Consider the following 288,358-nt stretch of genomic DNA (forward strand, 5'->3'; position numbering starts at 1 on the left):
TTGGCTCTTCTAGTGATGTCAGAAGGGGATAAAACCGCCCCATAATCTGTACTATCCAACCACAGCACTGCCATTTAGTGCAGAGATCAGATTAATAGGCTTTATGCCCAGCTGCACTACTTCCTGAACTTCAGCCAGCTCCTTGTTTCCTGTCTTCCATTATTGGACAAACCTGACCTCAGTAGTCACAAACAATTTCAAACTGATTAATCCAGGTGTGCCTGACCTCAGTAGTCACAACAACAATAATCAGACACACCTGGATTAATCAGTTTGTCCAATAATGGCAGACAGGAAACAAAGAGCTGGCTGAAGTTCAGGAAGTAGTGCAGCTGGCTGGGCATAAAGCCTATTGCATCGTAAACCACTTTGGATATTTTTCATACTTTAATCATGCACATTAACTGACTGTGAAAGCATTTATTTATCAAGTGACATACTTGCATGTTGACTGGATAAAATCTATTGGATTTCACCCCATATTGTTATAAAATAATTGGTAACATATGGTTAGCCTACATTCAGTTTGAGAATCTGAACAAATACTGAACATCAGGGCGTCATATTGTTAACAGTAGCAATTCTTACTATAAATTAAACAGCTGACAGCTGCTCATAAAGCAGAATATGTATGACATTTATAACTTAAATAAATTTATCTCAGCTATGACGCTCGACATTATGCTTACAAGGGCTGCTATGGGAACACAAAAATGATTGACAGGCAAAAGCGATTCACAGCACTTGAAGTTGTCAGTATGTGACAACCCACATGAGAAAATACTGTTGTATACTTTAGCATTTATTATAGTAAATTGTAGTAATTGCTACATTTTGTTAATGCATGACTGCAGGAGGCGCAATGATATTTCGCAGCACCTAAAAATAGTCCCCTGCTATTGAACGTTAACTAAGGGGACTATTTTCGGCTGCTGCGTAATATCCTTGCGCCTCCTGCAGCCAAGTTACAAAAGCAAAGTCCTTGATTATTACGCCAGAATGAGATTATCCTAGCCATATCTGCCTGGAAAATCACAACTTTTTTTACATAGCTCTTATACACGAGTATACAAGTACACCATGTAACTACAAAAGAGTCAAGTTTAAAATAGGAAAAATATCAAAACTCTTTGGTTATTATTGAGTACGATGCTAATGGTCTAATCAGATTCAATGGATTATGCTAAACTATGCTAAAAGTGGTACTGCCAGACCTGGAGATCGGCTCAACAGATTCCAAAATAGTAAGAATCATATGTTTAACTCTAGGGGAGCTGGAAAATTAGAATATTTTCAAACAAAGTGGTGTCCCTTAACTAGTGAATTCATAAAAGGTTGTTAATGTTTAATATTTATTATGGTACTGTTATATTGTATTGCTACAGTGTATTGTAAGTGCAAATAATGTAGTTTTTATTCCAAAATCATATGAATCTACAGCATTTTCTGGAAATACCATATATATCCTTTAATGTAATAAACCCTGTTACATTCTCATAAAGCTTGAACAATGCAGATAATCCTAATGAGGGATTATTATGGCCTCTATCCCCATTGCAAGTCTCTAAATGCCATTCAAATCTGAATCTCTTTACCAAACCCTTCATAAATGACATTCTTTACAGGCTGCACAGGGAGCACAGAGCTCAGTATTCATATCAAAAACAGACGTTTCCTCTCTGTTGAGATTTGACTCACAAGTCTTCTGGGGTTTTCTGTGCTGTGTGGCCACAGATCCGCTACACTGAATCATTGAAAAGGCCTCATCTCAAGGATTAAACACAGCATCTGATCACTGCAATGTTGTCATCTGTAATCTTAGGATGTAGTTATTAAACTAAAATACTTTAGTGCATCAAAAAGCACTTGCTGTATTAAATGTTGTAAGTTGATATTGGCGAGTGTAGACTGAGATTGCTTGCCAACAGCATCTTCTCTGAAATATGCTGATTCGTTTGATTTTTCTCAGAGCACTGCAGATCTACTACGCACCCACCCATAACTCTCTTGTTTGGATACAGGAACACTTTAATTTAGGGCAGCTGGTGACCCATGAAACAATCCAACAGATCATCACTGATGGGTCAACATACATTTGTGGCCAGCAAATGACATTGCATCAGTTCTGTTGCCCAACTTACCCAAGACATACAGTACTTTCTCCAAAGAAAACACACTTGACTTTCAAGAGCCCTGCATTACGGAATTAAAGGGATAGTTCACTCAAAAAATAAGGTTGCTGTAAACTTGTACAAATTTCATTGTTCTGCTAAGCACAACTGTAAATATTTTGAAAAACAAATAAATCAGGTGCACCATTGACTTCTATAGTAGGAAAAAATTATACTATGAAAGTCAATGGTGCCCCAGATCAAACATTTGTCAAAATATCTTAATTTTTGTTCAGCAAAACAAAGACATTTATTCAGGTTTAAAGGGGACATTTCACAAGACCTTTTTTAAAGATGTCAAATAAGTCTTTGGTGTCCCCAGAGTACATTTGTGAAGTTTTGCTCAAAACACCACATAGATAATTTATTATAGCATGTTAAAATTGCCACTTTTTAGATATGTCCTTTTTCTGCACTAAATGGCAGTGCTGTGGTTGGATAGTGCAGATTAAGGGGCGGTATTATCCCCTTCTGACATCACAAGGGGACCCAAATTTCAATGACCTATTTTTTCACATGCTTACAGAGAATGGTTTACCAAAACTAAGTTACTGGGTTGTTCTTATTCACATTTTCTAGGTTGACAGAAGCACTGCACTGCAAAAAAAAAATGATTTTTAAGAAAATATGATCTTAGTATTTTTGTAAAAATAAAATCTTAAATTAAGATGCTTTTTCTTAATGAGCAAAACGACCCAAGAAAATAAGTCTAGTTTTTAGACCAAAAATCTCAAATTTAAGCGATTTTGTGCATAAAACAAGCAAAAAAATCTGCCAATGGGGTAAGCAAAAAATCTTGAAAAATTTTCTTAAACACTAAATTCAAGAAAAATTCTAGAAAAATTTGCTTACCACATTGGCAGATTTTTTTGCTTGTTTTATGCACAAAATCACTTAAATTTGATATTTTTGGTCTAAAACTAGACTTATTTTCTTGGGACGTTTTGCTCATCAAGAAAAACATTTTAATTTGAGAATATTTAGATATTTTTACTGAAAACAAGACAAAAATACTAAGAATTATTTTTCTTAAAAATAATTTTTTGCAGTGTGGAGACCCAATTATAGCACTTAAACACAGGAAAAGTCAGTTTTTCGTGATATGTCCACTTTAAAACAATAAATTAATGGTGAACAATTCCTTTAAAGGTGCAGTGTGTAAATTTGAGCAGGATTTCTTGCAATATAATATACATAACTATATTATCAGTGGTATGTAGACCTTACATAATGAATTGTATTGTTTTTATTACCTAAAAATGAGCTGTTTTGTTCTGTTCATGTTTCTACAGCAGCCTTAAACAGATAAATTGCTCAACAGAGCGGAATCACTACATTATATTGTCTCAGATGACGACGTGTTTGTCCTGTGGCGGCTACCGTCTCTATTCGTTTCGAAAGGGAAGGGTAAGCAGGAGACTGAGCTGTTTGTTCCAATTCCCAACTTCACCACTAGTTGTCGCTTAACCTACACACTGCACCTTTAAGTATCATGAGTCATAAAATTTATTAGAAACATATAAAACATGATGTCTCAAAATACAATATCTTTAGGAAAACGTCTTTGAGCATATTAACAACGTCTAGTTACGACCTTAACACACCCGTGAGCAAAGACGGCACGCATATATCCTGGGTTTCCACAGCAGCCAAGCAACTGCCATCAAGATGAATAGGAAGGCTAATGGATAGGTTTTTCCAGACCTCCTTGTTGGATCACTCAGACAAACAGAGCAATGTTGAAAACACCACAGAGCCACAGTGTCTGCCACACTCTTTAGGGAAATCAACCTATAAATGTCTCGCATGCACACAGTAAGCTGGGATAGAAGAAAGTATTTTAACAAGTGTTTATTAATAGAAAAGCTGTACTGCAGGTCAGATGAAACCACTCATTTATCTGTTTAGTGACAGACTGATGTTATTTCACATTATGAAGATTATGTAAATGCTAAAGATGTTGGCCCACTCACACCATGGGCTACTTTATGCTTTAACTTGAAATTTATGACGCTGGGCTTAAGAAATGCTTAGGTTTGAATTATAATACAGCGTTTGTTAGCACTGGATTAAAATCTGATGCAAGTTCATTGCAAACCAAGTCTGGTTTTGAAATATTTATTAATCAAAATAAAATTAAAACATTGCGTTCCTGTAGCCCAACTGGTGCAAAAGGGTCATGGGTTTGATCACAGGTAAAACACATTGATAAAATGTATAGCTTGTAATGCACTGTAAGTCATTTTGGAATAAAGCATGGGTGATTCTCACAAAATCTAGATTTAGAATGTGTCCAGCATCAGATTTTTTTTTAAAGCCATTGAAGCCAATTTTTTTTTTTTTACTTACTATAAGCATTCTTTTTAGAGGATTTAAAAAATATTTCCTATAGAATTTTTTAAATTTTTTTAGATTATCATTGTAAAAAATTATCATTACCACAACATGATATTACATTAAATTTATGCATTTACAAACTCATGTTTCGGTAATGAGAACTAAAAAGTTGTCTAGGTACTATGACAAACAAAATTTCAACTTTTATCTGGAGAGAAAAAATAACAACTGCTTACCTGGTAGCCATCTTGAGTGTCACAGTCAATTATGTCCCTTCCAACAAATATTTTTTTAAAAAGTTAGTTCCTTGAGGGCTTAAACAATGATTGAAAATTGTTGTGAAGGATGAGGAATTGGTCTTGGACACATTTATATTCCTTATTATTGTCTCAACATTTACCAATGATCACCAAATACCACATGTTTCTTTACTGTAAATGTTTATAGTATAACATGCACTGAACCTTTTTCTTTTTTAGATTTTTTAATGATAAATATTTCCGTGTCAAAGAACCAAAATCGAGTCATGGACACGTTGCGGTAATGAAAATTTTTCCCTTAAATTTGAAAAAAAATAACAAAATTGGCTTGTTTGATGTCATTTGAAATCATGTGCAAAATAGTACACGAAGAGATGTTTGTAACTGTATGTTTCTTATTTTGATACTCTTACTTTGCATTTACTTTATTTTATCAAAATGTTTCATGACACCTCATAAGTCTAATTTCGCGAGAATCAACCATTTGCATAAATGCAAAATAAATACCTGAAGGTGCAAAGATAAAAAATACGTAGGACTATTTTTTCAGAATACAAGGCCAGTGGAGCTATGCGTTTTAACATCTCTGATATTTCAGCAGGCCTGCTGCATTAACCCCTGGCGTGTGAGTTTATCACCCACAGGCCCGAGAGGTGTCTGCTACGTTGGAGTCAGGCATGAAGATGGACCTGGAGAAGATTAATTGCCCTGTGGATGTGCGAAGAAAAACAAAGAACAATCTATCTGTGTCTGGGAAATCGGGCAGCTCCACAGAGAGGCGAGTGAGCACATTGGCCTGGCGATCTATCACAGGGCGCTCATTACACACAAGGTCAGGGTTTCAATGGCCCCAGAAAACATCAAGATGCTGCATGTGGTTGCACCTGAGACCTTTGGGACAACCACAGGCCAGCATTGTCAAAGTATGGATCGAAGTATATTTTTATTTATTTATTGACAGATATGATTAAAATGTTACTTGGTACAATACCATCATTTACATGTAAATTTGTGTCTGTATGTAACAATGATTCACATTGCAATTTATCATCATTACTGTGATGTTTTCTCCGGATACAAAACTACACATAAGATCATTACATACAGTAATGTTCATCCAAGAGTCCGTAGGTGGCCCAAAGAAGCTTAAGTTATTACAAATACTCTCACAAAGCAAATATTTCAGACTCTGGACACCTGCCAGAGGGGATAAGTGTGAAATGGAGATTTCATATATCTCAGAGGATAACAATGTAATCCAGCGAAAAAGACATAGAGAGTCAGAAAAAAGATGATCGCAAGAAAAAAGGGGGGAGGAAGAGAAAGCTTGTGTACAGTGGGTGTGGAATGCACAGTGTAGGCCAAATGTGAATCCAGTCCTGCAGAGCAGATGAGGGAATAGCGATCTGTTATGACAGGAATGCAAGCGAGGGATATCATTAAACAGAGGGGAGCAGTCTTGCCGTCCACACACGGAGACTTAACACCATCGTGAAGCACAACAACAGCTGCCTAATAATACTCACCGACTGTACGCTGGCCTCAACAGAGCAGCAGCCACATGTGAGAGACCAGAAATCATTACTGTGTGTATCGGTTTCATAAGAGAGCCTCTAGGAAGAGGAAGATCTTCCAAGTTTATACTTAGGAATAGCTTTTTAGATTTCTTTAAAGACAGAGGAACAAACCGCTGTGTGCTACTATGGTTTGTTGTACCACACAGTTATATAATGCACTTATATGTCTGTGTTGTGTGTACGTGTATATACACACATACACACACACACACACACACACACACACACACACACACACACACACACACACACAGAGTCGTATGCACAAGTTTGGGCACCCCTGACCATAATTTTCATTTATATCACTAATATTTGGGTGTTTGGATCAGCAATTTCGTTTTGATTTAATCTATCAAATAACTGCATGGCAGTAATATTTCAGTAGTGAAATGAGGTTTATTAGATTAACAGAAAATGTGCAATACGCATCAAAACGAAATTAAACAGGTGCATAAATTTGGGCACCCCAACAGAAAAAACATTAATATTTAGTAGAGCCTCCTTTAGCAGAAATAACAGCCTGACACTTCCTATAGCCTGCAATGAGTGTCTGGATTCTGGATGAATGTATTTTGGGCCATTTCTCCTTACAAAACATCTCCAGTTTAGTTAGGTTTGATGGTTACCGAGCATGGACAGCCCCCTTCAAATCAACCCACAGATGTTCAATGATATTCAGGTCTGGGATGGCCATTCCAGAACATATAAGTATGTACTTGTTCCTCTGCATAAATGCCTGAGTAGATTTTGAGCAGTGTTTTGGGTCTTATTGAAATATTCAGCCCCGGCGTAACTTCAACTTTGTGACGGATTCCTTGACATTATTCTCAAGAATTTGCAGATATTGAGTGGAATCCATGCAACCCTCAACTTTAACCAGATTCCCAGTACCGGCACTGGACACGGTCCCACAGCATGATGGAAGCTCCACCAAATTTTACTGTGGGTAACAAAGTGTTTTTCTTGGTACGCGGTGATCTTTTGCCGCCATGCATAACGCCCCTTATGACTCAATCTTTGTTTCATCAGTCTTCAGCACATTATTCCAAAATGAAGCTGGCTTGTCCAAATGCGTGAATGCATGGCTCAAGTGACTCAGTTTGTGGCATTTGAGCTGAATTGTCAAACAATGCACAGTGACACCATCTGCAGCAAGTTAACGTCGGCTGTTTTTGAAAGTTCTCACCATCCTTTGCCTCTCCAATATTTTACATGGCCTGCCACTTCTGGCCTTAACAAGAACTGTGCCTGTGGTCTTTCATTTCCTATGTTCCTCACAGTGGACACTGACAGCTTAAATCTCTGATAACTTTTTGTAGCCTTCCCCTAAGCTTTAGTTTCAAGTCTTTTAAACGTTGTTTTGAGGCCTCCATGTTGCCACTCTTTAGAGGAGAGTCTAAGAGAACAACAATTTGCAATTGGCCACCTTAAATAGCTTTTCTCATGATTGGATGCACCTGTATATGAAGTTCAAGGCTTAGTGCTAAGTAGTTACAGGTATTCAAATTAACAACATGACTAGGGTGCCCGAATTTATGCACCTGTCTAATTTTATTTTGATGCACATGGCACATATCCTGTTTATCCTACAAACCTGATTTCACTACTGAAATATTAGTGTGTCCTTTAAGGTGATAGATCAAAATAAAATTGCGATCAAAAACCCAAATATTTATAAATGGAAATCATGGAAATTGCCAGGGGTCCCCAAACTTTTGCATACTAATATATATATATATATATACAGTATATATATAATTGTTGAATGGTAGGGGAGAGCGGGGCACAATCAACACACACATCTCTGCTACTATTCACACGAGATCATCTTCTGACAGCAAGAGAAAGGACTAAAAGCACAGATTGCTCAGCCCTGTATAAATGGGTCAAGTAGCCATGTTTCAATTAACCCTGCGTTAGTTTTTGCCCCGTTCACTTTTACATTCAATTTCAGTATAACAACCATTTCAGATTTAGGAATTTTTATTTGTAACGGGCAATTTTAGGGCACTCAGGTGTTTATTGATGTTTAGAAGCTAAATTTAACCATATATAATTTGTATCTGTATGTGCAAAAAAAGCCGACGTTTAATCGGGTAAAACAAATAACCCGGTCAATTACAAGGCAATGAGTGTGAACTTTAATGCTGGCCTGATTTTAGTGGTTTAGGAGTTAATAAGCTAATAAGAGAAGTTAATAAGTTAATAAGAGAAATTTGTTCTTTGTTCTTCAATTTATTGTTTTTCACTTTATCAACGCATTTTTAAGAATGATTTGTTTTTGTTAAATAGATAACATGATTGCTTTTGAGCTATGGAAGTGCTAGCATTGACAATACACTTATAAATCTGCTGCATTTATAGATGGTTTCATCGGATGCACACACTTGCTGTGCTTGGGCACCTGGCCCGAAGTTAACTTTTAGCCTGTGCATGTTTATCGGTCTGGCTAGTGACTAAACTGACCTCTGGAATGTTTCGGTTTCTAAAAGACGAAGGGAGACTGAGCATGGATCACCGTTTTGCAGATTTGGCAGCCAGGCAAGAATTTAAGGATCTGTAGCCAACATTGTATAGATGGTTTCATCGGATGCATGTGCGGTCCAAACTTTACTTCCGGTTTCAGGTTTTTTTTTTAATGGTCTGACTAGTTGCTAAACTGAACTCGTGAACAAATACCTCGTCGAAAATAACAAATGTTTTGGTTTCCTGTAATCTACGTGTTGTTTATTTTGCTTGTTATATAAATAAACTACGTTTAAAGTACTTTGTTGTTATTTATTCTTAGCGGAGTTTACCTAAAGACGTGTTGACCACGAAAGCCGCTTGTTTATGTTGTTACTGCTCAAACTGCCTATACATTCATTTACACAGTAACTTCTCAGTGTAACGGTTGATACACTTTACCTATGATTTAAACTAATGTAATTTACTGGTTGTATATTTTGTAGGGATGCACGATATGGAAATTTAGGCCGATACTGATAACTCTTTATATTTGGGGGCCGATAACAGAGATATATATATATATATAGGCCGATAAATATTCATATTAATTTCACAATGAAAAACTTCCAGACCGCGGACATCTTGTCTTTGCGCTAGACTAGCATACTCTTCTTGAGCCCGCAACACGTGTCATCTTCGTGCTATGTCACAGAAAGCACCAATCAAAACTCCACATGGCCAGCAATGAGCAAGTGAAGTGGTTCAACAAACCGAAATAATCCATCATTTATCGGCTTTCATTTATCGGCCTAATTTTGCTATCGGACAGATAACCGATAATATAAAAAATAAGCAGTTATCGGCCGATAACGATATGCCGGCCGATATATCGTGCATCCCTAATATTTTGATAATCAGAAAGAAATTTACTCCAAGGACTCTGTTCTTATCAGTAATTCAGTTCAGAGAAAGAATAAAAAGACTTGAAACAAGTATTTTTGTCAGCATGAACATTTACTTTTGCCATGTCATATAACAAAAAAGTGATATTAACTAGAAATCAAGTTTTCATGTGTTGTAACTTAGTTTTATTTTAATTCCACAAATTTTTCAAAAAAATTACAAAATACTCAAATGGGGAGAACACAGGACTCACAATTTGCCTTAATTATCTCTACTTTTTGTTTACACCGTGTCATCCCATGGCGACTACTAATATATACAATAAGCTTCAAGATACCAGTATATATAAATCTTAGCAGTCAGAATGTACATTCTGCTATTGCCGCTTTGAAACAAGAAGCTAAACCATTGACAACACTCAACATCAAAGGTTTAAGACACAAAAGAGTGACGAAAGGAGAAAATGTTTAAAACAAAGAAAAATGCTGTATACATCGAGACAGAAAAAGATAAATGACAGTCCAATTACAGAAAGTGATGATCCATTTTGGGCTTATACTGTTGGTGAGCTTTAACTGTACGCTCGTAAAAGGCCCAAATTCCAGCAACAAAAGGTAAATGAATTTTTTACATTTGTAAAACTGAAAATACTGCATGTAACAGTCAATGATTGCTATCGAACAGCCTCGACATGATGGAGACAAACTAAAGAGGCCTCATGCATCATGGGTAATGCTCAGATGGTCATCTCTACTAATGTGAACACATGCACACACACGTACAGAGACTCAAATCCAAGCTCTACGTATCTCGCTCACCATTTCCCCAGGCTTCACAGTGAGAATGGTTTCATGAATTTGTACAGTAGATCTGGAAAATGATTGTGTGAGCAGCTTGCAAGAGAAGTCCAAGACAAATTGGGTAAATGGGGGGCGTTGCCATCTTTACCAGCACCCTTCAAAGTGTAAAACTAGCCATAAAACAACAGATAATGTGCATTTAGATGTGTTAGGATTACTTAAAGCACGATCGGTTTGCAATCTGTAAGTACTTCAACGTGGAACCAGCTGAATGATGAACTCGGTTCACTTTCGACACAACTGCTTTGGTACACAAAAATCAACACTAAAGACTTTTAAAATGCACTTGCTCACATTTCAAAAAAGCCAATTAGTCGAATAACAAGTCTTTGAGATTAATCAGTGCAATATTTTTCTTTACAAAACTCAGCACCACCTCCTCTTCAAGTTTTTCGAATCGAGTTCAGCCATGAGAGGACAAACAAGGTCATGATGTCATGGACGACTGTCAATATACGGAGAAAAAAAATCGAATTAAAACAAAACAAATACATTTTTTTTTGGATTAAAACCTGGTACCGTTCTCCCAGCATCCCGGCTTAATGGACCGAACCATCTGACATGGTTACCTGCTCTAATAGTGAGTGTCACCTCCTTCCCCCTCTTAAACAAGGGATGACACTTCCGAAATTATTATAGTGGAGGTCTAACAACTTGGTTAGGAATACACACCTAATAATAATTATAATAATAATAATAATAGTAATAATTATATGTATATATATATTTATATACTATTTACAGACTCAAAAAAACGCCATGCTGCAGCTTCTCTTAACATTATGAAAACTTCCTACAATGTATTAAAATAAACATTGAATTTAAGATAGCACTTTTCAGATATAACCGCCCGACTGTTCTGTTCCTTTAGCCCCCAGTTAGCACAGTGACAAAGTATCTGGTATTCTAGCACCTACAGAAACATCAGGGAAGATTCGCAGAGTATGTTCATGCAGGAAAGTCACAATCAGTCTTGTGGACGCCGTCACTACTTGAACAATATACAACCCCCCTACCACATCCCAAACAAAAGTCAATGTCCTAACAAAAAGGTCCGGAATAGTGAAGAAAGCTGACAGGAGAAAAGAGGTTCCTCAGACGATCCTTGTCAGTTTGTCAAACTTAAAATGTTCCAAGGACATGCGTGTGACTCTTCTGCTGATCTCTGGGAGTCCTCGGCTGATCACAGCTGCTTGTCGCTCTCTTTCTTCAACCGGCTGAAACGGAACAGACGGAAAAAATTTACATTTACGCATAAGGCAAATGCTTGGTATACATTTTTTTTTATCAGCATGCATTCTTACCTATAATAGTCCTCTTGTCCCGGCAGAGGTCCTCCGTGCATGTGGTGATGACCGTGTAGCCACTGCTGCTCCATGGCCAGTCTCTGTAACTCTGCAGACTGTGCATGCATGGCCTGCAGCTGGTGTGCCGCTGACATGGGTGGCGGTAGCCCGCCTGGCATATCTCTGGGATACGGACCACCTACCAGAAAACACAACATGGTTATTGACTGAACCAAGTACAAAGTCATACATGCTCACTTATGTGTCGAAGTCTTACCGAACACAGGGTGTCGAAGCATCTCTTGTTCGTGGGGATGCTGTCCGAGCAGTGGGTTGGGGATGGCTCCGGGCGGGTAAGGGAATCGGGCGAGGTGCGGTCCGGCTGCCAGCGGGTCTACGAGGGGGTGTCCCCCAGAACCTGGAGGGCATACAAGACATTCACCACCACCTACTCCGTGTCAGTAGCTTTTTGCAAGGGTTCATAGTCATCATCACATAAAACATCACATTTTTGTGACCCTGTCTGTAAAAAGCCAGCTGAAAGACTGCCTACATATGATCATCATACATATAGTCTGTTTAGATATAACTTTGATATCTGTAATATTGACTGAGTAAGGATTGAAATCAAACTTTGATGTTCCTACACTCATAATAAGATTATGAGACTTTAACCTGGATTTCAAAGGCAGGGTCACGTACGTACATACTACTGAAAGCATTGACATTCAAAAGTAACATCAAAGCTTAAAGAGATAGTTCACCCAAAAATGAAAATAATGCCATTCATGACGTTCCAAACTCGTAAGACTTCCGTTCACCTTCGGAACTCAGTTTAAGATGTTTTATATTTAGTCCAAGAGCTTGTTGACTCTTCATTGAAAATCTATCATGTCCAGAAAGGTAATAAAAACATCATCAAAGTAGTCCATGTGACATCAGTGGGTCAGTTACAATGTGTTGAAGCATCGAAAATACATTTTGGTCCAAAAACAACAAAAATTACGACTTTATTAAGCATTGCCTTCTCTTCCAGGTCTGTTGTGAAGCGTACACGCAAGACTAAAGTCATGTGACTGCAGTGACGCGACTGACGTGTGCGCCCCAACTGTTTTTTTTGGTGCGCCTGGGCTTCGTTTGCAGTCTGAGGGAGACGCACGCTGTAAGTCTGAAAAAAAACCCTTTTCAAACATGTTTGAGGATAACACGTCATCCGCGTCACTGCAGTCACATGACATTAGTCTCACGTATGCGCTTACAACAGACACAAAAGAGAAGACAATGCTGAATAAAATCGTATTTTTTATTTTTGAACCAAATTTTCGATGCTTCAACACATTCTAACTACGTCACATGGACTACATTAATGATGTTTTTATTACCTTTCTGGACATGGATAGTATACCGTATATAGATTTTCAATGAAGGGTCAACAAGCTCTCAGACTAAATCTAAAACATCTTAAACTGTCTGAAGATGAACGGAGGTCTTACGAGTTTAGAACAACATGAGGGTGAATCATTAATGACATCATTTTCATTTTTTGGTGAACAATCCCTTTAATGCAATTACAGTTTTTCATATTTATGTTTTAAAGCAAACAAGCTTGTGAAATTAATGAAACATGCTAAAATGTTAAATACATAGCTCACAATAGTAAAAATATTTAATACAACAACATTTATTTTCAGAATGGTATAAGACTTAGTATAGCTTGTTAACAAAAACATACAACACACATAGAAAACAGAATGAGAATTTCCTCACCTTGATGCAATGGGTCCTGTTGGTGCAGGTGTAGGTGTGAATGGATGTGCGAGTGCTGATGGTGGTGTGGCGTCACATTGTACATCTGCAGCCGCTGTATGTGATCGTTAGCCACAGAAGCCATTCGTTCGGCATGTAGCCTCTCGGCTAGCCGATCGGGGTAGCCCATCTCAGGCCGCAACTGAGGTCCGGACAACGCCAGCCGCTCCCTCTCCAGCGGGTTCAGACCGGGGTGAAAGGTGGCAAATGGATGAGGGCCAGCCATGGGAGGGAGACCGATAGGCCCGTGCCGGGCAAAGTGCTCCATTGGGTTAGCGGAAGGATGCAAACCGTCCAATTCTGGAGGTTTGACCTCAAAGCCAGGCTTCATCCTCTCCATCCTGAGCTCTCTCTCTCGGATCTCCCGCTCTCGGATCTCTCTGTCCCTAAACTCGCGTTCGCGCATTCCGGGATCCGCGTTGTATAGGCCAGGCATGTGATAGGCCAGGAGAGGGTCTGAGGGATTGAGCGAAACAAAGAACGGATGATTGCGGTTGGTGGGCGACATGACGTGGGGCCGGGCGTATTCGCTGAGCGTCCGCAGGGCGGGCGTGTCGGGGCCGATGTACGGGGGCACAGTGGCGATGGTGGTGGGTGGTGGATCGAAGGGCGTTCGCACGTGAGCCGATCCTGGCATCTGAGGATCACCCATGCGACCCTCGTGGGAAGAACTGGATGCCTTCTGCATGGAGAGAAAGAGTGGATGTTAAGAAATGAGCAATGTGCAGAATTCTTAACAAAATAAATTAACCCCCAACTTACGGCAGCTCTCTCCGCTTCTTTTTCTCTCTCCCGCTCCCTCTCTCTCTCCTTTTCCCGCTCTCTCTCTTTCTCTTTTTCTTCTCGTGCTTTTTGTTCAGCTTCCCTCTTGGCTTTCTCCAGTGCCTCCTCCCTTTTCTTTGCCAGTTTCGATGAGGCCAGGGGTGTGAAGTAGAAGTCTGTTCTGGCACATGTGTTGTAACCTCGGTCCAGATACTTGTAGAACCTGCAAAACAGAATAGACATGTAGATCATTACTTCAGCACCTCTACAAAAATTTAGAGAATAATTTTATAACAAGTCATTTTACAGCGTGAAAGTCTTTATTGTTATGTGACAAAAACATTATGGCAAGTGCAGAAATCTTCCTGCAGGCCATTTGAGGCAACGCAATTACTTTGTGACATATAAATAACCTCTGGCATGTGCTGTTATTTATTCTACGCTAAAGCCACTCGATCAGTCTTTTTAATCGTAAGTGCCATAATGAACTGCTACCTTTGTGCATTAGTGACCTTATTGCTATTCACCGCAAGCAAATGTGAGACAAGGCCACAACAGCTCTACAAAGACATACTCAGTTTTGATGGAGGCATTCGCTGCTATGTTGCAGTCATTAATCTATGCTCTGTACGCTTGATGACTGCCGAGCGCCAAAAAAGCTGATGCAGGTGCATTGCACACTAACACGAGCGTACTTTGTATGCTAAGCAAAAACTAGTCAACTTGCAGTGAAGGTGTGCGTGTTATGTACCGTGCTGACTGGCTGGCGTGACTTGGAGTGTTGACGACGGTGGGTGGAGGTGAAGGGCTCCTCTGTGGAGGTGGAGGACTTTCCGGTTCCTCCGTCTCATCTAGAGGCTCCTCTTTAATTTGTACAGGTGGCACAGTGGAGGGTCCCGAGCAGGGCGTGCTGCTGACCGACGCGGGCAGCGGCATGGATATGGAGGATGACGGTGGCTGTTGCAGCGTAGGCATGGAACTCGTTGCAGAAGATGGAATGGCGGAGGGTGACACGACGGGCGAGCTGCCTGGCATGAAGGAATGAGGAGGAGGAGGAGGGAAGGGCGGTTGAGAAGGTGCTGAATGAGAAGTCGAAGGAAGAGGAGGAGCCGGAGGAGGCACCTGACTTCCTGTAGCTGGCAGGTTTTGGGACTGGGTGAGTATTGGAGGTTGGACTGGTGGAGGTTGGAGCTGCTGGTTTTGCGACATGAGTTGCAATGGAGGCGGATGGGCGGGGGGAGGATGGTGCGTGGATAGAGAGCTGAGGGGCTTTAAGGCTGGCGGTGGGGGGAGATTGGAAGGCATTTGTGGGAATGGAGGGTGGTTTGAATGTTTGTGTGATTGAGGGTTCGAAATCTGTGGGATAGGAGTGGTAGGTGGAGGTTTGATGTGGGGCATGGGCAATGGCGCTGGCGGTAAGGGCTGCTCTCTGGGAGGCTGGCTGCTGCTTTGTGAGGAGGTCTGAGATTGGGATGGAGGGGTGTGAGGTCGCTGCGCCTGACTCGAAAGAGGTGAAGGAGGCACCTGAGACTGACCCATTGGGAAGGGCTGAGGGGGTAAAGCATGAGGGTGAGGCATGTGTGATGGCCCTGCCTGCAGAGGGTGGCCCATGGGCGGCATGGGGCCGTGTAGTGGAGGCTGCAAGGACTGAGGGCCGGACTGAGAAGGTGGTGGGGGCTGAGGTATGCCCTGCAGAGGGGAATGGGGTGAGGGTAACCTTTGCACCCCTGACTGGATGAGAGCGAGCGGACCCGCTGGAGGTATCTGCTGAGGTGGCATGGAGGTGGTGGGGGGAATCGAGGGGGATGACTGGGAAGATAGTGAAGGTGCGCCTGAGGTTGGAGGTGTGGATGCTGCAGCCGATGGGGGTGGAGCTGGGGGTAGAGCTCCTGTCTGACACTGGATAACTGGAGGATGCTGGCCCTGGAGGATCTGCTGCTGCTGCGCAGAAGAGTCTGAATCGCTTTCGTTGTCCCGTGGGCTGGGAATGCTAGGGGAGGAGCTACGGTTGTCCTGGTCAATGTCCTTAGGATCACTGCTTCCCTCGTCATTCACGCTGCGACCGTCTGAGCTCTCCCCCTCGCCTTCTCCCTCACACTCAGAGGGCGAGTCCGGCCGACTCAGCTCCTGTGGAAGAAAGGAGAAGGTTAGTAAACTTGGACACACTTGTGCTGGCTTATAAAAAAATATCAAAACAAATACAACACTATTTCATAACTACATTAATACACTACAAATAAAATGTTTCCACCGCTATCAATAGCCGATTATTCAGGCTGATATCGGCAGATACTGATAGTTTGGTGGTTATATTAACTTGCATGAACTAAATTCTGAAGATTAAAGGCGGAGTGCACAATTTCTGAAAAACACTTTGGAAAAGGGAGTCGGGACGAGTACCAAAACACACTTGTAGCCAATCAGCAGTAAGAACATGTCTACTAACCGACATCGTTGCCCGGGTTGCGTATGTGTGAGGCGGATCTATCAAAAGAAGGTCTAGATTCTATTGGGGTAGGGGCGTGTTTGTTTAGGTGATTTAAAATGTCAACATTGAATTTCAGAGATCATGGACCCTGCCTTTAAATTTAAAAATGTAAAAAAAAAACAATTGCTTTTATCGACCGATACCGATTAGTGGTCGATATTTTGTTGCATCTCTAATTTAAAGAATACGAAACCACTTTGCATAATGCTGATGGAAGCAAAAAATGCGTAAAAAAATGTGTTGATAGTTAAGTGATAATATCTAAGTTAAAGCTATGGTCTACGATTTCAAAGATTGTTCATTATTAATAACCTCGTTTAGATGCTGGTTATGGTTCTACAGTAACATCCTAACAATATGAAGAGAAAAAAGAATTAAAAAAATCCATTCAGTCTATTGGGTGTATGGTAGCAGATAAGTTGACCAATGTAAACTGTCCGGCCGGACAGCTTACATTGGTTAACTGCTCTCATCCAATCCCTGCTACATTTGAAAATCCACCTCGTGCTCACGTCTCCACCCCATCGCACACCACCCCGCCCCTCTCGTGCCTGCGACATGAAATTTGTGTCAGTGTATGGTAGCTAGCGATGCAGCAACATCTGACTAATGAAAAAAAACTAAACAACAGCAGCAAGCAGCCCTTGCTTGTTCCTACAGTAAAGGTTGGAAGAAAAAGGAAGTCTGTTGAAGAAAGAGCAGAGGTTAAAAAAAGTGAAAAATGCCGGACTCTAAGTAAAATCAATATATGGTCCGCCATTGACCGTTCGAGGAAGCTTCAGGGAGATTTGGGGATGAAAACCGACGCCGACACAGCAGACTTTTTTTTGAACAGGTACGCATTTATTTATACTTTTATTGTGTGAGGTGTTACATAAATTCAGTCTGACAACATGCTGTCGGTCGGCATCGGAATGTTAGCCGTTTAGCATCGCGTATCACGGGTCAAAGTAATTATATTTATAAAGATTGTGTGAGGTGTAACATAAATATGTTATAATCAATCTGACAACATGCTCATGCTGCCGGTCGGCATTGGAATGTTAGCCGTTTAGCATCGCGTATCACGGGTCAAAGTAATTATATTTACAAAGATTGTGTGAGGTGTAACATAAATATGTTATAATCAATCTGACAACATGCTCATGCTGCCGGTCGGCATTGGAATGTTAGCCGTTTAGCATCGCGTATTACGGGTCAAAGTAATTATATTTATAAAGTCATTTCTTGAAGCTCAGGAGGGGAAACGTATGCCAAACGTTGTTGTGAAAGTAAATAATGTCAATTACAATCATAATTGTAATTGTTCATTCCTTCAAGGCTTTATGTGTTTACTGCTCGGTAAATCTCTGTTCTGATGTTTACTACCAGTGATCACAGCTTGAATGAATGACGTTGTTCAGGTCGTTTCCCGGTGGGAGGGATCAGGTAGCACAGAGGGGCGGGATGAGTTTTTTAAAACTTACTAACCGTCTCAGGCTTTCTCGACCGATTTTCAACATCGTAGACTACAGCTTTAAGAGCATTTCAAATGTGTGTTTAAAAGCTTCCTTAAAGTGACACCATGTAATTTTTCAACCTTCATAATAAATTTTCAAGACCCTTGTGATAGTACATCGACTTTAAATAGGTTGAATGACATGTCTACCATAGCCTGACGGGGTCTGTATCACTTTTACTCGTATTTTAAAACTTAGGGTTTCTGGTAGTAACCAGAGCACAAAAAAAACTACAAAATTCGACTGCTTTACGGCATACGTCACTTCCTCCACACAATTTGTTTTTAACGTGAATTTTGCTGGAGGGTACTTAAGGAGTGTAGAGAGCAGTTTCTATTATGTGACTCTGTGGCTCAGTCTTTAGTGTCACGGACCTATGACACGGGCGACCCGGGTTCGATTCCCCTTTAAGGCAATTTTTTATATAAACTGTTGATTCATACATAAATGCGATGTTCTTTATAAATTACGGCGATTATATTGCATATAGTTCCCTGTATTCAGATGCTGTGTTCACGTATTTACCTTTCTTTTACTGTGTCTATGGTATTTACATTACAATCCAAGATGCTACAGCAGTCAAACTTGCTCACAGTGTAAAACCAAACCCTACTCATTCACCAATCAGATCCGAGCGTTTCTCTCTTCTCTCTTCCTCATTTGCTGCGTTCCGCTGTCACTCGCGTGACGTATTACAAAGCGGCAGACCTAAACGCATGGGTTTACTTGGATTTGGAGCGATTTTCACACAAAAAAGAGGAATAACGAGCGCCATTTCGGAAAATCCTGGTGGCGAGGGAGAGAGAGAGGATGCAACAATATTTGTTTGGAAAAAGGCAAGGAAATACGTCTGGTCGTTTCTGAATTGGAAGGCTGCAGCCTCCGGAGGTCAAATATGCAGGCTGCACACGTCATCAAGCCTGGGTTATTAAGGTAAACTGAGCATTACATTCGCAAGTCATAAGCATACTGCAACAATTTACGATTAACTATGTATAATAGTCAACTTTGTAATTGTTAATATTGTGAAATAAGAGAGTCTTGAAGACGTATACAGCTTAGAAATACGACATCCGGAGGCTGCAACCTTCAGATTGAGAAATGGCTTCTGCCACGACGAGTTCCTCATCAGAAAGTTGTAACATGACTGCGTTTCTCCCTGTTGTCTCAAAATGCTGATCGTTTAGCATTTTAAATGTTTAGTTTTTAGTTTAGTTTTAAGGTTGGCCAGTTCCTTTCCTTTGCGACAGTGCTGCGGCGCTTGTGGGCTCTAGGGGCGCTAGAAGTGAAAAATACGTGTCTAGCACCCCCTAGTGGCCAAAAAGTTTCATGGTGTCCCTTTAAAGGGATACTTCACCGATTTAGCATTCAGCTTTGTATCTGTAGAAACCCGGCAGTATTACTGAATGACCATGTTTCCCTCCATCATTTCCCCCTGAGAGGAGAGATATCTGCATTTTGGTTCTGCAAAAAAGTCCTCCGATGATGCAAAAATCGTCATATTACATCATCGGAGGACTTTTTTGCAGAACCAAAATGCAGATATCTCTCCTCTCAGGGGGAAATGAGGGAGGAAAACATGGTCATTCAGTAATACTGCCGGGTTTCTACAGATACAAAGCTGAATGCTAAATCGGTGAAGTATGCCTTTAATGAACCCACCTGGGCAATTTTGTAGCATAAGAGCTTGTTTCTACTTAACTAGTAATCTAGGACAGGTGTTCAATGCATTAGACACTTACCTGTGTTTTAGACTTCTTTGCGCTCGTCCTCTCCGACTCCTCTGTGTCAGACGCTCCTTTCTCTCTCTGACGCTTGACACTCTTCATAGGTGATGGCGCCTCTTCCTTTATCTTCTGTTATGACAAAATGAGAAATGTAAGTTTTTCTGCAGTCTCATTCCTTCCAGAAAAAGGCAGGTTTTTTTGGGATTGTTGCGGGCAAAAATCCTTGATCTTGCGGCCCGTTTTCTAAAAAATTATGATGGAATATGCGTGATATTTATCACATTTAATGCGATCAAATTGCGGGAACTTGCAAAAACTGTTTGGAGCTTTTCAATGATGTTCACGTCACATATTCACGTAACTTCATAACGTTCCCATGACAACATGGGGACATGGCTGTGCTTGTGTGAAGTAAAAGCAAAATTTTTCAACTTTCTACTAAGATATGCGTGATTTTGTTACGAAAAATTATCATGCAAGCTCTGCATATTTAGCGAACAGAAATCTGCAATTTATGCTGCGAAAGTGTGGCGTATTTGAAAAAATGCAGACTTTGGCTGATTATACATTGAATCATGCGATCGCTTAATTGTGTTTTAAGGGCTGTTGTAATGAATCATACCTTGCTGGGTTTCTTCATCGAGTCAGTCTTGCTGTCAGTGCTGGAAGTGCTGGCTGCACTAGGTGAGGTACGCCCACTGGACCGCAGATCCTCATTGGTCGGTGAGGCTCTGCCATCTGGGCTGGCTGTTTGCTTCTTGCGGCCACTTCGTAGCGTTGACATCTGAACCGAACCGAGTAAATATTTAATGTAACAAATGGTGTAAAACAGATTTTTTTTATAAAGTAATAAAATGAAAGGGAGGCTTTCCATTATTAAAATTACAACTGGTTTTTATAATTGCAAATATAAATACAATGTGTTAAACATGTCTTACCGAGCCGCGGTTCCGTCGAGTCCTCATGCTATGCTTCCCACTGAGTCCATCATCCTCCTCTTTGACGGGTTTGAACATAAACGGTGGCGGGTCCACGGGCTTCTCGATGGGGGGCAGCTCTCCGTACTTCTTAAAGTGGATACGGCAGTCCGTGCACAGCAGGATGTTCTCGCGACCCCCGTGGTGCCAGTCCTTGGAGGCTGTAAATAAATTTAGGTTAAGCCAAGTTCTGCTTATTAAATGTTACAGTGACCGAAAGAATGTGATCTTGGGTACGCATGGCATCTCAACTCGCACCTCATGGGAATGCTAAGCTCAGAAAACATTGTACTCCATAATGTGACTGTACCACTATCAGAGGTATGATTGATATAAATGCCAACTGTATTTAACAGATCAGAGGATTTAATGAGGTAAACAAATGAGTGACTGTCAGACTGGATCAAATTAGATGTGACATGTACTGATGTCCATCTGCCAGAAGAGTAAGAGGGTGGGCAGTAGCGCAGTCTCACACAGAGTAATTGTAAGCCCGCAGAGAAGATTATTAGTTTTTATAAGGGAGTATGCTCATCTGTCTTATATCATTACAGTAACGGGTTAAAATCTTGATACTTTACCTGAGAAGGCATGAAAAAAATCTTAAGTATATATATACATATATATACATATACATACATATATACTGATTGATTTAGTCGATTTTCTAACAAGCAAAAATGTTCTTTTTTAAAGCTATTAAAATTTGGATTTTTATTTATGCAGCTTTAAATTTAAGTATGAAAACAAGAACTCACTTGTAGTGAAACAGTGTCGGCAGGCGTAGCCCTTCAGTTCCTGCTCGCTGTCCTCACTGTCAAAGTCATCTTCACTGGCTGAGCTTAAGTCCACTGAATAAGAAAAACACACTGGTTATTGGTTACCATGGCTCATAGCATGATAACTACATCAGCAAGACATAAAAGGCCTGCTGCACTTATTAATTCATTATTAGTGCTACTTTGAGGTAACTAGTACATATAATTAGGCGGATTCCTCTGTGTTCTGCCTTTTATTGGATATGAGATTTCAGCTGTTTACTCTGAAGAATCACAGAGGGGGATCCGTCTTTTGGAAAGGAGTTTCAGTACTGAGAGTTTCAGGGATGTCATGTTTAGCTGTGACAGAGTCTGTTTACTGTCTCTAGGGGAAAAAGGCAAAATAAACTTACAGAACTCGCTGGAAGGAGGACGGGACGGAGTGTTGACGGGAGTGGAGGCGGTACGAGTCTTGATCCGGCGGAAGACGGGTTGTCTGCGGTGCCTACGGTGGGCTCTGCAGCTAGCAGCCTCTGGGGTTTTCTTCCAATAATAATAAAAGGTAATCAACTCACCCTGTGACAGAGGAAACATGGGAACACATTTTAGGACAAGAGTGGTTTGGACATAAATATGTGTTGGTAGTTTGTGAACACAACAACCCTACAATATAAAAATTCTATCTCCCTCCTTTTTTAATCTCCATTAAACCAATGTAGTTTCATTAGACATGCTGTTGATTAATCTGTTAAAGGAAACGCCACTGTTAGCTACTAGCTCCATTCATTCCTATGGCTCCAAACAGGGATGAATTAAGAAGCCACCAAACACTTCCATGTTTTCCCTGTTTAAAGACTGTTACATGAGTAGTTACACGAGGAAGTATGGTGGCACAAAATAAAACTTTAGTTTGGAGCCATAGGAATGAATGGGGCTAGGCTAAATGCTAACACATTCACGAAATGCTGTACAAAGATTAAAAGTGCACGAAAAAAGATAGGTATGTATTAATTCATCTAAGCTGAGGTAAGAACATAGTAAAATATTGAAAAACGGTGGTGTGTTCCTTTAATGTGACGTCACACTGATAAAGCCCCGCTCACAGTCATTCACTTACTGGTTAATTTTACCCAAAAGCTTTTCTAAATCTGTTTGTTAGCATGTTGTAGTGCCAATGCAGCTAAAGATACTATTGCCCCAGACTGTTTTCACAGGAATACCCATCTATTTTGAACTGAAAGCTGTAGCTCATTTGCATTTAAAGGTACACGCATAAAAACATTTAGGATGTGTTATACTAAATGATCTGTGGGGTATTTTGAGCTGAAACTTCATAGACACATTCTAGGCACCTGTGAGACTTATATTACATCTTGTTAAAATGGGCATAATAGGTGACCTTTAATACTAGAAAATGTGAACAGTTATCAACAAAATTTTGTTTTGATGGTCAAAATTGATGATAAATGTAAAGGTTTTAGCAGCATCTAGCGGTGAGACTGTGAATTGCAACCAACGGCTCAGTCCAAAGGTCACGAGTCGCTTTTGAAACGCATAGTAATGCCATGGTAGCCGCCACAGGACAAACACATTACCGTCTGATACAATATAGGGATGAAACACGCAATAAAATTTTTTTTGGCATTTAGGGCTACTGTAGAAACATGACAGACATTCAGGTAAGGCGATTCGCGGTTTCTGTAGATAAAACGGCTCATTCTAAGGCAATAAAAATATTTGTTTATTATGTAAGGTTTTTATACACCCCTAAAAACATATTTATGTATATTATATTCACTATCTGTCAACAGATCCTTGTAAATTTTACACATTGCACCTATAAAGATCTCAAGTGTCAAACTGACAATGCTACACTGAACATTTTTCAACATTAAGGTGGATAAAACTGGTTTAGTTTTCATGACAAACAGGGAGCGAGTGAGGTGGACGATTGCTCAGCGTGACAGCAAAGAGTTCTGGACAAAGAATCCATGCCGGGTTTGCCAGCAGGCCGGCTTGTTGTGCTGTGGCTGTGTCTGTCCCAGGATTAGGCAGGGAAGCTCTCTGAATGCCGGGATATTAGGATCAGTACATTGGTGGCTGCCTGGGTGGCAGGCGCTTGAATGGAAACAAAAGAACATGTCACGGAGAGCTTTGGCGCTACAAATAGGGAGTGAAATGGCTCCGAGCCCCTGCGCTAGAAGAGTCAATTGAACTTTAATCAAACATTCAGAGGGTGCGCTTGCCAGGGAGAAAGGCATATAAATCCCGAGCACAAAAGCCGGCCAGGAAATCAATACCCTACTGAAACATTAACACATGCAATCACGGATCAGAAGACGCTTTGCTGAGGCAGCCTGTGCAAATTAACCGTCGCCTTCCGGCTAGACTCAAAATAAAACACGTGCCCTAAAACTGTTGTTTGGTGGAAAAGCAATTATGCACTTCTCTTGAAGCGCTTTCTACCCTGTACCTTTCACGCTTCGTCTCTATCCGACTGAATCATTTGCCCGATTTTGGATATTCATTTCATGCCACCGCACTGGAGCGGACCGCGTGTCAATGGCAAGGCTTTTAACATGCTTTAATGTTTTAATGGTGCATGGATTGAACGAAGAGGACAGTCATGGGGTTTGACAGGGTCCGTTAAACTTGGACCAAATTGGGCTTGGGTGTCTTTAATGCGTATTGATTGCGTTCTCTCTTTGCTTCAGCTCTTTTTCTTGACATAAATTGGTCATTAAAACGCCGCACTCCCCGACACATTAACAGCTTTACGGCAAACGGCAGAAACTATTCTTGGCAGCGAGTGTAAAAACATCCAGTTTGAATCCTATCGGATTATTCATAGACCATTTTATTGCTCGAGTGAGTGAATTTTACGTTAAGATAGATTTGCTTGGGGTGCATGTTTTTTTTTAAATATGAGAGTATATGAAACACATTTACATGCAGCAGCCTGAAGGAAAAGCTATGAAACCCGGGCTGGTCTAAGCCACCATGTCTGACATGGGCAAACGCAGAAGATAAGTCTGGCACTTACAGCATCTTAAGGGCTTAGGCTGCCACTTATTCACTAGCAATCAAGGTATAGCATTATCGTCATCACAGAGCTCTTTGGAAATCATACAATCCTAATGCTTTGCCATTTAATATTTAAATCCGCTGTATATCGTGAAAAATAATGCTGAGATGCAAGTACGCCAATTTAACCAATGGAGGAAAATAAAAGGAAAAAGCACAACTAGGCTACTGGGTAGATGAGATTCACAGAGTTCACTAAATGGTTCCAGATGCATCCGAGTGGAATTTACCAATCACCAGTACAAGCTCCCACTTTAATGGATCCACGTACAAAGAATATCAATTATCGCAATTACATCAATTACTTGTGGGTGGTATAAACGTTTGCCAAATGAGAAAAACAAGGCTGACAAATTACTTATGTTCAACAAAGTTTCCCAGGCATCGCTATTTCTTGGCTCTCCTTAAAAGGATTGTAAGCAGTTGGTATAAGATCCATTTCAAAACCAATAATAGTAAATAGCTTCTAATAACTCTTTAGGTTAAAAACAAGCTCTGCGCTCCTGATACGATGAGGGGAACATGTCAAGGGGAACAGCCCGAGACTGCGTCAAAGAGCGAAAGCCTGTTGGCGGGGTCGGTCAGGGCGCAGGTGCAGGCCAAAAGATGGCAGGCGTCCTGATGTGAAATTTAATTGAAATGTGCAGATCAAAACTATTCGGCAGGACAGCAGGTTGGCTTTCTTCACTGTCTAATGACCGTTCACCATTGCACCACCCAGCCCTCCCTTTTTCATAGTTGCCCCAACGCTTTTTATTTTCCCCCTCCATTTGATGTGAGCTTTGAAGCATGAAACCTCAACTTAATGCTACAGTAGATAAAAAGAAAAGGTCATTTTAGCCCTCAACCATTTTGCCGGAGCACTTTATAGCTCTTAAACATCCTTGAGGGAAGGCAGACAGAAATTTCATTCACGTAATAACATAGGACGCCGCGCCGTGAAAAGAATCACTGTGGTCATTCAAAAGTAATTTAGTCCACATGCTATCAAGACAGGTGTCAAGGTTTGGGAACAGCGGACATCCACGGGCCACTGTAAAGTAGTAGTGATGTTTAATGCAATCTGCTGGTGCAGTATGTAGAGGAGCGAGGAACAAGGATCAAAAGAGTGATGAAATGTTTTGAGAGGATCATCTGTGATGATGACAAATTTCCTCGGGCGATAACCACATTGAAAAATCTCCTTTCAAGTTCGGAGAGAGGATATGGTGGAGGAAATATGATTTGATTAGAAGCGCGGAGGGGCTGTGCTAAGTTCTTCATCCCTCACCCGTTCCAGCGCTGCCCATTCTTTTTGACGTTCCTGGTTTGTTTGCCTGAGATAAAAAATGCAATATTTCTCAAGGTGCTGCACGGAAATGTGTCCTAGGTTTCCGCGCAGTGCAGAAGAACCTATTAGTCTTTTATATAGGGAGACGTCCTACTGTGAAGCAAAATAAAAGATGACATGTGGGGGAGGAAATGTGTCCCATGAGCTCCTATTTGTTGTGAAGGTTTGTGAAACATATAGTGAGTCAAATGCTAAGACTGACAGCATGAACAACAAAGCCAGGGCTTGTGTGTCAAGGTAGGTTTGTTGGAAGCAAAGCAACGATTTTGCTCAAATACCCTGAGGCATTAAAATGTCAAATTTTCATACGGTATACTGAAATATACTCAAGGCATAACCGTTCTATTATGTTTTCTTTATACGGTGGTTTGCAAAAACTGTGTTTATATAAAAGCAAGCTGATTGAAAAACAGGCGAGGTATGTTTTAAGCTGTGCAACATTTCCATCACTTTATGCGGTTAACGTACCCATTTAGATTTTTTTACCGCGTAGAAATACTCTAACTAAAACACACAAATCTTCACAAACAGCTTGTCCCCCTAGAGCCAGGATAAATGCGTAAATCTATGTGTGTGGAGGAATTTCCTCCATTAGCCCTGAATCTCAAAGCAGAAAATAACAGCGTGTACCAGAGAGCAAGAGATACTGACAACGTAAGCTGGGAATTATGAGACATTTCAGAATGCTTCCATCTGCAGTTTATTTCTGGAGGGTGGATTATCTGACAAGGAAGGGGCTTACCTCCTATCGTGGTACGAAGAAGCTTTTCCACCCCAAGAAACTGTTAACGCTAAGTAACGTGGGCATGTACATACACGGATGAAACTATGGTGGACCATTTGTAAGAAACCAGACTCTCAGCTGGACCTTTCGGTTGTCTGCCTGTCTGCGTGCAGGACGGGCGTGAGGCCTAAACTCCTGTATTTATACACTCATCCAAACTCAGGCCTGGACTTGAACAGATGGTTTCTGTTTTTCCTGGCAGATTTGTGACGAAGCCACAAAAGGCCCCTGCTTTGACAGCGAGCCAAACGGTTAAGGCTGTAGCTGGCGAATACAGGGGAAGGATAGCAGCAGAGAATGCAAGGGAGGGCAGGCGAGGGGGAGCGGACTGGAGGGAGAGAGAAAATGGAAGATAGCAATGGACAAATCAACCCTGCCTGATGAAATCCTCAGGAGTGTTTGCTTGGTTAAACAACGTTTTTTTAACATCGAAAACATTTGCTCACTAGGTACAAACAGACAATGTGCAGCTGTAAACATTAATGAGTTGAGTTGGCCGGGGTGCTTTCGTGAGATCGACTGTCCCTGTGTACACGCAGGGTGGGAGGAGTGTGTGGAGCTGACGGCAGAGTGAAATTTAAGCCTGGGTAGCAGCAAAAGCTAACAAGAAGTTTGACTAGTCTACAGTAACAGATTTTTACATTGACTGAAGAGCTGGACAAGGCGCTAATCATTCCTAAAAACTGTAAATAATTACACCAAACATTGATCAGACACATCGCTCATAGGATGTATGGAAAGACGCAACTTTTATGAGAAAGTTTTACAGTATACGGCTAAAGCAAACATGCTATAGAGTCCCGCAGGATGACATTTTTTTTTAGGGCAACCATGGAAGTTAGCGGGATACTGGTTCCCCTGCTAAAAAGCCAATAATTTTTTCCCATAGACTTTTGGATTATCACAAAAAAAATAAGCTCTGCGTTTAACAAAAGTCTATACATGTTTTGTCCAAAAAGATAATCTTCAACGATAAACACAACTTTGATAAATTTATAAATAAGTCTAAATGCATTTACTAGAAATAAAACGAAAACTAATTTAGATTTAAAAATTCATAAAAATTGTGTTTATCTGTGAAGATTATCTTGTTGGACAAAATGTGTAAGTATCAAACATTTATTAAACACAGAGCTTATTTTGCCCAACGACTAGTCGCAATTTATTGTTTGCAGAATAAAAGTTTACATATTAAATGTGTGTGTAAAGTGTATAATAATTATGTGTATATATAAGGCATCACCCCCGTATAATGAGTTTCAATTTCTCCCATCAAATCGACGGTTTAGAATACCACATTGCACAACAAAACGATTTAAGAACAGCTTTGTCCCAGCTGCGATTAATCAGATGAATGATTTGAATAAATATTTTTTATTATAATTAATTATTTATATATTTTATTCTGTTATTTTATGTTACTGTTCTTATGATGTCCTTTTAGTGTTGCTTTATGTTGCGTTTACACCAGCCGCGGTATAGAAATCAAGCGCGAGTGATTTCAATGTTAATTTAATGTGAAGACGCGTTGACGCGCGTCTGGAGGTCTCGCGGCGCGGATGAGGCGTTTGGCGCGGAAGACAAAATTCAGCCTTATTTGCGCCTCTAGTTCGCGCGAATGGTGCTTTTTGTGCATTTTGCTTTGACGCGATTTTGCGGCTGTCGCCGGAGTTACAAAATTTGAACTTTGCCGGATTTTGCGCCGCGTTAACCAATCAGGAGCCTGCTTGCTGCTGTGGCGGCAACCCCGCCCGGAGTCACTCATTCAGCATGAAGGCTTGATATTGTTCGTAAGCGGTCACCCGGAGCTATACGACACAAGTTCTTATTTCTATAGAGACAGGAAAAAAAAGGATCTCGCTTGGAAAAGTGTCAGTGAGGACATTGGGCAACATGGTAATTTGTAAATACACATTTCACTTTCGAGTCACGTGACGTTTATCGACCCGCGCTGTTTATTTTCCCCTTATAGTAAGGTGAATACAAACCAGAAACTCTCTTGATAAATGCACAATCAACATTAGCCATCCTGCAAACAGACAACCGCATAGCACTTTTTGCTAAGGATTTTGCCTCTGACGCGCGTCAAATGCTTTCTTTTTCCGTGCGTCTACTTCGCTCTAGACGCGCGAATGCATTCAAACTGTTCAAGCGGCAAACTAGGCGCGGTAGACACCATTTTGACGCCTGAAACGTGGTTGGTGTAAACGCAGCATTAGTGTTGTTTTTTATTTGTCTGTTTTGTCTGAGGAACTGTGAACTTGCCACTGAAACCTAATTTACCTAAGGGTATAAAATACAGGAACTTGAACTTGATAAATGTACACACATGCATGTTTATATGTAAGAAATATTTGCATGTGTATAAACATTTGTAGATATACATATAATTTTTTCATATATAAATATAAATTATATCAATATATGTTTTCCTTAAAATTATACATACATGTGTTTGTGTATATATATATATATATATATATATATATATATATATATATATATATATATATATATATATATATATACATAATATTTGTTCATGTACTGTGTATAATAATTATGTAAACAAAAACTTTTATTCTGCAAACGAATAGTCCTGACTAATCATTAGGCAGCCCTAGCTTATTTTTTATTAGGCATGCTTATTCATGCAACATTTCTAAAATATCATAACTAAAACATAACTATTAGAAAAAATCTAGATACTGTAGTACCTCCCTAAACAACTAGATCAGGGGTGGGCCACTGTCCTGCAAAGTTTAGCTCCAACCCTAATCAAACACACCTGAAAATCCTAATCAAAGGCTGTAGGATTACTTGGAAATGAGATACAGGTGGGTTTGATCAATGTTGGAGCTAAAATTTGCAGGACAGTGGCCCTCCAGGACCAGGAAGCCCACCCCTGAACTAGATAGTTGATTAGCTAGATACTTAAGGTTTGTTAAAAATCTGTAAACTATTATTAGATTAGTGTTAAGATTTTATGCAATAGCTCTGAATTTTAAACTGTCTTTATGACCAATTTTTACACTAAGTTCAGTTCTTATTGACAGTCAAAAAAAATGCCTAGTTATAAAAGCGGCAATGGAAATCACATTAAAAGTAGACGTCTATTACTGTAACCTTGCCCCAAAGTCAACAAATCCAACATCACCCGGCAAAACATGCCTCCATTCAAACATATTTGCCCAACCTTGTGGTTATATCAGGCAAATGGAAGTGAAAAAGCTGTGCTATGATGGCCTTGGCTGATAGATCAGGGTGTGAAAGGATGTTAAATAGACAGCGGATCCCTGCTGCGTTGCCGCTTTCTGTTGGAAAAGAAAGAACAAGCCAGGCTTTCGCAGGTCAACAAGGCACAAGCAGAGGAATCAGCAGTCGTGTTTCCCTGCTGTAAGCGCTTTTAACCGTTGGAGGCAAACTTATGCCGCAGCGAGCCTTTTTCATGGGGGTCGATCTCTTTAATCCGAAAGATCAAGTTGTACAGCTACAGCTTTGTTCGAAAACCAGACCAAAAATATAGCAAACACACACAGGGCACGTTTCCTGCAAACACACACAAAGGGCAACCATTTATCATTTATTTATTTGTATAGCCCTATCGAAAAACTGGCTAATCCGGCTAAGAATAGCCAGATTTACATCTTTTTCAATGTTTACATAAACAACATCATGTATCAGAGCAAGCAGGCTATTTTATCAAGCTTGGACAGCTGCTGACAAGTGAGCAAGCCACCAGTTTTAGCCATTATAATTAGTGCCCAGCACCGAATACACCTAATCACACAAGGGCCTCTCTAGGGCACCGGCTACAGGGCTAATGTCTTTGCAATGAATTCAATTTGACATTTATACAGATCGCACCAGGGCAAACATCTGCTACAAGGTTGTGCCGAGAACATTTCTATCATCTTGGCCATCTTAGCTTGAAAATTACAGGGCCCGAGGGCTACGACTGCCTCCTTACACAATTGGATCTTCACCTCCCCGCAACACCGGTGATACAACTGGATTACGGCACGGTTGCTTTATAGTAGGGCTGTTTTTCCAACGTAACGGAAAATGTCCTCTGTAAATCTCTCCCGGCAGTACAGGCTTCTCTTTTAAAGAGTTTATTTTCCTCTCTGTTGCCTTTCTTCATGCAGGTGCAATTTAACAATCCTGCTTTGGAGTGGGACCAGTTAGTCTATGCCCCCCTGAAACAAGGCTCTACCTGGCATAAAAGACGGGGGCAGATTTCCAAATGGTTAAAGCCAGTAGCTGAATACTATTAACAGTTTCAAATATATCAATGTTTGCCCAGTGCACCTTGTTTAAAATTAGAGGCACCTGGAAGCACTCACAGACAGAATGATCAGTTTTTAATTACACGGCTCTTTAAAATACTTGATACTGATTGGTCAATGGTGAGATTCTTTGGATATGTATTTAACTATAATGACCGTTAAACTATATAATTGACTGAGCTGTGCTAGTTTCATGTATGACACTAGAAGTCTGCGCATGAATACTTTTTTATTCTGGCTTATGCCGGTTTTATTTCGCACTCGCTTGCACCATGCTTTATTTCACATGGTGTACAACGGATATATGCTTGTACTGATTTTGTTCCCACTCAACTAATCCTGCTAACTTTAGATTTAGCTTTCAGGATGTCATGCTTACATTTTTCTTAAAAATAGAAAGATGGGGAAATATATAGGTATATTCAATAATTTTATTTTTTATGTGTTTAACATAGTATTATTTTTTAAAGACTTTATGGTCAACAAAAAATAAACATCTTTCTATACTTTCATATATCTATATAGTAAATTAACAAACAAAATCCTATTGACTTACTACACTGCAAAATATAAAATTAACCTTTTAACAAACTATACTAATACTACAAGAATAGCTTGTCTGACGACAATATTGAACGTCTCTCCTAAAAAAAAATAATATATATATATATATATATATATATATATATATATATATATATATATATATATATATATATATATATATATATATATATATATATATATATATATATATATATATATATGTGGTATTTACCACAACTGGTTTCTTTGGATGCACTCGTGTTGCCACGGTTACACGCCTGGCCCGAAGTTAACTTCCAGTCTTTGCTTGTTCATTGGTCTGGCTAGCGACTAAACCGATCTCTGGAACAAATACCTTTTAAAAAATGTTGGTAACACTTGAACAGTATAGTTGAACAGTATAGTTTTTCATCATGTATTAATTTTTGTTTATGTTAGTTAATGCCAATAAAGTTATACATCTTAACAGTTACAACGCTATTTTATAAATGCATAAGTAAATGACAAATTCGACATGAACTAAGATTCAAAAAAACTATTGTTTATTGTTAGCTGAACAAGCACAGACCGGAAGTTAACTTTAGCCAGGTGTGTAACCGCGGCAACACACATGCATCCAATTAGAGCCCTGCGCGGGACTGTTTTTTTAAACCCGCGCCCGCCCGCACCCGCTGAATTTATGACCAGTCCCGCCCTCTCCCGCAACCTGCGTGTTCCACTCCCGCCCGTGCCCGCGGATTTTCTCAGAGCTTGTGAAAACTGTACACAAATGCACAAATAACAGATTTTCAACACTATTGTGTTTAAAATTAGGGATGTGCACGAATGGTCGAATATTTGATCTGCAATAATAATTCTAATGGAAAATATGCTATTGGAATGTTAGTTCGTTTGTTTTTAATGCGCCACCGCAGGGTAAATGCTACTATTCATTTAATGTTTTTACTTCATGTATTGTCTTTTACAGTCTTTAATGTAAATATAAATTACATATACATGAAAATGTATTTGTTTGTATGTCTGATTGTTTTGGCAATTCAGATCGCAGACTTATTTAAGTATTTAGAGTTTTAACGCCGGGTTGTCTGTTTTTGTCCACCGGCTCAGGTTTAATGACGTGTTTCTCCGCCGCATCAGCGCGCATCATGAGAGATTTGTTAGCTTCTTGTTATGGCTTATTTTATTTTGTTATTACAGCTAAACGAGACAGACATGGAAAACGAAACGGAGAACATTTATTATACGCAGTGCTCTATATGGAAAATAAAGCGGAACTGCAAATGCCTGTTTAGGCAGAGTTTTCTCCGGTGGCATTAATATCAGGCTTTCATCGGAGCATGTAGGCTAAATATGGTTGTCTTTCTTCATAAAAACATGTCAAACCAAATAAAGAAGATATTCATATGCCGACTGTGTAGTTCGCTCCGCGTGGGGTTTTACGCAGTTAAAATGACAAAAAATTTTAAGCAGTGTTTTGTAACATTAACCGTTAAAACAAAACCTCAGTTTTTAAATGTATACTGCATGATACACACGCACCAAATGATTAATTAAACAAACAAACAAACAAACAGTTTAACTGTTAACAACCTGATTTATCACTAGTGCTCACCAGTTCTTCCAGACGCGAGGCACATAGTGTATAACAGCATTGGGCATGTGCTCCCCGAAGTTGCCACGGTATGTCCCACATAATGTTTAGCTTAATTTTCCTTTCAACTTCATGTGTTGACCCCATTTCTATTTCTATATCCCACCGGGACCCGCAGGTCTCCCGCAAAAAAATTCTGACCGCCCACTCCCGCCCGCAGCAAAGGTGAACCTGCCCACCCCCGCGAGATTTGCGTTGGGTCCCACGGGAGTCCAATCCCAATGCAGCCCTCTAATCCAATGAAACCAGTAGTAGTGAACTCTACTTTTGCGGTTACAAATATAACCTTTTGTAAAGTGTTATAAAAATGTTTCAGTTTCCAGAAGACGAGGGCAGACAGTGAGCATGGATCACAGCCGTGTGGATTTGGCATCCAGGCAAGAATTAAAGGATCTGTAGCTAAAACTGTATCCATTAATTATACACAGTAATGTTATCTCAGTGTAATATGTTTAGCTATGATTTTGAATTAGTTAATTACCTAGCTATTTATTTTGCTTGCTATCAAAAATGAAAAAGGACTCTGTTGTTTTCGACTCTTTGCAGAAGTCTACCGGAACTTAAGTTTGGGCCACAAAAGCCGTATGTTTATGTTGTTGCTACTGGAACCGTCTATAGGGAGCTTTTCCAAAACAGCGCGCATAGAGTACTGTAAAGCCGTAAGAGTAAACACAGTTATCTATGATCTAAGACTAAATGCGCCCGGTTTGTTTGGGAATGTTTCTTGTGCCGGTACACAAATGATTCCATGACGCAGCCTTTCAAGTGAAGGAAATGGTGGCAGAAAAAGAGCACAGACAGTAAGATGACACACCCACTTCCCCAGCTTCCTCTTTTATTTGCCTTCATATAAAGCATTCAAGAGCGCTAGTCAGGCCTGGTGTGTTTGCACAGCAGTGGGTGCTTAGCCTTGGCACTGGCTCTTTATGAGAAACTCGGCTAATAAGAGCTGCGGGGAAAAATAGGGAGAGGCAGAAAGCTGCACTGTATCACTCTCCACGGCTCTGGCCATCAGCCTGGCAGTTTAAAAAAACACCTCGGTAACTTAACTCTACTGACATATCAAAGACCCGACCGGACGACCCTGAAAGAAAGTGTGTTGACCAGAAATATTTCTCAACACAGGGTTAAATGTATAAAGGGACGAAACTTATCCATGCAGTTACAGAAGTCACATAAAAAAGCAACAAGGGATTGAGGGAGGACGGGTTGAAGAGAAAATAAATCGAGCATTCCTCAGGGCATTGACTGGCACAGCACAAAAGCGACTTTAATCTTAAGCAAAGTAAAGCTTTTTAGTTACACAAGAACACTAGCTTTTCATAATGTGTATACTGTATGAACCCCTTAACCCTGCCCTTCAGCAACGCTATTACATCTTTACATCTTCCTGTCCGATTTTGGAGGTCTGCTTGTTTGTGCAATAATGTATTGGAGTGAATAGGAAAAATTACTACTGTTGACTGGGGTTGCACATAAACATCCATTATTTTCAAAGGTTACAAAAATATTAAAATCATTTTGTGACTCATCATAAAACATGTATATATAGCCTGCAATAAAACAGGGCAGCATGTAAGAAATCTAACTTGGAACAGTGAATTGGATTTTGCAAAAAAATAAAGGACTTTGTCAATGAGTTACATAAAGTGAAACACTTCACCAGTCAAACAGGTATTTGGGTGTGTACACAGTTAATGATTATTTGCCCTAAACTTCACTTTGTTGTTCATGTACAGTGTCATACAGTGCTTACAACTAAAATAAGGTCACTTAAACAATGAAGCTGATGGTAGGCAGAATACGTGATGTTTAGCATGAACAGTCCAAAAAACTATTAAGTGCTGCGGTACATTAAGGCTGACAGATCTTAACATAGCTTTCCCGCTGCTGGCAGGGATTTTCTTTATTGACTAATCATTGAGCCTGGTCAATACACCGTAAAACATACACATCATAACCGACCTATTAACCAGAGCTTGTGTTTGAGTATATCTGACAGAGGTCAGATGTTAGCTTTGCTAGCCTCTGTACTTTGTCAAAACATTGTTGAAAACAATGTCTGGTATGCAAGGCATAGTCTGGATTATTCATGGTATGAAAACCAACAGGATGTATCTTTACAGGTTAAGCTTAAATATTAGCTTATGTAACAGTGCAATACTCTTTTTAATATTAGTTAATGAGAAAATATTACACATTTCTAAGTACTACAGTGGTAAAATTAAATCATGAAAAACAGCACAGACAAATGCTGGACTACAAAACATAAAGGTCTTTTTGGATTATTTAAATCCACCATTGTTGAGTAATAAGCTTTCCACTGATGTATGGTTTGATAGGATAGGAAAATATTTGGCTGGGATACATCTACTTAAAAACATCTGGAATCTGAGGGTGCAAAATATTGAGAAAATCGACTTTAAACAAAAATAAAGTAAATTTGTTTTAAAATTAAATTAAATATCTCCATGGAACATGATCTTTACATAATACCTACTGACTTTTGGAATTAGAAAAAAAATAGAAAAATCGATAATTATGGCCCATACTATGTATTGTTGGCTGTTGCTACAAAAATAACCTTGCGACTTAAGACTACTTTTGTGTGCAGTATCACAAATGGTAAAAAAAACCTGTAATGCACTTAAAAATATATGTGCCAACATAAACAGAGGAATCGTATACTTATTTAATCCTATACTTCATAGTTGTAGGACTCCTCCTCACTTAGCTCAGTTAAGCTTATACTTGTCCTTACTTATAAGATGCATATTTGCCCTCCTACTTCAGTAATGACATCTCAAAAGCGAGAAAAAAATTAAATTAGTATTCTGAAATTCAAACTTGCAAGCATTTACAATGTGCGGAGCAAATACAAAAATGAGCAGTCCTTAAAAAACCTTTGGGATAAAATTGCTACAGAAATAAACAATTTATAACTTTTTAAAAAATGGACAAAATTCAAATAGCATTTAACATAAGTTACATAAGTTATAATACAAGTCAATTTTAAAACAAAAATTACGGTAACACTTTACAATAAGGTTGTATTTGTTAACAATTAGTTAATCCATTAGCTAACATAAACTCTCAATGACAAATTCTTCTACAGTGTTTATTAATCTTAGTTCATATTAAATATATTTACTGTTAACATGAATTAATGCACCATGAACTAACAAGAATTAATAAATGTTAAAAAAACTATATTGGTCATTGTGAGTTAATGCATTAACTAATGTTTACTAATACAACCTTATTATGGTGTTACCAAAACTACTTTGTGCCTTATTCAATAAAAGTTTGCCCAAGCATTCCACAATCAGGTGTGTAGCTGTACTGCAAAATCTGAATAACGTTATATAAACATTCCTGGCTCTGTTTTGACTAAACACATCATGTGTCAGGGCTCTAATCCAACCACCTAACATGCTTAGTTAAATCTAATATTTATGCACTCAAGTCCATGTGTGACCTATGGGGCTTTAAAACCTTTCTTTACCTTTCCCATTTATAAAACCACTGATATGGAACTTAAGCTTTTAAATATATAAAAAAATGAATTCACCCGTTATAGTGTCCAAATACAGTGACAAACATATTCAAGAGAAAAAAATGACTTACCGTTTCCTTGTTAGGGAGCAATTCTTTCCGAATCCGGAAAAAGTTCTTCCCGTACTGCCTTAAACCCTTTATGAACCGTTTCTGTTTGGGAAAAACAACAAAACAAAAAAAATTATAATACACATAATTTGTGACGTTTGCATGAATAAAACACAACAATACAAATACAAGTCAACCCCAACAAGAAGAAACCAACGTTTTGATCATAATCTGAAAATCTCTGCTCATGTTGGTTAAACTTCTAAACACCAGCACAGCTCTGCTACACTGACAAAATGACGGGAAATGACAACAAAAGCAGGAATAGAAGTTGAGATTAAATGCGATGGCAGCTATTTTACTTAAAGTCTCACAATATGCATACAAAGGCCTTACAACACTCAAGTTCAAAGCTAAAACTAAACTTCAATAAGCTATGAAGAATCACAACATGTTACTACTCTAACAACTCGTAAGATCGCACTTTAAACAGCAGCCTCACTCCTGTGCAAAGTACAAAAATATCAAAACCCTTAACACTAACAGCTAAAGTTAACTGAGAAATCATTAAAATGTACATTTTACAACAATTAAACAACAAGCATACAGTTATCAAGTAAACTACTCGCATACTAAAAACATACGAAAATAACTTTTACAATACAAGCCAAAGAGTTAACTCCACAAATAAAATATGTGTTTACATACTCAGACTGCTAAAATACAAAGGAGACTGTGCAGCTTGAATGCTTTTCTTTTCCTTTAAGAGCCACAGACTGTGAGCAATAAAAAGCGGAGGCAGAAACATTCATAACCAGCGAAGCAGACAACCAGCAGATTTACTTTCTTGTTCCAGCGCGAGCCCCGCTCCACAGTAATCTCACTCAACGGTCCTCAACAGCAAACTGTTCGCAAACCCAGGCAAAGTCTGCAGCACACGACCCAAATCTCTACATCCACAAAAAAATGAGGTGCAAATCCACAAAGTCTCCAAAGGTACGACGTTTTTTTACGAGCAAGAGATAGCTTGTCACTCTCTGCTCCTTCACTACAAAGGGGAAGGCTTTACATGTGATCTTTCTGCTAGAGCGCCTCTGGTCTGCGGCTGCCTGGAAAACCTGGAGTGGATCGGACGGTACGCAACGCAGCACAAATGCTTGTACTGGCAGTGTGTTTGTGTGCGCCACACACAAGTCTGTGCTTCTCATTACTTAAACATCAACCCCCTTCCTTGTAGCTTTGTCCATGCTCCGAATACATTTACTGAAACTATAAACTTCAAACCTCCACACCAGGGAAACGGTGAGCGGAGAAAAGCTGGAGGGATCTTTATGGAGCGAGGTCTCAGACATAGTTAAAGGGCGCATGTTCTCTGAAAAACCCGGCATGGAGTTTATTCAGCCTTTTCTGCCAACTTCGTCTCAAATGCATACTGTATGCAATGGTTATGTAACCAGGAAACTGTTTACACATGGCATTTAAGAGAACAATCTGCGGCGAGGAAAAGAGAGAGCAAGTAGTACTTGTTTCTCTTTACAAGATCTGTGCCTCAAAGCGCTCTTAAAACTCGTAATTAGATGTCTAAATGTAATGAAATTTCGGCAAATTGAAACGACAAGCTTTTTAAAGGAGATCACTTCCTTGCTGCGGCATCTGTAAGTGAAAACAGAGACGGGTCAATACGCCTTAATATACTTCAAATCCTACTACAGATGGTACAATTCATCTGCCTTGGTAAAGAGGTGGATGATTAACCAGTAGATGGTGCAATGTGCAAAACAAGTGTAAGATGATCCTAAAATATACCTGTGACAACACTATTAGTTACGAGTCAGACTTTCCATATATATATAATATATTTTTTTATTCCCATAATTTGAATCAATGAAAAAACATTAAGCACCAAGGTACTAAAAATTTTGTCAAATAAAACAAAAACCATATTTATGTATGTTTACTCTGATAGACCAAAAGGGGCAACCAGCAATTGGCAAAGTGGGCGCGGGTAACAACAGTCACTTAACCAGTCGACACCGGACCACACAAAACAAACTTCCTCTTCCATAAATGAGAATTTAAATCTTGTGTGTTAATGAATTCCCAGCTCTATGACCACAGTGTCTAAGGGTCGTACCCACGCATTTTGTTTAACACATTAACTCATGTTAGGATTATATCCTGCCTTTATTAACCCAACCGGCAGGACAAAAATCAAATACACCTGTCAAAGAGGCCTGTGTTAGCACCCTGATTATGTCACCCTAATTATGTTTCCACTACTATAATATTTACAACGTACTGCAGGCAGGCGGCTGTCTAGTTCGCGCTCGCTCTGCTCTGCATGTCGGCTCCACTTTAAGGCTCCATTTCAGCTGCCTTGCTTTCCGAGCGCGACTAATAAATCATCCGCCAATCTGCTCCCCGAATTGCTCTGCCTCTGCTGCGATTGCTCTGGCCCTCCGTTGCTAGGCAACAGGGCAGATGAGGGGAGGGGCGGAAGGAGGGAGCGCGAGGGGCGAGTGGTGGAGGAGGGGTGGAGAGGGGGAGGCGAGCGCTACAGTCACCAGCCGCCCGCTCCGGCAAAACAACAGGCTTCTTTTCTGTCAAAAATTGTTTGAGCGTGCTTTGCTCTCTCGATGCTCGACAGTACTCTATTGTAAAAGAGAAAAAAGCCTATTGTGATGCGTACGCACTTCCTGCTTAAATCATAATTGTTAAAAGCCGTAAAACTGGTTAAGATCATTCGAGCATGTAAAAGCAGATGGTGTCAGGCCACTCGCCACAAAACACACTAAGTGTGTCCATCACAAACGCGGCGGCAGTCTTTAAATACCAAGAATGCTTAACATTTAGCTCTGTGGTACTAACACACAGGGGTCTTATGAAATCTGTATGCTTGGCCTTTCACCGCGGCTGAGCGAAAAGGAGGGAGCAGAGTATAAAATTACAGTCACAGATATCTTCACATAAATATGATTTGACAAGGCGGCGATGATTGTGACACTCTCGCACACAAAGCAACCACATAGAGAGATGAGAGCCAGCCCACATCCTGTCCATTTAAACCTTATATAACAACGAACCCACAACAGAAAAGAGACAAACAATCTATTAAGTGCTAGACGTAGTACTACAGCACACTAACGCGTGCACACATCTTTCTAATTCGAGCCGCCACAGCCGCTGCCTAAACATTTGCTCAGCACTTGAATCTATAAATATGCATCGATTCTGCAAAACCGCAGCTTTTGTAGTGCTTTGTGTTAAAACCAAAGGTGACAGGAAATTCTCCAGCACACCCTTCCTGCCTGCTCGACTCGCACGACTAAGCGGTCTGTTAATCTAGGCACCGATGACTAAACTTCATACACAACAACCTTAAAATAGCTCAGTGATGGAGAAAATATCTCGAAGCTATTTTTGGTGTGGCCCGCCGGGGCCGTCGTCAACAGGAAAAGGTTGCAGTCTGACTTTGTACTGGGGGAGGAGGTGCTATGCATTTTCTCTCCACACAGACCTAGTCCCCTTTACGTTACGGATTCATAACAAGGTGTTTGTCTGGAGAGAACATGCAAGCTTCTTTGTTCGCCACTGGGGGGCCGCAGTCTTGCCAGGTTGCCTGCTATCCGCCACATTGGCTATCTGTAGTTTCACGCCATCATTTGTCAACCTGTGACAGGCCAGAGATAATACCAGCAGGGCTGTAGAGAAGATAGCAGGCCTTACTGTGGTCATATATCAGAGACACTGAAATCCAACACTTATGCTTTCTTCATCTCTCTGGCTGCCTCTCAAAACCTAGCGTGAGCATTTTAAGCATAAGCATATAGAAACACAGCCTTTAGAAATGTACTTTCCACTTGATGGGTAAAGAAACTAAATAAGAAAAAAAAAAAATGTCAGATAACATAAGAGCATTCTGGTCATTCGAAAGACAATTTACCAAATATTCAATAACTTGTGTTAGGGGGCGCTATTTTGTTGTTTTGGAGAATATACTCATCATTGTGTTTGCACAAATGACCATTGCTTCAAAGAATTCATCGTAGTAGTATTGAACTCCATTACTCCAGCAGAGATTAAAGGATCTTACATATGATTTACAAATTAAATATCGAATATTTACAGCTGGATCTGAAGGAATTAACCGGCTAAACTGTGGCACATGGAAAAAATAAAATGGCACGCTTTCTTTTAGCAGCTGAAACAGCTGCAGGCTACTTGAGGAAAGAGACACTGAAGGGTGTTGAGCAACCGAGAGAGACGGGTGACAAGTGACCCTGAACTGGGGATGATTCTGTCATTTCTGTGACAGTCACTGTCACTTTTATTCACATATCAAAAAGGAGCGATGGAAAAAGAGCAGGAATAATGAGGCCATGGACCTGCGGGCCGAGCGTCAAGAGAGAAGAGAATGCGAGTGATAATAAATAAATGAGGAATAGTGGGGCCGGTGCGGGCATCCAAGGTCAGGGGTACATTTACACCTGTCCCTAAAGGCTTGAGGGCTGCGAAAGCACAACTTGAAATCAGATCGTGGGAGAGGGGATTGGTGCAGCGGCTTGCTGGGTAACAGATAGAAAAGGATCGCAAGCCCCAAGACTTCCTTCTTCGGGTCACTTGAACTTCACTGAAAAACAAACCAACTGTGGTGCAACTCAGGCCTGTTCTCGATCAGTATCTAGTCAGTGTGTCTATTATTCATTGTTATACACATCGTTTCTCTCCGCATGTAAAAAAATAAAAATAACAGAGCACCGAGTTAAACATGCTGCTGTGAGTAAATATGGGTCTCTTTTATGTGCTAGTTGGCTCCGTTATGATGACCATATTTTCACACACATGCATATGCACAAACACGAGTACTGATTTATTGAAAAAAGATAAAAAAGATCTACACACCAATGCCTCAGGGAAGAGCAAAAAGCAAGTAAAATTTTAGGTATTTCCACCTTTTGGAATATTTATGAGATGTAGTGATTTTTTAAAGTGCTTTTAGAAGTCGTATAACTTAAGTAGAGAGAAAGAGAGTTCATTTAAGGACTTTACGACCTGCACACTGGGTGTGGACCATGAAAAGATGTTATATTGTTTTATAAAGGTGCCCAGGTTTTTAAACTGAATGCCATGACTTAAAGGGACATTACACTTTTTTTTGAAAATATGCTCATTTTCCAGCTCCCCTAGAGTTAAACATTTGATTTTTACCGTTTTGGAATTCATTCAGCTGATCTCCCGGTCTGGCGCTAGTAGGGGTGGGAATCGCTTGGACCCTCATGAATCGATTCAGAATCGATTCTTAGGGTCCCGATTAGATTCAGAATCGATTCTTGACGTACTAATTTGCATATCTGTGACGTCATTACGTCGCATTTGCTTTCAAAGCCAGGTTAATGTTTGCGCTTTTGCTAGTCTCTGAACTGTCATATACTGTACTTTAATGCAACTAGGGATAAATAATGTCATTCTTATATACATACATGTGTTGTTTCTGTTGTAAGACATTAAAACCAGTAAAAATATTAATTTAACGTGACATATTAATTCTATATGTTAACCGGCATTAACTTCCACGAACGTTAAGCGTCTAATCATCATCATTATACACAGTGATTGGCAGTATTACTGTATTTATATAATGCAGCGCACCCAGCGACTGAATAACAAACTATGTGCATATTTTTACAGAAGTATATTCATGTTATATCTAAACAGTCTGCGGATGGTTTAGGGCAGGGGTGTCCAATACGTCGATCGCAAAGGCAATGCCGGTAGATCGCACAACTGCTGCTCCACGCGCAAAATTGTCATTATGGTCTTTTGGAGTAATTGTGAAACATGCAGGTCTTTTTGAGTTGCTGCGCCTTTCTTCTCAAATGTGTTTTGCCATGCCACTGCAGCTCAGTCGTCTTTAACTTCCAAAATTTACATGGATGCGCATTCTTGCCTCACGCAGTTCCTGATTCACACGCACGGTGTGTGTGAGCGAGCAAACGAGAGGGAGAGAGAGGCAGCGTAGCGCTGATTTGTATGCTTCTAATACTGTTAGTTTCACTAAACCGCATCTCCGCTATTTTAAGGAGTACTCGACATGTACTCAAGGATTTTTTTTAAAACTCCTCAAAAAGAATAGAGTAATGGTGACAGCCCTAAATTCAATGTAGAGATATATGCAGTATAGTCCTACAAGCATTTAAAGTGTTCTTTCTCTTCTGCTCTTGTAAGCTCGGCTATGCGCTCTTGCAGGGCGCGCTCTCTTAAGTTGTCCGTGTGCATCACCGCTCCCCCAGTTGAGTTCCGCCTTTTGGTTCTGATAACGTGACGTTATTTTGTAAACTAACATTTAAGAATCGATTCTTGACATTTGTGAATCGATTCAGAATCGGCCCACGTCCGAATCGCGATTCATCTAAGAATCGATTTTTTTGCCCACCCCTAGGCGCTAGCACTTTCAGCATAGCTTAGCACAATCCACTGAATCTGATTAGACCATTAGCATTGCGCTAAAAAATAACCAAAGAGTTTCAATATTTTTCCTATTTAAAACCTGACTCTTCTGTAGTTACATCGTGTGCTGAGACCGACGGAAAATTTAAAGTTGCGATTTTTTTAGGCAGATATGGCTAGGACTTTACTCTCAATTCTGGCGTAATAATCAAGAACTTTGCTGATGTAACATGGCTGCAGCAGGTGTAGTGACATTACGCACTGCCCGAAAATAGTCCTCTGCTATTGAAAGTAACCAAGGGGACTATTTTCAGGCAGTGCGTAATATCACAACGCCTGCTGCAGCTTTTAATTTTCCGTCGGTCTTCGTACACGATTTAACTACAGAAGAGTCAAGTTTTAAATAGGAAAAATATCGAAACTCTTTGGTTATTTTTTAGGCGCGATGCTAATGGTCTAATCAGATTCTATGGATTATGCTAAGTTATGCTAAAAGTGCTAGCACCAGATCAGCTGAATGGATTCCAAAACTGTAAAACTCAAATGTTTAAATCTAGGGGAGCTTGAAAATGAGCATATTTGGAATGTCCCTTTAATGTAAAATATCAGAAATACTGGTTTGTTAAGAGTCTGATTAAAAAAATGCTCATTTACAAGAAGACTTACTTGTATCTGCGCTCTTCAAATGTATAAATCAGTTTTATGCTGTTATAAAAGTGTTTAATCTTTGTTCTTCTTTTGCTAAAACAGCAAGCGCATAACAAAGAGGATATAAACACACAGCTATCAGCCACTCAGATCAAATTAAACTCCAAACGCTAACATAAGCTGACCAAGACTTTGTTTTCTCTCCTTTGCTTATTGGTTCCGACTCTCTCTCACAGAAGATTTATCCCACAGGCCATAAACAGGATGCAGCTGCCCTGTTCTGCTGAAGGAGTTGGAACCCTAAGTGCTTTTTCAATAGACATTAAAGAGCCAGAAATGCAGTGGATTCTGGCCTTCTCTCTTTACATAATAAGCATGAAGTTAACTCATTCACTTACCACTTCATCTTCTGACCAGCACTTCTCGATCAGCTTGGGTACTGGTTTCTTCACCAGTCGCTGCAGGGCTTTTCCGGCATCATAGCTGCTCTCATGAAGCTGTGCAAAAGACAAGACTTGAATCAAAACCAGTGATAAACATTTAGGCATTTAGCTTTATATTCTTTTTAGACTACTAAGTTAATAGCATTGCCATTTTCACCATGTGTTATTTCTCAACAATGACTTTTACTATGTGGGACAACTTACAAATCTTAGTATTGTGGGCTCATTTTTCTTTGGTGTAAGGACAGCTTAAATATCTCCCTATAAATGTGTCAAATAGGGTGAGTTTGGACAGCTGGTCTGGAAATCTGAAAGCTATTAAGTATTGAGCAGGCAGCGTGAACTGAAATAACCTCCAATAATATACTGCCAAAAAACAGCAACGCAAGCCTTTAGATGATGATGATGATGATGATGATGACAACGAAAACACTGCAATATGATTCTCAGCATCCACAAAAAGGCCATTTTGTTGCAAACGGATGTCGCTCACCCTTCAAAAGCTCACACTTCTCCTAGATAAGCTTTGAACACAAAACAGATTTTTGGGGGATTCTCACAAAATTAGACTTATGAGGTGTCATGAAACATTTTGATTAAAAAAAGTAAATGCAAAGTAAGAGTATCAAAATAAGAAGCATACAGTTACAAAATTTTTTCATGTTCTACTTTGCACATGATTTCAAATGACATCATACAAACCAATTTTGTTGTTTTTTGCACATTTAAGGAGAATTTTTTTATTAGCGCAACATGTCCATGACCGGATTTGGGTTCTTTGACATGGAAATATTTAGAATTAAAATTTCTAAAAAATAAAAAGCTTCAGTGCATGTTATACTATAAACATTTACAGTAAAGAAACATGTGGTATTTGGTGATCATTGGTAAATGTAGAGACAATAATAAAGGAATATAAATGTGTACAAGACCAATTTTCTCATCCTCCACAACAATTTTCAATCATTGTTTAAGCCCTCAAGGAACCAACATTTTCAACAACAACAAAAAAAATTGTTGGAAGGGACATAATTGACTGTGACACAGGTAAGCAGTTCTTATTTTTTCTCTCCAGATAAAAGTTGAAATTTTGTTTGTCATAGTACCTAGACAACTTTTTAGTTCTCATTACCGAAACATGAGTTTGTAAATGCATATATTTAATGTAATATCATGTTGCGGTAATGATAATTTTATAATGATAATCTAAAAAATTTAAATAATTCTATAGAAAATCTTTTTTAAATCCTCTAAAAATAATGGTTATAGTAAGTTCAGACATTAATCTTATATGTGCAAAAAAATTGGCTTCAAGGGCTTTAAAAAAAATCTGATGCTGGACACCATATAAATCTGGATTTCGTGAGAATCACCCATTTACTCATCTATAATCCTCACAACATCTGGTTTTTTCACAACTTCAGGACTGTCGTCTTATTGGGTGTGTAACAAATACAGAAATCAACATCAGCGATCATTGCTAACATGGCTAAAACAAAGCAGCTTGTCAAGGGCAAGCAAGTATCTGACTGAGTCTAAATCATTGGAATTGCAGATGAGCGGAAAAAGGTCAGGAAATGGTGAACCTCAGATCACATTAATTCTCCGCTTATCCCACCTCAGTCAGAACGGAAATGTCATGTTTACTGCGTTTCAGGTTCATTTGTTGCACGTGTTTTCTGTTTTTTTTTCTCTGTGCTTTTTGTAAGGTTAACTAAGACACAACGAAAAATCTGTTAGATAACGGCTAACATTCTGTATTGTAACTTGACCGGGTGGTGGGGCTGACACATTCAGCTTTGCAAAAAGCTCAGCTGTCAAAGTCTGTTGTGCATTAATAAAGCCAAGAATTACACCCCTCCCATATCAGACATCACTGAGGACCTCTTCAACACCAATTTACAAGCATGTTTTGATGGCCCCTGGTGACCCTGTCCTTCCTGAGGCCCAGCGGTGTTCGCTGAGCCTGTAGTGCACCGCTTATAAGGTGGAGAAATGGGAGCAAACACAGAGGGATCTTTTCATTGTTGACAATTACCCATGAAGCCTGCCTGAAACATCTTTCTTCATCGTGCCTCTTTGAAACCAGGCACTTAATTGGCCAGGACAAATTGGGTTTTATCGGCAGTGCTGAGAAGTTCAGAAGGAACGTCTATGGGATGAAGGGTCTTTTGTGATGTGAGCTTTAATGATGACGGGTACAAAAAGAGACGTATAGCATGCGCTTGGGGAACAAAGTTACTTTGAAGGTCACGAAAGATCATGCAGCTATGACCAAAGAGCAAACAATTAATAAAAGAAACCTGGAATACAGTCGATCCACCTAATAATTTTGGTTTTAAGACTAGGTCCTGCGAAACCGATATCCTCGAGAGCTTCACTCTCAAATGATTAGTTATAGAAGATGGCTCTTCCTGAAGCCTGGACCTTTTTATGGTTTTGACATTATGACACTTTATGGTTTCATTAACTGTAACAAATGCTGCACAATTTCTTTTTGCATTTTTACTCCATAACTTTAAGAGCCACAAGACAATAAATATCGATGATTGCGAAACAAAAATGTAACAGGACCGAATCATCGCAGTTTATAAAAGGGGGCTGATCAAAGATGCTTAAATCTCTTCAGCAGCTGTTTTTATTGTGAGGATTACAAGCAGCCATCTGATACCGAAGAGACTCACTCTTCAATTTAACATCTACATTGCTAAGTATTTTTATTCCATATTTGCCAAATGACAAAACATGTATGATTTATAATGGTTTTAACATTTACCAAAGAAAGTATTGTTCAAACACTCAAATATCCGCACTTAGTAGTGCTCTGTCATAACCATCATTTGAAAGCAAGAGATAGTACAGGGAAATTCAGCTACAATCTTTACATGACACATTTAACACTTCCAGAATGATTGATGTGAATAGCTAGGTTTCTAATTGAAAAAACTAAATAAATAAAGTTGACTAAATTTAAAGCATTTAGTGATAATAAATAGCCCTTTCTATGCTGTCTAGTTTTTATATTATTTCAATGAGTCCAATCTGCTAAAAGCAATTACCAGTAAATCATATTTATAAAGCACTGGCAAAGACAAATATTTTATTAATATATATAAAATTTCAATGCACAAAGTAAAACCATCAGTTTTAAATTGATGTGCTTTGGCATAGAAGCCAAACACCTTCCTAATAAAACCGATTTGTGAAATTAACCCTTTACAGGAAGCCACCCTTATTTTCCCATTGCTATTCTCAGTCCTCAGTTTCTTAACACCAATTTTAGCATTTACAAGAGACCACAGCAGCTCAAGATTCTCCAGTAAAGGTCAGCTGCGATCTTGCAAAGTGGTGTGTGTAAACTTACAGTGTTTAATGCGTTAAGTGTAGTGTCGTCTCGCGAGGCGGCGAGGCAGCCGTCCTCCGTTGACCCTCCGTCACACATGCCTGCAAACGCAGCCATGCTCCTGACAACCAAAATATTACCAAAATAAGTTGAACCACACGTTGCACGGGACTAAAAAGAAAAATCGATGGATGCAGTGCTTACCTGGCTGCTCGCAGGTACATGAGCAGGTCACAGTCGTTGACCCCAGGCATCCAGACAAGCTCCTCATTCTCCGTCACTGTTTGACCTCCAGGAGAGGGAAAGGGCTGGAGCTCTGGCAGCTTGGCCTAATTTGGCAAAGAGCAAGAGACGGTCAGCTGTTGTCACAACACAAATAGCACTAGTGATGAGTGCTAAATATTAATATCAAATCTCTTCAATGCATTAAGGTGAACAATGATGAGTGAGTAATATCCTAAAGTCTGTGCTTATAATGAGAAGAATAAACATTACGCTTTACATAATGTATACAGACTACATATGAAGAGCTTGCAAAAGTCCCTCTTGACAGGTTTTTTGTAAATTAGCTTTTATTTATCAGACTCTAAATGGATTTTGCTAACAAAGCAGTATTTTAGAATGACCTGAGGCCAGGATTAAGCAGATTTGAAGCGGAAGTATTTGATGAACGTATACTATGTGCCGAGAGCATTCGGGTAATATCATTATCTCATTTTTGGATGGCAGTGGCGTTTAGTGGCTTTTGCATCTGAGCTCTAATTTAAAGTTACATCCCTGATGCTAGGGTGTTGTAGGTTGTCCTAAGGGGCAGATATATAATGCTAAATGATATATAAATAAAATATATAACGCCCACATTTTGGGACTTTAGCTTATTAACCGTATCCTCCAGGGTTAGATAAGTCCATACATACCTTTCACATCTCCGTGCAGGCTGTAACTCTGTCTGTCGCAGCCCCCGCTAGCTTAGCTTAGCACAAAGACTGGAAGTGAATGGCTCCAGCTAGCATAATGCACCCAATAAGTGACAAAATAACGCGAATATTTTCCTGTGTTGTGATTTGTATAGTCACACCGTGTACAAATAACATGGTCATATGAGACACAGACATCTTTGAACTATATTCTCAGAAGGCGAAGCACTGCTACTTGGGCCCCTCACTTATTGGGAGCATTATGCTATCTGGAGCCATTCACTTCCAGTCTTTGTGCTAAGCTAAGCTAGCGGGGGCTGCATCAGACAGAGTTACAGCACGCACGGAGATGAGAAAGGTATGTATGGACTTACCTAACCCTGGAGGATACGGTGAATAAGCTAAATTCCCAAAATGTGGGCGTGTTCCTTTAAAATAGCATTTACAAGCGGATTTGTGTGATCCAAATCAGCTGTTTTTCGTGAACACGGTCTTTGCACTTTTGCTACAGGTTTAGTTTAAAGGCATACCCAAGATCTTAATTTCTTTAAATATAACTAACATTGTTCTCTTAGTAAGACTTAAAAATCGATCTTGTATTGGATCAATATCCGCAGTGCACTACCCTGTAACAACAGCAAAATACATCTAAAGTAATTTTAGGGCAGACGTCCTGCTGGTGGTTTCACTCCACATGATAACTCTTAACGGATCTTAGGGAGGCTATAAAATATTGAACATCTGACATTAATTCCTGGTGGTGTTTGGTCTTTTTCATCATGTGCCATCCTCTTCATCAACCTTTCTTTTAGGTTTTCAATTTCAGACCGCTGTGACCATTCCTAATTCCCATAAATCCCACACACTCTGAGAAGCCAATTTTCAGACTATTCCATATAGGCAATGCAATGAATAAAACAATTATTAACCATCAACAATCTCCTTGAATGGACTCAAGAACCCGCTGTAGAATAAAATAAGCACAGCAGTCATTGCACTTGTCAATCAAGCCTTTGTCTAATACAAGTTTGGAAATTTGCAAGCTTTTAATAAGCAATGTCATAAACAGCAGGAGAAAGTTTCGGGTAACATATTGTGTATTTGTAGAGTGAAGACATACCTGGTGACTGGGGCCGACTCGAATCTCGCCTTGCGTACTGTTTAATCGTCTGAGAGAGAAAAAGAAAATATAGATGAGCAAATTTCCTAAGGGGGCTGTTTTTATAATAAATTATTGACATACTTTCAAACAAAAACACATCAGATGCACTCAAAATCCCTAAAGGTACCTACTGTTAAATGCATTTCTTCATATGATAGAGAAAGTCCAGTTCTCAGGACTTAAAACTGCATTAGTCTGTAAGCCCAAATTTGTATCCTTCAGGCTATAACATCCCTTTACACAGCTTAGTTTACGGATTCTGCAGTCTAAACACACATTAAATGCCTTTCCAGTGCTCTCTATTAACTAAATAAAATATTCACATTAATGCAAAATTCAAATTAATATACAATAGAGTCCGAGAGGAAATGGTGCATATAAACCATTAGATTGGACAAAAGGTAGGAAACAACAGAGTTGATGTTTCTCATTGTTTCTGTTGAGGTGCACTACAAAAGGCCAGATGAAAAGCAAGGGGAGAGGAGCCCTGAAATGGCCGCTGTTACAAACCCATGGCAGTAACCATGGCAACTACAATTTAATATTAGTGTTCCGATCTCCAGCTGCACTGGATTAAAGAAAATGACAAGATGTTCCTTTTGAAAAGCCTTCCCCGCTCTGTTGCCACGGCAACAGCGCCGATTTTCATATAGCCAGGCACGGAGCCGGGCCCAGAAACTGTCACTATGATTTGCGTCCAGAGCAACTCTCACTCCACCGCCGGGCTGGCTGCCCAAACCTGGCTGCAAAGTGAAGAGAGGTGAGGGCCTCAAATCACATCCCCCTCTTCTGGGTACATTTCATAAACAACCGCTCTCTCCCCCAAGCACAATCCGCTAGATTCTGACCAAAAAACACAAGCTCTGTCAATGGAGGAAATTCCACACTGAAACAAATATGGCAGACATACGAAGCCTGAAAGGAGGCTTTTAATGTTGGCTTTTTAATGGAGACCTTAGAATGAAAGACATCCACGTGAAATAAATAGCCAGGCAAGCAATATTGCATCTTGACTGAAACTGAATCTGCTGTGAGATGATAGTGGAGGGGGAGAAATCTCTCGGCTAGCTACGTTCCTAAACATTCTGCAGGCTCTGCATTATTTAAAGAAGGGGTTCTCAAACTTTCCGGGGCCAGGGACCCCTTACAGGGAAGGAACATTTTGATGGACCCCTTCAAAGTTTTAAGCTTCCCATAATGTAGTGAATTATTTGTACACTATTAAAAATAAAGGTGCCACAGATTAACATTTTTTGGCAGGTTCCATACACAATCTTTAACATCCGAAGAACTTTTCTGTTTTCACAAAGGTATTTCAGACTAGAAAAAATAGTGAATGTTCCTTTGGGAAACCAAAATGGTTCTTCTATAGCAGTGGTATTCAATTAATGTTCGAAAAGGTCTCATTATTTTTGCCCTCAGAGGTACGAACAATTCTTGTATACCTCTTAGAATAAAGATAACAAATGCTGTAATTACCTTTTGAAAAAGTACAACTTTGTCCTTAAAGAGTGCATAGGAGTTCATACTATGCTGTCTGACAGCTACATATTGGTACCAAATGTATACTGAACTTGGGACCTTTTAAAAGGTACTGACAGCTTCTGAACTTTTTTTAATAAGTAGTATTAAATTATATAATTATAGGTATAATTAATTGACTGTATGTCCAAATTATGTTCTTATACTGAAGTACATAACCTGTCACCGACTCGGTAGCTAAATGAACAGCTCAAATGCAAGAGCTGCTAAATGACAACTATGTCAAAATTAGATAATGACACTCTGCTGTCTTTTTAATTTCTGCAGTGTTGTAGTGAAAGTATCAACTTATTTTGATGCTTATCGTTTCTAAACTACTGTTGTTAAAACCTGTTGTTGACTTTGTCTCCGCTGAATTAATACATCTGTTCTACGGTATCACTTTATGCTTCATTTATTAAAATTTTTTGATGTATAGCAAATTATTATTACAGACCCCTGGCCTATAGATTGCGGACCCCACTATGAGAACCTGGCTTTGAATAAGGCAGCAAAACACAAGATCTCTAGGGAATGATTAGAAGACAATGCGAGTTAGACCACATACATGTGTCCAGCTAAAAACAATTTTCCAGATTTAGAAAAATATGGACAAACATGACCTCTATAGCTTCCAGATGCATTTGGATAACACTTACTGTAAATGTAAACTACAATATACCATAACATGTGACAATACCCAAGTAACTATCTACCCTCAGAATCACAATTTTCTTTAAAAATCTTCCAATAAATTCCTGGAGAGCATAATATAAGACAGCATGTCATGCAATAACTTGTATTCAATATAAACATTAATTTTGGATTTCTACATGGATTTCTACTTATTTGATGCTAAAATGTTGGAGATCCATATAATGAAGTAAGAAATCCATCAGAAGCGAACTATGATTCTTATTTGATAATTCTGGCTCAAATACAAGAAACACATCAACATGTGTGAACACTTGTGCAAAGATCTTTCCTGGCTTGACACCCTTTAAATCAAAAGTTCATAAAATTGCACAGGAAATGAAAAATATCAGCATGATCCTGAGTTATTATGACACATTTGTTGAAACATGTAAGATCACAAACAGATATCCAACCCAACAGTGTGTAGGTTTGTAAACTTATATCAAATAAAGATATTAAAACTATGCATTTTTATTAAAGCCACAGCATTAAAAAAATATTGCTCTTGATCAGTATTTGCATGTATGAGCCAGATTAACAGCATTGTAAACGTCTAAGCAATGCATAGTATCCTAAAGTTTTAATAAATAAAAAAAACACGTGCACTTCTTTTAATGTCAAATGTCTTTAATCACAACTTTAATCCCTTATTGAACATGTCATGCTGTCAACACCAGCAAAACATCCTGAATATTTTGACTCGACCACGCGGCACAGCAATCAAGACTGGCCCCACCCCCTCCATCAATATCATCCAATCACAACGCTCTCAGACGGTCATAACAGTGGATAAATACAGCAACTTTATTCATACACCTAATAAGATCACCAAAACAGCAGAAGCTTAAATGTATGAGAGTGCATTTTCCCTGCGTCATGTTATCATTACTGTATACATGCGTATGAACTTATGCATCAAGCGTATGACAAAACGTATTCATAACGGAATCACTTATGTTCATCTGTGTACATTGCAACATAAAGTTATGACTTATGACCAATGCGTCGCACGGCATGCAAACAGCTGCAGACGCGTTTTGCTTTGTGCAGCCCATGATCATGAGAGAAACCAGCACTGACATTAGCAAACACTGAAACCTGCATTAGCACAGGCGGCTAACGCTACTGACAGCAACACATAAACAGATGTCAAAGCGACATAAAGCATGGACAGCTCTTCTCTAACGATAAACGCGTATCTTACATGCCTACGCACGTGTATATTACTAAATACAATGCGCGCCGATCGCTTAACAGGTAAAGCAAACCCACGTACCTGCGCGGACTGAACAGGTCGTCCATGTCGGAGCCAGAGCTGCTCTTTAATATTGACAGTGTGAGGTAAACACTCTCCTATCGCAACTATTTGCGTAGGTACTCAAAATGGAGGCGCGTGCATTCAGCTGGACAGCTTTACGCGGAGCTCGTGCCGTGACCTCAGCTCTACGGTGCCGACAGAAAGCACTGAGCATGTGCCGCGACCTCACCGCACACACACGCGCCCGTGCGCGCGGAGGAATCACAGCCCGTCTCTCTCCTGCTCACGCGCACCATGCTGCTGCATACCAAACAAGCGGGAGGAGGGAGTCGAGAGGGCGATAGACTGGGGGGACCCGTCAAGGGGGCTCCCGACCGGCAACCGTGAAGCCCTGTGTATCAGTCCCAGCATCTTTCCCCCTAAATACCCCCTCTCTATCCCCACAGGCTCCTAATGCACACCATTATTGCTATATCACATGACTGTAGTAATGATTCCTACTGTTATCCTGTTTTTGTCAGACACCAGCATCCAGGCTGATTCTAATACACAAAGGAGTAGGAGATTTTACTGTCCATTCCTATTTTTGACATTCAGATTTGATGTCGGGACACTAGTGCTGATGTTGCTCTCTTTATATGCTATATTAAATATAATAAAACATTCATGCATATTAATCAAACATTATTAAACATTATCTGCAAAATAAAATTTCTGATCACCAGGGAGGCGGTATGGGCTTTATCTTGATATATTCATATATTTATACCATAACAATAGGATGGCAATGTACATACAGCACCATTAACCACTGATTTCGACTACAAGTAATAGGTGCATGCAGTCTTGAGCTTCAGATCCTCAAACATTGATCTACAAAAAACTAACCAATAATTGGAAAAAGACTAAAATATACCAATAACATAAGATTAAAAACAACAAAAAACAAAAATGTTTGTGAAATGCAGAAAATCTTTAAATTGTGAAACTGTTTTAAAACAGTAATAATTATATATTGTTATATACTGTAATTATACAATAAAAAGAATTCATATCAAATACAAGTTTAAAATGTAAATACAGATTTTGTGTTATTTATTCATACTCTCATGATGCAAATACTTGCAAAAGAGTGCAAACAGCAACAAGTATTAAGCAAATAATTTATCATAGTTGGTGTAAACACAGAAGCTGAATATGGATTTCATTTTTTCCTAACCCTCCGCTAACTATTGTGTGATGTTACGAGCACAAGGTCTTAACATCGGTCCTGACTTTTAGCGCAAACCCACAGTGTGCAGCGTTGTGCAGCATGTTTACTAATAGCACTGAAGCGGTACACTGACATAATATTAGTGTGCGTCAATTTAAACCCGCAATTTCTCCTGCTTGTGTTTTAAAGACTCGCCTATACACACGCATGCTTTTATTTCGTCATGTTTCGATTTTCGAATGAACTGTGAATGGTAGGGATGCTCCGATCAATCTCTTTCACGTCTTAAAGCTACAGTAACCCAATTCATCTCTCATTAAAATCACTTTCTGCTCTTCACTGAAGAACTGTTGTACTTCATACGAAGGCGTGTATATTTAATTCATTAAACAGAAGACTGCGAAGTGTTTTATTTTTATTACTTTAAAAAGGCTTAAGCTTTGTTTATACTCGCTCTTTGGTCCGCAACGCAAGCCTCCGCGGATCGCTTGCGCGTCTCACCAAACGGACGAGGCGTTTATAGTTGACGCGCTCGCTGTTGCAATATTTTTTGAACCACCAGGGGGCGACGCGAGCAATAAAGTCAAAAACAAACATAAAGAAGAGGGTAGAAGTCGTCCGCTGGAACAACCCTGGTGCTTTTAACATGCATTTACATTGATATATAAATATGAGAACATGAATAAAACAACAATCTTTTAAATATGTCTTTATTAAACATTATCATTTCATTAACGGTTTTTACTAAATAAACAGTACAGATATCTTAAGGTTTGTATTTTATTCCTCGTCTAGTGGTTCATTCAATACAAATATAAGCCAAACATTCTGAATCATGTAAAATAATTTGTGTTTTAAACTGCAAAGTTTCCATACTTTACTTACAGAGTGTCAGATAAATATATACATTGTTTTGCTTGGATTGATCAAAGAGATACGTCACAGGCTTGCCTGCTCGGACAGAATCGCCTCGAGTTTGGTCATTTTCGGATGCGGAGCCGCGCGGAAAGTTAAAAAAAATGCCGTGCACACCGCCACGTGAAATGGGGTCTCACGCACCCAACCCGCATGACCGCCCACTCCGCGTTGACGTCATTTTTGCCGCGCGCACCAACGCGCCCATGCGGACGCGGCGAGTATAAACATAGCTTTATGTCTGTTAAAAGGCATATTAAATTTCTCTTTGTAGAAGAAATATCTGTTGTGCTTATATGATGCAAGTAATATAACAAAAGCAACATCTGTGATATTACTTTATCTAGAAAAAATGTTAACAATTACAGTCATCAAAAAGCTTGCATATCAGCTTGAAGAAATTGTATTGGCCGATCACAAAGACAATAAATCTGTACTCGGTATCGGCTGCAAAAATCCTGACTGGAGCATCCCTAGTGAATAACTTTATGCACAGAAATACTTCAACTAGTCTTTATCGTTACTGCCATGGCCGGACAAATTATTATTGCAGGGAGAATTTATACCACAAACGATTTATGATATTGTTCAAACCCTCCCCATCACTGGAATCTGATCTGAACACACAAATGCCGATTTGCAGCTATTGATTTTACAAAGGCAATTGGTATGAGAAACAAGCTTACACATACACGTCCTTTAGTTTAATGCATTAAAATAAGAAAGACATAAGCAAGCCCTTCCATACAGTTTCTAACATGTATGTAGTAGGTTTGCACTATTCTCTTAAATGCAACATTGCATAAGCACAATTTAATGTGTTACTTGACATTTTATATATCTGGGGTCTAAAACCTCCTTTAAAGTGATACTCCAGCCAAATATCAAAATTATCCCATGATGTACTCGCCCTCAAGCAATCCGAGATCGATGTCCACCATCTTTCAGGCGAACACGTGTGGAGTTATTTTAGTAAATGTAATTGCTTTTCAAGCTAATAATGGGAGAAAACAGGGATCAGGAAATAACAACTGACTTTGAAGACCAAATAAATGCATTCATCCTATCCTTCACAGAAGTAATCAACATGGGTGCAAGGAGTTAATAAAGATATTCTGGGGGTAAGCAATGCAATTTTTTAAAAAACTTTATAAACTACAATAACTAGCTTTGGGTAATTATGCCATCTGGGACTCACGTGAGAGTTTTAGCGTAGTGAGCTTTCCTTGTCATGTGTACTTTGCTCAATGACTTTGCTAGTTATTATAGTTATAAGTTTAAAATATAGATATTTTTCTAACAATATCGCACCAATTACCCGCAGAAGACCTTTATTAACACCTTGGAGCCGTGTGGATTACCTTTGAGAAAGATGAATGCCCTTTGTTGGGGTTTAAAGTCCCAAATGTTGTTCCCTGATCCCTGTTTTCTACTATTATGAAGCTTGGAAGAGCAAGACATTTACTAAAATAACTTAATGTAATTGTCTGAAAGATGATGGACATGTGTATCTTAGATTGCTCGAGGGTGAGCAAATCATGCAGGGATTTTTATCCCTTTAAGTCTTGGGATTTAATAATTATCTGCTGCTTAGGAAATCTTGACAACAAAAGCTTAAAACCATCAGCCTTCACATCATGAACACTTTTTCCTCGCTCTTCTCAAAATGATTCAACTTTATTCTGGTCAAAGCAGTCCATTAACTACTAAGAGACATACAAACCAGTATTATATGCCTGTTAAACCTTATTATAACCACAACAATATAGTCACAACAAGACAAGACCACACCAAAAATTCAGCTGACATTCAGAACAACACCTAGATCAGTGCATTAGCTTTTCGCAGCTGCTTTAGGCTGGTGTCAAGTTACATACAACAGTACATAAATGATAACACAAACAAGTTACTATATATTTGCCTTGTATTATAAACAGATATGCAAGAAAAACTAATTTCATGCCCTCCCAGCTGTATTGGTACTTTAAATATTCATAACAAGCAGTAAGCTTTATTGATTTTAAGCACAAGTGGAGGTGGAAAATAAAACTCAACATGTAGACTTCCCTTGTTAAAAAACCCAGATCAATATAACTTAGATTTTATCCATGATCAAACTGCCTACAAGTCTTTTTGGACAATTTAAAGTAAATAAAACAGCAACTGCAAGCCTGATACGGTTATCATAACACTTCTATTTGTACGATATTTGCAACACACCAAGATCTTAAAACAGTATATGCCTAAGGAGGATAAGGGATTATTGAAGTCAGTAACAGCTCACCTGGTTTCTGGGTTATATCCTAAGATGTAGAAGAAAGAGTCGCTTCGAGCTTTGAACTCCCTGGCAGCGAATATGTCAGAGAAGTGTGAAATGTTACATTTCCCCCTGCAAAGCAAAATCGAGCAAACAAACCAGTCTCATTTCAAGGTGCAAACACATTTCCACATTTACTCAAAGCATCTGGTACATGATATAAATTTCTAAGTATTTGATTCTTAAATTTAGAATAAACGGCTTGCACATGCATTGCCACGGTTGTGCGCCAGGCCCTAAAATAACTCCTCGTTGCATGATTTAAAGGCACAGTATGTAGGATTTGACCACTAGAGGTCAGATTTGTTTAAAACAATAATGACGTTATGAAGGAGAGTGTAACAATGGCCGATGTTATCTTCACCATCCAGAGACGTATGAATTAGCTGCAAGGCACATGTGTTGACATTGTTTCTACAAGCGGAAACCGAGGATAGCGGGGATATTACTTTAGGCAACGATGACTAGGGACGAGCCATTATTTAAAAACTGTTTGGATTTACAAGTCTTTTAAGAACTTTTGGGATAATGTTGGCACACAACTGCATGAAATATATCACATTGTGCAAGTTTTGGGTTTTTATTACACAAATTTTACATATTATGGCTTTAATGTCCCTTCCCTCCATCCCATTTGACATACATATTATGACAGTCACCACAGGTGCCATGTCACAACAAAAAACAAGGCAAATCTTGACATTCTTTAACAAATCCCCCTTTTCAGCACTTTACATTTCAACATCAGGGCCCATCAAAATAAAAGGCATCAGTGTTTGTACAATCCAAGGTGGTTCAATAGCATCTTCGTAAGATGAAAAGTACATGAGGTTTGGAGCAGGCATTACGACACGCCTGAGGAATTCACAGAGTTTATCTAAAGCCCTGTAATAAGTCAAATCAAAGGGCTTTCTGTGCAGCAGAAGTTGCAGCTAATTTGCCCTGAAATCAGCGGTTCAGAGCTGTGGCTTAGTGTGCTGCCTCCAGATGGTTTCAGTTAAGAGGGAGGGAAGAAAAGGGGGAAAAATACATCACATGGGTAAAGACAGACTGAGTGGATCTGGTTTCTTGACAATAAGCATGCCTGTCCTCTTTTTCCTAAGCCTTATTGCAAAAAGCGTAATTGGTTTTTTTTTAATGCAGAATGGCTGTAAAATGCTAGCCTGTGCTGACACGACCATGTCTGCTGTAAACAGAGGATCAAAATGTCAGTTAACGGTCTTAACGGTTATATCCTTTCAATATAATGCATACAGGGGCTCTATTATTTACTGTTACACACTGCGGGTAAACTCATAAATTCCTGATCACAGCTAGATTTAATTTTTTGTGCGTGTTACCTGAGGGCAGCAGCATGATAGGTGTCCACATAGTCTGAGATGAAGAGCTCTCTGCTCTTAACCACGGGATCTGTAATAACCAGCTCTCGACCAGAATCTGGAGAGAGAGAGAGCGAGAGAGACAGAAAGCAGATACAGTGCGTGAGAGGCATCCAGACACTCTTTAATAAAAATGTGCACACACAATAACTGCAGGCGAGACACAAAAGAAACCAGATTGATGCAGGGACTCCTACATGGCTATGAAATATAGCATGATATGGCATCAAAAGTATTATGGCTTTTGAAAAAAAAACATAAGTAATGCAAATCTACAAAATGTGACAGTGTCTGTAAAATCCAGGCTAATCCAGTCTGTAGTCCTCTGATATGGAGCATTAAAGTTTGATTTCACTCACTGATTTTACTTTAATCTCAATCATTGGCATGATCTTACACAAGCATTATTCAGGGTTCTCACACCTTAGTTAACTTCAAATTCAAGGACTTTTCAAGGACTTTCCAGGTTCAATACCCTCAAATTCAAGGACTAAATGTGGGGACACATTTCAAGTGAGAGCTTTTAAGATACATTGTTACAGTTCCCTTTCGAGGGAACTCGCGCTGCGTCACTGCGGTGACACTTTAGGGACGCCTCCAGGGGTAAGTGCGTCTGAATGTGTATATCAAATTCAACCAATGGTGAGGCTTAACGACAAAGACAGGGTGACGTGGGAGCCAGGAAGTATATCCCTATCTGAAATATTGCAAAAGACGGCGTTACAGGGATGCAGGAAGTATGGCAACGGAGACACAGCGTCTCATTCCCTTCTCAGGAAATAGCAGTTACATAAGTAACCCAAGACTTTATGTGTCAAACACAACAATGCAAAAAATCATTTTGGTACGAATCAACATTTGCATATAGAAGATATAAGCATTTAAAGCGAACAGTTTAGCACGTGTGCTTAAAAAGTCTAGAATTTACTGAAATTATCCTACACTACACAGGGAATAATATCGTTTTCCAGAAAACTTCTTGCATAAAATAGATTCAAGCACTTTCAATGACCTGTATCCATTTATGTATATTTTCAAAAACTTCCCAGGGGCTTGATTTTTTTCACCCAGATTCACAAACAAGGATTTTAAGGACCCGTGGGAACCCTGATTATTAAAGATATTAAGGTTATATTTTCACAAAACGTTCTAGTAAGTCACAAGAAAGACTTTTTTTTACAGGCAGGGTCACATATTTCTATTTTATTGTATACAATACAGCAGTACAATAGCATATAGTGTGGTATTGAAACTAGCATTGACAACAGCATAATCTCACAGGTATTGTAATTTCAACAGCCCTAGTTACATATTTAGGAATAAATATCTTTGACAAAATCATACATTTTTCAGAAAGGGCTCGCCTAAAAATCATTTTCAACTTGGATTTGAAAAGATGAACATCAATCTCTGACTAAACCAGGGACTTCTTCAGGTCACTGATGCAGCAGGTGATCCAGCTGGCCGGCAAGAGAGACTGCCTTTTTAATGCTTTATTAGAGTGCATTGTGAATCAAAGTGCCAAAGCCTCGGCCAAGCAGAGCCCCCGGTCTGTTATTACTGCCTGATGTGTGTATCAAGCTCAGATTTGCTGCTGATAGTCGAGAGAATGAGAGCTCCGGGGGCACATTACGATGAAAGTTATTTGCACTTCACGGCCCCGCTGTCGCTCTTGAGGGAGCGTTGCCAGGGAAACAAGAGCAGGAGGGTGGCATTTTCCCTGAATCCTCATTTATGTGAGATGCCGTTTTCTATGAAACTTTACAAACCAATAACCAGAGGTGGTTACACAAATGATAGGGGTGGGAGGGACTCTTAAAAAGAAGATCTTGATGGATTTTCTGTCAAACACACACACATATATACACACTTACCGTTTTCATTGTTGCGGTCTTGCACCAGGTGCTGGTAGACAGAGTCAGGTACCTCAGACTGGCGGTAGTACCATTTTACATTCATCAACAGATGGTCCCGTTTACTCTAGAAGAATAAAAAATAAAAACACATTTAATAATAAACTCACATCATTTGTTTGTTAACAGTGTCACAAATTGGCCCCTGACAAACACAGGCTTTATGGGGTTGATAGCTCCAGCCGTACTATGCCAAAAGCCCAGGGTGGATCAAAGTCAATTAAAAAGGGATTGCAAGCGTTTAATTATTTAATGAAGTACACAGCACGATGACCATGTGTGGCTAGTAGGTGAGGAAACATTGAGAGTGAAAATTTAGATCAAAGCACAAAAAAAAGATGATAAATACATCTTTTTTAAATACACCCACACCGGCCACACATCTGTGACAAATAAAGCCAGCTTTGTTTCAAGCCAAACATATCAAATGCAAATCCCTCCTCTTACAGCTGCACTTTGAACTCTGCCACCCGCTGTCCGTCCGGAGAACTGCATGAAGTGCCAGTCTGGCTGCAGTACCCCAAAATGCCCAGCAAGTGACAGCACCGAGTTGCATCCAGACCTCCCGAAGGCACTTCAGAGAGAGACTGGTGGTGAGAATGAAGAAAAGGGCAAAATACTGTTTTTATTCCCTGACATGAAATATTTATTATCCGCTTACACAAACTCAACTGACCATTCAAATGGTTTTAAAGGACCTTACAGTTCAGCAGAAGCAAGCAACAAGACCCCTGAAGCTGCGGCCAGAAATCACATCTTTAGTATGACTACAGATTTCCTACAAAGGCTGAGTATCACGGTGCCAGCTTATTGAAATAAAGCAGGGCGGATTAGAAAGCCAAGAGTCCTACTATTAGATTCATTTCATGCAGAGCTCCGGGGCTTGTCGAGGAGGGGTTGCTTGAGGACTGGCAGTGAGCTCATCGTTAAAAAATTTCAAGACTTCTGCTACCTTTACTGAGGTCAGCGGAAACCACAGAGAGAGTGTGAGCGTACATGGAGAGCTGTGAGTTTTCCTAAGACTATCCAAGATGGAAAACAAAAGCATCTTTTCTCTGTCTAGCCACAGTAGTAAGTCGAAGAGAAGAATGTTTTGCCGAAAAGACCAGGAATTATTCTAAACTAAACGTGTGCCTCTGTTTCTATTTGCATGGATTTAAATGAGATTAAAAAGCATCTCACCATCGCCCTGATTCTAACTGGGCCACTTCTGTGTCTCATCAGAAGTGTTGTCACTGCCTGATACACTGCAGATGGGGAGACAACCTGTGTTCCTCTGGGGTGTTTCAGTCAAGCTGAGCATGGAGGCTGATGGAGACCAGAACATGAAGGAGTGGCCATCACCCCCCAACATATACACAGTTTAATTGTGATCTAAAGGGCATGGATGAATTTAAAAAGAGGCTAACATGTGGCAACAATGCATTCACACATTAGCACAGAGTTTGAGAACCGACCGCACTATTTTAGATATTTGTGATGTCCGGAGCAGCTCCTTATTTGCTTAAAAACGCATAAAATGCAATGACTACGTGGCTGAATCCGGCGACCTTTCCCTTTTACTGCTCTCGAGCTGGAAATGACTGTTTCATTATCAGACCCTAATTATGTTTGCATGTTACACTGAGCAGATCACCACGCAGAATCAAATTATCAAGATAAGCACTCTGAGGCAGAGAGAGGCAGCCGAATGGAGGCAGAGGCGAGGAGCCCATTACAATTACAATGTTGAATTGATTAGTGACATTCCACGCAGCATTCCCTCCCTCCCCGAGTCTCTCCTCATCCGGTTGATCCCAGCACGGCTCAAACACACCTCTCCAAACACTGCACCAATGTGCCAATATACACATCTATATCTATCCACACACACAATGCATACGTGTATATGTGAAGTATAAATAGCTGTTTTTTGCACAGCTACCTGATTTGCATAATTCACAGAGGTAGCATGAACAATTAAGTAGTTCAATGATCCTAATATTAAATCATCTGTCGCGACGCCCTATCACAACACAGGCAGTATCGCGATACTTGGCTCTAGTCTCTCACACGTACTCGGCTAGAGGACCCGAGTGCAGCCTAAAGAGGGCAGAAGAGAGGCGAAACAGGGTGAAATGATGAACACAGTGGGCATCACTAATTACAGCACAGCCCGTGTGTGAGTCCATTGAGAATGAAGCTGGACTTTACGAGTCCGGTTGGGACCGGAGAGCCGGAGGGTGAATCGGGGAGGGTGGAGTCTTTTCCAGGGGTGTTACACAGTCTCCACTAACGCTCCAACAGCTGGGGTTCCTACAGGGAGCTAGCAGGCTAATAATAACCTCATGTGTGGCACACATCACAGAATAAAGAGTGTGAGGACTATTCATTAGTGATGTGAGAATTAAAGAGGTGCGCAGAGGTAGACTCTTGAGCCATGCTTGGACGAAGAGCCGAGGTGGTAATGAGAGGACAATTACGTGAACTGAATCCGTGCGCACACGGCGTTTGAATTAGTCATGGTTTATTACATGTACCAACCTGACAGAAGCTGCTACTACCATCTCTGAGAAATCAAGCTTGATGCTATTGGTTGACATCTTCTTTTATAATTATTGATAAACATGGTGTCTGCCGCAACAGCCTTATCTGTTAACATGGGCAGTTTTATATTAAAGAGATTGTAAAGACACAGCAAGGGTCCTAAAACTCTGTTCTCAACTTCTCATATAACCGACCCATTGCTAAGCAAAGCCAGACCCTCCAGCTGTCCATGCATCGCATGTTAATAGAAAAATGTGTTTATTTTCTAACCATTATGTTGTGCTTTTCTGTCAAGCAGCTCCAGAGCATTCTTTTGTCTCCTGTGAAAAGCAATGCAGAGACTATCACCACACCGAAGCACGAGCATTGAAAAAAAGCAGGATTTCCTCTTTTTTTAAGAGAAGATGCGGGAAGTGGTTTCTTAAAATTGGCGATGAGGGCCTTGGTTGCAAAAAAAGGGCATTTGAATGCATTGGTGCGATCGTAGCAAACTGGATGAAATGCCAAACTGAAATGTTATTAGAAAAACTACATTTCTAACACTGGTGATCTCTATTTCTGTATATGTTTTTGTGTTTTGAGACCTCGGGAGACGGATCTACAAGCTAATCTTCTCTTTAAACGTGATATGATTAGTGAGAAAGCAGGCAGGCAGGCAGGATGGGCTCACTCTTCCCGTACATGATAGATGTACCAGAGTTTCTGCTCAATGCTTGCTAGCTTTCTCTTTAACTGCCTCTCAGACACAGACCAGACACAGCTCTCTCCATATACACACACAAGCACTTCCATCTGGACCTCGGCTCACAGCTGTACGTGCGTGAGTGACACAGAGAGGAAAAACACAGCCCTATAAGCCCTTAAACAGCTCTGTGAACAAAACCATTTTGTGTAAAGAAAAACATGTAGCCTTTCCAGTGTGGGTGTTCTTTTTAAAAAGGGGAAAAACATGTCTTTATGAACATAACACATAAACAGCAGAAGCACGACAGAGAGGAACATCTAAAGGACATGGTGTCGGACTGCACTCTAAACACTTAATAAGTAAACATGTACTAGGTAGACATCTCTTACTGTGTTTCACTTTTTTTTTAAACACTACCAACTTTAAGAAACTTGCATTCTGGCTCCACCCCTTAGGAAAATAAAACATGCTCATGTAACCAGTGTTGGGGAAAGTTACTTTTAAAAGTAATACATTACAATATTAAGTTACCCACCAAAAATTAACTAATTGCATTACTTAGTTACTTTTCATGGAAAGTAATGCTTATGTTACTTTTAACTCTTTCGCCGCCATTGATGAGATATCTCGTCAATCAAGAGAAAACGCTTCTCTGCCAATGACGAGATTTTCTGTCTTTCCGCAATACCGCTATTATCCACCAGGTGGCCTTCCACAACTTTTTAAACCCGGAAGTATTGCCCTATGGCAAGCGACTGCATGTCCGTGTCTGTTTTAAAGATCGCTCTGAATGGGATCTCTATGAAAAGTCCGTCACAAAAATGGAATTATCTCTGCTTTTTGCTCAAAATGTGGTGTTTTTGCAGAAACCTACCCATATTCAAGAGCTGATAACAAAAGAACCACTGAAGGTAGGATGATTATATTAATATTATTACGTAATGGGCGTTACTTGTAATGCGTTACCCCCAACACTGCAAGTAACCACACAACTTTATATTTGTGGTACACTTATGGAATAAAGCAAGCTTTTTATGACCATATAAACTTTGTTGTGCACCCAACTTTTCTTTAAACTAACTTTTCTTCAAGAATGTGTCTAGTGTGCATCTCAAGTCATCCGGTTCACAGTTCAATCCTCCCTTCAGCGCGAGCTGTTTTTTTTTTAAAGGAGAGCAATTGTGCTGCCCTGCCACTGTCAGACTGAAACTAATAATGGTAAACAAGTGCTGATGACATGTTTCTCCCCTGCAAAAGCCCGTGTACAGATTACTCCTCCGCCTGTCTACAAGAACAAATGGAGGGAGGGAGGGTGGGAGAAGCGGGCGGGAGTCACAGCTGTGATGCCAGCACAGTCAGAACCTTTATGCTGCTAAACACCGGGTGCCTCTCTCTCTCCCTCTGCTGTTTAGATATTAAATCTCGACTCACTCTGAACAAAGTCTGCCCATCTGTCAGCCGCTCTCTATATTGGGTTTGATGAGCATTAGGCAGTTCAAAGGGAGAGATTTTTAGTGTAACAAAAACTGCACCCCCGCTCTGTGGGACAAATCCAAACAAGCAGGCTCAGTTTCAAAACATAGGGCGCTGCCTACCTAGGCGGCATTTGTAAGTATGCTAAGTATACTTTGCTAAAAGGCAACTTTAGGCAGCCTTTTGAGATACATTGTTTTAGCCAAATCTTAAAGTGACCCAAAATCAAATACTGTACTCTTAACGTTTATTCAACATTAAAGTATATTTGTGTGTACTATTTATTTTTATCCATGTCTGACTGTTTTATTGTTTGCAAAACATCATTAAAATCGTGAACAAATCTGAACTATTTAAAGAGATGATATCAAAGTTACAAATGATTGATTATGCGTGTTAGTATGCCCTATTCACTTTGAATGTTAATACATATTGGTAGCGCAGACGTCATCATTCCTGTTTTTTCAACGGTGACTCACGCCATGCTGGGTGTACAAATAGTGCCAATTGAGATCTCCCTGCTACCTCTGCATCCACTAGACCGCCGCTCGGATCTCACTCGAAAACAAAGCACTTAAAACACTCGACTCTCGGCTGTTCACATAATCTCCGTGTCTATTTCCTCACCCTGGTTCTTGATCTCGCAGGCTATTTCCTGTGCTGGACGTCGGGGATATCACATCAGGTGTGTTTGATATGAAGAGGCAGTGGCTGTGATGTGTATCACAGCGTGTGTTGGGTAGCTACCCACGGCAGGTGTGACTGGCTTATTTTCCCTCCCCCATTTACCCCTTTCAGAACCGTTTCTTCTCCTTATTGACTAAAGTGCTGTGGGCTGGACATGATAGAAGGGGGTGGATCCTAAGACATGATTGACAGCAGTCTCCAAGCACCAATGGATGCAAGTGTCGCAAGGTGCAATGTGGGTTTTTTAGTGGCTTCTAGTGGCAAAATTGTGAATAGCAACCAACCTCAATTTCGAAACGCTAAGAGAAGCTACGGTAGCTGGCACAGGACAAATATGTTGTCGTTTGATACAATGTAGGTATGAAACATGTTCTTTAGTAGGGCTGCACAATATTGAAAAAAATATGCGGTATGTGATTCTACTGTTGGATGGTGGGGTAACGATATTTCTTGCGATATATAATTTCCTTACTGTGGATTCACACCAGCCGCGGAAGAGGCGGCAAAAACGCGCTATTCGTGCGTAGTTGGACGCTTGAACATTTGAGTTCACTCGCTTCATTCTCGCGTGAAAGCCGCGGGTGAAATTCTAGTCATTCGAGAAATTCACGCGGAAATCCGCGTCATGGGAGGGGCTTCTGCGACTCCGCGGAGACTACACCACTCCGCTCGCTTCCTGTAATCACGTCACTACTACAGCAAGCTCCTGATTGGTTAACGCGGCGCGGAATTCGAACTCGCGCGTTTCCCACGGCAACGCTCTAGGTTCACCTTTGCGCCTGTGGTCTTGCCAATAGTATAATGTAACGCTTACACCATCCGCGGTAGAGGCGGCAAAAACGTGCTATGCCGGATGCCTAATCACGTCTTTGCATTTACTTAACATGTAAGTAACCTGCACTTGCCGCCTCTACCGTGGCTGGTGTAAACGCAGCATAACAGTATAAGAAATTCACTTAAATTTTTAAGTTTAAACAACTTGAATTAATAAGTAATTTCAACTTCTTGAATGGTGAGGAGTTGGTATAAATTGAAAAAACAATTGAATTTACTTAAGTTATTACAACTTTTATACTTTTTGACTTAGAAGTTGCTATCCATTAAAAAATAAACGACACACACAAAAATGTTTTTTAATTATCGCAACTCTCCGCGATATTTATATCACATGTACTGTTATCACGGTAATGATCATTTCTGAATTCTCGTGCAGCCGTACTCTTTAAAACAGTTTGTCCACTTAGGGCTACTGTAAAAAAACATGAAACCAACTACCATGTAAGGAGACCCACTGTGCATGTAGATAAAAATGGCTCATTCTAAGGTAATAAAAACAATACAGTTTATTATGTAATGTCTTTATACACCCCTAATAATATAGCTATGTATATTATATTGCATTTCTGTCAAGAATAAAAGTTACACATTGCACATTTAAAATAAAAGTTACACATTGCATCTTTATCTCTAAAACATGTAAGAGGGAAGATAAGATAATTGTTTATGAAAAGCTAAAATGTGCTATTTTTCCCCTTGCCCTTGTTGTTTCAGAGTAATGGAGACAATGGTAGGAAATGAATGATTATACAACCATCAAGAGTACTTTCTTTCGAAGCAAGATGATATTTACTGCGCTACTGCTGAATCCAAAGCACCGTAGAAAAATAAATTGTTTTACCGGAGTCTGAATTGAATTTGATGAGATAAACACCAGATACCGTGAAATAACACAAAGGCAACAGACAAACATCACGGTTTTCTTACAATCATTTAGCGGCTAATTTAAAGCGTCTCTGCTTTATCTGTACTATGACTGTTGCTGAATCCATTGCTGACTTTACATTTGACCCGATCCTTCGTCTTGGGTAACATCTTATCTAAAACCTGACCGTGCCAGCCCTAAATGGCTGCTGACACTGTAGATTTATAGACCGAAGCACTGCGACTCGGAGAGGAAAATGCTTGTGAGCTCTGGGGACGCCAGGTCTGTGTTCATGACCTCAGCGGTCATTGGCGTAGTATAGAGTTACCCCATAATTCTACAGCTACCCTGACACAACCTTGTCACACGGCCGGTTAGATAATGTACTACACGAGAGCAAGGCTGGTGAAACAGCCTCCCAGAAATGTGAAACATCTCCAAACATTTGAGCACAAAGGCAAAACACATGAGCCCGTGAGCTTATCCAGTCCTGGATCTGTAGAGGGTGCGACGGCGGATCAGTCGCATAAGCACCAGGCTCGGTTTAGCCTTGAGTCCCTGCTCACGTCTCTACTTCCTGAATGAAAGTAGAGAGGGAGAGAGAGAGAGAGACAATGTGCTGCCTTGTTAGTGTGGCCTAATGACTGGACCGTTTCACTCGCCAGGGAGGGGAGCAGCCATGCATTCATAGATAAACACAGACAGGATCATGGTGGGGTGAAAAGGGCTGATCCACAGGCATTGGTCGCACAGTGGCGACTGGCATTAATATAGACTTAATGGAGAAAGAGTAGATTTGTTCCAAAACATAGTGAGCTGCATCCTTGCCAACTGTTTTCTGACATGCTTGGCATTGGCATCTCTGTACATCATACAAACACTGCTATTTGAGTCACATATTAAATCAGTTTTAATACAGGCAACAATGTAATACTTTAAAAAGCATAAGTAAACATCGCAATATATTTCATTCATCCCTTAGATTTAATTTTATATAATGCATTATTGGACTACCTTTCCCACTAAATGCTGCCTTCCTTCAAAATGGCCTTTGTGTCTGGAGCACACCTATGATGCCTTTAAAATCTGGATTTGTATGGAAGTAGATTTTTTTAAAGCAGTGTGTTTACAAGATTGATCTATAAATGAAACAAGCTGTAAGGCCCTTTACAGAAAGAAGGGTGGGGGTGTGCTTAAATGTAAACCAGGCTTGGTTGGCTGGTTTATCCCAGCATTGAGACTACCAGCATGGGTTGCCGAGCAGTGCCGGGTGTGATGGAGCAGAGTAATGGGAGTCAGGAAATGAGAAGTCTTGGTTAAGCCACGGCTAATCGATCAGTGTGGTTGGGGTATAGTGAGCCAAGCTGATGCAGGGAAAGCGGGTTGTGATGGCAGATACTGCACAAACCCTTTCTTTCCTCCCTGCTGTAGTCTAACACAATGGTCTTTGTTCTTGTTTTTTTCTACTCAAGCTGTTATTGCATTGGAGACTCACTTCAGTCCTGATTATTTGATTGGGCTGATTACCGTGCTCAACTTTCATTGGCTAGTATACTTGCATCTCAGCAGTTTTGGATTAAGAATAGAAAACGTTTTCTGTTTAAGTAGGTTTAAAAGAGACAGAGAGAAGTGATTTAACAGGTCTGAAGTGGGTCAGTTAGAAAATATCAGCTGATGGGAATATTTATGAACACTAGAGCTGCAAATCCTAGTGAGCTGGCTATGTAGACAGCTTTGTGAGGAATTACAGGCAAACTCAGGTAAATAGTAACATCACACTGCTTTCGAAGTTTATTTTGTCCAAACATTAAGGCATCATCACATGTATCATTTACTTGGAAGGTAATCCCACAATGCACAATACTATTTTTTAAACAAAAACAACGCATGACGCAACGAAGCCCAGCATGACGCAACGAAGCCCAGCATGACGCAACGAAGCCCAGCATGACGCAACGAAGCCCAGCTTGACGCAACGAAGCCCAGCTTGACGCAACGAAGCCCAGCTTGACGCAACGAAGCCCAGCTTGACGCAACGAAGCCCAGCTTGACGCAGCAAGGCAAAATCGCTTTCATAATCGAAGACGATTATGAACGCGATTTTTCCTAGCTTTCGGTGAAATACTGCTCTGTGTAGTAAATGTTGCTTCATCTGAAAACAGGTGATAGCGGTTTACTACTAATCACCGAGCCGGCTTTACTGATGAGACACGCATGAGAATCTGAGAAGTTTATTCGCCAGCTCTAGCATGACGTAGCGCAGCCAAGCATGACGTAACGTAGCAAAGCATAAAGAAACGAAGCCTAGCCTAACATAGCGCAGCAAAGCATTGTGTAATGTAAATGTAATAACTTAACAAATAACTTAAAAGATAAAAACATAAAATTCATAAAATCTCTTAACAAGACTTTATATACACAACATATCAGTTACTAAAACTTATACATTCTGTTAGGATGTTGTCATCGAGGCAGTTATCCGTGTAGGCCCCAGATAAAAGGCAGCTCACTAGGTTTTGAAAAAGAGCGTCTATACTATTCAAGACAGAGGCGAAGATAAACAAAGGCACAGAGAAAGAGACAGACATGCGGTCTCTTACAATGCCACTCAGCAGGAAGTGGTCTTCACCAAATACACTTTAGTGGATAAGAACATTAAGGCAAACCAAGAGCTGTTCCAGCTTGACTTCTGATTCATCACACACTGGGAATCTCACCGATTCCTCTTTTAAACATCCAACTCTGCAATTTTTTAGTTTGTAATATCTCACACTTAAAGGAGCCCTGGAATTTGACCAAGCAGCCAAAATGAAAGACCTGCACACTGATCCAGATCACGCATGGGCAAACATTCAACAATCTAGAAGAAACGAGACAAATTTCCTAAGGGACCAATAAAGTAACCTTGAATCTTGAAACTACAGCATGAGGTTCTTAAGATTAATCAGAGAGCTCGAGTGTGTGGACAGACGGTGAACTAACCGGCCTGTGACATCACGCCAGCTGGAGCCCCACCCTCCGCCATGGGTACCGTAACCGCAACGGAGCCAATTACTAATGACGAGCGTTCGTATAAACACGACGCAGACTTGATGATACATCTGAAGTCACAATCGAATGCCATGCCACCTCACGCAGACAGACAGGGACACACGTACTCTCCTTCCACATACGTTTAGATTTTAATGAGCGTGTGTACGCAGCTGAAACCGCCCCCTACATGGCGGAGGGGGAGAAATAAAGAGGAGCGCCACAGGGAGCTGCTTGTCTGTGCTCCAGACTGTCAATCTGCCAGAGAAGCCCTGCACTACAGGCATGAGGAGAGATCATCTGCCTCCTCCAATCCCTCTCCATTCCCTTTAATTACACACGCGCGGCACATATGCACGCACCAATCGAAATTAACAACGACGGAGAGGAAACGAAGCAGATCTCCTCGCCGACGTGCATCGCTTTTAGAGAGACGGCCCAGACGGGGAGTTGCTGGCCTCAGCTCTGTGTCAAGGAGAAGAGGAGATAAGCATCTCCCTGCGGCAGAGAGGACAGGAAAGATGAGGAGAAAAGGAGGAGGAGACTGGCAGCTGGAGTTCAAGGGTCATGGCTGACTCTCTGGCTACGCTTTCAGTCACAGCATGCCACCTAGCTGTATTTCAATCCATACACGCATACACCGGCAGCCACCAACTCACTTCTTTGTTATGGAGTGCCTACACAGTCCTGCTAGATAAGAGCTGAGGTCAATCTAATTAGATGTAATGGGTTGCTGCAAGCACACACAGTTACATGCAGGCTTAAAGCCACATTGACAATTTATCGTGCTTAATTCTGCAGGAAAATGCAAGCATATGGTCGGGGGGGGAGGGCTGTAGAGACATCAGCCATTTGACATTTTCATCAAGTACCGTAGTACATTCGGAGTAAACTGATCTCTCAATTGGCAGAACGTGGTACTGGCCTCGACCGCTAAGCTAATGTCGAATCGAGCTGGCATGCAACCGCACCAGGCTCGCCACATCGCACTAGATTAGAATGAAAACAAGAAACGAAACGTCTGTGCACGTTAGCGTCTGCCGAGATGAAGGACGAAGCAAAGTGGGGGTGACAGCTCAATGTGGTCGTCTGCCTATGTGCGTGTGCGAGCGAGAGAGAGAGAAGGGGTGTGGTTATTGATAGCTCATGGCTGCTCGGCATCATTTGTGCAGCAGTCGGTAAATTATACCTCCGCCTCAGCAATAGGCCCACCCACCTGCATTGTGACAACCAATCAGCTTCCAGCTGACTGACTGACAACCCTGCTCAGCCAGTGTTGGGATGACAAAGAGCATTTGCGAGCTGATAATCCACTATCATAGCTGTCTGTGTATGATGACCGAAAAGCACTGTTTGTTTGCAAGCATGTTGAGATTTACAACCATTTGAACTGCCCCTCCCTGCAATTGTTTTTCTTTCTTGCCATATTTCCCGCCCTTTCTTTCTCTCGTCTGTGCAGAGCTGTTGTGCACGGAGGACATTTTCCAGCCCACTGTGATGATATTGATTGCACAGCCTCCCCTGATTGCAGCCCTGAAGTATTGACCAGCCGGCTCTCCGAGAAGCAAACAAACACACACTCACAACACACACGAGGGTGTGTTTGTGTGTGTGTGCGTGAGCGTGAGCGATTACACGCTGTCAAGCCCCACATCGAAATGCTTCACATGGAGGGTGTAAATGCCCAGAGCTCCTGCTCTTTTGCACATTGGGTATATGTTGGACATTGCAGTTTTTTCCTTAACCTCATTTTAGTTTTCGAAATAACTTCACACTTCATATACAAACTCTTTTTTGGCCCGAGTAAAGTGGCACCGAGAAATGTTTTGATCACTGTCATCTAATCCAGCTAGCAGTCTCTCAACAATGGCTCTGATCTAACAGCTCGTACTCCGCCCTAATGCACCGCCACAGCCATTACCCACAATTTCACAACAGGGCTCTGCTAATCTCTAATTACACCTGCATCTCTGTGCAATTTTCACAAAAGAGTTATCTCACACAGAAAACCGATGGTTGACGTGCTTTAGTACAATAATTAACAAACATTAAAAACAAGGGGTTATAATGTGACTGTCTGGAAAATTTAGCTTAAAGGGATAGTTCACCCAAAAATGAAAATTCTGTCATCATTTACTTAGCCTAATGTTGTTACAAACCTACATACATTTTTTTGTTCTGATGAACACAAAGGAAGATATTTTGAGAAATGTTTGTAACCTAACCGTTCGTGGACCCTATTCACTTCTACTGTAGGAAAAAAAGAATAGGCCTACTATGGAAATAAATGCAGGGCTCCAGACTAACTTTTTTCACTACGAGCACAGTGGCCCCCAACTGAAAATTTTAGGGGCGCAACCAGAAAATTTAGGGGCACATACCGTAAATCAACATGCTAACCAAATATTCACATTTCTACTAAGACACTGTATTACTAATAAATACTTTGATGATAGATGCAGAAAGTACAATGTGCTGTTTTAAATTCAGTGTCACATCACAAAAAAAGGTCAAATTTACTGGTCGCACATGTGCGACTGGATGTAAAATTCAGTGGCACACTCTCAAATTTTGGTGGCAAAATGCCACCATTTTGTGGCAGTCTGGAGCACTGAAATGGGGTCCACAAACAGTTTGGTTACAAACATTTCTCAAAATATCTTCCTTTCTGTTCATCAAAAAAAAAAAAAAATTACACAGGTTAGGGATGTTAACCGATGACCGTTTGACCGATGGTTGACCGTATCAACGTTAAACGGTCAAAGTTGTCGGTTGTCGGTTAAAAAAAGGGATCTGTATATTAGGCTATTATAGACAGTGGACTAAACCAGTGGTTCCCAAACTTTTTCAGCATGCGGCCCCCCTTGTGTACGGTGCATTCCTTCGCGGCCCCCCAAAGAAAATTTGTGACAAAAAACTGTTCTAAAACTCAACATTTTAATAAAAAACCATTAAATTATACAAAAAGTAGTGCTTTTGGTTAGTAGCCTTATTTTTTTTAGGTTTAATTACACAGAATTCATGATAAATTAATGTATTTCATAAAATGTCATAAAACTGGGGCCCCCCTGGCACCATCTCGCGGCCCCCCTCGGGGCCCCGGCCCCCAGTTTGAAAACCACTGGACTAAACGCTACTACAGTTAGTCATCTCTTTCTTTCCAAGATCTTTTTGTGTGAAGTGAACAAATCCCTCACACTCAGTTTTTCATAACTGGTCTTAGAGCTGGGCGGTATGACGGTATACTCCGTTACCGCGGAATAAAATGTCAGACGTTACAGATTTTTCTATTCCGTCTATTCCGCGGAATGCAAATAAGTGGGCGTGGCTAACTCTGCCCTCCAGCATGTTAGACTGAGTGTGACGGAGAAACATGTAAAATAGTTCACTTATAAAAAATGAACGAGTTATTTGTGTAATTTTTATAATAAGTGCCAGTGAATCCACCGCGGGTCACGCAGCGAGAGTCTTGTCTTGCTCGCTCTCGCTCTCTCTCGCGCTTTCTCTCTCCTCATGCAGCAGCCGGCCGGTCTCTCGCGTGCAGAGATCTCTAGGCACGCGCAAGGAGCTGTGATGCCAAATAAAGAGTTCTTCTCGCACATAATGCTAATAGTTGTAAAGTTTTCTGAACTTTAAGCAAGCTAAGACAAAACTCGCGTTTATATCAGTGACACGTGCGATGATGGAGCGATGTAGTTTGACGCGCCAATTGCTTATACAAACATATTTGATCGGAAAGACGAGAAAGAGATGCAAATGTAATAGAAAGTAAAGGGCGTCAAGACCTTAAAACAAACTTTATGATCATCACATCATAGCACCTGTCACATTTATAATATCTAGAACTTCTTCTCTCATATACAGGTATTTATCCTGTCTGTAGGTTTTTGCATATATTTATACCTGTTCATTTTACATATTGCATATGTTTAATGTAATGTATGCATAAATACAAAATACAATGAAGCCATACTATAGCTTCAATAGTCTATAAAATTAATAACTCAATTAAAAACAAGATTGATTCTGTCTAATCAAGATTTATCTGTTGTTATCTTCTGGGCATTTTCTCTTTAACATTATTAACTTTAAATTCCTCATATTTTAAAACTGTGGTGAGCATTTAGTTTAAAGCTATAGTGAGTGATGTATTTCTGTACATTTTTATCATCAAAAACAATATAAACTGAAAAACATGTATACCGTGAAATATTCCGTTCCGTGAAATAAAATGACTCATTCCGTGAAATAGATTTTTGGTCATTCCGCCCACCCCTAACTGGTCTGTTTGTACTTTATAAAACCAATAAAAAACATTTGACGCGAGGGTCACTGCGTTTGGTTTCGCATGCTCACAAGGTTTGCGAAAAGTAAATGCTACAGGCTATTTTTTGATAAATTCCTTTATTCGAATAGTAAATAAAATACAGCAATAAAATAATTACAGTGCATTGAAAATGCGCTGTACTGTTCTTACTGGGCTTTTTATTATTATTATTATTATTATTATGTTGGCTTGAAAAAGCCAACATATTGTTATTGCTATTAAACTTATATCTTATTATTATGTTGGCTTTGAAAAAGCCAATATATTGTTATTGCTATTAAACTTATTATTATTATGTTGGCTTTGAAAAAGCCAATATATTGTTATTGCTATTAAACTTATTATTATTATTATTATTCTTTTTCTCCCCCCAAAATTATAAACACTAACTCGTCCTAGGGCTTTCAAGCTACATGCACCAAATTTTCCACAGACCTTCAGACTGGTCTGACTTAGTGTGCTATATCTTTTCTAACTGATGGGACCTTCCGAATTCCTAAACGGGGGTCTCGAACACCCCAAAATTTCCATTGACTTAACATTGAGACAAACTTTGACGGGTCATAGCTGTGAGTGAGAAACTTGTAGAAACTTGTGGCTTACCACATTTAAGGTGGCTGACAGGCTCTGTAAGAACATACATCACAATGGGGTGTAAGCTATACCCCTGGGGTGTAAGAGGCCCCCAAAATTTCCCATTGACTTATAATGGGGCAGGAAACATGCCCATATAAGGGAATAAAAGCGTCCCAGATGGAATATCTTTACTTTAGAGTGTCGTAGAGACATGGGGGTGGGCTCATTTTACTCAGTCATCCAATCAGTCTCTTAGGATCGCCCCAAAGCTATTTAGCCACGCCCCTAGCAACAATTTTGGGTACCCTAGCAACATCTCCCATAGACTACCATTATAAAAAGCCCAGATGGATATCTTTACACCAGAGTGTCATAGAGACATAGGGGTGGGCTCATTTTACTCAGGCATCCAATCAGTCTCTTAGGATTCCTACTGAGGTATTAAACCACGCCCCTAGCAACCAATTTGAGCACCCTAGCAACATAATAAACAAAGCCTTATATCTCTGGATCTGAACATCTTAGAGACATGGGGGTTGGGTCTTTGGGTCATGTTAGCTTCATGCTAGCTCCATGCTAAGTCATACTAGCTTCATGCTAGTTTCATGCTAGCTTTATGCTAATTTCATAATAAATCTTGCTAACTTCATGCTAAATCATGCTAACTTCATGTTAAATCTTGTTAGCTGCACGCTAAATAGTGCTAGCTTAATGCTAATCATGCTAGCATCATGCTAATCATGCTAGCTTCACGTTAAATCATGCTAGCTTCATGCTAATCATGCTATTCTCATGCTAACTTCATGTTAATCATGCAAGCCTCGTGCTAGCTTCATGCTAGCTTCATGCTAATCTTGCTAGTTTCATGCTAGCTTCATGCTAATCATGCTAGCATCATGCTAGCTTCATGCTAATCATGCTAGAATCATGCTAGTTTCATGCTAATCATGCTAGCATCATGCTAGCTTCATGCTAATCATGTTAGCATCATGCCAGCTTCATGCTAGCTTCATGCTAGCTACATGCTAATCATGCTAACATCATGCTAGCTTCATGCTAATCATGCTAGCTTCATGCTAATCATGCTAGCTTCATGCTAATCATGCTAGCATCATGCTAGCTTCATGCTAATCATGCTAGCATCATGCTAGCTTCATGCTAGCTACATGCTAATCATGCTAGCATCATGCTAGCTTCATGCTAATCATGCTAGCTTCATGCTAGCTTCATGCTAATCATGCTAGCATCATGCTAGCTTCATGCTAATCATGCTAGCATCATGCTAGCTTCATGCTAGCATCATGCTAGCTTCATGCTAATCATGCTAGCATCATGCTAGCTTCATGCTAGCTACATACTAATCATGCTAACATCATGCTAGCTACATGCTAATCATGCTAGCATCATGCTAGCTACATGCTAATCATGCTAGCATCATGCTAGCTTCATGCTAATAATGCTAGCATCATGCTAGCTTCATGCTAGCTTCATGCTAATCATGCTAGCTTCATGCTAATCATGCTAGCTTCATGCTAGCTTCATGCTAACTTCATGCTAATAATGCTAACATCATGCTAATCATGCTAGCATCATGCTAGCTTCATGCTAATCATGTTAGCTTCATGCTAGCTTCATGCTAATCATGTTAGCTTCATACTTAAACATACTAACTGCCAGATAGCCTACTAAACTAAACTTCTGTCAATCCGTTTTAAACGTTCAGGCTACGCTTTTTCAAGCCAACATAAAGTTTGTCTTCAAACTTTAATATCTAGTTATTATGTTGGCTTGACAAAGCCAACATACTGATATTGTATTTAAACTTATTATTATTCTTCTTCTTCTTCTTCTTCTTCTGAGACTAAAATTTCTGCGGCTAACTCGTCCGACAGCTTTCAAGCTACATCCACGAAATTTTCCACGGACATTCTGACTGGTCTAAAGAAGTGTGCTATATCTTTTTGATGGGATCCGACTTACAGAATTCCTAAAACGGGACATTAAACTTCGGAAAAGTCCCATTTACTTAACATTGCGACAAACTTTGACGGGTCATAGCTGCAAGCGAGAAATTTGTAGAAACTTGTGGGTTACCACTTTTCAAGAGGCTGGCAGGCACTGTGAGAACATACCTCACATTGGGGTGTAAGCTGTACCCCTTGGGTGTAAGAGGCCCCCAAAATTCCCCATTGACTTATAACGGGGCAGGAAACATGCCCATATAAGGGAATAAAAGCGTCCCAGATGGAATATCTTCGCTTTACAGTGTCATAGAGACATGGGGGTGGACTCATTTTACTCAGGCATCCAATCAGTCTCTCAGGATCGCCCCATAGCTATTAAGCCACGCCCCTAGCAACCATTTTTGGGCACCCTAGCAACATATCCCATAGACTGCCATTATAAAATGCCCAGATGGATATCTTTGCAGCACAGTGTCACAGAGACATGGGGGTGGGCTCATTTTACTCAGGCATCCAATCAGTCTCGGAGGATTCTTATTGAGGTATTAAGCCACGCCCCTAGCAACCAAATATGAGCACCCTAGCAACATAATAAACAAAGCCTTATATCTCTGGATCCGAAAATCATAGAGACATGGGGGTTGGGTCTTTTGGTCATGTTAGCCTTATGCTAGCTCCATGCTAAGTCATACTAGCTTCATGCTAGTTTCGTGCTAGCTTTATGCTAATTTCATAATAAATCTTGCTAGCTTCATACTAATTCATGTTAGCTTCGTGCTAGCTTCATGCTAATTCATGTTAACATCGTGCTAGCTTCATGCTAATTCATGTTAGCATCGTGCTAGCTTCATGCTAATTCATGTTAGCGTCGTGCTAGCTTCATGCTAATTCATGTTAACGTCGTGCTAGCTTCATGCTAATTCATGTTAGCATCGTGCTAACTTCATGCTAATTCATGTTAGCGTCGTGCTAGCTTCATGCTAATTCATGTTAGCGTCGTGCTAGCTTCATGCTAATTCATGTTAGCGTCGTGCTAGCTTCATGCTAATTCATGTTAGCGTCGTGCTAGCTTCATGCTAATTCATTTTAGCGTCGTGCTAGCTTCATGCTAATTCATGTTAGCATCGTGCTAGCTTCATGCTAATTCATGTTAGCGTCGTGCTAACTTCATGCTAATTCATGTTAACATCGTGCTAGCTTCATGCTAATTCATGTTAGCGTCGTGCTAGCTTCATGCTAATTCATGTTAGCGTCGTGCTAGCTTCATGCTAATTCATGTTAGCGTCGTGCTAGCTTCATGCTAATTCATGTTAACGTCGTGCTAGCTTCATGCTAATTCATGTTAGCGTCGTGCTAGCTTCATGCTAATTCATGTTAGCGTCGTGCTAGCTTCATGCTAATTCATGTTAGCTTCATGCTAATCATGCTAACATCATGCTAGCTTCCTGCTAATCATGCTAGCATCGTGCTAGCTTCATGCTAATTCATGTTAGCATCGTGCTAGCTTCATGCTAATTCATGTTAGCATCGTGCTAGCTTCATGCTAATTCATGTTAGCATCGTGCTAGCTTCATGCTAATTCATGTTAGCATCGTGCTAGCTTCATGCTAATTCATGTTAGCATCGTGCTAGCTTCATGCTAATTCATGTTAGCATCGTGCTAGCTTCATGCTAATTCATGTTAGCGTCGTGCTAGCTTCATGCTAATTCATGTTAGCTTCATGCTAATCATGCTAACATCATGCTAGCTTCCTGCTAATCATGCTAGCATCGTGCTAGCTTCATGCTAATTCATGTTAGCATCATGCTAGCTTCATGCTAATTCATGTTAGCATCATGCTAGCTTCATGCTAATTCATGTTAGCACCATGCTAGCTTTATGCGAATTCATGTTAGCTTCATGCTAGCTTCATGCTAATTAATGTTAGCACAATGCTAATTCATGTTAGCATCATGCTAGCTTCATGCTAATTCATGTTAGCATCATGCTAGCTTCATGCTAATTCATGTAGCATCATGCTAGCTTCATGCTAATTCATGTTAGCATCATGCTAGCTTCATGCTAATTCATGTTAGCATCATGCTAGCTTCATGCTAATTCATGTTAGCATCATGCTAGCTTCATGCTAATTCATGTTAGCATCATGCTAGCTTCATGCTAATTCATGTTAGCATCATGCTAGCTTCATGCTAATTTATGTTAGCATCATGTTAGCTTCATGCTAATTTATGTTAGCATCATGTTAGCTTCATGCTAATTCATGTTAGGATCATGCTAGCTTCATGCTAATTCATGTTAGCATCATGTTAGCTTCATGCTAATTCATGTTAGCATCTTGCTAGCTTCATGCTAATTCATGTTTGCATCATGCTAGCTTCATGCTAATTCATGTTAACATCATGCTAACTTAGTGCTAAACATGCTAACATGGTAACTTTTGGTATCATGTTTACGGAAAGTTATAATCCTAAACTAAACTTGTTTTAAATTTCTCTCAATCTGTTTTAAACGTTCAGGCTAGGCTTTGTCAATCCAACATAAAGTTTGTCTTCAAACTTTTCTATCTAGATATTATTATTATTCTTCTGAGAGAAATTTCTGCGGCTAACTCGTCCGACAGCTTTCAAGCTACATTCACCAAATTTTCCACGGACATTCTAACTGGTCTGAAGAAGTGTGCTATATCTTTTTGAAGAGATCCGACTTACAGAATTCCTAAAACGGGACATTAAAATTCCGAAAGTCCCATTGACTTAACATTGGACAAACTTTGATGGGTTCTAGCTGCGAGCGAGAATTTTGTAGAAACTTCTAAATTACCACATTTGAAGAGGCTGGCAGGCTCTGTAAGAACATACATCACATTGGGGTGTAAGTTTCACCCTTGGGGTGTAAGAGGCACCCAAAATTCCCCATTGACTTATAACGGGACAGGAAACATGCCCATATAAGGGGATAAAAATGTTCCAGATGGAATATCTTCGCTTTACAGTGTCATAGAGACATGGGGGTGGGCTCATTTTACTCAGGCATCCAATCAGTCTCTCAGGATTTTTTCAAAGCTATTAAGCCACGCCCCTAGCAACCATTTTTGGGCACCCTAGCAACATATCCCATAGACTGCCATTATAAAATGCCCAGATGGATATCTTTGCAGCACAGTGTCATAGAGACATGGGGGTGGGCTTATTTTACTCAGGCATCCAATCAGTCTCTTAGGATTCTTATTGAGCTATTAAGCCACGCCCCTAGCAACCAAATATGAGCACCCTAGCAGCATAATAAACAAAGCCTTATATCTCTGGATCCGAACATCATAGAGACATGGGGGTTGGGTCGTTTGGTCATGTTAGCTTCATGCTAGCTCCATGCTAAGTCATACTAGCTTCATGCTAGTTTCATGCTAGCTTTATGCTAATTTCAAAATAAATCTTGCTAACTTCATGGTAAATCATGTTAGCATCATGCTAGCTTCATGCTAATTAATGTTAGCATCATGCTAGCTTCATGCTAATTAATGTTAGCATCATGCTAGTTTCATGCTAATTAATGTTAGCATCATGCTAACTTCATGCTAATTCATGTTAGCATCATGCTAACTTCATGCTAATTAATGTTAGCGTCATGTTAGCTTCATGCTAGCTTCATGCTAATTTATGTTAGCTTCATGCTAATTCATGTTAGCATCATGCTAACGTCATTCTAATTCATGTTAGCATCATGCTAGCTTCATGCGAATTCATGTTAGCTTCATGCTACCTTCATGCTAATTCATGTTAACATCATGTTAACGTCATGCTAATTAATGTTAGCATCCTGCTAGCTTCATGCTAGCTTCATGTTAATTCATGTTATCATCCTACTAGCTTCATGCTAATTCATGTTAGCATCATGCTAGCTTCATGGTAATTCATGTTAGCTTCACGCTAGCTTCATGCTAATTAATGTTAGCATCATGCTAGCTTCATGCTAATTCATGTTAGCATCGTGCTAGCTTCATGCTAATTCATGTTAGCATCATGTTAGCTTCATGGTAATTCATGTTAGCTTCACGCTAGCTTCATGCTAATTAATGTTAACATCATGCTAGCTTCATGCTAATTCATGTTAGCATCGTGCTAGCTTCATGCTAATTCATGTTAGCATCATGCTAACTTCATGCTAATTAATGTTAACATCATGCTAGCTTCATGCTAATTCATGTTAGCATCATGTTAGCTTCATGCTAAGTCATTTTAGCATCATGCTAGCTTCATGCTAATTCATGTTAGCTTCATGCTAGCTTCATGCTAATTCATCTTAGCATCATGCTAGCTTCATGTTAGCTTCATGCTAATGCATGTTAGCATCATGCTAGCTTCATGCTTATTCATATTAGCATCATGCTAACGTCATGCTATTCATGTTAGCATCATGCTAGCTTCATGTTAAACTAATGATAATCATGCTAGCATCATGCTAGCTTCATGCTAATCATGCTAGCATCATGCTAGCTTCATGCTAATCATGCTAGAATCATGCTAGCTTCATGCTAATCATGCTTGCATCATTCTAGCTTCATGCTAATCATGTTAGCATCATGCTAAATCAGCCTAGCTTCATACTTAAACATACTAACAGCCAGATAGCCTACTAAACTAAACTTCTATCAAACCGTTTTAAACGTTCAGGCTACGCTTTGTCAAGCCAACATAAAGTTTGTCAACAAACTTTTCTATCTAGTTATTATTCTTTTTCTCCCCCCAAAATTATAAACACTAACTCGTCCTAGGGCTTTCAAGCTACATGCACCAAATTTTCCACAGACCTTCAGACTGGTCTGACTTAGTGTGCTATATCTTTTCTAACTGATGGGACCTTCCGAATTCCTAAACGGGGGTCTCGAACACCCCAAAATTTCCATTGACTTAACATTGAGACAAACTTTGACGGGCCATAGCTGCGAGTGAGAAACTTGTAGAAACTTGTGGCTTACCACATTTAAGGAGGCTGACAGGCTCTGTAAGAACATACATCACATTAAGGTGTAAGCTGTACCCCTGGGGTGTAAGAGGCCCCCAAAATTTCCCATTGACTTATAATGGGGCAGGAAACATGCCCATATAAGGGAGTAAAAGCGTCCCAGATGGAAGATCTTCACTTTAGAGTGTCGTAGAGACATGGGGGTGGGCTCATTTTACTCAGTCATCCAATCAGTCTCTTAGGATCGCCCCAAAGCTATTTAGCCACGCCCCTAGCAACAATTTTGGGTACCCTAGCAACATCTCCCATAGACTACCATTATAAAAAGCCCAGATGGATATCTTTACACCAGAGTGTCATAGAGACATAGGGGTGGGCTCATTTTACTCAGGCATCCAATCAGTCTTAATAGGATTCTTATTGAGGCATTAAGCCACGCCCCTAGCAACCAAATTTGAGCACCCTAGCAACATAATAAACAAAGCCTTATATCTCTTGGTCTGAACATCATAGAGACATGGGGGTTGGGTCTTTTGGTCATGTTAGCTTCAAGCTAGCTCCATGCTAAGTCATACTAGCTTCATGCTAGTTTCATGCTAGCTTTATGCTAATTTCATAATAAATCTTGCTAACTTCATGCTAAATCATGCTAACTTCATGTTAAATCTTGTTAGCTGCACGCTAAATAGTGCTAGCGTTATGCTAATCATGTTAGCATCATGCTAATCATGCTAGCTTCATGTTAAATCATGCTACCTTCATGCTAATCATGCTAGCCTCATGCTACCTTCATGTAAATCATGCTAACATCATGCTAGCTTCATGCTAATTATGCTAGAATCATGCTATCTTCATGCTAATCATGCTAGAATCATGCTATCTTCATGCTAATCATGCTAGCATCATGTTAGCTTCATGCCAATCATGTTAGCTTCATGTTAATCATGCTAACATCATGCTACCTTCATGCTAATCATGCTAGCTTCATGCTAGCTTCATGCTAATCATGCTAGCATCATGGTAGCATCATGCTAGCTTGATGTTAGCATCATGTTAGCTTCATGCTAATCATGCTAGCATCATGCTAGCTTCATGCTAATCATGCTATCATCATGCTAGCTTCATGCTAATCATGCTAGCTTCATGCTAGCATCATACTAGCTTCATGCTAATCATGCTAGCATCATGCTAGCTTCATGCTAATCATGCTAGCTTCATGCTAATCATGCTAGCATCATGCTAGCTTCATGCTAATCATGCTAGCATCATGCTAGCTTCATGCTAATCATGCTAGCATCATGCTAGCTTAATGCTAATCATGCTAGCTTCATGCTAGCATCATGCTAGCATCATGCTAGCTTCATGCTAATCATGGTACCATCATGCTAGCTTCATGCTAATCATGCTAACATCATGTTAGCTTCATGCTTATCATGCTAGCATCATGCTAGCTTCATGCTAATCATGCTAGCATCATGCTAGCTTCATGCTAATCATGCTAGCATCATGCTAGCTTCATGCTAATCATGCAAGCACCATGCTAGCTTTATGCTAACTTCATGCTAATCATGCTAGCTTTATGCTAGCTTCATGCTAATCATGCTAACATCATGCTACCTTCATGCTAATCATGCTAGCTTCATGCTAGCTTCATCCTAATCATGCTAGCTAAATGCTAATCATGCTAGCATCATGCTAGCTACATGCTAATCATGCTAGCATCATGCTAGCTTCATGTTAGCATCATGTTAGCTTCATGTTAATCATGCTAACATCATGCTAGCTTCATGCTAATCATGCTAACATCATGCTAGCTTCATGCTAATCATGCTAGCTTCATGCTAGCATCATGCTAGCTTCATGCTAATCATGCTAGCATCATGTTAGCTTCATGCTAATCATGCTAACATCATGATAGCATCATGCTAGCTTCATGCTAATCATGTTAACATCATGCTAGCTTCATGCTAATCATGCTAACTTCATGCTAATCATGCTAACATCATGCTAGCTTCATGCTAATCATGCTAGCATCATGCTAGCTTCATGCTAATCATGTTAGCATCATGCTAGCTTCATGATAATCATGCTAGCTTCATGCTAACATCATGCTAGCTTCATGCTAATCATGTTAGCATCATGCTAGCTTCATGCTAATCATGCTAACATCATGCTAGCTTTATGCTAATCATGCTAGCATCATGCTAACTTCATGCTAATCATGCAAGCATCATGCTAGCTTCATGCTAATCATGTTAGCTTCATGCTAGCTTCATGCTAATCATGTTAGCTTCATACTTAAACATACTAACTGCCAGACAGCCTACTAATCTAAACTTCTATCAATCCGTTTTAAATGTTCAGGCTACGCTTTTTCAAGCCAACATAAAGTTTGTCTTCAAACTTTAATATCTAGTTATTATTATTATTCTACCCCAAAATTTCTGACACTAACTCGTCCTAGAGTTTTCAAGCTACATGCACCAAATTTTCCACAGACCTTCAGACTGGTCTGACTTAGTGTGCTATATCTTTTCTAACTGATGGGACCTTCCGAATTCCTAAACGGGGCGCTCAAACACCCCAAAATTTCCATTGACTTAACATTGAGACAAACTTTGATGGGTCTTAGCTGCGAGTGAGAAACTTGTAAAAACGTGTGGCTTACCACATTTAAGGAGGCTGACAGGCTGTGTAAGAACATACCTAACAATGGGGTGTAAGCTGTACCCCTGGGGTGTAAGAGGCCCCCAAAATTTCCCATTGACTTATAATGGGGCAGGAAACATGCCCATAAAAGGGAATAAAAGCGTCCCAGATGGAATATCTTCACTTTAGAGTGTCGTAGAGACATGGGGGTTGGACCGTTTTACTTGTGGCTTGAAGGTTGACCATTATGGGATGCCATTTTTCTCCCTAGCAACCAAACTTAGTACCCTAGCAACGGAATAAACAAAGCCTTATTTCTCCGCTTCAGAACATCTTAGAGACATGGGGGTTGGACCGTTTTACTTGTGGCTTGAAGGTTGATCATTATGGGATGCCATTTTTCTCCCTAGCAACCAAACTTAGTACCCTAGCAACGGAATAAACAAAGCCTTATATCTCCGCTTCAGAACATCATAGAGACATGGGGGTTCGACCGTTTTACTTGTGGCTTGAAGGTTGATCATTATGGGATGCCATTTTTCTCCCTAGCAACCAAACTTAGTACCCTAGCAACGGAATAAACAAAGCCTTATTTCTCCGCTTCAGAACATCTTAGAGACACGGGGGTTGGACCGTTTTACTTGTGGCTTGAAGGTTGATTATTATGGGATGCCAATTTCCTCCCTAGCAACCAAACTTAGTACCCTAGCAACGGAATAAACAAAGCCTTATATCTCCGCTTCAGAACATCATAGAGACACGGGGGTTGGACCGTTTTACTTGTGGCTTGAAGGTTGATCATTATGGGATGCCATTTTTCTCCCTAGCAACCAAACTAAGTACCCTAGCAACGGAATAAACAAAGCCTTATTTCTCCGCTTCAGAACATCTTAGAGACACGGGGGTTGGACCGTTTTACTTGTGGCTTGAAGGTTGATTATTATGGGATGCCAATTTCCTCCCTAACAACCAAACTTAGTACCCTAGCAACGGAATAAACAAAGCCTTATATCTCAGCATCAGAACATTGTAGAGACACGGGGGTTGGACCGTTTTACTTGTGGCTTTAAGTGTGATCATTATGGGATGCCATTTTTCTCCCTAGCAACCAAACTTAGTACCCTAGCAACGGAATAAACAAAGCCTTATATCTCCGCTTCAGAACATCATAGAGACATGGGGGTTGGACCGTTTTACTTGTGGCTTGAAGGTTGATCATTATGGGATGCCAATTTTCTCCCTAGCAACCAAATTTAGTACCCTAGCAACGGAATAAACAAAGCCTTTTATCTCCGCTTCAGAACATCTTAGAGACACGGGGGTTGGACCGTTTTACTTGTGGCTTTAAGTGTGATCATTATGGGATGCCATTTTTCTCCCTAGCAACCAAACTTAGTACCCTAGCAACGGAATAAACAAAGCCTTATATCTCCGCTTCAGAACATCATAGAGACACGGGGGTTGGACCGTTTTACTTGTGGCTTGAAGGTTGATCATTATGGGATGCCAATTTTCTCCCTAGCAACCAAACTTAGTACCCTAGCAACGGAATAAACAAAGCCTTATATCTCCGCTTCAGAACATCATAGAGACATGGGGGTTGGACCGTTTTACTTGTGGCTTGAAGGTTGATCATTATGGGATGCCAATTTTCTCCCTAGCAACCAAACTTAGTACCCTAGCAACGGAATAAACAAAGCCTTTTATCTCCGCTTCAGAACATCTTAGAGACACGGGGGTTTGACCGTTTTACTTGTGGCTTGAAGGTTGATCATTATGGGATGCCAATTTTCTCCCTAGCAACCAAACTTAGTACCCTAGCAACGGAATAAACAAAGCCTTATATCTCCGCTTCAGAACATCATAGAGACACGGGGGTTGGACCGTTTTACTTGTGGCTTGAAGGTTGATCATTATGGGATGCCAATTTTCTCCCTAGCAACCAAACTTAGTACCCTAGCAACGGAATAAACAAAGCCTTATATCTCCGCTTCAGAACATCATAGAGACACGGGGGTTGGACCGTTTTACTTGTGGCTTGAAGGTTGATCATTATGGGATGCCAATTTTCTCCCTAGCAACCAAACTTAGTACCCTAGCAACGGAATAAACAAAGCCTTATATCTCCGCTTCAGAACATCATAGAGACATGGGGGTTGGACCGTTTTACTTGTGGCTTGAAGGTTGATCATTATGGGATGCCAATTTTCTCCCTAGCAACCAAACTTAGTACCCTAGCAACAGAATAAAAAAAGCCTTATATCTCCGCTTCAGAACATCATAGAGACACGGGGGTTGGACCGTTTTACTTGTGGCTTGAAGGTTGATCATTATGGGATGCCAATTTTCTCCCTAGCAACCAAACTTAGTACCCTAGCAACGGAATAAATGTTAGCTTCAGTCTAGCTTCATGCTAATCATGTTAGCTTCATGCTAGCTTCATGCTAATCATGCTAGCTTCATGCTAGCATCATGCTAGCTTCATGCTAATCATGTTAGCTTCATGCTAATCATGTTAGCTTCATGCTAGCTTCATACTGATCATGCTAACATCATGCTAGCTTCATGCTAATCATGCTAGCTTCATGCTAATCATGATAACTTCATGCTAATCATGCTAACAGCCAGATAGCCTACTAAAATAAACTTCTGTCAAACCATTTTAAATGTTCAGGCTACGCTTTTTCAAGCCAACATAAAGTTTGTCCTCAAACTTTAATATCTAGTTATTATTATTATTCTTCCAACCAAATTTCCGCAATTAATACGGCTCGAACCGGTTAACTTAGAAACTTCATTCAAACTCTCAAACGTGCGGACTATTCGGGAATAGTGTGCTATGACTTTTATAAGCGATCGGGGGTACGGTCTTCGCCCCAGGGGCGAAAAAGCAGCCGAAAAATCCCATAGACTTAACATTGGGACAAACTTTGAGGAGTCGTAGCTCAGACCTAGGATTTCACAGAAACTTGTGACTTGCCACATTTGAAGAGGCTGGCAGGCTCTGTAAGAACATACCTCACAATGGGGTGTAAGCTGTACCCCTGGGGTGTAAGAGGTCCCCAAATTTCCCCATAGACTTATAATGGGGCAGGAATCATGCCCATATAAGGAACTAAAAACGTCCCGGATGGGATATCTTTGCAGCGCAGTGTCATAGAGACATGGGGGTGGGCTCATTTTACTCAGGCATCCAATCAGTCCCTTAGGATCCTTATTGAGCTATCAAGCCACGCCCCTAGCAACCATTTTGGGCACCCTAGCAACATCTCCCATAGACTGCCATTATAAAATGCCCAGATGGATATCTTTGCAGCACAGTGTCACAGAGACATGGGGGTGGGCTCATTTTACTCAGGCATCCAATCAGTCTCTCACCATCCTTATTGAGGTATTAAGCCACGCCCCTAGCAACCAAATATGAGCAGCCTAGCAACATAAACAAAGCCTTATATCTCTGGATCCGGACATCATAGAGACATGGGGGTTGGGTCTTTGGGTCATATTAGCTTCATGCTTGCTTCATGCTAAGTCATGCTAGCTTCGTGCTAGTTTCATGCTAGCTTTATGCTAATTTTATAATAAATCTTGCTAACTTAATGTTAAATCATGTTAGCTTCATGTTAAATCTTGTTAGCTTCATGCTAAATCATGCTAGCTTCATGCTAATCATGCTAACATCATCTTAATCATGCTAGCATCATGCTAATAATGCTAGGATCATGCTAATTTCATGCTAAATTCATGCTAACTTCATGGTAATCATGTTAGCATCATGCTAGCTTCATGCAAATTATGCTAGCTTCATGCTAATCATACTAACATCATGTTAGCTTTATGCTAATCATGATAACATCATGCTAGCTTCATGCTAATCATACTAGCATCGTGCTAGCTTCATGCTAATCATGCTAGCATCGTGCTAGCTTCATGCTAATCATGCTAGCATCGTGCTAGCTTCATGCTAATCATGCTAGCATCGTGCTAGCTTCATGCTAATCATGCTAGCATCGTGCTAGCTTCATGCTAATCATGCTAGCATCGTGCTAGCTTCATGCTAATCATGCTAGCATCGTGCTAGCTCCATGCTAGCATCATGCTAATCATGCTAGCATCATGCTAATCATGTTAGCATCATGCTAGCTTCATGCTAATCATGCTAACATCATGCTAACTTCATGCTAATCATGCTAGCATCATGCTAGCTTCATGCTAATCATGCTAGCATCATGCTAGCTTCATGCTAATCATGCTAGCTTCATGCTAATCATGCTAGCATCATGCTAGCTTCATGCTAGTCATGCTAGCATCATGCTAGCTTCATGCTAGTCATGCTAGCTTCATGCTAGCTTCATGCTAGTCATGCTAGCTTCATGCTAGCTTCATGCTAATCATGCTAACATCATGTTAGCTTCATGCTAATCATGCTAGCTTCGTGTTTATCATGATAACATCGTGCTAGCTTCATGCTAATCATGCTAGCATCGTGCTAGCTTCATGCTAATCATGCTAGCATCGTGATAGCTTCATGCTAATCATGCTAACATCGTGCTAGCTTCATGCTAGCATCATGCTAATCATGCTAGCATAATGCTAATCATGCTAGCTTCATGCTAATCATGCTAACATCATGCTAGCTTCATGCTAATCATGCTAGCATCATATTAGCTTCATGCTAATCATGCTAGCATCATGCTAGCTTCATGCTAATCATGCTAGCATAATGCTAGCTTCATGCTTATCATGCTAGCTTCATGCTAGCTTCATGCTAATCATGCTAGCATCATGCTAGCTTCATGCTAGTCATGCTAGCATCATGCTAGCTTCATGTTAGTCATGCTAGCTTCATGCTAATCATGCAAGCATCATGTTAACGTCATGCTGAATCATGCTAATCATGCTAGCATCATATTTCATCATGATAACTTTTTTAAATCATGCTAGCTTCACACTAAAACATGTCAACAGCCAGGTAAACTACTAGACTAAATTTCTTTTACATTTCTGTCAATCAACTTTTTGCATTTTCATGCACTGGTAATTCCTTGGGAATTGCATATCTAGTTAAAATTAAATTCTCTCCTGGTTGTATTCCAAATTATTAACATTTGTGTCTTTTAGGCTAACAGTAAAGTGCAGAGTAAGTTTTGTTTTTGTAAATCCTCAGCCATGATTTTTACCACTTAATTAAGTTTTGCTTTGTAGAAAGCATTTCTTTAAAGTGAATTTCGTTTTGTATAAATTGTATCTTAATTTTAATAAATGTTTCATCAACCAAATGCATTTATTTAATAAATAAAAAGCAAATATAGCAGAGTATATAATTACCGGTCCGTGCATGTAGGCGGCGGCACGGCGCGTTCACTTGCATTGCATTGTTAATTAGAACGCACCTCATCATAAATAAATAAAACTCAGCGTAGGCCTATATGCCTCATACATTAGCATTAAATATCTTTGCTGCATTTGTTCTAGAACATACACAGTGCGAGACCTGCTTTGGCCGGTGCGTCTTTTACACATTCTGAAGGTTCCCGTTTAATCCATTGGTTTAACGTGTTGCAGTCTATTAGGCAACATTCCGCATAAGATGGGTTTAGATTTGGAAATACATTACATCTATATTTCAGTGGTAACAGAAAAGGTGATGATGATCATCCTGTGTCTTTATTATTACTACCCCAAACTAAAGCGCAGTCTCTTCGGAGCTGTCATTTTCTTAAATGAGCCGCGGCAATTTTCAAATGAGCTTCACAAACGCCTTTTTTTTCAAGTTCAACGCGATCACCTAGTACCTAAACTATTTCGAAACTAAGCACGGCACCACGTTTGCGGGACTCATGTTTCGCGCTGTAGTGGATTTAAAAAGTGTTGTGAGGTCTCTGTGTGTGTGAGCCAGAGGCAGAGTGCAGAGAGATGCGAGTTGCGAAATTGCAGGCGCGGCTCGAAATGGCTGTTATTTTAAATAGCATAGCATATTTTAAACTAATAGGCCTATCGGTTAACCGGTTTCAACCGGCTAATGAGGCTCGGTGGCCGGTCAAGAACATTTTTCGTTTTCGCCATCCCTAACACAGGTTTGTAACAACATGCGAGTGAGTAAATGAAAGAATTTTCATTTTGGGGGAACTATCCCTTTAAAGAGCAGCTATTGTCCGATTCACGATCTTACGTTTCCTTTGGTGTGTAATAGGGCTGGGATAAACGATTATTTTTTTAACGATTAATCTAGCGATTATTTTTTCGATGCATCAATTAATCTAACGATTCATTTTGTCAGTCCGATTCGACTTCGATTCGATTCGATTCGATTCTCGATTATCTCCCCATTAATTAACTAATAGCAAGTTATACATTTTGATTTACATATCTGAATGTAAACATTTCAATATATCTTTATTGCTCTTAAAATTTAAAAATATAAAAAGACTATACAAGTGCAAAATAATGCATTCTTAGACAGAGGTAGCATTCAATAAAGCATTTGCAGTGCATACTGTGCAGTTAAGTAACCGTATAAAAATCTCAAGTTCAAATTACTTTATTTTACATGCATTTATGAGCAAAACCTCTTCAATGTGCCTTTTGATGGTCTGTGTAATTTTTATAACTAGATTTGTTTAATCCACATTGTTTTCGTGCTGTTCTAGTCCATTTAATGACAGATATAAACTTAAGATAGACTTATTATAGACTTAAGAAGCACATATATTATTAAATCCCTTTCTCTTAAGTTTGTTAAGATAGATTAGGACTCATTTACTGCTGGACAGAGAGTGAATGAAAGCGCAGTCTTCTGGCAACAGTGACATATTTCATTGCTTTCTGTTAAATTGCTCAAATGACTGTTTAAAACACACTAGGCATCACATTCATGATTTTATGGTAAAATGACACGTTTTCGCGTAAATTCACGAGCATTTAAACCATAAACAAAGCACTTTCACTTTAATTGAGCGTGAGCAGCGCAGCAGAACCACGCAGAAACGATTGCAGCACTGTTGCTACAGAGCCACCCAAGTATTTGCGGCTGGCTCCGACCTCCGTTTATATCCGTTTCGAGCCGCGAGCTCGCGCTGCTCATGCGGCGGGGTGCATGCTTGTTAACATGGGCGCTGAAAAAACCACGCGCCGCGCGGCCGCAGGCTCTGCTCACCCTTGCTGTGTGAAACCGGCGTGGACTGAAGCCACTCGCGTTGATACTACTGCGCCGCCTTTTTGGGTCTGACGAATCGACGCGCATATTTTGCGTCGACGTATTTTTTGCGTCGACGTCGTCGATTACGTCGACGCGTTGTCCCAGCCCTAGTGTGTAAGTGTGTATTAGTACATGTTAACGATATGCAAAAGGTACAATACACAAAGTAAACGCTGACTTGAGTTATCGTCTCCAACGTAAATCTCTTTTCGAGGACTATAACAAACACACGGATTGTAGGCAACAGTTTACTTCCTAAGAATGGTGATGTAGACAAGACCGACATTATCATAATTCCTCCCTTTGGACTCTGTAAGTTAACTCCTGTTAGCATTGCATTTTGACCGAATCTTTCAAACATGGTAAGGAGCGTCACATTTGCGGCTGACGTCAGAGGTACTCAGACCAATCACAACGTACAGATTAGCTGGCCAATCAGGGCTTTTCAAATGCATGCGTTTCAGGAAGAGAGTGAAATCTGGAGCTACAAAAATGTACGATATGTGGAAAATAATGTGTTTTAACCATAAAACCACAGGAAAACATTGTATTATACCAAATACACAAAATAACATCTTTTTTAGCAATAAAATAGGTGCTCTTTAAGTCTCAACTAATGATGAGATCGCTAGCATTAAAATTTGATCATCAATTTCAAATTAATTTCAAATGTGACCTTACTCACTCAATAGTAAAGATGTAAAAAACAGTTAATCACAAAAAATTACTTTAGCAGGCTTTTCAAGGACTGGATTACATTTAAGAGTTAGCTATAGGTTAGGGCTGTGCAAATAATCGTTTCTAATTCAAACAATTACAAAAACAAGATAATGGGGGTAAAACAATTATTGTGCGATTAAAAAATTAATTGTGTGCTGCTGGATCCATGTTTTTGTAAGACACTTCAAAGGCACTACTGCTTTGATATGAGTAGCCTATTGTTACACTTACTAGATAAAAGGTTAAATAAAGTCACCGCGTAAAAACAAACAAACCGTGATTATGATTTTGCCCATAAGTAGCAGCCCTACTATGGGTAATAAGTATATTTGGTTAGAAAAACACATAAACCAACACAATATTGCTGTATTCACATGAAAAAAATATCGCACTATATACAAGCTCTGTGTGTCATTGTGCACATCCTTAAATTGTAAAATGGGATACAAATGCCATTTCAAGCAAAATATTTGCCTTCGGATGTAATTCATCTTTCCAGGATAATAACGACTACAGAATGCCATGAGTTGTTTTGCTACAGATTGAGCCTAACTACATGACACATAAGATGTGCCATTGAATAATACAGTGACTGGCATAATGAAATCGCATATAAATCAGTCAAACTGCAACGCAGAAGACAATATTGGTCAGGAGTACGACTGTACAATCTCGTGCCTTGTCTAAATTTTCATGTTTAAATGTCAACCACCCACCCACATGCGATAAAGAGTCGCTGTTCTCTAATGGCTGCCAGTGAGAGCAGTTTGACAGCTTTGGCTTGGATCGTTACGACGTGTCGATGCCTCACATCACCGGAGACTACGAAGTGCACTCAGACTCGCTCCTTTCTGTATTCCACCTCTCTTCTGTAAACCTTTGTGTACACTAAACCCCTTCCATCAATTCATCCGTAGCACAGAAAAGATAGATAGTAAAAAGGCAAGGTTGAAGCCATAAACTCCTGATATTATGCCTGCTCTGGCTACCACTTGGCATTTAAATGCCATTTGTGGCAGCAAACAGTTCACACTTAATTACAGTGGGCAGGCAGCTGTAGCGGCCAGGCTTTTCACGCCGAGGCAAGCTGAGCCGCCAGCACCAGCCCTTTCAACTTCCCATGCCGCTAAAAGAGAGCTCACCTTTTAAATACTAAATTGGCCCACTGCTCAGAACATCTCAGCGAGGGTTTCCCGGCTTCTGAGATGTTGGCTAGCGCCTCCGTTCTTCAAACACTCCACCATCAGCCTGTCCTGCTGCCCCAGCGGTGGATATAATCAATTGGCCTTTATACAGCACCATAAGATATGCCTTTGTGTGCGCATGTGTGTGTGAGGGACACTGAAACGTAGATAGAGGCTTCCTCTGTGCTGTCAACCTGCTTGGATGATGTGCTACACAGAAATTTTACAAAGGTTTCTCTGCCACTATCAACTCTAAACTGACCTTGGAACAGTAAAGGAAAGAAAAAAGCGGAGCGTTTAAAAAAAAATTTAAGAGTTGTGGCATCAAAATGACAGCAGTTTACAACTGTGCCCGAGATGAACTAATGTATATACACATCAGCTTCCTCAAACAGAAGATTGATCTCAGTTTCTTAGAGAAATCTGTTTCTGCATCCTCCCTCTATCCCACTGGCGCATCTATAAGTACACTAAACAAAATCTGTTTTACAACATTTAATATTCTCTATGTACATTTCCTATAGACAAAAATAATATGGCAGTGTGTCACCGGATACATTCATCATTGCTGCCTACGGCTTTGCAACATATGCATCATAATTTTCCAACCACAATTAAAGGTGCCAAAGAATGCACCGAAATAAATTTGTTAAATTGTTCTCGGATATCTACATAGAAGGTGTGTGGTTTTATTAAATGCTAAAAAAGTCCAGAGACTGTTTACATGCCCATTTACAACCCTAGGATTAGACCTTAGAATGAAATGGTCAATTATTAGCTTATTTAAAAGGGAATAATAATGTAGAGCTCTGCTCTGATTGGCTGTTTCACAGAGCAGCATCTTTCAGTAGCTCTGTGTGTGTAAACAGATCTTATGTTTGAGCCTGAAGAAAATACAGAATTTGAGGAATAATCAATTGTTTGGAGATTGTTAATGGACGTTCCTAAGTGGTAAGTTTGTGTTTTTTTCAGTATGGACCTGCACACTGTAAACTGTAAAGTCAATATAAGAACTTCAGCCTAAACGTTAACATATAGCATTAACTAGCATATAGCGCTAACTCAGCAATCACAACTTTATTTTTAAAATTGTAACAACATTGTACTTAAATTTAAAGGATTAGTCCATTTAAAAAAAAAAAAAATCCAGATACTTTTCTCACCACCATGTCATCCAAAATGTTGATGTCTTTTTTTTGTTCAGTCGAGAAGAAATTATGTTTTTTGAGGAATTTGAGGAATTTCTAATTTTAATGGACTTCAAATCGATCCCAACACGTAACAGTTTAAAATTGCAGATTCGACAGAGTTTCAAAGGACTCTAAATGATCTTATGAGGCATAAGGGTCTTTTCTTGTCAAAAATTACAATCGTTTCGCTAGATAAGTAAAAAAAAATGCACTTTTAAACTTCTCGTCTTTCTCCGTAATGCCGTGGAAAGACGAGAAAGTGTTACAAATATGAAACGCACATTAAACTGCATAACAACTGTTACGTGTTGGGGTCCATTAAAGTCCATTTAAATTAGAAAAATCCTGGAATGTTTTCCTCAAAAAACAATTTCTTCTCGACTGAACAAAGAAAGACATCAACGTTGCCAGCTTTGGTCTGTTTCTAATTAAACTAGAAAATTATACACTAACTTAATGCATAAAACATCCCGCTAATTACATGGATATCTACCTCATAAGTAAGGTAAAGAACATTAAAAATTCATTAAAACGAATGCAGACCTTACGAGAGGAAAATCGCTTACTTTCATTTTTAATATAAGACGTTCAAATTTGCAAGAACACACTATTTGGTTGAATCATTTGTAAATATAATTGTCATATGCTACTAATAGACATTTATACATTTATTTTTTGTGTAAAATTAAACTGAACCTGTCAAAAAAAAAAATTGCAGATCTACGTTACCATGTGTTATAAATTTTGAGCAGTTATCTGGAAATAAAAAACCTGCAAACTGGCCAATCAAAATCAAGCATTCCAACGAGCCTTGTAATAATGATGTATATAGCTAACATGTTACGCACAATGCATGATTGTATTGGCACAGCAAAGACAACAAGCTCAAATAAACCACAATCTAAATTATTTATCAGGAAACAGATTCATCTTATCTAAATGAATGAGAAAACCATGCCAAAACAGACAGTACTCCGTCTGGCCTACATCAAGCTGCGAGCGAAATCCATCACATCCAAATTTATTAAACTTTTATTAGGAAATCACTGAAAACGGTCACCTTATGAGAAGCTCATGCTTCTGAATAAAAGGCGCCACTTTAGTATTAATGGCCATCTTATTCATCCTCACACACACCCGTGCCCTGATCTCTGCCCTGGTTTTTCCTCCATATCAACCGCTAATCCAGGTCTTATAATGTGCTTGGCATTTCCTAACATGCAACTGACCTCAGCCCACTCATTCCTAAGCCATCAGGTCAGAAAAACAGACAGTGAAAGACTGCAAGCAGGAAATCCTTCACCTAGGTGTGCAGAACTGAAGACTGGTATTCTGCCGCAGGATTGCGTGTCTATGCGGCTCGCTCGTTTTTGAGTGGCACTGGAGATGTTGGTGAGCACACGTGTCACACGTGCACACAAATGTACTGGGGTCCTAATCGGTCTCAGCTACACCCACACAGAAACACAAACTCCATATCACCTTCCAGGCAGGTCTACACATTAAATCAGCCCATTTCATCTTGAGCAGCAGGGATGAGTGGCATGTATCTCCTCAGCAGCACGGATCAGCCGCGGACATACCTGCCCATTACAAATGGAGAACATCACCTCCTCTTCCAGCATGCCCACAGGCAGACATTTATCAATACCACCAGGCAGCGGTAAAGGCTTTTGAAAAAGAAATGGCGAGAGAAAAAGGAAAACAAACATTCTCGACATGTAAGTGTGCAGAAAATGATCTGGTACACTCTTTCTTTCTATCTCATTACTTTTTCTTAAAGCTATAAAGAGCTGTTCTGCTACAAATGGCTAAGGCATAATGACAGCCTATAAATGGGATGTTAAGTTCAATAGCCCAAGGTTAGCGTCTCAGTTAGCCTGAGCACTTCATTGCCCTCTGTGCTGTTCTTGCCAAAGCTTGGATGAGTCTGGTCACAGCACGCATCAAGAAACATGAAAGAAATGAAAACGAATGCAAAGCTTCCTGCCTGTTCTCTGGCAAGTCAATGCAACTCAAATAATCAGATTTGCTTTAATAAAAATGATTGTGAGAGTCAATGTGTGCATTACCGTGGGAACTTATTTTCACCCAATGCTTGCTCGGTGCATTACATCTCCGCTCTAAGCAAACACACAACAAGAGAAATCCCATGCGAAGAACATGCTGTGGAAATCTGTACTACATCAACAGTGCAGCTTAAGATCATTTTCTTCGATGAAAAGACATCTATTAGCCCTAGTGGGTTCGACGTGTAACGTGGCAGATTTTACAAGCATCCACCTTCCACCCCCTCCGGTACCGCCACAGCCTGACAGGACTCTTCAGTAGCCCTGCTTATTTACAACACACTTGCACCATACATGTGAGCATTATCTTGCGGTTTTACCTGCAGGCTAAGACGCTAATACTTCTTTTCAAGCTAAGTGGAAGCATTCAAGTCATTCATGCAAACACAGCACGACCCATAACAAAAAGCTCCAATATAAAGGAAATTCGATGATGAAACATAGTTTAAATGCATACGAAAAAAAAGAAGAAATAACCTAAGAGGCATGTGAATGGAGGGCTATGGAATTTTCTAGCGCCTTATTTCCCATTTTCCCCGGGACCGAGTGCCCTCCCACTCCCTCCAGTGTTTTTTTTCTATGAGAGCTAATTTGCAACATGTGTTCTTTAATGGAGAGAGCCACCCGGTGGAAGCATGTGAACTCGATACCGCTGTAAATCTGCACTTCCACAGCTTTTTTTATTGGCATGTCACACTTTGGACAAGATGGAAATTACACTAGGTGAACTGAGAAGCAGCTCTGAGACACTCTAGAATAGCAAGGAAAAAGGAGAGGAAGAAAGACAGATGAGAAAGAAACGGCGTAAGGTGCTGTGAGTCTGAGAGAAAGAAAAATAAAGAGAGAGAGATCCAATTATATTGCAGCCAGGCCAAGCACATGTGTTTGGAGAATCGGGTTACTGCAATAAATATTGGTTGCACAAAGACTGTTTAAGGCACTTGGCTAATACAGAACAATAACCAAATTTCTGGTTTACTTTAAGGCAAATATCAATTACAGTGTTTTAGTTAACAAGAACAGGAAATCCAGCAAGGGAATAAAAACGACACCGGTGTCTGGGGGGGATTCGGAAACAAAATTTATCTGCGTTAAGAAAAATCCTTTCAATTTCATCAGCTCGAAAATCTTTGTGGGTGGAAAAATCAATTCCAAAACATCAAGCCGCATTTTCAATAGTAATTAAAATCCCGAGGATCACATCAATGGAATAGTTGTTTTATTACACTGTGATTGTGAAAGTGTAAACATTCCCTTCGTGTTGGTATCTGTATTTTTTTTCTCTCTTTGACATCAAAGCGTACAAAAGATAGAGCAGCTTGCCTTTCCTTTTTCCCAGATGAAACAGTTGGGTTGAATGCCAGGTCTCAGCGTTCCCAGCTTCAGAAGCTAGTGAAGACATCAGAAGAGGGAATTTGCCTGTGATGTGCCAAAAAACGCCATTGTGTCTCTGAGGCAAATTCCGACGATTTCGAATGAGGAGAGTGAAATTAACATAGCCCCTCCGCCGAGACCCAAATGATTTCTAATGCATAAAAATACTTGACAAATACCCACCCCGCCACCAGCGCGGCGGCGGCAGCGGTCCGGGAAGGGAACGTCGCGATAATGAAATGTGTCGAGAAAGGCTCTGTTTAATAATTTAGTCTTGCCGTCAAGGAGCTGCTATTGATTGTGCTTTCAGGTATCTTATGAAAATGTTATCTCCTGCCTAGCAGTCTCGCAAGCTCCATCTGGCAATGTAATCACTACCCAGAGCACCCATACTACATTGTTGACCCCACACGCCTCCATTTTGATTTTACCTCTTGTTCTCTTTTATACCTTTCCCCTCGGCCACACAGCTGGTTTCCATAGTAGCGTTTACTGAAAGCACAGACTGGTAAATGGATAAGGGAAAGATAGAGAGAAAGGTGTAATGTTGAAACAAAAAACTGATCTGAAAAAAAAAACGTTTGTAATTCTCCCCAGATCTTTCTTTTATTAGTCTACCATTGTTTCAAAGTAGACATATGAATTGCCTTCATACATTTTCTGGTGTGCCTTCAATTACCATCTGCAAAAACGTTCTCCTATGGAGATGAAGTAGAAAGCGTTCATTTTTTGTTTTTTAAAAAGCACCGAAAGACAAACCGATACAAACAAAGCTTCAATTGGTTTTGGAGAGATGCCCGTTTGGAAGTAGCGACAGGCTGGGCTGTGTGTATTTTGCACAGTGCTAAGTACCTAATGTCATTACCACCAGCAGCATTAATGTTTCCTTTAGTGGAATTTCAAGTGTACTGGAGGGAGGGAGAAAAAAACCCAGCCCCACACTTCATTCAAGAACATTAATCAAAACGGCCATTAAGTTGCGGCATTTCACAGCAGATTTACTTACAGTGTCTTAATGCGTAGGGGATTTACAGTCAGGTTTCGCCTAAATAAACATTAGCATTAAATAATTCAGGGAGGGGGAGAGGCTGTCACATCAAACCGATGAAAAGCCAATTCACAAAAAATATTTATACAAAAAATAGGGGGGTGTTATGCATACAAAAACACCAATTTGGTCTCCCTAATTGCTTCAAAAGGCCATTGGGAAAAAGCGCATGCTTTAGCATGTTTAGCCATATTACTGCTGCCACTTCTGAATATAGACCTGTGATGTCATTCTGCTAGCTTGACAAAAGCACCACCCCTCCACGTCTCCTTCACCGCTCGCTGTTAAACCTGTAGCCGCTCTGTTTTCCCGGCCTACTCTACACAAGCTACCCTGCAGACAAAGCGCGAGCAGGGATGTTTCAATCACGCGCTCCCTCAGTGAAGTGCGTGCGATGCTGGTTCTCTAGCTGCCGGTGCAGCCCTGAGGCACTTTTCAGGAGCCACACACAATAACGGCACAACAAAAACCTAGGGGCCACTTGTGAGCAATGCACCTTTGCATATTTATACATGCAAATGTGCCAGCTCGTTTTCATCAGCTGAGCGGGCAGAGGACTGATGGGGGTGGAGGGGATGTGGGAGGCGAACACATCAAGTGTAACACTCGCAGGAGAGAAAGAAAGAGATAGAAAACGCAAAGCCGCCCGTGTCCACGCAGCCCCTCTTAATGACTGTGGGCTCCCTGATGTAAAGATGGCAGCTTCGCTCAATAAATATTAACAAGAGCGCCGACTGATGGTGCTGCTCACTGATCCATAATTGCATTTTAAAATGCAGAAGGGGGAGAGAGAGAGGAGTTCCTGTTAGAAGGAGAATGTGTGTGTGCAACGTAGTGGCACTTGGACTGATGAGGCAACCTACGTACCCCACCCATGAGGATTTAATCAGAGCTGCGGCGGGCATTTAATAGAGACCGTGGCCATTATTACACTTCTAATGTTCTACAGGCAGTTTAATTCCTACTCTTGTTTACGCGGACGAAGGAATGACGAATGCAAAAGTATTTCTACATTAGCGTTAATGCTCTTATTTGTGGATATCCGTGTTGTTGTATCCACATGGGTTTAGCGTACGCCCAATGCGCATCTCTTCATAAACCCACTTTTATGCTTGTTGACGCGTGCATGCACATATTTGCATCTTCATGAAGGCGTTTTAATTAAGGCTTTGAATCATTAGCTTTCGAGGGCTCTGCGATAGGCACAAAAACCATCAGGAGTGAATTACGAAGGAAGGGTATCTGCATCACGTGAACCCAGGATCTAATACCTTTAAAGGACAAGTTCGGTATTTTAGACTTAAAGCCCTGTTTTCAGATTGTTTATGGTCAAATAGAATGGTTTTGACTGAAATTTCGACATTTTCGGCTGCCCTGAGAATTTTCGCGTGTTTGTGTTTCAGCTCAGACCTCTACAATGGGTCTATAGGTGCACTGGAACAATCCTTCCTAAAATGCATTAAACTTTCGTTTACAAAGACGTGAAACTCACCGAGTGGTCAGGGGTGTTCACTGGTATGCTCACACAAAAATCGCTGCAAAAGACGCATTCCAACAGGTTTTATCGTAGTTTTTACCAACTCCATTGACTGTATTAGACGTCCTGTGAGGTACGGTATTACTCCGCGCCGGGAACTTTGTTTCTATTCTTGCAATTGGCAAAGGCGGATTAGCGCCACCACCTGGGCTGGAGTGTTTATTATTCAAGCTCTAAGCGGAAGAATGTACGGGTGTGAGGCGTTTGGGGAAATAGGTCCACAAGTTAACAACGAATGCTAAAACAGCTGTTGGAATGCGTCTTTTGCAGCGATTTTTGTGTGAGCATATCAGTGAACACCCCTGACCACTCGGTGAGTTTCACGTCTTTGTAAACAAAAGTTTAATGCATTTTAGGAAGGATTGTTCCAGTGCACCTATAAAGCCATTATAGAGGTCTGAGCTGAAACACAAACACGCGAAAATTCTCAGGGCAGCCGAAAATGTCGAAATTTCAGTCAAAACCATTCTATTTGACCATAAACAATCTGAAAACAGGGCTTTAAGTCTAAAATGCCGAACTTGTCCTTTAATTCGGCTTCGGGAGGGCTGGCACCGGGCTTATCAAACGCATAAACCACACTCCCTAATCAACAATATCCGCATTGCTAATAATCAATAGCCTGCGTTAACTGCCATTTCGAAGCATGGGTCAATGCAGGGCCGGATCAAATTGCAGCGTCCTTGCCATCCACTGTGCTATTGTTTCAAGTGAATCATTAAGGGTCTATGTATAGCCCAGCTCAATGAGCAAACGGGGTGAGGAAAAACTGCATTACGAGGCCCAAACTTTTACAGTAAAAATGTGTTTGGAAAATGTCCATATTTAATGCAACCATGAGTTAAAACAATCTAGCATTTGTAAAATGTAAGTACTCTAAAAATGTTGATTTTTTTATTTCAACCTATGTTTGGGTCAAAAAGGCACAAACCCAACTGGGTTTAAGTTAATCTATGCTGGGTTGTTGCAACCAATAATTGTGTTTTATAAATTTTTTCACATTTTCTAGGTTCATTTTTCAAAAAAAATTTGACACCACTATGCATTACAAATCACCCAGCATTTTTTTATAATAGCGTTTGTAATGCTGCTACTTTTGTGGCACAAAGAGAGTTTCTGCACGAGCGCGCCCCTTGGCTTTGGGATGCGCCGGGATTTCACTGTAATTCATTAAAATTCATTAATTGAGAAAACGCACATTTACACGATTAATCGTTGCAGCCATAGACTATACTCAAAAATGCTTGGTTATTTTAACCAATGGTTGGGTAACATATGGACAACAGCAAATGTTGGGATTAAATTTGCTTATACTGTTTTTTTCAATGCATGGTTGGGTCAAACAAAGACATTTTCAAATATATTTAATACTAACAAGATGCGTCACTGCTATTGCTATGAAGGGGGGAGAATGTAGCGGTCAATATGGCCGCACTAGTCCCGCCTTAAACCTATCTTTATATTTTATCCATATGCTTTTTGCAAAGCGCATATTTTGTATGCGTAGCTCATGCATGCGCGCACAATAGAATTTAGTATGTTGCCAAGAAGATGCATTGCATTTGGTTACAATGCGCATGCGTTAAACATCTGTGTACATGCAGGAGTCAAATAAACTACACGTTGCAAGGCTGTGTGTTCGACCGTACGTGTACGTTCGTGTACATGTAAAACAAACTATACTCTTTTACAATAAAAACCATTAAAGAATGACACGCTCTAGGGAAAGGCCTTTGCACATGCTCGCCTAAAAATACTTTTTATAGGTTAAATTGACCCCAAATTTGTAAAAAAAAGTTAAAACCATCGGAGCCAATGGTGTAGTGGACAGCGCTCCAACACATGGTGCAGACACACTTCTGCCGACCCGAGTTCGAATCCCGGCTTGAGGTCCTATGCCAATCCCTTACCAGTCTCTTCACCCTACACTTTCCTGTCATCTCCTTAATTACTTTCTATCCAATAAAGGCAAAAATGGGCAAAATAAATAACTTGCAGGTGCCACAAATAACGTTGACAACAATGGCTGTTTAGATGCTGCTGAAATCTGCAGAGCTTTTCAACACGAGCAGCTTTCATGCAAGTACACGCATTAGTCACATCGTGTCATGACTTCCCCAACCTTCAGCGACTCGTATACACAAGCTGCACAGAAAAACAGGCTTAAGCCACTTAAATAAAAAGCCTGTTTGTGATCTCATGCGTTCATACTTCTTTACTCCGCCCTGTTGCCCGTGCTTCACTGGAAATCATGACTCCTTTCTGATAATTGTATTGTACATCACACCTAATTAAATGTCCATAAGCACCAATACAGCAGGAAGAGCAGGGCATTTCTGCCCGCGGCCGAGCCCCCAGAGGCGAGCAGCAATCACTCCATTAGAGCCAGCGCTGGGCTGCAGCTGAGCTGGCCAATATCAGCAAATTAGTTTAGCCACGGGGATGGGGGAAGGGTGCGGCGGCAACATACCGACAACAACAGTGTCAGTCATCGGGCATATGCAGCCAGCCCAAATTAACAGGAGGAACAAGTGAGAGATGCAGGAGGAGACAAAGAGGCAAGACACGGAGACCACGATTGACTCGGGGAGAAAGACTCGTGCTGTTTATGATCGATTCAGTGGTGAATTGTCTTTGTGTCTGAGCAACCCCTTAGAGATCCTTCTCTTGCTGTCTCTCTCTCTCTCTGCTTCACTTTAGCTTTTTCCAGTGTCTCAAGGCACTGTTTTTCAGCCAATCTAGTGTCGACACGACTCTTATAACAATTCACACACCGAATCACTGTATAACAGAGAACCTGTTTTGCTTATTAACAATACACACTCACTAAACGTGTCGCTCTCATCACATTAATGCATTGTACATCTTATCCACGACATTAATGGGTTGAAGCTAAAAAATAAATGTGTTGAGGGTGTCTACGTCCTTGAAATTAGCATGCAATGCTGGCTCTTACAGATGTGAGGCACAAAATGGTGCTGGGTTAACAACAGTCCATTATCACACTTGAAATAAATGCAACTACTAACACGGTGTCAAATTATATAGCTACTATATTATCAACTGGCAGTCAAATTGGTTTTTTATTTAAACTACATATTTTTTCTTTTTCACACTTTGTGTGAAGCATTATTAGCAAATGCAGCAACAAGTCCACGCAACTGATGGATTACAAAGCAGTTACATTTACAACCAAAGTAAATACCCATTTTATATATTCAGCAAACAATGCCAAGTTGTAAATGCATTTGGAGCTTGGCAAGCGTAAATTATAGACCATTTTGAACAAACTGATTCATTAAAAGCACAACTCAGTCCAACTTCAAACAACTGACCCTTTTCACACTTAAGCCAAAGTTGTCAAAGTTGGATTAAACGCACACTATGAGGCTGTTTACACTTGGCATTAACATGCGTTTTCGTCGATCGGATCACAAGTGGACGACGTTAATGCCAGGTGTAAACGGTGTTCAAAACGTTTTGAACGCGTCCACTTTCGACCACTTTCAACCACATCCAGAGGTAGTCGAAACCACTTTCGATCGGATCGCTTTGGAGTTGCGGAACGCATATGTGGTTGAATGTGTTCGAACAGCCACACGCGACCGCCTTCTCTCCGCCCATTTATCTAATCTGAGGTATTAAACACAAATTTTACGTCTTTTTTTTTTCTTCTGGCGTGAACATAAGGTGAACAGCGCTATTTTTAGCCTTTCATTGATAAAACTACTGCGGGTGTTCTCCGTAGTTTCGTTTTGAAAGCGTGAAAGTTGCGCAATCCTATTTCATCAATTGCGCTGAAATTCAGAAAAAGCTCTTACATACACGCGTACAAAACTCTGTGCAGCATGTATACTTGCTAAACAAGCAGCGGACTCCGCCATAATATTAGTTTGCGTCCATATAAATTCATAATTACTCCCGCTCGTGTTTGAATGACAGCAGAGAGACTCGCCCACCGTCTCACAGACCACCCCCTCACAGTTTTCAGGACAGAAGCGGTGGAAAGTGGACAAAAGAGACGGATTTAAATACCAGGTGTAAACGTAATGTGTCTCTCTCGTCCACTTGTGATCCGATCGATGAAAACACATCTTAATACCAAGTGTAAACAGCCCCATGACGCTGCTAAGGTGAATGTGTTTTCGCTGTAAATGGCCAAAAAATAAACCAAATTTTACATTATTGTTGATAGAACTGCAGTATTTTTATGAGGTGTTCAAGACTTCATTTATTATAGTAGGCCTATCGCTAAGAAAAATCATTAACGTTTTTATTAGGTTTATTTGTTTGATAATTGTTTTTCTTTCCCAGTTATTTTGTTCTGTTAATTATATTATTACACTTTGTGCTTGCAAAAACATAAAGGTCTGCAAATCCTTATGCGACAAAGACACATACACGCCAGTGGCCATTGCGGTGTTTACGCCTTCACGGAGAAAAATGTGAAAAGGGTCTATTGCCTTACGGAAATTAGTGAGCGCTTGTGCAAGCATGAGAAATGGTAGACAGGACATATACACATTTATCCCACCCCGTTGTGTCCCTCCATTATTCAGTCTTTACCAGAGAATGGTTTACATGAGCTGAGAGAAGCTCAGTCATCTGTGACAATCACAGTGTGTGTGTTGGGGAAGACGTGCGCTCACAAACAAGGCTGGACGCACCTGTCCTTTTACATCTTTAAACCCCTTTAAACAGCAATTGGCTCTCAGTATATGCATATGAGTGAGGAGGGCAAGAAGAAAGGTTGAATGAAAAGCGTGTCGATTAATGGTTAGATTTTGATTGAGTGAGGGGTGGAAACATCACTGTGACAGCGTGAAGATCTGCTGCACACGCTACCCGAGCGCACACACATCACAAAAAGATCTCATGCTTAAGAAGAGGCGGAGCGATTGATTGCAGCAAGCAGGTTTCTCTCCGGTGCTAACTGGATTCCCAGGTCATTAGATAAAGTACATGGGGTGACGTTGTTCGACCCTTAAGACTAGAGGAGAACCATATTAATGAGGTTGTTTTGTCAGGAGCGAGGCAATTTCCTCGGCTCAGGGCAGAAGAGGGTCGCTGGGATCGGACGATGAGAGCCAGGCTCACGTGGCATGAAACAGAAGCTAGTGTTTTAAAAAAAACTTGTCCTCCAGAGAGTCATGATTATCACGCATGTAATGAATTGACTTTATTATGTAGAAGCACTTTGTAAATCTGCTAATGCTGGAACCTGCCAATATCCTCATTTATTGTTATGGCCTCTCCCGGATTCAAAGATCACAGTTGCTCCGTACAATGAATGAAACGAACCCAGTGATGAATTAAGGGAGAGAAAGAGAGAGAGAGAGAATGAAGGAGAAGGGATGTCAATGAGGGGAGTGAGGAGGGGGTCAGGGCAATCGACCACTATTTCAGTGGACAGATGCTCGTGTCCCAATTAAGAAGAGAGGGGTGACAGCGAGCATTTAGAGAGGTGAGGGCCTGGGCTCTAACAGCATGTCCGCTACACGCATTTCAGTAGTGGTGAACATCACCTTTTTGGAATTATTTTTTGAGGGGTGATTTCTAGGAAATTTAATTGAATAATTATAAAAATACGTGTAAATTTTGCGAAATTCAAGTACAAGAGGGTGCCAAAAACACATTGGCTTGTTACAATCAAAGTAGTCCCTTTTGGAAAGTCGTACCACTAAGCGGACATGTCTGCACAGTTATTTCAGTAATAAAAGACTCAAGATCAATCTACTTGAATTGGAAAAGACATATCTTTAAATCGTGTGCTAAAATTAAAAAAACATTGAAATAATAAAAACCTGACCATAACTGTACCATAACTTTTGTTTCTAAGCCCAAATTGCACTAAAATCACTTTTAAAGGGGCCATGGCACAAGACTTTTTTAAGATGTCAAATAAATATTTGGTGTCCACAGAGCACATATGTAAAGTTTTAGCTCAAAAACCCCCACAGAAAATTTATTATGACACATTAAAATTGCCACTTTGTAGGTGTGTGCAAAAATGTGCCGTTATGGGTGTGTCCTTTAAAATGCAAATAAGTGGATGAAGTGCAAACACTGATCACAATAACGGTGGTTTGTTGCAATTGAAACTCAATTGTGCTGTGAATTATTTTCTCTCTCTCTCTCTCTGCACTATATGGCAGTGCTGTGATTGGACAGTGCAGATTAAGGGGCGGTATTATTATAATAAGAGCTCCTTATGACATCATATAGAGCGCCAAATTTCAACAACCTATTTTTTCATGTGCTTGTAGTAAATGGTTTACCAAAATTAAGATACTGTGTTGATCTTTTTCACATTTTCTAGGTTGATAGAAGGACTGGGGACCCAATCATAACACTTAAAATAAAGTCAGATTTTCATGCCATGGCCCCTTTAATTGAGGTCATTTTAGCTATAGGTTGGCAACGCCTCTTGTGACTTTGCCTCTCCCCAAGAGAAACATCACTGTTTATTATATTGTGATTGGTTCTTTTAACTAGAAGGCAGGACTTCCAGTCCATATTGAGCATTGCATTGTCCTCTATTCATAGTAATAGCAGTGCTCAATCTTGTTAAATCTAATGTATTTGAGACAATCAAGGATGATACAAACACAGCTATGAATAGAAAATAGCAGTCAAAGATTGTAAAGCATGGAGTATGATGATCTATAAAGTGACAGAAAGTCAGCCTCCACCGAACAGCTTAATCATATTTATCGTTGTCAAATACTGTGAAAGAATAACCATTTGTTAAAAATAATGAGAAAAAGAACCATAGGTACAGAAATTCAACAAAATGAAAACAAAACAGGCTACAAAACATCCCTGTAATAACGGTTCGAAAATAAGCCACCTTTAACAATCTACACTTATCTTTTTAAACATAAATAATGCATAAATGACTCCACTAATCGATCGCTCGTGCACATTCCTAGCACTTACAGGCCAACCGGTATCCAATCCATCTTACAAGCAACAACACAGATGAGCATTGATTAATTAGATGGATAAAGTACTTGAGTGGGAAGGAAAAGAAGGGCCACTGGTGTCCTTGTCTTCCCTCTTGACATTTACAGCCATCAGACAAAGACCCCGGGATCTGCACTTAATCAAGGTAAAGATAATCACAAAACATACTATATGTTATTCTGGGTAAGAGCAGACTACTGCTGCCCTCAGCACTCTTCCGAGCAATCCGATTACAGGCTGCTTGGATGCCCGGGCTCTGGCACGCACGCACGCACCCCCCCCCCCTTCGGCTCCCGCGGCTGTCATAGCCTGCCCTGCATCCTACCCCCCACCATCACCACCTTAGCTGTTCAGTACTATTAACAAAGCCTCCTGGGGTACCTCCACACACTCCGTGGGGGGAGGCGTACAGGCAAGCTGAGGGACCTCCGGGCTAATTGCGTCCTGCTGTGGGGAAGTAGCCATCAGAACAGTAATGTGCCTATTTGCTCGGGATGCAACGTTATCTCAACATGAAGATCTTTTGGCAAGATAATATAAATCAAGAATTTCATTGGCTTAATAAACTAGATGGTTTTGCTCTCTGATCAACACGTCTTTTGAAGAATTGCGTTTTTAAGTAGCTCATTAATAATCCAAACCAAAAGTGTCAGCAGAGATCGGATGAGTAAGACACGTTTGCGAGAGTTTCAATCTTTCTCTCGCCTTTTTTTAATTGATCAATTAACGGCATGTAAAACCAAGCTGGCGTTACAACCTAAACATGTGTGAGCTAGATGGGGCTTTGTAGAAAATATCTGGTGCCGTGCTTCACACAAGCTAATTAAACTTGTAAATCTCAGTGTTGGTGGTTGGTTTCACTATGGAGAAAAACGTATGAAAACTGCAGGCATTAAAAGTAGAAAAGAGCCGACTGTCAGCACATTTCACTTCTAAAAAACCCATAGAGTTAAAAGGGGAAACCCATAAGCTTTGTTAAACAAGCATGAGCCAGGAAGACTACGGTAAAATCTAAAGCAAAGGTAAATCAAATCTCATGAGTTTTCAGCACACTGCACCAGCACCGTACATGTGCATCCGGGCAAAACTATAGGGAAATGAAAGCAGGCAATTATCCACATCAAACCTCCTGTTTGATCTAGCTTTTGACATATGCAAAAAATAATAAATAAAACACAAATGGGAATAGCAGTGAAGGTGCCGTAAAACTGGACGGCAGAGAGGAAGGAAAAGCCGACTCAACTCACCAGCTTAAAATCCTGAATGCTACAGATGAAGTAGGGCGTATTCGGCCGTCGGCTCTCTATGTACACACAATCTGTGAACAAAATACAAAGAGAGAGAGAATACAAACAGAGCGTTATCATCATTATCTCAACAGACCTAATGCTAAAACATGATCTCTATTATATTCATCTTCCCAAAGTCAAACCCGCATAAAATCGGGTTTCCCTTTGTAAAATACAAGTGGAATGTGAGTAATAGGATTAAAAAGCTTTTGGATGCAGGACAGTCTGCCCTTTCCAGAAAACATCAAGGGGAGTCCGAGAATGAAGTCCAGTAATGCTCCAACACAATTATGATTACGGTTTGGGGAATAGAGTTTATTTACAGACACAACAAAGGGAAAAAAGACAATGAAGTTCACAACACAAATCCCATTATGATAACTTAATTGCATAACGTGTCCTGCCCAATGCAAACCACCCGTGCTTTGAACAGAAGTTAGTAGAGGGAGTAGAGTGGCTAGTGGCTTAAATTAAATCTGACTGGTGGTATGGTCAGGTCACGAACCTTCATCTCCTTAACAAAAACATTCACACTGCACAGCCCCAACAAGAGAAAGCAGCTTCAGCTAAGGAGACACACACACACACACACACTTCCTTCCTCTGCGGTCAATCTGCCAAACATTTGTAGAGTGCGGAGGATGAAAAGATCACCCTCTTGTTTCCACCCGCTTTGCCACAGAGAGACAATCTGAGCCTCTCTTGAAATGGAAAATACTTTGGTGCCGTGCTGTAGTGACACAAAAATTACGATATACGGAAAAAAACCTACATCTGTTTGAAAGAAAGGGAGTGTTCAGAGCTGTTTGCTAGATAAGAATCTTGTTTACACAGAAGAATGAGCTTCCAGTTTGAAGACAAACATTCTTTGATAGTTCAAATGTGTTAAGAGCACAAAGAGGGCTGTGCTTTTCTGTTTGGATCACCCCATTGTCAGACGGAGAGGTGCCAGCCTTTGCTCAGTTTAAAACATTCATAACATTACACTGCTATTTCACACTACAGATCCATTTAGCGCTGGCACCCAAAACGGTATGCGTGTTACCCGGCCTGCTTAAGTTAAGGGTGTGGGTTGCTGTGGTTTCAAGTCAAGTCAACATTAAATCAAAATAATTTACTTTCTTATCATACATTCGTGGTCTCACAGTTTACAGCTAATCAGTTTACATGATTTTATAGATAAAGTCTCAATCCAAATGTACTCACTTCACTTCTAAAAGGACTCTTTCGCTAATGACACTGTTAGGAAAAAATTGTCAAATTATGTACCCTTTTAAAGGGTCCTAATATGTACTATAATGTACAAATGTGTGTACCAATATGTTCATCTAGGGGTTTTTTCCTGGACAGGGCTTACCCAGGTACCAGATTTAAATGCATGTTTGAGCTGCCTTCATAAAAAAACCTTGCACTGACATTAGGGATGTCCCGATCCGATAGACCTTTCTCACAGTAACCGGAAATACGTAATCGTCGTGTAAGCGGAGTTCCTGTCAAGCGTCAACACACTAGAAAAACATAAACCCGGGCAAGTTTAAAATGGATCAAAAAGTCTACACAACTTCGTTAACGGATTTGCCAAATATTACATTTGCTGGTGTGACACGACTAATGGAGGAAAACTTTTTCCATGAAGAATTTGTCCATAAATTTCTAGGTAAGTAGAGAGCGAGTCTAACTGTTACTGAACTGTTAACTAAAACGACACATTATAAGTCTCGCCGAATAGCCTGAATCCACTTCTGTCTAACTTCACCATCAACAGAGAATTGATGGAACAGATACGGCTTTTTACATTGCCTTGACTGCGGAGGAAGTAAATTTCCGCGACGATTGCGTATTTCCGGTCATAAATACGGAAGTTGTGAGAAAGGTCTATCACGTGATCGGAAATCGGCCCCGATCACGTGGTTTCAGACTCTATCGGAATCGGACGTTACCTCCCGATCAGGACTCGGATACATATGCAGGGTTTAAAATCCATTAAGTTCTCGCTCTGCTCCGCACCAGTGTACGCGCTGCGCTGGTGCGTGTGAACTGAAGAGAATAGGCTTGTTCGACTTCATCCGGCTGCCGGTTCTTGTGGTGCTGCATGACGTCAAAGTTCCGCGAGAACGATTTAAAAGCAAACTCCTCCGTATGATTTCGTGGATCACTCTCGCGGTAGTTTGAAGTGACCCGGCTGTCGATTGTTGCGGCACCGCATGAAGTCGAACAAGCCTATTGACGTGCTTTCATTCATAGGCTTCACACTCGTGCGTGCAAGGAACCCACGACAAAACCGCGTTTTACCGCTCATTTAAACGACGCGTTGATCGTTATTGTCAACATGTGCTCAGACGCTGTTCCGCCTCTCACTCAGAACCTCAAGAACGCGCATTCGCGCAGGAGCATTTGACATTACTGTAGAGATGAGAGAGAGAAAGAGAGGTAAGAATGGTGCCCATGTCGAAAAAACTTAATAGAAGTCTAGAAACAAAGTATTAAAGTATGTATAGCCATGTCACTCATCTCATTACAAAATGTTAACTAGATAACTGGATACAACTGATTGTATAGTTTAATAAAATAATGTATTTTGATTATACAAATGAATCACGACCTAACTATAGGTATTTTATAACTAACTGCTGACCAGCTTAGGGAATCTCTATGGCTAATTTATAAGATATTGCTGAATCAGTATGTTGTTTTTCTTGTTAATTGAGTCTTTTTGGGTAGCCTATCTTATGCCTAGAATGAGTCAAGGAGGTTAAGTCTTATAACTTCATTCAAAGTTTGATCAATTGTGCATAATGACATGTGCACCAAATGCATATAGGGTGTCAGACTCATAGATTTGCATAATTTAAAGTTCAGGTTTTAAAGTTTGGGTCAACATGTGGCACAGCTTTAAAACTGAAACTTATAAAATCCTATCAGAGATACAAAATGTCATTGAAACACACCCAGTGGCTTTGCTGTCATCAGGATTAAACATGTTACCCCTCGAACCCTCCCTCCCAACAGAGCCTCCCCACAAAACAAACCCCAATTTAACCCCTGAACATATATACTATATATTCATTATTTTTTAACACATCTGTAGTTATGCGCTGGCACAGAGTTAGACTCTTTTGACGCCACACAGAAACAGCAATGCGTGCGGCATGACATAAGGAACATCCTGGACTGGTTCTGTTTTTTGCTCTTCTTTATTCTTTTTTTTTATGTATTATAGAAGTATCGGATCGGGACTCGGTATCGGCAGATACTCAAAATCAAATGACTCGGACTCGAGGGCAAAAAAACCTGATCGGGACATCCCTAACTGACATATCTTAACATATATCAGTGCTAGGGGTGGGCGATAAACTGATAGATATGATAAACCGGTAGAAATGTTTCAACAGGAAGAGATTTTGGACTATCGTCTCTATAAAGGTTACGCGCCACGTCACGTTCGTGTGCATGTGGTCATGAAACCTTAACGTTTGTACACGTATTTAAGCAATGCCGTTTTAAAACAAATGATTTTAAGGCATTGAAACACAAATAATCGATCTATATGCGTGCGCTGTTTCTGTGTAAGGGGAGTGCGCAAGTCGAGCATCTGCTGCTCATTTAAAGGGACGTTCCATTTTTTTTGAAAATATGCTAATTTTCCAGCTCCCCTAGAGTTAAACATTTGATTGTTAATGTTTTTGAATCCATTCAGCTGATCTCCGGGTCTGACACTAGCACTTGTAGCTTAGCTTAGCACAATCCATTGATTCTGAATAGACCATTAGCATCGCGCTAAAAATAATCAAAGAGTTTCAATATTTTTCCTATTTAAAACTTGACGGCAGAAGGCGTAGTGATATTACGCAGTGCCTGAAAATAGTCCCCTGCTATTGAAAGTAACCAAGGGGGCTGTTTTTGGCCAGTGCGTAATATCACTACGCCTGCTGCAGCCATGTTACGGCAGCAAAGTCCTTGATTATTACGCCAGAATGAGAGTATAGTTCCTAGCCATATCTGCCTAGAAAATCGCAACGTTTAATTTTCCGTCGGCCTAAGTACACGATGTAACTACAGAAGAGTCAAGTTTACAAAAATAGGAAAAACATCTAAACTCTTTGGTTATTTTTTGTGTGATGCTAATGGTCTAATCTGATTCAATGGATTGTGCTAAGCCAGTGGTTCTCAAACTTTTTTGGCGTGCGGCCCCCCTTGTATACAGTGCATCCCTTCGTGCCCCCCCCAAAGAAAATTCATGACATAAAACCTTCCAAAACGTAATAATTGAATTTAAAAAAGCATATTAAATTATACAATGTAGTGCTGTTGGTTAGTAGCCTTATTTTTCTGAGATTTAATTACACAGAATTTGTGATAAATTAATTTATTTTATAAAATGTCATAAAACCGGGGGCCCCCTTGGCACCATCTCAGGCACCCCCAAGGGGGCCACGGCCCCCAGTTTGAGAACCACTGTGCTAAGCTATGCTAAAAGATCAGCTGAATGGATTCTAAAATGGTAAAAATCAAATGTTTAACTCGGGAGTTGGAAAATTAGCATATTTTCAAAAAAAAGTGGAGTGTCCCTTTAAGCTTGCGAGCATTTTTGTTGCTTTATTGGCCTTAAATAAATGAAGAGTTTGGATCCAAAACGCAATAAATCCATTTTGACAAATTTCGGTAAAAACGTGTTTTCTATACCAAGAAAGTGTCAAGGTGAAAACCACTATTTTCTGTTACAAACTTTCACATAGCATCTTTAGGTTATAAAAACATAAAAAATTAAAATCCATAACTTGATTTTCAAAGATTTATTATAAAAACGGATTATTTTTTCCACAAAATGCAATAAATCCATGACAAGTTTTTATTTAAAATGCTATAAATCTATTGAATCAATAGCCTATACAAATGTGCATTCATCTTTGCCATGTTATATTCATTTAGTTGAGTAGTTGTACACACTAAATAAAAATATAAACATTAATGTCATTAATCAAAACACTTACTTTGTCATATTAATAACACTGTCATTGCTGCGGTACAAAGTAGATGAGGAAAACTAGGACTCCGTGTACTCAGCGCGCCGCCATTGTTTGTTTACATTGCGTGAATGATGCGCTGTAATTTCTGGAACGGATTTATTGCGTTCTGTAAAAAAGGAGGAGTGGCGTTTATTGCGTTTTGGGAAAAAAGGGAGAAACGATGACAGAATAACACGGCGGATATTGGATTTTGCGTAAAATTAAGAATTTACTTTTTAATACATACTGACCTGATTAATACGGATTCTGGCAGTAACTAATTTTTTTCAAAAATGGTGTTTATTGCGTTTTGGAACCAAACTCTTCAAATATATGCACCAAAATTCCCATCTTTGCAAGTATCCTCATAAACACGACCATTAAAATGGTCAGTTAAGTAAACAGCTACAAGGGAAAAAAATGCATGTATATTGGATTCAGACTTTGGTCTTAAAGGGAAAGTTACCTAATTTTGCTCCTGTCCGTCACTCGTGTTTATCAAACAGCATTGAGAGAAAATCTCTTACTGCTCTTGACTAAATCACTTTTCTACATTTTATAAGATATACACATACACACATAATTATTTATAATCATTCCTTCATCACTGACTGTTTATCTTCAGTGATCTTGTGTTTTGTAAGTTTTTATCTTCTTTTTATGCTTGTATTCATTTTGAATTATGAAAATTCTATGGCATTAAAGATTTTAATAACATAAAAACCTTATTAAAAAGATTTTAAAAACTCTACTGTGATACATATGGTTATCATGATACAAAATGAATCCTATCGTGATAAGATTTTGGTCATATCGCCCACCCCTTTCAGTGTTTTGTCTAATGATGCAAACCAGTATAGTTTTTTATTAAGGTTTGTTTGTAAAAACTACTCAAATGTCCTAATATAACTATTAATCTAAAACCTGTCTCATAGGGTACCAATTAAAGCTGTACTTGTAAATGTAACGCATGTCTTAATTTTAGTATTAACACCAATTTTCAAAAAACAATAAAGTGCACATGCAATATTTTTCCTTTGTTGAATATCATGTTTCACTTGAAAACATGTCATAGTAAAACGAGTTGCAAACAGCAGCATTAACACCACACCTTTTGTATTTTTCGTTCATGGCTCACGGCACAGATACTGAATCTATTTGCCTGCCAGAATGCAAGGAATCCATTCTCTCTAAATGAATCTACCAGTCGTGTTAAGAGACTATAAGCCGCAATCCTCAGAGGTAAATCACTCTCAACACAAGGCAGGTTAAGAAATATATCATCACCATTCACCTCTTTTGTTCTCCACCGCCCCTCCCCTACTCGTCTGAAGGTGGCGGCACAGGTCATTGGCAGCACTGATGGATATATATTCACTTATGTTATCTTGTAAATGAGAATATGAGCGGGAGTAGAAACAGACGGGCAGAGCTCAGCCCACCCCACTGCCGACCTATAAAGCCTCAGAAAACCTTGTTCAGACCAGCTCTGATAACAAGCCTTTCCTGCGATTCAAAATGGCCTCTTCTGCATTCCTAACGCCCTCCCACCCACCCGCAATGGTTTACATTGTGCACAGCCTATTAAATATCTTCATTCCTCCTGCTGCATTGAACAGATAAACGCAACAGGATCAATACTGGCAGCAAGCAAAACAAATAAATAAAAGATGTGCGCTAACAGTGCTGGAAAGAAATTGCCCTTCTTTTGTTAGTAGTTGCTTTTAGTCACCTCAGCCCATGCTATGTGAATTTATCCCTGGAATACTAAAGTGTTCAGATACACATTTATTTCAATGTGGTTTTTACACCACAATGACTTTAGCATCTCCTGATCTGTGCTCAAAGGGTCTCTCTCTCTCACACACACACACACACACACACACACGCTTGGGTGTGCGAGAACATGTTTGTGTCACGCTTCAGGAGCTGTGTGTTCAGATACGGCTGCTGGGTAACAGCAAACCGCGAATCCTTCAATAACACACAAGTGTTGGTTAAGGAATTAGTGAGCTGATGACAAAATTGAGTAGTCACTGCTTGTTAATCTACAACTCATGTTTTATTGTGCAGTATGGCCTTTGTTTATGAGCCAGGAAGTGTGAATAAATTGTACGTTAAGCATGAGGGAATGAAGATCTCAACAGCCTGTTTATCTGTTATGACTTCAGCACCCTGATAAGCAACATTCACTTCCCTTTTAGCATTTACAATGATTATTGATTTTAGCTGTGAAACAAATATGTATTATTCAGAGGCTTGGCGAAATCCAGGTTCCTGTAACATATCCTAACTCTGTCATCCAAGCTAAAGTGTCAAATCTAAACATGAGCAAAGTTTGATTTTAGGCATTGATTTTTTATATTAATATTTGACATGGTCTTACTCCGTCAATAATATTAAAGCTATCAAGGTTACATTTTCACACAATGTTCTTCTTCACATTATGTAGGAGGATTTTATGGGTTCACACAAAAAAAGCAGAGCCACAAATGCGAATGAAAAACCCTGTGCGTTTATCCTTAAACACATCACATGCCTTGGAGTCCATAAAGAAATGCATTTCTATGTGAAATATTGTACTAAATGAATAAAAAAGAAACTTGGAAATGGACTGGAATGTTATAAATCAAAACAGATGCTAATAATTTGCTAAAACAACACATAAATAACTATCATGATTAACATGATCCAATATCCCACAAGGCCTGTGATGTCAGCCTAAACCGCAGTCGCTGTTTCATAGGACATGTAGACACAAGCCTTCAAAAACAATTTTTCACCTTGAAATAACATTTACCATAATAACAGCGACATGCGCTTCAATTCAACCAGCGTTCCAATGCCTTTTAAAAACATTTAATCCAAAAAGATACTTTTCCTCAACCATCTGTGAAACTCTTTCCAAACAAAAAGGCCCTCATGAACTAAATTGCATTTAATATTTTACAACAATGACAGTGCTCACTGGAGAGTTGGCGGGGCTGTAATTTGCGCTGTACTCTTCGAAAGCGGACCTTTAAGACTCCAATCTGTTCAGCTGCGTTCCAGCCATTTTGTGCTTTTAGAGAAGCCCCGCTTCTCCATCAGAGAGAAAGCAGGCAGAGAAAGAAAAAAGAGAAAGGGGTGTCTGGGGGAGGGGTGTATGGGATTTAAGGGGCTGAAGTATGGCGATATGCGCTGTTCTAGGGGCTTTGTGGACTCCCAAAAGCCTCCCAAAGGCCACAGGTCCTGGTTCTCTCTCTCTCAATCTCTTTACCTGTCTCTCTCCCTCTCCCTTTTAGTGGCCTGAGGAGAAAAGAAGGGTGGGGGCTTTGCAAACAGCACAGATCCATTATCGACCACTCGGCTGGAGCAGCATGGCTTCATCCTTAGATTGAGATTTATTGAGCTGAAGAAATAGTCCACCACAGACAAACGCACACACACCCTTGCTTAAAGATAATGATGCGACATTCGAAGTTGATCCGTTCGCAACTATTATTTCTTCATGTAATGTATGGTCACCCGTCACTTAGCAACATGAATATTCATGCAGGAAGAGGGGCAGAACTCCACCAATCCTCCTCCTCCATTGAGGCTTATTGTTCACTCAGCCATTCTTCCCAACCTGTGAAGCGTAGCTAATTTAAAATACACCTTTACCAATGAAAGAGACCTGCCCTGCTTTCCGTGTCAATCTTGTTGCGGTTTTAATCCTGTTCGCCTCAAGGCAGATCATTACCAACATGCAAACGCTGCTGCTTGGGTTCAGTGATGTCACGGCTCGACGCAGAGGGTCCTTTTATTTATTTAAAGTGGGTGCTTAGCTACTTAAGAATTTTTAAATCCTGGCAACTCTGCATCTTTCAATAGCTTATCACAGATATCATATGCAGGAGGAATGTAATAATGTAAACTCTGCGTGTCGCATTCACACACCACCCTTTACTACATGGTAAGCGCTCTGGCGCAGGTACCTCAGTTGGCACCAGTGCCCTTGTTTATCTAATTTTCACCGTAACTCATTTCCCTTGTCTTGGGACCTTCACCTTTAAACACACATACACGCACTTTCATATCAACCCTGTCTAGCTTGGAAATTTTTTGGCCCATCTCACAGCAGGAGATTAATACCTCCGGCCCAAATTATATCAAAACTTGTATGCTGTGCCCTCAGAGTAGTAGGCAGGAAAAGCCGAGTCCCCCGGGCCGGGAACAGAAGCCGCTTGACGAGCACAGCACACTTAGTCTGTAGCAGCTTTCTAATTTGTAACTGGCAGGTGGCTTGATTTCACAAAGCCTACTCCTGTCTCCCTGTCATACAATGCTGCACAGAGGGAAATTTCTAAATAGATCTGGCTCTTTTATTTCTAGCTATCGACTTTGTATGGATTTCACTGCCCGGTGTATGAAATCCCTGAAGAGCATTCTAAAGGGAAAATTTATATTTTTCGAGGCATGAAAATACGTTATAAAATGGCGTCGGCCAATCAAAACGGCATGGACATACAGAGCTTATGATACTAACATGAAAAGCATCGGTCCATTTTAATTCGGAAAAATTACGTACAGTCTTTCCAGAAACACACAGAATTTTTTGTGATTGTTGCAGGCAATAATCCTAGATCTTGTGGCACGTTTTCTTAAAAAATGCGATTGAATATGTGGGATATTTATGCAATTATATGTGATGCAATTGCGCGACATGGCTGCGCATGTGTGAAGTAAATGCAACATTTTTCAACTTTCTGCTAAGATGAATGTGTGACTTTTTGCTACAAAAATGCGGGGATTATGAAATCATGCAAGCCCAGCATATTTTGCGAGCAGAAATCTGCAATTTATGTGGCGAAAGTGTGGTATATTTAAAAAAATGCGGCCCTGCATAAATATGCGGACTTTGGCTGATTATGTATTGAATCATGCGATCGAATAGTCACGTTTTTCTGGAGGGACTGAACATATCTTATAAAGAGAACAATTACATTAAACCTACATTAGGACTGCATGAGTAAGACAAAAATCATAATTGCCAATAATTTGTCGTGATTTTCGCCGTGAGTTATTCTTGACCATTAATCGCTTTTACATTGATGTCTTGAATGTTGTATTAACTTTCTGTGAAGCAGCTCCATGGTAAATTCTAAACATCCAAAACTTAATAATAACTACCATAATCATTTGTGATTTACATTTATGTTGTTAGTAAATGGCTAACGGACAACTTATACATTTTAAAAGCTCTGATTCAACACTTAATTTGGTGCCCAAACATACTGCTGAAACACAAAGAAATGAGCACAAATGTACAGCTGCAATTGAGGCTTTTAGCAATTATGTAATTAAAAATAACTATCGTTCATCAGCAAAAAATTCTGACGGATGAATCGTTTAATATAACGTGAATTATGAATCAACATCGGTTATGTAAATAAATGCAATTTAGAAACACTACCTTAACGATCAGAGAGAGGCTAGAAAACATTCATGTAAAAAAGGATTTTTGGAAACATAATAAGTAGCCCTCAGGGAAAAAACTAAACGCTACACAAGTGTAAAAGCTGTCCTTTAATTGAAAAGTTTATAATAATATGTGATTTCAGACGGCAGAGCTGTTTGATCCATAAAAGACACCAATCTGAGAGTTTTTCTTTCCTCATCTCTCGTTCTGTCTGTCTAAACCTTAAGACAGCTGGAAGCAGAGTGGAAGACATGCATGGAAAAGTTGTCTCCCTACATGGGGTGAAACTGTGGCTGTCTTTTCAAAAGAGCAACAGGGAGATGAAGACTGCTGCTTGATGACTCACTCAGGTGGTCAAATGCTGTTAGTCTCACCTCGCTGAATAATACATGACTCTGAGCCAAGAGAGAGCCTGTTTTTATCCCTGGACAACAAACGCGAGCTGAGCAGAACTTTATTTGAGCGACGGACTGAACTCTTTTGGCAAAGGTGCTGCCTGTCCATTTTCACCCTGCAAAGTCTATTGTGCTGTCGCTTCTGACTGTGTTCCAAGGAAATATTCAACAGCTAGTTTTTCCCTTAACCCTTAACAACAGTATCTGCTGACAAACGTGAAACACACACAAAGCTAATCGGGCAAAATGCAAGCAGATAAAAAATGGTTTCTTGAAAAAACATTATCGGGTTGATGGGGAACCACAAAGCAACGTGTGGAGGTGAAGATGGCCGTGTTGAAGCTCACGGTGGAGATTTGTACCCTAGTGAAAGGACTGCAGGTTTTGGGTGGCTTCGTAATTAGATGACAGCTGTCCAGACTCCAGACGCCCAGAGGCAGCAAGGAGAGGGAGAGAGAGGGAGAGAGAGAGAGAGAAAGAGAGAGACCGAGAGAGATAGAGATCCCATATCCAGGGACATACTCATCCGAGAGCTCCAAGCCAACAATTCATGGCTTTGGCAAGTTATACAACCAGACCTCCACCTCATTTACAACCCCAAACATAAGTTCAGGTCCAGCACCTAGGGAAACGCATTGCCTACATCAGCCATCTTACAAAGCAACGTAACTAAAATGGAAATGATACATACGCACATATAAACATACTTTATTCAATAACTAACCAATACAATAACGGATTTATTTTGTACAAAAAATTATTTTTATAAAAAAATTAGGTTTTTTGTGCGTGTGCGTGTGTGTGAAAAGCAAGCATCTCTCTGTCTGGTCAGTATCTCTACTATCTCCATCAAAAACGACACACTATTCATTCAGTTCATTCTGCAAATCACTATGTTCCACATCAGGGTTTCCAGCAGCACTTTGCAGTTTGGGCGGCCCGCCTAAGCTGGGAAACCCAACCGCCTTAACTACGTCAAAAACGACACAATGTTCATTCAGTTAATTTGCAAACCATTGTGATACACATCAGGGTTTCCCGCAGCACTTTGCATTTCGGGCGGCCCGCCTAAGCTGGGAAACCCTACCGCCTTAACAATTCGCTGCACAAAAGCAGTCAAGTGCATCTCAGAGAATAGCGTGGACACGCTTTACAACGTGAGCGGGCACGCGCGCCACACAGCAAAATGAGATGTGGTCCATCACTGTTTATTTCAGCAAAATAAATAGAATTTTTATTAAACTATATTGATTACTGTCGAAATTTGCAAAGCTACAGAGATATAAATTTTTAGGTATATCCCCAAGCCCTAGGAACTGTACTGATGCGTTAAATACATTAACCTATTTCTCATATAAATTAATAAAAAGAATTAAGGTGTCACCATGTCTATTTTTGCATTTTTGCATTGCCATTTCTATTAAGCATAGGAAACATTAGCATCAGGAGCAAACTATGACACCTTAAAATGCTGTCTAGATAGGCAGCTCGCCAGATTTTGGACCAGAGCTATAATGAGCACCATAAAAGCTCATCTTAACCTCAACATAGCTCACTGTGAACATTCACCTCTCTTTACTGTCAGCATTCTCATCACACTGGTGGGAGTGGTTTGACGCTTGATGAGCTCTCCATTTTAAAAGCCAAATGGCAGCCGAGGAGACAAATTGCCATTCACCGTACAAGGACACTGTTGCGGCTCTGTGCTGTTAAGACGGACAGCCACAGTCCAGGCTTTCGTATTGATCTTATGTGTGTATAATCTCTCGGCTAGATCCATAAGCTGCCTGTGTGTAGCGAATATCCGCAGAGCTACAGGGAGCCTTGGACACGAGAACGCCACTCAAAGGCCTGATCGATCCAGCCGCTACACTCTTCTCCTCCATCCATGCGGCTCTGCCTGCAATACAAATACCTATCTCTCTTTCTCCATCCATATCACACTCCACACACACTTTTTTTGGAGCCCTCTGCTTCCTTCCTCTCTTTCTCTCTAGCTCCAGCACACTCAATCTCTCAAGCGACACGGCTGTGTATCTTTTACCGTGAGCCTTTATCATAAACATCCTAATCAATGCACACTTGCAAGCTTGCTATCAAAACGTTGATGGAAAAAGAGCACGAGGGAGAATCTTGATGTCTCGACTTTTAATATTACTCCATCTTATCCAGTGTCCTACATGTGGCAGCCACAAAGTATCTCGTTTCAGTTCTTTCTCCTTTGGTCATTCCATTCGCTTCTCAGAATATTTAATACCCACTCCAACGGTGGGCAGTTTAACATATTGTGTGTCAGTATTCACTAGCCCTCGAATCAAATCTGATTGCAATAAGGCAGCAGCGACTGACCGCCAATGGAATGCTGTACTATATGTGGCTTAACTGTTACACCACAAATATATTTGCATAAAATGCATCTGCAGAGGTGTGAAAACATGATTTGTGTGAACAGTGCTATCTGTAGTGGAGTATAAGACAATGAGGACCAATTGCGAAGCTTGCCATATAAAGAATGTAATGCTAATTCTGAAAAAGCATGCCGTATTTTCCGGACTACAAGTCGCTGCGGAATATAAGTCGCATCAGTCAAAAATGCGTTTTGAAGAGGAAAAAACAAATATAAAACACAGTGGACTACGTCGCGTTTATTTAGAAAATGATTTCACAAAATACAAGCCCGAAGAACAGACATTTAATCTGGAAAGGCAAGTTATTCAACTAAATAATAGCACAGAACAGCAGGCTGAATAGATGTCTGTACATGTTAAAGTAACATAAACCATTATTTACACAATACAGAACATACTTGGGAGGCTGAATAGACTAAATTAACATGACAAGCCAAATCAAGTTTAAAAAGATCCCGAAGTCATTCCGCATCACTGAATCCATTGAATTACATAAATACAGGAGCAGCATAGAGCGGACTCTCACGGCTGTAGACGGTAATGGTTTCTCTTGGTTCATATGAAATAATTTTGACGTGTAAGTCGCACCTGACTATAAGTCCCAGAACCCGCCAAATTATGAAAAAAGTGTTATTTATAATCCGAAAAATACAGTATATGGTGTGTATACAAATGATTTATATTTCATTATTATTTTTTTATCCATCTGTTTGTAACACTCAACAAAATATTAATTAATATTAGAACAAAATACAACCAACAGGAAACAGGAAATTTAATTTCTCTCACAATTCACCTGCTCTGTTCAAACGAGAAAAGAGCTATAAATCTTTACATTTTTGCTCCAAAACATGACGACGTCACATTTATACACCTTTATATTCTCCTCACCGACACTGACAAACATCGAACGACATGCCTCGGATATGTCTGATTCAATTCAGTCTTATCTAAAGGAGAGCGGCAGAGCTCTCCAAAGCAGAGCCGGGGAGGCTCTGCAGGGTTATTACAGAAAGAGCTTCAGATGGAGCAACTGTGTTTTCAAGGACCTTCGGCAGATAATGCCTCCAACCCGATTCCACTGGGGAAACGGCTGAAGGAGGAGGAGGGCAACCATCACCACATTTTTCTCTTTGCCTCTCTAAGCAAACACATCCACACTAAGAAAGGGGTGGGGAGAGTGGAAATTACACAATGGCTATAATTTTCACTGTCTTCCCATTAAATAACTAAGCATTGGCAGCACGCTCCTGCTTGACCTTTCCGTTGCTGCTAAATAAATGAAAGATATGGCAGGGATGATTTAGGACTACATGCACTCGGCAGCTGAGCCGCACGGCCGTGCTTTACCCGATGCCGGAGTGTTGACATTTCCCTCTAGTCTCGTGTACAACCAATTTCTAAACAGCAGGTGAAGAAGAGGCCATGTTTACTGCATAAGAAAAGGTTATTGCCCAGGTCTAGGTTCAGTATTAATGCCTAATAAAGACCTAATGTGGGCCGTTTCACTTTTTGTTGCCATGCACAGCGAAGACAAAGACGGCTGTCTTGTCTGCTTTAGAAAGTGAAGTGTGAAAAATAAGCTTTTGTAAACATCACCACTGCGATTTCTTTTGCATTTTATGAAGAGGCGGTAAATTAACTTAGTCAAGCCCAGTAGCTATGAAAATAAATGCCTTTATATTCACATGTTAAGTTTCATAATACATTTCTTGTGGGGCCTGGGTGGCATGTTTATTTTATGTTAATGCATCCTTTTTCATTAAAGTTGCTCCATACGTACTTGTCCATACAGTTCAACGGTGACATGCACATTTTATGACCTGAGAACTCATTTGGAAATGGAAGTATGAAATCAATCTCAAATTTTCACAAGGATTGATGGATATTGAACAGCAAGACAAAAAAAACGCAACATAACACAATTGCTAATGCAACTTACCGCCAGGTCTGTAAACAACATCGTCCTCTGTAATGAAGGAAGTGATCTCCCCGTTCTCCGTCCGCTCGTAGCGCGACTTCTTTTTGGGCAACTTTTTCTTGCCTTTCTTAGTGCCCTCCTCGGTGGTAGCGGCCCCAGGCGTCTCGTTGTCATCATCCTCGCTATGTTCGCTCTCTGCATAGTTCTTAGCCCCGCCCTCCAGCGTGCAACTACGTCGGGGCCGGGAGCTCTCGCTCTCCCGCGTTTTGTCCCGCTTCTCACGGTCTCTGTCTCGGTCACGGTCGCGCTCTCTCTCCTTGTCCTTCTCTTTTTCGGCAGTCATGATTCGCCACGTGCCTTCCTCTGTCCTCTCACGGCTGGGCCTCCGTGAAAGGTAGACTGTGAGCCTGGGCTTCAGTCTTCTGAATTTACCAATCAAATCCAGGGAAAATTTGGCCACACCAACTACCCCAGTGTTTCAGAAGAGCTAAAGAGGGAGAGAAAGAAAACGACACTGTTAGTGATGTTATCACGATAATCTAAATTTGTTTTTCGCATTTGTTTGGTTTAACCATCTTCCCCACATCAGACAATGAAAGTAAAAAGCCATTTAAAGGTGAAAGAGGTTTTCCTTAACAATCCTATCAAATTGATAGTTTGGGGCGTGACTACGTAATTGTTCAACCAATAAAGAGAGGTAGGAGGGTTTGGACAGGTTCAAAAACAAACATCATCTGGTGACGCAGAAGTTACGTCAGCTTTAATGTCATCGCAGAACCACGCTCTTGATGTGTCATGCTAATTTCCTTCCCCAACAGACCATGAGATATATTAAAAAAAGGGCCTGTTGATATACATGCAATCATTTTAATCAATCGGAGCCCGCGAGCAGCGCTGTGACGCCACGCTGCAAAAGGAACATCAATCGGCAGTCTTCTCCACAGCGGCGACGCGTGTCCTCGGGAGAGCTCTGAGCACAGCTATATCAAAAGAGCACTAACTTCAAGCCGCCCGCTCTATTCCCCAGCTCATTTCTGCTTGCGGATAAAAAGCGCCACTATGTTTCCCCACACGGTGACCTAAACAGGATTCCCCACTGCATTATCAAATAGGCTCAGCTGCACATTTTACAGGGTATTAGGCTTATATAGACCCTCGCACGACTACCCATTTCAAGCCAGAGAATTTCTTTGCCTCTCCCGAACAATACAAGGCTTCTCCTGTGAAGATCCCTTCAGGCCCGAATGTTTGACGGTTGTGTATGCCGGTCACTGCCTGGCCACAGGCGGCCCTACCTCAGCTAGCGCAGCACTCACCCATGGAAATCAGAGAGGACAGGCATGGAGAAGAAAAGCTGGCAACAAACAAGCTCTGGATCAAATCCTGTTTTTACAACGCCATCCGCTTTTAAGTCAACCTTTATGAAAATAAAAAATCAATCTTCTTTTGGCAAAAACACTCTCTAATAAGGAAGAGTGAAATAATTCTGCGAAAATGGAGTGCATTGCACTTGCAAGGGTTGAAACCGCATCCCCGTCTTTAGATAAACTGGAAAGATTACAGTCTCTGGTGTGTCTCAACCTGACAATTGGCGAGAAAAAGCAAGGATGAGTGAATTTAGAAATGTGCGAGCCTGCGGGAGGAGTGTTTGTCTGTGTGAGAGGTGTGTTTACAGAGCAGGTATAAAAATGAAGAGAAATGGCTTATGACAGGCACGCCGGTGCTGCTGACAAGCAGCCGTGTCAATGGCGCCTGTCATCTTGAAAGTCAATGTCGACTGACAGGGCAGCTGCTCTCCTCATCAACCTCAACCCTTGCATTACGATTATAAAGCTCTGATGCAACGTCACAGCCCAAATAATCACCTGAAGCCGAATGTTAGGAAATGTGACATGTTCACGATAGCATCACAATATGCCGGCTTCCTCCTGAAACCTGTTATTGTGGCACCACTAATGTTGTTGCCTTCATATAAATTGCCTGTTCTCATTTGACACTTTGAATAAAAGCATCTGTTAAATAATTTAAATGTTAATGTATACTCAAGCCTTGGAAAAAATGTGCGTAAGGATTGGATGGGGAAACTACAAACGATTTACTTCACAATACTGAGCTCTTCATGTTATTATATTACAATACTGAGCTCTTCTTGTTATTATATTACAAGTTATACAGCAGTACATTTTCATACAGTAGCATCATTAAAGGATTAGTCCATTTTCTTAAAAAAAATCCAGATAATTAACTCACCACCATGTCATCCAAAATGTTGAAGTCTTTCTTTGTTCAGTTCAGAAGAAATTATGTTTTTGGAGAAAAACATTCTAGGATTTTTCTAATTTTAATGGACTTTAATGGACCCCAACACTTAACAGTTTTAATGCAGTTTAAAATTGCCGTTTCAAAGGACTCTAAACAATCTCAAACGAGGCATAAGGGTCTTATCTAGCGAAATGATTGTCATTTTTGGCAAAAAAAATCACTTTTAAACCAAAACTTCCCATCTTTCTCCAGTCCTTTGATGCACCAGCCGACCTCACGTAATACATCATCACGTCAAGGGGTCACGGAGGACGTATGCGAAACTACGCCCCAGTGTTTACAAGTGTGGAGAAAGAGGACCGTTCCAACGTTGTTGTATGTGGAATGATACAAATTAATGTCTTCGTGGGAGTTTATTGTTTAAAATTTTCAGCAAATGTGCATTTCATATGTAACACGTGACCTTTCCACGGCATTACCCAATTACATGGGGTCGCGCTAGCGCGTTACAGAACCGGAGGAAGACGAGAAGTTGTGGTATAAAAGTGATTTTTTTCTTGCCAAAAATGACAATCATTTCGCTAGATAAGACCCGTATGCCTTGTTTGAGATAGTTTAGAGTCCTTTGAAACAGCAATTTTAAACTGCATTAAAACTAATAAGTGTTGGTGTCCATTAAAGTCTATTAAAATGAGAAAAATCCTAGAATGTTTATTTAAATTATCTGGATTTTTTTTAAGAAAATGGACAAATCCTTTTCTGCTAAACCTTTGATAAAGCAATAAAATAAAAAATGACTATCTTTCAAATTGCTGGTGCTTCAATGTTTTAATGAAACAAATTATGTGAAAACTAGGTTAAACCCCTTACTTGATGATACACCCATGATGGAATGAAAAAACATGACACTACTCTAGCTGGTACAGTAACATAATTAAGGTATTACAGCAACACTGCAACATGCTGCCTACGCAAAATGAGAATTGTACAGATGTACGACATATGATAAAAAATAAACTATTAAAGCAAGATTAGCAATCCACACGCACTACTAGACACCTGCAAAATGTGTATCATTTATAACAACAAGAGACTAACAAAGCAAACAGCTTTATGTTTGCGAATATATGTGGCTCATAGCACTAACCAGCGACAATGCAACAGTTCACGTGGCGAATGAATAGTGACCAGGACCAATTAAGCAGTGGCAAGTTCCCCTCTCAACAGTAGCCACAGATGAATAACACGCAGTGGGGCAGGTGAGGCTTGAAGCCATTACACATCAATCACCAGAGCAGGACCTTTTGAGAGATACCAGCTGTCTTAATGGAAAAGGGAGGGAAAAAGAGGCAGGGAGGGAGAAAAATCAGCCATTTGTGAAAGCTGGTTAAAAAAAAAAAGGAAAAAAGCTTCAGGGGTCTCGGCCAACAGCACCTATTTTACCATTTCCATTACTGCAATGAAGTCAAGGGGTGTGAGCCAGGAGGTTTTAAATAAAAATACATTTCTCCTTCAGCGAAGCTCATGAATTAGACCTTCTCACCCCTTCCAACCACACAGTTGCTCTCCCACTATTAACACATCACCTCACAATGGGCACGCAGCAGGGCTCTATTACAAAACACACTCCTTTTTCAACATTATTCTTTCATGCTCCATGTTTTATTCATCCTAAATCACTCTCCTATTACACCAATAGGCCGGTGCATTCATCTCTGTGATTTGAGGCAAAAGCCAGTGAAAGGACATGCAAACACAAACGCCATTTCACAAAGCAAAACCGCCAGGTGATTCATTTCTGAATGTAGCCTGGGTAGTGTATAAAATCTTAAGTCGGTGGCAAAGAATGAGCAGACAATAGAGAGAGATCTATTAATGAGAAGAAAGAAGTAATACAATAATATATGTACATTTTATGGAGATCCCAGATGCTGCGAATTAGTTTTCAATCACGGCATTATGAAACGGTAGAAATTTGCCTGGTGAGGATTACCGGAGGCTTCCCGAAAGGATGGAAAGTTGTGAAATACGTGTCTGATATGATTATGTTTTCGGCAGGGGAGATTAGCCTCAGAACATATCAAACAAAACATTATCTGCAATATGAGTAACTCAGATTTATCAGACAAATGTCTCATTCAAATCTCATCCAACAGAGCTACTCTGAAAACAGCTTTGTTGAAATCAATCTATTCTGCCACAGCGCCAAAGCGAAAAGCTCGATAAATAAATAAAACAACAGACTTCTGAAGCAGAGGTTCAACACAACAGAAACAAAAAACATCACTGGTCCAGCAAAGTAATCAAAACAGATTTCGGGCTTCGGCTGATGAAAGCGCAGCACAGACTGAGCCAACATCAAATTGTGTTAAATTATAACTTACAGCGATGCAATTGCAAAAGTTTACATGATGAAACACCATAATCCCTACTGTAAATACCGATTCAAAGCATCATTTGTCTGATTGTACGTTTATTCTGGAAATGTATTAAATAAAATCCAGCCTACACTAAAACATAATGGCCACTACTGCCTATTTCCAACAATTACTCAGTACTCCTCCATAAATGACTACTTTATTGATATGGTTGTGTGGTACATTGAAGGACCCTCTCTACATAGAAACAGTTTTTATTGAGTTCTAAATTGCATTGACATGCTGATGGATCTTTAAGCATTACCACCAAAGCCCGATCCATTAAGTGAAATAATGTGCGAAAAGGCCTTCTTTCAAAGAATAACTCCCTACAGACTCATTCCTGTCAGATTGATATCTATGCATTCTGTTCCTGTGAGTCTTGCATGAGTAGATGAACAAACTACACTTCTAAGAAGTGTTAACCATTTAAACTATTATTAAACTGGTATTAAAGATGATCACGGTCACATTTAACAATTTAAAACCTTTAACAAACAACTCTTTTATTGGAGGAACAAAATCTTACATTTAAAAAGAAAACGCTGTGGCACTGGAACAGATGCATCAAGCATCCGGCAATACTGACATTATTCTGTATGAATAAATATTATTATTTCAACAGAATGAGATCTGATTTGTTGTTTTGGTTTAACTATTAGAATCTAAGCAGGTGCAAATCAGAAACATTTAATTTAAAATATTTATGCTTGCTTTGTTTTTGGAAATAAACAAAGCTTAAAAAAGCAAACAAAAACAACAATCACATGGGAGCAATTAGGTTTTTAGTGCTGCATATACATCTGTCAGAACAAAGGAAGAATATATACACAGGTATCCTTTATAACAAAATATACTTTGTTTAAATAATCTGACAGTGGAATTGAATGTGATGATGTATTGAAATGCAATGACAAACTACTGAATAATACATTTCTCCATAGACTTAAAGGAATATTCCATTTTCTTAAAAGAAAAATCCAGATAATTTACTCACCACCATGTCATCCAAAATGTTGATGTCTTTCTTTGTTCAGTCGCGAAGAAATTATGTTTTTTGAGGAAAACATTGCAGGATTTTTCTCATTTTAATGGACTTTAATAGAGCCCAACATTTATTACTTACCTCAACACTTAACAGTTTCTTTTCAACGGAGTTTCAAAGGACTATAAACGATCCCAAACGAGGCATAAGGGTCTTATCTAGCAAAACGATTGTAATTTTTGACAAGAAAAATAAAATTGTGCTCTTTTAAACCACAACTTTTCGTCTAGGTCAGGTCCAGCGTGACCTAACGTAAATGCGTAGTGACGTAGGGAGGTCACGTGTTACATATATAAAACGCACATTTGCGGACCATTGTAAACAATAAACTGACACAAAGACATTAATTAGTATCAGTTGACATACAACAACGTAGGAACGGTCCTCTTTCAACACACTTGTAAACACTGGGGCGGAGTTTCGCGTTCATCCTCAGTGACCTCTTGACGTCATGATGTATTGCGTGGGGTCACGCTAGCGCATCATGACCGGATCTAGACGAGAAGTTGTGGTTTAAAAGTGCATATTTTTTATTTTTCTTGTCAAAAATGACAATCGTTTTGCTAGATAAGACCCTTATGCCTCGTTTGGGATCGTTTATAGTCCTTTGAAACTCCGTTGAAAAAAACTATTAAGTGTTGAGTTAAGTATTAAATGTTGGGCTCTATTAAAGTCCATTAAAATGAGAAAAATCCTGCAATGTTTTCCTCAAAAAAACATAATTTCTTCTCGACTAAACAAAGAAAGACATCAACATTTTGGATGACATGGTGGTGAGTAAATTATCTGGATTTTTCTTTTAAGAAAATTGACTAATCCTTTAATATCTACACTGGCAATGATATTTTAAGATGGTACATTGCTTTTAGTAGTACCATGCAAATAATGTTACATATGAAGATAGAAATGCTGCAAAGCCCCACCTCTGTTAAAACGATATATTGATATTAGGGATGCATAATGATTAATAGCAATTAATCAATAGCAGAATAAAAGTTTTTGTTTAGATCATATATGTGTGTGAACTGTGTATAATAATGTATATATAAATATGCACACATGCATGTATAATTTTAAGAAAAAAATTATATATTAAGTATTTATATATAATATAAATTATACATTAATACACAAATGTATATACACATGTAAACATTTCTTAAATTTATACATGCATGTGTAAGCATTTATCTATACAAAGTTATTATACACGGTTCACATACATATATGATGTAAACAAAAACTTCTGCTAAGGATTAATCACGATTAATCGTTATTCATCCCTAATTGATATTAAACGAATGCTCTTGGTATGTATTATATGTTCATAAAATGCTCCCGTTTTTTGGCAAAATGCGTTAAACGATTTAACGATTTTTCAGCAAAGTCCTCTAAGTAAACAGGTTAAGAACTAGATGAACAATGTCACTCATACGTCAAGGAGTTTTACCAAATATTTTAGGATATTTCTATTTTAGGATTATCTCATTTTTGAGCCTTTTACCTTTATTAAGAAAAGACAGTGAAAAACAACTGATACTTCATTAGAAGTGGGGAGTTTTTGCATGTACTTAGAGTGTTTTGCAGCAAAAGAGTCAAATTTGTGAAATACCAATGAATGACTAAAGTGACATTTGTGAAAATAATGCATTTCAATTACTGACTACTAATCTTTTCATTGTTATTCAAGTGAAATTACTGAACCTGAACATAAGTACACATTTAGAAGAAAACATGTCAGATGCACTTAAAGGGTTTTACTTCTGAACTCTTCATATATATCACAGTATTAAAATTCATCAAAAGTATATTGATTTTGACACCATAATATACTGTAATGCACAATTGTATTATTTTGAAAACTATGCCAAGGTTTATGATTTAAATACAGAAGTCAATCTTCAAGTCAAGCAGTTAATCTAAGGCGCCTGTAAACCTGAGGCTGAAGGCTAAGCTCCAAGCAATCCGAGTATACACAGATAGTAAGTGGCTGTGTATGCGATTGTGTATTCCCACTGCAGTTTTCCCGGAGGGGCCGGCTCCCCATCAGTGCTCGTGTCTATTATCAGCATCAGGCCTGGGAGTAACTTCATTTCACACTGTAAGACATAAAAACACTGCAAACCACACTGAGGGCTCTCAGACCAGTTTGTCTGTGTGGCGGTAAGATCTCTGGTTATTCCAGCGCTGTGCTTTTAAGGCTGTGTGGCAAACATCTAAATGGAGTATCATCACCAGAGGAGTCATTTGAGTGGGAGCATGATAAAAACAAAGGCGGGGAATGCTGTATCCTATTTCGTCCGAATTCAAAACTGTACAGTGATTATTGATGAATGTCAAAAGGGCCATAATGTCTTGTCTGATTTAATAAATGAAAGTCGGTGAGGGTATGTATATTAAACAATCAATATACATTTGAAGAAAGTAATATTTACAGGGCAAATTGCAGTATCAGATCCGTCCATGGTTTGTCCTCGCCAAGCAAAGAAAATCAATACCCAATCAATTGCAAATAAACACCATAAATCCCCCATAAAAACAGGAGGATATTAACATTATGCTCTGATAATAACATTACATCCAACCTCCCCTCATCTACTTTGATTCACAATACAATGAATTCAAAGTGAATGCGGGCGTTTACAAAAGCCTATTCACTGTTTCACTGGGTTCAGATTATGTAGCAGCAACGCCTGTACATTTCTTCCCCCTTCAATCAAAATACAATCAACTCTGACGCAAAAAAGAGTGTTAGGATGATGACAGCTGAACAAAAACGCTGAAAAAATAAACTGATAATGTGTGTAAAGATGTAAAGATCTCAAAGTAACCAGCGCTCAGTATTCAGTGAGACGTATTCAGAATAAGAAAGCATGGAGGTCTTGGTGTCTATCTATCAGGGCCTGGGTGGGGGAAATTGGGGGCAGCACTGTGTCACTCACCTCCCCCATCATCATCACACAAAACACAGGGCCTGGAGGAGAGATTTCAACTCATGCTTATTGTTCAAGACCTCTTTCTCACACCATTATTCATTATGTGTCTTTGAGAACGTAAGGTTAAAGATGATGCCCATGCCAATGGGTCAACACGACATTTTCAGACTAAATTATTTAGTTATCTAGTGCCGCCTTTTCTCCATTCTTGGCAAACTGGCGGCAGATGGTCCCAAGAACAAGCAGGGCATTCAAAAACACGCGTAACAGCCCTGCCAAAAGCACCTCCACCCCAGATACCACAGGACGGTATTACCTCTAATTAGGAGCGGCTTTTGTTTCTGGATCAGCCACCTCTCTCCTGCGCTGTAAAACCACAACCCGACTGTCTTTAAGAAGCTCAAGTCTGCTGTGACTAACACCCTCTTTGTTACTCCACCTCTCCATTTATGGCAACTCGGCTCAAATATAAATATAAATTTCAGGAGGCACTCCAGAGTACTATTTCCAACGCAGGCCACACGAAACACGCATTCGTTGTTTGTTTATTTTCGAAGAAGTCTGCTGAAGGCACCTACAGTGTCCAATCTCTGTCCTCGACATCTTGGTCGCTTACATCTCCAAACGTTCGTACAAAAGCAAAAATCACATTCTTGATTAACGTCTATACTGCCTGGGCTTATTGCGGTACGGAGCCCAAATGCATCGCACTGTAAACAAGATTTGAGATTGTTTCCATGCCTCGGAGCAGGGGAAGTAACTGGAGGGTAATGAAAACAGTGCTGAAACAAGCAGGATCAGAGCTTCTCTCTCCTCTCTGGACAGCTCATAAAACATGCATTGACTAGAACGGTTTTAACCATTCTGCCGTTTTACTGCACTGTTCTCAGGAAGAGCGTGCGCTTATCAACCCATACACAAAACCAGACCCTGGTTTATTTAAAGATGTGCGGGGACATAAAAGAGCACCTGTTTAGAAAAAAGATAAATAAACGTTTACTAGAGGGAGGCAACTAAACAATGGGTTCAGGGTCGTGTTTAAAGCAGCGTACAGTGGCAGCCGGCAGATTAACTCGTAACGCATTCATGTGTGAAATGGAGACTTATACAGATAGCGTGTGGGGCTTCAAGAAAACGATGACATGATGATTTTTCATCATTTTGTAAAATTAATATATTCGATTACCACTCTCAGCCTTTGGTGCATTCGCACAATGCATACTCTGAAAATACCCCAGTGTTTTACAACAAAGCACAGTGGGAGATGGCGAGGGGGTGGGGGTCTGGTATTGCTGCTTATGCAACATGGCCGTTTTAGCCAAGGAACCAAGGTGCTTTAACTATAAAGTAGCTAGTGGACAATTTAACCAGCTGGAGATAAAAAAAAAAGTGTCACAAATGATCTTTATTAGTTAGCAAGTAAATAAAGCTTTTGCAAATGTAAAAAAAACATTATTATTATTATATAATTAATAATATATAACATAATAATAATAATAATAATAATAATAATAATAATAATAATATTTTTTTGCCAAATTAAGAGAATAGGATTTCCTATTCTTTCCCAAGCCTCTTTTAAAAAAAAAAGTAAATTCAAATAATGCACTGGATTTAATGCCCATAACATTTTAACAGTGCATCATGATCACAATATTCAACACCGCATCCCCAGCCTTGTGTTCTTTAGCAAGCTGGACCATTTCTTCCACAGCACGGCAATAAATGAACCTCTGGGGGCAGGTTTGTGTACGTCCGAGTTAAAATAGCTTGGAAATGCATGGGTAAGCTCATAAACAGAGCGAGCATGTTCAGCACAGAGCCACATTCATCCAAGTGTATACACATGTGTCAATCTAAATGAGTAGTCCATTGACTGCTGAGCAACTGTATTTTCTCTAAACTGCACACAGTGCAGAGCTAATAAAAAGCTTGGCTGAAATGAAATGTGGCCTGACCTTTTCGGCTCTTTCTTTTAGCGGCTCCTCTACGTAGATTTCCTGCAACCCTCATGTATCATGCTGTTAAATAGGGCCGTTCTCCTTTGCTCAACCTGTGTCCCCTTTAAAAGGGAACGGGCACATTTCAGCTATGCTGCTAATAGTATGACTGAGAACCACGCAACTACAGAACAGGCTCGCTTTTTAATGAAAGACGACAGAGGCTTGGCTGCAAAGCACGAGCTTTCGACACAATCTGCAATAGAAAAATGAGACGAAATCCCTTTCGAAAGAGCTTTGTCCCTCGGCTAATTATTAATAAGTACTTCCCAAGTCTCACACGTCAATTTCTGTTTGCATTTTGTCCCGTTATCTTCCGAAAACAAGATCTGATGAAGATTTACAGTCTTTGTTACTAAGAGGAACATCTTAATGAGCCACTCGGCAAAGATAAGGCAGAGTCGCTGCATGTTCTACATCTCTAACCCTCTGCACCAACAGCAGATCAAAAATTCAATAATGAATGTGAAATTGCTGTAATTAATGTCTGTGAGTATCCAAGTGGTCTAAAAAAGACACAAACATATGTATCTTGATTAATTTAACAGTATATAAGAATAATCTCCAAATCAACATTGAGCCCAAAAACCCCCAAACAAATTAGATTTTAGATAAGAGCTCCATTGATCAGCACTTATCAAACCGGCCATGAAAAGGCAATGGTAACCCAATCCACCCATTCGGAAGTGGTTGGGAGAGTTGCATCTCCACAATAGAAACATTCTGTCCACAATGTAATCCATTGTGTTCATTCAGCGAACAAAGCATGCAGCGTTTAAGAACCGTTCGATTACACTAAAACGGCCCAAATCATCGCAAGTCAAAACAATGCGAGAGGGACCGCGGGAAGAATCTGTTATCAACTTGGCTCGAGAATGAGACTTGAATGGCTATGAATGAGAGTGCCACTCGAGCCCCAATGTCATTCGGCTGACCCGCAGAAACAATGATGCGCAACTGTCAAAACACTGCCGCTCTCCAAAAATATTCCACCCGGCCACCACCGATTCTGTGACTCAGCCGAAACACATTTTATATAATTTATTTCAAATAGGGGAATATTAAATTGACATCCACAGTTATTTTTGTGGATCCCTGGTGGCCAGTGCTATGCCTGTTAAACAAAAAACCTACATAAACTCAGCTCAGTAAAAACAGATGCCAATAGTCATTTGCAACAGTATTCTAGCCGAGTCAAATGCTAGACACTACAGTCTTTGTACTGAAAATACAAAACAAACAAATCAATATGGAAATAGACATAGCTCAAAATAGATCATTTAAATCTAAATAGATAATCTAATCAAATAAGTTTGCTTCGGGCTGCAGGACTATGAATATTAAAGTCGTCATTGTTACAAAACAGCGACCACTTTGCCTTTGTGAGAAAGACAAACATACGCAAGAATCAGCGGCACGTACACTAATAACCTTGGGCTGTCTAACCGTTCCATTACTTTATGGAACTGTATAGCATATAAATAGCAGATCCATTTCAACTCAGTCTGCTAGGGCTCTATTTCAGCTTCCCCATCATTAAATATTTATCCTTGCAGAGTGGCGGATTGTACAGAGGTGATAAGAAATCCAAATTTTCGACTCTCTTTCCCAGCCCACCCATTTCCAGTGTCTGTAACCCTCTATTTCCCCCCTATGTGCAACAGAGAGAGGTTTATTCAAACAGATTACCTACAAGTGTTCCTTTAATCGGCACAAGCCGGGGCTGCGGCAGTGCCCAAATTCCCAAAGGGAACGCTTTCTGCTTGTTTTATCAGAGAAATCTTTTTAAAATATCTAAGGAAAGAAACAATTGTATTTATAAGGAAGACTTCTTCCTTTCTAGAGAAGTTTAGACTGGGGGAATTTTAAGTATCGTATTCAGCATCTCTGAGCCCATTTGTACCTCCGACATGCCAAATTATGATCTAAACAGCCTGTGCTAAAACAAAATAGAAGATCTGCCCTTGCCAAATAAGGAAAGGATCTTCATTGCGAATCAAACATAAATTTAAGTAGGGCCGTTGCTTGCTGCTTGTGTGAGCGTTTGGCTCTGGTTGAATCTGGCATCTTAAAGCGTATAATGATGAAAAGATTTCATGCCTCAGCCTTGTGGGTGGTTGCTGTCGGGTGCGAATGCATCTCCAGCGGACCCTGCGTGCTTCAAAAGCTCCTAGGGCCGACCTACGGTACTTCACAGGTATTTTTGGACGTACAACAAAAACATCTTTTTTAAGGCTCAATGGGACGGCCTGCCAGCGATGGCAGCTCAAACTAACAGGCTGGGATCCAAACGGAGACTCTAGATACGTGCTGGGAACTCTCTCTAAAAAGATCTAATAAACGTTTACTGAATAGCCAAGAACTTCAGTGGAAGGCGGCGAATCCATCTATATGCAGTAGACGAAGCATGGCATCACAGACCAACTTTATTGGACTTGTATATAAAAAGAAATTAAAAAGTAAATAAAGATTACAAAGCACACACTTAACAGTTCCCAGAACAGCATGTTATCTTCCAGCATATTATTAGCTTTGTGTGCCGAGCAGTACAAATATAACATTTACGCAAACATTCTGTATTACTTTGATATTGTTTTTATGTTTCTGTATTTCACTATAAAGCTGTGTAATCTAGTTTTAAAATGAATGGTGAGATTGTGTCGTGCGTTTAACCAATGCGTAACACTACCCCGACTGTGAACCATAACCTGACCCTGCGGTGACCATGTTTCTGCATGACCCCGTGGCGCCCGCATATTAATCCCCCAGAATGATACACGAGCATAAATCCACCACTATGGCATGCATGTCAGATATATGCAACTCCCACAATTACAAACTATCAAGATTTGGTAAAGAATTTCCAAACGAATATGGCGATATCAAGTAGGAAGGCAAATACTCAATAGCTCTGCTATGCTTAATGGAGACTTTAGTGGGATTGTGGTGTATTGCCACAATAGGGTATAATTTCCCTCCCGCTCAGATGGAGGCACTTTACTCTGATGAAGAACAGGACCATTGAGCTGATTCTATGGAGCACAGTTTCTGTTTCACCCCCCTGTTTTTTCTTTGTCCTCTCAATGACACCTCCTTATACATCACGCATACACAACAACAAGCTTGTCATTTTCAAATGTGACGGACCATTCAAGTCATCGATTTATTGTAATCAAAGAAGATGCAAAAGGCTAAGATGAATAAGCACGGGTAAATAAACAGCAAAGGTCTTGGTGCACAACCTCACTTCGAAATTCTCGTTCATTAAAGCGGCGTTAACAGCTGGTTACAGCCAGTGGAGCCGTAGTTGCAAAATCAATCACCTCAGCAAGTATTGATATGTCTCGCAGCCTGTTTACAATTTAATCTCTAACATGTCAGAGCCATTATTTTCCTAATCACAACTCTCGCTCTCCTGCGCCTTTGTCTCTGGCTCATGTTTAAGGGAACAAAAAGGTCACAGGCTTGAGCGCTCCCTAGGGCACAGCCTGCCACCGCTGTAATTATTCCTGAGCAAGAGATGACAGATGAAGTGGATCAAATCAAAGGTGTCAGTGGCTCTTATGACACCGGCCCAGTCGCACAGGTTAAAACGGAGGTCAAGCTAAAAGGGAAAACTAGTTAATGCCTCCCCCAAACAATTACGTGCCAAGTGACATCATAATTCCAGCCCTCGTTGTCTGCCAAAAAAAATAACGTGAAGAAAATCCATACCAACATCTATTTGATTGATGGCTCATTCAATTGTAACGGATAAAACAACCTAATAATGTGTTCATTACTCAAAGTGCATCCAATAACAACAGTGTCCAAAAATATCTCACACAAAACATAAGGATATCATCAGCAAACTCTGTATCTTAGCCAGTAATCATTGAGAAACGGAGGCTGATGTATTATTTACCGGCTCATGAATAATTCAGAGCAAACAGCAGATTTAATGCATAAATAAAGCTGCGATACACTTGCATTAAATGTTTACTCACCAAAATAAGATCTGAAAGTACAAGCACGCCATAGCAGCGCATTTGAAAGTTTCTGTCACACGTTTTTTTTCTTAGTTACTCGTGCTAAATGTGAAAATGGTTTGCAGGTGGTGAGAGCTGCAACCCTCTTTGTTCAACTCTGTGAAACAGAGATCGAAAAGAGACACTCGGGTGTCTAAGCACAAGATCTCAATTAGTTAGTTCAAACACGAGCTAGCATGTTTCCCTTTGTCAAATACAAACAATATGAGACCTAAGGAAGTCCATGTTCCAGTTTAAGTGGTTACGGTTTCTTAACTATTTCTTTGATGATTTGCAGATGAAAATATTTGGGAAGTTATTTTGAAAATAATTCAGATTACTGCATTTAGCAGCAGTTTGCAAAGCAAAACATAACAGCATGACTTCTCAGCAACGCTTACTAAACAATAAATTATGAATACAAACAAGCAGAAACAATTCTGGTGGAAAGGTTAATTAGGCTGATTCAGAGAACGGTCTCTGATGGCAAACATGTCAGCCGCAAACCCCTAAAGGGCACGCTATTGACCCTTGCGCTGAGGTTGGCCTAGTTAAAATGTCTGCTGTGTGGTGACCCTCAAAGGTTTCTGATGAAAGACAGACTGTATTCCTACTGCAATGTGTAAATATAAAACACCTTGCAGGGGAAAGCAAAATCAAAAACAAACACGACTGATCACAAACTAGCCAATTGTAAATATTTATTTTATTTTGCTCAGCCTGTGCTTTATTAGAGTATTTACACACATAAAACAGATGCTACGAAGATACACAAGTTATCAAACTGACAAATGACTTTGATAGCAACCTAACACAAGTGCCTTTTTCTCAAGGGCAAAATATCGATAATAGTGCACAGCAAATTTCCGGCTCATGGATCACCTCTGTGGTTTGAACCCAGAAACATCTGGGTTACCGGAACAGAGCTTTAACCTCTACACAAACAGGGTGAAGTTTTTTACAATCTTGCAAAAATATACGAAACTTCCTCGGGCCAAGCAGAGACATTTTAGAGGCACTGTGTCTTTGTCTGTAGGGCACAAAAGCTTAGACATCTGAAAAACTGTCAAGCTATGCACCGCTGAGACATCATGGCATGCAACCAGCCCTGCTCTCACAAGTTCACACCTCAGCCACCCTGACATCTGCATTCAATGTTCCAGCAGAGGAACAATCCACAAGTTTGTGTGATATTGAGGGATAGTGTCCAAAACATTGTAAAAAAAAAGCACAATGGCTCAACAAAACTTTAGTCAACACACAACGTCTTACATTTTGAGGTAAACCATTCATGCAAAACTAATGCTGACCGTTAGCATTAAATATGATCAGTCAACCAAACATGAGCGCATGACTGTAATCATATGGTCTTTCGTTAATAACGTTTCTGCAAAACCTGTCCTTTTCACTTGAAAGTTCATATTGCTCTAAATGAGGCTATTATTTTTTTTCTTTTTAGCGCCGTGCCAGCTTATTTGGCAGTGTAGGTTATTATTTTATCAGCAACAAATGCTTCTTAACACTTACATTTAAACACCCTGCATTCACCTACTTCATAACAAAACTATTTTTACACTTTTTTTATCAGGATGAGGAAAGATCTATTTTCTTCTGCCAGCCAAGACAGATTTATTTGATCACAGAAAGATAAATTCAGACACGAACTGTACTATTATTCAACAACTGCCTAGTTTGTTCAGAACAATGTGCATATTGTGTCACAAAGTGGCAACTTATCACCTACGGAAAAACAAAATAAATCAATTGCATGAAAAGAGCCGACCTAGCAGAGTAATCAGTATCTGCCTAAAAAAAAAAACAGACTGGTCCGTTAAATTAAAAATTCTTCTGAAACAAAAACCCAACATGAATACAGATGACCCATGTTGGTGTCTTATCCAACAACGCCCTGTATCTCTCGGGCTAACAATGCATGTCTGTGTCTCTGTACTGTTTAAGTGTTTGGCCCTTACTAACATAGTTTGGTGTCACTGTAATGTAGTAATCTTGATGAACGCATATCCACCCACCATAACACAGATTCTGATTTTTATCTAGTAGCTTTAAGCTATTTAGTTTTTGAGGGTTGAGACTATACCCCACAGTAAAGCAAAAAAAAAAGACATTTTACAACAGTTGACAGGAACTACATTGTAAAATAATCTGTAAAAAAAAAAAAACGGTAAAATGCCGGCAGCTGGGGTGTCGGAAAAATACTGTAAAATAATGGGCACAATAAATCACAGAAATTTTCCTTTATACAATTATACATTATGCACATTGACATGTTTTTCATGTGATTTTACAATGAATATGTCAATTTGCATTATATTTCTGTAATTTTACGATTTTTAACTGTATTTTAAAAAACATGGAAAATCTGTACAATAAAACTGTAAAATTACAGGTTTTTTTTACAGTGCAGAGAAACAGATTGCCTTCTGTAACATCAGTCCAAGGCGTTTGGTTTCGAAACAAGACACGCTTCAACCCAGCATGTTTATCCAAGAGGAATTTTTAGATATATGTACCACCAGGGATCTAGTGTGTTTTATTTCTCCATCAGATGCTCAATGACAAGAACAGAGTGAATGCTACTAAGGGTGTGCACGCAGAAAAGCATAAAGACTCCATCTGACATCCCTAACAGAGCAGGAAAACAGTGAGGCCTGTGGGACCCCAACCTCACTTTATGACCATGTGCTGAATTAACAGGTCCAGATGTCCCCTCTCACTTAACATGTGTGAGACATCTCGAGCAAGGTCTCAGCTGCTTTAGGCCTTATTAAAAAAATATCAGTTTCAATTATACCCATTAACTTCTCGCACTCCTCTGGTTTACATTTATTTGACATCAACAGCATTCCCGCCAAGATATATACGCATAATGCATGAATCGTCCGATGCGAGACTGGAGGTATGCTATGCTGTACTGTTAAATAAGATTCGATTCAATTCATCAGTGACCATTATCCACCTTTGGGTATAGACAGAAACTTAAGAGAAACTAAAAAGGATATTGCTGAAACAAGCTACCATATAGTCAAACAAAGGCGAGCCTATTACCAGACAGATATCAATCTGCCGCTAGTACCTGCTGCAGCAGAAGCATTCAGACGACTCAGCTGCATGGGCTGTTTATAGTTTGACAGTGTCAGGTCTCTTTGTCACTAGGGCTATGAGCAGGCGCCTGTGGTTACTGTATCTATTATCAAGGGGAAAGTGCCAACATTCTTGTAAACAAAGGCGAGTCCACCTACAAGTTACGAAGAGACAAAGACAAACCTGGAAACGTTGGGCCAACCGTCCGTCTTGATCGTTCTCAAATATCATCTTGAAATAAATTCGAATGAATAGGCTTTCAGCCGATCAAGCGTTCATCCGTTAACGGTTTTTCGCATTTTGATAGCCATAACCGTGACAATACAATAAGGCAACAGGAAGCTCAAACATGACATTAATTACCTTTGCCCTTTCTCCAATTCATCAAGCATAACATTACTCTTCCTTGCACCACAGAACTGAACTCGGTCTGCGTTATAGATGCGACACCATTAAGGCACACAGAGGAGATGTGCAGCGTAATACCAGCCAGTTCCATCATGCGAGCAGATTAAATAACATGCCTGCCCAAGCCCTGTCAAACATTCAGCAGGCACCGAGCTTCAACTGATCCGCTACAACACACACTATGAAGAAACCCCTCCGTCAGCCCTGCCACACAGTCTTTGATCCAGCTATCGCCCATTTGAAGGCTTTTAAAGGTGGGGGATCACACACAGGCAAATCTATGTGCAGAATGCTTAAGGTGACAAAAATGATCTCAGCTTGTAAAAGAAATGATGTCGGATAATTCAATTACAAGCAAAACACCAAATCTGTTTCTTATGTAGTTTCTGCCTTGAAAACACACAGGCTAAATGTTATTGTGCGCTTAGGCATTAAACATTTAGCAGCCTTTCTCAGCTGCTCAAGCAAAGAGCCAAGCAGTTATTAAGGGAGAAGGATGACACAGTTAATCATACACCCACCGACTGCAAATGAAGGCACCGCACCCAGATGTATCATAACAAGAACATTAAAATATACTGCACTCACGTTGTTAGCAAGAAGTCATTTGGTGTAAGAGAGAGAGCCAAGCCTTTCATAGAAGATGAGAAGAACCTCAAAACAAGAACACCAAATGCCAAGCTTCTTTAATGGTTGCAAAGTTATGGAATTTTGGAAATATTTCAAGTTGGAAACATTCGGAATGAAAGGAAGTTATTTGTAAAATTTGTGTAATTTATACAAATGTATCACATACAGTTATTAGCTTCACCGACATCGGACTCATCTTTTTCTGTGTGCCACAATTCTTATATATTCCCATGAAATTCCACATTTTCCAGCATTACCTTTTTTACATTCCTTGATTTGAACTTTTTAGCTTACAAATTGCTTGCAAATGTGTGCCTCTAGGACTGTGGAAGACTTCAATTAATGGGCAATTAGTAGTAAACTATGAGTACATTTACACCTGGTATTAAGATGCCTAGTATTAGGTTTTGTTCGATCAGATCACAAGTAAATGAGAGAGATGCATGTTTGTTTACACCTGGTGTTTTAATCTCTCTTTTTTATGCAAAATTAAACAAAAAAGAAAGAAGTAGAGAGCAGCCACTCTGGTTTTATCAATGAAAGCCTAAGGACCGTGCCGAACACTACTGTGCTGGGTACATCACACATTAGGTCAGTAGGTGAAGAGTAGGCGGTCTTGAGTGTTTACACCACAAAAGCAATCCGGTCGAATGTGTTTTCGAATATCCTCTGAATGTGAACAAACTTAAATGTTTCACACCCCATTTACACTCGTATTTAGCATCGTCCACTTGTGATCTGATAGACCAAAATGCATCTTAATACCAGGTGTAAACAGGGCCTATAGACGGTTTCACGGGACGCACACACGTTGTCCCGGACACGCGCCTGAACCAAAGTGTCTGTATTTATTTATCATCTGGCTAGTGGCTAAACTGATCTCTGAAACAAATACATTGTCGAAAATAAAATGTTTTGGTTTGCTAAAGACGAGTGTGGATCACAACTGTGCAAAGATGTTTGCCAGGAGGAAAAGAATTCAAGGACCTGTAGCTTGTAACCAATACTTTTATATAGTAAGTTATTGTTAGCTTAGTGTAATAGTTGAAATTTGTCCTTTATTTCCCTTGTTATCAGAAATAAACTACTATAAAAGGACTCTGTTGTTATTGATTCAATGTGGAAGTCTACCGGAAGTTGCGCTTAGTCCACAAAAGCCATTTGTTTATGTTGTTGCTGCTGAAACGGTCTTAGTAATCTAGCTCAAACGGCTTTCCATAAGTGTAACAAAAGACAATGAAAACATTCTGTTCCCTGCTGTAGTCTTTAGTTCCTCTGCTGGAGACGCTTCACTAAATGTTTGATTTCTTTCACCTCAGACTACCCTCAAAGCCATGGCATGTGTAACTGGGTTCATAAAAGCTTTTCTTCTTCTCTCTCTCCATTTTCTATAAACCAAAGGATTAGGAGACTGTATCCAAAGTTGTTATGATTAGAGATTAATGATGTCAATGTGTGTATAGACTGGTCAATTCCATTTTTTAACAACATTTAATCCTTATCCTTGTTATTAAAGCGAATCTGTGACCACACAAGTCTGCGACCCTGGATTTATCAGTTTGACTAACTCTCCAAACAATACTAATAGTTTTGTTTCCAGAATGTGATCCAACCCCAAATACCATCTTGTTGTTTAGGATTAAATGATAAACAACTGAAAAGGAAAGAAAATCATCTTAGCATGGGGGATGGGTTGGGGATCACTTTAGGCACAAAGAGTAGGCCCTTCCTAGTATAAATAGCACCTCTCTTAATGTGCAAAGTAACAAAACATTCTGCCGCCCATGTAAAAGACACCCTCAAGAAATTAACATATTCAGAAGTCACATGAAATTAAAGTATGACCACTAAACCAAAGAGGGAATACAAGCTGCTTCCTCCACATGCACAGCATGGAGAACAAGATCAGATAAGGCAGGCTGTGAAACAAAAACGGTTTCAGACAAGTCTTTTCAACCACCACCCAGTTATCCCACACATAACAGACAAACCCATTAGGTCTTTACCACCAACATAACAACCATAGAGTTTAAACAACCACGTTTATCATATGTTCACATATACCAGTTAACAAAGAGAACTTGACTGTCCCATGCCAGACACCAACTGGTCAGGCAAGTCTACCAAAAATCTCTCCTCCCCAGCTCCTAGGGTTTTCAGTAAACAAAAGGTTTTAACTCATCACTTCAAATATCTCAAGGACAGCACAGGGGGTTAGCAAGGGTTCATTCCAGAAACACTCTTGTGATTATGTTGTAGATTACTTTTTAAGTCTGGCAGCCAATAGAGATAAGTTTGATAATGACTGAGATAAACAGAATGCTTAATGTATTGATGATTCATAGCAAAAGCACCTTCAACTCTAAATGCACCATTTATGCTGCTACCCAAGCATTAATAATTCACTTAATGCATAGGAGCTCTTCACTTAATAAAAAAGGGGGACAACTCTTGGAAGTACCGAAAGAGATTTTACGAATGCCTTTAGTTATGCTGACTTTGAAGAAAACGGTGTAACAAGAAAAACAATGTATCTAACTTGATAGACTGCTCACTAGGAGTCATAAAGCATCCTTTAAAGATTACACACCGCTTGTCTCTTTCAACGGGAATCAAAAGTGAAACATGCAATAAAAAACAGTCTGCTTTCAACTTCTAAGCCTGCAGCAATTGCCAACATTCCTTCTCTATCCCCCCATTTACCTTCCCACCCACTCGAGCCCTCCAAACTCCCTCTCTCTTTTCATTTTTTTCCACGCAGTCAATGTCGTTACTCACCCGCCAGTATGATGATCTAAGTTCCGATCGGACCGCTGCAAACAACTTCAAACCCAAATCCGCGTCTGTTCCTTCAAAAAACAAACCCGCGAACTTCTCGGCCTGGGCCAAAATCCAAGAACCCGAGGCTGAACGATATCACGCGGACACGTTATCCCGAGAGAGCCGCCGTCCATACAGATGAGAAACTGGGCAAATGCCTCAACAAAAGACGACCTCGCGTTGCTAATTTATGCGCGTTCACGCCGCCCGCGGACTCGTTTGTGAACGCACGCGGTTTCCACTCCTTCAGTCCGTGTGATAACTTCTCGGCTTTGACGCTTTCGGAGAAGTAAAGCTTAATACGGTGCGGTAGTTTGTGGAGGGTAAATCACGGAGTTCACCGTTTACAGACTCCGCTTCCTTTTCACACACACATACACACGCGCGCGCGCTCACACTCACGCGCTCTCTTCTCTCTCTTCCCCCTCGCGTTTTCTTTCATATGCACACACACCGCGTTTCTCTCTCTCTCTTTCTGTATAACCCCCCTCCTCCTCCTCTTCAGCTGTTCAACAGACGCATCCACATGGCTGACCTAGTCTTTCTTTATCCAGGCACTAGTGAAGGAGAATTACCCCCCTTCCCTCCACCGCACACCACTTCTAAAAAGCGAACAAAACAAAAACATGGACTGGATTCAAATGCTTGTCGACGACAAATGAGCGGACGGGAATCGTGATTGATCGTAAAACGTAAAAAAACTGCATCGCTAAGCAAGATGTTGAATCCGGTGTAACATTCAGACGACTGTTGTTAGGGAATATTAATACAGTCCCCACCCTTACAAAAACACAATCATAAACGGCAAGATCTTACCGTTCACACAAACCACTGATTTCGTCTATTGATTTTTGGTGTCCAATAATCAACGCCCAGTTTGTATTGCCGTGCTTCGCTGTGAAAAAAAACCTCAAGCGATTGGGGGTTGAGAACAAAACAACCAGCTCAGATTATACATACATGGTGCTCTGGGTTTTCATTCTCATTTGCATATTCATATAATGAATTAATTACTCTTTTATTCCCCCACTGATGTGCCAGATTCAGTATTCACAATTGTGCATTTCAAAAAAGATTGTTGCCTCTTTAACAATTTAAATGATTTATTTATGTTTGTTTGCATAGCCTACAGAATGTGTTTGTTTATATGTGTAATGGCAGAGCATTATATTATCAATGTAAAGGTCATGAGTTTAATAACTAGGGACACATACTAATAAAGAAAAATAAAACGTATGCACTGTAGGTAGGATAAAAGCATCTCCCAAATGCATAAATGTAGAATAAAAAATAAAAATACATACAACATTAATTAATATACTAGTTTAACAACCACATGACCCTGTCAAAATCTAATATATCAACACACAATAAAAATGATATTCTCCACACCAACCAACATCAATGTTATGTATTTGCGGAGGCAGCTAAAGATCAATAGGAACTGAGTTTGGTGTACTGTGGGCCCTTTATTGTGCTGCAAACCATGTAGCATGTCAGGATTTTAAAAGGAGGAGGTGTCCCTAGTGATCCCAGTGCTGGCAAACGCTCTCCAGCTCCAGGGAAGCCAGAGACAGTGTGACTTCTGTTTCTCCTGACAATCCTCAGCTCTGCCTTGCACCCACACATACACACAGACACGCACGCACACCCCAGCAGGCTTCCTCCTCCCCTCCTGGAAAGCGTTTGAGCTTCACATTCAGGCGTATTTATTACATTTACTCAAGTGCATCCATATTTATCTCCCCGAGCCGCCCTGATAGCACTTACAATGTGCCCAACAGGAAACCTGAGTCACTTGCTTATGCGAGATCCTCGCTGTGCAAGAGGAAGATATTTAGAGAATGCAGTTTTCAAAGAGATACCAATCATTGCTCTCAGCCAATGAGAGATTAGCTACACTGGCTCATGAGAAAAAACACAAAACAATGCGTTTGACACGATGGCAGATTGTAAATTACTGCTCGCATGCACGTTCAAGAGGAAAACCGAACAATGTATGGAGCATGTTTATTTGATGAATATTAAATCATTGTGTGCAAATCAAACACTTAGCCTGGATGACTGACATTCATTATTAAAACGCTAAATCGTACACGGAGATGTTCGACTGTTATTTCACAAAACGCAGTGGTAACATAATCGAAGCGCACTGATGGCACTAATAAATTTTCATCTAATGCATGCTGTAAAATGCCAAGGGTTTCGTCTGATTTATCGAGCAGCACGCAAAACACAAGCAGGGCGTTCTAAGGAAATGTAAGCCAGTTGGTTTACGAGACTGAAAGGGAATCAAAATTGTTTCAAGGGTGAATGCTTTGCATTTCATGCACTCAGATGGCTCTTCCACACGCATTCGCAACAGCAGATGAGATCCCATTATCAGGCAGACGAGAACTCCACCTCCAGGATTTCACAGCTCCTCTGTTTATCACATGGCCCTGTCAAGTTGGGCACCATTAACCGATAATGAAAGGAGACAACCGGTGCAGTTACAAGCAAAGCATTCTGCATTCTACAGGCCTAAGCATGTATCTGGGAAGCTGACTGTGTCTATTCAGTTCAGCTCTGTATTCAATAACGCATCACAATGGCTCAGCTACTGTACTCTGACCCCCTCACACCATTGCATTATAGAGGCGGTTTAGCTTTAGATGCAATTCAATGAATAAAATAACATCTGAGTTGTTACAGGCGTTAATAAAAACGTCTAATATGATTATAAAAAATATATATTTGGTTGTTATATCCAAAAAATAAATACCACTCCTTACTGATATAATGAATTTTCAATAACAGAATAGATCTCATTAGCTGTATACGAGTGATTTATTATGTTTCCTCCTGCTTGACTCTCAATAGGTATTTGAAGACAGTAGGAAAAAGTCTGATTTAAAATGCTCTGCCATACTAATAAGTCAGCCAGTAGCTGGAACAACAAAAAAATGAGAAAGAAAAGATGACATGGTTGAGTGAGCCAAGCTTCTGAGCACTTGGCAAGCCTGGGAGGCCCTGGCCCCTTAAGCACTCATATCTAGTAACTTCATTTAATGCATTCACCAGGGATCATCAGACAAGTGAAAGGGAGTCAGAAAAAAGAAAAACATTCAATAGAAATGTTCCCCAGTACAAGGTTCAGCGAGTCATCGAGCAGTAAAAACAGCATGAAGAAATTAAACGTAATCTTTCACACTATTTCGAGGACAGACAAGATTTATTCCCCCAATTGTGTCTTTAAGGAAACGACGCTGTCTAAAACAGACAATAACAAAGCGATACAAAATAACAGTAGTAAGTCCGGAGTGGCCAAAAGTGGAGGGTGATCTCAGCGAGCACTGTTGCCTTTTCTTCCTCTCGCCCACTTTTTTCGCCAGAGGTCATATTCACACTCAGATGCCTGCCATCAAGAACAAACACTTGTGCTTCCCTTCGACAGACACCAGCCACTTCCACCCCCATTTACTTTTTACATACACACAGACTTGCACACTTCTTCGGGCTGACAGCCCCTCTCCAATAGCTGACGAGAAAAAATTGCCTTCAATTCAGCGGATGCCATTTTAGCATTCTTGCACTTTTAGGATGAGACTATTTTACAAGTTTTGAAGCTCGAGGGAGGAGTGTGCTGATGGGGTAAAAACATAGCAGCAGAAATCTTTCACAAGCAATAACCAGACCCACTGACAAACAGGATAGTGTACCCTTTTACATCTTTTTTTTTTCATTTCAATAAACACAGGTTTCTCATAAAAGAGACTCAACTGGTTCTAACTTTTGGTTAACGTCTGGATCAGTTTTTAAAAAAGCAAGCAAGTTTGTTTTGGCACGTAAAAAATGTTTATATGCTCTTAACAAAGGGATTTTTATATAATCTACACTTAAGCTTTTTTGACGAATACATCATAGAAGCAACATACCAAAACAGTACAACCCTCCCATTTTAAACTGTAGTTAAAGAGATAACTGCCTTCCAACCCATTATTTAACATCATAAACGCAACGAAGAAGAAAGCAAACCTCCTTTGATGCGAGGCAGGAACGCTCAATTTCATTGAGAGATTACCCTGTGGCAAGCCCTACATAGTTATATTGTTTACTTTGCCGTTCGTCCATATTTGGCAGGCTCACGAAACCTCAAACCCTGTGACACTTCAGTGAGGTTTATTTATCATATTGCCAAGCTACACAAACTCATAAAAATCCATCTTTCAAGGGACAGCTTGACTCAAAACCCATCGCATTAGGAAAAAGCGACATAAGCATTTACAATTCCAGATGTGTTGCTGTCACCCGGTAAACAAATCAGATCAGAGAACATAAAGGGGAGCTTTTTGTGTCTCCTTTCATGTAATTACACAGTACAGACCTCGCTGAGAGATGGGTGGCGAACCGCCTGACATACTGACTAGTTCTCTGCCTCGTGTGTAAACTCGTACTCAAATCCAAATGAGCGGTTACTTCTGAAAATAAACACCAGCCCTCGGTCAGATTCATACACGAGCTCACGCCGGTTTGTAAGTGGCTGTGAAGCTCCTGTTTGGGTGCTGTAATTTTCTTTGTTTGCCGGTGGTAAATGGCCCATATGGGCTTCAACTCCTCCCTCTTCTACTATCTTTAATTCGCTCTTAAGACGAGACAACAAACAAAGATACTCAGGCGTCCCTGGGTGCTCAGCCCCTTTCCACATGTATTCACAGCACTCACTTGAGCTGTTTTAGGCGAGAACTGCCATGCATTTGTCTCACAACGGCTGTCATTCAACATTATTAAAAACTGATTAACAATACTACCCCCTACGGCCCTGTATGTGTGTGAATGCAATTGCAAAAATCTATACACATACATACATATTGTAAATTGCAAAAAATGTATACATACATACATACATACATACATACATAGTAAATGGGAAGAAATTCATACACACACACATACATACATACATACTATAAATTGCAAAAAAATTATATACACATACATACATACATACATACATACATACAGACATATTGTAAATTGCAAAAAAAATTACATAAACATACATACATACATACATACATACATACATACATACATACTGTAAATTGCAAAAATATATATACACATACATACACAAAGTTTACCTCTCCATCCATCCATCCATCCATCCATCCATCCAAACATCCATACATCCATCCATACATACATCCATACATCCATACATACTGTAAATCGCAAGAAATGTATATAAACATACATACATACATATATACTGTAAATTGCAAAAATGTATATACACATACATACACAAAGTTTACCTGTACATACATACATACATACATACATGCATACATATATACATACTGTAAATTGCAAAACTGTATATACACATACATATACATAAAGTTTACCTCACATACATACATACATACATACATACATACATACATACATACCGGTACATACACACACACACACACACACACACACACACACACACAGTAAATTGCAAAAATGTATATACACATACATACATACATACATACATACATACATACATACATACACACACACACACATACATACATACATACATACATACATACATACATACACACACACACACATACATACTGTAAATTGCAAAAAAATGTTAATACACATATATTAAAAACTACAAAACTACCTAACCATATTTCTATGTATTTCACTTCCTGGTGAATCTATTTAACAACAACAGCTTTCTATTTCAAACAGTTCATTTGTTGAAAATATATCCCATTTCAAATCAAAAGCATCTAGATTAAATATCTTCCTTGGCTATAATCCCCAGCCCTTGGTAGACATCCAAAATACACTGCAGATCTGCTAAAGATCTTGATACACTTACAGTGCCTCGCAAATTTAATCTTTGGTGTTTTGTGTACACCCTTTTTCTGGAATGCCACCGATTTAAAAGCATAAAAAGGAAGTGAAAAAAGGAGGCTGCTTTAAGTGTCCAGACCCATTAGATCACACTGCTAGTGTCTCCCATGTGTGAGAGAAGACACATTTAAAGTCTCTACTTCTGCCACCTGATGGACAGTATGAGGAATCACACCACAGCCTGAAAAACACAGACACAAAATGAGGAACATAAAAATCTCTTGGAGGTTGTAAAAGCAATACAGCGCTTTCACGTTGAGCATTAATGTGGAGTTTGATGACTTCTACAGCAGTGAATTCAGAGACTGCTGTTGGTAATTTATTGTTTACATCTACCAGTGTGAAGTTACTACCACCAACCTTATCAAAAGCCAAACAAGATGTGTGCAAACAAACCACGTTTTACTGCAAGATACCATATAAAGTAGAGTTGGAGGACATTTTTGTAACTGATTAATAAGCAATAAACAGTGTACAGTGTACATTTTCTCCTGCAGTAACCAAAAAATAAAAAAGTCACATCCCCTGCTGTATTAACATCTTAAAGCTGAAGGGCTTAAAGCAGAACATTAAGGCTATTGTCAAACAGTAAATGCTCTCAGCAGTATCTCACACTGTTGTTTCAGTAGACATCATACCCTAAGCTGGGCCCACCAGCTGGAAAACAATTCAAATGCAGATGAGATCATACTCAATTGACAAGGTGCAAGTTTCACACTTGTCGACTTGTCCAAAAATCTCAAATGTTCACCAGTGGTACGCCCATATACCACTCTGACCCAAACAGCAGGTTCAAGAGCGCCAGGGAACAGTAAAAAACAGCAGAAGGTCGTGTCTGTCTTAGAAACGTTTGCAGGAGGTACAGAGGGAGCATTGTTCTCCCTCACTGCAGGTACATTCCTCCAGACGGTGAAAAACAAACCCTGCAATATCAGCTACACGAGCCTAGCTGAGTGTAAAAGTGTCACAGTGACTCCACTGGGGTTCTGAATCATGCTGAATGCTGACATCTTTCCAGAGATGTTTTTAACACCGGAGTCAGCGTGCATTTAGGACAGGCATGTGTGTGGGCTTGTGAACGATTGTGAAAATCTCAAGCAAAGACATCATGACAGTTGTCTTCGTAGCCTGTCTTCGTGTCACAGCACACTTCTCACGTATCAGCATGCTATCGCTTTGCAAAATTACATGTGATGGTACTACGTTGAGGCGAGAGATGACAAGGGGTGTATGTCTCAAAGTCAACGTAAACTGGTGTTTAATTACAGGGTAACACTTTACAATAAGGTTTTTTTGTTAACATTAGTTAAAGGAAAACACCACTGTTTTTCAATATTTTACTATGTTCTTACCTCAATTTAGACGAATTAATACATACCTATCTTTTTTCAATGCCTGCACTTAATCTTTGTAAAGCGCCTCGTGAATGTGTTAGCATTTAGCCTAGCCTCATTCATTTCTTAGGATCCAAACAGGGATTAATTTAGAAGCCACCAAACACTTCCATGTTTTCCCTATTTAAAGACTGTTACATGAGTAGTTACACGAGTAAGCATGGTGGCACAAAATAAAACGTGGTGATTTTTAAGAGGATAAAATGAGAACTACATCATCATTCCTGATTAGGGCTGGGTATCGATTCAGATGTTCTGGATCGATTCGATTTCGATTCTGATTCTCGGACCGATTTTTATACTCAATTTTCGATTCAACTTAATGGATATAGACTTAATACAAATACTTTATTTATAAAAAAAGTGAACATAAGTTTACAAGTGGGTAATTAATAAAAAGAAATTAAAAGCCACCAACCTGTATATTACACTTTTTTATTTTAGGTACACTTGGGTACATTACAGAACCCATCTCTAATTTTCAAATGCATTCAGTTATGTTAAATACAATACAATGTTGATGCAAAATGAAAAATGCATGTTGACAAAGTCAAAACAGTCGCATTACTCGATCAAACAGGATCAGTTTATTTCATTAAAAAATTATTTGTGGCCTTTGAGAATACATTTTTAATCGACCATGTTTTAAAAATGATTAATCAAAAAATCTATTTTTTTGCCCAGCCCTACTCCTGATTACTTCCCCTCTCGCTCAAACTTCCGTCAATATTACTACGCCCAAGGTTGAAGTGCTGCTAAGTGCTCTTACGCCATACAATATAGTTCTCATTTTTTATCCGCTTAAAAAAAGCCACGTTTTATTTTGTGCCATCATACTTACTCGTGTAACTACTCATGTAACAGTCTTTCAATAGGGAAAACATGGAAGTGTTTGGTGGCTTCTAAATTCATCCCTGTTTGGATCCTAAGGAATGTATGGGGCTAGGCTACATGCTAACACATTCATGACGCAATGTACATAGATTATGTGCATGCATTGAAAAAAGATGTATTAATAATCTAAGTTGGGGTAAGAACATAGTAAAATATTGAAAAAATGTGGTGTTTTCCTTTAACAAACCATTTGTTAATGCATTAGCTAACCTTAAATAACACTGACCAATATTTCTACAGCATTAAATATCGACTGGATCATGCAAAAAGCAAATTGTGTTTTGTTTTTTGTTTATTTTGAATGCTTTTCTGGTGATGAATTATTTAACAGACAAGATATCAGTAAAAAGTACACTTGTACATTCTGGTCCTGTTGAATGCTAAGATGCTTCACTGGAGATTTTGGCTTTTGCACTGCATCTTCTTGTTATTTTAGCATCTTAAGCCACGAGTGTTGGGTTTCCAAGATGCCATGTCAAGTTAAAAATACCTGAACTTATAAAAGGGCATCTTGAGACCCTTTGTTCTGTTCCACTCAGCTGTGTTCTGTCTAGCTGCTTTAAACATAACAATACCCTGTAGGCTACACCTCTCTTCACGCTAACCAAACAGAAAAAATCCTTATTTACAATGGTAATGCAAATACTGTATCAACTCTAACCAACCAGACTGCCCAAAGCACCACTCTAACCAACTGCAATATTAAACATGAATCCCCATTTTATCACAGTGCGCATTTAAAAAGTGAGTCACGCAATCATTGTGCTTTCATGATCAATGGTTATCGTCACTTCAGAGTACTGCGGATCCTAGAACGAAGGACAGAAAGAAGAGGCGAAGGAGAAGCATACACAAAAAGGGAGAGACAGAAGAGGGAGACGTAGCCAACAGAAAGCCAATTATCAAACTCATTAAGTAAGCCACTCTGGTGCTTTAAAAGGTGCTGCCTCCATATCATTGCTGGATTTATTACCACCATTTGCGTCCACTGATTCAGTCTGTGGCTTTAACTAGCTCACCATGTCATCAAAACAAATCACATCTAACATGCATACTGGTCGGCATGGAATGTTTGTCATGCTAAAAAAATAGGGGGCGTAGCCAAAGATTATCATGAGAACACAAATAATTAACATTTTAGTCATGCACATGCTTTTATCTAAAGTGACATTCAAGATATACGTTTTATCGATTTGTTTTCTCTGGGATTCAAACCCATGACCTTGGGGTTGCTAGCACCATGCTCTAGCAGTTGAGCTACATTAGTCACAATTAAAGTGCACCTATTTCATTGCTAAAAAACAACATTATTTTGTGTATTTGGTATAATACAATGTGTTCGCATGTTTTATGGTTAGAAAACACATTATTTTCAACATACCGTACATTTTTGTAGCTCCAGATTTTGCTCTCTTCCTGAAATGCGATTTTGTACAAAACTGCCCCTGATTGGCCAGCTAGTCTGTACGTTGTGATTCATTGGCCTGAATACCTCTTTTTTTGACTACATCACCAATCCCAGGAAGTAAACACAAAATTGCGTCACGCGCACTGTACGTGGTAGGGTTGTGCAATAGCTGCAGAGTGCGATCGGCTTAAGAAATAAAAATTAAATGATGTTGATTATTAAAAGACACGCCGCAATCAAATGTGCTGCTAAATCACGCTCTGAAAGCGCATGCAAATTGAATTTGTGAGCACTGAAGGCTGGTTTTTAAAAAGCAAGTAAAATACTCGATAATATGATTTTGCACATCATTACAACGGTATTATCGCAAACAATATATCTTGCACACCCCTAGTATGCGGAGCCTCATGACAGTAAAAAATAAACACGTTAAAAATGGGCTATACTTCGCCCTTCAGCATGTTGTGGTTCAGTAGATGCTGTTGAGAAAATAGCACAAATGCATTAATCGAGTCAAACAGATTGCTTGAAGACTAACAAAGGGGGGTTCTGGAAAACATCAAAGAGATGTGTTGTTGGCATCAAGAGGTGGAAAAGTAGGAGATGTTAGGAAAGGAACTTAACCTCGACTACATTTACCTCTACGTCTCCAAGGACATGCAGTCCTCTTTACAAGCATTCACACTACCACACTCTGGGGAAAGCAAAGGAGAAGTCAAAAGAAAAGAAAGGAAGGAAATAAATCAAGAATGCATGAGAGAATAAGTGAACAAATGCGGGCAATAAATGAAACAGCATCAAGGCATTGCAGCTTTATGCACACAAGGAAATAAACCCAAGATTAATGAGTCACCTGAAATTATGCTGATGATTTATTTAAAAACGTCTATTCCTGTCAAAAACAATGTGGCGAGGGAAAAAGAAGAAAAGAACAGCACATAAGATCTAAGCAACGGCCATTTTCACAGTCGCTTGCGTTGCGTCTGTGCTTTAGAAATGAATGCAAACATGTACTCCCTCTAGAGACGCGGCTTACCCCCCACCACCCCAAAAAAACACACACACTGATTTCTAGCCTCCTCCACGAGTCTTTAACTCCCATCCAGCTCCCCGAGCAGCCCGTTCTGTCTTTGCCTCCCAGCCAGAGCTGTGCAAATAAAAACATCAGGACCTCGCCTCACAGCACCTGTTCAAAAACAGTGACATTTTACATTCAGCGTCCGTCAGCGGAGCGTCACAGCAGTCATTAGCTTTACAGGGAGAAGCCAGAAAGCACCTGAAGGGCTGATTTATGAGGGCTAAAACACACTTACCACTAATCTCTAACATTTCACATAGGAGAGACTGTTCTATTCAACTGTGTGAGGTTTAGGTTGTCTTTACTTTCATTGTAGAAAGCTATGAAAAACTAAGCAAGTAAGTCCTAGGGTTACTGGTGATACTGGTGACACAATAGTGCTGGAACTAGAAATTGATGTGAAGAGTTCAGATGAAAAACCATGTGCCCTTTGCTTTTTTTTAAGGGCGTTTTGTTTTTCATTTACATGTTTTCCTATAATTGAGCATTTTTATCAGGCTCTTATGTTTAGGTTCAGTAATTTTACTTTGGAAAAGAAAAGGTAGTCAGTCATTGAAATGCATTTTTTCCACAAATGTCTCTCTAGTCATTTCATTGGTATTTAACAAATTTGACTGTCGTTCACAGCAAAACTGCAAACATTTCTAAAAAGATCTTTAGTCACTATTCACTGTCCATTCTAAAAAGGTAAAAGGCTCAAAAATTAATGTGCGCTGTTTTTCATTCACTTCTTCCATGCACTTAGAGGACTTTGCTAAAAAAGTCTGTGGGGTTTAACAGATTTTGCCAACAAAGCGGTATTTCTAAATGTCTCTTAACACTTAACTCTTAAAAATTAACTCTTTCCCTGCCATTGACAAGTTAACTTGTCAATTAAGAGAAAACGCTTCTCTGCCAATGACGAGTTTTTCCGGCAATCTGTATGTCCGCTTATCCACCAGGTGGTGCTCTTATAAATGGGGAAGAATTCCCTTAGGGCAAACGGTTCAAACTCTGTGTATGTTTTGATCATCGCTCTGAATCTGATCTCTATCAAAAGTCATTCACTAAAATGCAATTATCTCAGTTTTTTGCTAAAAATTTGGTATTTTAGAAGAAACCTACCAAAGTTTCAGAGGTGAAAAAGAGAACAAATCAAGATAGGATGAAACATGTATTTATTTAAAAAAAAAAAAATTAAGCAGAGGGTCTGTTCTTTCATTCGATATATTGTATGTTTATATATTTAAAGAAGAATATTTTCTGGAAGGCATGAAACCTTTGTGAAAATCATAAAAAAAGCTTGCGCTGGCTAGCAACTTTTTTTTAAATTGCTGGTGGGGAAAGAGTTAAGCGGATTTAAAGTTAAAGTAATTGATGAATGTATAATACGTGCCAAGAGCCTTTCGTCAATATCATCATTCTATTTTAGACTGAGATGGTGTTTAGTGATTTTTGCATGCAAGTTCTTCATGTGTTGAAAATTACAAATAATGTTATTTTGATACTGGTGACAGTAATGAAACATCTTGTTTGACTTTGCATATTATGCAAGTGTGAAATATACACTGTAAAAAATAATACATTGCATTTACTTAAAAATATAGTGCATCATTTTTGCATCCACTTTTTAAAGTAAGTTTTACTTGAAATTTTAAAGCAGTTGCATAAAGTGCTTAAAATTACATGCAATACTTGCTTAAAAAAATTTGATGCAAAAATGATGCAATATATTTTTAAGTAAATCCAGTCTTTATTTTTTTTTTCAGTGTACCCATTTTCTGCACAAATCTTTGTTTGCTTTCTATTTAAAATGTCCTTAAAATGAAACTAAATGCATTCGCTGCAAATGAGACAAAATGAGATGATGAATAATGAATTCTTGACATTGGAATATTCAATCATTTCATCTGTCTATTTGTTGCTAAAAGTATTGATTTAGAATTAAAAAAAGCCAACAACATTTTGGTATTGATCCAATCCAAATCAAAAGCTCTGCAGAGAAAGTGTGAGGAAAACAACATCTGCTGTTTGCTTAACCTGTGAATCTACTGCATGTCCAAGCATATGGTCCACTTTGATTTAATACTTTTTTTTAACAAAATAAAGAACTGTTTTCCAAAGACCCGCCTATGACATGTCTGCTGAACCCTTTGAGTCTTTGGGACATCTGTTCCACAGAATTAGACAATTTAGCCCACTGCATTTACTCCAGATAAAGGTTATTACCTCAGGATTAGATCACCGTATTAAAACATTGGGCTTTCTCCTCATAAACAGCTGCATGATTATTACAGAATCTCTGTCCGCATGCGTGAACAAATCATTTGACTTAATGCAAAAAACTCAGTAGCTAAACAGACTGTGTCTTTAGCAATCACGTGCTATTGATCCATGACAGCATGGCCATTCAGGAGAAGCAAACACATGAAAGAGGATATAACCTAATGGAAAGACAGATAAGATGTTTGTCTTTTATAGATTTCTGCAACTAGCATGGAAGGAGTTAAAAACATTGGACAATATGCATTTGTATAAACTGTTCAAAAAGCCACTTAAATAATTTAATTTGTTAAATTTATATAATTTTTTTATTTGTAACATACATTTATATAAATACGCAAAGTGAAATGTAAATGGAGCAAACGTTGCCATGCAGAGCAACCAGGATGGCATCCAAATATGTTGGCATCATCTTAGCATGAATGTGACAATTCATAGTGAAATTGTTTCATGACTGATATCCAAATCTATAGTGAATTATAGTGTTCCTGTAGCTTACTTGGTAAGGCCCTGCGTTAGCAGCACAAAAGAAAACAGGTTCGATCAGCAAGGAAACACATATGCTGATAAAATGTATTTGGAGTCACTTTGGATAAAAGCGTCTGTCAAATGCATAAATGTAAAGCTGTTCTGCTTGCGTCTGTCGATGGGGTCTATAGAGACCAAGGCTGTTTATTAAGAAAGTAGTGCTGGGAAAAGATTAATCGCGATTAATCGCATTCAAAATAAAAGTTTTTTTTTTTTGCATAATATACGAGTGTGTGCTGTGTGTAATTATTACATATATATAAATACACACACGTTCATGTATGTATTTAAGAAACATTTACATGTGTATATATATTTATGTATATTTTTATATATTCTATATTATATATAAATTTTGTGGTTAAATATACATAATAATTACACTCATCGCACACACATATATTATGCAAAGAAATCACTTTTATTTTGAATGCAATTAATCACGATTAATCTTTTCCCAGAACTATAAAAAAGTAAAAAATAAACATTTTGGATTGATTTTTAATACCGCATCCAGGGCTGCGTTAAAATATCGATACAGCTAACTACCATGATATTTTTCCACAATAGTGTATAGATATTTCATCTCTGGTGTTGATATTTAAAAAACTTTTTGTCCCTGTCCAGTTGTCAGTCATATACAGCCATTCGGCCAATTAGGGCCCAAAATATTTGATTATTTGAATATTCGGAGAACTGGGGTTTCTGCAAAATATTTCTTTATTGTTCTACTGATGAAAAAACATATTGAATGGTGTGTCAGTAAATAAACTTGTTTTTGAAAGTATGCTATTGTTTTATTACAGTTTGTTGAATTTCGTTCATTTATTTTCGTTGTTTTATTTAAATGGCCTACCCTTTACGTTGTCAGTAATTACTTATTGAAAGTGTTGCTCTTGTGTTTTGTTTCACTAATGCTGTTCTCCCAGGACGTGTGAGGCACACCGCTTCCGGCTTGCGCTCTTCTGTAGTTTATTAAAAGTTTATTAATTCTAAACGTGTCACATGTCCATATTGCACGAAAAAAGGCACTACACTCCCTTGGGTCCGCAGCAACACATCAGCCACATAATAAAACTGTAGACAGACAGGCACACACGCATACACACACAGAGATTCCTGCCTTCATTAAACAGAAAAAATATGTTCAGCCCCTCCTTCCGAAGCTTCGAATATTCGATTTGATTTCTACTAGAGCTTCGAAGCTCAAAAAATGGTATTGGGAACAGCCCTACGGCCAATGTCTCAGAATTTAGAGGGAGTGAGAAAATGGCAGAAAATGTAAAAACGGCTGCAGCTTTCAAAGCCGACGTGTGGAAGCACATTTTTGATGAAAAATGAAAAAGTATTGCAATGTATTCGTACCGCAATGCATCGTACAATGTGCACGTATCGTGATATGTATTGTATCGTGAGGCACTTGCCAATCCCCATCCCCAAATCGCATTGTCTTTAAGAGACCATTGCAGGATAGACATACACAAACAACAATAAACTAAACCACATCTCAGTTCACTAAGTGCAGAGATAAATGAGTCTGTGAATGACTTAAAACAACAGCTTCAATCTTATTATGCAACCCATCTCGCTTTCTTTTTCACTTGCTCTTTAGAAATCAGGGTTAGAAAATCTTCACTCGCCGCCTGCCGCGGCCCCTGAGTCTCCGGCTGATTTGAAACTCTACTGACAGCTCTCATGACTAAGGCTCTCATGTCAAACACCATTATATCAGCCATCCATTCATTCCCTTAACACTGCTTTAGTGACATTTTCAAGCACTTAGCAGTGCTGTAGTACTGTCTATGCTACCTCTTACTTCAACTCGGCAGCCGTCAAAAAATGTAAATTATTCAAAAATGCAATCTAGATTGTACTCAGAAACAGAAAGAAAAAACAGATTGTTTTCATGCAGGCAGTGGCTGAGATTAGAGGTTTAAATGCTCCTGCTTTAACTAGATCAGTGCGATTTAATGCTAACGCTCTGGGACAAAAGCTGCTTTTTTAAACCACAGCCAATGCTCTCTATTTGCCTACAGGTTGCTGAGGACCTCTGGGGAATCGTAGGCTCGATAGAAATGTAGAGTTTTCATGCTTGGGAAAAACCTAGAAGAAGAAAAAAATAATCTAGCCTCACTTCACTTGACCCAACATCCTGGTGCTCTATTCAGAAAGGCAAAAGCATGGAAAATAAGAAATCACGATCCCTGCTTGCTTTACACAAGATGTGTGCTGCGGTCACTGCTGACCTGGGAGAATCTAACAGAAAGAAAACAGATTACCTGCTGATTAGCCTGCATTATGGGGCAGCGTTAACCTTTGTGAAATGGACTGCCTGTTCTGTGCTTAGCCAAGCACGATCCTCATCTTCCCCAGCTGAAAGAGAAAAGTGCAGTGACAAGCCTACCGTTCCCTATTAAGTAAGTGCGCTGAGCAGACAGCACCGCACATCCATCAGCACGCAACGACACACAGTCCTGCCATCCACACCGGCAGTCTTCCCTTTACTGTCTCTCTTTCAGAAACCAAGGTGCTGTGTTCATTACGCTCCTCTTTCGAAAATGGTGGCTGAATATTATTCATAATATATTTAGTGCTAGTGACTAAAAGGCCTGCGGGATCATAATCAACACTGGAAAACACAAATAAGCCCTAATGACAGACACGACTGCAGTGAGGTGCGACACTTGATGATATTTAAAACCCAAAATGTATGCAAATAATAAATTATTTTTGCTAGCTTCTCAGAAAGGAACAAACCAACTAATTTTCACCTCCATTTCAGAATTAGTGCCGAAATTGTTTTTTCAGAACAGAAAATAGTCATTAGAAAGCAGTATAGCAATACAAACGACTTTTTGTGATGCTTTTCTGCACAAAACCTCAATGTTAAAGTGTTGAGATTGGTTGCCAAAGCGTTGCTTTTCGGTTGGTAATGTGTTTTATGCATTTTTGCATGTTGCAAGGGTGTTCTGGCTGGTTGCTAGGTGGATGCTTAATAATGGCCTAATCTAAAAGACACCAAATTACAACATTATGATACACGGTCAGAAAAACGGTACAAAACTGTACCATTTCTGTCCCTGGGGTGGCACCCTAAGGTTCAGTTTTGTACCTTTAGAGTAGTGCTGCACAATTAATCGCATCGCAATCGCAATCGCGATGTCAGCCTGTGCAATTATATGACAGCAAAATGTTGCAATTATATTAAATAAATAAATGTGTGGACTTGTTAACACAAACTTTCTGATAACAGTTTGATGATTTTCCTTGCTGTTTAAAAAAAAGAAAGAAAAATGAACAAAAACGGCAGTGCACGTGTGGCATGCACGTGTGTGGTGTGCTTCGTCACTTATACCAGAGCGAAGATGGATGCAGAGGAGGTTGACAGTGATCTGGTAGCTAAAAAAAACTATGTCTGTTGTATGGCTGTATTTTGGATTTAGGATTACTGACACTGAGCAGTTGCTACATCACGTGGCAATACGAAAAAATTTCTAGTTTTACAAATACAAATTTTAGCTAAACTGTGTGTGGATTTTCTTTAAAACCCATCAAGTTGACTCATGATACCATTTAGTATAATCGCAACCGCACATCGCAATTTAACATCAATAACCGCAATGGGAAAAATTACCCAAATCGTGCAGCCCTACTTTAGAGGTATACAAACACAAAATAAAACATAATGTTGTACATTTTTGGGTACATTACTGTACCTTAACTCTTTCCCCGCCATTGACGAGTTACCGCGACAATTAAGAGAGAATGCTTCCCTGCCAATGACGCTTCCCTCACGAGTTTTTATGACAATCTATATTTCCGCTATCATCCACTAGGTGGTGTTCTTACCCAACTTATAAAACACTTAAGCACCCACTGACTAAAAACAATAAAAACTCTGTGTAGGTTTTGATCATCTTTCTGAATCTGATTGCTAACAAAAGTCCTTAACAAAAATGCAATGTTTCAGCTTTTTCTTCAAAATGTGTTATTATTGAGGGGATAAAAGAGACTAATAAAGATAGGATGAAACTTTTTTCTGTTTTTTCTTTGTTTGTTTGTTTGTTGTTTGAAAGCAAAGGGTCTGTTCTTTCATTTTATATATTGTATGTTTATATAATTATATAATTATAGAAGAACATTTTCTGAAAGGCATTCAACTTTTAGGAAGAGGTGCTGGCCTGCCTGGCAACGTTTTCAAAAACGCTGGCAGGAAAAGAGTTAAAGGGGACATTTCACAAGACTTTTTTTAAGATGTCAAATAAGTCTTTGGTGTCTGTAAGTATGTACGTGAAGTTTTAGCATAAAATACCATATAGATAATTTATTATAACATGTTAAAAAAATTGCCGTTTTGGGGTGTGTCCTTTAAAATGCAAATTAGTTGATCTCTGCACTAAATAGCAGTGCAGTGGTTGGATGGTGCAGATTAAGGGGTGGTATTATCCCTTTCTGATATCACAGGGGGAGCCAAATTTCATTTTTTCATATGCTTGCAGGGAATGGTTTACCAAAACTGAAAGTTACTGAGTTGATCTTACATTTGATTTACATTTTCTAGGTTTATAGAAGCACTGGGGACCCAATTATAGCACTTATACTTATAATAATAATTTTGTGATATGTCCCCTTTAAGGGCCTTATAGAGGACAATATTGTTCCTCAAAATATACAACATTTTAATGTGTACAATAATGAACCTTTGGTGGTACCATCCCAGTGACAAAAAATGTACAGTTTTGTTCCTTTTTTCTGACAATGTACCTAGAAAAAGCTTGAACCCATTTTTGGAGTCTGGTGGTTTAACAGCCCATTTTATTGTCTGCTGGGTGAAAATCAAAATGTGGGTATTAGTATTTTAATTAGCATTAAAACTTAATACGTCGGGTTAGGGGTCTGAACAAACCCCTGACCTTAATTATGAGCAATAGCATAGTGATAATAAACAAAATTTATATGCTATATAAAACACCTATAGTATGCCAAATACCACTAGGATTAAAGCTATTATGTGCAATATTTATGCCAAAATGTCATCAAATTAAAATGATTACAGATGCAGAACAGAACAGATTGCACTTATCGCCGACAGTCATGTTCATTTAATTTAATATCGCCTAGCTCTTAAAAATAAACACACAAAAGCGCAGAGATAAAAGATCTATTTAAGTCATTCCAACATATTCCCACAGCGCTTGACCCGATCCTTCACCAGCACCACACTCTGCAAATAAATTCAAATCATCAGCTCGGCCAACACACTTATTCAATTCAGGCTAATATCTTTGCTTCACCACACATCGGGCCAATGGCTGACATTTAACATTCCACAGCAGTAGATACGAGGGGAATGAACCCGCTTATGCGCCTTGACACGATGCCCTCTGCAGGAAAATAAAAACATGGCTTTCACTTACTGCCAGACCGTGAGCTGAGCCTATACATCACCTCAGCTTCAGAGGAGACTGATCCAAGGTCAGCTCCATTTCCTCGCTGCGCTATTTTCTATCACAATCACTGAGCGAGGGCCGGAACAGAGACGCTAACGCAATCATCTGTGCGGAGTCGCTACAGACTGTGAACCACTTCAGGCTCTTTTATGAGAGCGATTGACTCGGCTACATAAATGAAACTGGGGTTAGCATGCAAACTAACGCCCTGCTAAACGGAAAGCAGGTCATTCTGATAAATATCGTGCTTAAAGTTTATTACCATGCATCTGAATCCACAGTCAAGGTTAAAGCGATATCCATTAAACAGGCTCCGCCTCTTACCCAAAATGATGTGGCAAAGACCTAAATGACACTCTTTTCCATGTAAAAAAAAGTTAAATGATGCCTTACACTCGAATCTCAGAAGCAAACAGCATTAATGCTGAGCAGTGAGCGTGCTGATTGCTTGGCTAGGCAGTTACCGTGTGTTTGAATGTGTGTGCGAGCTTTGGAGTCCTTAGAGTACTTCACGCTAGGTTAACACTCAAAGTGCCCTGGGAAATAACATTTAGGCTACATAACGCTTAGTTAACATAACTTCACCGAAGCCAAATTTTACTATTGCAGTCCAACTCTGAAAGAGGATTAGAACAAATATCAAACAAAACAAAAAACCCAATACTCATGCTTTATGATCACAATGCATTCATTTGTGTTCAGCTCAGAAGTAAAGCAGGTAGTGAAGGGCAACAGAAAAGGATGTATAAAGGAGGAAGACATAGTATGCATGATGAAGAGCAGTAACATGGTTTCAAGAGGTGTTAAAGGGTCGAACAGTTCATTGCAATACGATCCAGTATCGATTATCTCGGCCGGTGATGCGTTGTTTGCCGATACATCAAACATTTCTTTGATGCAATTACGATTTGATTCTATTAATTTATCGAATTTAAATATTATGAATTTTAATATTAAGCAGTCGCATTTTTAATAACTCATGAATGCAACCAAAATATATAATAGGGGTGCACCGATAAATGCAGATAAACATTATTATACAACAGTTCTTTCTGGTTCTCGAATCTGATTGGCTAAGAGCTATGCGATATTGTGCTGATAACGGCACTGTAACCGCATCACCTTTCGTATCATTCCGCCACCTAATGAATGGAGGTCCTAAGCAGGCTCATCTCTGAATGGAAAAACACAGACGCGCTGTTTTGAATCACTCTCCGTGTGTCTCATTAGTTTACTAGCTCATAAATCAGTCTGTGAATCCCCAATCGGAAGTAATTATTCTGTCAAAGATCAGCGCTCTTGGATGTTACGTTAAAGTTAATGGGAGAAATGTCTTGTCACATCGTGTGGACGATTAACACTTGGAAAGAGGAATATAAACACTCGTTTTTTTCTGGAGCTATATCTTTTATCAGAACGCGAAAACACCGTGGAAATGCAGGTAAGCACCGCAGCTTTTAAATGTGGACATTGATCATTTACTTTATCGTGATGTGACTATTAAAACATGTTATGAGATATCGCCACTGGTATATTTATAAGCAGCATGCAAAAACATCTCTCTGACACTTATAAAAAACCATTTTGTATAGTACTGACAAGAACAAAGTTTAATAATAATAATCGAGTGCTCGTATCGCGTTAAGAATAAATGAGAAAGCAATAGTAACGTTATACAAGTATAGTTTTATTAACTTTTACCTCGCGCCAAAACAATAACAACACAAAAGACACTAAATATGAATAAAAAAACAAGTAATCGTTTGATCATGACACCACATACTGCTGATTTGATCTCATTTTGATGATCATAAACAAACAAGGCCAACATGAGAGCCAGGGTATCTCTGTCAGAGATGTAGCCCAGAGAGGGCGGTGGTCAGCGGGGCGAGTGAACACTCACGTCCGCTCATGTTTTGGTTCTCATTCGTACCGAATCTCAGTAAGCACTCGTTCAAACAGGCGCTATCTTTACTAATCGACTGCAGATTTAAATATAATACATATACATTCTCGACTAAACTAATCTTAAAACTACACTTTGTGACCAAGAAACGGTAATATAAAGAAACGGCTTTTCCGTCCATTGAGTTGTTATGAGCTTCAAAGCAGCCGAAAGTTTTACCTGTCATTCTGGCCGCCCTCAAATCCGTGGCGGAAGAAGTAGTTCTCAAACAAAGAGGCTTTTAAAATAACTCCGTTGTTGTTTTTTAGTTTTCGTTTTTCAAACGTGTGCCGTCGAACTGTTGTATAAAAGCAATATCGCTCTCGGAGTCGTGTGATATAGCTCTATATCATCACGGCTGTGATTGCCTCCGGCACTCGGCCTACGGCCTCGTGCCTCTGGCCTAATCACAGCCGTGATGATATAGAGCTATATCACACTCCTACTCGAGCGATATTGCTTAAATAATGTATTGGCCGATAACTATTCTGAATCGCCCAGCTGATATTATTTGGGGCTATTACATGTACTACGGCTTTCAGTAAGTCCTTATCGATCTGAAATCACTGTTAGTTTGAGTTGTTTATAACATGCATTTGAAAAAGCAACACTCGTCAAACATAATCATTATACATATTCTTTATTATCATGAAAATACCTGAAAAGGTTTAAAGAACAGCAATATAAATATATCCATAAGCCATTTACTGGAGCTCTATCATAGCTGCGTGTGTTTGGTTCTTCGTCTGCAGCACCAATTGAGTTTCTGCACTAGAGCGCCCTCTGGCTTTTGGATGTAGCGGCACATCACCGTAATTCATTGAGAAGCATAGCAAGCATCATCGGACGATATATCGGTGCATCCCTAATATATAACATGAACGTTTAATTAAACTCTTAAAAAAAGCACAATCTCTGTCCCAAATGGGACATTTACAACAACAAACTAAGAAAAAAAGACACTTTTTTAAATAAAGAAAAATAATGAGGGTAAAAATGTCACATAAAATCAAGCTTATTATGATCAAAATCAAAGTCTCTAGCATTTCAGCTAGTGCTAGCAAAGGTATTCTGCCAATCTGGTTGTCCAGTCCATTTTCCAAATACATAATATTTCCAAACCCACGATTTGCGTTCGATAGCAGTCACAATGTTTTCTGCCTCTTTCGCTATGTTTTCGCTGCTAAAACCACTTTGTTGCTGCATTGCACTCACTTGCTGAGACTAGCACAAGAAAATAAATGAAAATGCACGCTTTGGCGGAAATGCATAGATGGACGTTACGTCAAGGAATGAGGATGCGTAGAGTGTCAAAATAAAGGTACCTCATTTCTATATTTTATGTGTGGCATCGATGCATTGTATCGTTAGAAATTTCATTGATGCATTCATACATATCGATGTATTGTTACACCCATATGAAAGGGATAGTTCACTCGAAAATGTAAATACCCTCAAGTTGTTCCCAACCTGTATACATTTCTTTGTTCTGCTGAACACAAAGGAAGATATTTTGAAGAATGTTTGTAACAAAGCACATCTGTGCACCATTCACTTCCATTAAACATAAAAGTGTATGGTGCCCTCAGATTCGTTTGGTTATTAATGTTCCCCAAAATGTATTCCTATGGCTCAACAGAACAGAACAATTTATACAGGTTTGGAACTACTTGAGGGTATTTGGGTCAATGACGTGACGTTAATTATTTTGTGTCCGTATAGTTCAATTAAAAATTCTGGTTTTATTTCATTTTGAAAAAATATTTGGGGGTTAATTGCAAAAATGTCAATGTGGTGTAACCGGTCTGTGTCAATTGGTGTAACTAGTATTTTTTAAATGAAAATATAAATGTATTCATAAAAATGTGGAATAAAATATAATAATCTAGTTTAGTGTAATATGATTTTTTTACATACATTCTTACATCATTTGTCAAAGATTATTTAGAAAACAGAGCTGTTTTCAGCATATGTCCGGGCAAATATTACCAAAACGCATAATTTTTTTTATTTAGAAATAACTAATAAAATGATTTTGAATAACTTTTTGATGATTATGCTTACATGCCATCAAGGTGTATAAAATATTTAATATTTCTCATTCTTTGGCGCAAATGCCGGTTACACCATTTGAAATTTTCAGGTACATTCAGTCTTAACTTTCATAAAAATGGTGTAAATTTTTATTGCATAAAATTAACATAAGTACACTATGTGCATTGAAATAAAATTTCTCATCTGGCCAAACCATTTTTGTCAATGACCCATTTACATTTTTGGGCAAACTATCCCTTTAACTTTAAGCTTTAACTGCTCAAAGGTCTTTTATACATTGTATAATTGGGTAGGATTGCATTATGTCCACCAAACTCCACACAAAAATCTCAAGCGTGAGAGCACCCTTATATATCAAGCCTCTTCATCCTGTGGTTACGAACAGAGCAGCAGAGCCCCTGAGGGTTTGGATGAGACCCGCCAACAGCACAGACACTCTTCATCCTCTTGATGAAGGCGCAGGATGGCTCTTTTAATCTCGCTTCTCCGATTCTTCGCACGACTCATTGACCTCTCCGCGGAAGCATCAGAAAGTGCTCCACAAAACATCGACAGAAACACTTCCTCCCATTCAATCGCCCCCTTCCCTGCCGGTTCTTTCTCTGCTTCTCACTATCTGTCACTCTCTTTTCACTTTACAGCCCTTGTACACCACCCTCCCCTTTTATCCTCCTGTAGGCAAGAGACATGCACTTCCTCATCCCCCACCCTCCGCAAGGGATCGCTAAGGGTGAAGCACAGTGGCAGATGGGGAGCATACTGCATCTGGCTAATTAAAGGAACCTGAAACTTCAATTAAATATCTAAAACACTGGACCTGTCACCTCTGTGGAATTTTTTATTAACACAGGCACTGACATGTTTTGTGTAACGTAAGCCCGTTCTGCGTAATCCAGGGAAGGGGGTTTAGAGTGGCAAGGAAAGATTATGAATGAAATGCGTCTGAATGCAAAGAGGAATTCTTTGCTGTGACCTCGACCCTTTGCCGTTTTCCTACGAGGAGCGTTCCTCCATAAATTACCCATTAAAACACACACCATCATCTCATACCATATGTCTTTAACTATTGTACAAATTCATTGCTTTCATCCAGATCCTACTGTATAGTGATGTAAGAAAGAGATTTCTCTGATTGAAATGTAAGTGGTGCTTGCCACGATGCCAAAGTGTTAGTGGTTGCCAAGTCATTGTTAAGGGTGTTTTGGATGGTTGCTTATTGGTTGAAGTTAATCTTGTCCCTAGATAGGGCTTGGGTTGCTTCAGCAATATAAGCCTACAGGCTTTTCATCCATTTTAAATCATAATAATTATAATTATAAATTCAAATGCGAATAATAATAGATAATAGCACTAGGGCTGGACCAGAAAATTCGAATATTCGAATATTCGTTCGGTGGGTTGACATTCGATTTTCAGTTTTGAGATTCGAATATATATATACATAAATATTTTTCAGCGTTAATGCAGAGCTTTTGCCAAGCAGGAAGTGCGCTTCACACTCCCGCTCTGTAGGTGGCGCAGAGAGACCAACATCCATAGCCAACAGCCATCAAACTCCACCAGTAGAAGAAGAGATCGCCTCGAACGGAAAGCGCGCTTCCTGCTTTGGCATTCACGCTAATAGTGTTGTAAATAACGTTCAGTTTCTTGCAAAAACTGATTGATTTGCTTCACAAGACGTCAATATGTCACACGGAGATATGGGGGATTACTTTTGTATTGGATATATATGCTTTAGCTCTTAAAGTGTGCGGATCGGTTGACTTGCATGACGGAGCACTGGGGTTCCTGCAAAATATCTTCATTATTGTTCTGATGAAAAAAACATATTGGATGGTGTAAGTGTTATAATAAATAAACTTTATTTTGAAAGTATTCTACCGTTTTATTACAGTTTGTTGAACTTCGTTCATTTATTTTCGTTGTTTTATTTAAATAGCCTACCCTACGTTGTCAGTAATTACTGTGCTGCCAAATTCTGATACGGGAATGTTTGTTTGTTAGACAAATGTTGTTAGAAAATAGGCTACCTTATTAAAAGTATTGGTCTTGTGTTTTGTTTCACTAATGCTGTTCTCGCATGATGCATGACAGGCACGCCGCTTCCGGCTTGCGCTGTTCTGTAGTATTTTTAAAGTTTATTAATTCTAGAAGTGTCACATGTCCATATTGCACGAAAAAAATGCACTACACTCCCTTGAGTTCGCAGCAACACATCCGCCACATAATAAAACTGTGGATAGACAGACACACACATACACAGACACACACACAGATTCCTGCCTTTATTAAAGAGAAAAAATATGTTCAGCCCCTCCTTCCGAAGCTTCGAATATTCGATTTTATTTCTACTAGAGCTTCGAAGCTCAAAAAATGGTATTCGGAACAGCCCTAAATAGCACACAGCTCATGTCAAAAATTAAAATCATTGTGAGATCAATGATTGAAATTAAATTTTAATGATCCAAATCTCATAATCAGATTGAGACTTTAGCCTGGATTTCACATTTTGTGGCACAAACAGCAGAATATTAGTGCTTTAGAAAGCAATACAAATAACAATTAGGAGGAAATAATTCAACCTGTAATTATCATCTTATCGAACCATCTGACAAAACAGCCTCGCTTCTACGTCTCAATGTGCAATAGGGACTGATACAAAGAATAAAATATGGCACATGTATTTACCCTTTCCCGAGGTTAACCATATGAGCGCATCAATCCCATGAACCCTTGTGCTCTCTCATCAGTGCCTCTCTATCCCTGCAACTGACACCTAATCTACCACTCTCCAGAGGGATGCTGGGATAGCCGCGGCCTGAGGCCGGCACCCGCGGGTCCCACTTGATTAAAAACAGCAGTGGGAGCGTTGAAGGAGAACACAGCACCTGTCATGACACCTCCCATCATCACTCACTTAGCTGCTAAATATAAAACCGGGACAGTGTTCGCGATAACAACAAATATAATTATCGAAGGGGGAGGTAAAAATATTTTTATATTAGGTGCGATTTAGATCAATATTTACACAACAGGAAAGTAGGAGCACGAAGCCTGACATCAATAAATTTTAGAATGACTAGGTGGTTTGTTCGGATATCAGGCGGGCAGCTGGAGACAAATATGGACAGCGAGATCACAGCATGGACCAATGAGAGCTCTGCCCCTTCCTGCCCTGGACTCCACTCTCTGTTTTCCTACTTTCTACCTAAACAATGGGTGTCAAAACCTTCTGCCCGCTGTCCTCCTCCATCGCCTCCCGCCCTCTCAGTCTCCTCTCAGATGTTTGCTGTCTTTCTCTCTGATAACTGAACTAGCACATCTATTTTAGAGCGGCTCCAGGGTATGGTTTCCAGACAGGCGCAGGTAAAAATGATCAAGATAACACGTTTTTTTTTTTTATTTCAATCACTTCTTCACCTTGGCCTTTAGTCATTTTATGTCTGTCAGGAATCGTACATACACAACTGAGCCTGCCCTGTGTCAGGGGAGTTTACCCTCAATTAAGCACATGTAATGCCGGTTGTGGCGGTGGATGTGAATACATCACCGACTCTCGTCACTCTTTCTGCACAGCAGTCCCTTTCATATCAGATTTTTTCTTGTAGAAGAAAAGTAGGTGCAAAATTACACTTTTACCAACTGCTGCGTTTAAAAATGGCGGAGAGTGATTTTTCTCCATTAAGCTTGAGGGCTAAGCCAAATGCATCACCTGAATTCTCCACCGACCCACTGAAATCTGTGCCACTTTTGCAGAGCACTTATTAGTTTCTCTCAATGGACAAATAAAGTACTTCAAGTGTTTAACCTCTCGTTACCTCTCTCACAGCAATCGTGTTTGTTTTCCAACTCAGTTTAAAGTAGAAACCGAGCTTGCGCTACTTCACCCGAGTTGGTGCCCGCACCTCGCCAAACTCAATTCATCAATGAAGCAGGTGGCTTCTGTAACACCGCAATGAGAGCCCTGTTTAGGTAAACATATTCAGAACATGATGCAAGGATAATTAAATGATTAATCTACGATGAGCACTTCACTTCGGTGACAGGTCATGCCCACAATTTTGACTATTTTGATCTGATTAAAGGGGTATCAAATACTCCCTTCACTTCATATGAGTCATCTACTCCCGCTCTGCCGATAAGAATCCAGAAGAGATGGAGATGTCCTGCCCTCTGCACAAACTCTTTGTTTCTCGCCCCCTCGTCTCTCTTTTCCCTTGCAGTGCACAGTATGACAGATGAGTAAACACAGATGCTAAGCAGCACACTAGACGAAATTGTTTTATAAGAGATGCGGTGTAGCTACTGCAAAAAAAAACCATCACTTGCAACTAAATAGAAATATTAGCCACAACTGATACCAACAATGTGGCTTTTTAACAACTGTTAACTTTATAACTGTAAATGCTGTTATGTATACTGCACCATTTTCTTTCTTTTGTTGGTTAATTTACAGTAACTTACAGTATATTTACGCTTACATTTAGGCATTCAGAGTCAGACACCTATCCAAGGCCAGTTCCAAAAGTAGAATATAAATAATAGAGCAAATTGTCCTAAGTGAGAAGTAGTATGACAGCATGAGTACAGTAACATCTCCAGCAAGTTTTTCCATGCATTTTTTATTATTTTGTTCATCTGTACATGTACAAGTAAAAACGCAAAAGCTAATTAACATACTGCTTTGCAAAATGTTTTAATTGTTCGCAATATGCTTTGGTTTTCTTTATATCAATCTCATTACGCAGAGATGTGAGCTCATTTCGGTTAATATATCATCCATTATCAGTTGACATTTACATTAAATCCAATTTAATTTGGATCAACAGGCATGCGCGCACTGCTTTTTCTCACCTGCACAGATTTTTCTTCTTGTCAAAGTTGCTAACGATAAGCACATATCTTAAGGTAACGGCTTCTATTACAATATTAAGCAAGGATATTTTCCCTCTCCATTTCTTTATTATATATGCCGTTAAAGGATTAGTAAATTTTATTTAAAAAATCCAGATAATTTACTCACTACCATGTCATCCAAAATGTTAATGTCTTTCTTTAATCAGTCAAGAAAAAATTATGTTTTTGAGGAAAACATTCCAGGATTTTTCTCATTTTAATGGACTTTAATGGACCCCAACGCTTAACAGTTTTAATGCAGTTTAAAATTGCAGTTTCAAAGGACTCTAAACGATTACAAACGAGGCAGAGGGGTCTTATCATTTTTGGAAAGAAAAATAAAAAATATGCATGTTTAAACCACAACTTCTCTTCTTCCTTCATCTGTGTGATAAACCAGCGCAACCTCACGTAATTGCATAATGACGTCAAAAGGTCACATGTTACATATATGAAACGCATATTTGCAGACCATTTTAAATAATAAACTGACACAAAGACATTAATTAGTATAATTCCACATAAAACAACGTCTGAACGGTCTTCTTTCTCCACACTTGTAAACACTGGGGCGTAGTTTCGCATACGTCATCCGTGACCTCTTGACGTGATGACGTATTGCGTGAGGTCACGCTGGCGCATCACACAGCCGGAGGAAGACACGTTTTTTTTTGGTTTAAAAGTGCATATTTTTATTTTTATTGCCAAAAATTATAATCGTTTCGCTAGATAAGACCCTGATTTAGGATCGTTTAGAGTCCTTTGAAACTGCAATTTTAAACTGCATTAAAACTGTTAAGTATTGGGGTCCATTAAAGTCCATTAAAATGAGAAAAATCCTAGAATGTTTTCCTCAAAAAACATAATTTCTTCAACTAAACAATGAAAGACATCAACTTTTTGGATGAAGTGGTGAGTAAATTATGTGGAGTTTTTTTTTAAGAAAATTGACTAATCCTTTAATGTTGTATATGTCTGAATGAACAACAAACAATGAACAGACAAACTCAAGATAGCCAATGCCTTTAAGATGGTAGTTCACTGCCTAAAAAAAGAAAACAAAATCACTGCACCTACAACCAGAAGATGTCAGAGCCAATTAAATACAACAAGTCTGCAGTTGGCCCTGTCCAGGTCACTGTATCGCCCGCAGACACCTCACTAAGTCCCGTCCAATGCCATCAGAGCCAATTAATTACCTCTTAATATACCCGATTAAGATAAATAGATAAATAAATGCATCAATCGCAGAGTCCCAAGAGGATCCTTAGCTGCACAGTGTGGTGACAGCTGAAAGATTCCCCACAACCCCCCTGTGCTACAGATGTGACACTGTGTGTAAAAGAAGGGGGTATGGCACATCCTCTGTGAAGAAGGCATCTTTTTGTTTCGAGCCCGCACAGCTGTCACTTGCAGTCTAGTCTGGTCATATATGCAACCAACTCACCACCCACCCTCAACAAACACACAATCACAAATGTAATTCAAACACAGAGGTTAGACAGGACAACCACTGCCCCTCAGGGTGGCATTCATGACCGCTCCAGCAGAAAGAGGCCGAATGGGTCACTGGTCAAGCTTTTTTTTATTAGTCTGTTTGCCAAAAATACACATCAGAATCAATTACGTATGTTCACCTCTAAAGCTAGTTAATCCACTTGTGTGCCATAAGCTTCCATGTAAATCCAGTTTTATACTACGTAGACCGTGCCCCCATTAATCACCGCAGGCACGGTCATACACGGGCCGGTCTAAAGGGACAGACTTGAAAATATTAAAGAGGGAGAGGTCGTGGCTGAGGCTGCTGACACCATTGTGGAAATGCTACGGCAAAACAAAAAACAAACAGCAGAAAAGCTTTCAATTAGAACGGTACTTGAGATCAACACACGATGTTTGTGTTGAATATTTTAGCTTTTTTCATGCAAAACAAGCCGCACACATCTATTACACTTGCAACTAATTGCTAAGGGCACCGAAATGCCAAGCTACAGAAAATTGTTTCATGCAAGCTGCTTAAAAATGAGAGGTCGCTTTAAATGACTGACCTAACGTTTTACAACACAGAGCTACGTGATTTGAGCACAATGCATTCCCTCCCTATTTTAACGGTGAGACATTCTCTATCTCTATTTTTTCATATTTTATCTAGATCAATTATTCTCAATAATAAATCAAACCATGCTTTATAAATCTCATATAAACGCCATCTGATTTTGAAAGTTAAACAGCACGAGTCAGTGGCAGCAACAGTCATGCATTAATAAATGATAAAATAGCTCCTCTAATCCCCTTGTGCAGAGCCAAGTACTTTTTCCTCATCGGTGAGTATGATATTTACACAGAAACTGAAGCGTACCCTGAGACAGGAGAGCGAGAGCGAGCGAGGTGCGTTCAGGGTTTTAGGCGTCTGCTGCCTTATAAAGAGGTGAAACTGCTTATTTGTTTCTATTGCAGCTTGTGACAACACTGCTGTGAGCATCGGCTTATTATATTCTCACTCAACAGCTCGCTCTTTTCTCATTTCTCTCTCCTCGTGCTCACTTACTGACAGATGTAGAAACCGTCATTGACCTAAATCACTCTTTTCCAGCACATTAACCTCGGTGCCTGTGCGAGCACCTTCCAGAAACACAACACCTCCGCAAGAGAGACGCCACCATTTTAAACACAGCCTAGTCTCTCACCTGCGCTAATTGTTAAAATGTCCTCTCATTACATGTGGGCGGCTGATGATGGAGCTTGCCAATGCATCCACCGAACGCAAAATGAAGCCCGAATTAATTGATTAAATTGAGAAGAAGCGGGGTGGGGGTGACTGTCAGTCAAAACCGGATGGGTGGAGACGGGGTGGTTGAAAAATAGCAAACTGACGGAGATGCAATCCAGTTCGGCTCTGGATCGATGCAATTTGAATTTTTAAAGCTCTGTTTATGAAATGCAATAATCTCTCATTAAAAATGAAGGCGGGACGTGTGAGCCCGGCTTGTGTAAATGATTCATGGTTTGATATCTGTACTCCATAATGTGTGTGCTGCTGTTCTAAGTGCGGCTGCGGTGTAGAAAATTATCCATCTCCGGAAAAAAAGAAAAGAATTCGCTTATTGCAAACATAGTGACACACAGGTGCAACATTTGCTTCACTTAAATGGAACAAAACGTCACATATTTCTTTGCCTTTCGTTTTTTCATTAAACACAGGGACATCCCTGATCTCCCGGTGTGAGACACAAACTGCACAGACTACCCAAGCTCATCTAATGTTGGATGATTTACTGCCTCTCCAGTCACCATTTTTTCTTCATCCTCTCATTTCACTTCCCTCCCTCTTTCTCTACCCAGCGCCGGCTCCCAGTGAGAAAATGAAGAGATTAGGGCTGCAGCATGTGCCTGGCTTTGATTTAGGGGAAACTGGCTAATCATAACATAGACAGTTTAGTGCAATCTTGCATAATGAAACGCTCCGCACTAACCACCTAATGCATACTAATTTGAAACAATCCACTCCTGGGACTGGCAGAGCATGAAGGAACCGGTCGAAAGAACCGAAACGCAGATCACGTTAACATTTAAAGATGCTGACACGCACACGAATACAAACAAACAAATGCATACTTGGCCTCAGACCATATGCACGGATACAGATTGGGTGTAGTTTGAAGAGGGTACGTGAATGCTCGGAGGCAGACGTAAACGGAAAGGTCAAGCATCATTATCAAAGGATTAAGTAAACTGTGGCTGGGTGGTAATGTCGTGGCTGCTTCTGCAACCGTTGCGATTCCATCCACCCAAATCCTTTATCTTTCTCCATCTCCCTGGCTCAGACATCACATTAAGACTGTCATATCCTGTATTGATCCTTATCCAGACAGGGCTTTATTGCTCCTCTTCAACCTAGTCGCACGGATAAAGCTATGCTAGCATTCTTCAGTTCAGAGTGCATTAATAATAACTGCAGCCATATACACCGTGATAGCACAGAGATGGAGAGAGAGGGAGTGAGGAGATAGAGGATCTTTCATTAGCATAGTGGCAGGTGGGAGGGTGGATTGTGCATCCATTATAAACTAAGTGTTGGGAATTGACTATACCTAATCTTTAAGTTAATTACCTTTAGTCAAGGCCAATACCCTCACCCTCCAATGTCCTCGAGAAAGTACCACACGTGCATGTGATCAAGTGCAAAGAAAGGCCACAAGACCAATAAAACTGTGTTCTTAAAAACCATCCGAGGAATTAATAGCTTGGCCTTATTTTCAGATTTCATCGCTTATATATTTAATATTCTCCAGCAATGATGTTTTAAGCATCCTTGCACCTCTAATCAACGTGTAAATAATCAGTTCTCAAAGAGAGATCTTCTACCATCACTTCTCCAGCACTGCAGAAACACATTACAAGCTTAGCGCTGACGCCGGTGCCAATCGACACCTTTTAGCCGCCGCATTCACGTCCGCCAGGACTCGCGGGCGGCTGCGGGCATGTGCACTTGACAGCTATATCGCTCCCCTTGCCCCCGTCTCTCTACTTTTTTCCTCTCACTCGATTTTCGCTTTTTTATCAGCGGCTGAGAGCAAACCGACAGCATATTTAACATTGCAGTTTTGCAGTACATTTGTGCTCCTCTGGCCGATTTCCCTCCAGACTCATCAATGCCGCATTACCAAGTCAAATCAGGTGGTGCTGCAGAGCTCGCCTCACACCAACACAAAACAGCCAGCGCTGCGTGCATCACCATCACAGCCTGCCTGGGTGAGAATATAAAACACTCAACCCCCCTGCCCCCCTCCCTCTCCGCCGCTCTGATTTCTCTGCAGCCTGAGATTATAATCTCACAAATGTTACCCTGTTATTGTTTTTCATTTCCAGCGTCCGATACAATTAAAGGCACACCCATTCAACAACACTCTTCCCTCTTTCTCTGACTATGGATTTAGATACACAAGAGTGTTCCTGTTGTCAATTGGTGCGTTAGCAGCGCAAGAGTTCGAAAGTGTGATTTCCAGAGAAAAACACATACTGATGTATATACTGATACTGATATAAAATGTATGGCTTGCATAGCTTTGCAAAAAATTGCCTGCCAAATAATTAAAGGGGACATTTCACACGACTGCTTTAAGAAGATAAAAACATCTTTGGTGTCCCCAGAGTAGGTATGTGAAGTTTTAGCTCAAAATACCATATACATAATTTATTATAGCATGTTAAAATTGCCATTTTGTAGGGGTGAGCAAAAATTTGTCATTTTTGGTGTGTCGTTTGAAATAAAAATGAGGTGATCTCTGCACTAAATAGCAGTGCCGTTGTTGGATAGTGCAGATTAAGGGGTGGAATTATCCCCTTCTGACATCACAAGGAGAGCCCAATTTCAATGACCTATTTTTTCACATGCTTGCATAGAATGATTTACCAAAACTAACTTACTGGGTTGATCTTTTTCACATTTTCTAAGTTGATAGAAGCACTGGGGACCCAATTTTAGCACTTAAAGGAACAGTATGTAGGATTGTGGCCAAAACTGGTATTGCAACAACCAAACTTGTGGCTAAAACTGGTACTGCAATCACCCAACTGGTGGCCAATACACAACATGACAACATAAACATCAGTTGAGGGCTGCAACTCCACTTTTTAAATGACAATATCCTGATCGGACCACTGTTATCAGTGATATAAGTATTTGAAATGAAAATGATTTTTTAATGTCTAGTGACATATCAGGGCCATTTTATGATTAATTGATATACATTTCTTACATACTGTTCCTTTAAACATGGAAAAAGTCAGATTTTCATGATATGTCCCCTTTAAATTAAACGCTTAGTGTTGTCACATTGTTGTCACATGACTTCATCAATGTGCATATTTAATTCAAAGTTGTGCAAATGTGGCCCAGAAAGTAACGTAACAAATCATGGCAAATATTACTACCAGTTTACCCATCAAGCTGCAAATGTAAGAAGTGCATTGCAATGTGGGATACAGGATTTCACACAGTACACAATAATGCTCACTTGGCAAATGTAATAGGTCATCCGGGTTTTCCATTTATAAAGAACAGTGCACAGTATACATAATACATCCTGTATGGAAGTATATGTTATTCTTAACGTTTTCTTGCCCTCTCTCCTCCTCTCCGTTTCTCGCTTACGACCATCGTTCTGTTGGAGGAAAGGTCACACTTACTGCCCCCTTTCATCATTCTTATCGCCACACTGCCATTTACAAGGCAGACCAGCTCGATTCTGGCATGAGCTCAAGAAGGTAGGTTAGAAGGGACGTTGAAAGAAATCTGCCATTTATTTCCCCCCGTTTTTTGTTGTCATCCCACGGCTGCAGAGAAAAGACAAAAAGGTCTCAGGAGGAGGACGACGAGAGAGCAAGAGTGATTGTGTTTGTGCGAGTGAAAGAAGGCATTGTGTATTGTTTACTTTGTAATTCACAGCGCATGGCGTTGATTAGCAAAGCAGACTGCGACACCGAGGCTGGGTGAGGCACAGGATTCATCTCCCTTTCGCTATTTTTCTGTTACTCTAGGGCACGATGTGAAGTGACTGATGGCTGCAATGTGAAAAAGCTGCCTGGCTGAGGAGTGAAATTTAAACTGCTGCTGTCAGGAGCATTATTTGGCTTTCATTACGACGTGCTGCTTCGGTTGCCTGAGACGAGACGCTCTCTACGTGAGGCAAACGAGGCACGGGCACCTCGCCTCCCTTTTATTAATTCATGTGCACGATGAGCTCGTACACGATAATTACTGACAGAAAGCCTGTTTTGTGTACTGACAGTCGACACAGAGGTGAGAAATGAAAGCACGGACAAAACGCAAGCATCTAATAATATCTCTCGCTGTAAGCACAGAAAGTCAGCGAAGGACTTTAAAGAAATAACAAATACACTGGTGTCAAACACATTCTTGACCATTGCTGATCATCTTGTTATCCTTTACTTTGATCCATGCATGCACATTTTTGTAATAATTTTCCTATCCTGGAAATGTTAATTCCCTTTAAAAGCACTGCTATGTGCACATAACTATACCTATACATAGATGGCTATCTTCAGATATCTCTCCATGAGAGATGCATTTCTAAAATGCTGTGAAAAGTGAAAGAACATGCATTTGCACCATTCAGTTACACACTGCAAGGCTGATTTTGTACAAATATAGAATAGAATAGATCTTTACTGTCATTGTTCAGAGAATAACAAAACACTGTTTTGCATATCTTCAGAATAAACAGTGAAGATAAAAACCATAAGACATCAAAGCACAAAGAACAATGTAGACAGACAATATAAAATGAACAGCGTAAAGAGTCAAGACATATGTTATGTACAATAAACACGATGAACACAAGCATAAATATAAAGCGAAGGTTAAGACATAAATACATAAGGAAAACAGAGCAGTATAAACATAGTGAGGTAGTGTTCACAAAGTAAAAAACCTGTGTAGCATAAACATAATGTGCAGTATAGCCCTGAGAAATGTGTCTGAGCATTAGGGCTGCACAATATTAAAGAAACTTGTTAAGTTATGATATATACGATATAATAATGCTTTAAAATGTTTACTCAGATAAATTTGAATAATACTAAAATATATTTAAAGCCCATGTAAAGCAATATTAAAGGGCACCTATCGAATCGATTCACAATTTTACATTTCCTTTGGTGTGTAAGTGTGTATTAGTACATATTAATGATATACAAAAGCTACATAACCCAAAGTAAACAATGACGGGAGTTATCGGGCTCTATCTTACACCTGGTGCAATGCAGCGCAATGTGCGACGCAAGTGTCTTTTGCTAGTTTCCACCCTGCGCAATTATCATTTTCACGTTTAGGGCCACTTTGTTTAAATAGCAAATGCATTTGCGCCCCCTTTTGCACCATGGGCGTTCTGATCTGAAAACGAGGTGTGTTGCTATTCTGAGGCAACTAAAATAGACTACACCATTGACCAACAAAAACCTGGTCTAAAGTCTAAACTCAATGGCGCAAAATGTTTTTGTTATTTAAAGAGCGCATTAGTAATATGTGCTCTATAAACGAGACGACAAAGCAGGTTTGCTTATCACATACATGAATGCGCAGCAGCACAAAAACGCTTTTAAATATGAAAGATTAAAGGATTGAATGTCATTAATACTCTTTAGTAATATGCTGAAACTTTGCATTGGTTGTCGATTGAGTCTTAATTGCCAAATATGGTCGGTTTGCAATTTTGGCCTTTTCCCATGGCCTTAAAAATAGTATGTCATACAGAACCTCTTGCCACTGTACGTTAGTATTAACGACGGCAGTGGGGCCTCTGGCCTTAGTCAAACGAGTTCTGTTTCTGTTTCTAAAATCATCAACTATATGTAATACACTTAACCAGCAATAGTTAGCCTGCCCGGAACCGAGCTGACTAAAACCACATTACTGTGTGACACTTGCTTTTTATGTGAACGGCCCCTACGCTAATAAGATTTTGTTTCTCTCTCCCGGTCTCGTCCTCAATCCCGAGGACAATAAGACAAACAGATCCAGATCCAGCTCCGGTAAATGTGAAAGTCGGCACACCTCTGATCTACTGGCTGTTCTTCAACGTGATGTCCAGCTGATGCCTGACCAAAGACCACCGGCAGAACCCGCTTAATCTCCGCTTAATCTCCTTCCGTTTCAATGTGTATATATATATATATATATATATATATATATATATATATATATATATCTCCCAAGGGTTTTTTCCTCCTAGGACTTTTTTTTACATCCCCGGCTAAAATTCCGGGGTTTTTTTCTCCTAGGGGGTTTTTCAACCCGGGGAGGGAGCCTTTTTGGGCTTAACTTCTATACGTTACATTAGTAATACGTTTGCTTATAATGTTGATTTATAGCCGCAGCAAATTTAGCTGCTTGTGCTATCGTGTATTATGTTATGCTATCTGTCGATTTTCTGTGCTTTTCACTACATCTATTATGTAAAGCTGCTTTGATACAATTACCAAATTGTGAAAAGCGCTATATAAATAAATAAAATTGAAAAAATTGAAAAATTGAATGTAAAAGATTATTATTGAGTCTCTTGGACATAAATGAGGACTAATTCTGAGACGTTAGAAGGCGCAAAGAGCTGCTTTACCTGTAGCCTGGTAAGTAAATAAATGTTTTTCTTTAAACAAATGCATCTGTTTTTAAATGTTTTTTTTAAATTCTACCTCACGGATTTATTGTATATAATGACTCTGTACCTGTGGATATATAGGGAGATGAGAACCATTTTTAAGTAATGCTTTAAAAAAAAACTCATGGCGCTGTTCGGGTGCTGAAGCGGCTTTCCGCGCATTTGTAAATTCTTTATCTCCTGTTTCTTACAAATAAAGTATTTTTAGAGTACAAACCTTTTCTTACATACTTGTAAATTATTTTTTGATGATATTGGATAGCCATACATTTGCAGCAATTAAAAGCCTGCTATTTTTACTTCCATGGCTAAAAGAAAACGGGTTTTAAAGGTTTTAATAAAAAAATTATTTCAATACAACACAAAAAAAACCAACACAATTATTTAACATTAATCTTAAACTGGTGATCTTCTCCCTCCGCTTGGTTTTTCAGTCTCCAAATTTCTAAATAGGGATTAGACATAGCGCCAGCGCAACTGGTTTTAAAGGGGAAGAGAGCTGAGACTCTCATTGGTTTATTGCACATTAGGCCTAAAACAAACCCATTACTCATTAAAAGAATAGGAACCACCCCTTTCGACCGCGCGCTCTGCACACAAACCATTTTTCCCATCGTTAAATTAGCAAACGTGGATTCGGACACGCCCATTTAGACCGTGCGCTTTAGACAATGCGCTTAGATCTTTACAATAGGGCCCAATGTGTTTTTTAACCATAAACCAGGTGAACACATTGTATTATACCATATACACAAATAACGTTGTTTTTTTGCAATGAAATAGGTGCCTTTAAATAATATGTGTTCTGAGTTCTAGAACAGCTACAAAAAACAGGCAGGATTTTTCACTCTCAAATGTTGGGGCGTATGAATTCAATGATGAATTCAATGTATCGTGCAGCCTTTTCCATGCACTGTCATGTTCAACCCACCAACTAGTCAATTATGAAAAAAATAATAATAATAATTTTGCTCATCTCTATTATATACAAAAACTGCAAAGGTTGACAACGCAACAGCTACATTTCTATATCTTAACAGCAGATTATCTATACCATAAAGCAATTCCAAAAGCATTTCTGTTTTTAACCAATAAGCTGAATGTGCTGGAGAACACATAGGCTTCCTGCTGTTCGGTATAGATGAATGAGACTGGGAGAAATTTAATTCCCCACTAATTAGCATTCTGCTAGGAGGAGCATGTGGTCTCTCAGTGGGTTACGCCCAGGTCAGGTGACACCGGGCGACTCAGCAGCAACCGTCGGGCTGCCAGTAGTGAACGCTCTCGGGGGAAACTAAGTGGCAGAGCCCCACTCTCTTCAGCTCTTCAGTCTTGCTGTCCCCCAGAGCTGCTTCAGTCTTTCAAAAAAACAAAGAGCAGTGCTGCTGGTGGGGAGGTGCTGGGCTCATCTCCTTCACCACAGGCAGATAAAAACAGGATTACAGGTAAATACCAAGAGAAGAGGTAGCCTGGAAACTCGCTGTCTAAAAACCCCAACAAGCCCTTCTTCAAAATCCAGGAACAACAGCCCCTCAGAAATAAATGCCACTCATTGGCAAAGTGCAAACGTGTAGCCCCTGTGTAATTTGCTTTAAGGGTGAGAAATGATTGCCTGCGACTAGACAATAATTAATCTCACCACAGAGAGAAAGGTTGCGCTGCCGCTTCAATTACGAGACGATTCCGCTTTTGCTAACAGACAGGTTGGATTCAAAGAACACTTGCGATGACAAAAAGGAGAGACAACTTCGCTCTCATCAGAAATAGGCAGCGATGTGGGAAATCAATGGAGAGATCAATGGCGCGCCTGCCTCTCTCTCTCTCTCTCTCTAAAACAGCGGGGGAAAGGAGCTCTTTACATAAGCATTGATAACCATCAGAGAGGCTGGTTTTTGCTTGCTGATTTACTGCGCCGGACCCCCGAGACACCTTCAGGTGGCAGAGACGCTCTCATTCAATATCACTGTAACCTTCTCAAATGCATCTTCAAAAGACACATTCAGAGGGAATTTACAAAGTGCTTGAAAAAAAACATTTAAAGCCTAAACTAAACATTTATTTCATAAAAATTTGGTTTATGCAAATTCATACTGCTAAATAGGTCTGTCACAATGATTAAATAATCGTCTCATCACGATGATTTCAGATCACCGCAATGATTGCACATCTCTCTAAAAAACACAAGGGGGAGCTGGAGAACCTGTATAAACAAGACAGTATCAGATGGCGCTCCTTAACTGACGGTGTAACGCGAAACATTGTAAACCATTCAATACAGTGGAAAAACTTTGATAAGCAGTATGAACTGCCAGGTAAAACATGCACTTCCAAAACAGCAATTCCAAATTTAGGGAAGTGAAGGATGCTATTCTTAAGGATCTGTAAGAAATTGATTTTTTTGCTGCCACTACAGACATGTGGCCCAGTAGTAATATGACCTTAGTAGGATTGGCTACTAGTTCTGGTATAATCAGATTATTTTGATTGCATTTTTATTTTATTTTTTTAGACACTTTATTCTTTATTAATATTAAATTTTACTGCCAGGTAAACTTTGCAAAATATTTTATTAAAAAAAATCACAACAATGTGTAAAAATTATTTCATGAACACACAAAAAATGTATGAGAATTAAATGTCAAAGCAATATAACAGACAATCAACTGTCATAATTGTCAAAGCCCTAAAACAGGCAATTAATAATCATCATAATCGTCACAATTTATTAGACAATTAGCCGTCAGCCAAATGTTATAATCATGACACCCCTACTGCTGAATATATACAGCTCTTGCCAAATAAGCTTGCGTGCACTTAGAGGGTTTTGCATCGAAAAACTGTTAAATTTGTTAAATATCAATGAAATGACTAAAGTGACATTTGTAAAAAAAAAGAGGCATTTTAATTACTGCCTAATAACCTTTTCATTACCATTAAAGTGAAATTACTGAAGTTAAACAGAAGAACCTGAATAAAAACTGCTTATTTACAAGAAAACATGTCAGACACACCTTACATTCTCTTCATATTTTTTTAAATAAAGTTCCCCCAAAAAAGTAATTTAACATTTCGACACAATGTTCGCATAAATGTAATTGCATTAGATTGCAACCAGGTAGCATTTATATTATAGATAAATAGCATAAGCACACTTTTTAAAGAAAAGATTTGAACATTAAACCAATACGTAATCAACCGCTAAACACCTGTGCAATGTATATCACTAAAAATAAAGTAGGACCATTTGGTTTAAAAGCAAAAATGAAAAGTTCTGAGGAAAGCTGTAGCATCATTTGTTAGTTACAGGTTAGTTTCATATTTTGTATTTGTGCAAAGAAATTCATGTGTTTTAGGTGTCTTAAAGTGTCTAAATACTTTTGGGGGCCACTGTGTAAATAAACTGTAACAATAATCGCAGATGGGAAACAATTCAGTGTAGATGGAGTGGAAGGTGCAGTAGCAGTCTGGCTGGGTGTCTTCATTAGAGCTGCTACTGACAACAAGCAGCAGTAGTTGAGAACATGCCGGGTGCTTTCGGCCGATCGGTTAATTAGGATTTTTGCTGCTTGGTTTTGCATGAGAGAGGCGGGAAGTGTAAGGTTGATTGCCTTTTATTATCAGCCTAGCTGCTTCTGCGCTCCCTCCTTCTTTATTGCAGATAGTACAGATGCGGCAAACATCAATTCCAATAATTATAAAAAGTGCAAGTGAGAGCACGAGCCATCGCTCATCCGCAATCGCCCGCAGCCGTAGGAACAGCCACGTTTCCCTTGATGACAACGTGTGACGGAAACGTTTAAAAAAACACACAAGAACGCGTGAATTGTTTCTCAAATTGAAGGATGAATGGAGAAGAGATGTGCTCTCGAAGTAAAGAGGAAAACTGTAATAACTGCAATAAGCGCGAGGGAGGTGCGTAAACAAGATAAGAGGGCTTGAGAGTTTATGTTGTGAAAAATAACGCTAAAAATATGAGCTGCCAGCATAACGTGTGAACGTAACACCTCGGAGATAACCATGCATCTGTCTGAATGAAGAATTACTCACTTTTTACAGTTTGATTTGGTGAGGGCTCAAATTACACGGCCTAAAAATCAAAGCTAAATCAAAACACTTAAGCTTAATAGCTTTGCTTCACTTGGATTTGCAAAGAAAGACATCCCTTTGAAAGAGCAGAAAATACAAGCCAATCAAAAGTATTCATGCAATAATAATCTACTCGCCTAAAAAAAGACTAAAATAACACGGGTAGCAACTAACCCTGTTGATTCACACAGATTTTTTTGTATTCTATGGAAGAATTAATTTGCTCTTTTTTACAATACATCAATCCCCACTTCCACAGTGATAATTATAGTTTCACAGTGGGGATGCTAAAATTCACAAAAACCTCTAAATTAATCTTAACCAACCATTTTTAACTAGCAGTCCTGTCACTACATTTGGCACTGAGAGATCTATAGATCTTGGCATCACTGACCCCCGACTCGTTTATTACCGAGAGTAATGCTGCCATTTGAATAAAATCAATACTTCTGTTGACTTACACTTTAAAACGTTTCTCGTATAATTTCGCTCTGTAATGTTTTTTTCATGAGGCAGCGCCCTGTGACACGTAAAATCCCTGGAGTATCCAATAAAAATGTGGGTGTCGAATTAGCCTGTTCTCAAAACAACCATTGTCGCCACTTAAGCTCAACTATTATATAAAGAGAAATATGACGGCTACGTCTCGAGCACTAAATTTTGAGTAGACGCCATCAATTTTACGGCGACGCTTTTTGGTATAATAAAAACGGATAGCATACTAGCTCCAGAACGACGACGGAAATCATTACAGTCATTCAAAGCTGCGTATGATTTTTATTTACGTGTGTGTGTGTAGTACATGTGTGTGTACATATTTGTGATTTAAACCACATCTCATCTGCCCGGTCCAATTAAAGCCTCACTATGCAAAAGATGTAAACAGTGAAAAAAGAATGAGACGGCTGCACAGAATGAGAGAGAGTCGAGATGAGAGAGTGAGAGAGAGCTCCAGGGTAACGCTTCAATGATAAAAGCAAGAGAGAAAATCTTGTTTTGATAAGTGAATTACTGGCCTTCACTACATTTCCCTGCATTCCTGAACCAGTGGGTTCATTAAATGCATTGATATATCTGTCAACCTCATCTGAGCTGCCTTCCTCGGGGCAAAGAAATGCAGTCACCTTTGCAGTGCTGAATCTCTCAACAGCTCGAGGCAACAGATTTATTACAAATTGATCCATTAGATAGCACTGCCACGGTTTATTGTTTATGCCGTACCTCTCTCCCTGCTAGTCTTCCCACAATAGCGGCACGTAATAATAAGGAAGAAAACGACCATCGCCATGCACAACATCTACAGCAGACCAGAAAGACACAAAATATCTAAGAAAAAAGGTGCTGTCTAACTGACACCGATGCGTCGCGAGCAGTCACGCAGCGAAGAAAAAGTGGTTGTCGCAAGGGTAAATGAAGGACAAGGGGAAGAAAAATCTTGACGCAGCGCTCTCTGATGAGTCAGGACTGATTAGTAAGAGCACAAAGACAGCAGGCCACCCCCCTTCTCAAGCACATAATTCACATCTTCAGATCCTTACATATTCCCATTAAAACATCAGACAGGACTTGATCATCGCTCTGCGGGCGCAGCAGTAAAGACTCAGCACCGGTGTGCTAATATAAATGACTATCAGACCTGCTTTGCGGCCAAGTCATGAACAATGCCAGGCTTTTATGTCGGCATCTGATGCTAGCCTCTTCCCAGAGATCTGAAGATAAAATGAAGGCCAGGAGGAAGACACCATGTTTCAATAATAAACTGAGCTTTGCATGCATCTCAGAGGAGCACTAAATCAAATCGAGAAGCAACATTGGAATGTTATAATAATGATCAGGACTCCACTGAACTGATTTGACCTACACATGTATATTTGCTCTATCCGCACATACATTATTTTCATCCATCAATGCCTACGAGACGAGTCGATTGGGTATACAGCCGGACTCCATAGGAGGAGGAGGTTGGCCGCAACCAATAAATGATGAATATTGATTATTTTTTCCTTGAGATGTCAGGGTGGAAAATGAAAACAGAGGTTACCGTTGTGTAACTATAATGGCAAAAGCCTCTCCCTCTGTGCTGAACATAATACAGCAAGAATCATCCGTCAAACATTATTTTACATTAAAGGGACACTCGCCTTTTTTTTTAATATGCTAATTTTACAGCTCCCCTAGAGTTAACAATTAGATTTTTACCATTTTGGAATCATTCAGCCGATCTCCGGTTCTGGTGGAACCACTTTTAGCATAGCTTAGCATAATCTATTGAATCTGATTAGACCATTAGCATCACGCCTAAAAATAACCAAAGAGTTTCGATAGTTTTCCTATTTAAAATTTGATCTGTAGTTACATCATGTACTAAGACCAACGGAAAATTAAAAGTTGCGATATTCTAGACAAATATGGCTAGGTACTATACTCTCAATTGGCGTAATAATCAAGGACTTTTCTGCTGTAACATGGCTGCAGCAGTCATAGTAATATTATGCACTGCCTGAAAATAGTCCCTTTGGTTACTTTCAAGAGCAGGGGACTATTTTCAGGCACTGCGTTATATCACTACGCCTGCTGCAGTATAGTTCCTAGCCATATCTGCCTAGAAAAATCGCAACTTTTAAATTTCTTTCGGTCTTAGTACACGATGTAACTACAGAAGAGTCAAGTTTTAAATAGGAAAAATATTGAAACCCTTTGGTTATTGTTTAGCGCGATGCTAATGGTCTAATCAGATTCAATTGATTGTGCTAAGCTATGCTAAAAGTGCTAGCGCTAAATCTGGAGATCGGCTGAATGAATTTCAAGACGGTAAGAATAAAATGTTTTTCACAAAAAGTGGAATGTCCCTTTAAGTGGTCTTTTAACAATGCATTTCAGGACTTTTGCATTTTATGTTGAATGTTTTTATATTAAATTTGTACAAAACATTTAATTTGACCAACAACCTGTTCCATAATATAAGTAGTTTTATTAAAGGTAACTAGTACCATAATATGATTATGTACCTATTCACATAGAAACTCAAACCATGGTGCACCTCTTTTAATAATAACCTCACTCGGTCTAACATATTGGAGCTGAACTGAATGGGAGTTAACCACACCCACTTATTTACATACCACAGTATGCATGGAACAGAAAAATCAGTTGCGGTAGACATTTTATCCTGTTGCAACAGTATATACCTGCATACATGTGGGCCAAAAAATATGTATTTTTTATATTCACATCGGCAATATGTACATATCCAGTACTTCCAAGGGGAGGTAAATTTAGCTTTAGGCTTAAGATGATTCACACACTTATGTCTTGCTGAACAAATTGGCTCAATATTTAAAAGCATTGGTTAATGGGCCAGCAGGTTTATAAGGGATGTTACTAAAAGGCACATGTCAAACACAGAGCAGAAGCCTGGGCTCTTCTCCCCCGGCCCGAGCCGTCGCGGCTAATGCATTGGAGAAAATTGTATGGCTTCGCTAATACATCCTCTCCTCTCCGCCTCTCTCATTCCTCACACTAATGCACTTACAAATGGACAAACCAGACTGGAACCAGACTCGGAGTGACTCTGTGTATGTGTATACTGTGGGGGGGGGTGTATACACTTTGCTCTTGTAGATGACTGCTCTGAGAAAGGGCATTGCCAAAAGACTCATACATAAACAGCTGAAGGCAGCTGCAGAGCAGGCAATAAAGCACTGGCAGAAAGTGTGTTCGCTCCATGCAGCGTCATTACAGCGACAATCCTTTACCTAATTATCAGTGTCAGTCTCCAGTCAGCAGGGACAAACCAATAAGGCTCTGTACAAGACACCATCTTAGTTTCCAGCCTCTTTACTGCCAGCAGTTAGGCAGCCAAAAACACCAGTTTGTTATTATTACCCTCCCTGCTTTTGCTTTCTATACGTCATGGAAGCCTATAGTAATCCTTTGGTCCTTTCTTTCCTCAACATCTGCACAGCTCTGATCTGGGAGGACATCTTGGAGCAATCTGGATAAGAGTCCTATAATTCCTGAACATGTTGCTTTAAGCTGGCAGGAAGTTTTAGCTGCAGTGCTGTGAAACACAGTCTAGTCACACTTGCGTGGCAAAATACCACAGCAATAAAACAAACAAAAGCAAATGTCACTCTTTAACCCGTGAACTTTATTTTGTCTCATTAAAAACATTCTGATCTACTATGGGAGCTTTTTTGATTTTCATAATTGTTTGAATACTAAAGCAATTGACCTATTAAACAGCAAAATGTACACTGTAAAAAATTGCTGTAATTATGCAGCTGCTTGCCAGTAACTTACTGTAGAAGATAAAGACTGAAAATGTTTCATGTTCATTTAACTTTGAACAAACTGTTGCCAGTAAATAACATAAATTGAAATCTACAGTAAGTTACTGGCAGCTAGTTGCCAGTAATGCCCATTAATACTGTAATTTCTACAGAAATTGTTAACAGTGTAGAAATGTAATATTTTCACTAGAACTGTCAAAAGATGAATTGCGGTAAATCACATACAAAATAAAAGTTTGTGTTTGCATAATATATGTGTGTGTGTGTGTGTGTGTGTACTGTGTGTATATATTATGTATATATAAATACACACATACATATATGAATTTAAGAACATTTTTATTTAGGTATATTCTTTATTTATATTTATAATATAAAATATATAAAAATATATTTAAATATACATGTAAATGTTTCTTAAATACAAACATTAACGTGTGTGTATTTTTATATATAAAATAATTACACACAGTACACACACATAAATGATGCAAAAAAACTTTTATTTTGTATGCAATTAATCTTTTGACAGCTCTAATTTTCACAAAAGGTTAAAGGATTAGCTGGGTGGCATGCATGGTCCAGTTTGCCCCTGCTGGTAGATATCAAAACTACACCTGGTTCCAAAAAGCATCTTTTCTCATTTAAAATTTACTGTGTGTGTACTCTTATAAAACTAAATAAAACAATTGGCAGGCAACATATGTGTCACTACCATTTCAGTACATTAAAGTAGATTTATAATTTTTTTACAAAAAGATTCTTAAATTAGGGGACATTCAATATTTTGCTTTTACAGATGTTGAAATGAACAGGAATGCTAACATGCATTGCTTAAGGTATTAAAAACCTGCTTAAAAACAACTTGAATGTACATATTAATTGTACATATCTACTTCTACATTCCAGAAATTATGAATACGTTACAAAAAAATCTGTTATACAGTTTTGCAGCATAGCCACATCAGGTTTTACTACTCGTTTGTCTTTTCTGGTGCATTGTACAACAGATTTGCCTGACTCTTGAAAACTGTCAAGAAACACAAAACAACACAAGACACGTAGAGCCTCTCAGTGTCAGAGAGGAAGAAAGGAGACCCGTCTCATTCGTGCCAGGCTGCCCTGAGTGTCAGCGTAATATCTTAAAACAACAGATGCAGAAAGCAGTGCTGCAGCCAATTACCCCGCGTTTGGCATTTGGTCTACACACACTCAATCGCACACAAACCAGAAAACATCTTTTGAGAAGAATGAAAGCGCTGAATTGTTATGCGTGCTGTCAGTGCGTCTTGTCAGTCTGTTCAATATAATGAGTACATAGCATTTGAATGGCCCATCAGGAGCTGTTTGGAAGGACTATGACAGCGTTGTCCAGGATATCAGATGTTTCAAGGAGGAATCACGGATTTTCAGCAAACAACGGTGATTTGCAGTCATGTTGTCTTTGCAAATCAAAGCAGACTTTACTGTTAAACAGCGGCGGTATAAAGAATGACCTACAAGGCTACACAGATGGCAGCCATCAGTTACACAGCATAAAAACTTGCACGATTAATGGCCAGCAGGTCGAAAGTTAAATTAACCAAGGAGACACATCTTTAGACAAATAATGGCAAAGTCTGAAACTAACCTATAGCTCACAGCCTTTACTGATAAGACTTCTTTGTGAATAAACAAAGCGGCTGAGACTAGCTTTAGGGGTTTACCTAATTTAAAAAAACAATTCCATTGTAAATCCTTTAGGACAAAATCTGCTACCTAAAACAAAAATGTAATACTGCTCTAGTAGAGAATAACACCAAATGTATAAGTCTCCTACACAACAACAGCAATGTTAGGGCCTTCCCGCGCTATGAAAAGATGATATTTTCCATTTCTGAATGGGTATTTACCAGTGTGTTGTGTTCAAGTGCTTTTGTTGTTGTACTGTAGGGAAAATAAATACATTCACGTGAGTAAATTGCCTGATTGCTTATTCCTATGAGGCTCCTGTTGACTGCTAGCTAGCATCTGGGTAGGTAACACCAAACCATAACGATATTTTTAAAACTGACACTGAGTATTAACGCATTATATTACAATTGTCAATGACACAACATTGTATATAGGCTACAAAAACTATGTGCTAACAGTAGCAAAAAACATTAAGTAGTGTACAATGCTTATCATTCATGACTCTTCTGTTGCTCTCCGCCATTTTGAGAAGGTCAAAGGTTATCTCATCTTGGCCAATTGTGCATCAAAATATTCCACGAGTTGCCCATTGGTAAATATTTGGTTCATGTGCATTTTCCACATCAGCTTTTGGTATTCACCATAATTACTAGGGACTCGATTTTTCGATTAATCTGGGGTTTTTTATGTAGTCAATTCAAAATCGATTCTCAAAGAGCAGAATCGATTTTTTCCTTTCATATTTATTTCCGCAAACATTGAACGTATGATTAACGTTAATCTAATTACTAGTCTTCTTCACTAGATTTCACCCTCTTTTTTTGCCTTGCGCGATGTTACCAAGGAGCGAGAGGCGAGCCTTTTAATTTATTTTTATTAATTACCCACTTGTAAACTGCTGTTCACTGTTCTTTTTTATTAATATAGTATTTTTATTAAATCTATATTCATTGAGTTGAATCGAGAATCGAGTATAAAAACCGACCCGAGAACTGGAATTGAAAATTTAATCGAGAATCTAATCGATTTGATAGCTTGTGAATTGAAATCGAATCGATCTGGAACATCTGAATTGATACCCAGCCCTAATAATTACCATAGCACGTGAAGGCACGTGTCTGTCCATGACGCTGCTCAAATCCCTGTCGTGCCACAAAGCGCCGCTCAATACATAATTTAACATTAATATTCATATATAACATCATATTTGAAAACAAATCATTAACAATCAGGGCTCAACGCAAATAATTTTTTATACTGGCCTGGTCGGGCCAGTGGTTCAGGTTTTCACTTGCCCTGCCAAAATTTTCACTGGCCCCAATAAAAAAAATTTCAGTGTCACATATTTAAAAATAATAATTCAAAAATCTAATATAATTGTATACAACAGACATGTTCCAATGAAAAAAGGCTCCCAACTTTTCTTTTTAGCTTTACCCGTAAACTAAGCATTGTTTCTTTCGTCGTGTTTTACCCATGTAAATGTCTGCTTCCAATATGTTTAATAATATACATTGATAAAAATATATTTTATTGACTGAGGGTGAAGCACTGGCCCGATCGGGAAGTGAAAATACTTTTTACTGGCCCGAACGTCTTTCACGCTTGCCCCGGGCCACCGGGCAGTCCTTTATGTTGACCCGTGACAATTAACACAGGCTGCTAAAGTATATTTCAGTGTTTCCGCTATATACATTCAACCGTGGCGGGCCGCCACGCCTAAAACATCCCCGCCACGCCTGCGGTTGTGGATAGAAGGGATACAGCAACCAAAATCTCGCCGGATGAGCACTGTTTTATCCTAATCCTTCAACCAAACCCAACTCTAAACACAAAATTTCACAGGATTGTAGGATGTATTTGTATCTCATTTAGCCAGAGCCGCTGTTTTCATCCTAAAAATCCTACCTCCAAATCTAATTCTAAACTTTTCGGCATTTTCTGTATCCCTTCTAGACAAAAACCACGGCGGCAGCTCGCAAAATAAAAAGCTGTCCGCCCTGCCAGACTGGCTGTTTTAAAGAAATAAATTCCTTTCTGGATTCGCGTTGTTCACTCATTTATAATAAATAAATCTCCTAAAATATCACCATTTCCCCCATGGGTTTAGTTTCATGCACAAATAGATTTAAATCAACAGATGATGATTAGGCTACGTCTCTGTTTTGAGAAATAATAATAATAAAATAAATAAGCCTACACGAAATATGTTATAATTATCAGATTGACAATTAAAAAAGTATTTGAGTTGCTGTTCTTTTTTTGTGACGCGCTGTTAAACCAAAGCAGCAGAAAGCACGTCATGTTTTTAATGATTTTAAATAAGCACAAGGTTTTCTCCTTATTGCGAGTTTACACACACAAAAAAAACAATTTTTAGTTTCGAATGTTATTTTACTTTTATCTGTATGGCAATAAATTAAGGGTAATTTAAGTTGCAAGGTCATCACGCGTATGCTTTTCACATGCGCATATACACGGACGCAGCGCTGGGCTGCGAGAAAATACACGATGAAACTTTCGATTTAACATATTACAAGTTTTTTGGACATTCATTTGGAATCACTGTACTCATATTATCAACTTATCAGGCCATTAGTTATTCAGAATATAGGCTATAAACGCAGCGCAATGCTGACCGCTCAGCTGTCAGTCAATCTTCTGTGCTTTAGATCGACACTCACAAAGTTTCACATTAAATGATAAGATATCTGTCTAAAAACAAAAGGCTAAATACTGAATACTACTTAAATGCGACTGCAAGACATTAATAGTCGAATCTGTTTGGAAGGAAACTTACATTATTCCCGTGGAAGAGACGGACGTTGGTAATAAAAACTTGAGGCAGACGGTGAGACTCTTTCATCTGTTTTCAGACAGCGGGATCAGGGTACCCACGGGTGAACCGCATAATATTTGATGTAACGGGTGTAATAATATTAACGTGTCATTTGCGTTATAGATGCAGGTCAGGACTCAATAAGCAAGAGTAGGCTAAACTGCAGGTCTAACATCCAAGACCAAAATTCGACTCGATTCCGATAGGTAGCAGTTTTTAAATGGCCCTGTGCTTATTTGTGTTTAAGATCTGTCTGAAGAACGTTAAAGGTTTATAGCTGCGCATTTTGCGGTGTGACCGGGTCGGGCTCTTTATGTCAAACAGGCCGGGTGTGAAATGCTGGAATAAATTGCTGCTGATGTCGGGTCAGGTGTTATGTCAATCACAGCGGTGCGGATTATCAAACAGGACTGTGCGTGACTTTGCAACAGCTCTGTGACCCCGGATTTCCACCGACTGCGGAGCAGCTGCAGATCAGCTCCGCTGCGTTACGTCTCCGCACTCTGCCGTCCGCCAATACCCACCAGTTCCGTTTTTGTTGCAGAGCGGCTGCGTGCTGAAGTGACGAGGTCTCGCAAATTCACGTGATGATCGCGCGATACCTAGTTCTGTCTCTGCCCATTATGCCGTTGAATTATGACGTTTTTACAAACCAGCCCAGATCACAACACGAGATCTCGCATAGACAGAGCAGTACATCAAATCCATCCAAAATTCAAAAAATAAGAAGGCTGCTAAAACATTTATATATGCTTTATCTTTAATGTATTTATTTGAAACTCCCCTGGCTCTGTTCCTGTCTATTATTTGTTGTTTCTGTATTAATGACTTTATTTGTGTGTGTTTGTAATGTTTGTATTGCAAAGATTTAATAAAAAAACACGAGTTCTCGTGAATTCAGGTATGATCACGCGATAAAGTCATGGCTCCGCCCTGCGGAGCTGTCCGGCATCCGTCAAAAATAGAAGCTCTGCGTATTTGTGCCGGAGGGCTGCGGATGGCCGGAGCTGTGACGGATTCGGAGCGCAGTCAGTGGAAATACACACATTGACTTGAATGGAAACCGATTGACTCCGCCGCCGTTCCGCAACGGATCCGCAGCCGTTCCGCAGTCGGTGGAAATCCGGGGTGACGCTAAACATGAGCACGAACTTGCACACTACATTAAAACTACAATGAAAGATCCGTATGAAGCTATAAAACATATTTTTTAAGAAAATACAGTTTAGATCAAACATAGAAAAGCAATATGCTATAAATATAAGGAAAAGTAAATGACAGCATGAAAATGATAAAAAAAATACATGTTAGTTTACTGTAGCCTATATTCTACATAAAAAAAATAATGTACATTTATAATCATAATGGGCGCCCCCTGCCGCCACAGCTGGAAAAAATCCTAGAGGAAACACTGTATTTGCATATTGAAGTAAACGCTATCTAACTAAGCTACCACTATTTAGTGTACACTTCTGGTGTGCGATACCTACGAGTTGTCCCACATGCGACAAAGCGCTTCTCGTCCAGTGTGCGACCCCCCTAAAACTTGATGGACCAAAGTGTCATAAACACAAAGCTTTTTTGCAAAAATCCAAAAGTCTGAATGGGCTTTTTTGCGAGGGAACCAGTATCCTGCTAACGTCTGGGATGTTGGGACAAAAATATGTCATCCCAGCAGTACTATATTGCCAAAATGTTGTTACATGTTGACACTGAATCTAAAGCTAAAAATAAAAAATAATGTATGTACATTTGCAGAAATTATGACAAAAAAAATGGTAGTTACACAGTTTGCATTGGATCACATTAACCATATCATGTCTTACCTAGTTTTCCTTTCCTCTTATCTACAAGATTGTATGTATTTTCAGAAACTGTCAGAAATAAATGATAACGCATATTCAACGCCTTATGCCGGCCCAGTCAACTATCTGACACAAATCAAGCCTCGGATCAAAAGGAACAGAATGTGTCAGTGTGATGGAGCATTATGTAAATGCTATCTCTCCCTGCCTAAATATTGACAAATCAGCTCAGAGAAGAGAAGCAGAGAGAGCACAGCAGCATCCACATGGGATCTCCCCTCCAGTCGCCTGACTGACACTTCATAGGAAATGTCTTCCATTTACAACCCATTATTTACTGCTCTCTCCATGATTGCTTCACACTGGCCCTGGCAGCAGCTGCCCCAAATTGCCCTCTTGGGTGGATTCGGAGTACACTCTTGCTCAAAAGATGGATTCACGCATTGCCAAAAAGACTAACCGGATTACTTCTGTTGTCAGCATTTCTCTGATTGCTCCCTTTATTTTAAAATAGTGCAAGGATGTAGCATTGTAAAAGACTGATGTGGATATTACAGCAAAGTGCAACCGTACGCAGCGGGCTACGTCTCGCTTCAACAAAGAGAGCGATCTTCAGCATTAAACTGTACTAATAAAGGAGAATTAGTGATGTGAGTGTTGAGCTATTCATTCGTGAGAAACCTCTCAACAGCCGAGAGACTCGGCGCTGCAGTGAATCTTCATCATTGTTATGGTGAAATATGAAAATGACAGGGCAATCTGACTGCACCGTGTTCGACAAACAAGATTCAAGCGGCGGGATGTGGCTGAATCGAGTGCTTCTTTTGGAATGAAAAGGATGGGTTGTGCTTTAACCTGTTTTCAAAGCAGAGCTAGGCATATACGGATGGCGAATACAATAGGCCGTCGCCTTTAGGGGTGAAAAATGAGCACAGCTGTGAGTCAGTGTGACACTGATTTTGTTCAACAGTTTACATAGCTGCTCTGTGATACCCTTGAGAGTACTCTCATGCCCTTTAGCCAGCAGAGAATGATTACTAATAGCTTTCTCCTACACGGTTAAGACTCCCACACTCTTTCTTTTTGTTGCATTACACTCAAAGGGAAATAACAAGATCATCAGAGAGTAGCAAAATGAGCGATTCAATTCCCCTTAAAATCTTTAAATAAAATGCACCACAGAACTGATTTTACATTTATGCATTTGGCAGACAACGTTATTCAATTTTTTATCAGGATGTCTGTCTGCGAACCCTGGGAACTGACCCAGCGACCGAGCTACATGAACACACACTAAACAAAACAATATGATTTTATTACAAAAAGCTGTTGTGTCTGTTGAGAATGTGTAACTAACTATATGTTATGATATGAAAACACTGGACTACACAAGTCATGCTGTAGGCGCTGTTTGTTTTGCGTGCAGCCAGCGATCAAACTATAATAGAAAGAAATGTTGCTATTGTTTTATTTCACGGTACCTAGGTCTTTAAGTCGTCACATTCAATTTAAACCACAAGCTCACAAAGACATAATGTGATTTATATTGGGTTGAAGTGAGGCCAGTGAATAAATACCCATGCAGGAAATACTGATGTACAGTCTAAAGATGTTACAAACAGGAAACTGTGGTCATGTGGTCAATGCGTTCTTCATTAACAGTCAACGTGTGGCCTAAGTTTCGTTAAACTGAGGTCTATGTAATTACTAAAAGCAAAACAACCAAACGGCTCATGTGATAATCATAGCCTGGCTGCTTCACTTTTACTATCTTCGGCCTGCTAGATAAGCACATAACCGAAGGCACTGTTAAGGACCAACCATAAAGCTAAGCCAATGTGCTTAAGTCTATTTGTAAGAAAAAAAAAACACTTAATATTGCAAGCCATACCAAATTGCCCCTCCTGTAACCTATGTATGGATCAACTTGTGTAGATCAACTTTTGTATAGGCCTGTCACGATAGATATTTTTCATAAGTCAGTTAATTGCCTCAAAAATAATGGCAATAGTTGATAATATTGTCTTTTTAAAGGCGGGGTGCGTGATTTTTGAAAAACACTGGAAAAGGGAGTAAGGCCGACTACCAAAACACACTTGTAGCCAATCAGCAGTAAGAGGCGTGTCTACTAACCGACATATGGCGCTTTTCCATTGCATAGTACCCCACGGTTTGGTTTAGTTTGGGTCGGGTCAGCTTACTTTTGGGAGCTTTTTCATTGGGTGCAGTACGTAGTACCCAATACTTTTTTCGTACCACCTCGGTTGGGGTTCCAAGCGACCCGAGCTGATACCAAACGTGACGCGAAAACACTGTAGATCACGGATTGGTCTGAGAAAATCGTCACAACAGCGTCATCTATAATGTAGATTAGCTTTACCTGTGCTAGCTTGCGCTGTCTCGCGCAAACATGTTGTCATCTGTGCACTGCAATAAGTTCCCAAACTCCTTTTTAGCATTGAAAAACATCCACAGGTTGAGAATCAGGAACACCATAACAGTTTTTTTCCAAACTTGCAGTTTTTGGCAGAACATTCGCGATGAGCACGTCAGCATTATATGCTTAAATGCAACTTCAGTGAGGCTCAGCGGAGCGCCGTCGACTGACGCCGCGGTGTTTGAACAGAAACTGTCATGTGAGACTGAGGTAACGTTAGTGATAAACGCGATGTGCAAACATCTATTTGTGGTGATCAATTTTAATTTTTTGGCGGACTGAGAAATAAATGAATGTATGGGAATCTACAAGGACGCTCTCACTTGTATGATGTCACAGCAGTATGCAGCGCAAATATAACAACACGCCTATAATCCCTCCCACTCCGAAGTGATACCAAACTCGATGGAAAAGCTAACCACGCCAAAGTGAGGTGAGCTGACCCGACCCAAACTAAACTAAACCGTGGGGTACTATGCAATGGAAAAGCGCCAAAAGATGCCTGGGTTGTGTATGTTTGTGGCAGGTCTATCAAAACAAGGTCCAGGATTCTATTGGGGTAGGGGAGTGTTTAGGTGATTTCAAATGTCAACATTGGCTTTCAGAGATCATGCACCCCGCCTTTAAGATCATTTTATGTCACTGATTATATGACAATGAAATGGCATAATAATGCAAGTACATCCTTTCTAAGATTACAACGTAGATTTTTAAGAATATTAAGATAAAAAATATGAAATATTAAAATGAAACTGTAATGTAAGAAAAAAGATATAGAGACAGAGCGCCGATATGCAAATTTGAAAACCACGCCCACCGGGGGGGAAAACAATCCAACCGTCTCCATTGACTTTGTATTGCGAGAAGCCGCCTCCTTGTCATTTCTGGCTTGTAAAAAAAAACAGAATAATGCCTAAAAGCTGCTGTGTGACAATATGTACAGCTAACAAGCCAAAGAACCCAGAAATAAGTTTTTATAAGCTGTCGAGCCGTAAAACCCAGCTTTTAAGGAGAATAAAGTGGATCGCCGACTACGTTTTCCCCTATTGGACGCAGTTTTACTAATAGGAGTACTATGAAAAGTTGCCTGTTTCCATTTCTGTGTCTTTAAACGCTCGTTTTTTGGAGTTGAAAGCTTATAAAAACGCGTATTTGTTTTTTTGGGGTTGTTAGATGTACACCTTGTCACACAGCAGCTTTTAGGTATTAATCTGTTTTTAAGTTTAATCTGTAAATAAGTTTTTATAAGCTGTCGACCCCAAAAAACGAGCGTTTAAAGACACAGAAATGGATACAGGCAACTTTTCATAGTAATACTATTAGTAGAACTGCGTCCAATAGGGGGAAACGTAGTCGGCGATCCACTTTATTCTCCTTAAAGACAGGGTTTTACGGCTCGACAGCTTATAAAAACTTATTTCTGGGTTCTTTGGCTTGTTAGCTGTACATATTGTCACACAGCAGCTTTTAGGCATTATTCAGTTTTTTGTTACAAGCCAGAAATGACAAGGAGGCGGCTTCTCGCAATACAAAGTCAATGGAGACGGTTGGATTGTTTTCCCCCCCGGTGGGCGTGGTTTTCAGGTTATGACGCGCGGCGCTCTGTCTCTATATTCTAAATATTTAAAACAAAATAAATAAATATTATAAAATATGCTATTTTAAACAGCTAATAGTCATTGTTTAGTGTAAATCACAGCTTTATAATTTTTATGGAAACAAACACATATGTAAACACTATGGCAATACACTGCCTCTCCAAAAAACTACAGAGGGGTCATGTTTACTTATCATGCAATAGGTCGATATTGTCATTATCGGGACAGGCCTACTTGTGTATGAGTTAACCAGTTCTCACCATGAACATAGCCATAGATGCTGGAATGAAGAATAAAGACAAAAGAAACAATATTGCAAGCCTGAAAGATAACTAAATTACCAACTACACATCACATTGAATTTGTGCAAAAATAATATCACTACAAACAATGAATTTCAGACTGTAGCGAAAGGCCATGTATACTAACAAGAGTCCTACAAATCAAATCATATTAGCAAAACAATTTGTACTGTGTTATCCAAGTCTTAACAAAATCAGTGGAAGACATCACTCTTGTTTGGTTACAAGAAAAGAAAAAATGACTACAAAAAATATATACTTCCTCCTCCTTCAATCACAAGCTGTTAAGGATGCCATTTGGTCGTTGTGCTGCACAGTGGCAGGTGGCCGTACAATTCAGCCTGTGTTTACTGCTTGTTGAATAGACAAGAAAACAATGACATGATTATGATCGTATTTTGTACCATTTCCAATTAAGTGAGCGTTGCTTTAAAAAGGAATGACGCTAGAGAAACTTTTTATAACGCTTATTAGAACAGCTATGACAAATCTTTATAACTGTAGAACACATAAATAGTAGTCCTTTTCCAAAATGAGTTGTATCTATATAATAAATGATATCTGCGGAACAAGCAAACACAAGCATGTAGACATCCACTGATGACCTCACAACTAGGCCTTGCATAACGTAAGGAGGATATCATTAAACATGCAAGAATGCGCTATCACATACCCACAAAAACCTGTGTGCTCAGTATATAAAGCAACTACATTAGCAACAGGAAGGTCATTGGTTTAATTCCCAGGAAACACACATACTGATGAAAATAAATGTATACAATGACTGCACCTTAAAAGCATCTGCCGCATGCATAAACCTAAATGTACAGCTTTAATTATTATTATGCACTTTGTTGCCACTTATGAACAACACTATTAAAGCAGCAATGCTTTTTTGATTAAGTGTTTATGGAAACAAACGATTGAAAGCACATAAACAGAAGAGGCCTGTAATAATTGTCAGCCACCTGTTTACAACTTCATGGTCAATCTGTTCATATTCTTCACTTGCGGTTTTATCTTCTATATATTTGAAAAATCAAAGCATGGATTAAATTACTATTATTATTAAATACTACTGGTTAGATGCTTAGTTAATACATATTAAATAAAACACCAACAGAAGCACAGCTTAACCTTCCTGAAAACACTGAGGACTGATCTTTCACAGCACACCTTTGACAAGTCAGACGCAGAGCAAACACGGTGAGTAAACACACTGGCACCTCACCTCCCATATTTGATAATAAAACTATGTGGTCTAACAACCAGGCTTGATTAAAACACAGGCGAGGCAAGACTAATTTTTGGGGGCAACCTCAGGTTATTTTAGATACAAGCTTGCAACAACAGTTTTCAAAAGACCACTTTAATGAGACTACGTGCACACTGGAGATGCATGCGTGCGTGTTTAAGCACGCGCACAAGTTGCCAACAAAGCGCTCGTGACTCAGATGCAAAACATAACAATAATATAACCTGAGACAAACTATCAAGTTCAATTCCGTTTTAAGTCTCCAACAACAGCTTTTCTGTCAGGTCCACTGTCATTCCCTGATTGAATGTCTGTCACCATGTTTTGGTAACATCCATAGATGAATGCATAAAACATGTGAATCTGTATCAGGCACTGTGATCGTTGGCACATATACTGATGATGGTAATGATGATGATGATATGTTAGCCTGCTAGCTAACGTCTCCTGTGTTAATAAACCATAACACCCCCTGAACACCAGCAGCGATGAACACACTCAGCTTATCACAAGAGCCAAACACAATTTATGCTCATCACCCGTAAACACAGAAGGTGAAAGGCGGAACTTACCTGCAAATCTTCTTTACAACATCAGAGATTTTGTGTTTTGAGATGTTGTGACTGAGCGGCGGCGGTTAGCGGATGAGAGTCAAGTGCCGCTTCAAATGTTTTGGAGTCGTTTTGCACACCGATATTAATGATATGTCTGTCAGTCATCAATATTTATGGTGCTAAGGAGTGTTGATAACGGGTCAGTGTTGGGACACAGTGTTGTCTCTCTCTCTCTTTTTCTCTCTCTCTCTCATTCTCTCTCTATGTCTAACACTCGCTCGCTCTGTCTCTCTCTCTCTCTTCAGTAAGAAAGAACCCCCCCTCGCGCAAAAAGCCGCTCTTCCTGGGAAGAGAGTAGCGTGCGCGTAAAACGCTCAGCCCACTTTCCAATGTCGTGAGCTGCGATTGGCTGCACTCAAGCAGAGCGAGTGACTCCAGCCAATCAAGTTGATCAGTTTGTGATTTAAAAACGCGCGTGAGGGCATATGCATTTTGTGTACGTGCGTCATACCCAATTAAATATGCGTTTTCAAATCAGCATAAATGGGAAATAAATATGCATTTTACATTTTTGGGAAATTTTAATTTTCCGTGCAGACACGTTTCCACAACATTTTGACTGTTTTCGTCAGAGTAAGACATTTACTTTTTTTTAACGATGTGACCTTATCTTTCCAGTATTCCCTTGCTTTAAACTAATTTGTTAAGGTTAAATGAATGTTGTTCGACCACAAATCCAATAAATCTGTACCTCTGTTACTTTGTTACCCCTCCCATTGTCCGAAACAATATTTAAAAACCCACCACTTACATTCTATATATATATATATGTATATGTATATATGTATATATGTATATGTGTATATGTGTATGTGTATGTGTATGTGTATGTGTATATGTATATATGTATATATGTATATATGTATATATATATATATATATATATATATATATATATATATATATATATATATATATATATTATAAACACATTATTAAATAAAATAAAAATGCGAATAATTGTTATTTTTAATTATGTATTCAATTATTTATTACTGTATATCATTGCACTACTGAAAAATCCAGCTAAGACCAGCTTAAGATGGTGAGCTTTGTTTTGGTCACTTTTTAAGCTGGACTTAGCTGGTCAGGCTGGAAGACCAGCTGACCCACCAGCTTGACCTGCTTTGCCAGGCTGGGAGGACTAGCTTAAACCTGTTACTGCCACCTTAAATCTGTTAAAACCAGTAACCATCACCTTATGATAGTCTTAGCTGGATCTTTCAGTATAGGGTGCTTATTATTTTCTTTTTATTTATTGCAATTCAATTAAAAGGAGGCACTTTGTTTTATTAAAACGTTTATAAAATATTCTAAATTTTGGCATATCTAAAAGGTGTCTCTCATTAAAATAACCAAACATCTTAATTTTTTATTTTCACTTGTTTTAATAATTGTTTTAAATTCATTATTTAATTAAGAATTCAATAAGTCATTTTGAGCACCCCTAGTGGATTCCCTGTTGAGAAACACTGCACTAATTTGAATTTGGAGTGATGACACATCTTCCTCAAAGTATACGTTGCCTTACAGCCATGCTTTAAAAACCCGTTGGAAAAGGGAGCGCTCTTGCAGACTGTCTTTTCCTGTGTGCTTATAAGCACATACAGTGTGTGGCACCCTGCTGTGGAAATGATTGGTTTATTGCGTAGTCTTCCCCATTTTGTGTTTCTCCCTCTCTGAAAGGATGCTTCAGTCAGTCCCAAAGGATTCATTCAACAGTGAGTCATTGAACATGACCGCTGAGCCTTGAATGCTCTACTTAACCTTCTGCTGTTCTGTCATGGATGTAATCAACACAGAAAAACAATATCATATCATTTTACATTCAACATTTTTTCACTGTCAGTAGCAGGTTGTGTTTTTTTTTTTTTAGATGTACGTTCCCTTATTACATTTAAAACATTATGATCAAGTGGCACAAAATCCTGTTCTGTCTTTTAATAGAGGTTAAGGGAACATGTGTAGATACGTTTTACAATAGACAGATTATTATTACAGTATTATGTCCTGGATCAAGATATTATCAATATTCGCCTAGTCTCAACTAAATAACAAAATAATTTAGCAAATGTGCTGACAAAATGTATATGCTTATAATAAGGCTTGCACATGCACCTTCTTTGTTTTCAATTCGTAGGTTAGATTTCAGAGGGTGTGGGTGTGATCATCTGCTAAAATGCAAGCAGGTTTTTGGATGTTTTGCATATGCAAGTGGAGCATTGTCCAACAAAGAAAGAAAGAAAGCAGGGAAACGATGAATGGACACGTTGTGGCATCGTAGTGCTAGAGAAAAAAACACAGACTAAAGTCTAAATGTTTTGTGTTAGGATGTAATGATCACAGCTGGCTGTTTTCTCCTTTTATATGATAAAGGTATCAAGAGGCTCGCACCAGGATATTGTGTGGGAAACGGATGGCTTGTTATTCTATTGTGACATGATGGACTGAATGAACAATAAAAATGGGGGAAGGAAGATTTTTTGACCGTGTGTTTTGATTGGAGGAGAAGGAGAATGGAGTGATTGATTTCAGCAGTATGTCTGTAATCAGAGAGACAAAGCCGAATGTACAAGTGCGGTTATGAGACAGGTCTTTGCTTAAAAAAGAAACAGCACACCTTTTGATTTTTCGTCATTTAAAATATGCACGCTCAGTGACTGCTACTAATACAGAAAACCATACCTCTATCTTTCCTGCCAGCTCCAGGCAGATGGCTTGAATCTCATTTTCACTGCTGGGCTACCTTGTCCTGGCAGCTCATCTAAAGCTCTACTATTAGTAATCCCTTACATACTGTCAAGTTATAATGTACTTTACATGTTTAAGGTGACTTTATAATAAAGGTAGTGAATGAAGGCATTTGCATGGATGCTTTGAAGAGCAGCAGAATATAATGAGGGGCTGGATTACAGGAGACAATAAAGCAGAGATATTTGATTGTTATCATATTGTGGGCGGATTCATGCTCCCAGTGGGACACTGAACACAAGGGGGAAATACACATGCAACCACACGTACTATGCAAATGAGAATTATTCAATTAATAAACCGTAATCACATTAAATGATAAGCCAATAATCATAATAAGCCATGCATTCAAATCCTAAGACATGTTTTTTGTCATACCAGAGCTTGCAGTCTTTTTACATATTATTGACTGTTGTGTATTCAAAGTAGCACGCCAACCACTCCTGTTGGAGGCAAATGTATTAGCTGTTGTGCACTTGTGTATTTGTGTATTTTCAAATATGCACCTAAATGCAAAATCAGATGGTTTTTTGTTTCATTATGTTGGTTTTACAAAGATGGTTTGCTAAGCAACATCCTGTTTATAAAGGATGCTGCACTTCACTCATCTCTTTAATTATTTTCCACAAATTCTTCAATGTGGTTGAATAGTGGTTCAATATGTTGGTTATTTACTAGTGAGTTAACTTTATTATTTGAAAAGAGCATTGATCTCAAACAGAGATATACGGTATGCTGATTCGGCACTATTTTAATAGCATTTTGTGCCAGAAAAGAGACTCTCATGACATCACAGAAAGTAGGTGACATAATGGGCCAGATAAAGCATTACTCTAAAACAGCACCAGAGGGCAGTGTGCAATAAGATATCACTAAACAAATGTTTTAGCGATACAGCCATGGATTAGAGACGAAAGGTGATTACTTTCAAAACAATTAAATTGCGGAAATAGAACATGTAAATTTTATGAAAAATTAGGGCACAGCTTTGACAATCTATAGTTTCTTTACTCAGGTTCACATCTTTTATACAAATACATCTCTTCCGCCAACACATTGCTAATAATATATACTTTACATCCTTGTCAAATAATAATAATAATAATAAATCACTAACCTTTGGCTATGTATACTGTGTTGGACTTGATGAGACTAGTTTTAGTGCACTTTTGTATTGCTGTTCTTGTGTTGCTCTATTTGCTTCTATTGTTACCTCATCTATAAGTCGCTTTCTGCTAAATGTCCAAAATGTATGTAAATGTACATGTAGCAGTATGACCACTGGATGGCGCAAGAGATAATCCAATGCTTTTTCCTAAAGCACTTGGTTTGACATTAGGTTTGTTCGACTTCATGCGGCGCCGCAAGAGCCGACCGCCGGATGACGTCAACGTTCCGCGAGAGCAATTTAAAAGCAAACTCCTCCTTATATGATTTCGTGAATCGCTCTCGCGGTACTTTGACGTCATCCGGCTGTCGATTCTTGCGGCGCTGCATGAAGTCGAACAAGGCTATAAACTGAGAAGTGAGAACACAGACCCGAAGCCTTCAGTTTAAAGTGACAGTTACTATTTGTAATTAAGATAAAGAAATGAAAGCCACATTTAAGGAAATAACACGTACATCAGACACCTGAAACTGACAATAAATATTTTAAATACGCAATAGATTATATATTAAATATATTAAAATACACTAAAACTATTAAAAACAGAGCTAATGTTATTTATAAATATGAATAATTGGTATTTGTAATCATATACTAATATATAAAGTGAGGAAAATAAGTATTTGAACACCCTGCTATTTTGCAAGTCCCACTTAGGAATCAAGGAGGGGTCTGAAATTGTCATCAAAGGTACATGTCCACTGTGAGAGACATAATCTAAAAAAAATCAGAAATCACAATGTATGATTTTTTAAAACTATTTATTTGTATGATATAGCTGCAAATAAGTATTTGAACACCTGAGAAAATGCAATTACAGAGGTCAAACGTTTCCACCAGGTTTGCACACACTGCAGGAGGGATTTTGGTCCACTCCTCCATACAGATCTTCTCTACATCAGTCAGGTTTCTGGCCTGTCGCTGAGAAACATCGAGTTTGAGCTCCCTCCAAAAATTAACTATTGGGTTTAGGTCTGGAGACTGGCTAGGCCATGCCAGAACCTTAATATGCTTCTTACAGAGCCACTCCTTGGTTATCCTGGCTGTGTGCTTCGGGTCATTGTCATGTTGGAAGACCCAGCCTCGACCCATCTTCAATGCTTTAACTGAGGGAAGGAGGTTGTTTCCCAAAATCTCCCAATACATGGCCCCGGTCACAGTGTAGTCGCCCTGTCCCATGTGCAGAAAAAGTAGGGATGGTGATCTTGGGATGGTTCTCATCATTCTTCTTCCTCCAAACACGTTTAGTGGAATTATGACCAAAAAGTCCTATTTTGGTCTCATCTGACCACATGACTTTCTCCCATGACTCCGCTGGATCATCCAAATAATCATTGGCAAAGTTAAGACGGGCCTGGACATGTGCTGGTTTAAGCAGGGGAACCTTCCATACCCTGCATGATTTCAAACCATGACGTCTTAGTGTATTACCAACAGTAACCTTGGAAACTGTGGTCCCAGCTCTTTTCAGGTCATTGACCAGCTCCTCCTGTGTAGTTCTGGGCTGATTTCTCACCTTTCTTAGGATCATTGAGACCCCACGAGGTGAGATCTTGCATGGAGCCCGAGTCCAAGGGAGATTGACAGTCATGTTTAGCTTCTTCCATTTTCTAATGATTGCTCCAACAGTGGACATTTTTTCACCAAGCTGCTTGGCAATTTCCCTATAGCCTTTTCCAGCCTTGTGGAGGTGTACAATTTTGTCTCTAGTGTCTTTGGACAGCACTTTGGTCTTAGCCATGTTAGTAGTTGGATTCTTACTGATTGTATGGGGTGGACAGGTGTCTTTATGCAGCTAACAGGTGCATCTAATTTAGGGTAATAAATGGAGTGGAGTTGGACATTTTAAAGGCAGACTGACAGGTCTTTGAGGGTCAGAATTCTAGCTGATAGACAGGTGTTCAAATACTTATTTGCAGCTGTATCATACAATAGTTAACAAAATCATACATTGTGATTTGGGGATTTTTTTTAGATTATGTCTCTCACAGTGGACATGCACCTACGATGACCCCTTCATGATTTCTAAGTGGGAGAACTTGCAAAATAGCAGGGTGTTCAAATACTTACTTTCCTCACTGTACATTTATATTCAAAGGTGTGTCGACGCATATAGACACCACTCAGTACGAGCAGTTCATTGAAGATGATGTTTTATAGTACCAGGACAAGAATTTGTAAAAAATTATTTTAATTACATGTACATTACATAAAATAGAGTAATAATTTGATATTAGCACACATTCTGCAATGCTAGCATGGTTGAGTGAACCTGTTTTTTTTTTAACTCTCACACAGCATCTGATGTTTATAATAAGGCATCCATTTAATATTGTAAAGCACTTATGTGTACTTTATTGCTTGACATTCAAATTTTTTACTATACAAAACTAAAAGTAGGTATAGTCCAACTGTTGCACCTTCAATATATTAACCCAATTTAATAACTAACTAAACCATTCACTAATATAACCTTTCTGTTGTTTGTTTTATTAATAGATCTTGTAAACGTATTTCTTTTTATTTGCATTTCTAATGATGAAACACAAAGAACAAAATAAAAGATTTATGTGAAGCTTAGTAAACACGAACAAATAAAGTTTACACACACTCTTTCATTATAGTAGAGATAATTTATTTATTGTTATGCCACGCATATAGAACTAACACTTTTTAAAAGCAATACAACACAGATAGTGCCGCACACAGCAACACACTGAACAACTTACAGTAGCTCAGTGGTGCACCAGAATCACTACAACTTACAGGAAGCTAAACAAAGATCTCTCACACAACACCAAAACACAATTAAAGGACCAATGCTATTTTGATACCAAAGCATAGATGGGACACGAGAGGGGTCGACACAGAGGGCAGCGTTTCTTCTCATAGACTACAGAGCTGGACCTTTAAATTCACTGCTTTACCAACTGGTCTCCATTCTACAGGAGCTGACATTGCGTGGCGTTATGTGTGGAGATTAAGCATGATAAACACACTGAGAGACACTGCTTCAGATGGGCCTCCTGAACTTCTTGCCAGCGAAGCGAGCCTTGTCACCAAGCTCCTCTTCAATCCTGCAAAGTCAATGTTTAAATGAATCCTGGAATCTGATTTTCTTTAAACAACTTATGCAAAAATATTGACCACACAATGAAGTATTTCAAAGCTGTGTAAAAAACACTAAAGTAAAGCTTACCTCAGCAGCTGATTGTACTTGGCCAGGCGCTCGGATCGGCATGGAGCACCGGTCTTGATCTGAAAAAAAAAAGAATAAAGAAAACTTACTCTTTTAATTCACTACATTTTCATTTGTAATAAACGGAAAATATACAAAAATTGGCCCATGTAAGATCGTGTTTGGTAAAGTCTACCTGGCCAGTGCAGAGTCCGACCACCAGGTCAGCAATGAAAGTGTCTTCTGTTTCTCCAGAGCGGTGACTGACCATCACACCCCAACCGTTGGACTGAGCCATCTTACAGCTAAACAAAACAAAACATAGCACATAACCGGTTATTACCTGCAAAACCTGTTATTTTACAAAAATGCAGTTTTGATCACCCAATCACCATCGACATTAAAAGTACTCACGCCTGGAGGGACTCGGTGACTGATCCGATCTGGTTGACCTTGAGCAGCAGGCAGTTGCAGGCCTTATCAGTTACGGCTTTAGCGATGCGCTTGGGGTTGGTCACTGTGAGGTCATCACCCACCACCTGGATACTGGTGCTGGCAGTAAAGTTGGTCCACGCCTCCCAGTCATCCTGGTCAAATGGATCCTCGATGGAGACCACTGATCATAAAAAACAATTTTTTTTTTATCAATTAAATGATCAATTTGTTTCTGTTAATGTAATAAGTTGGTACTCTAACATTTTGCAAAATAAAACCAATGCTGGGTATCAAAGATTTGTCTTCTTTTTAAACACAATTGAATTGTATTTAAGCTAATTTATTTGGATAACTAACCACAAACCCTTTACCATGTGTTTTTAAGGATAAGAAACTTTCAGGATCACTACATACAGCTGCAGGGATGATCTTTTGTAGGCAAAACCCAGAAACAACCATTTAAGCACTCTATGTTCTCTCATCCCAAAGTCAAATTTTTTTGAATGGGGTTTTGGTTAAACGCCCTTGATAAGGTATTGGGTTAACATAAGCTCAAAATATTTTATGCTGCAACAGTAATACTTCCCACTCATGATCTTTTAAAATTTTACACATTATAAAATATACTTTGGTTTCCAATTGAAGTAACCAGTGGCAAGAACAGCAATTCCCAAAACCAACAGCAGAGGTCACACTAACAAGGTGCTACATGGGACGTTGTACGGAACTTAAAATGTCATCACGCATGAAAATCTCAAAAACAGTGAACATAGGCACAATTCCCAAAAAAGATTTATCCACAGTGTATTTTTATATACAACGAGCATTTAAATATTTCGTTTGATAGAGCTTTCAAAATTTGGTGGTGATGATGTTGGAGTCAAGCAGCCGTTGGGTAGTTCGCTTTTAGCATAAGGTTATCTTTCATTTCTAGTAAGTAAATGCATTAAGTTCAAATTACATAAAAGTTGTGTTTATTTGTATCTTGATGGACAAAACATGTAAATATCATAACCTTTTTGATCACAGAGCTAATTAATGCTGTGGAAATCCCATTGACTTTTTGCCCAAGGAACCCATGTGAAGCTAACTTCTAGGTTGGCCTACAAAAATCCCTGCAGCTCTCTATTCATTAAAATCTTATTGTCTACCTAGATGCTCTCACTGGACAGCTGAGTATCATATATACAAAATCAATTAGGTTACTGACCGGGGTAATCCTTGACAAAGCTCTTGTAGAGATCGGCCAGCTGATCAGGGGTGATGTAACGGCTGGGATCGTCAGGTGATTTGAAGTCCAGGTCGTATTTGCCACCCTTGTAGAACTCAGAGGCGGCCACATCCATGCCAATCACAATCTTGTCAGTGTAGCCAGCTTTGCTGATAGCATTCTTCAAGAGCTCAAGGGCTGCAAAAGATAGGGGCAGTTTATCATGTCCATTCACTTCATTATTTATCAAAATTCAAATTTAGGTGAAATGTACATAAATGTGAAGTAAACTTTTTTATTTTATTTTATTGATGCCATCCATACTGCCCATATACAGCTGTTAGTATTCATAACAAATCATGAATAATTCTATGGCTTATACAAACGACAGCAAAATAACAGATGAAGGCACTATTTAGACTTAAATGCATCTTCTATACATCTGTCATGGTGTTATGCATGCATCTCTGGAATGCTTTTAACTTAAAGCAACTTTGGATTGACCTTAAGGATTCTTTTAAGGGCCTATTCCTTATAGACAAATAAATTAAGACTAAAATGACAAATATTTAGACGTCCACAAGAGGGATACTCCAATTAAATGTGAGGAACTATAAACAGGTTTCTGCCGAAATCAGCAGATGTTAGGACAGCGATGTAGACAGCACAGAGCCCATGAGCATTCCCAAAACTCCCCATAGAGCGGGCCACAGCTGTAGTACTTCACTGGGTTGCAATAAATTTCATTTTAAACAACTGCATCAGATCCCAACATGAACACCATCAATTGTTTGAAAAAAAAAGTTTTCAAGTACGGAAAATGCATAGAGTCTTTCAATTTTATGCGTTGCGTTTCTGTGAATCACTAGTAAACAAGATTTTGTTGTTCAAATAGTCATGTTTGTTTAAGGTATATCTTATTTTAAGTTATTTCATTTTATTTGGAAGCATGTTCTTTTAGATAAATATTTATGATGGTGCTAAAGGTTTATATGAAGGAATGGCATTCTAGATTAGATTCTGGATTCATTCCCGTTTTCCTCTTTCTCACCTTCTTTGTTTTCCAGGATGTTGGGGGCGAAGCCACCTTCATCGCCCACATTGGTGGCATCTTTGCCATACTTCTCCTTGATAACATTCTTTAAGTTGTGATAAACTTCAGCACCGATGCGCATGGCCTCTTTGAAGCTGCTGGCGCCAACAGGGAGGATCATGAACTCCTGCATGGCTAGCTTGTTACCAGCATGAGAGCCGCCGTTGATAACATTGAAGGCCTTTGAAAACAGACAATCTATTTATAGTGTGCCAGAGTTTTCATTCAATATTTTTTTTTGGTTTGTGTGATATTATACTAAAAACATAACAAATCGGCACAGAACCAGGGCGTGGTTGGGAAAAAAACATATATATTTATGACAGCACTGCCACTAAGGGGTTTCGTAACTTATAGCTTTTGGGACAGTTCACCCAAAAATGAAAATTCTGTCATCATTTACTCCTAAAAAAACCTATGATTTTCTTTATTTTGTATAAAAAATTTATATTTTAATAAATTTACACCCAGTTGATTGTATTCATTGACTTCCATAGCATTTGTTTATCCCACTATGGAATCAATAGGTACCGTCAACTGTATTAAAATAAAGAAGTAAATGATGAGAGTTCATTTTTGGGTAAACTATCTTTTTCTTGTAATTATGTAATCCAGTCTAAACCCAGCATATAAGCAGTAGTGCACATTTAAAAATACTTGTTTTTTATTCAGAGCACGTACAGGTACTGGAAGAATGACTTCAGGGTTGCCAGCGAGGTCTGCAATGTGGCGATAGAGAGGGACGCCTTTCTCTGCAGCACCAGCCTTGCACACAGCCAGGGAAACGCCCAGGATGGCATTGGCACCAAACTTTGCTGTAGATTCAAACAAGTGCATTAATTAAAACGATATGTTTACAAATCCGTAAAGCTGTGCCTTATTATATATTTTTTTATTGGCAGCGACCTATAATGCAATAATTAATCATATTATATGCTTACACTTGTTGTCTGTGCCATCCATATCCAGCATCAGCTGGTCGATCTTCTCCTGCTCCAAGACTGACACGCTCTGTTTAAGCATAAAAGGTTTATTAATACCAATCAATCATTTGCAGTTAGGTTGAATTCATTCACATATTTATTGAGCATGAAACAAATGCAACATTATAGCATTCACAGCATTGTGAGATTAGAGGGGAGATGCTTTAATTATTTTTATACCTGTCTTTATAAATAGCTAAATACTAATGTGATTTATCCTCAAAACATTAGTGAGTTTAATTAATCAAATCACAGCACACTACAGAAATACACTTACCAATTAATGATCCCAAACTGATCTGATTGTCTTAACATAATGTTTTTCTTCCATATTACAAAACCAAAGCTCAACAACAGTACACATTATCATGTTAGTCAAAAAACAAATATTCCTACCTGGCTAACCAGAGCAGGTGCAATTGTTTTATTGATATGCTCAACAGCTTTTGAGACACCTGCAGGGAACAAGCAAACCATCACTGACCCAGGCCAAGGAGAAAAGTGACATGCAATGCAGACATAACTAGATGATCACAGAAGCAGATAGGTGCTGTATTATCAATGAGAGAGCCATCTGTGATCATCTACAAATACCTGCCGTGGTTAGTCATCAAACCAAACCCGTAGGCTCATGCGTCTGTGCTATATCAAAACGGGTTAAGCTCCTCTTTTTGGTTAATAAACACACTAATTTACCTGATTACATAAAGCAGGGCCCAAGAACTCATTTACATATTTAACAGCCCTTTTCACCCCTGATAGAGGAAAAAAGAATCAGATGGAAAAAGATAAGACAAAGAAAAAGATGAGACAAACAAGGAAGTGCTGATAGATAATTGAAAATAATATGAGATTTATTTATTTAAAGGAAAAGATGAGATCCTTTTATATTAAGCATACATTTTGAGCCTTTTTTGTATGACTGTTATGTGCATATAATAAATGTGATATAAATATATTATGTACATTTGTATAATATTGTTTGTACAACAACATGATCTACATTTAGACTTTTGAACTGTACTATAGATACATATATAGATAGATAGACAGATATATATAGACAGATATATATAGACAGATATATATATATATATATATATATAGATTAGATATTATATATATTATACAGCTCTGGTACTCCACAATTGTTTAGTTTTTCAAAATGTGCTATTTATAAATACATAAAAAAATGCTGGGGTTTCTTCAACCCAGCGTTGGTTCAAAAAGGGATGACTCCAGCCGTTGGGTTACACAGAAAATGTTTATATTTGACCCAACAATGGGTTAAAACAACCCAGCATAGGTTAAATTACAACCCAAAAGGCTAGGCTCGTCTGTTTTTGACCCAACCGTTTAGGTTAAATTGTAATTTTTGTTTAATTCTGTTACCTACAGACAACATTTCTCCCAAATGTATTGTTTAGTATTTGCAGAACATGAAAACTGGACAAAATAACTAAAAAGATTCAATGTTTTCAGTCCTCAAATACTAAAAAGTTCATGTTCAATACTTTTGAACATGTACTTTAGAGATCAAAGTATAAAATGTTATAAAATAACCCTGATTTTAATCATAAATTTTTTATTGCATTACATGCTTTCAAGGTAAACAAGCCGTTTCTAAATCATGAACAAATGAGTACCGTACACTCCAGTAACTGACGAGAGACGGATGACGTGAAAGTCGCTCATAATTTGCATAAAGTTAACCATTTCTAAACTTTGTTGCGCGACCGGACACGCTTGTTGTCATGTTGCCGAAACTCGCCAAGCTTCCATTAAAAATGAATGAGATTGCATTGCTCTCCTACTATTAGTTTGAATGCATATACATATAGTTTGCCATACATATACAGTAGAAATGCTTGGAAGGCAAATCTGGAGTGGATTTTTCCTGAGCTGTATATTATATACATTTCATAAGATTTAGAGCTACACATAAGATTTCAAGATTTGCAGAAAAAAACATTTAATATGTAACATTTGAAATACAAACCTTTTCCCATATAACGTGTCTTGTCATTGTCGCGGAGTTCAAGGGCTTCATAGATACCAGTAGAAGCACCACTTGGCACTGCAGCTCTGAAGAGACCTGTTGAGCAAACAATGTGTAACCATTCACAGGTTCCTTGATACATATAAAATCCTGAAGGGTTAAGTTACTTTAGTAACCATAATCACATACTAGAATCATCAGTGATGTACTGTATATTGTCTACCATATGGCAGTACCAAGATTATACAGAATTATAATATCAGCACACAAAATCATTCAACTCATACAAAAACAAATATACTATCTGGATGTGGAGGGGATTTCTGTTAAGATGTCAGAAATATAATTGACACTACCAGTGTGCACTACATGCACATTTTAACTTTCTGTGTGCTGAATCTGCTTGAGCAAATTCAATGAGCACTGCTGAACAAATATACATTCACTGTCAAAGCTTGCAGATTAAAGTGGATATGACGCTTATCCAGAGATTCAACTTTATTTTGTGAAACTTTACTTAGACAACATTTACAGACTTTCACTATTTAAATACATATCTGTAAAGGTATTGTGTTAAAGACTATAAAGGAGAATAGAAAGCAAAGAAGGTTTAACAACCGATGATATTTGTAACAGCTGTGACCCCGTCACGTGAAATATAGATTTGTTAATACAATAAAACCATTCTACATGATGTAAAGAACATTTTGTGAAAATATAACCTTTATATTTTTAATATTGACTGAGTGAGGTACTGAATGCACCAAATCTCCTAATTAGATTATGAGACTTGAGCCTGGATTTCACAGACATGGTCACATTTATGTCAATATACTGATTTAATCATTATATCATTAATAATGTTTCACAAATCCATTTAGATTTTACCTTAGAATATACAAACTATTGTGACTTAAGTTATGCGTAGTGTTTTAATCCCCAGCCCCACCTCAAACCATTCAATCAAAACACATCCATTGAGGTGCCCTCAAATAAACACAGACACATTAAATCCGGGTGACTTGTTTTTCCAGTCTGAAGCCAAAGGAAAAGTACAGGAATGCCAGCAGAGGATACATGTACACTATACACGTTAGTTTAAATATAAATACAACCTTCATCTTTCATAGAAATGTATCTATTAACCCGGTATGCCAGCTCTGTTTAGTTTATTTTGGCAGGAGATTATTTTTAAATATTTGTTCTTTTGCAAGATTCAATATTTTAAATGGTCATTCACTTCAACTTCATTAATATTCTGACCATGAGTCCAAACTACTAGCTTGTTTTAGTCTATCGTGCTGGGAATTACAAAAGCTGCCCGAAACATTCAAGTCCTAAAAGGATTTCTTGTTTCTTTACTATTGATTGTGTAATAAAGTTAAATTTTTGGATGTTATTAGTTGTTCATCTTTGTAAATTCACAGGCATCGTAAAGCCTCCGTTTCAGGAATACTGTATCAATGCTATCCAAGTGGTATACATTACGTTTACTATTTATATAACACACTTCCACCCGATATGTCGCTTCTGGGTTACTGGACACCAGCATGAGGGTCTGAATAGGTAGAGGGGAGCTTACACCCATGCTCACCAATGTGAAACTACCAAAGCATTCAGACTGTATGCCCCAGTAACACTATACGCAACGCCAGCCATTGTCACTTTGTATTGATGCCAAGCCTGCTGTGTAATGTACTGTTTTGCACATGAGAGGAGACAACCATCCTTAACAACACATTTGTTGAATTGATATTACTACATAGATGAATAAATTATATTATTTGTACTGTATAGGTTATTTTTTTTTTATGATTGTTAAATTCACTAACATAATGAAAACATTAAACATCTTTTCTGTAATACAAACCTTTTTTGGTGTAGAGATCAACCTCCACCGTGGGGTTTCCACGGGAGTCGAAAATCTCACGAGATTGAATCCTCAGGATGGACATGTTGCAGTTTCTGAGTAAAAAAGAAAGGGTATGATAATCTGAGAAGTTTACAGAGAGTTTTGAAATCCAAAGAATGACAAAAATAAGATATAAGGAGTTCAGATGCAAAACCCTCTAAGTCATGAGTCATAATAGATTTTGCCCACAAATAAGTATTTCGAAAATGTCCTGAGGACATGATTAAGCAGATTAGAAGTATTTGCTGAACGTATAATACATGCAAATGCCCAAGAGTATTTGGTTAATATCATAATTTCATTTGTGACGAAGTTCTGTTTAGCGGCCTTTCTATTTGAGTTCCTAATATCCTACACAAAAAACAGATCACTACAGACTGGTTATAAAAAAAAAATGGTTAACTGTGGTGGTGACTGAAAAATTCCAATGCAGGCATTATGGTGACTTCCCCACAGGAAATTGCTCAACAAGTGAGTCAGATATGAGAAGGTAACTTCACTGTTCCACCACTTTAAATAAGTATTCATTCTGTTTATGATCTATAGTTTCAGTTAAAGTAGTCCCTATAAGAACAAACTGAGTAATCCACCACATTTTAACAGTTAAGACAAACAATGGGCACTGTGGGCGGAGTAAACAAACTAGTCACACAGTTAACGACTTCCTTCTTCAGCCACGAAAGCTGTGCCTTTCAGCTGTCAGCACCTGTTGATCTACAAATGCAACTGTATTGCACATTTGGCACTAAGACAACAATACTCCTCTTCAACATGTTTTTACATTCATGCTAGTCATAATTCATCTGCTAAATTGCTGATGTTGCATTAGGATTTCTCTTACACAAATATGCTGTAGTACATACATATAACACACACTATAAAATCCCATATAGTGTGTGTGTGTCATGAGAAAACAAAATCCCTAGAGATAACAAAACCACTTCCTGTCGAGTAAATATAATGTGCTTAACAACAAAAACACAAGCCAATTTGGACCAATGGAAAATCCTGTAGCCTTACATGTCTGGAAACGTCTAGTAGGAAGCAAAACAGTGGGCGGGGTTAAGCGAGACTGACAGTCACAAGTGACATCCTCCTGTCGACAAGGCTTGTTCTCGGTTATAAACCCAGAATCAATAAACTCGACTTTAATCCAATGCAAATATCTTTAACCTTGTACTTAGACAAGCTTATCTTCAATGTTATTATTTTGAATCAGATGCTCAAATATATTTAAGAGCAATACTTTTTTTTATTATTTACGTCTATTCGAATAGTTTATTGAAGTATTGGCGAAACGATTTAAATCAGGAAAGCTAACGATAAAAAAGTGTAGCCTCTAGTGGCAGGCCCAACAAATATCAAAGCAGACACTGACATATTTTGCAAATAAAAACTCAGTTAGATAAGCTTATACGAATCACAGTATTATTCTAAACTAGCTTTAGGTTTTTAAATCAACGTTTAAACGACGTAACATGACACCGCACCGCGTTACCAAAAACAGCTCTCTCCCTCCTCTGATAAAAATAACTTACATCACCATGACATAAAACGACATGGCGTTTCAATGAGAAAAAAAGAAAATTATATCGAAATACGAAACGCTTATCGCCGAAGTAAAGCATCACCTTGAGTATTGCATAACACGGTCAACCATCACGCACATCCATTTAATATTGACATACATGCAACAGCGCTAATTTTACGGTTTATTGTACAAATGTTTATAAATGTTACAATGCTAAAGATGAAAAATGTGCCTATTTTCGTACCTTATCTGGCCTAAGCAGCGCAAGGGCAATGTGATCCTGACCGTGGTGCAGAGCAGTGAAGGCAGAGCAGGCTGCTGGTCTCGAGCACAGTTAAGTGTAGGGCATCAGGAAGCGGTCCACGCAAGAGCCTTTCTCGGGCTCCGATTGGTCCAACGAGTGTCACGCGGCACGCTATCGAGTTCGCATGGCAAGCGGCACGTTTTCCTCTGTCACGACCCCGCCTTCGTTGAAGGATGCGGAAAATGTAATTTATGTATCAAAACATTTATTTTTATTCGCCTCAAGTGTATTAAACAATATATTTGTGGTTAATAGGGGTCGAGGTCGTTTATGTTTAGTAGTGATGTTTCTACAACAGCGATGGCGGAAGTTTCGTGTTTTATTGTACATACTCTGCTGCAATGTGGACTACGTGCAGAGCATCACCTACTTACAGTGATGCGTCATACTGAGCTTTCCCATCAATGACGGATACTGGGCATTTTTCCCCTTTGAAGTATTTATTACAATTTATTCATAGTGTCTCTTTCCATTACACACCCGGGTTAAAATTACATCAAATTATATTAATGATGTGTTAGAATAACTGTAATGAGATGTGAAATGAAGACTGAAATTTAGTAACAAGTATTTGCAGTCTTGACTGGTATTTAATTAAAAGCCTAAATGATTTAATGTTTTTACAACAAATAAATATTTTGATTTGAAATACAATGCCTATAGTTCTTTTTTTATTACGCTTAGATTATTACTTTGCATTACTTTAACAAAGTTAGACTCATATTTTACCATAAACACCGAGTTAAATGAATTAGTAAATTGAGTTACATTTTACAAATGTACAACAGATGCGATGGACCAAGTGATGCTGTGCAGTTTTTAGCCTCCACTATGGCGGCTCCACATCACGAATGACCTTGAGAAAGATGACTACTGCGCCATCTTCTGTCTGTTCATAGAGCTGCACTCACTTCTTTAAATTTCAATTCAAATCCTAAGACCTACAGTGTAATTTAGAGATTCACACAGTTTTCTCGTTTTACTTGATTAAAATTTTTCCATTGTTGTTATTTATTTCAAAGCATGAGTCTTAAACACCTGTCAGATGCTAACCACCTTCTAAATAGCACAGCAACCATTTTGAAATTATTGTAAGGCGGCTGGTCTAAGGGTCACCCTGGGTTTCCTGCATCTCTCCAAGGGGTCTAATACACAGCATCCGTCTTCAATCTCTTCCTCCTACTTCCCCCAGGTTCAGATCACAAAAAGTCTACTGAATTTGAGTCATTGGCAAATCAACCAAAGTGACCCCTCAGCTATTGAAGATATACAATTACAAACCACTTTTTCTCTCTTCTAGGAGCTCTATAAGCTTTATGTTCACTGTAAAAAAAATTCCGTAGAAATTGCAGCTGGGTTGCCGGTAATTTACCGTAGATTTACATTTATGTTTTTTTACTGGCAACATTTTGTTCAAAGTAAAATGAAAATTAAACATTTACAAGTCTTTATCTTTACGGAGTAAAACTAAAAAACAGCATCAAGCAAAACATTCTGGGAAAAAAAATCTGGACCAAAAATCAGAAAAAGGTTGATGATGATTTCTGGTTCCCAGAATGCTTTGCATGAGGCTGTTATTGTATAGTTTTATTCTGTAAAGATAAAGACTTGTTAATATTTGAAATTTATTTAACTTTGAGCAAATTCTTGCCAGTAAATAACATAAATGTAAATTTACGGTAAATTACCGGCAACCCAGCTGCAATAACATTGACATTTCTACGGAATTTTTTACAGTGTATATATCTCTCTTAGATGCCCAGGGCAACTTTCCATGTTATAATTGTAAATCATTTAAACATCCTTGTACACTTAAAACATATAAGATCAGGCAATTGATCACCTGTAGTACATGTGTGAAATGCTCACTGTTATATGTTAGCAAAATCATACGTGCATTACCTACGGGAATTTTAAACACCCAAGGGCCGTTAGATGACAGGATAAGACTTTTTTTCTCCAATTCACTTCACTTAAGTTCTGGGCAGAGGTAAAGAGATAAGAAACTGTTGCAAAGGGAGGCCTTTTTGGATCTTTAGACTTAAGTCCCTATTGTGAGGACTCTGCCATAATCTGGTTTGGTAATTATATCTAGTTGTGTATGGCAGGGTCCTGACAGTACAATGTTTTTTGTGGGAGAACGTGGTTTTGGTATTGTCACATCAGACCACGTTTTTCCCGTGTCTTGTGACTTTTCCCTGCTCCCTTGTATTCTCTTGTCATTGTGTGTTATTTTTCCCCGCTCCCTTGCATTTTCCAGTCTTTGTTTTTATGTCTTGTTTAGTCTAGTGTTCTGTTCATGCATATATATATATATTTGTATATATTTATATATGTTTATATATATATATGTATATATATAATATATTTATGGTTTTGTCTTGTTGGTACTGTGGTTGTCTTGTGTTTGTATGTGTTTTACAGGTTCACGTGTGCTTCCCTCACAGGTGTTCCTGTTCAGTGTGATTGCCTCCTCTCGTCTTCCTCACCTGTTGCTTGTTATCCTCTCGTCTGATCTGTGTATTTAATTCCTGTGTGTCTAGTGTGACTTTGCAAGTTCGTTTGTCAATGTCAGTACTGTGTATGTACTCGCCAGCCACTAGCTTTGCTAGTTTCTAGTCCTGTCTTGTTGTGTGCTTTTGATACGTCTAGTTTGTTCATTTATTGTTTCCCTTATTCTGTGCTCTCTGCTGCCCAGGAATCATTCTCTAGATACTGTTTCGGTGATCGCTGAATGTTATAGAGACTGTTTTCTCCATCCGCCTGTTTAAGGACTGCAGTGCTATCTGCCAAGTTGTCCACTGCTCTGCTCTCCTCCTCAGCTCCGACTGCCAGTTGGTTGGGCGCTGTCCAGCGTACCTATTCAGGGTCTGCAGCCGCGCTCCAGCTTGGCTGGTGTATTCACCGCGGCATTGGTTCATCTCACCCTGTCTCCCCTCAGAGGATCATTTACCCCGTCAGTAAGCAGTGGAACATTTTGTGGTGTTGTGGAATTAATTAACTGTTGTACTATACTCTCTCCCACCGTTCGTTTGTCTGGCCGGAGCCCGAACGTGTGTGGCTTGTCTCCCCAGTGTCTGTGTGTGCTCCTCGCCCTAGCCGTCTGCCTCGGAGTGGCCTTTGCGCCCAGACGTGCCATTGTCTGTTTACATTCATTATCTGTTTAATAAACATTTTTCTGTTATCCGCACTGGGATCCATTTGCCTGTTTTCCCCCACCCTAACACCTATTCCCTGAAGGTATGCATTAAGAATTAGAATTCTCTTGGTTTTTGTAATACTGTGTTTTATTATTTTATTTTTATTGTTTACTTATTTCATATGGAGTGGATTTGTATCTTGTGCCTTATTTGTCCTTGAACAAACTCTCTTGGAGTTGTATGGGTAATAACTGAGGTCTACCTTTGTTAACTGTATCATGTTGATTTTTTTAATACAATTGTACCAGTATAAAACATTTCTGATGAACATGAAGGAAGATATTTTGAAGAATTTCTGTTCCCAAACCGTACATAGGTAGGTAAAACTATGGAAGTGAATTGGGCTCATGAACAGCTTGGTTATAAACATTCCTCAAAATATCTTCCTTCATGTTCATCAGAATTTTTTATACAGGTTTGTAAAAACATGAGGGTGAGTAAATGATGACAGAACAGATAAATGCCTCATTCGCGCCAGATGCTCTATTCGCGTTTGGTGTGAACTGTTTATGCTGCGCCATTTGGAATTCGCCCTCCGTCTGTGTGCACGTGCACATTTAAGTGCATACACGGAGAGACGTGTTTCAAAAAGTAAGCGAACATAAAATCTTTCTGTTCTTGACAGGGCGCATACAAACGAAATGATCTCCACAGTATTTTTTTTCTAATAAAAACAATTGTTTATGTCTTAAGTGTGTATAGATTAGAGTCAGAAACCAGTCTGTGCCATAGACTGTAAAAAAAGATGGACGACGCGACGTCGCCTCCCTCCATTACAATGAATTGAAGCCAAAAATGTCCAACCATGGTCGCCTCCATGTTACATGAAAACCTAACGACTTGCCCCGTTTCTATAGCATCAAATTACTAGCTAAAATTTGAACTTGAACATATATCAGTTTGATAACAACTACTTGAAAGGACCAAAACCATCTTTCGGAAACTTTTATTGGAAGTGTAAATAATTTTTCTTTTGAGTCCTATTCGTTTGAATGGAGAGGGCGGGGTTATGACTTGTACTGCAGCCAGCCACCAGGGGGCGATCAAAGAGCCAGAGGCTTCACTTTACAAGACTGTTATGAGGCAAACCCAGGCTGTTTCTCAATGGCCCTGTCCCAAATGGCGCACTTCATGTGGACTTTCGGTCTCGTGGCCTTAAATTGCGCGTTCTCGCTTAGTCTACGAGTTTGAGGGTGTCCCATCTGTCATTTTTACGCTTTGAAGTGTGCTCATCAGCGCCTCCTTTGCCCCCTTGATGCGGTCTTCAGCGAAGCCCGCACTGCAGCAGGCTTCGCGCACTTTGCCAACCCAGAAGTCCTTGCGAAAGGGCAATCTGACCAATCAGACGACGGAAGGGAGGAGTTCACACTGACGGGCAACTTCTCTACCTATTTCCGGTGTGATGCTCGAGTCTGTCCCAAAATACGACTCCGGTGCACCCACGTGGACTCGCATCAAGGGTCCCTAAAGTCTGGACTACGTGATGTCATCAAAGTGTGGACTCTGAGGAGGACCACAAGTCCGGAGTGTGCCATTTGGGACAGGGCGAATACAGACTTTAGGGACCCTTGATGCGAGTCCACGTGGGTGCACTGGAGTTGTATTTTGGGACAGACTCGAGCATCACACCGGAAATAGGTAGAGAAGTTGCCCGTCAGTGTGAACTACTCCCTTTCGTCGTCTGATTGGTCAGATTGCCCTTTCGCAAGGACTTCTGGGTTGGCAAAGTGCGCGAAGCCTGCTGCAGTGCGGGCTTCGCTGAAGACCGCATCAAGGGGGCAAAGGAGGCGCTGATGAGCACACTTCAAAGCGTAAAAATGACAGATGGGAAACCCTACGGACTCGTAGACTAAGCGAGAACGCGCAATTTAAGGCCACGAGACCGAAAGTCCACATGAAGTGCGCCATTTGGGACAGGGCCTATGTGTTCTTCAGCGATCTTGCGTCCTTGTGTCCTTGCTCTACGTCATCATTAACAGTCGAAGTTCAATTCCAATTCTCAAGAACGCAAGTACAGAGGACGCATGAAAATACCCGGATGTGCTCTTGATATCGAGGATGCATCGAGTGCAGTCTTGCGCGTTGAAATGTGGGGAGGTCCCATGACCAGCAGAAAGATCGCACACATCTCAATTCTCACAGGTGCGTTCTGTGATCTCGCGACCTTCTGAGTTCGTTCTTCCAAGGTCGCCTGGCAAGACCAGTCTCCACGTGAACGCAAGTCCGTTCTTTGCGTTCTTAGAATTCAGAAAAAGCCCCAGTCTGTGCTTATTTGGTCTTAAAGAGACAGTAACCTCAATTAACGTTCTTATGTCTGTGTCATTAATATTAATCAAACAACGCAAGAAACAGAGAAAATCACTTTTGTAGCTCTAAAAAAATAATAATTATATTTAATTCATACAATAAAGAAAGTGTTATTATTCATTTGATTCGATTTCTGTACATAAGGCTAATTTTAGACCTTACTAACAATGTGCAATTTTGTTCTTTTTTTATAAATGTTTGTGATTTCTTTATTTGTTATTAGATTTTCCCACCCCTTTTTTGCTGATCCGAAAAATTATCCGATGCGTGCATCAAAAACAATAATGTGAACCAAACCGTGAGTTTTGTGATCGGTCACACACCCCTACTTTTGGGTGAACAATTAGCAAAAGAGTGAATGTTTCTGTCAGTGTGTTTTTAACTCACATGCACCTTGCATAATTCGATTGAAAAAATAAGGTTTTTAGTCTTGTTTAGATCCAGTGTTGATTATATCTCTGATAACTATATCAGTGGTTTTCAATCTTGTCCTAGGGGACCCACAGCTCTGCATATTTTGTATGTCTCCCTTAACTGACACAACCAGTTCTGTTCATGGATCTCTCCCTTAATGAGCTGATGATCTGAATCAGGTTTGTTAGATAAGGGAGACATGCAAAATGTGCAGGGCAGTGGATCCCCTAGGACAAGATTGAAAACCACTGAACTATATGAATGTAACTACTTCAAAGCAATGACATATCCTTAGCCCCCTTAAAGTTCCAATGTACCATGGGAGGGACACTGAATTTTTTGACAGAAAACTTCAGGACATACAACACTCAAAAAAAAAAGCTAAACATGTCACAAATCTTTTGAAAGCTGAGATTCTTGTGATTTGAATTATGTAAACCCTTTTAATATACAAATAACACAGCAGGTACAATTAGTGTCTTTTTAGGCAAACTTTATTCATGTACATATCAACCTCTAACTGTTTTTCATTGTCTCTTTGATGTTCTTTGGTACACTTCATTCTTTCACATGTAGGTATCTTCATATCCACTGTGTACCCTTATTTACCAGTACCTTTGCTTGATTTATAGATTTGTAAGTTCTTAGTGTTCTTGTGATTTTTATGAGCTCTCCTTAGTTAAATGTTTCAATCAATCAGATTTAGTTACTATGAGATTAACAACCATATATAACAACTAAATATATTAATAAGTAACCGAATAAGTGTCAGATTAAAATCAGAGTTTTATTTTTTGATCGTGATGCAAAGCACGATGCTATACTATCATAAATCACTGCTGGTATATTGTGTGGATATAGGCAGATATCTAAGTCATAACACTTGAATTTAGGAACATCTTGGACTTGTCTTGTCACAGCATGTTTTTAGTTGTTACATCTGGGTTACTAATGTTTTTGCAGTCTCCCCAGCTCTTAACATGGTTCATAGCACTCTTTCTTCAGTGTTATTGAACTCTGAATTCTCAGATTAGGAAGTGTCCCACTTGTTTAATGTGAATTGCACATCCAATAATCAAACAAATCATGTTGGGTTTTTAACAATTTAAAAAACATTTTTTCTTATCTATGCCTTATATTACTTTATTCAGATTATAATCATTGTGTTACAATAAGTATTTAAATCTTTTGCAACTTTTGAGTAAAAAGAAGACAATTTAAGATGTCACACAGTGGCTGCTAATAATTATTTTTTTATTTATTTAAGTAATGCTATATGTGCACTACTGTTTCTGTATATATACAATATTCATTTGTTTTTATAAGAGTGCATACAAATCACAACACATTCTGTGATACATGTAACGGTTATTCACATAGCATTCACATATTTCAGTTTTCATCTTTGTTATTCTTCTGTCGCCTGATTTACTGTTTGTTAGCCACTCCTGTGATGTTCCCCAGTTTCTGCTATATATTTTGGTTTTCTTGGAACTTGTAAAACATGTTTTGACAGCAATGTCACAAACTGATCGTAGTGTCTAGGGGCTGTGGTAAACATCTTTACTCTTTATTTAGTTGCACAAATATTTCAGATGTTTGATGTTTGACAAAACAAGTTGATTTGGTTTGTTTTCATGGTAACACTATAGTACACTGTCAGAAAAAAAGGTACAAAGTTGTTCCTTTTTCTGTCACTGGGGTGGTACTCTAAAAGGTACCTTTTTGTACCTTTATGGGTATACAACAACACATTGAAATGTTGTACCTTTTGGGGTACAATATTATACCCAAAGGACCAATTTTGTACCAGTTAAATTGTAAACAGTTAACTGTACCTTTAAAGATACACAATAGATCCTTAAGGAACAGTAAAGTACTTCAAAAGTTACAAAATTGTATTATGTTTATATAAGTGTAAAGGTACAAAACGGTACCTTGGGGTACCACTCCAGCCACAAAAAAATTTACAGTTTTGTACCTTTTTTCTGACAGTGTAAATGCATTAACTAACATAAACAAACAATGAACAATATTGTTTTTCATCATGTATTAATTCTTGACATGTTGGTTAATGTTAATAGTTATTTATGTTAGTTCAAGGTGCATTACTTAATGTGCTTGAATTTATAAACGTATATATTGTTAGGATCCTGTCAGGATCTTGCCTTTTATTACATCTAGTTCATTGTGACAGGGTTCTGACAGTACCATGTTTTGTGTGGGACACGTGGCTATGGATTATTTATTATCAGGCCACGTGTTTTCCTTGTCCCGTCACTTTTCACCCGATCCCTTACCTGTCATTATTTTCACCTGTTCCCCTCATTAGTTCTCCTATTATATGTCAGTGTGTTTGGTGTTCTTTGCTTGTCCAATGTCTAAACTACTTGTGAGTACTTTGTCCTGTTGTTAAATCCTAGTCAAGTTTTTGTACGTTTATATTAGTCTAGTTAGTATCCTGTGTTTCATTTTGTTGTAAGTCTAGTCAGTGTTTAATTTATCTTGTTTGTGTTACCTTTAGCCCCCTTGTGGGTTTTGTTTTTCAGGTTTTATTAATAAAAGTTCAGTGTTTTTTCTATAATTGTCTGCGCCTGGGTTTGTGTTTTGCAATTCTTGACATATATTAGTAAATGCTGAAAATAACATGAAAATTTATAAATTAACTAATAAACCGTTCGTTTTAGCTAATGCATAAACTAATTGGTAACCAAAACAACTTTAATTGTAAAGTGTCACTGTTTTCATTTACAGTGATCTTTTTCTTGTCATCGTGTCATAATTGTCCATATTATTGTACTTAAACTATAATAAAATGAACAACTTGTAATTTGCATTCTTCATTTCCTGAACCAGGTTGTAGCAGTAATATTTCCCATGCAATTATACAATAACGTTTATTTTAAAAAGCTCATTAATCATTCATAAAATGTACAATGTTGACTGGCAACTGTTCAAATGTATTACATAAAGGCTTATTTATAAACAACAAAGAACATAAGCACAAGCATATTTTGCTGGATTTGTTTGACAGTGCTATAAATTAAAAGCCGTTACAAGAGGACTCATTTATCAAAAAGGATAACAATTTATAAAAGAAGGGTCTGGATTCTCTCATTTATGAATAAACAGTAAAAAGGGGGTTTTAAGAGGTACTGAACAAACCCGACAGTCCTGTTGGTAATATTGAGAACTCCAGCAGACGCCAATACGACAAAGCTTCTGTAAAAATGACCGTGTTACTACACGCCTTTGGCATTCTGGGTGTAAACTTTTGCAATCAATGTCACTCTTAGCACCTCTTATAAAGCCAACCAACACAGCATTCACACACAGAAAGTTAAGCTACAGTTCAGCATGAAGATCTTACAAGTGCTGTTATACGCCGGTTTTGTGAATTTTGCACTGGCTGGAATAGACGGAGCAAAATGGACATACTCGGGCAAGTGATTTTTTATTTATAGAGCAAAGAAGACTGTCATAAAAACTAAAGTTTGGTGCACGTTTGTACAATTTGGTGTTCGTTTAAAAGATACGACTGTTTTAAATTGCTAACCAATTTGTCCAGTAGGCTAAACAAACAAACAAACAAACAAAATTTATTTATAGCCTATAAAAAACATAATTACATTTCACATTTGTTTAATTCCTTTTACAATGTCCGATAGATGTGAACATTTAATAGCCTACATCTGGGTAATAAAGAAGTATTAGCTACAATGCTCTTAAAAAAAAAAAAGAGTTTAATTTTCTTATGTTGTCCTGCAGATGGAGATCTGGATCAGAAGCACTGGGCAGAAAAGTTTCCTGAGTGCGGTAAGACTAAACAGTCTCCCATTGACATCCAGCGCCGGAAAGTTCAGTATAATCCAGGAATGCCTCCGCTCGAGTTGTCTGGTTACGATGCGATGAAAGGACCATTTAAGATGACAAACAATGGACATTCAGGTATGCATTTTTACATCTCAGATCTTAAGCACGGACAGACTGACCTGTTAAAGTTATTAAATGGGTGTGCAGTATAAACCCACCGCATTTTAAATGTTTTCTTTACCACCTTGATGTTTGTCGCCATCTAGTGTGAGAAGTGTCACGAAAGTCTTCAATAAACGTGCAGAAATACACATATTTCTAATAGAGTATCTGCAAATGCCAGCCTACATTAGTGGGGGTCCAAGGCAAAATTAAAGAGGGGGGCCCTTTTGACAAATCTTTTAATTTTGTATCAATATTTCTTCCTAAAAATAGAATTGTACAATGTTTAAATAGTCAAAACCCATCTAACCAAGTGTTTGCATTCACAAAGGGCCAAAATGAAAACAAATATATATATTAAACAATCAGAAGGTGAAACATGTTTGTTATTTTTTATTGATTTACTTGACATTTATGATCATGTTTTTCATTATTTATTTTTTATAGTAAACTGAAGTTAAAAAGTATTACAGTGAGGATTTTTTGAATCACTAATTACATTTCTAAATATGTATTTATTATTTATTTTGTGTTGGGGCGACAATTTAAAAACTCACCTATAGGGCATCAACACAGTGAAAAGTTTAAAACACTTAAAAAATCACTTTAACTTTAACACTTAAGTGAAATTATTTTTTATAGTAAACTGAAGTTAAAAAGTATTACAGTGAGTATTTTATGAATCACTAATTATACATTTCTAAATATGTATTTATTAATTAATAATTTTGTGTTGGGGCGACAATTTAGAAACTGGCCTATTGGGCACCAACACACTGTAAAAAGTGCAAAGTTAAAAAACTAAAAAAAATTACTTCAACACCTAATTTTTGTTTTGTTTTATAAACTTAAAATTTCACTTAAGTTTTACTTTTTAGGTGTTACAAAGTGAAGTAATTTTTTAAGTTGATCCAACTTACAGCCTAGGCCGGCCCTGTGTAAACGCTTGGCTCTGTTTGGTGTGTTTAGACTACTGAACATTTTAAACAATGATATATTTAGTAAACAAAAGTATATAAATAAAAAAATCTGTCAAAAGAGCTCCACTTATTAATTTTGCCTTGGGCCCCCAACTAATCTAGGTTCGCCTCTGCATATCTGTATTGTATATTGCATGCTTTGCTCTAGCTAGTTTAATGTGACCTTAAACGGCTAGGATACTTTTCCTTACATTCATATTTTTCTTGTTTTCCACAGTGGAAATTCAGCTGCCACCCTCAATGACGATCACGAAAGGATTGCCAGACCAATACACTGCTGTCCAAATGCATCTGCACTGGGGAGGCTGGGACATGGAAGAGAGCGGATCAGAGCACACAGTGGATGGCATACGCTATATGGCAGAAGTAATAAAAATGACACATAAACTGGTATCTTATAAATGCAAAACATGCAGACATCCTGTAGGATTTGAGGTTTATCTATTTACTACACTACACGTGACTGAATTTTATTGTCAGGGATTATAGTAAATTTTCATTTCTAATAAAAATTACGGTAAATACCATTTTTTTATTTGTGTCTCTTAATAGGGTTCACTTTGATTTAGCAATACACAAGGACACTTTACTGTACATCTAAGATAACCGCACGTTACACAATTTACAGCGCAATACTTTAACACGTTCCTGTTTGATTTTCTGTCGTAGCTCCATGTGGTCCACTACAACTCTGGTAAATACAAGAGCTTTGCAGAAGCCAAAGATAAACCCGACGGTCTAGCAGTTTTAGCATTTTTTTACGAGGTAAGATAATATCAATGTAGTTCTTGTAAAGCAATCAATCATGTTTTATTATAAAGATTATTTTGTGCAATGCTGCCATTTTATGGGATTAAAGAAAACCAAGCTATCCCCAAATTACAGAAATATATGTTAAAAGAAAAGAAAATATTAAATGCAAAATGCAAATGATTGTCACTGTGAATGCTTTATGTTATCACTAGGAGCTCTTTTAGGAGCTGGGCCAGCACCAAATGACCCAATGTTGCCTGAAGCACATACCATGAGTAAAGTTAGACATGCATCTGCATTCACTAAACTAAATGGGTTAATTGATCAGACTATTGCCCGAACCTCTGCCTAAAATTCGGTTCCCACAAAATTGTGTAAATGCTATAAGTTCCTATTGCCATTATACTAGGACGACATGTGCTTTAGCAACACACCCACAGGCTTGTTGTTCTGCTGCAATACTGTATGTTTCTCTGTTGCATTGCAATTGATTGGGTAATAGCTGGGCTTTACATTATTATGAGAGTTTGTGTGTTGTGTGACTTTTTATGTACACACTATTAGAAATTGTCTAAATATATATGTACCCCAGCTTTCACTGGGTCAGTACCATTTAAAAAGGTCCTAATATGTATATTTATATTATATTTATCAGTGGCGGCTCGTGACTGCTCCTCCGAGGGGCGCAAATTCAAAATAAGTGTTCGGAGTGTCATGTGTGTTGCTTGCGTTTTCAAAATATGTGTTTGTTGCTTCATGTGAACCATGTGCATCACGTGTTTTGTCAAAATAAGTGCCTGCTGCATACGCGTCAAAACCGTTTATGATAAAAGAGATGCTCATGTTCACAAAATACACGCAAGACACTTACTTAACACTAAACTCTGATTATTCATTGAGATTGAGTATCTGGCAAACCCGAGCGTATAACCCTTTAGACGCGTCTGCAGCAGGCACTTATTTTGACAAGACACGTGATGCACATAGGATCACTCAACGCACAGAACACATTTTTTGAAAAAAGAACCACACACATGAAGGGCTACATACATGCATCGAGCGCCCTCGAAAAAAGAAGTCACCGGCCGCCACTGATATTTATTATATTATATTATAACCAGGGTTCGAATAATGTCAAACCTTGTCATTACAGCGTCGCCGTGATTTTACAAAGTAAGATGTGAACTTGAATCAATATTTTTTTTGGTCTTGGATCATTGTTTTTATCAAAGAAACCCTAAATTCCCCAAATACTGTTAAGTATCGCTTTGTGGAAGCGCAGCACAAACATGTTTAATTCATGTAGTATTTTAAGTATAATAAAAGTGTGGGACCCCCCCTAATTTATATTTTTGTTATAAAAAAAAACAAAATGTACTTTTGAGATGAGCTCTTCAGGTGTATGTAACCCTGTACAGCTGGGGTACATATTTTGACCATTTTATTCTGACAAGGTGCAGGTTGGACAGTTTGATGCATTATAGACAACTGTTATGTATATAGACATTGCCTGAAGTAATGCAATTGACATATGGATGCCTTTTGTTCAGGATGGGCATTTTGAGAACACATACTACAGTGATTTTATTGCAAACCTGGCAAAAGTCAAGTATGCAGGTAAGAGGTGTTTAACCTCTGAAAACATTGTACAGTATGCTCTAAGGTTAATTTTTGTGTTTTGTCTGCTATTGTTTCCTACTGTTAAAACCAAAGTGGCTTCACGGGTTTTAATGTTTACTCAAATTCACATTGAATATCTTTTAGAATTTAATGTATTATTTAAAATAGGCAACAGTTGTTTACACTAAGTGCGAATACAATTAGATACTATTTATACTAAATGCAAAAAGCATATTTTCTTGGTTATAAATGCTATTTAAAAGTAAAAGATATTTTTTCTATTTACACTAAGTGACAATATCAGCATTTTCTTAGCGATATGTTATTTACATGTAATAAATAAAATTATTGCAATAAGTCTTAATAGTACACTGCAAAGAGTGAGAACTGCTCTACTTTAAAAAAACTTACTTCAATTGGTAATACATAAAAAGAATTAAGTTTTATACATTTTACTCTGCTGATAAGTATATTGTTTTGTTACTGAAAAGTACTGCAAATTTAACTTTGCCAATTGTAAGGTATATTTTGTCTCTATCGCTTTCACAGGCCAGTCCATGGAGATCTCTAATATAAACATTCGCGCTATGCTCCCAGAAAACCTCAACCACTTTTTCAGATATGAAGGCTCTCTGACCACACCTCCATGCTACGAGAGCATTCTGTGGACAGTGTTTGATACTCCCGTCACCCTCTCCCACAATCAGGTGCGTCTCCTCCTGACATCTTTAAAAAGTTCACAGGCGTTTAACTTTTCTCACTCCCTTAAACTTTGAATGCTATGACCAGATCAGGAAATTGGAGAGCACGTTAATGGACAGTTATAATAAAACCCTGTTGAACGACTACCGCATTGCTCAGCCTCTGAATGACCGAGTGGTGGAGTCCTCGTTCCTCCCACGCCTGGGCAAAGGAGGTTAGGGAGGTTCTCCTTGTTTCCAGGTGCATGAGAAATATTAAATGTCAGGTCTGCAGTGCCTGAGCTTGTTCTCGCTTTTTCTTTGACTTCTTGCAGGAATTTGTCGTCAGGAGGAGATTGAATCCAAGCTTAAAAAGATTGAGAGCATTATTATGTCACTGGACAAAAAGATTATGACAGGTATTAACTTGCATGCCACAATAAGATTTGTTGTTTTTGCAATGTTATAGTGATCATATATAAATGTTTCTCAGGTTTCTTTAGTAGAGTACATCCAGAAAATACAGAATATGTGTATGTAGTATTAAAAACTGTATAAAAATTTTAACTGATGTGTCAAGTTTTTAGGGTAAACTCCCCTTCCACTTGAGCAATAGCAGGAAACTGCAGGATCTCTTGAACCTTAATAAAATTAAATCCTAATTTCTAAAAAGAAATTATTATTTTTATTTCATTCTGCTTAAAAACGCTCAAGATGTGTTAGGTGCCAAGAGAGGTTACACTAAACGCAGATGATGCCTAAAGAAAATTTATTTTTTTGTACATATTTCCTGTATTTTCTGTTTGTATCTTAATAAAATAGATTGAAAAATAAATATGGATAGACATTAAAACTTTTAAAACAACAAGTCTGGTGGTGGTGGCCTAAGACTTTTGCACAGTACTGTATATATATATCTGTCTCTGTATGCAAATAAAAACTGATATGTATTTGATTATCTTTTTCAAGGACCAACACCTACAGGTGAGTATTTTTGCAATAGCAGCTACTTTTATAGACTATAATAGTTTTGTATGTAAATTCATCATTTGTAAATACTGACTGTTTATGGTTTGTTGTCACGTTTTCATCCTAGGTCCACAAACCCTATCACCGCTGGTCCTGTACTTCCCTGAAAATAATGCGGAGAGGTATGCCTCTGTAAACTTGACCCAACCCATGTCTCTCAAGTCCTTCTCAGCCTGCATGAACATCCGTACACCACTCCTAAATGGAATGACCGTGCTGTCCACCTCAAGCATTGAAAATGAACTTGTGATCACCTTTGGCAATACAGTGAGTATTTGGATCGGCAGAGAGAGTGTAAATTTTCCCTTTAACCAGAAAGTCAGCGACTGGACAAACTATTGCTTCACGTGGGCATCAGATACTGGAAAGACGGAACTGTGGGTAAACGGACAAGAAGGCCAAGAGAAGTACATTAAGAGAGGCTATACTATTTCACTTGGAGAATCCCTCATTTTGGGAACGGACCAGGATGGCTTTATGGGGATCTGGACAAAGAATGCATTCGTAGGTTACATGACGGATGTAAATGTGTGGAATTACGTGCTCAATAAGGATGAGATAACAGAGCAGATGCTTTGTAGTAATGGGAAAGTTAAAGGGAATGTAATGAGCTGGGGTATTACACAGCTCAGTCTGTATGGTGGAGTTCAGCTTCATGCTGAGCAGGTTTGCCCCTGAGAGAGAGAAAGCGCCACTGCCCACCAATGGGCTCTGAATCATTTCATACGAATGTCAATATCAGCAATATTAGCTTTGCTTACTTAAGCTGTATTTTGTCTCAGGGCAATAAAATTCAAAGCGAAGCTAAAAAATTATCTTTTATTTACTTTGCATCTATATGTAAGCATTTCATTGTACTTTTACTCAAATTAATAATGTGAACCATATCTAATAAACAATATTTGCATTGTTGACATTGTGTTTGATGTTTATGCATAAATGTAATGAAAATGTATAAAATTAAACTATATTAAAAAAACACATCAACTGAAATTCAATTCGTTTTATCCAGGCAGCCCTCAGAGAAATGTGCTCTTAATTTCCACTTCATCGCTCTCCGCTCTCATTTCTTTGAACTCCGAGTCACCCACAATCTCCACCTTATTTCTCTCAGCAAAAAGCTTGCTGATTTCCAGAAAAGTCTTGTTTTTGGTTTCTGGGATGACCACCCAAATGTAGATAAGTGTGACGAGACAGATGCAAGCAAAAATGATGAAGCTGTAGGCACCAAGACCCCTCTGTAGATAGATATACAAATAAAATATATGAGCAAATCAATTGAGGAAAACCTTTTTTTTGTCTTTCAAAACATTTATGTTGTGCTTTCATTGTGCTGAAAGTTTCATTTCAGTCCAAAATGAATGGTAAGGACCTTCGAAAAAACAAGTTTTTAAATTCCAGTACACATTTAAAGGGATAGTTCATCCAAAAATGAAATTTTATCATCATTTACTCACCCTCATGTTGTTACAAACCTGTATTAATTTTATTTGTTCTGATGAATACAATGGAAGATATTTTGAGAAATGTTTGTAACCAAACCGTTTTTGAGCACCATTGACTTCCATAGTAGTATTTTTTCTACTTTGGAAGTCAATAGTGCTTTAATCTCTTTAATAGTTTGTGGAAATGTTTTTCTTTATGAAACCATTCAGCCAAAAGTGGTTCTTATATGGCATCATGCAACACCTTAAAGGGGCATTCCACTTTTTTTGAAATATGCTAATTTTCCAGCTCCCCTAGAGTTAAACATTTGATTTAGCGCTATGCTAATGGTCTAATCAGATTCAATGGATTGTGCTAAGCTATGCTAAAAGTGCTAGCGCCAGACCCGGAGATCAGCTCAATGGGTTCCAAAACGGTAAGAATCAAATGTTTAACTCTAGGGGAGCTGGAAAATGAGCATATTTTAAAAAAAGTGGAATGTCCCTTTAATTTTGAAAGGTGTACTGTACAATACACTTTATTTGCCAGTGATGCGTTTGAACTCTGACCTCTAAAAATGGGAAGACCAAGCCGACTGTGAAGTTTGATAGCCAGTGAACCGAGCCAGCTACCATGAAAGCCGGGGGTCTGGATGACTGCCTGAACATCTCAGTGGTGATTACATAAGGTATAGGACCTGTAAACACAACACAACCTGTCAAAACTTTTTTATAGGCTGAATCACAGTGCAGCTTTTACAATCTGTTTTATAGCCACTTTAAAGCACAATCTCTTGTGCTCACTCTAGCGTTTTAATGTAAAGTCCATGAAATGCAGAATAAATCTGTTCTCATTTCCCACAAAGGAATAATACAGTTTGAAGGAAGGTGTGGATGCAACAAAATCCCTGCTATAAATACATACTTGGGCCAATAGCATGTCCAATGACGTAAATAATGACACAAACGATGCTGACATATGGTATCCAATCAAGTTTCGTCTGTGAAAAAATGAAAACCAATTATAGTCATGCATATCTTTAGCACTTCATTACAGTTTTGCATTTGGTAGATGCTTTTATATAAAGCAACTTAACAGTACATTACACAGTATACATATGTCAGGGTTTGAATAAGTGTTTATTGTTATACCTGAAAGTGGAGAGCTATGGTCAGAAGTACACAGGCGGCACAGCATATCCCAAAACCAATGAGTAGCAACAGCTTTCTGCCAGATTTCTCCACAATAAACACCTATGGAGACATTCTTGTTTCTGAATCATATGATAAATGGGGTCCACAAAATGAGTATAAAACTATAAGTAGAATAAATAATGTGAATATACACTCAACTAAAGGATTATTAGGAACACCATACTAATACTGTGTTTGCCCCCCTTTCACCTTCAAAACTGCCTTAATTCTACATGACATTGATTCAACAAGGTGCTGAAAGCATTCTTTAGAAATGTTGGCCCGTATTGATAGGATAGCATCTTGCAATTGATGTAGATTTGTGGGATGCACATCCAGGGCACAAAGCTCCCGTTCCACCACATCCCAAAGATGCTCTATTGTGTTGAGATCTGGTGACTGTGGGGGCCATTTTAGTACAGTGAACTCATTGTCATGTTCAAGAAACCAATTTGAAATGATTTGAGCTTTGTGACATGGTGCATTATCCTGCTGGAAGTAGCCATCAGAGGATGAGTACATGGTGGTCATAAAGGGATGGACATGGTCAGAAACAATGCTCAGGTAGGCTGTGGCATTAAAACGATGCCCAATTGCCACTAAGGGGCCTAAAGTGTGCCAAGAAAACATCTCCCACACCATTACACCACCACCAGCCTGCACAGTGGTAACAAGGCATGATGGATCCATGTTCTAATTCTGTTTACATCAAATTCTGACTCTACCATCTGAATGTCTCAACAGAAATCGAGACTCATCAGACCAGGCAACATTTTCCAGTCTTCAACTGTAAAATTTTGGTGGGCTTGTGCAAATTGTAGTCTCTTTTTCCTATTTGTAGTGGAAATGAGTGGTACACGGCTGGGTCTTTGGCTTTTGTAGCTCATCTGCCTCAAAGTTGTGCGTGTTTTGGGTTCACAAATGCTTTGCTGCATACCTCGGTTGTAACAAGTGCTTATTTCAGTCAAAGTTGCTCTTCTATCAGCTAGAATCAGTCGAAGCATTCTCCTCTGACCTCTAGCATCAACAAGGCATTTTCGCCCACAAGACTGCCGCATACTGGATGTTTTTCACACCATTCTTTGTAAACCCTAGAAATGGTTGTGCGTGAAAATCACAGTAACTGAGCAGATTGTGAAATACTCAGACTGGCACCAACAACCATGCCACGCACAAAATTGCTTAAATCACCTTTCTTTCCCATTCTGACATTCAGTTTGGAGTTCAGGAGATTGTCTTGACCACGGCCACACCTCTAAATGCATTGAAGCAACTGCCATGTCATTGGTTAACTCTTTCACTGCCAGCGTTTAAAAAAAAAGTTGCCAGCCAGCGCCAGCATTTTTCATGATTTTCACCAAAGTTTAATGCCTTCCAGAAAATGTTCTTCTTTAAATATATAAACATACAATATACCAAATGAAAGAATAGACCCTTTCAAACAAAAAAACCCGTTTCATCCTACCTTTAGTGGTTCTTTTGTAATAAGCTTTTGAATATGGGTAGGTTTCTGCAAAAACACCACATTTTGAGCAAAAAGCTGAGATAATTCCATTTTCGTGACGGACTTTTCATAGAGATCCCATTCAGAGCAATCTTTAAAACAGACACGGACATGCAGCCACTTGCCATAGGCCGCTTGCCAACTTTTTCCGGGTTTAAAATAATAGCGGTATTGCGGAAAGACGGAAAATCTCGTCATTGGTGGGGAAGCGTTTTCTCTTAATTGACGAGATATCTCGTCAATGGCGGTGAAAGAGTTAATTAGATAATTGCAGTAATGAGAAATTTAACAGGTGTTCCTAATAATCCTTTAGGTGAGTGTATTATAAGTTTAAAATAAGAGAATTACTGTCTTACAGCTGCTATTGTCATGAAAACATTCACAGCTCCCGTTCCAACTGTAACGTACTGAATATGATCCTCTCTCACTCCAGCCGAGCTATAGATGCTGTCAGCATAGTAATAAATCTAAAAATAGGGTTAAAGTTTAGATGAAGTTTAGTTTAGATTCTGCCTTAAATGAAATGTTTTTGCTTTGAAACAACTGTGCTTTTACGCTGACATCACTTTGGCTCTGTAGGTGCAATTGGATAATATTTAAAAAGCTACTGTATATACAGTATATGCCTAGTCCTAAAGCCCAGAGAATGAAAATTTTTAACCATGTGTGATGTCATTACTGATCTGATCAACATGTATTTTTATGCAAACTCTGGTATCTTGCTTTACTACGCTAAATGGGTATGGGTGGCATTTCACGTTACATGTAACTTTAAAGAAACTGATTGCGCCACTGAGGAAAATATGTTGAAAGAGATAAGTTGTGAAAATTGTATGTTGCAATGCAGTGCTTACCGCATTGACACCTGACAACTGTTGGCCCATGTTCATGATGATAACAGACAGCAGCTGCCAGCGCAGTGAGCGGAAGGTGAGGAGATTCAGCACAGATAGTCGACCTTCTGCCCGCTCTGACTGGTCCTCAATGCGCATCTCACTCAGTTCTTCATCTACATCATCCCAACCCCGCAACTGCTGAAGAGCTATAACACAACCAGAGGGCATCACACAAACCCAAGGTTAACTCATGACACATTAAATGTTATATTTTTATTTCTATATTTCATGCATATTTTCTGTTTCATGCTCGAATGTATTCTGCAGAGCTATCGTGCCTGCACGATATTGGTAAAGCCTGTCTGGCATTGCAATATTATGTTTTTTTTTTCTTGCGGTGTCTATTGCGATAGGTGACTTGGTTTGAGAGGAATTAACTTCTGCCTTGCATTTCTTGTATAACTCAGTGATTTTTACAGAGAAATCTGTGATTCCTATCTGCCGTTGGAAACTGTTCTCATAATAGTCTAAAAATAGTTTTACTTTTGGAAAAAAATGGCATGTTTGTTTTGCGATGTGACTATTGCAGATCCATGCATTGAGATGTCGATATTGTGCAGTCCTACTCTATAATAAAATGGAACTGAACACATGATTTTCTTCTTTACGCCATTCTAGCATCTATGGCTATATTCATGGCGAGAACCGGTTAATCCAGGAGTGCCCCACCCTGCTCCTGGAGAGCTACCGTCCTGCAGATTCATACACAGGTTAGGGGTGGGGCAATTTGCATGTTTTTGGCCTGTGGGAGAAAATCGGAGTTCAAAAAGTACACTTTTGTAACTAAAAGGTGCATATTGATATCAGCAGTGGCGGCCAGTGACTTCTTTTTCGAGGTTGCTCCATGCAAAGTTTGTCACAACATGTATGTAGCCCATCATGTGTGTGGTTACTTATTTCAAAATATATGTTCGGTGCATTGAGTGAACCTGTGTGCATCACGTGTGTTGTCAAAATAAGTGCCTGCTGCAGACGCGTCTAAAGGGTTTATGATAAAAGAGACACTCGCGTTTGCCAGATACTCACATAATCTCATGTGTAATCAGAGTTTACTGTTAAGGGAGTATCTTGCGTGTATTTTGTGAACGTGAGCGTCTCTTTTATCATAAACGGTTTTCGCGCGTGTGCAGCAGGCACTTATTTTGACAAAACACGTGATGCACATGGTTAACATGTCGCAACAAACACATATTTTGAAAACGCAAGCAACACATGACACTCCGAACACTTATTTTGAATTTGCGCCCCTCGGATGAGCAGTCACGACTCACGAGCCGTCACCTGCATAAAAGTCCCTTAAAGGTGTACTAAAACAGCACATATAGGACCTTTTTAAAAGGTTGGCCTACTGTCCTAGTGACAACTTTTGTACCCTTTTTTTCTGGGAGTGTGTCAAGAAGAAAAATTTCTGTACATTACATTATTACTTTATGGCTATTTCAATGGAATTAGATTCTCAGTCATAAAACATATATAGACAGTTTCAGGAGTAACAACATAAACAAATGGCTGTTGTGGAACAAATGCAACTTCTGGGTTGACTTCCACATATAATCAATAACAACAGTCCTGTGTTTGTCCTTTGAGCCCTGTTACAGTAGTTTATTTCTGATTAAAAGGGAAATAAATGAAGAGTAAATTACCTTTATGCATATATCATATCTAATGCGTATCTGAGCTAATGTTACTGTGTAAAATTAATGTACACAACGTTGGCTACAGATCTTTGAATTCTTGCCTGGCTGCCAAACCTCTCCGCACAATTGTGATCCATACTCGTCGTCTCCTCTCGTCTTTAGCAAACCAAAACATTTAATATTTCAACAAGGTATTTGTTTCAGAGATCAGTTTAGCCACTAGTCAAAGTGATAAATAAATACAATCCGGAAGTTCACTAAGGTTCAGGCGTGTAACCGTGACAACGCATATGTGTCCAATGAAACTGCTCCGATTTTTCCTTTTTTTATTATCACAACAACTCTTCCTGTACCTTTCCTGGCAGTTCCTTCCTTGCCCTTCTGTATAAGCATATAACGTGGACTCTCTGGGAAGAAGGGTAGAATCAAAAGTTCAATGAGAGCTGGAATCCCTGTGAGACCCAACATGATGGTCCAGCCTGATGAAGAAGAACATTAAACATCACAACTAGGAGAACTCATCTCAAGAAGCAGTTGGAGACTACTCTGGGGTCTTTACATTACAAAAATATAAAGGTTAATTTAAGCAATGTCATAGAAGAACCATTTTTTGGTTTCAGTCAAAGGTTCCTATTAAAGAATAATTTATGTTCACTACCAAAAAATCTTTGTGCAATAGAACTGTATGTTTATGTTATGTATATGCTTTTTATGAAAACTGACAATAAAACTTTTAGGAACATTTATTACAGATGAATATTACACTACTATAGTGACTTTAGTGGAAGGAAATAGATCATCACAAATAGAGCAGTTCAAAAATAATTCATCTTCAAAATATATATGTTACCTTCTTTATTGCCCAGGATACTACGAATGCCAAATACCTGGGCAGTTAAAATGCCAATGGTAATGAAAAGCTGGGGCACAATCCCAATGGCCCCTCGGAAATTCTTGGGTGAGAGTTCGCCCAAATACATAGGGACCACATTAGAGGACAGGCCTGGTGGAGACATGCGAATATGAAAAACATACTGATTTGCTAAAACAGAGCTGATCAATACTGATAATGTTTTACAGACCTGCACAGATGCCCACCAGAAAGCGTGCAACAATGATGATCTCAAATGACCTCAACACTTCACTCACACCCATCATTACAGCAGGAACGATAGAGAAGATGTTGTTGAACAGAAGTGTACCTTTTCTGTTTTGGAAGGTATGTGGTAAAACATGAGGATTCACATGCAACAGAAATAGTAAACACAATGATCTCCATATACAAGTATATAATTACCTATTTACCTTCCTAATTTATTCACCAATGGGGCAACCACGAGAGATCCAAAAAACCCACCCAGTGGATACATGGAAACAGTTATAGACCACAGGAGGGTCAGAAGATTTTCTGTTATTTGACCATAGCGATCCTCATATATTTGGGTGTAGAACTCCTGCATTTCCTTTAATCAAAATACGAGAGTATTGTTTAACACATATGATATTGATTATAAATCTATATAAAGTTGTATGGCAACATATAACAATTATGTATAAAGACAGTAGCCTACTGGGGCCGGTGAGTTGATAACAGCAACATTGTAGCCATATTGAAAAGATGAACCAAATGCAGAGATCAAAGCAGCCAAGGCCAGGACCAGTGTCAGCTTCTATAACACAGCATGGATAATGCTTAAAAAGATTCATTACAGTATAATGAAAGTGAGTGACCAAAGGTGAACAATGCTGTCTTTTACCTCACTGTTACTGTTACAAACTAATAGGCAATGAATAGAATTTATAACAAGTGCTTTATTTCATATTAGAATAGAAAATCTATTCAAAGTGGACTCACCCCCTTCCTCTCACATTCCTCCACTTTTATATCTGTCTCCATGCTTCAGTTAGAAACAACTTGAGTGAAAACCCCTGACTGTCATTATTTATTTATTTTGTACCATGGACTTTGGAGTAAACCCTGATAACCAATGTGAAAGTTGTTTGGTTCTAAAACAATTTGTTTTCGAAAATACACTGTACATTGGCGCCCTCTACAGGTGAAAAATGAGAGCACATTGAACAGATCTTCCTTTCAGGACATACAATAATTTTTTTATGTTTAAAATAATGCCACTCACTCCATGAGGAACGAAGGTAAATAATGAACAAATATGATGTGTTTGAAAGTTAATTACGGTATTTTAAAAATGAATGGAATTGGCTGCCCCAATTATCACCGTCCTCCACTGACCTTCATACTCCATTGAGAACTTCCCAGACAACCTACAAATTTGCGGATTTTAATTAAAACCTTACTAATCACTGGTTCACATCCGCGTTATGAAAATAATAGCAGATGATTTAAGCTAACTACGCCAAAGTAGCTTTTCAAGAGTAGAAGAAATTCTGGATAATTGAATAATTACTCACTGTCATGTGCTGAAGGAAAAATATTACAGTCAGGAATAAATTAATTCAGTAACACTAATCCTTTAACTCGGAAGAGTCTATCATTTTCTCAGCAACGATTGCCGAGTTAATGGAATAAGTGAACGCGCGCACGCACGCACACTCACGCACGCACTCACACGCACACACTTTCATTTTTTGACATTCCGACATTCACGTAATGACTTTTATATACTGTACAAACTGTATATTTTATCCCGTAACACAACCATGGTCAGAAAGTACTGGTTTTACTATCTTTTTGGGGAAATTCGGTCCCCACACTGTAGGGTTTACCACATACAAACACACGCGCGAGCACACGCACGCATGCACGCACAATGAATAATGAAATATAATAAGTTTAGTAATCGTAAATGTGCCCTGTTGACTCTATTTGTGAAACTATTTATATGATTATAGTAAAAATATATATATATTTTTTAAATAAATAAAATGCATTTAAAGGAAAACACCACTGTTTTCAATATTTTACTACCTCAACTTAGACGAATTAATACATAGCTACATTTTTTCAATGCGTGCACTTAAATCTTTGTACAGTGCCTCGTGAATGTGTTAGCATTTAGCTCCATTCATTCCTTAGGATCCAAACAGGGATGAATTTAGAAGTCACCAAACACTTCTATGTTTTCCCTTTTAAAGACTGTTACATGAGTAGCTAAACCAATAAGTATGGTGACGCAAAATAAAACTTTTGTTTGGAGCCATAGGAATGAATGGGGCTAGGCTAAATGCTAACTCATTCACGAAACACTGTACAAAGGTTAAAGGTGCACGCATTGAAAAAAGATAGGTATGTATTCATTCATCTAAGTTAAGGTAAGAACATATTAAAATATTGAAAAACGGTGGTGTTTTCCTTTTATTTTTGTTTCTGTTTATGCAGCAGAATCTAAGATCCAGGGTATTCACTGAAGAATGATCAATTTTATAATAGAGTACATGTAGAAATTAACATGGAAATAGGTTAAAATCGATATACTGTCAGATTAATAACTTGCCACTGACTCTTGTGCAGTGACAATGATGCTGTTGTAAAAGCAAAGAGTCCCAATACACAAAGCAATTCAAGTTTAGCTTCATCGCATGAAGCTTCTCCATAGATTCTCCTCGCTTGGACTTCATAATCATCACCCATCAATAAAATGAAATACGGTAATCCTATATATTCCTTTATATAAAAAAACACAGAGACACTTGTGTAGTGACAAGGCCCACTGCATTTCCAGGCCTCTTGATCAGCATCGTACGGACAGTAGGGGTCTCTGTCCGACTAACATCCAGTCCCCTCCTGCAGTGCAGCACTGCAGGCTTTCTCATTCTTATTCCTCATTCAGCAACTCATTAATCAAATTGATTGTACCTCATCAACTTAAACAGAGATCCTCAGCTGTTTATTTCAGCAGGTCAAGGGCTGAACACCCCGATGGGGTTTGTGTGAGATGTGTCTACACAATGTGTCAGATGTGTGGGTTTATGAAGCTCTTGTTTGGTTATGCTCTGCAGTGATATGCTATAGGATAAAACAGAACATTCAGTAAGTATTATCTTTAGTGAAAAATACATATCATAAAATTTTAAATAAATACAAATGCAAGTTCTTTGTGTATGTGTGATTTTACCCATTGATTTTAATCTTTGACATAATCTTACTCAGTCAATATTAAAGATACCAAGGTAAATTTTTTATAGAATGTTCTTCATATTATAAAGGAAGATTTAAGATTACATTATGTAGACTGTTAGCTTGATTTTCAAAGATAGGGTCACCTATGAATAGTGTGTGATAACAGAATAATGTGTATTACAAATTATATGCAGAATTTAGTGTTGCGTAAATTAAATCTGTCTTCCAAAGGGCAAAAAAAACCTCACTTCTGTTGATAATTTGACAATTGGATAGGAGTGACATGCCAATAAAATGTGACTGTAGATCAAGAGATTGTTCTGTTCCAGCCTGCCAGTTAAACATGTCAGTGAATTTGTATTTACAGCAGAATTAATGACACACACTTCAAAACTGACTGTCGAGTCATTTCCCATCCCCTCAATAAGCTGCGGTTATGATCGAGTCACAAGACTGCCTTGTCAAGTGATGCAGTCTCAGGGTCAGTGATATCACTGAATATATAACCAACGTTGCAACATCCTCTTCTATCAGGTCACACAACCAGTAAACGCACTGAAAACAAGATTGGCTATTGTGTATAGCCTGTGCCTTTTCTTCAGGTTTTTCAGAATGGTTCCTCTTCTTACAAACTAAAAGCAGACCTGGTATCATGCGGCGACAATGCAGAAGTCTCTAATGCATCCCGACTGTGGTGAAACTATAGTTTGGACTGTGTCTGTTATATTGCATGCGTCATCAAATATTTACAGAGGCTCAGCTACACGAAATGCATAGAAGCAAAGGCCCTGATGTGCATTTACAGAAGTGCATGTTAAAGGGATAGTTCAACCCAAAATGAAAATTCTTTCATCATTTACTACATGAATGGTTCGGTTACAAATGTTCCTCAAAATATCTTCCTTCGTGTTCATCAAAACAAGAAATTTACACATGAGAGTGAGAAAATGAGAACAGAATTTTCATTTTTGGGGTAATTATCCCTTGGGGGACATTCATGATGAATCTTTTTATAATTTACAGATTAATTGATTATACTTTAACAGAAAACTGTGTGCTGTAAATGTTGCTAAATATGTTCATTAATAATCAAACATGCAATGATTTACAGATATCACTTACTTTATTTAAATATAAAATATGTTTGTTGTTTAAATATAACTGCATAGTATGCCATGATTAAAATACACCCACTTTCACTTCCCATCTTGTTTCAAATGCATTGTGTGCATTATGAATAGAAGTGCATGTTGTTGCTAGTGTCCTCGATTAGTTTTTTTGTCCAGCAAGGACATGCAACTCTGGCATACTGCAAAGTGAATGCAACAACGTATATATTACCATACATATATATGTACATTACATCATAATTCATGTTTTGCGAATATAAAGAAATCAGCTTTGTATTTGCATTAAATATTCATGTGCTTTTGTTGAGGGAAGAAAAGATCCCTTATAAAAACAGTTCACAGTACATTTGCCATTTTGGTCACTAGATAATAAATTGCTGTATCCTCGCCTTCCCCTGAGCTACAGATCTCATTTCTATTTAAATGAACACGAAACATCTGCGGAAGCGATACGAGAACAGATTCGAGAGGCTGTGGGAGACAGAATGCCTCCTGTGTAAAGTGCTGAGCTAGACCAGTAACATAAAGTGCGTTTGTGTTACGTGCTCTGCGGATTTTGTCCATGTGACCGCAGTCCCCTGTAATCCCTTTAGGCACTTGGTCAAACAAGAAGGTAATGGTTCTGTTACAAATTACCAAACAGCCATAAAAATATTCGCACTGTGCTTCATCCAGCCTTCATGCGCTAAAGATGAGCTCTATTTAACTTCCCATATAGGATGCCATCACAACAACCATTAGTCCTCACTGTCCTCCCAAGTTTGGGGACTTGTGCTCTCCTCAGCGTGCGAAGGCGTATTCGCCGTAAATTCCCTCGCCCTGTTCTGGGACACCGACTCCGATTTCCAGCATCTGTTATGACCTTTGCAGCACAGCCAAGCCTGCAGTCGTGATCGGATTGAGGGAGTACACAGAACAAACATTATGCAGTTCGCCGCTCCTTGAAAGGTGTTTCCAATTCCCTATAGAGAAAACAGAGCACTTCATTAGACCCACTGGACCGCTGAATGCAGTAAAGTCAAATAAAGATAAATTGAATTAATAAAGTACACAAATAAATTAAATTACACTTATGGTGGAGCAAGGGTACGCAAGCAAATTAAGCGGAACCGCGTGCAATTGACCAAGAGTCTCGCACTTACATGCAAGGTCACCAGCACTGGGTTTTGCCTCGCGGGGGAATCGGATAAAAGGAGCAGGAAGCGGACGGTGCTCCACACGCGGAGCATGATGAAAATGATGGGGATGAGGGTGAGTTTCCGATCTGCCATTGAAGACATTGAATGAGAGACAGGGGTGCTCGTCAGGATGGGGCGGTACTCGGACAGGGCCGTATGCTACAGAGAGAAATAAAAAAGAGATCACTGTTATATAAAGTGGCATGGCAGCATTTTAGGGGTAAAATCAAAAACTTGCAAAAACTTACTTCATGCACAAGCAAAGAAGTGCTTTCACAACCACACAATTATTCATTATTATTATATATATTATTTTCACATTTGCATAAAGACAAACTATACTTCAATAGTAAATTAGGACTGACATAGACGACAGGCTATGTGGATTTTTGTCAGACTTTGACAACTTGGTTGGTCAAAAATCTACAGCCTTGTCAATGCATAAACATTTTTCACAATATCAGCCACTGAAAAATACACATCAGTTGACAACTAAATTTAAAGGGATAGTTCGGCCAAAAATGATATTAAACCCATGATTTACTCACCCCCAAGCTGTCCGAGTTGCATATGTCCATCGTTTTTCAGACAAACACATTTTCGGATATTTTATAAAATGTTTTAGATCTTTCAGTTGATTAAATGTAATGTTACGGGGTCCACACATAGTCCACGACCTTCAAGTCCAAAAAAAGTGCGTCCATCCTTCACAAATTAAATCCAAACGGCTCCAGGATGATAAACAAAGGTCTTCTGAGGGTAATCCGCGCAGTGTTGTTGTAGAAATATCCATATTTAAAACTTTATTAACGAAAATAAATACCTTCCGGTAGCGCCGCCATCTTAGTCGCATCCGCATTCAGGATGAGAGCTTACGCAGCCTACGGAGGCTACTCTGCTGCTGCTCAGTGCCCCCGCCCTCCGAATTTGTCATACGTCACTAAGAAAAGTGCGTACACGCTAATACTCTCTCCTGAATACAGAGGAGTCTAAGATGGCGGCGCTACCAGAAGGTATTTATTTTCGTTAAAGAGTAACTAAACCCTAAACCAACTTTTTTTAGTTAATGATCTGTAAGAATGGGGCATTATAAGTGCTGTTCATTGATTTTAGTACGTTTTTTGACATTTGGGTATAAAGTGTTTCAATACAACAATATATGGTGTAAAAACGTCTGAGTGCTGCCCTCTTCAGGTTGAACGGTGGCTACTGCAGTTGAATTTTCCTATTGGATGTTGGGTCCAAAAAATTACTTGTGACGTAAGCAGATTCAAGCTCACCACGCCCTTGTTACGATCTCACCACACACTTAGTTCGTCCCCTCTATCTCCGTTGGGATCTGCCCACTTTTCTTGCATTTTTCAAATATTGCCAGTGGGTGGAGTCAAATATGGATATTTCTACAACAACACCGCACGGATTACCCTCAGAAGACCTTTGTTTATCATCCTGGAGCCGTTTGGATTTTTTGGACTTGAAGGTCGTGGACTATGGATGGACCCCGTAACATTACATTTAATCAACTGAAAGATCTAAAACATTTTCTAAAATATCCGAAAATGTGTTTGTCTGAAAAACGATGGACATATGCAACTCAGACAGCTTGGGGGTGAGTAAATCATGGGTTTAATATCATTTTTGGCTGAACTATCCCTTTAATGCATTCAAAACTTTTAAAGGTAATGTCAAATTTTTTATGTGCTAATAAAATGCACGGGTGAGTTTAGGACACTCTTTGACATTGAGATGAGTGAATAAAACTGAATTCACCCTATAAAAGATATGTGTTCATTTCATAGGTTAAAGGGACAGTTCACCCTAAAATTAAAATTCTGTCATCATTTACTCACTCTGATGTTGTTACAAACCTGTATAAATTACTTTGTTCTGATGAACACAAAGTAAGATATTTTAAGATGTGTTTATAACCAAACAGAAGCCCCATTCACTTCCATAGTTTTCTTTTTCCTAACAGTTTGATTAACTTTTTCGGTATGTATATACTCTGCTAAGCTTAAACCTGAAGCTTTATATAAGCCACAGTGGACTTACTGCTCTGCGGATGTGTATCTTAATAAGGATGTACAGGACTGGCAGTGTGACATAGGCGATGAACTCCCAGATTTTTCCTGTGAGCAGCATCCACAGGACATGGTCATCAGCATGGATGTTTACCCAACACCAGCCAACGGACACCTCAGAGGCATCATAGCCAAGCTTCTGCAGAGAGAGGGCCGCTACAGTGATGCCGAAGGGAACACCCCAACTAACAAACAAATCACAAGATCAGACCAAGGTCATGATAACTTTATGAACATCAACAAACGTATCAATTATTAAATGTAATAAAAGACCATTGAGCCCTTTACTGATATTTATCTCCACATAATTCATTATATAATATCTGTCTGTTTGTCAAAATAATATTTCAAAAAATAAACTCATCAAAACTATGCAATAACCTAAATGTAACATTGTAGATTATGTTGTGACAAAAAAAGTCAAAATAAATTACAACTTTGTTATATTTTAGCATCTTTTTGAGTGTGGGGGGGGGGTGAAAAAGTGATGTACACATTCAAATTAATATAATTCTGGCATTTTTTTTAGTTTAGAAGTCTAAATTTTCAAAAAAAAAAAAAAAAAGAGGTTTGTGTTGGTTTGCTGCATTCTCTTGTCACAAATGAATAAATTACAGTTACTGCATAGTATTATTACTGCTAAAAGATTTTGAAATATGAAAACAACATTCTTAGATCTTTCCAACAATATATAGTTTGTCTTGATAGATTAAAATTTACATGAAAAATATTGAAGTAAACTTAAGTGTCCCGCTCATGGGACAGCGTCAGTTAATGAAGTAGTAACCCTTCGATTAGAATTTGTAAAAATGTACTTATGTACGCATTTTTTTGAATTCCCACCATGAGATGCTTTTTAACAGTACTGAAGGACTTCCTATCTCTTCATCTTTTATATTTATTCAGCCGAACAATTTTTTAAATAATGTTTTCTAAGAAAAAATAATGAACAATTATTATTTTTATGTAATAACATTATTAATTATGACATTTTTATTTTATTGTATTGTATATTAATTGTGCATTAAAATAATTTCAAACATTTGAGTATATATCCACAGTTTACGAAATTTTAAGATCATGAGGAACATTTCAGTCAAGGTAGTGTGTTTGGTAGTGTAGAGTACTAAAGTGTTCAGAAATAAGCATTATTATCTTATTATCTGTAAATCTACATCAGGTAAACATAAACAGAACTCCGCTGTGATTGTAAAAATAAAGACCATACTTTTTTTAATTAATTATTATTACTTGCATTACATTTTATTTAATTACATTTAATAATAACACATATTTCTAATAATAATACATATTAACAAATGTACTTTTAAAGTATTATTGTTAAAAAAAGACAAAGAAAATACTAGTTCAATATTGTTCAATCTAGCTGACACAGCAACAGTAGTTGTTGGCACTTGGCAGCTTTTCAGCTTACCTGATAAGATGAAAATACAGCACCAAGTTATCGGCCTGTCTCTGACTGGACTTCACAATAAAAATGTATAAGTAGATCGCAATCGCCACGGTCCAGAAGAATGAGCTGGTGTTTGCGAATGTTGAAATCGCTGCTTGTGTAATGCAGTCCAATGAATCCGACTGGAAAATACTCCAAACTCCGTAAGAGTACGAGAGCGCGGACAACAGGTCAGCAACAGACAAAAAGACGAGCAGTTTGCGCGGTGTGGTCCTTAGATCGAGCCAACATACATATGTGCATATTAATAAAAGTGACCCAAAAAACGAAAGCGCACATGACATCAGTATAAGCACCTTCTCGTAAACATACACCTCGGTCTGGTTCTCATCCGCCATAGCTTTGGTGTGTAACAATGTAGCAATATAGTCTTATTTAATGCATTACAAGTCAGCAGAATGTTACAGAACTGTTAAAAAGTCATAAATCCACTTGTAGCCCACGGAGATTTCCAGTGTACTTTTCACTGACGAATTCGTTTCCACGAAAAACAAGACGGACTTTAAGATCCAGAGGCTTTACAAACCGGTCAAACAGCTTTCTCACAGCTGCTGAGAAGGCAAAGAAATAGGTGTGAACAACTGCACGCAAACTAATCGGCGCATGACATCACAGTATCGCGAAAGCAAGTTAAAATACAGCTTTCTCGCGGTACTGTGATGTCATACTACGTTGAGTCTGCGCATCTCTGCATGAAGTCCACCACACCAATAACAATTCAAAACATATTGAATTTCTTCCGTAATCCATTCATTCCCCTTGTTCTAACTAAACCTCATTCCGTTTTAAAAACAGGTTAATCGTAAACCTAACAACAACCTGTACTGTCGAGTTGTGATTTCTACTGGATTTTAAAAGTTTGCGAGATCTTTGACTGGCACGCGCCACCTGGAGATATTTATAGTTTATTATTTATTGTCAATCAAACGCGAATCATTTTACTTATGAAACACCTTTATCACAGTGGCGCAATAAAAACTGCTTACAATTAAATACATCTGTAATTACTATAATAAGCCATCAGATGGCGTAATTTAAGCTTCCAAGCGCTGATTAAATATTTTATTCATGGATGTAAATTGTCCTCAACAGCACCCAAATTTAAAGATTTAACAACTTTCTTTTCGACTGTAACCACTTATTTATGACGCTAAAACAATAAAAAATTAATAGTGCAAAAATGTTACATTAAAAATGTTATTGAATGTTTCCTCATTTGTTATTCCATTCTCTCTTTTTTTTATTTAACTCTGTATTATTCTATAAAATTTATGTGATCATTTTAATGAATTTACTTTTTTATCTTCCTTATTTAATTAAAACTGCATTGTTGTCCAAAGTGAAACTCCATTGTCTGAGATAGATTGCAATAGGCTGTAATTGTATTATCTGAATACTTAATAGAAACTGAATTTTCAAGTGCCTTCTTTTTTTCTTTCTTTAAAAGAGAAAAATAAAATCGATGCATCACCATGTTCCTTCATTAAGGGCAATGACAAGTTTTCTTCTCAGTGAGCTGTGTATTCAGCTTGTTCTTTAGAGGGATCTGAATGTGTTTTAGTTCCATGCACTGCAAAAAATAATTCTGGCATATATCAGTATAGTGAAATCAAATGAAACCTCCAATTCTGCCTAAGAAGTATAGCCACCTAAAAGTTGTCTAAATTCATCATGAGTGATATACGATGTGATAGATTGTTTTGGTTTACAAGAAAAATAAATATGTATTCTGTACAAATGTAGATATGTGTATGTCTGATGGGGATCAGGAGGTCGGTCTAACAAAATCTGGCAAGTTTTAAGCTTCTTATCACAGATGGAAATGAAATTCCTGAGCCTGACATAATACACTAACATAACCAGACTTACAGATAAACAGCAATAAATACTAAATCAGTAAATGACTTTAAGATAAAGACTAGGGCTGTCAAAAGATAAAAGTTTTTGTTTTCCTAATATATTTGTGTGTAATTATTTTGTATATATAAATAAACACATACAAGTATAAATGTAAGAGTTTCTATTTATGTATAATTTTTTATATTTATAAATAATATAAATAAATATATTTGCATGTAAATGTTTCTTAAATACATACATGCATGTGTGTATATTTATACAAGATAATGACACACAGTTCACATACATATATTATGCAAAAACAAACTTATTTTGTGTGCGATTAATCACGATTAATCTTTTGACAGTCCTAATAAAGACACATAATTGTAGCAGTTAAAAATAAAACATAGTTTATACACAAATTGTGCTAATATAATGTGACACATATAGAAAAAACAACAATAATAATAATAATGACTAATGATTGTTTTATTTATTTTTATTGTTTGGACAGGAGATACACTTGATAAATGCTAAAACACAAATCATGAAATGTGTATTAAATAAATAAATAAATGTTTTACAAACATATTATCAAACCAGAAGGCAGAGTACTTTGTAAGCTGCTATTTTTGCCATCATGATAATAATATATGTTTTGGTCCATTAGCAGACTTAATGATGAACTCATCAGAACACAAGCTGAATATGTCATCAGACGGCAAGCTAAATATAGGCCAAAAAACAAACAGGACACAGCACGTCGTAGTAACACCGAAACTGCGAATCTAGTCAGTTGATTCTCAAAACAACAGATGACTAAATCCCCCCTGATCAACATGAAACAACAAAAAAGGAAGAAAACAAGTACTGCACTTCTTATGAAATGATCTTAAACTATGAGAACAAAACAGAAAGAACACTTCAAAAACACAAACATATTGTATAAGCATCAATCTGTTGCTGTATTTACGAGATCAGTCAGCTGAGGAATTACTGTGGATGCTATGAATGAAGATTCGTGCTTAGAGGAGAGCTCGAGGTTTCTTCTTTCTCTGCCTGTCTGTATCTCCGCAGCTTGAGCTCACGGGTGGGTGGCTGAAAGCGTGAGTGGGGTCGGATGGATGGGCCTCCCAAGGTGACGAGTTTCTGCGGCAGTATACTTGCTGATTGCTTCGTTCTCACTCCACACAACAACCAGCTAAGACACTGCCAAAGAACCACTCACAGCATTGCCCTCCTTCCATCATTACAGCATCTTTCGACCTCAGTCCAAATCTCAAGGGGCTTTTTAGATATGACTCTCCGTCTCCTGCAGGGCATGGATACTCTGTCCATGGAATCTCCGCAGTCTTTATATAACAGCTGGGCTGTCGATTTCCCCTCACAGAATAAATCCTAGTTCTGCTTTCTGTTTCCTTAGGTGAAAGGATCTCCTGAAAACACAGAAAAAACACCTCATACTTCCAGTTTATTACACCTCAGCAGTGAGTGCACAAACAGTGCTGTGTGAGGTAATTGAAGCGTTCGAGTGACAAATAAAATTTTGGGACAACTGTAACAGAACACACAGTCAGGCCTGTGTGCCTCTGGAGATTTCTGCAAACTTGAAACACAAGTTACATTACTTACACACATCTCACGTCCCCACAGCACACTTTAAAAAATGCAGGGTTATTTCCAACCTTTATGACACAACCATGGGTTGAAAATAACCCCGCATTTTTTAGAGCAGTGGTTTTCAAACTTTTCGAGCATGCCGGCCCCCTTGTGTACGGTGCATCCCCTTGTGCCCTCCCAAGACAATGTAACATCCTAAAACTTTAAAGGAAAACACCACAGTTTTTCAATATTTTACTATGTTTTACCTCAACTTAGATGAATTAATACATACCTATCTTTTTTCAATGCGTGCACTTAAATCTTTGTACAGCGCCTCGTGAATGTGTTAGCATTTAGCCTAGCCCCATTCATTCTAATGGATCCAAACAGGGATGAATTTAGAAGCCACCAAACACTTCCATGTTTTCCCTATTCCCTAAAGATTGTTACACGAGTAGTTACACGAGTAAGTATGGTGGCACAAAATAAAACTTTTGTTTGGATCCATAGGAATGAATGGGGCTAGGCTAAATGCTAACACATTTCAGAAGCGCTGTACAAAGATTAAAAATGCACGCATTAAAAAAAGATAGGTATGTATTAATTCATCTAAGTTGAGGTAAAACATAGTAAAATATTGAAAAACTGTGGTGTTTTCCTTTAAATTTTAAATAAACAAAACATATTGTATAATAAAATGTAGTGCTGTTGGTTAAGTAGACATATTTATTCTGAGGTTTAATTACACATTTATGATAAATGTATTATTTTATAAAAAGTTTGATAACCACTGTTGCACACTTGACTTTGTTTAACACAATTAAACCGTTCTGCCGATTCTAAAATAAAAAATAACACAAGTCCCTACAGTAGGCCTGGCAGCAATGGCAACTGTATGACTCAGGGTAGAAAGTACCAAACATCACAAGTTCCATCTCTCAGTTGAAACATAATAGATGTAAGATTATAGCATCATACACAGAAACACTGAGCTCCAGATTAGAGTTTAATAAGACATTAGCTCATAACACTTACCTTTAATAATCAAAAGACATCATGCAAGACCTGTGCACATACAGTCTCTTAAGCCCTGATGTGAAAATCATCTTAAACCAGCCTAGGGAGGGTTGCTGATCTCTTATTCTTAACTGGTCCACCAGTTGGTGTCCCCCAAACCAAGCTGTTTGTACAGCATATTAAAATTCAACTTATATCCGGAAGAGAAAGACACAACACAATAAAGAAAAAAAGAATGACAGAAAAATGTTAAAAAGAGCAAATGCCACACCTCGGGGAGGGGACAGCACACCTTCCTTTATTGCTTAAATGAACTATGCTCACCCCCCGCACCGTGGGGCCATGACTCACTTCTCATATAAACGCTGAATCTGGGTTTAAAGAGTTCAGCCTATATTTGCCCATAACAAACTCTTAGAACGAATGTGTGTGAAAGAGCAACAGAGCTCGCATGAGTGTGTCATATGTTTGTGAGGGAGATGAGGGGGCGGGAGTTGGCCCGGACTCTGATTTGTTGTTCGTTTGTACGGAAGCTCTGTGAAGGCCCTGTCTGTTGGTATTCCCCACAGTGAAGCTATTTCGGGCAAGCAGCTTCTCTCTTAAGGTCCATGCCACAAAAGAAGAGCCTCCGCTCAGATAGGACCAAGACCGTTCTGCTCGTATAAAACATAACGGGTGAGTTAGAGTAAGCGTGGGCGAGCGGAAGTGAATAACAGCGAGGAAGAGAAAGCGGAGGCACAATTGAAAAAGAACAAGAATCTGTACAAGGGACAAAGAAAGTATTAAAAATAAAATGCTTGACTGTAAAATCATATAAGTGATTGTTGATACACAAATGCACAGATGCATTACAACACATACTTAAGGAATAAGAAGCACTGTCATCATGCCGTGGTGAGCGCCGTTTTATAGCTGCAATACAATATGTAGCGACTGAAGCATGCAATAAGATTATAATCAATGTGAGTTTAATCACATTTTAATGCTCATAATCCCATGATTAGATTATGAGACTTTATCTTGGATTTCACAGACAGGGTCACATTTTTCTATAACCACAGGAAGGTGTTTATTCGGCTTAATGGGTGGAGTTAATGTGTAAGCACCACAAAGGTCAATGGTTCGATTTCAGCGAACACACACACACACACACACACGGTGACACGGATAAATGTATAGATTAAAATGCACTGTAAGTGGCTTTGGATAAAAGCATCTGCATAAATGAAAATGAGAACAGGTTAAGGTCGAGAGATTGTTTAACAATGCATGTGATTTTTTATCGTTTTTATTCTTCTGTTAGAACGAGAAGCTTTTTTACAGCTACTGCTTATATCAGTGTTATCTGAGTCTGAGCAAACACACCTGCAATTATGAGACTATTTCAGTAACAGCCCTGCGCTGACTGCTGACATCACCGCATGATGGGGAAACAGCAGAAACTTCCAATGATAAGGGAAGTTTATTAGTAAATAAAAAAATTTCCACTTAGTGGTTCAACAAACATTTCATGATAAGTTGCTATTTCAATTGCACAAAATCATTTCACATATTTTTAATACTAATAAAGTTATATTTTGAAATATGTGTGTTGTATTTCTTGTTTTGTTTCTTGTTCCCCCTAAAAACAAACGGTGCTATATAGCACCAAAAGTGGTTCTTTGCTCGTAATCATAGAAGAACCATTTTAGTGCCATATAGCACCGGTGAAGCATCAGTGTAGAACCATATAGTGCTATGTAGAACCATAAAGGGGCCATATAGAACCACTATAGCACCACCTATGGTTCTACAAAGCACTATATGGTTCTACACTGGTGCTTCACTGGTGCTATATGGCACTAAAAATGGTTCTTCTATGATTACGAGCAAAGAACCAATTTTGGTGCTATATAGCACCGTTTGTTTTTAGAGTGTATAAAAATATTTTTTAATGTTTTAATAGCACTACTATATATATCCAGCCTGATCTCACGAGAATTCGTACAAATTTTACAAGATTGACTTATTCGTATAAATTTAAAGTTAATTGTGCAAAAACTTATGATTATCATAAAAAACAATAACAAAATCCCAGCCCTAAACACTCTAAAAAAACAAACGGTGCTATATAGCACCAAAACTGTTGCTTTGGATCGTAACCATAGAAGAACCGTTTTTAGTGCCATATAGCACCGGTGAAGCACCAGTGAAGCACCTGTGTAGAACCATATAGTGCTTTGTAGAACCAAATGTGGTGCTATAGTGGTGCTATATGGCCCCTATATGGTTCTACACAGGTGCTACACAGGTGCTTCAACGGTGCTATATGGCACTAAAAATGGTTCTTCTATGGTTACGATCCAAAGCAACAGTTTTGGTGCTATATAGCACCGTTTGTTTTTTTAGAGTGAACCCACAACACAGGGGTCAAGGCAAATTGTACAAAAATGTACGAATGTGGTCATACCAATTAATACGAATTAGCCACCTCGTAAAATATGTACGAATTGCCATGAGATAGCGTTGGTATATCATAAATTTGTTCAGTATTGCCTCTCAAGAAAACTCCATTTACTGGAAATATTGAAATATATTTTTTTATACTAGAAAACAAGACATATACTTATCAACAAAATGATTAGCACTTATCAGATTTATTTTCCTCAGCAATGTCTGCGTTTCTGAGAGCTGACAACCTGTCTGTCCTGCTTGGCTGGCTCATCAGAAGTGTACACTGTGCTAAAAGTGGATGTGTTTTGTGCAGTACAGTATAACATGTGACAAGAATCATGCCAAATGTCATTTACTCCAATATGTGTTACAGATTAAAGGCTTCGAATCCTGTCAGCCAAAAATTGTCATTAGAGCGCATCTAAGGCCTGCTTTAAGGAAATATGATAGGCTCCTTGGACAGACAAACACAAACATTTATAACACACCCTAACAGCTGTCTAACAATCTCTCTAGACGGACCGCTCGCTCCGTGTGCCACTCAAATCAGCTCGAAGGGATATTGGCTAAAACTATTATATCACATGCATTGCCTAGTAAAAGACTCACAGTAACACACAAACACACGCCTCGTGATTCGGTTTCTGCTGCAGTTGCTAAATTGCAGTGTTGTGTCCCTGTGTCTATATTGCTGAGGCCACATGATGGCAGGAATTCCTGGCTGCTTTGGGCCTGATGTAATCTCTAATACAGGCTTTCAGGAAGCAGGGGAAAAACACATGCAGACGCATTCGCACACCTGCCGGCCGGCCGGCGGAGACTTGTGCCTGTGCGCCTTTGCTCTGACACACTTCAGAATAATGATACACGGGCGCTTTATTGTCTGACAGATCAGATAATGACTTTTAATATGGGAACCGGTCACAAGGTGTGTCTTCATTTACATCAAGGGTACGATATTAAAGGCCCCTTCTATTAAAATCATTAAATAGGGTGCTATAAATTCCTTTAAAATACTTTAGCATCATATGTATTAGAAACATCTCACATTGACAACACAAAAGAAACAAATAAATATGTAACCCAGTCTTTAAAAACTCGGCTAAAGTCACTGTTTTGTGATTTACTTATTTTATAAATTTATGATGTAAATAACATTTTATAATAATATAAAATAATGATTAAAGTTGCTCCTAATCTCATTATTAGATGATGAGCCTTTCCCGTGGAATTCACAGACAGGGTCTCATATACGTACATATACAGTATGAGCAAATCAAAACTTGTATTAGATACTCACCTTATTGGTTACATTTGGTCTTGTCGCCCTGACATCTGGATACGTTTCTGTAAAAGAAAGACTTTGTTTTCAGCAGGGTTCTCTTTGTCTTCCTTTCTCCCACGAGTCTGTCACTCTGTCTATAGTACAGCAGTCATTTCATTCCTCAGACTTAATCATCTTAAAGGGAAAGTACGGCAAATTTCGCCCAGCAAATCTTTTCATGTTTAGTCCTTTGTTTGGAAAACTACCCGATTACCCTCCCAGCAAGCTCACTGCTGTGATTTTATTAAAAGAAGTAAGTATTTAATTATTAATAGAAAAGTGGAAAATGTTAACATGACAGAAGATAAATTTCATTCATCGGAACCACGGTAAACAATAAACTTTTCAGCATTTATTAATTCTTGTTAATGTTAATACAGTTTGTCATGTTAGTTCATTATTTAATTAATTATTTAATTTTTTACATGAACTAAGATTAATACATTTATACTAGCATTAATAAATTAATAAAATGACAAGGGAAATAAAAACTTCTCATTTATAAAAGAGGTGAATGTGTATTTTTCCTCCTATTTCCATTTAAAAATATGTTGGTGGGTCCCAGGATAGATTTAACCTATTTGAGTGGGTTGCAAAAGGAACAGTTTGAGAACCACTGCTCTTTTCGTTTATTTTACTTTTAAAAGATAATTTTTCATCATATACAGTACTGTGCAAAAGTCTTAGGCCACCATGCCAGAATTAGATTTGTTGTTTTTGCAATGTCATAGTGATCATATATAATTGTTGCTCAGTCTCTTTAATAGAATACATCCAGAAAATACAGGAAATGTGTATGTATAAAAATGCAAACTGATGTGTCAAGTTTTTAGTGTAAACTCCCCTTCCACTTGAGCAGTAGAAGGAAACTGCAGGATCTCTTAAAACTAAATAAAATTATTATTATTTCTAATTAAAAAAAAAGTATTTTTACTTCATTCTGCTCACAAATGCTCAAGATGTGTTTAGTGTCAAGAAAAGTCACACTAAACACAGACGATGCCTAAAGACATTAAGTGCTGAAATTATTATTTTTTTGGACATATTTCCTGTATTTTCTGTTTGTATCTTAATAAAATAGATTGAAAATAAATATGGATAGACATTAAAACTTCTAACACAACAAGTCTGGAGGTGGCCTAAGACTTTTGCACGTACTGTATATACTTATGCTTTCATGACATATAGTCAAAAATATTTTATATCAGAAGTTTTAGCCAAATTAAAATCATCATGAACTCATATTTCATGTAACTTTCTACATAACTACACCTGGAGAAGAATATTATATTTTACTTTAATATACCGGACGTGAATTTCTCAGCAGATTTCATTAGGTTCCTCGAGCTTAGTGAGCAGAGCATTACATTTACATTCGTTCTCAGGAAACACATATCGATTAAATTTATAGCTTCAATGCACTGTAAGTCGCTTTGACTAAAAGTGTCTGTAAATTGTAAATTTGCAAAACATTTAGATTTTAGGGTATTTTTGTGTCAGATATGTGACCCTATCTGTGAAATCAAGACTAAAGTCTCAAAACCTAATAATGAGATTATAAGCATCAAAGTTTGATTTTAATCACATTGATTTCAATCTTTGACATGACCTTAAAAATATCAAAGTTATTTTTCACAATGTATATTCTTTACATTATGCAACATGATTTTATGTCAGTTTAATCACTAAAAATGACTTCAGCTGGGTTTTTACAGGCAAGGTCACATAAGGATTAGTGTTGTCGAGTAACTAAAGCGTTGGTATGGTACTAATGCTATAACGGCATTTTTTGTGTTGAGCAACAGCATTATTCTTAGTAATGTAGCTTAACAAACAACTCACATTTTATTTGTCAGTTTTACACCTGAGGAAACTGAGGCAATAACCAAACACGCCGCTAAATGTTCTCATATGTTGGAAAGTCCCATTCAAGTAAATTGATTCGTTTGGTTGATCCACGTAAACGAAGCGATTAAAAAACGATTTACAGTCCCTGTGCAGCATTTCAGGTTATTCCCTTACAGGGAAATATCTGGTTATGTGTTGCTGATGTTTTTATGTAAGCGTATACCTGTGCATTTGAATATATTATAGTTTTTGTAATGGTATCAAGCTTCATGCTGGAATTTTTTTATTTAACAACCCTCATAAATACGATGTTGTAAATGATAAATTTTATTGTCTGAAAGTCTTCAATATAACTGGCTACTTTGTAGTTAAGTCTCTAAGTATTACCTATAGCAACTTTTTCAGACTTTTAGTTGAACTAATTTATCTTTATAAGTAGCTTAGAGTACTAAAACTATACAGCAACTTACAGTAAATATTATTCAAATAAATAATTCTACATTTAGTAAATAAATAAAATGAAAGTGTCCCAAAAAGAGAAAACGATGAGGGAAAAGGAGGCGATAATCGCAAAGTATTGACAACAAAAACCCTTTAACCAAAAAAGCCCGAACCTCAAGTCCTTCGCAAAGCTATATGGAGAGACAAAGTGCAAACATTGCATTCCTAAACAATATCACTTTACTCCAGAGACTGTTGATCAATGCAAGCTCTATTTGTAGAGCTGGAAAGCATTAATAATTCAACCAGCCCACCTTTCAGCCAGAGATATACATTGCTTCTGTATCAGCACATGGATGCTCTCAAAACTGCAGAGGAGCTTGTGAGTTAACCACCGGTTCACGGAAGTAACCACTTTGGTAGCCACCAAATTAATGTACGGACATCAGACAGCCCATAAAACAAGTCCGACAAACCGTCTCACCTTTTGTCTCAGGGGTCATGCCATCACACGGCCGATCATATGTGGTGAGGTCAGGGATCTCCCAGTCATCCAGATCAGAGGAAACTGTTTAATCAACGACACAAACCACATCCCTTTAGTCAACAGAGTCCAACAACACAAAAGACTTAGTCACAAAGGGCCACCATTCCTCCATTGCCTCTGATCGATTTTCTCTATTTTTAAAGTCAGCAGTATTTGTCCACGGACGGAGGCCCGAGCACCAAAGGTGATGATCAGTGCAGAGTCATTGAAGAATTTATCAATAAAGTCACATAATGAGTTTATATGCAGAGACTGAAGCAGTGTATGAAGATACAAATGAATGTCATAAACAGAGACACCAATGCAGACTTTGAGTGTTTTTAATAAATCAAAATAAATGTAGCTCATTATTGGTGCAATTTAAAGTATATTAAGAAATAACAAAATTAAAGCATTATTTTTACACCAGCTGTGCCTAGAAAGTGAGGCACTTACCTTTAGACGTTTGTCAATTTATTTAGTCTACAAACAGCAACAAGAAGTCTCCGGCTGATACGGTCAGTACTAAACTGTCCTCTTCGTTCACAAGTCAGATGGACGATAAAGGACACAGGCTTGATGTTGACCACAAGCTTCAACTCTCTTCAGACAAGCCGGTACAAGTCAAGGCATGTTTCTCTTCTGCACGGCACAGCGCCCTCTGCTCTGTGGCTTCAGCGTGGACAACTTTCAAGAGGAGGAGCTAAAAGAGCAGAAGAAGAGCAGAAGGAGACAGATTTAGATCAGCAGAAGTGACAGGACACATCACATCTCACCTTCTCCTCATATCTCTCTCTCTCTATGAGGTTACTGTACTGGCTTTACCAGCAGTAGCAGTGCACTCGTCCTATATCACAACAACAGTGACTTGAGCTTATAAAGTGTGTTTGTAAAGTTACTGTAAGTTTAATGATAGCATAGTACAGTGGTTCTCAAACTGGGGGCCGTGGCGAGATGGTGCCAGGGGCCCCCCAGTTTATGACATTTCATAAAATACATTCATTTAAAGTTTCTTCTGTGCAATTTAACCTCTGAAAAATAAGGCTACTAACAACAGTAAAACATTGTATGATTTAATGTGCTTTGTTTAATAAAAATTTCAAGTTTTAAATTTTTTTATGTCATTCTTTTACTTTGGGGGGCCCGCAAAGACATACACCCACCTTACACAAGGGGGCCCGTGCCAAAAAAGTTTGAGAACCACTGGCATAGTAGCATAAAGCTACTGTATTGCTCAAAGGTTGCACAGCACAGTAATGTCCTCTGTTCAAACATACAGATCTGTTTGTCATGTTAATGTGAGATGAAACACTTTATTTAGATGTTAACGGCAGTGCTATGACAAAATATACCACTTAATCATGCAGTTTTATTCAGTGGCGGCTCGTGACTGCTCATCCGAAGGGCGCTAATTCAAAATAAGTGTTCGGAGTGTCATGTGTGTGGTTCTGCGCTTTGAGAGACCCTGTGTGCATCACGCGCCAAAACCGTTTATGATACGCTCACGTTCACAAAATACATGCAAGACACTCCCTTAAGAGTAAACTCCAATTACGCATTAGAATATGTGAGTATCTGGCAAACGCGAGCATCTCTTTTATCATAAATTCTTTAGACACGTCTGCAGCAGTCACTTTTTTGACAAAACACGTGATGCACACAGGATCTCTCACAGGATCTCTTTCACATATTGTGAAAAAAGGAACCACACCCGACGGGCTACATGCATGTTGTGACGAACTTCGCAACGAGCGCCCTCGAAAAAAGAAGCCACCGGCCGCCACTGGTTTTATTTAATATTTTAATATATAATTTTTTTTATATATATTGCTTCTGCAACTCAGCTGTTAGAGAGCATTGCGTTTGCAACGCAAAGGTCATTGGTTCGAGAAAGAGCACAGATAGTGATACTAAAATGTGTATAGATTAAAATGCCATGTACGGATGTACTTTGAATAAAAGCATCTGTTAAATGCATTAATGTAATGTAATTGAGATCTTTAACCTGTCTACGAATGATAAATGAATAGGGTCGCAGTATTAATGAGGCACAATACATAATTAGCATTAGCTGTGAATGTCTTACTGTGCCAAATTGACGTCGAATTTATAATTTAACAATAATAAATATATCAGCACTATTTCCTCAATGTCATACTGTAAGTTCAGTTATGGCAAGCCCTTATACTGCTCCCCCTGTTGGAGAAGTTCTTCCTGCACCAAAGTCCTGAATCAAACTGATCAAGATAATTTTTGAACATCTATATTTAAGTAGCATGACAAAACCTAAAAAGAAAAAAAATTGTTTTGTTAACACATGCCAATGCTGTAATTTTGAGCTGATAAAATAAACTACTAAATATTGACAATCAAATAATCGCACACTTACCCAAATCCTCAGATGAATTTTAAACACGCGCACACAATTTGTTTTGCACTTTGATTCATGCAGTAATAAAACCCAAAACCTTAAAATAACCAAGGGGCCAAAACAGTTTCGCAGGGCTCCATATAGAGTACACAAGCAGCCAAAGTTGCATTGTAGCAACGCACAACATTACAGTAAATGTAACACTGTACCCCCCACCTCTCTCTCTCTCTCTCTCTCTGCAGTCTGGACTACTGTATGTTAGCTTGTACTGCACTTCACTGGATTGCAGCAGTCCAAGACTGATGACTTTACCAATAAAAAGAGCAGAGTCACAAATGCCAACGTCTCCTTTTCCATCAGCGCACGCCGTCCTCACCTTCATTGTTTCATTGAGAGCTCTCACTTCGCTCTCTGATTCATTTACCCCATGCAGCGCTAACTCATTTTATTACAAATTTTAAATGATTGACTAAAGCCAGCATGCATAGTATTCTCATGTCAGAGCATGTGGAGTGTGAAACATCTGGCTTTCTGGAGACCTGTGCTGCAGTGGCTATTAAGAGGGCACCAATTTTTTGCTGAGCGGTTTTGCTGGCCTACTCTATGCTGCATTGGAGCCTTGTTTTAATTGTGTCATCAAAAAATCATTTCGCAAGTCTGAAGTGACCTATGTTGCTTGGTTGGCAGAAGTATGGAGAACTTTAATTTTACTATGAGCGGTTGCTGTTATGACAAACTCAATTAGTTTTAATGAAATAACTGAATGTTATACATATGCAATGCATGCATACTGTTAGAGGTTAAAAGTCAATGGAGGACAAGCGTGCAATCCTTACTTTGGCAAGATCAAAGCTTGCTGCATTGATTACATCATCGGAACTAGAGCACTTGTATGGGACAATGCACCATTGGTGTGTATGTGTGTGTTGGGGAGAGTGATGGGATACCAGGTTAAATATCTGTTCTCCCATTCTCTCTCTCTCTTTCTTTCTTTCTTTCAGGAGTTTGTGTGAATTGACACTCTGAGATACCAAACTCAGTTACACAGCCAGTGGAGAGAAACAGACTCTCATAACGTTCCTCTTCTCACTTGCCTCTCTCTCTCTCTCTCTCTCTCTCTCTCTCTACCCATGTGACTGCAATGCTGCCTGCGTTTCCTGCAGCTGCATCTACTGCCATGTTTCAGCAGTACTGCAGGAACTCTGCTGCAGGACACTGCAGGAGGAGCCCATTTCTGCACCTCTGTCAGTAACTTCTCATGAGGAACAGCGATGGAGGAAAAGTGCTGCATATGGCGAAAAACTACAAGATCTGCACTGTGCAACTTCATTCACATTGTGCTGTGCAGATCTCTTGAGAGAATGATGCAAAAAAAGAGGAATGGGGGAGGAAAGGGAGAAGATACAGAACATCAGGTGAGTGCGGCAATATGCTTTTTGGCTGAGCGGCAGAGACCCCCCCTCCTTCCCCCAGCGTTGGTGCGAGCAGAGAGAAACTGCAGTTTCTGCTAATGATGTCAGGCAGTGTATCTGACAGTGATATATCACTGCTCACATTCCTGCCGTATACGGATCTAATTCTGCTCTATACGGCAATATATACGTATCACCTCAGTTTCTCAACGCTCACCGGGGGTGTCCGGGATGAGTCAAGCGTGTAACCTGAGTTGATCACACCATTACCCGGTTCATGTCGCCGGTAATGAAGACTATACTGCGTGAACTGGTGGCATGTGCCAAAAGGGTTGTTGGTAACTCAAACTGCAACATACATGAATTGCAACCCGGTTAGGTTTAAAAGTGCCGAATAAACAGAATTACGCTGCGTTTCTTAAAGGAATTCAGCAGATATGTTGCTACGTACATAGGTAATGCCTGGAGTGAGCTGAAGAAGAAAAAGAGCTGCAGTAAAAGAGTTACGACTCTATGGATTGCCCCTGCTGCTTTATTTCAGTCTCTCTCTCTCTCTCTTTCTCGCTGTCTCTGTATGGGACAGTTAACAAGAGTACTGCAAGGTCCCACAGAGAGTGTGAAACAATCTCTACACTCACTACCTTAACATCAGATTTACACGTCCGCACTTTTATGAACACACACAGGCCCCTGTGCACCTGCTTGCCAAACTTCCTGTCAAAATTGTCTGTCCATGACAATCTGTGGCAGTCGTTAGCTGACACACTCTTTGTCCTCCCCAGGCCGTCCTTAAATTTGACTTCCACCTTCCCATCTGCTGCAAGCTCTTTAACTCTTTCTATTCCAAACATAAAGGATGCCAAGCTATCAAAGTGCAACAAAGTACAGTCACAGTGACTTGACCGGCACCTATCCCTGCAGCCGAATAGGTCTGGCCTAAATCTTTTATTTATGCTTGTAGGCGTTAGTTCTGTACATGCACGGATCCTAATTCAGGCTCGTACGTCTTATGCTTCCTCTGCTAAGTGCTCCTGCTAGCAATCCCACATGCATCTGCTGTGCAGAAACCCGGCATGTTACTAAGTTACACACGTAGGAAAACAGTTGACCGGCCGGCATCGGCCCCTGTCAGCGCAGTGGAAATATATGATGTAGGTCGAAAAAAGCAGGGCTCCTTTAAGACTAAGAAACCCTGATAGCAGGTGCATCAATCATTCTTCCATCCACATATAAAACAACACAAGGTTCGAACCCCGCAAGCCCCACACGAACAGCTGAAAAGTTCTGCATCCGTGCTCTACCCCTATAGAGAAAGACAAACTTCCACATACTCACTCAGCTTCCTCTCTCTTCTTCTAGGGATGCACAACCTGCTGTGTCTTCTCCTCCCATGGTGTTAAGTTGACTGCAGCATCGCTGCCGAATGGAATGACATTGTTGGCTCTCTCACCGCGTCTCATTCTACTGCTCGCTCGTCCTCTCTCTCTCTCTTTTTCTATCTCTCGCTCCCCCTCCTTCTCACTGGCAGCATAAACTGCACAGCTCAGCAGTGTTCTCCACTGCCGCAGCAGCTCCTGCATGAGCCCTGCGTATCCGAGTGTGCCGTGACTTTTAAAGGGGAACGCAACCTCCAGGGTCAGTGTGCACCTCATCGCCACCCCCACTAACACCTTAAAGACCCTCCCCATGCCATCCCCCGCAGCAGCTGGCCAAGACGTTTTAGCAAGAAGGGGGAGTGTTCAAACCTATCCACCTCAATTCCTTCGGATTAAAGGGGTGACCCTTTTTGAAACTAAAGTGTGCTAGTCGTTGTGCAGAGATCATCCATCTTCATGGGGGACACTTGCATATACCCAATGAGGCTACGTTTGTGTGAGCTTGGCCGATTTCGGCAGGTAGATATTAAAATGATCCCAGTTGGAGGAGGGGGTACAAAGTATGATTTTATTGTTTGGAGACTGATCTCAGAAGACTTCGCTGAGGCCTCAGTTATGTTTTGGTTTTAAGTATAATTTTTAAGTCTCTGATGTTACTCTTTAAATTCCTTAAATAAATACAAGTTAGACATGTACAATGAGAGTATAAAGATATACATTTATGTGGATATAATTTCTCAAATCTAAACATTTCCAAAACTTCACAAGGTAGCAAACGGGCACTTTTTTGTCATCTCATTGCTGTATAGATAAAAAAACTATTGAGAAATTGAGAGAATTGTTTCTTCTAACATAGCAATGGCTTTAGACAGTGAAGAGATAAAATGTTCATACTTATAGTGAGAAGAAAATAAAATAAAGAAATGCAGACATCTGAAACCCTCGACAACCAGGATCTTAAGAAACCAGATCTGGCGCAGTTCGAGGTGTATCATTGCTTCCATTGCAATCAGCAGGTCAACTGTCTGGGAGTGAGAGAGATACATTACCAGCGCTGTGCAACATTATATTGGACAGAGGAAGACCACAAAGCATTTTGACAATCAAGGTGATTTAAACATGCATCGTATTCCATTCAGAAGAGTCCTAAATCCTGAATATCCAACATTACCGTAACTTGGAAGAGAGGCCGTATTGAGAGGTCCGGCCCTCTTCGCGTACAATAAATCAATCTCAACTCTTCGCATCAGCAAAGCAGGAGCTGCAACCCAGCAGCTGATTTTTTTTTTATGTATTCCCTCTTAATCACAGTCTTTTAGTACGGTTACTACTACTAGTGCCTCAGATATTGAGTCCAACTACCACAGAAAACCAACTAGTCAGTTTCACGCTATCTTGTTCAATGAAAACCGGGAAATGCACGATTTCAAACAACGACTGCAGTGGTCATGCTTGGGTTCACATGACCTCTGGGTAATATATAAATGGAGACAGCATGCTGTGAACCAGTGAGGGATCCTTGTGGAAATGGCAGATGTCATCATAACTGTATTGATCGGTGACCTGTAAGAACGATTGTGCATGAGCTCTGTGCTGATCTCGCACAACAATGTGACTGCGAATGCACTTTCCAGTTTGTTCTGCAAATCAGTTAAGTCCATCATTTAACTTTATTAGGGAGTAGAGCATGGTATTAAAATGAAACAAACATTTTTTGGGCTAAAAGTGTGCTTTTATATTTTCATTGAGGCATTTAAATGATTCATTTGTTTATTTCATTCTGGCAACATCAAATAGCATCATGTGCTAAATGCTTGGATGAAATGAATACGCCTGGTGTTACATCCTGATGCCACTGTGGAGTAGTGATGCACCCATATATTAACTAGGCCTATTTATCAGGCCATTTATTTATATTTAGTCATTTTGAGATTATTGGCACAGGCTGAAAATTGTGGCTGCTAGCAAAATTGGTCATTTTAAAAATCTACAAACAGGCTTGCCAATAGATTGTACGCATATTTATTATCATTATTACTGAACTGAGTAAATAAACCACCCCAAACAATTAAAACCAACAATAAAAAAACCACAATGGCTGACCACTATAGTAAAAATACAAACCTCAGTACTTTGTCTCTCCAACTTTGACACAGCATAAAATTCCTTCACCAGCATCTTCTTTACCAGCAGTACATTTGGGTAATGGCATCTCCATTGATAAAAGAAACATGAGTGAAGGGCCCTTTTACATGGCTGATCACATTACCCTACACCTCACCTGATGCTCGAGTCAGCTGTCAGAGTGTCCCCTTCCATCCCCGCATGTCTATGGGATTATAAGCACGACAGCATCTCATCACCAGCATGGGAAACCTGTTACAGTCAGGTGTGCGCTGGCCACAATGACCCCTCAGGATTGGTTCATTGAAATGAGTTTATGTAAAATTGTAAACCTATCAGGAGTTTATCTGCACTCTGTTAAAAAATTGTCCAAATATGTACCCCAACTGTCACTGGGGCAGTACCCTATAAAAATACCATAATATGTGCCATTAGGTACAGATATGTTTACATTTGGTACCATTATGTACCTGACCTGTAAGATATTTTTACATGTACATAAGTTCCTCCTCTGAGGTACTAAAATTAAGTCTTAAGGTGCAAAGGTGTACTTTTTGAAAGCCCCAGTGACAGCTAGGATACATATTTTGACAGTGTAGGTTTGTTTTAACAGTTGAATAAGAAAGTGCAATGCTATGCATTCCTGTAGCTCAACTGTTACTACAAAGGCAAAGTGTTAAAAAAGCAGTTGGACCCGTGCAGAGTATTTATGTGGCGAATGCACTTCGTTAAGGTTCGTACAAATTTCAGAAAGTTTATATTGAACATAAAAGATTCATAAGTAACCATCTTGCTTTATTTCTTTTATGGGCCACTTCAGTGCAGGAAGTACACTGGAAGTCCTTATATGGGCACTTTAACCAGAATAGCGCACGCACACACCAACCAAACGCTGACATGAAATCAACGTCACCAAAGAAGTGTGTGAGGGAAATTTAAGCTTATTCAGCTTCCCAAAGAACCCAGTATTATAAAAACAATGAATATTGTTTGTTTATCTGTGCGTGGATTTTGCTGAAATGGGGTGGTCCCAACTGGGTCATGAGTTGCAGGTGGGAAGTAAAGCTACATCAAATGTCTGGCTACGTCTGAAACCGCCTTTTTCCATAATATATAGGAGGCAAAAAGCATTAGGCGAGGCGAGTAGTATGTCCGAATTCATAGTATTTCAAAACAGCAAGCGAAAAATACCCGGATGACCTACTACTTCCGGTTAGATTTTGCAATGTGCACACGACAGACAATTCACTATCCCATGATGCCCCTGGTGAGGAGTTATCCAAGGAAGAAGAAGAGACGGCGTCATGTTAGGAAATGGTGGGAAGCGGCAATGCGGCTGTATTTGTGCTGGAATGACATGATGTGATGACGACGCATGTCACGTGATGTATTAACATTATGGGATAATGTTTTGCTTATGTTGTATGCTCGTGACTCGCCCCGCCCGCAGTACACATCGAGGGGGTCGGGTTTATTCAGAAAGAATCTGTATTTTTATAAATCTATTAAAACTAAAGACTCTTTGGATATGAAGGATGTAATACTACTCTATAGGTACTCAAGATTAACATGAGATAAGCAGAAACAGTGTGTGTTATGTGACCTTTAAGGGTTTGATATACAAGTAAAACATGGATCATATCCATTGTCCTATGCATTTTATTCACTTCCATGCTTATGCATAATATTGCAGAAGAGCGGAAATCTAGCTTTGGTCAACTCTGATTTACGAGACATTCAACAATAAAAGAATGTAAACATTACAAATGTACCTTTTGGCTCAATGCAAAGAACAAGATGCTCTTTGAGATGAAAGATGCTTCCAATACGCACTGTGAGCCCATGTTTAGTACGAGTAAATTGAGTTTTTCTTGGCAGTACTTTGCTTCTGTGTGGTCAGGGGTCTGTATTACTATAACAAGTGCACATTTGGTTTACATTACTTTAGTATTAGATCACAGAGGTTAATATTCATCTCCCACAAACCCTCAGGTGTTCTCCAGATTGGAAGTAAAACTGAAAAACCCATCTGTTTAGTATCTGACAGAGACAGCTGTCCTCCAGCAGAGCATTGCTGCAGCTTCATCCAAGTGCTCCCCTCCACCTCTCTGTGTCTATGCTTACCTCTCACTACCAGCTGAATGGATTAACTAATTGACTAAGTTAAAGAGCGCAAGCAAGTGTATGAATTTACAAAGCCTTTGACTCTCAGCTGACCTTGTTTTATTTTAAAGCAGGGCAGATTTCTCCATAGACCTTAAACTGCAGCAGATTGTACGTAGGCTGCATGCTAAACCACATTCACACATGAGCTGAGGAAACAGCTTACATGGGAAAATAGGTAATTTGGAGCTAGTTTTATCTAAAAAATTTTAACATGACTTTGTCTGAAAATGCAAACTGCAATAATCTTACTAAAAACAAAAATAGGTTCATTAATTCTAAAAAATGCAAAACTGCATAAAATATTTAGACTTGTTTCCAAAGTCTTAGTATTATGTCCTATGGCACTGGCAATTTATTTGTTTTTTAATGTTAAAAAAAGATAAAACAGTACAAGCAGCACAAGACAAAATACACTAATTTCCAAGATACTGATCTTAAAATTTATATTTAATAAAATATTTAAAAAACGATAGCATTACTCCACCTCATGTTGTTCCTAACCTGACTTTCTTTCTCTACAATATGAGTTTGCTTTCTACTAATTTTTCATACAAGCAACTTGAAAAAAGTAACTTCTAACAAACACTATTTGTATTTCAAAAGTCATACAGATTTACAACATAACAAAAGCATAACCCTTTCAAAAACTAAACGCTTGTACCTAAATGGTGCATTACAATACCTCATAGATATTAGGACCTTTACCATCCCAGTGACAACATTATACCTTTGTTACTGACGTTTAATAATAGAAATGTATTTTTCAGATGCACTATCCCTTAAATATCTTATGCAGATTTGCTCCTCTAATAAATTAATGTTATATATACAAAGTATATTGTCAGAAAAATATATTTAAAACTGTATGGTACCCTTAGGTTGCGTTTTGGAGCTTTACGGGTATACAAAACATAATACAACGTTGTACCTTTTATTACTGTATCTATTGTGTATCCTTAAAGGAACCGTTAACTGTTTTGTACTCCATTTAACTGGTACAAAATTGTTTCGTAAATGTACACAATAGATATTTAGGGTATAATATTGTACCCCAAATGTACAAAATTTCAATGTGTTATACGCATCATACAAAAATGAATCTTTGAGGGTACCACGTTTTTGTACCTTTTGTGTAGGTTACGATATAAAAAAAAGAAAACAAATGTATAGACTAAGGCCAATTTTAAAATGTAGGTTCTTCGTTAAAGATGTCTGAAACATGTGACATCATGTTAATTTGCCTTGTTTGAGGAGGTGGACGGCTGGCGTGGATTGTTATGGTGTCAGAGTCATGTGTGCAGTGAAAAATAGCATCCTGCAGTCGTCTGCATATTTGATAAACGGCCTAATGATGGACTGACCTCCTCCGCAATGGGAGGACTTAAGTATATGTCTGCTTTATGCCACAAAATTAGGTCTGACCCCATGAGCCGTCAAGCTTAAATCATATACATGCCTGATTTAACCAATCAGGAACTCATATGTTTGGAGCAAATCCAAAAACCTAACCAGGGGTTGAGGTTGGGGGATTTTTAATTTTGTGATGGAAATATTTCACATTCCATGTGTTAACTGTGTTGTTATTACATAGAAAGCACTGAATGAATCGGCCATTGAAAACATTTAATTATATCTGCTAGGCAATTCATTGATTTTTGAAATTGATATTGCACGCCCAAATTAGCCTCATACATGAGATGTATACACCGCAGGGTAAACTACATGAAAATGGTCACTGCAAGAAGAGAGTCATTATTCATTTCGCTCGCTTTTCTCACTGCAGCTTTTCTCAGTTCGCATTTCAGCACTTTCTATACAGTCAGTGTTTACTCTTTACATTTAAATGGAGATGGAGTATAATGCATGTATACCATGCATAGGTTTTTGATGCATACATGCATAAAGCCAGTATATATGTATGACAACTATTCAACTATATGCATAAATGTCAATGATAATTACGTACTTGCTGACCTAAGGAAAACACTGTCACACACCAGCCTGTAAATCAGCTCACGTTAGCAGTCACACAATATTCTTACTCCCTCTACAGTACAACAGTGGAATAGCAGGATAATCTATCTATCTATCTATCTATCTATCTATCTATCTATCTATCTATCTATCTATCTATCTATCTATCTATCTATCTATCTATCTATCTCCTTCCTTTTTTTCCTTTGTATAGCTATTAATTTCATTAAAACATTTTATTCATACCTCAAAATTTTAATTAAAAATGTCAATAATTAAAACGTCCTAGTGATATAAATCTTCCTCTGGGTATCATTTTCTGTGTTTAGGTTAGACAAGTCACCCTGAATCATTGGCGTCATTAATCTCTGAGATCTGTGTGAGATGGTACAGAATAGTATTCGGAGGAGACCCTTTGACATCTGTTAAGAGGACCTGTCCTCCAGGGGTCGAGACTGATCTAGCTTTGTGAAGATGAACTCATAATCACAAAGCAAGTCACTATGCAATTATAATACAATTTACATTAAAATACATTACTGTAAATTTTTACTTCAACTATACAAGAATGTGAGGTTATTGTATGAGAGCAAATAAGAGATTTAAGAGGATTACATGGACATAAATTCTGGTTTACTACTGCAAAGAAGCTCAGGACAGTTCTGCTGCTTTGCGGAACATATCAAGGGAGAACACTTTGCAGTACAATACTTAAAGGGACAGTACAGTATAGCCCAAAATGACCTGCAGTAAATATATGTTTGCATAAATGTGCCACAGTAAGTAGGCTACTTTTAAATTCATGAGAAAATGTGTCAGTGAAAATGTGTCAGTCAGAATGTAATATCAAAATAGGTTATATTAAGAATTTACTGGTGCTCTCAGCTTTAATATTAAACATATATAAATGCGTTTCTTAATATGTTTCAGAGAAACTATTTTTATTACATAGTTTTGTTTATTTATTAGTTTCATCCAGTAGTATGCCTATTTTAAAATAATGGTACACTTTACAATAAGTTTGTATAGTAAATGCATTAGCAAAGAATACAATTATTTCAGCATTTATTCATCTTTGTTAATGTTAGTTATAATGCCAATACAATTGTCCATGTGTTAGTTCATTGTTTATGTTAACAGTTACAAATTTTGATTTAAAAAATGTATGAGATTAATAAATGTTGCTCGTTGTTACTTAAAGGGATAGTTCACCCAAAAATTAAAATTCTGTGATCATTTACCCTCATGTTGTTACAAACCTGTATACACTGTCAGAAATAAAGGTACAAAACTGTACCTTTTCTGTCACTGGGGCTGTACCCTAAGTTTCCGTTTGGTACCTTTACAGGAATACAAAACAAAATACAATTTTGGGTACCTTACCGTACCTTAAGGACCTACATTGTTAGAAAAAAGTCAAAATATGTACCCTAGGTGTCAGTGGGCAGCACCCTTTAAAAAGGTAATTGTATGAACCATTAGGTACAGATATGTAAACATTTTGTACCAATATGTACCTTTGAGATACTAATATGTATTTTTGAGGTACTAATAAGCCCTCTTTGGTCCCAGAATGTACCTCTGAGGTACTAAAACCTTAGGTGCAAAGCTGTACTTTTTGAAAGGGTACTGCCCCAGTGACAGAAAAGGTACAGTTTTGTACCTTTATTTCTGAGAGTGTACAGTTATTTGTTCTGATGAACACAAAGAAAGATATTTTGAGAAATTCTTGTAACCAAACAATTCATGGACTCCATTCCCTTCAATAGTAGGAAACAAGAATACTATGAAAGTAAATGGGGTTCATCAGAACAAAGAAATGTATACAGGTTTGTACCAACCTGAGAGTGAGTAAATGATGACAAGATTTTATTTTTGGGTGAACTATCCCTTTAATGTTATAATGCATTAACTAAGGTTAACAAATTGTAAAGTGTTAAAATAATAATACAAGGGTTCAGGTTAGGGCTGCTACAAAAATATACAACCTGGCTTACTGACATAGTGGTGTTCAAAAATCCATACACATTACAACCATATAGATTTTAAGTTAAACAAGGACATTTTCTCAATTATCTGAATTGCAAAAATTCTCACTAAGTTAAGACTGTGTCTTAAGAACTAATCTGACCAACTAGCATTTAATTACGTTTTTTTTTTCAGATTCAAATTAGATCAACCGATCTACAACTCTATGTAACTGACTTAAAAATGACCGGTCTTGAAGGAAAAGAAAATTACAAGACTTAAGCAGTTTTAGCAACTGATCTTTCTTAGTATTAGTAAGTCCAGCTATATTGTAAGTAAACTGGGATCTCATTTAGGTTGTGATCTATAAAAAACAAACTTGAGGGGAGAATGGGATTGAAGGGTGGGATCTGAGGATGATTTATGTGTGCACACACTTGCAGGTGATCTGTGATTTATAAAGGAAGCATTGCTTTGTTTTATAAGTCTTACATTTTTTGGCGTATGCAATTTGTGGCTTTTGTGCATACGTAGACTTTAAGTAAGGATTCTACGCATAGTTTTATAAATGAGTAGTACGCATAAGGCATGTCTGGTTAAGTGAGTGTACAACAGAGACGGCAGTTTAATGCAGTCAAACCACATGAAGAAATGATTATCCAGAGAGAGGTTGAGATGCTCTTTAAAAATCAGCTGGGATGTCAATAAAAGTATTTAAAATATGAACAATATACTACATCAATATCATGCATCTGCAAAAAAAGAAATTTGATATTTGCTCTAAACTAAATGTATAATAAATGAATTTTGAACATAAGTTCTGTCCTGTTTGGTTATGGCAATACACTAATGGTGGATGATGAGTTTGTATTATAACGCAAGAAAATCAAAAGCAGTTTTGGGGAGGATATGACATAACTATTTCAAATAAAGATTTATAATGGCTTATGATATAATAAAACATAATAGCATAAATACTTATACAACAATACATTAACAATACAATAATCAGAATATAATAAAATCATGCAATTTTAGTTATGACCTAAAGAAAAGGATTTGTTGTTGGTCATCTTTTTAACAGGATCTTTTGCTGTACTGTAGATTGCACCACACACTTGGCACCTGCTCCAGCTGCTGTACAGAGAAAACATCACAGCTGAACTGATCAGCACACTTGCACCTGGGACTGTTTCACAAGCTGCTCTTCGCTAAACTAATCCTTATTGACAACGGTACTAAAGGCACATTTCAAACAGGCCTTCAATCTGCTGATATGGGAATAAAGAGATAAGATGGATGAAGAGATAACAGATTGAGAAATAAGAGATGAGAAAATTTGTGGAAGAGAAAGTAAAATAGAAGAAAATAACAATTTAACGTGAAGAAGAAGAAAAATATGTAAGGATAAAATAGAAAAAAATGGCAATTTCCCGCTCAGCATATTGACCTTCATAAACGCTACAAATTCTGTGTCCATTGCCTACAAGTAAGGAGACCGCTCAACACAAGCTGTCTGCTAAAGGCCATCCTGCGATCCTCCACCCCCAACCATGTTAAAAAGCTGATTGCCTCTCTCTCTCAGCAGCAATGCAGCATTCAAGTCCTGCAGGCAATTTGACAAATGAGCTACGATCTGAGCTAAGGGGGATGCCTCCACTGCAGCACACGTCCCAGAGCCCACGTGCCCATAACCGGTACTGCTTTGGTTCAGTACATACAACTAACCCATTACATGCATGCGGAGGCAAGCAGGCGCGCGCACATGTTCTCAACTGCAATGCTGCATAAGCTTCAGTGAAAAGCTTGGGTATCTGCTGTGGGCAAGCACTTCCATCACCCATAATTACCTTCACAATGCAGGACCCAGAACAATGTATTACTGAAGAACTAAGTCCTTGCTTTTACTGTAAATACTGTGTATTTTATACATTGTTTTGTACTACGCGTCTGTATTGTTATGTTTGGCTGCTACTGTCGAAAACAATTAATATAGCACCTCAATCTGTCAAGGATATTGTTTTAACCTCTATATCCACTACAGAAATGCATTGCAAAAGTCTTTTATTTTTATTTTCCAGTCATCATCAAAGCAAGATTATTTTTATTGGACAATAGTTTTTCTATATTTAAGCTAATGTAAATTAATGTGCTTCAAGGAGACATTAAAAATAATAATTTGCCAATTTTTTTGCTTTTCAAGTATAAATTGACCTTGTTTTGAGGACGTTCTGAAGCAGATAATCCTCTCATTTTGTCCATTTAATAAACAAAGCAAAATTATTTCATTAAACTAAGTTAATTTGTAACATAATCTTATATGCATTTGTGAGCTCCTAAAGCATTTTCTGCAGAAGGACACAATACACCTCACAAACAAATGACACTATGGTGCAATCGCTCTCCTTGGTCCTGGGTTGATAGTTTACTGTAGGCTGTCAAACCCGCTGTCAGACACACATGCTCTGCTTTAGAGAGCGAGTGATTTGCGGGTTGCCTGCTGGGATTCGGTATTGATTACCTTGAAATTACAGGTTTTAAAAGGTTGGCAAAAAAGAGAAGGTGTAAGCGGCCCGCGCGCAGCAGCGTCTGCATGCTCTCCGGCAGTAATCAGCATCTTCAGCATTATGTGCAAGCACTGCACAGGAAAATGTGAATTTCACCGAGAGACAGCTGAGTGCTGGGTAATTTAATTCAGGAGGCACACTCTCTCTCTCTCAGCCAGCAGTGTAAAGTGAGCCATATAACCTTCAAAACTACAGCATCTTTCATCCTATCAGGATGACTGACAAATAAGAGCAGTTAAGCATTTCAAGATATTTACTACAATCTTGAAAAATGTTTTTATTTGAAGACAAGCTGAATATATTGGGCAAATTACTGTATATACATTTACGCATTTGAAAGATACGTTAATCAAAATTGACTTATTTTATCCAAAGCAAAGTTTATATAGGGCCTAATCCTGTAAATTCTTCCATTATGTTCTATGCAACTTTTTTGATATTTTAATTTATTTTGTAATACTTTAATATATAAAGAGCTTAGATGCAAAGTACATCTGACATGTTTTTTTGTAAATGAGCATTTTTTTTTATCAGGATCTTATGTTTAAGTTCAGTAATTTCACTTTAATGGCTATGAAAAGGGTATCGGTAATGGTCAGTAATTGAAAAGCCTTATTTTCACACATGTTAATTTATTCATTTCATTTCATCTGACAGTCTTTGGACTGTCTCCAGTCACTCTTCACTGTCCTTTCTGAATAAGGGTAAAAGGCTAAAAAATGTTGGTAAATAATATATTTGGCAAATCTTGTTTAACAGAGTACTAACTCTTGAACCTTGACGTACGCATGCCGTTGTTCATTCATTTTCCTTGCACTTAGAGGACTATCCCCAATCGTTCAACTCTCCTTCATAACGTCATTAAAGGTCCCATTTTTCCTGTGTTTTTGAAGCTTTGATTGTGTTTACAATATGCAATATAACATGTGTTCATGTTTCATGTGTAAAAAAGTATTTTTTTTCACACAATTTACTTATTGCTATAACGCTGTTTTCACTGTCCTAAAAACGGGCTGATGTATTCTGTGTTTTATGAAGTCCCTTCTTCAGAAATAACAGCCTGATCTCACAATAATTTGTACATATTTTACGAGTTGGCTTATTCGTTTGATTTCATACGAAGGTAATCGTGCAAAAACATACGATTCTAATGAAAACAACAACAACAACAACAAAACCGAACCCCTAACCCCACCCCTAAACCCAGCGTCACAGGGGTCAAGGCAAATCGTACAAAAACGTACGAATGTGGTCCTTTGAATTATTACGAATAAGCCAACTCGTAAAATATGTACGAATTCTCGTGAGATGGCATTGCAAATACGTAATGCGTTTTGATTGTGTAGCTTGTTTAGTGTTTTGTGATTTGACCAGCCGTTTGAGCTTAGCTGGTGACTGACGTATTCTTGTGTGTGGAGTTTAGTCAAACACTCTTATTATGGCCCTGTCCCAAATGGCACACTTCATGTGGACTTTCGGCCTTAAATTGCGCATGCTCGCTTAGTCTACCAGTCCGTAGGGTGTCCCATCTGTCATTTTTACCTTTTGAAGTGTGCTCATCAGCGCCTACTTTGCCCCCTTGATGCGGTCTTCAGCGAAGCCGGCACTGCAGTAGGCTTCGCGCACTTTATCAACCCAGAAGTCCTTGCGAAAGAGCAATCAGACCAATCAGACGACGTAAGAGAGGAGTTCACACTGACGGGCAACTTCTCTTCCTTTTTCCGGCGTGACGCCCGAGTCTGTCCCAAAATACGACTCCGGTGCACCCACGTGGACCCGCATCAAGGGTCCCTAAAATCTGCACTACATGATGTCATCAAAGTGTGGACTCTGAGGAGGTCCACAAGTCTGGAGTGTGCCATTTGGGACAGGGCAATTGACGTCATTCAACCAGGAAGTAGAGGGCTGTGGTCCAAACCGGCCGTTCGCTGGCTTTGAAGGGGGAATTCTATTAAACAGTCCCCCCCGAAAAAACAATTATGCGATCGCATGATTTAATGCATAATCAGCCAAAGTCTATTTATGCGGGCCTCATTTTTTTAAATACGACGCACTTTCACTGCATAAATTGCAGATTTCTGCTCGCAAAATATGCAGGGCTTGCATGATTTCATAAGCCCCGCATTTTCGTAGCAAAAATTCATATATATCTTAGCAGAAAGTTGAAAGATTTTGCATTTACTTCACACATGCCCAGCCATGTCCCCTGTTGTCATGGGAATGTTAGGAAGTGATATAATTACGCGACCTGAACATCTATAAAAAGCTGCAAACAGTTTTTACAAGTTCACAAAGTTTTTGCAATTTCACCGCATAAAATTGCATAAATATCCCGCATATTCCATCGCATTTTTTTTTAAAACGTACCACAACAATTTTTGCCTGCAACAATCACAAAAAAACTCGTATTTCTGGAAGGACTGATTAAAGAAAATACATCGCAGTGAACTTTGTTTAATAATTTTGAAGGTATTATTTATGCTCTATCAGCAACTTTACACACTAACTAAAGTTTGAAAAATAGGATCAAGAAAAACGGGACCTTTAAGCTTTGCATTTGCTATTGTGTAATGGTGACCTCTAATGGCGAAATCTAAATATTGTGGCTTTAACAGATTCTCCCATCAAAGCATGATTTCTGAATGGGCTGAGGCAGGGATTAAGAAGATATTAAGTGAAAATATTTGATGAACGGATAATGCGTGCCAAGAGCATTGGGTCAATAGCATTATCTAATTTTTGCAAAAAATATTTTAACTACAATTCAGTAGTGAGCAAAATCTCAATGTAGTACTACAGACCTTTGCTAGCATTCTCAATATAGCAAGGATGTTTTATCTTCTGATCTCATCAGCATGTATTCATCGTAACATCATCAAAACACGATACATTTACTTTACAAAACTGTGCATGATAATCAAATGTGATCTGCTCCATTTTGAGGATCATTGACCGAAAAACACAATTTGAAATGAATGCACTGAAACAGACACTGTTTAAATCATTATCAGCAGTACAAACATATACAATACGCTTACTGTTAGAGACATTTCCTTTTACTTTAATGTAAAACGTGTTTTTGGCTTAACTTCATGTCATCTGAACATAATAGCTAAAGCAAAAACATTTATTCTGTTTGCTTTGGGTTTAACCTTCATATTTCTTTAAAGGACATACGAATGCTTTTGAAATGCTTTTTTCCCCTGCTGTACCATGCAACATTAAACACAAGGTGGCAGGAAAGTGCTTTTCTCTCCCCGATTAATATCAAAGCATCACAGTGAACTAATGTTCTGTAGCTCACACTGAACACAACAAAATAACAAGTTTGTCCTTGGGAACTTGACATTACCTCACAATACCTTCCATAACAGCTTTAAATGCGCCATTGACATGGTGATATAAGATCATATCTGCATGAAAACAGATAGTATTGAGATGCAGGTCAGGTAAACAACCAAGCCCATATCTTTCATCAGTACTCTCTGATAGAAGATGAACACTTTGTATAAAGCAAAAAATTAACTATCTTTTAAAATCTACTCTGATCTAAACTGACCCACAGTGCATTAAAGCTGTACACCTTTTTGTGTGTTCATATGTGTGAGAACTAAATCCACAACCTTCTGCACTTCTCCAGTTGTGATACAGCACCATAAAATACTACCAAAAGATTAACTACCATTAATCTATAGTATCCATCTGTCCTGAAGAAATTATAACCAAAATGTGCCAACATGTGCAACAACTGGCACACACAAATCAAAATGCATACATAAATACTCATAGCAACATTTCTTACAAGTGTCAAAGTCAAAAAAATAGTCTTAAATTATTTTCTATTCACAGTATATCTCTGCTGTGCCAACACACCAGAATGTGACTTCAACAGCATGCCAGTCACAGCAAAACCCTACTTATGGCTTCCATATGAAATAATAAGAATCTGTACTGGAGAAAGTTTATCCAGCCAGCTGAAGGAATTACTCAGAAAGAGTGAATGTGTCAGAGCGTTGTGTGATGGGATTAGCTCACAGTAAGTTTCTTTTTCCTTAAGATACGTTACTCACGCTTGCATTCCTTCAGGCCACTTCCAGTTTCTGAAAAGAATGAAGTTTTTGTGCAAAGATGTTTGGTGCTCTGCTGTGGAAACACAGCAGGTGAGGAACTCCGAGCCAAGAGGACATTTGTTTGTGTGCTTTGTGAAAAAGGGAATCAGACCATAGTAAAGCCAGCGCAACATATCTGATGTGAACAACTAAACTAAAGTGCTTTTCAGGACTCGAGAGAATTTGTTATGTAACTAGTTTTCCCAAAATCCAAATTCAGTATTGAATTACTTGCATGTAAAATCTTATTTTGTGTGTCAGATCTTGTTATGTTGTGCAAATCATTAAATCACTAGAACTCAGATTGTTTTCTCATTGTTTTGTCCCTCCAAGCAACAATCTGCTAAATATTTTAAGGGAAACTCCCTTTTTACAGCTGGAAATACGCTTCAAAGATCATAACAAGTTCTTTGAGTATGATTGTGTGTGATATTTGTATAGTTTATGAGCTGGAAACAAGGAGCCAAGACAATTTTGTTTTCTTTATCGAGAGCCAAACGCACCAGAGGCTTCTGGTGAGCGTATGACTAAACGAAAATGGTCAGGTTTTGTGCGACGTTGATTGGCATACCATTATTCAATTTTACATAAGGGACAGTTTACACCCAAAATAAAATTCTTTTATTTTTCCACAATAAAACTGGGCACAATACAATCACTTTTTTGTATATAATAAAGCAACTTATGCAAAACATTACATTGTTCATATAAGAACGTCATATAGGTTGGAATGAAATGCTGGTAACAAAATATTACAAACATTTAATTTTTGGTGTTCTTGAAACATCTTTTTGGCTCAGCCAAATCATCAAGGTTTTTAAACCGTTAAACTATTGAGAAACAAAGCTGAAGTAAACCAATGACAGACAAAGGCCAAATAACCATTAGGAACAAAGGGCTTTGTAAGATCTGGGACATTGTTTTGTAAATATGCCTTATTGATGAATGCCATTCAAAGACAATTAGCATATGTGAGGAACTAGACTGAACACAAGGGGACAGTAAAACACTTTAACATTTCACAACTCAATTTAACGCAGTAAACCTCAGCAGTGTTAAACAAACAAAGGGGCAGTTCGCACAATTTTTTTTTGATTCTGGCATCATTTACTCACCATCAAACCTTTTAACTTCTGTGGAACAAAAAAGGAGACGTCAGGCAAAATGTTAGCTTCAGTTCCCATTCACTTTCACTGTATGAGGAAAAAACATTAACATTATTAAAACAAAAATCTCCTTTTGCATTCAAAATAGAAAATTAAGTCATACAGGTTTAAAATAAAATAAATGACGATTGATTTCCTGTTTTGGGGTGAAATATTCCTTTAAAGTGAATTTCAGATTCTTTAGCAGCTTGTTTAATATAATTGCTGATTCAGACAACTCAATGTTCAGCTCATCTTCTCAGTCACTAAGGTCTACAAAAAAACCGACCTTATCTACTGATCAAAAAAAGGTTTGATTGCTACTGGTTGCTAATTGCAACCAAGGGGATTTGTTGAAAGAGAAGTGGTATGTTGTGTAAGGTCTATAAAGGAGACCTTTATAGACCTCCAGACTGTAAGAGTTGCCAAGGTGCCTCGTTGTCTGTTGAGTCATATAAAGAGCAGCCACATGAATCTGTCTTCATGCATGGAAATACAGTCATCAAAAGAGTGCAACAACTAGGGTCAAGGTGCAATCGGTCTAAAAAGTAATAATGAAAGCAAGTATTACTGTTAGTGAAAGAACGAATGCAACAATATGTTCAAAATTGGGAAGGGGGAGAGTTGGAGTAAAATGTACAAGTTTAAGAATCCACAAACCAATCCATATTGCCTAAAAATCCACAAACACTATAAAAATGCTGAGTAGTTTTACTTCATGGATAGGTAAAATGTGGAGAAACCCATATGATGGTTTAAATGAACCTGTGTGACCCAATGCATTAAAGCAACCCAACATTCATTAAGCTTGGGTTCTGGGGTTTTCCCCCAAATTTTCCCCAACAACCCAGCATTTTTTGAATGTGTGATGAATCCTCTAAATCCAGCGTGTGACCTGTTTACTCACTTGAATGGAGAAATGTCAATTTACCTCACAAATAAAAACATTAAAAGTTGGATAATTCTACCTATTTGTATTTTAAGTGTGGCTTAAAACCACAATTAAATGGACTACTAGCCCTTATGTACATATAGATTGCGTCTCATCAGTATGTATGTAGCACACAATTAGCAATGTTTATCAGGGGAAATGAGCTCAGCTCATTTGGGAGGGCCGCGTGCAGCAGCAGCTGGGAGCTATTTGACCACGTGACAGGAGGGATGTTTCTGTCGCTGTAGCAGCCATCATTTCACCCAATACAAGCCTGTTCTCAAAAGACACGACGAGGATATAGACATGGATTTGCACGGGAATATCGAGTGAAAGGACGACACTCGCCCGCTTCTTCGTTTGTGGTTTATTTCCGGCTTGTATCGTTTCCAGGTACGTTTTGAGGTTCTTACCGTTTAAATGTGTGTCTTTTGTCCATTCGGCGTGTGTTCACGTGTACGCATCGCGTTATTTTTAAGTTTAACTTTACTTAAAAGCAAACGTCCAATCGATGTGTTTATTCAACTAACCGACGTTGCAACTGAAATATACACGCGCTACTGTGTCACGCGTCTCAATGTAAATAATTCAGCAGCGTGCACTAAACACGAACTACTTCCTGTGTTTGTAGATGAGAAAAGTGGTATATAGTATTATTGTTTAAACAAGCAAATCTATCTAGTGAATGGGCACTTAATTTCTTAGTCCAGTTTAATCGTATCGATATCAACAGATTAATACTCGGTTAAAAATTTCAAATGTTATGTTTGTATAAAAGGCCAGATATACTCATTAACGAGTCAAGCTCGATGCACACGTTTTAGTTTTTTGTTTGTTTTAGTTATGAAGCTTGGTTTAGTATTTGCTTGTGTTTGGGGCTTTTATGTTTAACTTTAAGCCAGTAAAGACGTTTGGTCCAGACAATGGTTTACTTTCGGTTTAGGAGCATTAGGTGCGGAGGTATTTGTATACAGAATAAACGAAGATCGTCGCTTTGTAATTCAAATATGTTGCCACGCTATTAACTTAGCTAGCAAGCTGTGTAACAGGTTAACGTAACGTTAGATTGATCAATTGTGATTGTTGATGAATCAGCTGTAGTCAATGTGCAGTAACTTATTATGTTTTCTTTAGGGATCTCGTTACTACCTTAATTTTCCGTAAAGAAAACCTTTGTTGTTGTTGTTACTACTGTTAAGATCATTTTTAACTCGCTCTAATGCAAGTAATTTAAGCATTTCGTTCACCTGATTGTTTTTAAAGACATCTGTGGATTGTTTTAGGTTATCACGGTTTTACTAACTTTTAACAACTAAAAACTTAAGTAAATACTTAAGTTAACTAAATTAGCATAAACTGGTTTCTGTTAGCTTTTCATTGATTGATTATATGGGCAGTCTTGTTGACATGTTTTGAAAGCACACAGAGGGACAACAGTGTGTCAGATTACTATGTAGTTGATGTATTTAAGTCAGATTAACATCTCTTGTTTACCTAAGGGCAGCAGGTCTGGATTTCTCATTTCAGAATTGAAATGATTTAAATCTATATGGCAAATGTTTATATTGAAAGTCCCCTGCTGAACATTAATGTCAGGTCAACACTGTAATATAAAGCACATCTTGCTGAGTTGATCTGTATTACAGCATGGGAACATTTTAACATAGACAAAGTAAATATGACAAATTGTTTTTTTTATTCAGAGAGTTCCGGTTTGTGATAACATTTTGTAAAAAAAAGTTTTTAAATATTAAATGATGGCTGTAGCTCTGAATTGCCATTTTGTTAAAACTTATTCTTACAGTGAAGAGGGCTCAGTGCTGTATCAGGTTTAATTTTTGTTTAAGAATTAGGGATGCACCGATACCAC

The 288,358-nt window shown here is 38.9% G+C and overlaps 6 protein-coding genes and 1 long non-coding RNA gene across 11 annotated transcripts in view; 3 read left to right on the forward strand and 4 right to left on the reverse strand.

The window, feature by feature from the left end:
• Positions 1 to 9,788: 9,788 nt before the first annotated feature.
• On the reverse strand, positions 9,789 to 147,779 carry rerea (arginine-glutamic acid dipeptide (RE) repeats a). 3 transcript variants are annotated; one of them, XM_065285859.2, is made up of 22 exons: positions 147,237 to 147,779; positions 125,673 to 126,138; positions 110,437 to 110,507; positions 61,283 to 61,388; positions 59,370 to 59,466; positions 57,997 to 58,101; positions 50,068 to 50,116; positions 48,235 to 48,359; positions 48,052 to 48,151; positions 44,643 to 44,741; positions 37,171 to 37,251; positions 22,273 to 22,435; positions 21,860 to 21,952; positions 21,063 to 21,262; positions 20,747 to 20,908; positions 20,140 to 20,253; positions 15,162 to 16,537; positions 14,411 to 14,633; positions 13,610 to 14,330; positions 12,120 to 12,260; positions 11,861 to 12,041; positions 9,789 to 11,773 (listed from the first exon to the last, which is right to left on the reverse strand). In XM_065285859.2, the coding sequence occupies exons 2-22, from the start codon at positions 125,992 to 125,994 to the stop codon at positions 11,740 to 11,742; spliced, it is 4,563 nt and encodes a 1,520-aa protein (XP_065141931.1). In that variant the 5' UTR covers positions 125,995 to 126,138; positions 147,237 to 147,779; the 3' UTR covers positions 9,789 to 11,739. The 3 variants fall into 3 exon arrangements, with proteins under 3 accessions (XP_065141931.1, XP_065141930.1, XP_065141932.1); XM_065285858.2 differs by having other exon boundaries at positions 12,120 to 12,290; positions 147,237 to 147,773; XM_065285860.2 differs by lacking the exons at positions 57,997 to 58,101; positions 59,370 to 59,466; positions 61,283 to 61,388; ... (1 more) ...; positions 125,673 to 126,138; positions 147,237 to 147,779 and adding an exon at positions 53,603 to 53,877.
• A 63,926-nt stretch (positions 147,780 to 211,705) lies between these two features.
• eno1a (enolase 1a, (alpha)) lies at positions 211,706 to 221,833 on the reverse strand. Of its 2 annotated transcripts, none has more exons than XM_065285861.1 (12): positions 221,678 to 221,833; positions 219,861 to 219,955; positions 217,991 to 218,086; positions 216,388 to 216,446; positions 215,950 to 216,019; positions 215,690 to 215,823; positions 214,967 to 215,189; positions 213,916 to 214,113; positions 212,685 to 212,886; positions 212,467 to 212,575; positions 212,292 to 212,350; positions 211,706 to 212,169 (listed from the first exon to the last, which is right to left on the reverse strand). In XM_065285861.1, exons 2-12 carry the CDS (start codon positions 219,943 to 219,945, stop codon positions 212,106 to 212,108), a joined length of 1,299 nt encoding a protein of 432 aa, XP_065141933.1. In that variant the 5' UTR covers positions 219,946 to 219,955; positions 221,678 to 221,833; the 3' UTR covers positions 211,706 to 212,105. The 2 variants fall into 2 exon arrangements, with proteins under 2 accessions (XP_065141933.1, XP_065141934.1); XM_065285862.1 differs by lacking the exon at positions 216,388 to 216,446 and adding an exon at positions 216,688 to 216,746.
• Positions 221,834 to 230,947: 9,114 nt separating this feature from the next.
• On the forward strand, positions 230,948 to 237,607 carry ca6 (carbonic anhydrase VI). The gene is made up of 10 exons (XM_065285864.1): positions 230,948 to 231,100; positions 231,427 to 231,606; positions 232,831 to 232,979; positions 233,283 to 233,378; positions 234,917 to 234,983; positions 235,536 to 235,693; positions 235,776 to 235,902; positions 236,002 to 236,085; positions 236,636 to 236,650; positions 236,763 to 237,607. The coding sequence occupies exons 1-10, from the start codon at positions 231,016 to 231,018 to the stop codon at positions 237,371 to 237,373; spliced, it is 1,572 nt and encodes a 523-aa protein (XP_065141936.1). The 5' UTR covers positions 230,948 to 231,015; the 3' UTR covers positions 237,374 to 237,607.
• On the reverse strand, positions 237,501 to 246,149 carry slc2a5 (solute carrier family 2 member 5). Its single transcript, XM_065285865.2, has 12 exons — positions 245,206 to 246,149; positions 244,922 to 245,020; positions 244,656 to 244,813; positions 244,433 to 244,557; positions 244,201 to 244,353; positions 243,704 to 243,829; positions 241,672 to 241,859; positions 241,174 to 241,284; positions 239,272 to 239,373; positions 239,045 to 239,120; positions 238,690 to 238,817; positions 237,501 to 237,933 (listed from the first exon to the last, which is right to left on the reverse strand). Exons 1-12 carry the CDS (start codon positions 245,245 to 245,247, stop codon positions 237,715 to 237,717), a joined length of 1,527 nt encoding a protein of 508 aa, XP_065141937.1. The 5' UTR covers positions 245,248 to 246,149; the 3' UTR covers positions 237,501 to 237,714.
• Positions 241,755 to 251,958, forward strand: LOC135775562 (uncharacterized). Of its 2 annotated transcripts, XR_010543907.1 has the most exons (4): positions 241,755 to 241,895; positions 242,332 to 242,423; positions 244,431 to 244,569; positions 251,837 to 251,958. It is a non-coding gene; the product is annotated as an uncharacterized lncRNA (long non-coding RNA). The 2 variants fall into 2 exon arrangements; XR_010543906.1 differs by lacking the exons at positions 244,431 to 244,569; positions 251,837 to 251,958 and adding an exon at positions 243,716 to 243,848.
• gpr157 (G protein-coupled receptor 157) lies at positions 247,566 to 253,853 on the reverse strand. Its single transcript, XM_065285866.2, has 4 exons — positions 253,274 to 253,853; positions 251,810 to 252,023; positions 249,722 to 249,916; positions 247,566 to 249,541 (listed from the first exon to the last, which is right to left on the reverse strand). The coding sequence occupies exons 1-4, from the start codon at positions 253,648 to 253,650 to the stop codon at positions 249,317 to 249,319; spliced, it is 1,011 nt and encodes a 336-aa protein (XP_065141938.1). The 5' UTR covers positions 253,651 to 253,853; the 3' UTR covers positions 247,566 to 249,316.
• Positions 253,854 to 286,705: 32,852 nt separating this feature from the next.
• Positions 286,706 to 288,358, forward strand: part of spsb1 (splA/ryanodine receptor domain and SOCS box containing 1) — a 16,600-nt gene continuing 14,947 nt past the window's right edge. Inside the window, exon 1 of the mRNA XM_065285867.1 lies at positions 286,706 to 286,881. The gene's annotated coding sequence lies outside the window, so the exon portion shown is untranslated. The remainder of the gene's footprint in view (positions 286,882 to 288,358) is intronic.

The sequence above is a fragment of the Paramisgurnus dabryanus genome, chromosome 21 (genome assembly GCF_030506205.2).
Source record: "Paramisgurnus dabryanus chromosome 21, PD_genome_1.1, whole genome shotgun sequence".
Taxonomy (NCBI): Eukaryota; Metazoa; Chordata; class Actinopteri; order Cypriniformes; family Cobitidae; genus Paramisgurnus; species Paramisgurnus dabryanus.

What these genes read in the sequence shown, in the direction of transcription:
- eno1a (XM_065285861.1), bottom strand. Translation starts at nt 219,945, where the DNA reads ATGTCCATCCTGAGGATTCAATCTCGTGAGATTTTCGACTCCCGTGGA. An exon ending in TGATCTCTACACCAAAAAAG is followed by an intron (nt 218,087 to 219,860) that starts GTTTGTATTACA and finishes TTTGCTCAACAG; the next exon opens with GTCTCTTCAGAGCTGCAGTG. An exon ending in CACCTGCTCTGGTTAGCCAG is followed by an intron (nt 216,020 to 216,387) that starts GTAGGAATATTT and finishes ATGCTTAAACAG; the next exon opens with AGCGTGTCAGTCTTGGAGCA.
- rerea (XM_065285858.2), bottom strand. Translation starts at nt 125,994, where the DNA reads ATGACTGCCGAAAAAGAGAAGGACAAGGAGAGAGAGCGCGACCGTGAC. An exon ending in TATCATGCTGCTGCCCTCAG is followed by an intron (nt 58,102 to 59,369) that starts GTAACACGCACA and finishes TTTGCTTTGCAG; the next exon opens with GGGGAAATGTAACATTTCAC. An exon ending in ATGTACCTGCGAGCAGCCAG is followed by an intron (nt 48,152 to 48,234) that starts GTAAGCACTGCA and finishes TTTGGTTGTCAG; the next exon opens with GAGCATGGCTGCGTTTGCAG.
- ca6 (XM_065285864.1), top strand. Translation starts at nt 231,016, where the DNA reads ATGAAGATCTTACAAGTGCTGTTATACGCCGGTTTTGTGAATTTTGCA. An exon ending in AGCAAAATGGACATACTCGG is followed by an intron (nt 231,101 to 231,426) that starts GCAAGTGATTTT and finishes GTTGTCCTGCAG; the next exon opens with ATGGAGATCTGGATCAGAAG. An exon ending in CCCACGCCTGGGCAAAGGAG is followed by an intron (nt 235,903 to 236,001) that starts GTTAGGGAGGTT and finishes GACTTCTTGCAG; the next exon opens with GAATTTGTCGTCAGGAGGAG.
- gpr157 (XM_065285866.2), bottom strand. Translation starts at nt 253,650, where the DNA reads ATGGCGGATGAGAACCAGACCGAGGTGTATGTTTACGAGAAGGTGCTT. An exon ending in CTGTATTTTCATCTTATCAG is followed by an intron (nt 252,024 to 253,273) that starts GTAAGCTGAAAA and finishes TTTGTTTGTTAG; the next exon opens with TTGGGGTGTTCCCTTCGGCA. An exon ending in AGATACACATCCGCAGAGCA is followed by an intron (nt 249,917 to 251,809) that starts GTAAGTCCACTG and finishes TTCTCTCTGTAG; the next exon opens with CATACGGCCCTGTCCGAGTA.
- slc2a5 (XM_065285865.2), bottom strand. Translation starts at nt 245,247, where the DNA reads ATGGAGACAGATATAAAAGTGGAGGAATGTGAGAGGAAGGGG. An exon ending in TTATCAACTCACCGGCCCCA is followed by an intron (nt 244,814 to 244,921) that starts GTAGGCTACTGT and finishes TTTTGATTAAAG; the next exon opens with GAAATGCAGGAGTTCTACAC. An exon ending in TATCCTGGGCAATAAAGAAG is followed by an intron (nt 243,830 to 244,200) that starts GTAACATATATA and finishes CTTCTTCATCAG; the next exon opens with GCTGGACCATCATGTTGGGT.